The sequence below is a fragment of the Capra hircus genome, chromosome 21, assembly GCF_001704415.2.
Source record: "Capra hircus breed San Clemente chromosome 21, ASM170441v1, whole genome shotgun sequence".
NCBI lineage: Eukaryota > Metazoa > Chordata > Mammalia > Artiodactyla > Bovidae > Capra > Capra hircus.
The window spans coordinates 57028494-57276559 of NC_030828.1; the positions used below are offsets into that span (position 1 = coordinate 57028494).

At 52.5% G+C, this 248066-nt stretch overlaps 2 protein-coding genes across 4 annotated transcripts; one reads left to right on the top strand and one right to left on the bottom strand.

The window, feature by feature from the left end:
* Positions 18279-31339, top strand: CHGA (chromogranin A). 2 transcript variants are annotated; one of them, XM_018066172.1, is made up of 8 exons: positions 18279-18528; positions 19305-19351; positions 21854-21947; positions 22787-22855; positions 25293-25391; positions 27120-27536; positions 28244-28719; positions 30856-31339. In XM_018066172.1, exons 1-8 carry the CDS (start codon positions 18483-18485, stop codon positions 30937-30939), a joined length of 1332 nt encoding a protein of 443 aa, XP_017921661.1. In that variant the 5' UTR covers positions 18279-18482; the 3' UTR covers positions 30940-31339. The 2 variants fall into 2 exon arrangements, with proteins under 2 accessions (XP_017921661.1, XP_017921662.1); XM_018066173.1 differs by having other exon boundaries at positions 28244-28659.
* ITPK1 (inositol-tetrakisphosphate 1-kinase) lies at positions 35699-191290 on the bottom strand. Of its 2 annotated transcripts, XM_018066174.1 has the most exons (12): positions 191196-191290; positions 190502-190733; positions 187265-187405; positions 152735-152759; positions 100951-101076; positions 77557-77674; positions 57679-57777; positions 57354-57394; positions 53442-53607; positions 47811-47878; positions 42667-42829; positions 35699-37795 (listed from the first exon to the last, which is right to left on the bottom strand). In XM_018066174.1, exons 2-12 carry the CDS (start codon positions 190594-190596, stop codon positions 37437-37439), a joined length of 1401 nt encoding a protein of 466 aa, XP_017921663.1. In that variant the 5' UTR covers positions 190597-190733; positions 191196-191290; the 3' UTR covers positions 35699-37436. The 2 variants fall into 2 exon arrangements, with proteins under 2 accessions (XP_017921663.1, XP_017921664.1); XM_018066175.1 differs by lacking the exon at positions 187265-187405 and having other exon boundaries at positions 191196-191287.

Sequence of the window (248066 nt, forward strand, 5' to 3'; positions counted from 1 at the left end):
TCCATGTGGTCCAGGCAGTAGAGCTCCAGCCTTGGGAGCAGATTCTCCAGGTTCAAGTCTCGAGACCACCATTAACCACACACTTGCCAAGACAGATGGACAGATCAGAAGATTGTGTGTGAAGCACCCTGTTGAGAGCAACAGTGGGAGTTGCCATTGACCCTTGCCAGAGCAAGGCTCAGTTTCCACTCTACAGAGGAGGCGCTTGAGATCAGAGGCAAGTTCCAGGTCTTGCCCTTCAGAGCAGGCATCCCTAAGTCCCTCTGAATCCAAAGTTCTTCTGATCCCGTGGTTCTGGAACAAGCTCAAAGGCAGCTTTCCAGGTGGGGACATCTCAGGAAGACCCCTGCACTGGCGACATAACCCCAGGATAAGGTTAGGCAGGCGTGGTGATCACATGACCAGGCCGTGTTCCTGGAAAAGTGCAGAAGACTTGAGGGGTCTCAGAAAGAGCCAGGGAGTGAAGGTCAGGGCCATGGAGGGCAAAAGAAGTCTTATTCTTGGGCTGGTCTTGGTTTTCCCATCAAGGTGGTCTTTGGGGCCCATGGGAGTCCATGATCTTATTGCTGACGAAGTCTGAGGTCAGTAGGGCGGGAGATTCAGGGGAGGTTCCAAGGGGAGTTGACCTTTGGATTTGATGGGTAGGGGGAGGGAAGACATCTTTGTGCCCAGGGCTCCAGAGAAACTAGATGAAATGGAAAGAGCCCAGGCCCATTTCAGCAGCGCAGGCCCACCAGCTCTGTCTTCTCACTTCCACCACATCTGGATTTCGAGAAGTGGGCTTTCCTGGCATGCCATCCTGCTCACATCCTACGACCCTCTCACCTAGCTCAGCGCCTACCTTCCATACAACTGTGTAGGAGCGAAGGGCATGCTGTGTGGTGGGACAAGGCTGGCGGAGAAGGGAGCCACAGGTCCACCCTGAATGTTTCTCAGAGACCTCCACCTGTCCTGGGGCTGCTGGGCGGGGCCCCCCTAAAGCCATATACCTCAAGCCTGAGCACTTAATCCTGTGCTTTGGAGCCAGGCAGCAGGCCTCAGGTCTATGAAGCCATGCTTGTTTTTGTGGTTGCTGTTGCTTAATCACTACAGTCGTGTCCAATTCTGTGCAGTCCTATGGATTGTAGTCCACCAGGCTCCTCTGTCCATGGGGTTTTCCAGGCAAGAATACTGGAGTGGGTTTCCAATTCCTTCTCCAGGGGATCTTCCCGACCCAGGGATTGAACCCAAGTCTCCTGCATTGCAGGCTGATTCTTTACCACTGAGCCAAGGCAATGTGTTTGTGGAGCCTTATACAAAAGGCATAAAGTTGTGAAAGACTGATGCTGGAGTCGGGGACCAGGGAAAGGAGGAGGTGACCTTCCCTGGGGAAGGGTCTTAACTCTCAGATCAGGTCATATTTGGATGAGCCAGAGATCCAGTGATGACTCACAGCTGTCCAATACGACCCCTAGCACACAAAATCCTCATCCTTTCTCTGTCTCCTTTTCCTCATCCTGTACAGAGAATAATAACAGTACCTTCCTCCAAAGGCTGTTGTGGGATGAATGAACGAATACACGTGATGTGCATAAAACAGCGTTTGGCATGTAATAAATTCTCAATGGATGTTAGTTGTTTTTTGATGGTTGTTATGATGATTAATAACACATTCATTCAAGTCCAGAGCCTTATAGGTATTTGGTTTGTGTTGGATGAATGATTGAAATAAATGTAAGTGGATAAAATGTTAGCAGCAAATGACATGAAAGATTGAAATAGACACTGATTTGGTCTGATTACTTATTATGATCCGGTATCCATGGAAACTGCTGAATAGTGAGGCTCAGAATAGAGGGTTTTGCTCTGTACTGAATACACCAAGGTACACGTGTGGCTTCTGCACTTTGCAACCCACAAAAGGGGCAGATTCCTTACCCGCCTTGCTCATCTCTCTCCTTGCCAAACAGTAAACTCTTCCACAGCAAGGACCACAACTCATGGGCACTCTAAATCTAAGTGCTGGCATGGTTGCTGGAACACAGTACTGCTTATGAATTTGTGTTAAATGAATGAATGAATGTTGCCTGATTAACTCAGAAAATGACAGGACTAAACCTTGAACAAAGAATTTCAGAGCCTGGCCCTGGAAGGGGCTGGGAAAGGTAGGGGTTAATTGCTACCCCTTGAATTGTATTAGATTAGATGTTAGAATGATTCCAGTTACTGAAACTGGGGTAGGCTGTGTTTCAGTTCAATTCCAAACTGGTGAAGAGCTTGGACTTTGGAGTCCATCAAATCTAGGAGGAAATATTGTCTCAGCCATGCCCCAGCTTTGTAAAACTTAAGCAAGTTATTCAATTTCTCTGGGACTCAGTTTCACCATCTATAAACTAGGCTTGAAGATACTTGCTTCTCAGGGATGCTGTGCAAAGCCATTGGTCCCCTTGGGAAGGGAATCATACCTTTTTTTTTCCTCCCCTTTAAAATTGTTTTATTCAATACAAATTATGTCAGTAGTATAAGTGGTTAAAAGAAGCAAGCTTTGAGTGAATTGGTCAATTTGCCCAATAGGCTATTTGGCAAATGATTCTTAGCAAGTTGATTTTTGGCAAGCAGAACTAGTGTTCTTATATTCCTGTGACCATCTCCACCAGGGTGGGGGTGATGACACTTGATTATAGATCCCATGAAGGAGAAAGCAAATCTGCTTTCTCAAAGGATTTGGAACCACTTATGGTGTGTGTGATGGCAGAATTCTTTGCAGAGTGTGGTGCACACGTGAGGATCGTAAAGATGGCTGGAGTAGCAGAGAGAACCCGAGGCTGAAGCCTGGCTGAAGCAAGCTGCCCAGCCAACGGGCACAGGACTCAGCAAAGGAAAAACCCGGAACCCCAGGGGAAGCTTCATCCGCAAGGCCATGAACTCAGGAGGCGGACAGCCTGGGTTCAGGGCCTGTCTCTGCCTCTCTCTACGGTCTGTGACCCTGGCAGTGATTTCACCTCACTAGGCCCCAGTGCCCTTCCCTTGTCGATGAGGTGGTGTGACAGCGAGTACTTGATGGGGCTGGGGTTGGGACAAGCCTGTGAAGCACTCAGTCCCCCCGGTCCTGGGGCACAGCAGCACCCAGCCAGTGTGGCTGGCTCCCCCAACCCAGTTCCCCACAACTGCTCCCTCTCCCACCTGGTCTGGGGGGGCAGGGAGTCCTCCTGTCTCAGCCGGTCCAGTCTTAGTTTGCACAATGTGTGGAGAGAACACACCAGAAGGACAGCAAGGGAAGGGGGAGCAGGGTGACCCCCCTTACCGAGGAGGTCACTATTGTTATCGTGACCCCCATTTCACAGGTGGGGTCACGAAGGCCCTGCTGGCACCAGGCTTCACATCCAGGCCCATTAGTGCTCAAAGCCGGTGCTCATTCAGCTCAACCAGGATCCCTCTTTGGTTCTGCCTCCAAATGCAGTGTGGGTCCCCCTGGGCCTGGAGGAGAACACATGGACAGAAGCCAAGTTGGTGCTCAGCCCCGCCTGGTACCCCCTCCCCACCCCACCCCGACTCATCCCCTGCTCCTTCCACCCCCCAACTATGACCTCTTGCCCCAGGGTGCTCTCCTGGGGTGGTGTTCCTGTCAGCCTCTCCAGGACACTGGGACAGGGGTGGGAATCACTGGCTTGGCCTGTGTCTTCTCAGCCACAGATAACAGCAGCATTAGGTAATTGCATTTGGCCCTTATCTCCCTCTCATTCTTTATTACTTCCCCAGGGAGGTGCTGTAACCATGGCCTCTCTGCCAATTAAGCCAGTCTCCAGGCTGCGAGTACAAGCCAAGGGACCCCTGTCAGGGAGGGGAGATGACATCTTCAGGTGGCAGGAACACCCTGTCCCTCGGGTCAGGACGTGCTGACAGGCCCTGGGTGACTCCTGGGAGCATGGCCAGAGCCCTGCCAAAGAAGCGCTGGATCCAGAGGAGGAAGTGTACATCGTGCCGTGGGTTCTGCCCCGGGCTTCGCTGCGTGACTTCAAGCACAGCATTTAACCTCTCTGGGCTCTAGGTTTTTCATGGGTCAGATGGGGCAATAACTCTTTCCTACACGATAATCAAGCCATCTTGGAACTGGAAGACCTCATGTATTCCATGTATTCTCAGTGTGTTCTGGATTCTTGTGGCAGCTTCTTTCTTTAAAACAGCTTTATTGACATGCATATTTAAACTGTACGGTTTGGTAAGTTTTGACATGTGTGTACCCCCAGGAAGCCATCACTGCAGTAAGATGAACACATCCATTTCCTCCCCGCATCTCCTCTCAGCCCTTTGTGACCCCTCCTTCCCCTCCCCACCTCCACATCCCAGGCAACCCACCACTCATCTGCCTCTTATCACTAGAGATTCATTTGCATGTCCTAGAATTTTATAGCAATGGAATTATACACTATGTACTTTTTTGGGTCTGGCTTCTATTTTGAGATTCATCCATATTGTGTATTTCAACAGTTCATTTCTTTTTATTGCTAAGTCATACCCCATTAATGGATCAGCTACGACACTTTTCTTCATTTATCTGTTGATAGATACTTGAGTTGTTTCCAGTTTGGGGTGATTACAAATAGAGCTGCTATGAATATTCATGGATGAGTGTTGGATGCTTTCGTTCCTCTTGGGTAAATACCTAGGAGTGGAATGGCTAGTCATATGGTAGATGTTTGTTTAATTTTTCAAGAAATGACAAATTGTTTTCCAAAGCCGTCGTACCATTTTACATTCCCAAAAGCAGTGGATGAGTTCAAGTTCTTCCGCATCTTCACAAACACTTGGCGCAATCAGTCTTTTTAATTTTAGGTGTTCCAGAAGGCGTGTGGTGGCATGTTACTGATGTTCCCAGAGAAACACCCGGGTTCCCAGGCCCCCTGCCCAAGGCCAAGTTCTCTTTCTTAGTTGGGAGGTGAGGCATGGCGTGGAGACCCCAGGAGTTCTCTGTTTGCACCTTTCATTCTTCCCTTCTGCTAGTGGAGAGGCTGTGGGGGACGTTAGGTGACCTCCCAAGTACCTTGGGATTCCGGAAAAATGCATTTGAGACCAAACTCTCATCTTTGATAAAGTTCTCTGGCCTCTCAGTATCATTGCCCTGTGTCCAGTTGGGCATTTATTATTTATTGGCATTCAATGCCTCAGGAATAAGATCTCTTGCTGGGATTCCAGGTTGAGGTGGTGGAGTAGCTTGAACCACCTGGCCTGGAGCCAAGAGGTCTGGGTTTGTGGTGGGCTTGTGGCTTCTTCAGAGTACCCTCGTCATGGGTATGAGAGCAGCTGAAGGCCTCTGATGCTCTCCAAGCAGGGAGGCTTCCTGGTTCAAGGCCAAGTTAGTAAGCTTTTGCCCCTGAAACCTGTCCAGGTACAGATCTTCTCCAGAAGAGCTGGCAGGTGTGGAACAAAATTCATTGTTTACATTTCAGCCCCAATGCTTCTCACCAAGGGCGTTCCACTTGAAAGAAAGCTGAGATGTTGTTAACGTCACCTGGAAATAAGAGTGGAAGAACGGGAGGTTTCAAATGTCCTTCTAAGATGCAGGGGGCCATAGGAAGCAGACTTGTGCACACAGAGGGGGAAGGAAAGGCTGGGATGAATTGAGAGAGTAGCATGGAAACATGTTCATCACCCTATGTCAAACTGGTTAGCTGGGGGGAATTTGCTATAAGACTCAGGGACCTCAAACTGGGGCTCTGTGACAACCTAGAGGGGTGTGATGGAGTGGGAGGGAGCTTCAAGAAGGAGGGGACACATGTATATCTATGACTGATTCGTGCTGACATATGGCAGAAACCAACACAATATTGTAAAGCAATTATCCTCCAATTAAAAATAAATAAATTTTAAAAATATGATACAGTAGCTATCACAGACTGAACCCTCCCATTATTCTTAGCAATCGGAAGTGAGGCCACCCACAAAAAAACTGTCTTGAGTTTCATGTGGGAAATGTCCTAGATTTTCTTGGTTATTTTAAAGAGCTTGGGAGGAATGGGAGACATAGCCAGTGACTCAGGAGCCACCATTTCAGCAAAGAAAGCGATTGCTCAGAAAATCAAGTCCAAAGCCCTCTCTCCATCATTTCACCCATTTATAGAGGGAAAAATGGAGGCTCAGACAGGGGGATGGGCCTTCCTCACCCAGTCATTATGAGGAAGCGCTTGGACAATGTCTCTTAAAATGAGGCAAGATGTGGGAGTGCACTAGTCCCATGAAGTAAGGAGGGCCCTTAACCACAAAAATATCATTGCCAGGGACTTGACAGAGTGTGCACGTGAATCCCCTACCATCCAGCTTCTCGGAGCTGGAAAATGTCTGACTATTCAGAAATAAGACTCCATGAGATAAACCAACTACATCAATTAAGAAAGAAAACAGAAATTCTAATTATTCCATGGTTGTCTAAAAATTTCAAGTTTGAACAAGCTTGGGGGAAAAAACTTTAAAAAGTATGACCCCCTGGGGCGTGTCAAAGAAAAATCCTTAACCAGTGTCCTGGGTTCCCTGGAGGGAGTTGACTCTTCAGGACCATAGACAGCGGCCAGGAAGCTGCCCTTGTTACATGTATTCCTCTAAGAAAACTCCTGGGCTTCCCTGGTAGCTCAGATGGTAAAGCGTCTGCCTGCAGTGCAGGAGACCCGGGTTCGATCTCTGGGGAGAAGGAAATGGCAACCCACTCCAGTACTCTTCCCCGGAAAATTCTGTGGACTGAGGAGCCTGGTAGGCTACAGTCTATGGGGTTGCAAAGAGTCGGACATGACTGAGCAACTTCACTTCATGAAAACTCCACCTTTCATCCATAGCAGTAGCACAAATCAGAGAGTTTGTAGAGCATCATTTGAATTCAATTGCCTCTACATGAAGAGTCGGGACAAGCATATTCACAGGGTGGTGTACTTGCAAGGGCCCCAGGAGGTAGGAATGATCATCAACACACCCATTTTAGAGATGAGAAGACGGAGGCACTCCAGACATCTATGGGGTTCTTAAAGCTCCCAGGCCACCCAGACATCTCTCCCCAACCAATATTCCACCTTGTGAGAAATTCCACCATCATCCTAGTATTCGAGTTAAACTATTTTTCATCTCCATAAACACACACACACACACACACACACACACACACACACACACAGAGGTCATGTTCCTATGACTGTAATGTTGAGGGTGATTTGAAGTAATGTCTTTCTCTTCCATAGGTTTGAAATCCAGTTGAGCAGAGATATATTTGCCTATGAAGTTAATTCTCTGGCTAATGTGGCAGCTGATAATGGTCAAAATAGTGGTGCCTACAGTAAGGGCTAAAAGATCTTCCTGGAGTGGAAGGTGTTGAGAGGAGGTGATCTGAGTCTGAAAGTCTGGGAAAAACAAGCAAGAGCAGAAGGCATTCTTGGCAAGGGCACAGGGGAGCATGTGACACAGGGGAGGTGGAGAGGCGTCAGGGCAGTATTAGGGCAGTGCAGCAGATGGGGGTGGGAGCAGAATAATAAAAGAGAAGCCAAAGAAATACGAGGGGACCTTTCTGAGGGTGCGAATTCCTTCCTTTTCTGGAAGGTGAAACTTCAGCATATCATCAATATTCTTAGTTCCTCTCTTCCTTGAGTGATACATCGTCCCTCCCCTGGGGGTGTCCCATCACCCCACTTCCATGCGTCCCCCATACTGTAGAGTACGCTCGGCTGCCAGAGCAGAGTCTTTGGCACCTCCTCTCAGGGAGGAAGGTCGGGGAGCAGAGCTTTGAGTGCAGGGGGAAAAGCACAGAAGTGGAATCCAGTTGGAGAAGGACTTGGAGAAGTGTTGACAGCTTGTGGTCTCTGAGTGAACAGCCTCTGCTACTTGAATTCAGAAAAGCACTGGGCAGCAAAGAAGTGGCTCGAGTGGCCTGCAGGCCCCAGCCAGCTAGGTGCTCCTTGGGCATCTATCCAGGCTGGTGTTCCCAGGAGCCCCTCTGCTGGAGCCCCCGTCCCCAGCTGAGCTGCCTGGGGAGTGGCAGGGCCTGATGCTGGGGCATCTGCTCACCACCTGCCTGTCTCTGGAGGGCAGAATCAGCACCACTCATGTCTCCAGTGCCCCCACTTCCAACACTCCTTTTCCGGGCCCCCACTTTGTAGAGCTTTAGATGCAGCTGTGGGGAGACTGAGAAACTCAGTCACCTGATGGAAGACATCCCAAAATTACAATGACAGGCTGAGTGACTTGGCACTTATTGCGGGCAGACCCTGTGTCAAAACACCCAGCATACAGCAACTCTGTGAGCCTCGCAAGAGCCCCAGGAGGTAGGAACGATCATCAACACACCCATTTTACAGATGAGAAGACGGAGGCACTCCAGACATTGAGCTGCCCAGCTCTGCTGATGCGGAAGCTTGAAGGACGTGGCTCATTTACTCAATCAAATACAAAATGGAACCACACGAACCAAATGCCCCCCCAGAGGATAGAGCCTGAGGCCAAGAGCTATGACAGCCACCTGGGGCCCCTAGGAACTGTGCTGGGGCTTTCCCTCTTGTTTTCAGCAATCCCAAGACACTCCAGACCCAGGTAGCACTGATAGATGTTGGTGGATGAATTCTCTCAGTTTGTTTCAGAAAAATCATGCCAAAAATTATCTTGGCCATTTTGTAGAATAGGAACAATAGTTTAGCAAAGTTAAGTGACTTTTGCAACGTGACACAGGAGAAACAGGCAGAGCCAGGATTCAAACCCAGGCAGGACTCTGAAGTATAGTCCTTTCAACCATCCTAAGCAACTTCTGGAAGTTGGTCAGGAGCTCTAGGGACCAGGATCACCCCCAAATCACCTGAAGACTCTTTCCTGAGAAGCCGTAGAGGTCAACCTTTTGGGGGCCTATAGAATTGAGAAGTTGGGCATCTCCGATCTCGAGGCATCATCCTAAAAAAACATCCTGCTTGGAGTCAGGTGCCGCAGGGGCTCCCTGTGGCAGCATGGTTGCAGAAAGGATGTGGGTTACGGGGAAGCCCTCTAGGGTCTCAGTTTGGCCCAGGCAAGGTCCTTCTTTTCAACTTCCTCTGTGTGCCTTGAGCCCCCAGGGCTTGGCCCCCATGGTGCCCTGCCCTTGCCTTGCCCACCACCCTCTTGGGCTGGAGCCCACCAAACCCCTCGTTCACCTATGAGGCCTGTAAACCACTTTATTAGATCAAAACTAACATCTGCCACAGAAGAAAAGCAAAACCTTAATTAGAGGCCGCTGGAGATGTTTGCAGAGACAGATGGGAGAGGATCTAATGAAATCACCTTGTACCGGCCCCTGTGCAGACCTCACAGATAAAACACCATTGCCCAGCAACGGAGCTTTGCTACCTGGAGGCCCGATAAGGGGCTTGGAGGAGCTGCGTGCTTGGAAAATATGATTTTGTAAGCAGGGCCCAGGGTATGTTGACTCTGCCCAATGCCCTGCACCCCCCATAAGATGAGCAGCTGCCACTTTCCCTGGGGTGCAGGCAGGAAGCTGCTCCTAAGGACCCCCTGGCAGGGACTCCCAGGTGCACGTGTCCTGAGCTCCAGCCAGAGGAGCAGTTGGTCACTCCCTGGGATCTGGTGTTTAACCAAGGGGACATTTCGGAGCACCTGGGGCAGACAGTGGCAACAGCTTTCTCTTCCTTCCCTGATGCCTGGTTCAGAAGCATCTCTGTAGGCACCTTGGGATGAAGGGGAGGGTTAGGGCTGCCAGGGGCCTGCGAGGCTTGGCAGGCACATCTGCACAATGCCTGGTAGCCTCTGGGCGACTCCCACCTTCTGCTGCGCATCTTCTCCCAGGGACTCCCACTTTCCCCCAAGTAAAAGTCAAAATCCTCACCAAGGTTCCCTAGGCCCTGCTTGATCTGGCTCAACACTCTTTCTCATCCTCGACTACTCTCTGCCTCACTCACTTCCTTCCAGCCGCCTTGGCCTCTTTGATCTGCCTCAAACCTACCAGGTGTACTCCTGCCCCAGGGCCTTTGCACTGGCTATTCATTCTGCCTAGAATGTTCTCCCAGATATCCACAAGGCTCTCTCCCTTGAAGTCCTCAGTCAAGTTACCATCTCAATGGGGCCTACCCTGACCATCTCGATGGGGCCTACCCTCCCACCCAGCTTTTCCCAAGCCCCTTACTCTGGTCTGCTTCTTCATTTTCCCCGGCATCACTACTTTCTAACCTGCTGTATAATGTGCTTATTTACGTTTTATTGTTTTGTAACTATTTAAAAAAATTGAAGCATAGTTGATTTACAATGCTGGGTTAGTTCAGGTGTACAGCAAAGTGATTCAACTATTCATCAATCTATATCTGTTTATTTTTAGATTATTTTCCATTATAAGCTATTATAAGATATTGACTATAACTCCTAGTGCTATACAGTAGTTCCTTGCTATTTATCTACTTTATATAGAATGAGAAACACTAGAGATATCTTCAAGAAAATTGGAGCAATCAAGGGAACATTTCATGCAAGGATGGGCACAGTAAAGGACAGAAACAGTAAGGACCTAACAGAAGCAGAAGATATTAGGAAGAGGTGGCAAGAATACACAGAAGAACTATACAAAAAAGGTCTTAATGACCCAGATAACCAAGGTGGTCACTTACCTAGAGCCAAACATCCTGGAGTGTGAAGTCAAGTGGACTTTAGGAAGCATTACTACAAATAAAGCTGGCTGAGGTGATAGAATTCCAGCTGAGTTATTTAAAATCCTAAGAGATGATGCTGTGAAAGTGCTACAGTCAATATGCCAGCAAATTTAGAAAACTCAGCAGTGGCCACAGGACTGGAAAAGGTCAGTTTTCATTCCAATCCCGAAGAAGAGCAATGCCAAAGAATGCTCAAACTATCGTACAATCATGTTCATTTCACATGCACAAGGTAATCCTCAAAATCCTTCAAGCTAGGCTTCAGCAGTACTTGAACCGAGAATTTCCAGATGTACAAGATGGGTTTATAAAAGGCAGAGGAACCAGAAATCAAACTGCCATCATTCACGGATCACGGAGAAAGCAAGGGAGTTCCAGAAAAGCATCTGTTTCTGATTCATTAACTACACTAAAACCTTTGACTGTGTGGATCACAACAAACTGTGGAAAATTCCTAAAGAGATGGGAGTATCAGACCACTTTACCTGTCTCCTGACAAGTCTACATGCAGGTCAAGAAGCAACAGTTAGAACCAGACATGGAAGAACTGACTGGTTCCAAATTGGAAAAGGAGTACAACAAGGCTGTATACTGTCACCCTGCTTATTTAGCTTATATGCAGAGTACATCATGCAAAATTCTGGGCTAGATGAATCCTAAGCCGGAATCAAGATTGCTGGGAGAAATACCAACAGCCTCAGATAGGCAGATGATACCATTCTAACGGCAGAAAGCAAAGAGGAACTAAAGAGCTGCTTGATAAGGGTGAAGGAGGAGAGTGAAAAAGTTGGCTTAAAACTCAACATTCAAGAAACTAAGATCATGACATCCAATCCCATCACTTCACTGCAAATAGTAGGGGGAAAAATGTAAGTGGTGACAGATTTTATTTTCTTGGACTCCAAAATCACTGCAGTGACCACAGTCATGAAATTAAAAGATGCTTGATGATTGGGAGAAAAGCCATGACAAACCTAGACAGTGTATTAAAAGCAGAGACATCACTTTGCTAACAAAAGTCCATATAGTCAAAGCTATGGTCACGTATGAATGTGAGAGTCAGACCATAAAGAAGGCTGAATGCCAAAGAACTGATGCTTTCAAATTGTGTGCTAGAGAAGACTTTTGAGAGTCTCTTGGCCAGCAAAGAGATCAAACTAAGCAATCCTAAAGGAAATCAACCCTGAATATTCATTGGAAGGACTGATGCTGAAGCTGAAGCTCTAGTACTTTGGCCACCTGATGTGAAGGACTGACTCATTGGAGAAGACCCTGATGCTGGGAAAGATTGAAGGCAAAAGGAGAAGGGAATGGCAGAGGATAAGATGGTTAGATAGCATCACCGACTCAATGGATATGAGTTTGAGCAACCTCCAGGAGATAGTGCAGAGGAGCCTGGCGTGCTCCATGGGGTTGCAACCAGTCAGACGTGACTTAACAACTGAACAGGTCACATCCAGGTCCTTAGCTGCAAGGGGATCTGGGAAATGTAGTTTTTAGTTTTCCTACCTCTAGCCCCCAACCCCTAGCCGAGAGGGTTGGAATGGAAATTGAACAGTCTAATCCACAGTGCTCGCCATATGCTCACAAGGTAAAGAGTTCCTGACTTTGCTTTGCCCCCTGCCTCTTGCTATCAGTGAGCTATATTACAGCTCCTGCCACCCACTCAGCTCACTGCTTCATCTAACATACAAAACCAAGGCAGTATATATACTTAGCTATAATCATAACACATTCTGTGCGTGGATCAAATTTGGCAGCAAATCTGGGAAACTGTCATGGGAAGCCACGAGCAGTGGGTAGATTGAGAAATACTGGTTCCCTGGTGCTCCAACATGAGCCTAAGATGGGCTGCTAAGCCCACCTTCAGAGCAGATCCCCCTCCTCTCTGATTCCCTCTTACTGCATAACTGATGGAGAGTTAACCACATCTTGGCTTTCTGTCCCAGGCCTTTGCATTTCAGCAGGAGTGATTCACAGAGAGATTTGTCTAGGGGAAAAGACGAAGACTTGACCATGGGCATCCGATGAGAGATATTTGCTTTAACCAGAAGCAGTTCCAGAAAATCAAGACAAGAGGCTCTCAGGAGCAGTGATCTGATTAGAAATCAGATTGCTGGCTAGAGAACTGGTTCGAAGATTTAGATATAAAGCCATGACCTGCTTTTTATGGAGATCGCATGTATAGACTTGGAGGAATAAAAAAGAGCCTTTCTCCACGCTTCATCCACTGGAAAAACATCAATCGCCTCTCTCAAACCTGAGAAGCCTTAGAAAGCCTGGAGGAAGTAGTTTGGGGTGGGGGTTGCTGAAGACCAGTTAAATATAAGGCTGCTGAAGGGCATAAGGCATGGCAAAGGGAGGGTGGGTGGCACAAGACAGATGGCTGGTCCCCACACTCTACCATTTCCTAGCTGTGTGACCTTGGAAGAGTTCCTCTATCTCTCTGAGCTTCAGCTTTGCACATGAGAAGCAGAGATGTTGATATCTTAGCCACAGGTTTATTGTAAACATGAAATAAAACGACATGCATAAAACCCTATAGCAGATGTCAGTGTCCCACCTCTGGGCCACTTTGGAGGCTACCTGTAGACAGTTCCCATACATGCCAACAGCTTCCAGTGTTTCTCTGCCTGAAGGTATTCTTTGGCAGTGGTGGTTTGCTTGGGCCTTTCTTAGAGCAGATAGGAAGTCAGCATCTCCAGGAGAGGCCCTCGGTGAGGGAAAGGAATCAACAGGTAATATCCCAGCATCCTCGCCCCAGCGGAAAAATCCTGGGGTATGCCCTTCACAGTTTCTCAAGAAGTCCCAGCTAGACTGAGTCTCTACTGCACTCAGCGGTAACTTGCTTATCAATACTGATTTCATTGTCTTTGTTTTTTTTTCTTTTCCTTGTCTCACTTTCCTTCTCCCTTATTGATGAAATCGTTTCCAAATAATGCATTCTCAGATTGTGGTCTTAGGGTCTGCTTTTGGGGAAACCCAAAGACGAGCATCAAACCCAGTGCCTGGCTCCTTAAAAGGGACCCATCACCAGCACCATACAGGGTTCCTCCTAAGAACCACAGCCCAGAAATTATCTGAGTGGTTATTTTCTCAATCCTCCCAATGGAAATGCATAATTCATATCATTCTAGATGTATGCAAGAGACACTAATTCGTGAGGAATGCCTTAGGGTATTTGGGTTCTTCCTGCTACTGCTGCTAAGTCACTTCAGTTGTGTCCGACTCTGTGCGACCCCATAGATGGCCTCCCACCAGGCTCCCCCATCCCTGGGCTCCATTCTGTTGTTAAAACTCCATCTGTAGGGCTGCTGTGTAAAACTCTTAGAACAGTGCCTGGTTCTAAGAGCAATGGTGAGGTGTTGGCATCACCCCCATGGGTTGGTTGGTAGAGAATACAAATTGTCCTCCAGTATCCCAGCTTCCTTTAGTAATCAGAACCTGTGGCTGCCAAGTCTCCCTGAAAACTAGGTGTGTCCATGTGCCCAAGTCCTAGCCAAAGGATTGTGAGAAGTGATACAGGCAGGGTCTGCATCAGAACCTTTCAAAGAAGCTGCTTGGCCTCCATCTACCCTTTGCCTGCTTTGAGATGGCAGAGAAATAATGGCAACTGGAACAGCTGTCTTGATATCAAAATGTATGTAGACGATAACAGAGCCACCCCACAAATCCTAACTGTTCACTTCGGGGCTGTTGTGGGAGGGATAAATAAGACCCCATCTTATTTCATAGTATTTTAGGGTTTTTCCTTCCAGTCGCTTCTCGCCACTTAACCGACCAACCCAAAGACAAATATGGGGTCAACGGATGTGAATTTTTGTCTTCTTTCAATTACCCATTGTGTTGACCATGTGCCCAGCACTGTGCCGGAAACTGAAATCACAAGATGAGCAGTATGCAGACCAAACCCCAAGGAATTCAACGTGTAATGAGATAGAAGGATCGAGAGACAAAAAAAATGCCAGCCTTCTGTGATAAACGCTCACACAAGTGTTGTGGAGGCAGAGAGGAGGGAGCAATTACTTCAGGTCCTAAAAAGGATGGAAGCATTTGCCAGGCTATAGGGGAGGGAGTGGGATGGTAATGGGAGGCATTCCAGGGAGTGGTAACAGCATGTGAGGAATCATGAGAGATGGTGGTGGTGCGGGCAAACATGGACATTTGAGCAAAACAAGCTCTAGGTCCAACTTTATCATCCACTGGCTGTATAGCACCCTGGAAGCTCATGCGAATATCCTGGGTCAGTTTCCATGTCTGCAAAGAAGAATAAAAAAGTCCTGCTCTAATTTAGGCTTAGGGGTACTGTAAGGGCTCAATGATGGAACGTTTTGAAGAGCTTATAAAGAATGGTGCAAATGCTAATTACTGGCATCGTCGCTTGTAAAGCCTAGTTTGGGACATTTTTGCAGGTTGGTTATGCTCAGCTTCAGGGAGGCAAATAGGCTCTGGGAGAACTAGTGCTCCGAGGAAGGTGGCAGGGGCTCTGAAACTTCCCAAGAGAAAAATCCACTTAGCTTGGAGAGTGGTTCAACTCTTTTCATGGCTTTTGGGCAATGCACATCAAATCTCCTAAAATGTCCATTTTCTTTGACCAAGAAGCTCTATTACATAAAATGATACAAAAGAATTGCAGACGCTACAGAGGTTCCTGCACAAGGTTGCATACCACAAACCTCTGCACCACGGTCAGGATGACCCATATCTGAAGGGCCTGAGGTCCTTAGGCTTTCAGAGTGTTCAGCCGACGTTTTCCACTGGGAATTGCCCTTCACCAATGGAGCAGCCTAAACAGAGACTATAGAACATACACTTTGTTTATTTTTGGCATTATTATTTTCAATGGCTGAGTAACTTTCCATTATGTAAACATATCACATCTTCTTTATCCATTCGTCTGTCAGTGGACATTTATTTCCATGTCTCAGCTATTTTAAATAGTGCTGCTATGAACACAGGGAGGTATGTATCTTTTCAAATTATATAATTTTGCCTGGATATATGCCTAGGAGTCAGGTTGCTGGATCATATGGCAACTCTATGTTTTAGTTTTTTGAAGAACTCTCCATAGTGGCTGCACCAATTTACATTCCCACCAGCAGTCATAGATCAAAAGTTTGTTAAAATTTATTTGTATTGGAGTATAGTTGCTTTACAATGTTGCATTGGTTTCTGTTGCACAACAAATTGACTCAGTTGTACATACGCACATATCCCCTCTTTTTTTAGGTTTCCCTCCCATTTAGGTCACCACAGAGCACTGAGTAGGAGTCCCTGTGCTACACAGTAGGTTCTTATTCGTTATCTATTTTATACACAGTAGTTATCTATTTTATACACAGTAGTGTATAGAACCCTGAGAAGGGAATGGCAACCCACTCCAGTATTCTTGCCTGGAGAATTCCATAGACAGAGGAGCCTTGCAGGCTACAGTCCACGGGATCGCAAAGAGGTGGACACAACTGAGTGACTAACACTTACTTATCTAGTGTAGAGAACATATACTTTAAAATGACAATACTGCCTGGGTCGTGGGAGCACCGGTGATGTTCTGTATTTCTGTGCATTTCCAAGTTTTTGAGACAGACTCCACATTACTGTTCAGCTCTGGTTTCCAGGCCGTTTGCCCTCTGTCTCCCTCCGATTCCTCCCTCTGGGCATTTGGACTTGCGGTCCTTCTACCTGGAGCCCTCTGCCCCTGGAACACAAAACCCTTCCCCCACCAACTTCAGGGCTTTGCTGAAATGTCACTTCTTTGGTGAGGCCTCCTTAGATCCACCTTATTTAAAATATAAGCTAACTCCTCCCTCAGCTCACAGTCCCCACTTCCCTGCTTCAATTTTGTCCATAGCATTTGTTCCCACCTGACACACTTTGCATACCTACAACAGCTGCTGCTGCTGCTGCTAAGTCGATTCAGTTGTGTCCGACTCTGCGCGACCCCATGGACTGCAGCCCCCCAGGCTCCTCCGTCCATGGGATTCTCCAGGCAAGAACACTGGAATGGGTTGCCATTTCCTTCTCCAATGCATGAAAGTGAAAAGTGAAAGTGAAGTCGCTCAGTCTGCTCTAAGGTGTTCTAAGCACGTGTGTGCTATTCTATGTGTGTGTGCGCAGAGTCTTTGCAACGCCAGGGACTGTAGCTCACCAGGCTCTAAGCGTGTAGTAGGTGACTAACAAGTAGTAGTTAAATGGATGACTAAATGCATGAATAGGACCATTTCAGTTTCTTCTGGTTTCTGCCAGGTTCTCCTTTGGGGTGGGAGTGGGCACAGGCGTGGGGCAGGTGGTGGGAAGTAGCAGCAGCAGATGGAAGGGGAGGGTTACAGGAAGAAGAAGGGGCTCTTAAATGATGTCACACTTAAGGCCAGATACCAGCTTCTCTATATTGGCGGGGGGGGGGGGGGGCGGGGAACAGGTGCAAAGGGCTCTCAGTGTGGCCCTCAGGTTGAGAGCAATATTTGTGACCAGAACATAAGGGCCCCAGGGCAGAGAGAACTAAACCAGGAAACTAGCCTTACACACAAAGCATCCAGGTTTTGAGAACACTCAAGAAAAGGTAGCAGCTTCCGCAGTGGCTCAGTGGTAAAGCATCTGCCTGCAATGCAGGAGACACAGGAGACTCGGGTTCAATCCCTGGGTCGGAAAGATCTCCTGGAGGAGGGCATGGCAACCCACTCCAGTATTCTTGCCTGAAGAATCCCATGGAAGAGGAACCTGGTGGGCTACCATCCATGGGGTTACAAAAAGTCGGGCACAACTGAGCAGGCACACAGACATACACACAAGAGAAGGTAAGAGCTGTTCTCAAACACACAAATGGGTAACTAGCCACAAGAAGGTGACCCTAGGAGGTTGCACTGGGTCTCCTGAGTAGAAGTTACAAGGGCTCCTATTTTGTTTTGGTGTCAAGAACTGTTCCCTTCTCCGCCCTTGCACCCTCCATGAGTGCTATCCACCAATGGCCAGAGTCCAGGCTTCACTTGTTCCTGGGATGAAGTTTTAATCAGTGCCTTCAACAGCTACCAATTAAGTGGATTTACTCTGTGTCAAGGGTCCTGCTCAGGACTTTGAAAGCAATGAAGACTAAACATTATTCAAATAAATAAATACATATACAACTAGAAACTGTGAAAGTACAAACTGGGTTGCCAGAGAGAGAGATCTAATTCAGACAAGGGTCAGGGACCTCTAGGGGACCTCCTAGATTTTTGAGGGAGCCCAGAATGGTGAGCACGCCTCCAGCCAGTGAGATGGAGGAAGGGAGCCCCCCTCCAAAGGCCCTCAGAAGCAAGGAGTGACGTGTTAGAATTGGCGGGGACCTCAGCGCACTTTGGAGGAACAGGAGGTCCAGAGACTGGAAGTGACTTGCCCACGGACACACAGCAGGTCGGTGGAGCCGTCAAGAGTTGGACTATCAGCTGAATCTCCTGTGCGACCTCCTGAAGTCGCATGTCCGCCTGGGTGCCTCACCCAAGAACTGTGTGCAATGGGGGCCACCCGCAACGGGGACAGGGGTGAGGGGGTGGGGGTGGAGGTTGGGGGGGCGGGGCGAGCTGCTGCCAGACCCCCGGAGAGATGGGGAAAGGGGTAGGGGCGGGTCCGATGACGTCATTTCCGGGGTCAGGGTATATAAGCGGGGCGCGAGCATGCCCCAGTGCTGCAGTGCCCGAGCCCAGTGCGGAGGGCGGATCGACAGACAGACGCACACGGAGACCTTGCACCACCAAACCCCATCCCCGCGCCGGTGTCGCCGCAGCCCGCCCGGAGCGAGCAGTCCAGCCGGCCCTCGCCCGAGCGCGCGCCTTGGCCGGCCCCAGACCGCCAGCTGCTCGGCGCCCCGGCTTCGCCATGCGCTCCGCCGCGGTCCTGGCGCTTCTGCTCTGCGCGGGGCAAGGTGAGCGAGCGCGGGCCCTTGAGGGAGAGGGTCCTGGACGCCCCCGACGGCCCTGAGGTCCAGGCACCGCGCCGCGCCGCGTGCCCCTTCATGCCTTCCCTCCGGCGCGGCGAGTTTTCAGCGCCACGGACAGCGCCCCGCCTCCCACCTGACCCCGCAGAGTGGCCTCGGCGCAGAACCCGCAGACCTGACTCTGACTCCGACTCTCGACCCCGCGGGACAGGGCTCCCTATCGCCCCCACCCCACGTCTGGGCTGCTTTGGGGCCAGCGCCGGCTCTGCGCTGTGGCTGGCCAAGGTCATCTGGGGAGATGGGAGGACCGCTGTTGGCTCCCCTTTCTCTCCCTTCTTCCTCCTGCTCCCCACCGTCTGTCTGCCCTTGACTTCTACCCCTCCCAGTCCTCCTCCTCCATCTCTTCCGCTCACCTCACCCTCTTTTCCATCACCTCTGGGGTCTCTCTGCCTCACCCTTACCCTACTTCAGTCCCACCCAGCCACTGGCCTGTTTTCATAGCTCTTGGCTTCTGCCCCCACAGCCCCTCCAGAGCATAGCTTTCACAAAGGGAAGGGTTAAGGCTCTCAGTTCAGCCTGTGGGAGCCACCCCCATGAGGGTAGCAGTTGGGAAGGGAAATAAAATCAGCTCTGCATCTCATTTGAGTAGGGGTGGTCTTAGGGAGGAGCGTTCGGGTGAACAGGCCCTTGATGAACCCAGTCTGGAAGGACTGGTTTCTCCCTTGAGAGCAGAAGAGTGACCCCCGCTCTCTTTTTCTTCCTAGTCATTGCCCTGCCTGTGAACAGCCCCATGAATAAAGGGGACACTGAGGTAAGAAGGGGGATGGGGATGCCCTGGAATGGGGGGGCAGAAGACCCCAGTGGACCCCTCACAGCCAGTTCTTGGGCAGCTGCAGGAGTCTGGCATCAGTCCAGGAGCCAGCACTGCGGCTGCTGAGCCTGGGGACAGCTTGCAAAAGAAGATATCAAAGTCTGCTAGATTTTCCTGCTTGCCTGCTGCGGGGCCGTCCCTGGCCTCCTGTGAGTTGGGTATGCAACCTGGTGGGACCTGTGTCCTACCCCCTGGGCCCAGGGGCCAGGCCCACTGTCTTGAACACTCCAAATCTTGTAGGCCCACCGCAGGCTGGTGGGGGTGACTGCTCTGAGGTTGTGGTTGTCCACTGTCCTGCGAGAACAGTCTTCATCTGCCTGGCTCTGGCTTCCCCCTTTGCTCTTCCCCAAGGCTCTGCCAGCAATACACCTACCCCATCCCACAGTTGCTAAAGCCTTGGCTCTCTCAAAGGTCCACAACGAAAACATTCTTGATCATGGCTCCAGCACCCAGGCCAGCTGGGGCTTCTGGTGGAGGTCACCCAGGAAAGGACTTGAAAGACATTGATGGGGGCTTCTGTAGCTAGCAAGAGACACTGTGTTGGGCATATACCCAAAATTGATTCAAGTCTGAGTTGGGGCTGTTTTTCCAGCTTCTGATGTTCACAGATATCTTCAGTTGTGAATTAGAGAAATTCTACTCCCTGCCTTTTCAGGAACTATTTTCTTTAGAGAGGCTATAGTTGAAACCCAAAGCATCAAAGAGATTTCAACCTCAATGTGCTCATTTAAAATTTCCTATTCACTAGTTACAGACAGGCCTAAATTGAAAAATCCGCTGCCACTCATTGTAGCTGTGTCATCTTGAGACAAATCCCTTGAATTATCTGAGCTTTCCCTTTTCTTGCTATAATGACATTTCCTTTGAGGGAAGTTAGTTGTAAAGAATGAAAAGAAGAAAAGTCACTCAATTGTGTCTGACTCTTTGCGACCCCATGGACTATACAGTCCGTGGAATTCTCCAGGCCAGAATACTGGAGTGGGTAGCCTTTCCCTTCTCCAGGGGATCTTCCGAACCCAGGGATCGAACCCAGGTCTCCTGCATTGCAGGCAGGTTCTTTACCAGCTGAGCCACCAGGGAAGCCCTGGTAAGGAATAGGACTCCTGTGAATTGCTGACACATAGTTGGTCCTCAGTAAATAAGCATTTTTATTCCTAGCCTAGAGCTTCCTTTCCTGACCTCCCCATCATTCTTGGGACCCATACCCAATTCGTCTCTCCCAGAATCTGTCCTCATGGACTTGTGGTTATCTGATATTCCCAGTGCAAGGTTTAAGCCGTTCCTTGCCAGGCTCCTTATGGGAGACACTTTGGCCATCATATTGTTTGCAGCAGCCTGGGTCAGAGACACCAGAGCAGCTGGTGAAGACCCGCATGTTCTATCTAGGATGCCATGACTACCGTAGAGCCTGTCTGCCAGTTTGCTATCCTGGATCCTTGAACAGGTTGCCTTGGCATCCCATAGACATAGCCTTCCACCCCCTCACTCCTCACTGTGTTGCCTGATGCTTGTCTGACACTTCCTGCTCCTCTGCCCAGCTCTAGGCAGCTGAAGCAGGCTGGAAATTGCGAATCCATCCCTGACTGTGTGTGGCACTCCATGCGTTACAGAGTATTTTCCCATCTGTGCCCCATCACCCTGGGAGGAGAGTCAGATCTTCTCACTCACATTTTATAGAGGAGGAAATTGAGGCTCAGAGAGGTTGAGTCACTTGCCCAAGATCACACAGCTAGGATGTCACCCTACAATTGGCACCATCTTCAGATATCATCCATTTCTCAGATGTCTGATTATCCACAGCACCTTGCTGGGCCCTGGACACGATTTTCAGAGAAATGGCTGCTGTTGGCTTGGGATGGGCACCTGAATGTAGTAGATGTATGCCCACATTCAGCCAGGGAGTTCAGCCGGTGACTATGGAGCCAGGCTGTGAGGCTGTCACTCCCTGCCTGGGACAACCCCGTAGATATTTAGAGACAGTTTTCCAAGTCTTGTTTCCAGTAGGAAAGAGCCAGGAAAAGCATTTTGTTCTCCTCTGGGTGGTCCAGAAAGGCTTCCTGGCGATAGCTGACCTTTGGGGCATCTACAAGACTGAAGTACTTTTGTGGGACTACACCTCTAATGCCCAGGAGCAGCTTCCCCATCTGTAGAGAAACACTTGGGGTGAGAGGGTGCGGGGTACCCACCCCCACCTTAGAGGGGCTCCTGCTGGCCAAGTGGTTGGCGTGCCTGGCACCTGGTAAGCACTGTATGTGGATTTTTAGTATTACTGCTATTATTGTCCAGCTTAGGAAGCACAGCTGTGCCCCTGAGCTAGGCATCCATGGAGTCCTGAAAACAAAAGTTAGCATCCTCATGTCCTCCTTAGAAATTTGCCTTGGAACTTCCAGGGGCTGAGTCCCACACCCAAACCAGCCCCAACTGGCCCCATTCTGTTCCCAGGTGATGAAGTGTATCGTCGAGGTCATCTCTGACACACTCTCCAAGCCCAGCCCCATGCCGGTCAGCAAGGAGTGTTTTGAGACACTCCGAGGAGGTATGGGCCAAGCTCGGGGTGAGGGGCTGCTGCCTGCTGGGCTGGGAGGCAAGGACATGGGTGTGTGGCTTTTGATGGAAATCAACAATTCAGTAGTCACTGACCAAGTGCCCACCTCAGCCAGGTCTGTGCTGAGCTCTGAGTGGTACTGAGAGATGAAGCACGAACAGCCCTGTGTGCCTGGAGCTTACAGTCTAGCAGAGGGGAGTGATATGAACTCAGTTAACTAGAATTCTGGGCAGAATGAAACCAGGGCTGGGAACAGCAAGCCCCCAGAATGTGAGCTCCCTGTGGGTGAAGATTTTGTGTGCTAAATCCCCAGTGTTGAGGACAACCACTGGCACCTGGTAGGTGCCCCTGTGTGATGAATAAAGGAATACTGGGGGTGGATGAGCATGAGAAGGGAAAAGCTTTTGCAAGGAGGCAGTCAGTGTTGGCTGGATCCAGCATTAGCATTAGGGTTGGGATTTAAGAGAAAAGTGGGAAACCAATAGGTAGAAAAATGAAAAAGAGGGTACTCCAGGTGAAGTAGACAGCTCAAGCAAAGGCATGGAGATGGGAAAACAGGTTGTGTTTAGAGACACTCCTGTATCACTGCAGGAGATGCCATCTTTTGGCAGAAGTCTAGATGCAGGGACAGTGGCTGACCTTCCTGATACAATAGCAAACTTGGAAAGGAAGTCGTTTCAGAAGTGTTATCTCCAGACCCAATCTTGCTGCTACCACCAGGGTTTTGAGTTTCCAGAATAAGTTCCTTGTGCTCAGCTGAAAATATTGATGGCAATCTCTTTCTCGGCTGTCTTCTGGAAACCACCCGTAACGACTCCCCTTCATTGCAGATGAACGGATCCTCTCAATCCTGCGACATCAGAATTTGCTGAAAGAGCTCCAAGACCTCGCTCTCCAAGGTATTTTCCAACCACTGCACATGAATCTGGGTGAATTCCAGTAACCGAGAGTCAGAAAAATCATGATGGAAGGTTGAGCAAGGTCTTGTTTCTGATCCTCACCACCTTTTCGTTATAGGGTGGTAAGGTTGGGTCCTCTGTGCCACTTGGCCCAGTCTATCATTCATGCACTTAAAGAGATCAAGGCCCAGAGAGGTTGAGTAACCTGACCAAGATCACACAATAAGTTAAGGACATCCCAAGACCAGATGCAGCTCTTCTAAAAACCTGTAGACTCTGGAGTTCAGCCATGTTAGAGGGGGCACTTTCAAGACTAGGTTACAGAGAGGACTTCTATTATGTTTAATGGGAGAGAAACTGGTCTCCAGGAGAGAGGAGGGGCCCCTTTCCCCTTGTGAGCTTCCGCTCAAAGGGGAGATGGGAGAAGCAGGATCTTGCTTGCCCCAAAACACAGCCAAGACTTCCAGTGTGCTTTCAGAGCGAGGTGTGTCTTTCTCCAAGAGGTTAACAAAAATCCACTGATGCTCTTGGGAATGGAGTGATTTTTGTGAGGTAGTGAGCTCCTTGTCACTGAGGATATTCAAGCAGAGCCCAGATAGGATACTGGGAGTGGAGGATTAGGCTGATGTCATCCCATGGAGTTAGCTACTCTGCCCAGCCTCAGGCTCCTTCCTGGGTTCCTGTGAGGCATAGAAGGCCTCCTGGAAAATTGGAAGAAATGGGTCCTGACTCTGCACCTCCTGTTTACTTGGGGGTTTACTTGGCTGTTTACATGGGGGTGGGGGCATGGGCACCCTTGTGCCTCTCTCTGAGAATGGGCCCTCGAGCAGGAGTCTCGTATCTCCCTGCAATGGAAGTAAAGGCTCATCTTCAGGGCTTGGCTTGGGTGGGGTGGGCTGGGGCACAAAGGCTGCACAGGTGCAGGGAAGGCCCCTACTCTGAGGCCTCTGGGGCAGACTGGGCCACATGTACGAATGGAGAGCGATTTGGGGGAAGAGGTGAGTGAAAATAATCACAGCTGGAAGGCTCCCTGAGGCCCTCCCCAAGTTAGCACACCGTTTTTCCTCTCCCTCACTTGTCCTGGAGGAGACATCCACTGCACGTGGTTGCTAGGATACAATATGGTAATTTTTAAATTAATTATTGAATGACTGACATATTTAAATAATTAAATGTAATGTCAATGAAGACTATGATAGGAAGATGTGTCCCAAAACATCTGTTTACACATATACACACACGTGTGTGTATTCAGTATAAACGGTGTCCAATATACAGGTACATTATTGTTCTCTGTTAAAAGAGGATGAGATAGATCTACGTGTCTGTCCATCCATCCACCCATCTACCTATCCACCCACTCCCTCTTCTGCATTCTCATAATGCCTTCTGCACACCTCTGTCCTAGCATTTACGATGCAGCTACCCTGTTTTATAGATGAGCACCCAAGTCTTGGATTGCCCAGGTCACCCAAGGTCACAGGGCAAAGGATTAACCAGGAGGTGTGCAGCTTGCTCGGCCAGGGGCCAGATCTGGGCATAATCCCTGGTCCATAGCCACCGTTTCAGGCACCTCTGGCCACTGCAGAAATTCCCATCATAGGGAAACCAGCACTGGCTGCAGAGTTGGCCTGGCCGGGGCCACCGTCAAGAACCAGAGGTGGGTGGAGACAGTCAGAGGAGGCAGCGCAACCTGGGTTGATGCAGACAGGTGTTCTGCCTGGGCGTATGGGGGTCCATGAGGGCAGGTGTTGCCTGAATCAAGAGCCGCCACTAGGGGACAAGCAGTCACTGTTACCTCCTGCTACAGGGTCCCTTAGCCCAGAGGTCCCTCATCGCTGGGCTGCACAGCAGGAAGTGAGCAGCGGGCGAGGGAGTGAAGCTTCACCTGTGTCTACAGCTGCTCCCCATCGCTCGTGTTACCTTCCGAGCTCCGCCTCCTGTCAGATCAGTGGCGGCATTTGATTCTCTTTAAAGCTCGAACCCTACTGAGCTTGAATCATCCCCAAACCATCCTCCCGTCAACCCGATCTGTGGAAACATTGTCTTCCACGAAATCAATCCTTGGTGCCGAAAAGGTTGGGGACCACTGACCTAGCTACCAGCCAGGTCCTAAGGGTCCCCCGCTCCCTGCTCCTGCTCCTGGAGCCCTCGACTCTGAGTCTTCACTACTCTGTGAGGCAGCAGGCAGGGCGTGTTCTTACCTCGCAGGTGAGAAGTGGAGAGGTGGTGGGGTCGTGTGATGGGCCCTAGCTGGGAGAGGGCAGCCAGCCTTCCCCACCACCCCCACCGGCTCCTGCCCCCTCATTCTCTCACTGGGCAGGCCCAGAACAGGATGTGCCCAGTTTTAGGAATGAGGGAACAGAGGCCTCCATTCTCACAGCCAGCCGTGCGGGGCTCAGACCAAATGGGACGCTGTTCTCGTCTTCTTATCCAGGAGCCAGGGAGCGGACACAGCAGCAGAAGCAGCGCAGCAGTTATGAGGATGGACCCTCAGAGGGGCTCGAGAAGCCGGACGGCCAGGCCAAGCCGAAAGGTCAGTGCCGACCCGTCTGGCCAGAGACCAGGGGTGGGAGAATGAAGAGAACAGAAGTTACAATAGACCGAGGCTCCCGAGCAGTCAGAAGCCCCTCCTTTGGGTCCCGTAAGGAAGCTGTTATTTCCTTCTCTTTCCAAATGGGGAAACTGAGACCCAGGGAGGTTGAAGTACCTTTCCAAGGCATAACTGGAGATGGAACGTCTCACTCCGCAGCCCTTGATGGGTCCCATCTGCCCACCCCAGGTGCTGGCACTCTCGGGCAGGAGGCCTGGCAGGTGGGCAGCTTCAACTCTTCCCAGTGGCCACTGAGGCAGGGCCCCTGCCCCCAGTGCCTGTCCTCCGGGGAATTTAATGGTGCCCTGGCATAGCCTAGGGGCAGCAAGATCCCAGAGGAGTAGGTTTGAAATACTAGCTGAATCTGGATCTTTTTTTTTTTTTTGCCCGCGTCCGGTCTTTGTTGCTGCGTGCGGGCTTTCTCCAGGTGGGGTCAGTGGCGGCCTCTCTCAAGTTGCCATGTGCAGTAGTTTTAGCGTGTGGACTTAGTTGCATCACAGCATGTGGGATCTTCTTGGACCAGGGATTGAACCCCTGTTCCCTGCACTGGTAGGCAGTTTCTTAACCACTGGACCACCAGGAAAATCCTGGATCATCCTTCTTGAGAACAGAGAGCTTTTAGGGGTCACAGAGATCATGGCTTAGGTCAGAGGGATGCTCTGTTAAACTCACCTTTCTGTCTAGAAACAGTCACACACTTATCCTCACAGCCCTGCTCTTTGCACGTGGAAGGTGAGTGAACAGGGCCAGTTCCTAGAAGCAGGGACCTCAGCGGTCATCCGTTGGGGCTGAGAGGGGAAACCTGCCAATGTGCCCTCACATGGCCCAGGGCTCTCACCCTAGTGGCTGCTTGAGGCTCGGCAGGGACTCACATTTTGGTTCCATGGAAACGAGTGTCTGGCTGACTCTGGTTGTCTGCCATGGGCTGTAGGAGGGGGAATGGTGTAGCATTCACTGGGGAGACAGCCACATGTCAGTGCAAAGGGCACCCTGTACTTGGCATTCGGAGGTTTGGGTTCAAGGCTCAGCTCTGCCATCTGTGAGCACAGACAAGTCACCCTACCTTTCTAAGGATTTGTTTGAGTTTCTGTAAAGTGAGCATGGAAGGACTTCCACCTGGAGTCCTGGAGTCAAATGGTGGAATGTACTTGGTAGTGACTTGTTTGACAGTAATCATTTCTAGCAATGGGAGGGATTTTTACTAGATGAAAAGCTGTCTTAAAAGCAGGTACAAGTAAATACCTTTTAATGAAAACTGACAAATACTGAGGAATAGAATACTTTCACAGGACGCTCAAGATAGAATGCTTGCAGGGAGAAGGAAGTCACAGTAATGGTGCCCATTACACAGAGAGGTTAACTTGCCCAAGATCAGACTGCAATTCAGCTGCTGTCTTAATTTTAAATTCAGGGCTCTATCTTATGGGGTCATTTTCAAGGGGTCATCACATCCTCCTTCGAGAAGTAGAATTACTAAGAGAGAAACACAGTCCCGTTGTGCTGAGGTCAAACCCATACGTGGAGAGGGCAACCCTAATTCTCTCATGTGTGTCTTGGGTTGGGGTTGCTGGAAGCCTAGGGATACAGTGACTAAGATCTGAAATTGGGCCCCAGGGAGATCCGATGTGCGCCTGGTCCTCAGGGCCTGACTTTGCTCTGTTGTTTCTGTAGAGGGGATGGAAGAGGTGTCCTCCAAGGATGCTGCAGAAAAAAGAGACGATTCTAAAGAAGTGGAGAAGAGTGATGAAGACTCGGACGGAGACAGGCCTCAGGCCTCCCCAGAGCTTGGGCCGGGGTTCAAGGTTGAGGAGGAGGAGGCCCCCTCCAACGCCCACCCCCTAGCCAGCCTCCCCAGCCCGAAACACCCAGGCCCACAGGCCAAGGAGGACAGCGAGGGCCCCTCCCAAGGTCCAGCCGGCAGGGAGAAGGGCCTGAGTGCAGAGCAAGGGAGGCAGACAGAGAGAGAAGAGGAGGAGGAGAAGGGGGAGGAGGCCGAGGCTGGAGAGAAGGCCGTCCCGGAGGAAGAAAGCCCCACCACCGCAGCATTTAAACCACCCCCAAGCCTCGGCAACAAGGAGACGCAGAGGGGTGAGACTGTGTATGATGTCTGAGACTTCAGCAGATGCGTTGGGGAGAGGGGGATGGGTGGGAGGGAGGTGCCCTGATCCATAATCTCATTCTGCCTTCTCAACAACCCTGAAAGGTAGGTATTATTCCCATCTGCCAGATGGGAAACCAAGGCTCAGAGAGGTTAAGTAATCTGCCCGTGGTCACACAGCTGATTTGTAGTACACACAGAGATTCCATCCCCAGGTTTTTCTGGTTCCAAAACCCTGCACCTCCCACTAGTCCACATAGCCCCTCTCCACCCCCAGGAGGGGAGAGGGGCTTTGCAGGGTGAGTGGGTGGGATTTGGGAACCGAGGGGCAGCATGATGGGAGGGAACAGGCTGGTCTGGGGACACTGCTAGCTTCAACCAGGGCTTAGGAAAAGGTCCTGGCTCCTCTTGAGGGCCTGATCAGGGTCTTTCCTTCCTCCCCAGCTGGGCCATCCCTGGGTTGGGTCTTCTGGGATGAGAGGGCTAAAGGAAGAGATGACTTGGAGCTTTAGAGGGTCTTGTAAAGCATGGTGTCGAGGTGGCCTTTCCCTCCAAGGGGTGTCTGTTGTGAGAGGCTGAGCTGGATCTGGTGTACAGGGTCTATGGTCGCAACAGTGGCCACAGAGAGACCTAAGGGAGCGGGAGGGACCCAGAAAGGTGGCAGCCACTCCCTTATTCTCCCGCTCTTGTCTACCAGCTGCTCCAGGTTGGCCCGAGGCTCTGGCCGTGGATGGAGCCAGGAAGATGGGGGCTGAGGAGGCCAAGTCCCGTGAGGGGAAGGGGGAGTGGGCACACTCCCGGCAGGAGGAAGAGGAGATGGCAGGGGCCCAAGTCCTATTCCGTGGTGGGAAGAGCGGGGAGCCCGAGCAGGAGGAGCAGCTCTCCAAGGAGTGGGAGGACGCCAAGCGATGGAGCAAAATGGACCAGCTGGCCAAAGAGCTGACAGCCGAGAAGCGGCTGGAGGGGGAGGAGGAAGAGGAGGACCCCGACCGCTCCATGAGGCTCTCCTTCCAGGCCCGGGGCTACGGCTTCAGGGGCCCCGGGCTGCAGCTGCGGCGAGGCTGGAGGCCAAACTCCCGGGAGGACAGCGTGGAGGCCGGCCTGCCCCTCCAGGTGCGCGGCTACCCAGAGGAGAAGAAGGAGGAGGAGGGCAGTGCCAACCGCAGGCCAGAGGTTGGTATGGGGTGGGAGCCAGCCCTGGGCCCTGCTGTGGGGCAGCTGCACCCAGACATGCTGCCCTACATCACCGAGGAGACACTGTCCCCTTGGAGTCGGGACTGGAGAGGCGCCTGGACAGGGGGCGCTCAGGAGACTGGGAAGGCCAAGGAGAAAGGGCGTGTCGGGGAGGGGGCACCCAGGAAAGCTGGCAGACAGGCAGACAGGAGACAAAAACATTCAGATCAGCACACAGAAGCTGAAGAGCTGGTGAGTAAAGCAGATCCCAGAGGCCCCGGGAGGGACCTTTGTCCGAAAGGCGTAGGGAGCCTCTGCAGGTTTGGAAGCAGGACAAGAATGGATGGATGTTGCTTGGAGTTTTGAATAGAGAGAGTCTGGAAACTAAAGGACCTGGCGGGGGCTGACCTGGGAGGGCCACTTGCTGCCTGGGGGAATCCAGGCTCAGGGCACCACTGGCCTTGCGAGCTGGGAGGGCAGAACAGGAGGGGGCATTAAGGGACAGGTGGTGTCTGGGGAGGCCCTACCATTGGCCCAGCTGTGTCCTCCTGACCTCCAGGCAGTCCAACCACACCCTCTTCCCAGGTTCAGTCCCTGCCTCCCACCCCAATGGCAAAGTGGGGAGGGTCTGGTGGTGGCGGGTGGGGGAGGCATGGGCGTGTGCCAGAAGACCCAGGGTCTACCTCCTCCTAGCTGGGTGACCTTGGGCAGGTCGCTCCCCTTCTCTGAGCCTCATTGGTTCCCTCATTTGTGAAATGGGGGTAAGAAGTCCTCTCTGCCCACCTCATTACCATGATCAGAACGCACGCGAGCTTTGAAACCCTAGCCGTGCCCAGGCTACTTGGGAAACTCAGAGGGGTGTGGAGACATGTTACCATGGGAGGGTATGGGATGGGACTTTGGGGCAGGCTGGCAACACCACCTTGGAGCTGGGGGAGGCCTTGTGGGGTTGGTCCATGGTTCAGGCTTTAGCTCTCAGAGGAGCATCAGGGCCTTATGGGGGCTGGGACGTATCCAAAGCCCTGGCCCCAGTGCTCTTCTCTGCCCACCCAGAAGACAATACGGCCCTTTCCTCAGGTCCCCAACCCATTCTCTGGGCCTGGGACTGGGTCTCAGCAGTCTGAGAGGGAGAAGATGACTCCTTGGCAGCTGGCGCTGAGAGTTCATCTGCCTGTGTCCCCAGGGGCTGAGGGGACAGGGCTTCGGGAAGCAGCTGCTTGCCTCCCAGCCGTCCCCAAGGCTGGCACCTTTCATCACTGCCTTCCCCACCCACAGAAGCTGGGGAGAGCCAGGGGCCCTGAGGGACTGACTGGCTTCCCTTCTCCACGGGCAGAGGGGCCCTTGGACCACAGGCAGGAGAAATAGGGACCCGAGTCCTGAGGACTGGACAGGGCAGGGCCCTCCAACTCAGCCCAAAGGTCTTAGAAAAAATGACCCCAGAATCATAGAACTGCCTGGTGGGTTACTCCAAGATGGGAGCCACTAGGGTCCCCATTTCATTGGCAACCATTATCTGTCTCTTCTCACTGGGCCTCAGGCAGGGACTCCTGGAAAACCATCCCTCTCAGTCAAAGCTGGGGTCTGGCTGACTCCTGCTGTGACTCTGAGGGCATGCTCCTGTGGGCGTCAGTCCCAGAGAGTCCCCAGCTGCCCTGGACCACCCTGGTAGCCAGAGCTTGGGGACCCAGTGACGGGGAAAGAGGATGGAGGCCCCGTCCAGGCAGTGCTCACATCCCTACCCTGCCCCTCAGGTAGGGAGGCCTGCAGCAGATAGGACACCCTGGCATGGCCTCACCCTGGAAGCCACTGTCACAGCCTTAGCCTGGGGTTGGGGGACTTGAAGCAGCTCTGAAAGGCACCAGAGGCTTGGTTTCCCACGTGCCTGCCCAGAGCCGTTGAGGAGGAGGTGGGCCTGAATAAGAGTCCACCAGGGAAAGTATGGGGTCAGGGCACACACTCCTGCATGCCAGCTTCTCAGAGCGGTGCAGCAGGGCGGCTTCACTGTCCCCATGAAATAGATGAGGCTCAGAGAGGCAAAGCCACCCATCCAAGGTCACACAGCTAGGCCAGGAGCCACCACGCTGACTGTGCGCTCCACACTCCAGCGCCCGGGTGACTCTGGGGGTTCTCTCCTAGGACCAGGAGCTGGAGAGCTTGTCGGCCATCGAGGCAGAGCTGGAGAAGGTGTCCAACCAGCTGGAGGAGCTGCGGCGGGGCTGAGGCGACGACTGGCCCCACTAGCCAGGGCCCCAAGAAACCCCGTGGTCCCGGCTCTGTTGTCCCCCCTGCAGGTCCTGGCCAGACGGCCCTGGGCGCTGCTTCCGGGAGGGAGGCTGCCCCCAGCCTGCCCAAGCCCAGCCCACCCCATTGCCCCCACGCTCTTTTCCTCCTGCTCCTGACCCCTGCCCCAGTGCGCCCCGCTGCAGGGCAGACCCCTTGCCTTTCAACGATTATCCTGTCTCTGAACACAGGCAGCCTTCTCAAAGTTTCCTAGAACCACTGGGCCTAACTGCAGTAAGTACTGACCTTTAGGTGAAAGCTGAGGACTCCTGACTATATTGTGTATGACATTTATCTAAGGGAAATAAATCTGCTCTGGGCTCTTTCCTGTTTCTCTGAACTTGCCCCATCTTGACTCCAAGTAGGGTGGGATGGATGGATTCAGGCAGAAGGACAAGGGGAGGTTCAGTCCCCCTGGGGTGACTCTGGGCCACTTTGCAGCCCGGTGATTGGGGAGCAAGAGACACTGCTGCTTGGAACATCAGTTTCCTCATCTGTGAAGTAAGGGTGCTGACACCTGCCCCAAAGTGCGTATGGGATTAAATAACACTTCCCCCATCTCCCCAGCCACAAGTGAGCCAGGCCAGGCAGGGACGGGGCTGGTTTGGGAAACAGCCTCTGCTCTGTGCTGGGTAGATCCTGACAGTCCCAGGTTAGTACCCACCAGCAAGGCCACAGGCCCAGCCAGCTCTGGACTTCCTGACTCAGGCCTCTGAGCTGCAGGCCCCCTCTCGGCACAAATCTGTCATCTCCTCTGACCTGAACATGCACGGGGCTCTGGGGCATTTGAAGTTCTTGAACTTAACAGTTCACTATAGCACTGTAGTCTTGGTCTCAGCTTGGAGAACAAGGAAACTGAGGCTCAGAGGATGAGTTGAGTCATCAAAGTCTCAGCAAGAGTGATGCCCCAAACATGTAAACACGGGGCTGTAGAATTATGAATCAGAACAGACAGGCTATTCTGCTGGACCGGAGTGGACTAGCTGAATATCAGGGCCACTCGTTCAGTCCTTCATCAAACACTTGTGAGCCGCTGCCTTGAGCCTGGCAGGCCTGGGCACACAGAAATGACCTGGACAAGCCCTGACTTCAAGAAATCCACTGCCTGCAGAATGTGGGTTTTGACATCAGACTGCAGTTGGAATCCCCAGCCTAGCTAGAGAGCTTGGATGAGCATTTCTGGTGCTCTTGCAGCCTCAGTTTCCTCATCTACAAAATGGGGATAGTACTTTTTAGCTTCTCACCAGATCATGGCAAGGATTCGAGGGGTCTAGAGAGCCTGGACCAGAAAACCATTGCAGTGATGACACAAGTCGTTTGAGGGGGTCTTGGCAAGTCTGGGCCTCTCCTAACCTGGTGAGCGGGCCCACTGCTGTTGACACCCATCCGTGAAGCACAGAGGGACTCTCCAACGAGCTGGTACCATGAGGTGTTTATTCACATTTCAATGAGACAGGTTTATAACCCCCCCCCCACAACTCTGACAGTTATCGAAATAACAAACACAACACTAAATGTATTCCACTAGTCAATGGTCACAACATCCACCTCCAGGAACAGTTAACAAATAGAGAGAACACGGGACACCTCGTCCGTGAAATACCCCTTCCCGGAGATGGGCCACCTGTGCCATCATCACATGGGGCAAACATGCAGCCGAATCAAAAGAGCCAGTGGTTCTTGGTTTTTACAGAAGCGATGATTTTATAGACAGTATGTATAGACTCATATAAACGTTATATACATACATATGTACACAAATGAAGTACAAGCCAGCTTGGGGTTCTGACAAGCATGGCTCATGAACGGGATCGAAACAAGTAGCGTTTGTCAGAAAGCACAGGTGTTACCACTGAAATTGGAGCTGCCAGTGTCTTGGGAGAAGCTTTCCCAAAGAAAGCCTGCTGCAGAGAACTGGGATCCACACCGGAAGCCTAGGTGGGTTCGGCTGTGGGAAGGAGACAGTGCCTTCCAAGTCACTAGATTGTGGACAACTGGATGTAGAGCGAAAATGCGACCATTTCCGGAAAAGGCCCCAGGTGGCCTGGGTGGGACCTGGTGGTGGGAACCGGAAGGAAGAGGGCCTGGTGCTTCCATGCCAACAGGCAGCTCTCCAGTGAACTGTGTGTCGGGGGAGGGCCATTCCGAGGCGGGGCACCGAGCCTGTGTTGCAGAAGGTATGACTGATGGGAGAACCACCTGTCTGGAGGCCTCTGTTGCAGCATCTTAGACTCAGGCTCTGGCCTGGGTAGGACTATGCCTGCAGCACAGGGCGTGGCCAGGCTCCCCAAGGGCGTGGCCAGGCTCCCTGAGGAGGCAGAAGCCCAGAACCTTCAAGGCTGGATGCACTCCTCTGTCTCGTGGTAAGCCACGTGCAGGGGGTGTGTTCCCACAGGACACTCTGCTCAGGGTCTTTGGAGCATGGGAGCCCTTGAGCCGTGGCCCAGGAAGGGAGAGGAGCTATCAGGGGTCCCACTGGGTGAAGGGTCAGTTTCTAGCAGGAGAAGAGAGGGCAGATGCAAACCCCAGGGACACCAGAGGAGCCATTCAGTGGGTTCTCTGTGGATAATGTGATTCCCTGAGCCAAGGCCCAGGCCCCCCAACAAGGACAATACATACAGTCTCCCTTGGTCTCAGAGGGGCCACCTGGCAGACAACAGCTGCTCTTCCCAGCTGGCTTGAAAACTATAGCTTCCTGCCAGGATCCTTCAATCTGCCATAAACCGTATTTGGCAGTCCTCTGGATAGAAAAGAATCCTTTCTCAAGGTTGTTTTCTCCCTCACTGATGAGATTAACTTAAACAATGCCCCCACATAACTCCTTGGGAGACAAACCTAGACAGCATATTAAAAAGCAGAGACATTACTTTGTCAACAGAGGTCTGTATAGTCAAAGCTATGGTTTTTCCAGTAGTTACATATGGATGTGAGAGTTGGAACATAAAGAAGGCTGAGCACTGAAGGACTGATGTTTTTGAACTGTGGTGTTGGAGAAGACTCTTGAGAGTCCCTTGAACTGCAAGATAAAACCAGTCAATCCTAAAGGAGATCAGTCCTGACTATTCACTGGAAGGACTGATGCTGAAGCTAAAGCTCCAATACTTTGGCCACCTGATGCGAAGAACTAACGCCTTGGAAAAGACCCTGGTGCTGGGAAAGATTGAAAGCAGGAGAAAGGGACGACAGAGGATGAGATGGTTGGATGGCATCACTGATTTGATGGACATGAGAGTTTGAGCAAGCTCCGGGAGATGGTGAAGAACAGGGAGGCCTGGCGTGCTGCAGTCCATGGGATTGCAAAGAGTTGGACACGACTGAGCGACTGAACAACAAACTCCTTGGGAACTCCAGCTGTGTCCGCCTCCTGCAAGTGATACTGCGGGACCTCTCGCCCAACCCTATTCACCCTCCGCAAACTCAGACACCTTCATGCCAATGGCAACTCCTGCCCCCAGGCTCTCTTGGGGAAGACGGACAGACATCCAGCACCCCCACTCAGTTGGGGCTTGAGCGCGTCAAACCACATTACGCTATAACCTGCTAGTAGAACTCGGCCTGTGGCCAATGCTCCAGGCTGCTCAGGGTAGAGACCTTGCAAGCGACCCTCTGAACCTACCCGAGGCCTCAGGCAAAACGTGGTCCTGCACTTGCTCCCGAAGCCCTTTGAGTCAAGAGGGCCTTCAGCAACCCCGGCTATGGACCACACCCAAAGAGATGCCACAGGGCCAAGGCCCCAACAAGCCCATCGACTAGCAAACAGAAGCTGGGGAAGGAGTGTCCCACCACCCCTGGTTTACCAGCAGGTGTGTGCGCTCATCAGAGCAGTCCCTCCCCACGGCCCTTGAAGGTTCTGAGACTGATCAGAGGTGGCAGCACAAGCCGTGTCGAAGGAGAGGCTGCAAAGGCAGAGAGCATTCTCGAGGGGTTTGTCTTCCCCTGACAGGAAGCCCCAAGGCCAGGGACACTGAGGCTTGGGGGAGGCCAGCTTCATGGCGTGTGTCCTGGGACCCAGTCAGTGTGCATCCAGTGACACTGAGTGGGGGGGTCACTTGGTGAGGCCTCATTGCGGCCCAGAGCCCCTCTCCTAGTCTCTGCTCACTGATGCAGATCCCTTCACCCCTGCAGAGTCAGCGGCCCACAGCCCCTCTCCTAGTCTCTGCTCCCTGATGCAGATCCCTTCACCCCTACAGAGTCAGCGGCCCACAGCCCCTCTCCTATTCTCTGCTCCCTGATGCAGATTCCTTCACCCCTGCAGAGTCAGCTACTCTTTGTTGGACGGGGTTCGCCAGCTGGGGAGAGGCCCGCACACGCTCTCGAGTGGACCGGTCCCTTCTCCACTGCTGTGCGGCTCCTGGGCCTTTATGAAGCCGACCCCCATCCTTGGTTTCCACTCCTGGGAAAGGTGGTAGTCACCCTGCTGGCCACCCGCATTGAGGCTGGTGGAAAGCGCCACGTCACTGGAAAAGTTCCTCAGTATCTGGGCCCTGGACGCTAACATGTGAGACCCTGTGGGGGAGGCATCAGTTAATCTGGACATGACATGACCAGGGGCCCCACCAGGCACAGGGGGTTACCCTGCACTCCTGACCTGTCCTAAGGCGATCGGGACTGGAATTTTATTCCAAAAGGTAAAGTTGTTTTATTAAAAGACGGCAGGAGGACAGAAATGTTCAGCAACGTTTTGTAAACACGTGTGAAATGCAGTTTGATTTCAGTAGTTTATTTTGGAGACAAAGCAGTGCAAGAGGCCGGCCACGCTTTCCTGCTTCCCCCGGAGCTCGGGGGCCAGACGAGGAAAGGCGACGCACAGACATTATAATCGGGGTTCAACACTCAAGTCGTGTAAACACGGTTATCGGCGGGCCCTTGGTTTCTAGGACAAGCCGGTCAGTTCTGAGGGCAGCACCCCTCACCCCAGCCCTTCCTCTCCTAGAGGCAGGTGACCCCCACGTCCCCGCTGACCAGGCCTGAAAGTGCCTCCGAACGCCAGGCTCAGCAGCTTCTTTCGTGGCACCCTCTCTGGGCCTCGCAGGATGGCCCAGAGGCCTGTTCCCCTCCCTCTGAGTGCCTGATATCTGAAGACACACGCTCATGCTTCAGGGGGTCTGCTGTTTTCCACCAGTGGTCCCATTGACAGAGGGCTGACCAGGCCCCTCACTGGTCCCCTTGGGCCGCCTGGACTGAGGGACTGGACTGATTAGCCGGTGGTTGGTTGGTCTACTGCCATCAGGGGCTGGGGGACTCAGACGGAAGAAGCAGGTAACGTTTTCTCACCTCTGGGGCTGCAGCCTGCTCGCACCTGGCTGGCTCAGTGCTTGGGGTGGGCAGTGAACACGGGAGGGGTGTGGATCAGGCCTTCTGCGCAGGTGTGGAGCAACCGGCAGCCTCGTCTGGCCTGGGAAGAGGGCCCCCCGATCGCCTGGATGCCAAGGGGAGGCTCATCTGGGTGGGCTTCACAGAGGGACAGGCTGTGTTGCAGGGGTACGGCGCCGAGCCTGCCCTTGACTTCTCGGTCGTGAGTGCCCAGCGACTCTCGGAATGATTTGCCCAAAGTCACAGCACAAATCCTTGGCACAGGCAGGATCAGCCCAGAGGCTCTCGGCCGGGCAGCCTCCTCCCAGGTCCGGGGAGCGGCGGCCCCTGGTCAGGGAAGGGCAGACCCTTTGCATGGCGGCACAGGACATGTGTTGACAGGCCCAGTGGACTCCGGGGAGCGGGACGTGGAAAGAGGCAGCCAGCCCGGGGCTGTGGCCTTCCCGGAGAAGTATCCTCCTCCCTGCCTTTCACGAGCGGCAGCAGGTGGATCACAGACCTGCTGCATGGACTTCCCTAGGGAAAGGGAAACTGAGGCCTCTGGCTTCCTCGGGGTCACGCATTTGGGAGGGGTGGCTGCATGCCTGATGGAACTTGAGGCCGTCAGTAAGAGAAACGGGCTGGGCCGGGAGGGAAGAGACAGGGAACCGTTTACTCTCTCTGCTCAGCCACCAATGACCTGACCCGGGACGGCCTGCTCCAGGGTCCCCGAGGCCCGGCCCACAGCAGCCATTGAGAAAGACAGACGTGGGCGTACCCAGACACTCACACACACATACACACACACAACAACACACACGCACGCCCCACCTCACATTCAGACCTAGTGTTGAAAACACAGCGTGTGTAAACTCGGTGAAGACATCTGCACAGCAGGAACCAGGAGGGATCGTCCCTTTGCCGCGAGGCTGGACCACTTGGGGTTCCTTTTCATCCCCACCCCCACCCCTCATTTAGATCATGACATCAGAAAATCAGGTTAAAAATTAAGAAAAAAAGAAGTAGAAGAAGAAGAATCAGATCGTTGGGAATCCTTAGTAGTAGCGTCACCGTCGTCAGGAGCTGCTCGCCCAGCGGCCGCACTCTGTGGCCTGCGCCGTCTCTCTGGGTCCCGGGCTCTGAGGCTACTGGGAGGAGGCCTTAGTGGCCAGCGAGGCCACGCAGTGCTGCTGGAAGCTGGGCGACACGCCGGCGGTACAGCCGAGTCTCTGGTGCGGCAGCTTGGCGGTGCTGCCGGCGCCCACGCCGCCCACGTCGGCCTCGGGCGTCCAGGGCGGCTCCTGGCCCATCATGCTGCTGCAGCAGCCGGGGCTGGCGCTGCACGTCCGCTCGGCCGCCAGGCCGCCCGCCTGCTCCGCCAGGAGCCTGCTGTGCCTTAGCGGGGCCACGTCCCCCGTGCCCGCCGCGCCCGCGCTCTGGCCCTGCAGCACGCTGGCGATGTGGTTCAGGAGGTCGGTGAAGAACTCGCTCACACCCTCGTAGCCTGCGGATGGGAGAGACAGACGGCAGGCTTAGCCAGGTGGGTGGGGGTGGGAGGTGCGCTCAGGGGCTCCTGGGACCCGGGGTGGGGTTGTGGGGAGCTGGTAGAGCACACACAGCCCAGACCCCAAGTGTGTGTGGCCCCAAGGGCCAATCCTTGAATTCTGGCTGCACCCCCGGGGTATGAGCATCTATAGAGAGGAGGCTGATGAGAAAGCGCCCTGCACCCTGTCCCTCTCGGCACAGCTTCAGGGTCTCATCTGATTACCCTCCCTACGTGGTCTGATGGGCTTCCCAGATGCCGCACATGGTCAAGAATCCGAGTGCCAAAGCAGGAAAAGAAGACACGTGAGTTCGACCCCTGGGTTGGGAAGATCCCCTAGAGAAGGAAATGGCAACCCATTCCGGTACTGTTGCCTGGGAAATCCCATGGACAGAGGAGCCTGGTTGGCTACAGTCCACGGGGTCGCAAAAGAGTCAGACACGACTGAGTGACGGAGCACATGTGGTTTGATGCCCTTGAGTGGGGATGTGGGGTGGCTGCATGGGCAGGACCGAAGGCCCACTCCTCCAGGTCTGAATCATAAACGCCTCTCGTCTCCACGTGGCCTGGCCCCAGCTTCCTCGTGTGTAAACTGAGGATTCGGGTTTGGGGGCTCCTGTGGGCAGGGCCAGAAGGGGCTGGAACATGAGTGAGACCTGATCAACAGCAGCTGCTCCTGGAACTGAGTCCGTTCCACCTTCCCTCCCCCAAGCGCCTGCAAGGAGGCCCCCAGTGCCACATCCTGACCCGCAAAGCCGAGGGACAGAGACTGGGCAGCCTGGACAAGGCCATCGAACAGACGCCGCTTCCCTCACGAGCGGGCCTGGGTCTCCTGAACAGAAACTGCCAGGGGCCTGCATTTCCCATCACAGACTCGACTGTGATTGTCAGCAAACAGTCCTCGGAGCCTCCCACCAAGCACGTTTCAGATCTAGGGCGAGGATTTTGCCGACTTTTGAAAACGACTTCAAAAGAAATTCAATGAGGGGTGGGTGCCCCATACCATGCCTGCTCAAATCAATTCGCAGGGATGCGAACCGGGCACACAGCTGCAAGAACAATGATCGGGACAGGAAGTATGTCCCCAAATGGGATGGTGTGCCTGCATCGGGAGGGACCGCAGGGACCACCCTCTGGATGTGACCCCGTCACTGACACCAGGCCCGGTGCTGAGAGGCACTGACCCCTCCCTCGCACGGCCTCCGGGATGGGCTTCACGGCTGTTGGTACAAGCAGCGGGGGGTTCAGACATGCACTATCGCATAGAGAAAAGGCTGCCCAGGGGCTGGTCAGATGGGGCTGCCTCATTGCCCACGCTCTTATGTGTTCAGCAAACAATGCTGTGGTTTTGAGGGAGCCCGAGGCTGAGAGGGACAAGCGGAGGTGCCCAGAGTAAAAATAAGAGTGGGCAAGATAGCTGGCATGCACCATACTTGCCCTGCTCGATGTGTTCTCACTTAATCATCATAACCCTCTGTCCGCATTTTACAGATGAGGAAGTGGAGGCACAGAGTTAAGTGACCAGCCCTGAACACCCAAGAGCCATCAGCAGGTGGATACGTGTCCACTGGAGGACGAATGGGGTGACAGCATCCACGGCTGGGGTCCATCCAGGCTAAGTGCTGCCCCTGGCCACGTGCTTCACAATCCTTCCTCGTGGCATCCTTGGAAGGGTATGTTCCAGGGAGTGGGGCCCGAGGGTTGGCCCCATTCTACAGATGGGGATATTCATTGGAGGGACTGATGCTGAAGCTGAAGCTCCAGTACTTTGCCACCTGATGCGAAGAGCCAACTCACTGGAAAAGACCCTGATGCTGGGAAAGATTGAAGGCAGGAGGAGAAGGGGGTGACTGAGGATGAGGTGGTTGGATGGCATCACTAGCTTGATGGATGTGAGTTTGAGCAAGCTCCAGGAGTTAGTGATGGACAGGGAAGCCTGGTGTGCTACAATCCGTGGGGTCGTAAAGAGTTGGACACGACTAAGCGACTGAACAAGAGCAATAGAAACACTCAGCACTGGATCTGCAGGCCCTTTGGTGCCAGCTGTGCCTTGAACATGCGTGATGCGGGGGCCCCCACCCTAGCGCTGGGGGCATCCTCGGCCCTGGGGTGGGGGTGAACAGCAGGGCAGCCTGTAGCCCCTTGGGGGCCATCAGCAGACGTGCTGCTGGGTTTCCAGGGTCGGGATGCAATCAGAGAGGAATGCTGAGACCCGCTGATGGGCCGCCAGGGAACATCAGCTGTTCCCTCAGCAACGGCTCTGCCGTCCCCAGACGAGGCCTGGCCCATGGCCCCATGCAGCCTGGGGAGGGTGGGCTGAGGCATGAAGAGCTCTGTGGGGCTGAGTGCTGTGCACACATCATCTCCCCTGCGAGGAGGGGAGTGTTCTTCCCACTGCGCACGAGCAAACACTGAGGCTGCCCAGGCAGGAGGCTCGTCTCGTCAGGGGGCAGAGCCAGGATTTGAACCCACAACTCAAGCAGAAAAGCACGAAGCCTCAGGTCAGGCCCCCAGATCCAGCCCTGCTACTGGGACATGACCTTGGACGTGTCGCCCAACCTCCTGGCTCCATGCACGTCAGTAAATGGAGATCCTAACAGTCCTCTGCATGTTGTGTGGCTGTGAGGATGAGATGAGGCGCTGGGGACAAAGGTCCCCAGGCAGGCTGGGCACCAAAGGCGGACGCGACTGTCCAACCTGCAGGCTGGCTGGCAGGGGCACTGTAGGACACCCACAGTCTGAGGCACAGGGTGAACCAACCAGGACCAGTGGGCACCCCAGACCCAGTCTCATAAATCGAGCAGGGAGAGAGCCTGGCCCCAGGCAGCTGTCTCCTGGACACCGCCTGCCCTGGGGCCCTGGGCTGCACGCCCTCCCCGAGCCTTCCTCCACGTGGGCCAGGCGCCCTTCCATAGTCTCTGGGGGGCTCAGCCTTGTCACTCAGGCCTGGCCTGCTGTGCGGGGGGGGTGGTGTGTGTGTGTGTGTGTGTGTGTGTGCTTGCTCATGGCTTCCTGTCCATGCCAGTTCACTGTCACTGTCCCTCCTCTGAACACCCGGGAGGCCTGGCCCGAGTCGCACAGGCCCTGGCGGGGTGGGCAAACTCAGGACTCGGCACAGACCCACAGCTCAGTGGTTTGTGAGTTCTTCTCTGTCCCTCCTTCTAGAACCTCCATCCCAACAGCGCGGTGCTGCCCCGCCCTGCCCCCCGAGGCCATTAACCCGGCGACCTTTTTGCCTTCATCCCCTCCATCTCCTCCCTGGTTTAGATCCTCCGATTTGTTATAATTGTTCCCCTGACGCAGCCGCAGTTCCCTTGTGCTCTCTCATTCTCACCTGCATTCATCAAAAACCTACCTCTCCATCCAGGCTGCACCTAGGGTGACTACAGAAAAACAGGCCACTGTCCCACAGGATCCCAACTTCTATTCACAAACAGCCCTCAGATGGCCGCCCCATCTTGCTCGGAGTGAATGGCCATGTGCTGGGCTCCCCTCTGACCTCTGACCTCTCTACTGCACAGGAAACCTCGGGCCACAGGGCCCCTCTGCAGGCCCTTGCGTGGCTCCCTCTCTCCCTGCCAGCCCTGCCCCCACGCTTGCTTCCCAGAGGAGCCCCTGTCCTCTGAAGGCAGGACCCCAGCCGCCGTGCGCACGCCACCCAGTGTCTGCAGCAGCTGGGACACACAGGGGGCCTCGGATAAACCACGTGGCTGAGGGAACCAGGGGCCTGCCCTGAGCCCGGGCTTCCCTGGCTGTGAACTGCGGTGCTGGCTGGGCCTGGCCTGCATGCCCTCCATGCAGGGGACACATGTCAAGCACCCAGTCTGGTGGCCCGTGAGCACTCCCCACACATGGGGGATCCCGGCCCCTGCAAACCCCAGGGGAGCAGTCCCCTCCGGCAAGCCAGGCTCTCACACTCAGGAATGGCTTCCTGCCTTCTTAACAGTCCACTGAGCAGGGCTGCTGCCCTACCTCCAGGGCGGGCGCTTGACAGAGGTGAGAGCCGAGGCCTCGAGACAGGGACGACCGCTGAGAAGTAACTGCCCAGGCTGCTCCGGGCTAGGGCTGCCAAGTGTCACTCTGTCCCTGACCTGCTGTGAGGATAGGGAGTCGCCCAGCCTCAGCACATGTCTCTGTGAAGGAGCCCAGCCCAGGACCGCCCCCCGCCCCACAGTCACCACTGTGGCTAACGGTCCCGCTGAGGGGTCTCTGTGATGACTCCTATGGAACCATCGCTGAGTGGGGATCTGAGGGGTGCTGGGCAGAGCCTGGTCGTGCCAGCAGGCCCAGACGGCCTGGCATGTGCTTCCCGCCTCAAGGCTGTAGCAGACAGCATGCAGCAGGCCCCCCAGCCGGCCGGATCTGAGTGTGTCCCCCACACGGTGGCTCAGGGCGGGGAAGGAGCAAGGCCTTGCCACCACCCTGCAGTGTGACCTGGGACAATTTCTCCCTCCCTTCCTTCGTGGAAACTGGGCTTTGTAGTCCCTCCAGAATCCTCCCAGCTCTTTAAGTAAATCTACAAGGGCCCGAGAGGTCAGCTGAGATTTGGCCAAGAAAGGCTACTGCTGACGGCCCAGGGTCAGGAGAGTTCAGTCGCTCAGTCGTGTCCGACTCTTTGGGTTAGGAGAAGCGGGGTAAAGGACACGCGTTGAGGAGCGGGCCCACTGTGAGCGCTGTAAATCCACTGGCAGGTGGGTGAAGGCTTAGCGGGCGCTGCTCTGACCCCAGGCCCCAGACAGTGAGGGATGGGGTCGGTCAGGCCGGCTATCCTGCCCCGCCACCCACCCGCCACTCTCCAGGCGAGGGAGGGCAGCCCCGGCCCCGCCGCTCACCAGGGAAGGCGTTGATGTCGATGACGGCATGCTGCCCCGTCTGGTTGTTGATGATGATGTCGATCCCGAAGAGAGACACGCCCAGCGCCTGCCGCAGGGCCCGCGACAGCTCCCGGATGACCTCGTCGCTCGGCCGCTCGAACACACCCTCGATCTTGTCCAGCTGCCAACACATACACACCACACACTCAGCCAGGAGTCAGACCTCGGGCAGGGAGACGCGACACTAGCCCATAGAGACCCCCGCTGCGGTGCCACGAGGCTGGGTCTTATTTCCAGGCAAGAGGCAGGACAGACCCACTAGAATCAGCCCAAGGATGGCCATTTCCAAGTCCTGCCACTGGCTGGGCAGGCACTGGGGCAGGTATGGCATCTGTGACCCCTAGTCCTCATGCTCACCAGGGACACGGGCATCATTACCATCATTTTACAGAGAGGAGCTGACGCTCAGGGTCAGGGCTGATTCACAGCCACACAGCTTAGGGCTGCATTTGGACCCAGGGATTTAGCCTGTAAAAGCCATGAGCTTCCCAGGTGGCACTAGTGGTAAAGAACCCGCCTGCCAGTGTAGGAGACATGAGAGACACATGTTCGATCCCTGGGTTGGGAAGATCCCCTGGAGGAGGGCATGGCAACCAACTCCAGTATTCTTGCCTGGAGAATCCCCAGGGACAGAGGAGCCTGGTGGGCTACGGTCCATGGGGTTGCAGAGAGTCAGACACAACTGAAGTGACTTAGCACACAGGTATTGAGCCTGTAAAAGACAAGGTTCTTAGCAGGAAGGAAGGAGAGGGAGAGTCTGCTATGACCCCAGGAAGACTCTGTGGTTCAGGACACCTAAGAGCTGCACCTTGAAGAAGGGAAGACTGCAGTGGCTGGGCCAAGGGACCCAGGTGAGAGCGCAGTGGAAGCAAAGGTGCGAGGCAACCATCCGTGGAAGAGAGCCGGGAGTGGCTGGAAAAGTCAGGGAGGATGTGGGCAGTGGGGGGAGCTTTTGTTAGCATCACTGCACTGGCCCATTGTTGGCAGAACCTCAAGGTTGTGAGGCGGTGGGTTCCATGGACCAGCCTTCATTTACTAGCTGGTACTGGGTGGGGAGAGGTTTGGACACAGGGCTCCTGGGTGGGACTCGTTGTTCTCCCCTTCCAGACAAATTGCTAACCTTGGTGTTTCCACCCCAACTCCCCATGCTCAGCAAGCTTCTCCAGAGTCTACTCGGCCACTCCTGCCCAGCTCCTGGGTCTGAGCTCAGCCTTTGGCGACGCAGAGCTGGGGGGCTGGCCCCGGGACCCCACCGTGACACTGCTCATGTTCTGCTCTAATCACAGGTGGCCTGGGACAGGCAAGTCTTCATGGGCTCAAGCTTGGCCCCTGGAAGGAAGCAGCACATCACCCTGGGAAGGACTGAGGCAGATGGCTCTGGATTTGAATCCAGACTGTGACTTCCTAGCTCTGTGGTCTTAGAGAGAAGTGCTTGGCCTCTCTGCACCTCAGTCTGCCCATCTGCCAATCAGGGCCATCGAGGCCTCCACCCCAGACAGCTGGGAGGAGTCACAAGGTCGTCTAAGCGGTGGGGACAGCACAGGTCTGGCTGCAGGAGCTGCCTCACCTGCATTTAAGGCACAGAGGGCAGCATGTCAGCCCTAGGTCAGCCAGAATAGGGCTCATACGTGGTACTCAGTAGATACCAGCGTCCTAAGGCTGCTGGGATGGGGTCAAAGGGGAAGCACAGGGGCTGATCCACCAGAAATAGAAAAAAGAAGCTGGGTCAAAAAGTTAAATGGAGAATTATCACATGGCCCAGCAGTTCCACCCTAGGTGTGTAACTTGTACGCCAGTGTTCACAGCTGCATTATTCACAACAGGCAAAAGGCAGCAACAACCCGAATGTCCATCAACAGATGACTGGATAAACAGAATGGGTTACCCAGACTGTTCTGCCACCCTTTGCTACAATGTGGAGGAACCTTGAAAATATTAGGCCAGGTGAAAAAAGCCAGATGCAATAGGTCACCTTCTGTATGATTCCCTTAAAAGGAAAAGTCCAGAAGAGGTAAATCCATAGAGACGAAAAGCAGATTAGTGGCTGTCAGGGGCCGGGAGGAGGAGGGGATGAGGAGGGAGGCTCAGTGGGTACGGGATTCTCTTTCGGGTAATGAAAATGCCTGAAAGGAAAATGGTCTCTGGAACTAGACAGAGGTGGTGACTGTACAACGTTGTGAATGTGCTTACTACCGTTGAACTGTCCACGCTAAAATAACTAACCAGAGAGAACCTTCCTGGCAGTCCAGTGGTTAAGACTCCATGCTCCCAATTTCAGGGGGCCCAGGTTCGATCCCTTGTCAGGGAACTAGATCCCACATGCTGCAGTGAAGATCTGGTGCAGCCAAGTAAATAAATATTTTTTAAAAACCCACAAACAATTGTATATTATATGACTTTCACCTGGATTTAAAAAAAAGAAGTGAGGCTGGGTCAGCCAGTCTGGGACAGAGTCTGGGCAGCACCCACAGGACACGTGGCCCTCACCCCGGCACAGGAAGCCGAGTGGCCGATGGGGAGCTTCCAGACATGCACAGAGCAGGGAGCCCAGTGGGCACCATGATGCTCTACCATGAGAGCCTTCTGTCCCAGCTCTGCAGGTTCCCCTGCCCATGGCCCTGCTGCCTCGGCATCCCACCCTGGGGAGCCACGTTCTAGGGGGCATCATCAGCCTGGCTGTGACAGGCACTTGCCCGCTTGGCACCTGCTGAGGTCGCCCCGTGCCTGCCTCCCACTTGCGCTCAGTGGTGCGGGCTCAGCAGCTCAGCCATTGGTCCTGGGGATGCCTGGCACTGCCCAGTCTCCGCCGCGTGCTCTGAGCTGTAATGGGCCCTGCCGGGGCCTGCTTTCTCGCCTCGGTAAACAGAATACTAAAAACACTGCCGCCGAGGGACTGTGGTGAGGATCCACAAAGCTCCTAAGTCAGGCCTGCGGCGCAGGCCCGGCAGCAAGGGGACCTGTGGCCGCTGCTCCGTCACAAAAGCCACGTGACCGGCTGTTTATAAAAGCGCGTTCTCAGCTCAGCGAAGGGACCTCAGACATCCTTTTGCAGCCCTCTGCCTGTCTGCAACGAGGAGGCGATGGAGGTGCTGAGGTGAACCCCTGGGGACCCCCGTCAGCGACACTGACTGAGCCTGACATGGTGTGGGGTGCTTTCATCCAGGGACTCCCTGATTCCCAGGACCATTCTAGGGGCAGGTTGGGGAAACTGAGGCTCAGAAAGACGACTCGACTCGCCACAGCTGGAAGGCTGTGGAGCTTCTGACTCCAGGCCATCTCATTCAGTGTTGCTCTCAACTAGGAGCCCGTACTGCCAGGCGGGTGGGAGCGGCGTCCACCCTCGGGGGCGTCCGGCCAGGGAGGGAGGCAGGGCTCCCTGCACCTGCATGAGGCCACAAAGGGGACTGGAGGGACCCCACAGGGCGGGAGGATGCTAAAGGCTCATCTGGACACCCGTACCTGGGAACGCACGTGTCTGTGCAGGAGGGCCCACCATCCCGAATGGAAAGGGGATGGCTGACTGCGTTTCCCTTTCCTCGTTTATGTGTTACCAGCCCTGGAGGACCCCCGCACAGCAGTCACGAGCTGAGGGGAAGGGAGAGATGACAGCAGGGCTGGAAGGTGGAGAGAAGGCCTTGCGATGTCTCCAGGCTGACCTTTCCCACGTAGCAGATGGAGACACGGGCTAAGTCACAGGCGGGTGATAAACCAGGAAGACAACTTTGCTTCCAGCCCTCACGGTGACCCTGTGGCCTCTGTTAACAGCCCAGTGGTGACGAGGGCCACACTGTGCTGGGGGCGTGGGGGGTGGCAAGGACAGATTCTCCGTAAGGCTGTGGAATGCTGACCCCCTCCAAGAGTCACTGGCTAAATAAGGTCTGGGAGCCTTGCAGGGAGGCCACCCTGAGGTTTCTGAGCTTTCATGAGACCAGGACATTCTTTCGCACAGAACACCTATCTCAGTCTTAGAATGTGCACGCCAGGCGCCGAGGGGTTCTCTTTAGAATCTGGTTGTTCTCTAAGCATCCCTGACCACAGGGCTTGTTCCCGGGTTACGTCTATCAACATCCCGAGGGAGGGTGGTGCTCACTCCAGGTCCCTGCCATGCCTGTGCTCCGCTGAACCCTCGGTACACGGCCGGCTCCTCAAAGGAACCAGGAACAAACGAGAAATGGGACCGGTGGCCTGGGTCGGGGGACAGTGGGTCGTGGGCAAGCACAGGCCCTAGCATGGAACAGAGGGGAATGAGGCCCAGAGGCAGGGGTCCACTGCAGAGTAGACATGGGCGAACCCTTCCGGAACGGCTGGGAGGGCTGTGGCATACAGGAGCTGGAGACCAGGCGGAGGGCTCGGTTCAGAGGCAGTGGCGGCAGAGGCCACCGGCTCTGGGGACACGGAAGAACAGCAGGGCATGGCGCAGTGTTGATTTCTCAAGTGCCAGGGAGGTAAGAAACCCTGAATTCCTGCAAGACCCAGCTTTGAAATCAGACTAATCTGGGGTCAGCTCTCATCTCTGTCCTTGCATGAGGAGCCCTGTGGGTTTAGACAAGTTATCTAACCTGGTTGAGTGTAGCTCTCCCCTCAGGAAAGCAGGGACGTCTGTCCACCCCTGCAAGGCTGTTTCGGGCCAGAGGATGGAGCCTGATGCCCAGCACCATTGACAGAACGGCAGCCCTGAGCCCACTCCCCACCGTGAGCCACCCCGGCAGCTGCAGCAGTACACAGCAGGAGCTCAGCAAGCGCTTACTGGACTCATACGGACAAGGAAAGAAAAAAGGGAAACTGACGCGCTGCTGTCTCTTGCCTCCTTTTTTTTTTTTTTTTTAGTAAATCAGGACAAGGCAGCTTAGAAAGCAGGTCTTCAAATTCCTCACAACTGGGGGGCTTCCTCACATGGGAGAAGTTAGACAACCGTCCGCCTGAGTGAGGGGGTGAGCGGGCACGGCTGTGACGGCTGCTGCTACGGAGGCGCAAAGCAAGCAAGGAAGAGGGGGGTCTCTGGAGCCCCCCGGGGTCCCCGGCCTGGCGGGGAAGGTCCTGCCACCCTGTCCCGCTGGAGAGCCAACGTCACCCCACCCCCAGGCTCAGAGGGAGGGACATACCGCGGTCAGGACCGATGAGGACTCTGGCTTCGACACGTTGTGGCTGTTGAAGAAGATGGACTCGCGGTCTGAAACGCAAAGATGGGAAGGAGCCAGAATTAGAAGCTCCAGGCAGAGACAGCAATTCCAGCATCTGACACCAGGGGGCAGCACCACCCCAGCCACAGGCCGTGGTGCCTTAGGGCTCAGGGTCCAGCGGCAGCCACCTGGGCCCCCTCCCACCCTGAAGAGACAGGACACCATGGAGCGACACGCGCCGAGTCAGGGCTCCTGTTTCAATTTTTCTTTCCATATAACGACGAATGGCTTGATGAGCCCACCTCCCCTCCACTCTCATCTTACAGTATCATACCTGGTTTTCCCCAATACCTAGGCCCCTTCCCCAGAGTGTGTCCAGAGCATCTTACGGACGTGGCACCAGAAAGGGGGGCTGAGTGAGAAAGGGGAAATGCTGCATATGGGAACATCAAAGGCCCAGAGAAAAGAGGTCGACTGATGCCACTTAATCCAGCATCCCCAACCCCTCCTGGTTCTGCTCATGGAATGCCTTTTCAGGCACGTTTAGGCTGCCACAGGGCACGTGAATGTTTAAAACACAAAGGGTTCTGCTATTTCCCAGTTATTTAGGGGAAAAAAATAGGAAATCAGAACTTGGGCTTTGGTAGGATCCATCCAAGAGAGCATAGAGAATAATTTCTGCCTGGCTTTGGAAACAGGCACAGCCACCTGAAGTGCCCCCCACATCTTCCTGCACATCTCTCCCAGCTCCCACTGCCCCCGGGGCCCCCTCAGCCCCATGGAGAGGCAGAGTAATCATCTCAATCCCAGGACTATTAGAGTGATGAGCAGTAGGGTTGTTCATTCATGCCCTGCAGAGTAGAGGCACACCAATTGGTCAGAAACATGCTCTCCAGCACGTGGAAGTGTGCAAATGCACGGATCACAAAACCAGGAGCCTCAGGGCTGAGAGCCCTGGTAAAGACCATCATCACACTAGGACCCCACCCCACCTCACCCCGAGAAGGACACGGGCCACAAGCCCCCATGTGGCCCCGGCAGCCTCTGCTTTGGTCCTTTCGGGTGAGGCGTTGTGGCTCCCGTTCCCCCAGGACACACGGCTCAGCCCTGAGACCCAGGACAGGAATGGCCCCGCTGGGCACCGCTGTGTGCCGGGGGCTGAACTGCGGGGGCACCTGCTCTGGCTGCCAACGCCCCCACCGCCAGCTCCAGGGTTACAGCGCCGCAACAATCATGCATGAGGAAGTGATTCGGGCGGAGGCCAAGCAGGCAGGCGCTGAGATGTACCTGGCATCTTTCCCGCTAGCGGGGCACGCAGGCCCCTTGCCGCCCCGGTGTGCCCGACAGTCCTCCTACCGCTCCGACCAGAGCCAGTCCAGACGGGGGGCACGAGAGACGGTCCTGGGGAGGAGCCTGGGGAAAATAAACACCCTGCAGGACTTGCGCCAAGCAGCCACACTGACCTCTACTCTTGAGCGCCGACAAACAAGAAGATTGAGCCTTCGGGGGTAGCAAGCCCCATGGGCCAGAGGTCAGAGCAGGGCTTAAGCAGTTGGGATGGGCCTTCCAGACTCTGCAGGCACTGCCCACCTTCTCAGCCTGTAGCCCAGCCTGGCCCCGCTGAGCTCAGGGCACCTCCCACCCACCAGGTGGGACCCAAGGGCAATGGCCAGAGTGGCAGAGTAGGCCTGGGGAGAGAAGGGCCACCCAGAGCCAGTGGACACAGCCAGTTCAGGGAGGCTTGGAAGCCACAGAGAACAATGTGGATGCTTAGCTATGCAAGAAAGGGAAAGAACTGGGTGCTCAGAGGGGTGTACCCAGCGCCCACTGAACTGGACAGACCACGTCACCCAGCAGCTTCCTGGGGCAAGATCCAAAGTGGACCATTTCAAAGGGGACTTGTTTCTCCTCCTGGCTAACTCTGAACTGGGGGCTCCAGCCAGAGGACTGTTCAGCAGGGTGATGGGAGCTGCCCTTCTCTCAGAACCCTCCCCACGTGCAGCTTGGGCAGGCCCAGGTGGAGAGGGAGCAGCTTCCAGCCATTTGGTGATCCAGGAAGATTGTGGAAGCCGAGACAGGTCAGGCAGGATTGGAGCATCCCATGGCGCCAGCTTCTTGGGCAGCTTCAAGATCCCCTGCTGATAAACCTGGCTGGGCCCTTGCACCTTGATCACAGGAATACCCTGGACGTGGGGAGCTCGTCCCTTCTCTGTTCCTGGGCTAGTCCCGCGACACATAGAGCCCAGTGAAGAACCACCACGAATGTCCACAGGAGAAGGGAGACAATAAGTGGAATATGGGTGTCTTTGTGCCCAATTTACAGATGAGGAAAACAGGTTCAAAAGAGGAGGAGCAGGGCACACGCTTAGCCCCCAAATATCCCCGCGACTCTAGTGCAGCTGTGAACTGCGGCCACACCCTCTTAGCTTCATTTGCTTCATCTTCACATGTCTCCTTGGGGGAGGGGGCGGGCAGCATGTCACGGCGCCACAGACAGTGGTCCACACCTCCTCCCAGACCTCCAGCCCCGGCTGCCCTGCTCGAGTGGTCCCCTCATCCAGCGGTGTCCCAGGACCCCCTGCTTCCTCCGGGGCCCCTCATCTGTGCACAGTTCATCCTTTCACGACTTCTTCCCTGGGCAGTTTCTCCCACTAGAATCTGAGCAGGAGACACCTGGCTGACTATCCAGTCCCCTGCTGGATCCTCACTCCTGCACAGGGCTGGGCACGAGGCAGGTTCAAGGAAATACAGCCTCTGCTACACCTGCAGGGCTCTCGATGATGAAAGATCACCAGATCTGGCCCCGCCATCTGCAACTGTAAACAGAGGTTTATTGGAACGCAGCCCCGCCCATTCACTTACGTGTTGTCTACAGGGGCTCTTAGGCAACATGACTGATGACAGAGCTAGAAATACTTCTTCTGGACTTTTCCAGCAAAAAAGCCTGGTGACCCCTGCCCTATGTGGTCATCGGTATCCTTCCTTTATGTACATACCCCTAAGGGAAAAAAGGCCCAGGAAGCGGAGACAACAAAGGCGCTGTGTCTGAAGGGGAAAAGAAACGGAAATAGATCTCCCACTGTACTGGGGGGAGGGGGACGGGGGCGGGGGGAGGCGGCACAGAGAAACATGGCCAGGGGTTGGCACAGGCTAGCCTCAACTCTCTCGGTAAAAACGTCACTTCGGTTCCAGCCAAGGCAACTGCGAGACGTTGGCTGTCTGACCTGACTTCAGAGGTACTAACAGATGCAAACCAAAAGGACACCTGAAAACCAAAAGAACACCTGAAAACCAAAAGAACACAGCTGTGGAGGGAGAGGGGGTATCCTCATAACGACCGCAGGTCAAAGGAACCCCACTCGAGGAGCCCCCACCTCCCTGCGTGGACGGGGAGCCTGGAGGGCCTGCCATGCAGGACAGCAGGGACCAGAGAGATGGGAGGGGCTGGAAACAGCCAGAGGCCCAAAGCCCCCTGCTCAGCTGGTCCAGCTTAAAGGGCCACTGGTACACTGTGCTTTTCATCTGTTAAGAGAACACACGTGTGAAAAGGACAAAACCCAGACCAGCTGGATGGCCTGATGCCCTGAAGATGGTGGCCACGGAATCAGCTTTGGGGATGGAGGGATGGACACACAGAAAGCCACTCAGCTTCCCTGAGCATAGTAAACACTCCTCCGCTAGCCCTGTGTTTCTCCACTGATCTGCTCGGTTCCGGTCAACGCATTTGGGCTTTCCCAGGGGCTCGGCGGAAAAGAACCAGCCTGCAATGCAGAAGTCACAGGAGATGCAGGTTCAATCCCTGGGTCGGGAAGATCCCCTGGCAACCCACTACAGTATTCTTGCCTGGGAAATCTCGTGGACGGAGAAGCCTGGCTACAGTCCCTAGGGTCGCAAAGAGTGGCACATGACTGAGCACGCAGCCTGCGTATTACGGTAAACTGGCAGCCCAGAATGGCCACGAGAAGACACAGATGCGGAGCCCTCGTTCTGAGACAGCACTCAGAGCTCATGCCCTGCCACTGGCGGTTCCCAGACGGAAACTAGCCAGCCCTTAGCAACCAGGGGAAAGTGGGGGACAACTGTTGCGTGGAAAGGAAGGAAACCAGGTGGTATGTTTCTTTAAGAGATGGAGTGATTCAGGGTAAAATAAGAAAAAAGGGAAACAATTGCATAAGGTAAACTTATTCTTCCCTTAATACATTTGCTGTAGATTTAAACATATTCTCAAAAACCAGGAAATAATATAAAGAGGATTAAAAAATATTGGCCTTATCCTGCCCACAACTGCTAACCATGTTTCTTGCTAATATACAGTCACATACAGAAAGACCCTTCCCGACATTGGTCCCCCACCCCCAATCATTCCATCACCCCAGTGGGTGGAAGCAGGGACTGGTATGTGGACGCCCTAAAAGCCCCGCCCAGCAGGGAGAGCCGCCTGCACTCAGAAGGTCAGGGGAGAGAGATACACGTTTCCAAAGTGTCTGCTCTCTGGGTTGTGTTAATGGGAAGAATGGCTGAGAGGGGACGGGAACAGCTGGACTTGGTCCAAGAGGAGTGGCTTGCAGCCACGAGGAGCGGACGGTGACAGGCAGTCCCGGGCAGAGGGATTTTAGACGGACACGTCTGTCTGCTCAGCAGCCCGGGACCGCATCTGCTGACGGCGGGTTTTCCATGCAGAGAGAAGCACACAGTGACTGACAGCAACCCAGGGGTGACCCATGTCCTCCGTCCAGGAGATCACCAGGCTTATTCCAGAGACGCTGCCCCTGTTCCAAAGGTTCCTGGAACTGGCCTTGAGGAAGCCTCCAGAACCACTAGAGCAGTCTTTTGAGCGGCCCCAATACCACCAAATCCTTAAGTGTCAGTTTTTGCGATAGCCAAGGATCACCTGGAGCTGGTGAGCAGCTGAAGAAAAGCTGAGGGCCTGGAGCCCCTTGGCCTCCTGAGAGGACACCCTCAGATGGGGCAGCTCCCTGCAAATGCCACCACTGTGTGACAGCTGAGGGACACTTGGGGCCATCATTCACTGGTCCAGAATATGCTCACCAATATGGTCCCCACCCGTGTCCACTCCTGACCCGCCCAGGGCCCACAGCTGGCAAGTCCCGTGCCCCCAGCATAACTCCTAACAGAGCTCGCGTCCACCTCAGCGGCTGCAGAGGCAGCAGGTGACTCAGTGTTTCCCAGCTGGAAAAAGGAGACACGGTAAAGCAGCCAGTGCTCTGGCCCTCAAAACACCGGGGCCCCTCCCTTCCCGGCTGCCCTGAAGAGCCCGTCACCCAGTCCAGCGTGTTCTTGGTGAGCCTCCTTATCACGAGGGACCCCGGGAAGCGGCCTGGGTACAGAAAGCTCTCAAGTTCTTCCCCGAGCTTATGGTAGCTGAGGTGCACGGAGCCCCTTCGACGGACCTGGTTGGGACACGGGTTTCCCACTCATGCTCCAACACCTCTTCACCTACTGGACACAACTCTGCCAACCTTCAGATCACCTCTCCTCCCTCCAGAAATAACCCAGGGCGACCAGGGTCAGTGCCGAAGGACAGGAGGCCGGTGCCGTGTCCCAGCCGCGCCCCTGAGCACAGGCATCCCGGATAGTGTGAGGCCCACTTACCTGACGTGCCCGCGGAGAAGTTCTTCAGTGAGGGCCTCTGGACCACGGTGTAGGACTCACCAACCACAAATACCTTGTACAGGACAGCATTGTGGTTGATGAAATTCTGGACCACGCAGGGTGGCTGGATGGCGCTCAGGCCCTCCTGGTTGAACACGATGGCCATCTGGGGAGACAGGGGGCCAAGGGCTTGGTCAGAGCCTACCGCCTCCTCGGCCTTATCACTGTCCAAAGCATCACCTCCAAGGGCCATCCCAGCCCGGTGGCACGAGGCCTCCCCAGGAAGAGTCTCAACCCAGAGTGAGTGGGGTGGGCCTCGAGCAGAACACCTGGGCATCCATCCACTCCTGCTGTGGGGGGTTTGTAAATCCTGCACTGTCAGGCCTGCCATGTACAGTTGAGCTGGCTGTGCACTGCACAATCCCACTACTCACACTGTATCCATGGAACGGGTCCCCCTGGGCTGTGTACTACTCACCGCTTAGGACCTCTTTGTAGAGATCCCTCTACGAAGACTTTGGCAGTGGGAGGTGGGCCACCGAGGGGGTGCGGGCAAGAAGTGGAGGACAAGGGATCAGAGGTTGGGAGGCCTTGGGTTCAAAGCCTGTACAATGACAACAGCTGCCTCTTGAGAACTCATGACATGCCTGGCCCTGGTATGATCACTTTACCTGAGTCACCTGGTGTCATCCTCACATCCTGCCCCAAGGTGGGCACGGACATCATGCCCCTTTTACAGATGAGGAAACTGAGGCCCTGAGGCACTTAGAGGCTGCTGGCAAGTGACAGAGCCCAGAAAGGGATAGAGTCCAGCAGCCCCCAGCCCCAGACACGTTACACACGAGTTCTTAAGGAATGGGAACATTCCACTCCTGGGTTCTGACTCCTCTCGGAACAAAGGCCTCCAACAAGAGGATCTGGCAGGGGACAGAGGTCAAGGTGGGTGGGGGAGGGGAGGGGCGACTGGACAAAACCTCCCTGTGTTGGGCTGAGGCTGGGTCTGCCCAGGGCCCACCAGAGCCAGCAGCCAGTGCTGGGGCCATGATGAATGTTTCATCCAGGCCTCGGGGCCACAGCAAGGAGCCACCAGCTGCCCAGGGCTACTGCCCAGGGAGGGGATAACAGGCCTGAACAGCTGGCTGCCCACACTAGCTGTCGCTTCTCAACAAACTGTCACAGAGCACCACCCCAACATGCCTGGTGCCCAGCTGGGTGGGGCAGGGGTAGAGATCCAGGCCACATGGGGAAACAAATGTGTGTGTATATACCATAGTGAAACAAGTGTGTGCGTGTGTATGCGCGCGCACGTGCGCACCACAGTGAATAGCTCCCTAGCCTGCCGATGAGAGTGGGGAGCCAGATATGAGCTCAAGTCCCGTACCTGGCACTTGCTGCGCAAGCTGTTTAAGCTCCATTTTTATCCCCTGTAAAATAGCATCAGGAGCCACCACGGGGTAGCTTTGGGGGTCCTCTGAGCTTTGGGCTCAATATTTTTTTTAAGGAGGAGTGGTATTTCACTGTGGAACAAACTCAAGCGCTTACACCAAAACAAGAAATCAAATCATGAACATAAACTAAAAACAAAAAGTCCTGATTTTGGTTGACTGAGCTAGGGACTGAGCAATCAGAAGTAGGGCTCAGCAGGCTGGGGTCCAGGTGAGGACCCCAATTGGAAAGCCCCCTTTCCAGTGTAAAGCTAACCATGTGCACAGAGGTGTCCTCCGTCCTCACTGCACTCAACATCCCCAGGCACCCCTGAGGTGGGATGGAGCCTGGCCCCCCTGGGCTCATGCCACGGAGGGCGCCCCACCAGAGGGGGCAGTCCTCGGATGCTGCCAGCCTCCCAGGAGCCTGCAGCACTCCAGACCCCAATCTTGGAGCTCTGTTCTTGACGCCCACCCAGCAGAGGAACCCCCTCCCCCCAGAAAGAGCACACAGTGGGCTGGGGAGCCCCAGGGATGGGGAAAGGGGAGAAGGGGCCATGGCACACATGTGTACATCTACGAGCCAGACCCGGAGAGCTGGACTGAGGGGTGAAACACCTTAAGTCAAGCTGACCCCATGGAGTCAAGACTCTCCTGAAGGAAGCAGACCCCTGCCCCTTCTGCAAAGACCTAGCAGGCTGCAGGGCAACTGGCTACACCTCTTTAGTCACTTCAGTCACGTGTGACTCTTTTGGACTGTAGCCTGCCAGGCTCCTCTGCCCATGGGATTTTTCAGGCAAGAATACTGGAGTGGGCTGCCATTTCCTCCTCCAGATCTTCCCTAAGCAGGGATCGAGCTCCTGTCTCCTGCATGGCAGGTAGATTCTTTACTACTGAGCTACCTGGGAAGCCGCCGCCGCCGCTGCTGCTGCTGCTAACTACAATGCATCAAATATTGCCTGGCCCAGAGCCCAGGGCAGCACAGCAGTACTGGCAACTCCCTTACCCTTCACATCAGCCATCACATCCCCAGTTACAAGTGCAGGACAGAAACTCAGAGAGGCTGGGTCATCTGCCCAAAGTCACATAGCTGGCAGTGCACACAGCCAGACCCAGTCCCAGGTGGGAGTGACTCTAAAGCTGTTGTGTCAATAGCAGAAGCAGTTCCCTCCCAGCAGGCTGACCTGCTCTGCATTTGAATGGTCTACTCACACTAATGACTGCAGTTGCCCTTCTGTCCTGAACAACCCCAAGGCACTGACCAAGAGGGATTGTCCAGTGGTGTGATGGGTCAGGCGGAAGGATGGGGGTCCGGTGCTGGCGAGGGGACTGTGGGTTCCAGGGCCATGGTCTGGCTGCTCTGAAGCCTTCCTGTCCCCCCACCCCGGGGTCTGGCCCAGGAGCAAGTCCCAGGCACAGAGCCCAGGCAGGCCCAGACGGGGAGGCTCCACGAGGGCTCCAGACCTCAGGAGACAGCCGACCTCGGCCGCAGGCAGGGATTTCCTGCCCCCACCTTCCTGCCCACAAGCAAAGGGACCCCTCGGCTTCGTCACAGCATATACCACACCACTCGGACACATATTCTGTTTAGAGTCGTTTCCCTATAGATACATGCCAGGGACAAAGACACGACCTAAATCTACACGCCGCTGCTGGGTTTGTCCGCGTTTCGTCATAAGGTCATGGGGGAGCATTTCTGATGGTGGGGCTGCCCAGGACAGGCTCTCCCACAGGGCCTTCCAGGAGGGTCAAACTTCTACTGCCCACGCGCCTCACAAAGGGGTCCCCAGGCTGGGCTGTGCCCCTGGAGGCAACGTCCCAGACGTGATTCCCCAAGACGGTGACAGACTCAGCCGAGCCCCTCCTTGGCCACCAGCTCCACTTGCCCCGAGAAGGCCTCCTCTGCCCAGCCTCTCACACCATACCCGCTGGCACTCTCTGCCTCTGGGACCCTGTCTTCCCCACTGGGGCGGGACTCTCATCTCAGGCATCTTTCCCTCAGCACCCAAGGTGAATGGCCACTGGGTGAGTACAAGAATGAACGTGAGGGTGGGGGGATCACATGCACAGCAGGTCAAGAGCCCCTTCCTCCTCCCACCCCCTTCCCCGATTCAGCAGGACCTGCAGACTTAGGGGCAGTGACGGGATCTTTTTTGGGGTTGGGGGGCGGGCAGGCCTGTGCCCGGCCCAGAGCAGGAAGTGACCGACACTGACGGGCCAGAGGAAGGTCAGATGGTGGTGTGGCTCGCATGGGCTCAAAGAGGGCAGGCACGGCCATCCCAGACTTGGGGCAGGAGAGGCCCAAGGTGCAGGTGGAGACAGGGTACCAAGCCACCAGATGGTGCGGTGGGATCCAGCAGCAGGGCTGTCAGGCTCCCAGAGAGACACTGTGAGCTGAAAGGAGCCGGGTGGAGCGGGGAGGCAGGGGCAGGGGAGCCAGGGGGCTGGAGGGGGATGGGGCTATCAAGTCGTCAACTCCTCCACTCACCTCGTGAGAGTTGGTGCCATGAGCCACTCTGGTTTTGCAAACTGTGGGTTGGGGAGAGAAAAACAGGAGTTAGCAAGGTTACTCCCCTACAAAGCCCAGCCTGGCAGATACGGAGAGAAACTCTCAAAACCTCCTGCGGCCCCTGGGGTAGGGAGGGGGCTCGTGGGGAGGTGAGGAGACAGGCTGACTCCACCAGGGCCAGCATCTGCCCTCAGGGGTGCTAGATGGTCACCATCAGGCCAGGCCCTTACCACCCAGGCACCGGGGCTGTGCCCTCCCCAGGCGGCCGAGGCCTCCCTCCACCCCCAGGAGTTCAGGTGCTCACTGAACGGGAAGGCCAGGCCGTTCTCCTCCAGGAGTCGCATGGTGTCATCCCCGCACAGGCTCGTGAGCTCCATGAAGGGCGGCGAGCAGATCCTGTCGTCTGGGGACAGAGGAGAAGCCCGCGTCAGCACTGTCTGCTCCATGGGGGCCCTCAGCACCCCTGCCTGCCCCATCCAGCAGCCCACACCCGGAAGTCACCCGTGGGTGTGCAGACACACACACGCACACGTACCCCAGGAATGAGGGCACAGTCATTAACTACTGTCAACAGCATTCCCATAAGGACGGGACCGACACGTGATAACAGCAAAGCCTGAAGATCAAAGAAAAGTGAAAACCAGACTGACTCAACTCCACCTCCTCAGTCCACACTTGGGCTTGTGAGCATGCACACACACAGCGCTTGACAACGGGATGCTGTTTTGTGACTCGAATTTGTACTCCATCAACTATGAACACTTTCCGGGGGCAGTGAAGACACCCCTCCATACACGGTACTGGCTTAATGATCATCGGAGGATGACGCCAGCCCTTCAGCTCTTAGCCTAAAGCCCGCACCACTGAAGGCTTTGCATACATCACATCTGCAGTCTGCAAATAATCCTATGGGGACGGGAGGGCCAGGGGCGGAAGAGATGCTGAGGCTGGGTAGGGATTAAAGAGGGGCTCGCTGTCACACAGGGACCCCTCTCCTAGAGCCGCTCGTGCCTAACAGAGGGGCTTCTGCCACCGCCGTCACATGGATGGGCCACGGGCAAGCACACACTCCTGACCTCCTCTGGCTGCCAGACTCTAGCCCCGCCCAGCCCCCACCCAGATCCCCTGCCTCTGCTTTCCTAAGTCCTCAGTCTCAGGGGGCTGCCCGCCTTCTCTGCACACCCACCCGGTGGGTTCCTGGCGTGTTCAGTTTTCTGATAACCTCTGGAAGATGGGTGTGCTCTGTCAGGACGATCCTGGAGCCAGGGGCACCAAGTGAAGGCAGAAAAAACCATCCGTCGGGAAACAAAATGCATTCTGAATCTCTCTGCAGATTGCTAAATCGCACCACTGGCTTGTTATTACTACTCTGTCTACCTCCGTCCCCAGTCAGGGCACCGGCTCCTCAGGAGGTAAGACCACCCTGTATTTCTGGGCACAGGGGCCGGGAAAGGCTGAGCGTTAGTGAGATGGGGGGTGACCCCCCCACACACACCCACAAACTTGGAAACCAAACAACAAAGCAGCTTGTCTCCACCAGCTTCTAGCTACTTGGCTGGCTAGCAGGTCAGTACATTAAAACATTAAAACCAAGGTACGATCCAGCTTCACATATCTCATAAAAAGCAAGTGCCAAGAATTACACAGGGTATATTAAACGTGCTTTCATTTCCCTCCTCGCCCCCCACCAGCAAAGTCCAAAGTCCAAACAGGCACAGAGTGACGGCAGATTCTGGGGTGGGCAGAGTTTCTCGGGGACCCAGGGAAGGGAGGAGGCCTGGTGGACGGCAAGGCGGGCCCTCTGCTTGGAGCACTCATATTCCTCACAGAGGCTGAAACAGAGGCAGTCCTTGCCTAAGGTCACTGGACAGTCACATCCAGGGTAGGACAAGGAGTGGGCTCACATGGCAGGTCAGGAAGAGAGAAGCCAGGAAAATCAGAGCATCGAGGGAGGGAGTGGGTGGGGTGTCCTGGCTCTTAGCTCTAAGCCATTATCTAAATGGGGCCCTGTTTCTGCACCCCTGCCCAGAGTCAGAGCCAGGGTGGAAACACGGGTGAGGGGCTGGCAGGCAGGGAGGGAAGCGGTGATCTGTGCAAAGGCTCCCTGCTGTATACCCTCTAGCCAGGCCCTAACGGGGTATGAGACTCCAGGCCAAACAAACTAAAGGGTGTGGCAGCAGGCGGGCTTGCGGCAGCACCCACCTGGTCTGGCAGGGGACCCATTCTGGCCCCAGCCCTCCCACAGGAAGGCTCAGAGATCCCTGGAGGCAAACAGACGGCGTCCTGTTAAGAGCTTCCAGATTTTTTGGAGCAGGTGAATCTTTTATCATTTGTTGTTTAGTCACTAAGTTATGTATAACTCTTTGCAACCCCATGGACTACAGCACGCCAGGTTTTCCTGTCTATCACCATCTCCCAAAGCTTGCTCAAACTCATGTCCCTTGAGTCAGGGATGCCATCTAACCATCTCATCCTCTCTCGCCCCCTTCTCCTCTTGCCCTCCATCTTTCCCAGCATCAGGATCTTTTCCAATGAATTGGCTCATTGCATCAGGTGGCCAAAGAATTGAAGCTTCAGCATCAGTCCTTCCAATGAACAGTCAGGACTGACTTCCTTTAGGATGGACTGGTTGGATCTCCTTACCATCCAAGGGACTCTCAAGGGTCTTCTCCAGCACCACAGTTCAAAAGCATCAATTCTTCGGCGCTCAGCCTCCTTTATGGTCCAACTCTCACATCCATACATGACCACTGGAAAACCTATAGCTTTGACTATACGGACCTTAGTCGGCAAAGTGATGTCTCTGCTTTTTAGTACGCTGTCTAGGCTTTTATTATAGATTCGCCTTCAATGCCCTCCCCACCCCAGGTCATCAAAGCTTTCCACCTAATGTCACGGCTAACGGCCAACAGTCAAGAAACCCCACTTGTTAACATGCCAAAACTGTTCCACGTAGTCTGCAAAACAATCATTTACCTTCATGAGAGCCCCATAAGGAGGTGCTGTCACCCCCATTTTAAAGATATGGGAAATGAGGCATAGAGAGGTAAAGTTCCCTGTCCAGGGTCACACAGTGAGTAAGGGGTGTGGTTGGGGGGCTCATCCCTGGGCAGCTGGATCCCAAGTTCAGGCTACTGACCACGGCCTCCCTAGCAGAAAAGTGCCTGCTCCTATTAACAGAATAAAAGGACAAAACTCACACAATCCTATCAATAGACGCAGCAAAAGCATTTCAGCTAAAACTATAAAACACTTGGAAGAACACACAGGTGTAGGTCTTTATGACCTGGATTAGACACGGTTTCTTAGACACCAGAAGCACAAGCAACCAAAGTAAAAAATAGACATATTTGACATTGTCAAAATTTAAAACTTCGGTGCTTTGAAGGACACTATCAAGAAAACAACTCAAAGAACGGAGGAAAATATTTGCAAATCATGTATCTGCCAAGAGTCTAGTATCCAAAATACGTGAAAAACTGTTAACAACCAAACAATAAAGAAGACCAGTAACCCAAGTTAAAAATGGGCCAAGGGCCCAAAATGGACAGTTCTCAAAATAAAGACACACAAAAGGCCAGCAAATACAGGGAGGAATGCTCAACACCATGAGGCATCAGAGAAATGGAGATTAAAACCACACGTGCGAGGCTGGCTACAACCAAATAAGACAGACAGTAACAAGTGTCCTGACACTTGCTGGTGGGGACGTGAGATGGCCCAGCTGCTCTGAGAAACACTCTGGCAGTTCTTCACACAGTTAAACATAGTACCAGCAGTCCACACCTAGCTGTTTCCAAGAGGACGGAAACACATGTCCACACAAAAGCCTGTCTGGGAATATTCACAGCAGTGTTATTCATAACAGCCAGAAGAAAGTGGCAGCAACCCAAGTGTCCATCAACTGATGAGCTGGTAAACACAAGGCGATATAGCCACACAATGGAATATTATTCAGGCATAAACAGGAATGAAGTTCTCATGCATGCTACAACATAGATGAACCCTGAAAACATCATGCTGAGTTGAAGGAAGCCAGTTAGAAAAGCCACAGAATACATGACTTCATTTATCTGAAACGTCCCGAACAGGCAGCTCCGTTGAGACGGAAAGGAGACGGGCGGCTGCCAAGGCCTGGGGGGCAGGTGGAATGGGGAGTGACTGCAGGCGGGTCCATTTCTTTTTGGAGTGATGAAAATGTTCTGGGATTAGATAGTTGTGATGGTTGCACAACTTTATGAATATATTCAAAACTACTGAACTGTATCTACACTTAAAAAAGGCGGATTTTATGGTATGTAATTATACCAATTGAAAAAAAAAAAAGGAAAACACCCCAGCGGCACCAGCTGAGATCCATCAGGTGCAAACACTTGACCTGTTCAAGAAACTGGGCTAAAGAAATGCTTTAGGTATAGCGTCTCCTTCAGTTTTCCAGCAAACCTGCAGAGTCCCGTCCCCCACCACCGACCCCGCTGAGTCCCGGGTGAATCAGAGGAGGACGAGGGCAGCGTTCCCCCAGAGATGTTTGGGGTCCAGATGAGATACAGAGATGAGACATTCCTAATGAACGGGCCGCAGTGAGCATTAGACCAGACACCCGCACCTTTCCGGAATCTCAGGCTCTGGTGTCAGAGGTGGTAGCAGGGCGCAGCAGAGATGACAAAGGACTGAGTGCCTCAAGAAAGGGGGGCCCATGCACAGCGCCACATTCTTCTTCCCTTATCCTAACTTGAAGCTGGCTGACCACACCCTGAGCAGCAGGCGTGACCAGCTGCTGACCCCGCGCCCTCTCCAGGGTGGGCCCAGGACTGGAGACCATCCAGGTCACGCTGCCTGAAAGGCCCACAGTTCAAGCTTGGTCACCCTCCGATTGGTCAGGCTTGAGGGAAGGCAGTCCTGAGCCCCACAGGGCAGAGGCTGGAAGGGACCCATGTCCCTTGCTGGGCTGCCAGCTGCTCCACGCCCAGGGCTTGTCCCAACTTGACTCACGGACTGTAGACCATGATGACTGTAGCTTGACCCAATTTCTGGTGGCTTATAGCTAAAACCATCCCGCGACACCTGTGAGATCGCAGTAAATTAGGAACTACAACTGTTCCTATTTTGGTTCTCAACCACCAGTCACCAACGACAACAACAACAAAAATGTGTCTCATCCTAGGAGCCCAAGATCCAGCTCCAGGAACACAAGGCGTGCTGCTTCGTGGAGCCCACGCTCCAGGTGCAGGGACCAGGCCACAGCCAGACGGAGGAGTAGAACGGACAGCCCGACGGGGCTGGCGGGTGACCTGGGGATCGCGAGGGGCTGCCTGTGGAGGTGGGGTGTGCCCAGGAAGTGCCTTGTGGAGCCCAGACACGGCATGACGAGCAGGCAGGCTGGGCATCTGGGGCACGCGTACTCTCGGCAGACAGAATGGCCGCTGCAAAGGCCCTGCTTGAGGACACGGTGTTCCCTGGGTGCACACACTGACCCAGCCTTGGAGAGGAGGATGGTGACATCCGTGTAGCCTGTGGACTCAGAGGTCACCTGAGTGGGAGGGCTGAGGAAGGGGCCAAACCCTGCAGCAGTTGAGCCAGCGTCTTGGTGGCACGGGACACGTTGGTCCTGTCTCATGTGAGGGTCGGTGACAGCAGCAGTCCCTGCAGCTGTCCCCCGACTCCCCAGGAAAATCCCAACAGTGCCAGCAGCTCTTCTCCCCCAAATAGCATAAAGACTCTTCCTATCAGTCAGCACTGGGAGCCCAGGAGGCTATTTCTGGTTCCCCAAAAAAGGCTACTTATTTATCTGTCATCGTATTTCTGGATGGGAGTTGGAAAGGAAGCCTTTTTTAGTTAGGTGGTGGGTTGTATTCGGTTAACAGCTGAAGCAGCAGCCCCTGGGAACCTGAAACACCCCCCTCTTCCCTGTCCGCCACCCTCAGAGAGTGTGAAGTCAGAGGTCCTGGGAGATGGCAAGTCCCATCACGTCCAGAAAGGGGAAGAGAAGAGTTCAAGGTCACGCACAAGTTATGGGCAGGCCCAGGGTGAGGGCCCAGGTGTCCGAGGCACACCCCAGCCTTGCCCACTGCACCAGGTGGCCACTCTCCCAGGCCACTGGGGGCAGACGCTACAGAGCCAGCAAGAGGAGCGAAGGCAGTGGCAAACAGGCGCCACAAGGGGACCGCCGGGGGAGGCGGAGACGGCACTCTGAAGGTGCAGCTCTGCAGCCTGGCTTTGAGCCTGGGGTAAACTAGCTGCAACTTTTGGCGAATGACTGAACGATGCTGGGCCTCGCTCTTCTCATCTGTAAATTGGGAACAAGCCCCCCCCCCCCCCCCACCAGAGGGTTGTTGGGAGGCCTGGCGCATAACAGCAGTGGTGATTTCTCTTACTACACTGATCGAGGCCAGCTGGGCGGCCCACGGGAGAGCAGGCAGGTTCTAAATGGTGGCTTGCGACCCACGTCCAGTTTCTGGGGATGCAGTGCCGGGTCTCCCACTCCATGGCTTCCTGGCTGCGTCCAGCATGGTGCCGACACCAGGCTGTGAAGGAAGCCTTGGCGGGGCTCTGGCAGGGCCCGGGCACAGCTGTGACAGGACTCTGCCTCAGTCCATTTCTTCCAGATGATACTTGAGAGAAACAAAACCTAGGGGCAGGGACGGTCCCCGAGGACACACAAAGGCTGGAATCCTCTGACGTTTCCGTGATGGGTGGGACCCCAGAGAACGATGCCCACGAGTGAGGGCTGTGCTGAGGCGAGAGGAGCCTAAGACAGGCCAGGGAAAGAGCCCGTGGGGCCCGGAGCTGGCTGCGAGGTCCTGGGCAGCAGGGAGGACCTGCCTGGCACGTGCCGGGAGCAGTCACTACATTCGAGGGCTCTGTCTCCCTCTCTAGAACGCTGGTTCCATGAGGGCAGGGACCGGAGCGTTCTTTCACCTCTGTGGGCCCAGCACCTAGAACACCGCAGGCACACAGTAGGCACTCAACAGGGGCTTGCTGAGTGAACAGACTGACCCTCGACGGCGCCCTGTGCACAAGGCTGGCTCCTCGGGCATCTTGGCCACGTCTGGTCGGATGCAGAGTCCGTGGTCAGCGTGCCTGGGCGCCGCCGACCCACATTCTGGGCCAGCCTGCCGGCATCTGGCCCTCTGGCCACTGCCGGGCCCCCACAACCCGCTCCCCACAAGGCCCGCCCCGCCCCCGCCCGCCCCCAGTTTGTTCCGTCTGAAAACACAACAGCCCTCACAGCTGACCCCGCTCAGCCTGGCCACCGGCTTCTCCGGAGGACTTTCCCCTGCAGAAGCACCTTGTTTATCAGCTTTGCTGTAACCGTGACTGGACTTTCCTTTTTAATTGTTTTCCACTGAACGCTGCTGCCACTATTTTCCCATGATTCTGCATTTCCTGGTAACCCAACTGCCAACGTTTCCCCTCAGGTCAGACATTTATGTTTGTGCCAATTTTCCTCCACCGTAGACAGGGCTAAACATCTCTCACGCATGATAAGGCTTGGGGCTTATGATAAATCATTTTCAGCAGCCATGTGCCCAGGAGCTGGGGGTCCGGGGCCCCCTGGAATCAGCATTTCTGTGGCTCTTGCCACAGAGCCATGCTGCTCCCCAGAGGGACCACGGGTGAGTTTCCTGGGGAACCAGCTATGAGGGGTCTTGACCATGCTTTTCCAGCCCTGCAGAGCCCCGCTTTCAGAAACTTGGGCAGAACTTTCATGAGGGAGGGTGACCGGTGACATAGTGAGTGGTCCCACCCCACCCCACCCCCACACGTCACTCTGAGGCCTGCAGGCCCCGTGGCAGAGGGAGCGAGGCACAGAGAACCAGGCTGGTTTGGGGGAGCCCCGGGCAAGGCCCGTGCATTACCCAGGGAGCAAAAACTCAGAGACCTGCATGCAAGTTCCAGCAGCTCTCCCCTGAGCCTAGGCAAGACCCAACCTTTCGAGTTTTGGGTTCCTGATCAGTAGTAGACTGACGGTCATGATTAATCACTCCTGTCTACTTGCTGGAGTTGCAAGGAAGAGGAAAAAGCACTGTGGAGTCTGTACCCACTAAAGAAGCCAACTCCTGCACTTCCCTGGCGGTCCAGCTGTTGAGAATCCGCCTGCCAATGCAGGGGACACCGGTTCGATCCCTGGTCTTGGAAGATTCCACATGCCGAGGGGCAACTAACGAAGCCTAACACACTGATTTCACAGGCCCTGAAGCCTCTGCACACACCGGGCCCTCAGCCCTGCAAGCTAGCCCCTCTCGGCATCAGAAGCTCTGGCTTGTCCTCCAAGCCTTGGGTCAGGCCACCTCCCTCCTCTAAGCATCACCTTCCCCGCACCTGGTAGAAGCCCTTCCCCCAACCCCCCAGTGGGCTCACCAGGCCCCTGTGTGCCTGGGGTTTGAATCTTGGCTCTAACTCATATCAGCCACGTGACCCCAGCCAAGTAACTCTACTTCTGCCTCAGCTTCCTCACTGAAAAGAGGACAAGAGCAATAGTATCTACTGGTGACTCAGTGGTAAAGAATATGCTTTCAATGCAGAAGATGTGGGTTTGATCCCTGGGTTGGGAAGAAGCCCTGGAGAAGAAAATGGCAACCCATTCCAGTATTCTCACCTAGGAAATCTCATGGACAGAGGAGCCTGGTGGGCTACAGTTCATGGGGTTGCAAGAGTCGGACATGACTTAGTAACTAAACAACAACAGATATTTTAACGATGAAATAGTTCCTTAATACAGTTTCCTCTGGGAGGAGCAGTCCCACCCCAAGGGTCTGGGTAGCAGTATCGGCCTCAGCTGTATCGCCCAACACAACCCATCCCAGGATCAAGGTTGGATGATCCCCTGGGACAGACAGAAAAAAATCAGTGGCCCAGCGCCAGGGTTTCTTCCTAGCTGCTGGGGTTTGTTAACCAAGGGACCCCCTTCTTGACACTCTCACCCCTGAACCATTTCCCCACTGCAGCTGCTCTAACCACACACCGCCAGAGTCCTGGTGTTCTGCTCACCTCACCAACCGAGCCCGCCACCGAGCCTACGCTGCGCACAGCGGCTGCATCCTGGATTGTGTTCTTAAAGTTCCCACCTATATACTGAGGCAGCCCTTGGCTCAATAATCAACCAAGTCAGATGTGAGTGAAGGTTTGAAGCCTTTCCAGGTGGCGGAAACCTGTATTACAGGCTGCACTGCATGTGTGCGCGCCCAGCCACTTCAGTCTGCCTGACTCCTTGCGACCCCAGGGACTATAGCCCCCAGGCTCCTCTGTCCATGGGATTCTCCAGGCAAGAATACTGGAGTGGGTTGCCATGCCCTCCCCCAGGGGATCTTCCCGACCCAGGGATCAAACTCGCATTTCCTGTGTTGCACGCGGATTCTTTCCCACTGAGTCACCTGGGAAGCCCATGGGCAGCACTGTGTCCCCCTAAATTCACATGCTGAAGGCCTGACTCACAGGATCTCAGGACGTGCCTCTTATTTGCAGACAGGACCTTCCAAGAGGTGGATTAAGTGAAGCTGAGGTCACACAGGTGACTAGTGTCCTTGAGAAGAGGAGACAGGACGCAGACTATGAGTCAAGGAGAGAGGCCTCGGAGGAAACCAGCCCTGCCAGCACCTTGGTCTTGGACTCCAGCCTCCAGAACTGTGAGAAGATTAACTTCTCTAATTTAAGCCACCCAGTCCATGGTGCTCTGTTGAAGTGGCCCCGGCAATTACACTTCCCGCCTCCTCTCAGAAGGCAGAACCAAGTTCACTCCCAGCCAAACCCCGACGCCAAGCAGAGTGGTCTCCCTGTCATCCCCCGGCACAACCCCTGGGGCTCCTTTCTCCCTCACCAGTTGGCAACAACCTACCCAGCCAGCATTGCCCAACCCCTTGAGAACAAGCTGTCTCATCACAATGATACCTCCCAACAGACACCCCAGCATCTTCTACCCACAGTCCCGCCTGTTCCACCATCATCTCTCTCTTGCATCGCTACCTTGCTCAGTTGCTCATCTCTGGTACCCTACTAAATGCCCACATGTTTGGGTTCTGACTCTGCAACCAGATGGTATATTGCTTGGGGTTGGGACCTGGCCTGACCTCTAGCCCAGTGCTGCTCAGAGGAGGCAGCCCTCAGAAAAAACTCTCTGACAAGTGCACATGCGTGAGATGAAATGAAGATGGAATAAAAGTGAGCTGAGCCTGGAAACGAAAGGAGAAGGGGACCACGGAGGGGCACAACTGACCAGCACAGGGTAAGAAAGGTGGCAGTGGCCTGCAACTCCTCAACTGGCCGCCATGTGGCGCTGTCAGCCTGGCACAGCCCTGGTGACTGTGGCCACTGGACTTGCCGGCTGGGCCTGGCCTGCCAACCTGCGGATTCCAGTCTTCAGGACTCATCCAGTGCCAGACTGTCCAAAGTCACCTTCCCCCTGCCGTTATGCTGTTAGAGGGCAGGAGCCCCGTACTCTTGAACCCTAGATGGGGAAAGATGTTCTCTGTACATTCTGGGAGAACCAAGTTTCAGCCTGACAGCAGCTCTGAAAACAACTGATGGTTTTTTGGGCCTGTGGCGATGGCAGCCGCCCAGTAATTCAGGACAGTCAGGCGGGAGGTGCGAAAGCACCACAGGCCCGGGCCAGGAGGAGGCGGTCAGGAAGGGCAGGGATGACAGGCCCACAGACGAGAGGAGACAGAAGTGAGATCTCTGATGTGGAGCCAGGCCTGGGCATCAGGAGGGCACTGGCCTGTCCTGACCTTGATTCTCCTGCTCCTGCTGTCCACTTATAATGTCCCGGCCACTGGCCTGGCCAGGAAGGGCTCCAGTGTCCAGTCACTGCACCCTACATGCCTCCCCAGGCGGGGCTCCATCCTCACCTTGCTCTCTTCAGGAGGCGTGCTTCCTGGGATGACCCCCATGACCCCCCTCCCACCCCCGACTAAACCAATCTCTGCTGATTCCCTCCAGCGACACTCAGGAACTATTCCCTGCTCTGACCCAGCACGACCCCTAGCACCTACTCCAGTTCACTCTGCATTCCCTTTACCGAAGGTGACTCAGCTCTGCCTGTAGCCCGAGGGCCCCTGGAGGCGCAGGGGCCTGGATCTGTGTGGGGATTTGTGTCAGGCTTCAAAAGGCTGGAAATACCTGGACGATGGTGACATCATCACGCCTCTTCAAACCCATCCATAGCCCCAGGTGAGATGAAATGTAAAATAATACGTTTTAAGACAGTAAAGTTCCAGCCGCGTGCCCTGGGGATGCGGGGACTGGGGAGCCTGACTCATGAGAACCACATGGAAATCTGCCAGGGCTTTGGGCTGGATCCCAGGAGAGGCCCACCCTCATCCACAGAGCCCCTCGCAGGTCATGGATATACACAGTGGTGGGCAGGGTGCCTGGGTCCCGATCCTAGGTCTAATCTCTTCCTGGGCTAGCTGCCTGTTTGTGCCTCTGTTTCCATATCTCCAAGAATGGGGTGGTGAATAACACTGGCACCTACTCCCCAGGCTGTTGGTGAAGATGGGAGGACCAGGTGAGTCACCGTGAGTGGCCGTGCAGGGAGAAGCGCCACGTAAGGCTTAACTGCTGTGAGTCTGCGTTGGGTCTGCTCCTCCTTGGGCACTGAGGTCCAGCCTGGGCATCCCTTCTGAACCCACAATGGGGTCGAGGGTCCCTCTGGAGCGAGGGCTATCTCAGGTGCCGCTTGCAGTACCCCCTCTGGTAAAAGGGAGGAAAGAGGCCCTGTCCACTGCTCAGGCCCCGAGGGGCTCAGACAGAGCTGGAGGGTGAGCAAGGCTCACGGCCAGCCCTGCAAGGGAGCTGGGTCCCGAGGTAGCCTGGGGAGAGCCTTCCCCAGGCACGCCTGGGCACTGCTCACTGTCCAGTTCACCTGGCATGTCTGAGGGGAAGAAGGGCCTGACACTTTGGAAGGTCACATGAGGACAGTGCGTGTGAGGAAGGGCCTGGGCCCTGTCCACTCGGGTCCCTGGTCACGCAGACCAGGCAGTGACCCTGGGGCCTCAGGGCCCAGAACCAGCTCCAACGGTGCCCCTACCCAGAGCCCTCTGAGGGGAGGCAGAGAGAAGAGGCATGTCCCAGGTGTAGACAGGCTCACACTGTCTCCCTGCCACTTACACAGGACAGGGGGTAAGGGGATGAGAGGGGGCCCAGCAGGACTGCTGTGCGGGGGCCCCGCCTGGGGCTGCCTGAGGCACCAGGATGGCTGGACACACCAAGGCCGTGTGAAGGTGGAGGGGACCATGAGAAGGATCATGGGGGCCTGTATTCTCTCAGAGAGTGCCCCCTGATGACAGCCGGCAGGGACACTGCACCTCAGTCCTGCAGCCGCAAGGAACTGGGTGCTCACAGCCAAGAAGCACAAGCCCGGGCGCAGGTTCTTTCCTCAGGGTGTTTGGATGAGAACTCAGCCCTGCTGACACCTTGATTCCCATCTGTGACTTCCTGAGACCAGAGACCAACCATGCCAGGTAGAATTCTCACCTACCTAACTGTGAGATAGCAAGTGCAGGCTGGGGGCAGGCCGGGGTGAAGCTACTGAAAGTCACTCAGCTTGTAGTGACCTGTCACGCAGCAATAGGAAACGCATAGGCTTGGTCACTAAGAGTTTGCAAAGAGGGACCTTCATGGTGCTATTTGGAGACACTAGGTAGTGGGTGGGGGCATTTCAATAGTGGCTACAGTCCCTACCCTGCTCCCTGGAGGCTTCTGAAGGGCCTCCCTTAGGCCCAGCTGTGGCTGCCACCTCCCTGCTAACAGCCTGATCCTTGGCTCGCCAGCTACAGGCTTGCTGTGGGGAACCAGCTTGAAATTATTGGAGGGGGTGGCTTCTGGGCACAGATAGACGGGAACAAAGGCCGCAGGTCTGACAGAGCCTGTCTGATATGGTCCTGGTCAGCTGGACAAGCAGTCTCCCTCCCGTCTGACTCAGCTAATGACCTGTTTCATCTTGAGGGGACACAGTGATACTTGCCCCGGGTATGCTTGAGGCCAGGATCGAGGAAGCCAGACACGGGCTGGCGGAGACAGGGACATTCCTGAGTCCTGTTCCAGCTTATGGAAACGGCTGCTGGAAACGCGGATTAACTCTGTGGCAGCTGTTTGCACTGATTTATGGCCCCTTCCGGACCCAAAGGCTTGCTGCCCCACTCAGCTCTGACTCCCAAAACGCAGCAGCCTTTTTCATTTTCAAACCATTTTAAAAAATATTTGAAGTGCTCTCTCTGGCCATACACATTCTAAAAGCAGAACAGAAAATGTTAGCTTGGTCCAGTGCAAAGATGAAGCTGCCAGCAACGAAACAGTCCATATTTTAAAACAATGACACATGGGACTTCCCCAGTGGTCCACTAGTTAAGGCTTCACCTTCCAATGCAGGAGGTGCGGGTTTGATCCTTGGTTGGGGAGTTAAGATCTCACATACCTCCTGGCCAAAAAACCATAACATAACACAGAAGCAACATTGTGACAAATTCAATAAAGACTTTATATATGGTCCACATGAAAAAAAAATTTAAAAATGAGACAATATCCTTAATCCCAAAAGTGGCTCAAACCAATGAATAAGAAAAGACCACCAACCCAAGAGAAAAATGGGCAATTTAACGTGAAAAGATTCATACCTGGAAGAAACGCAAAGAGTGAACAGACCCATGAAGCAATGTGCAATCTTGTCAATAACAGAAAAAATGTAAATGAAAGTCAGACAGCTATCATTTCTCCAGCAGCCGTGTACAATGGGGCGAAAAATTTGTTCAAACGTTTTGAAGAACAATCCAGCAATATCCACAAGGTGAGAGATGTTTACAGTAGACTTTGGGAAATTCCACTTCTAGGGATTAATTTTACAGAACTCTGCAGAGACCTGTGTTGACTGCAGCTCAGTCAGTTAGAAGAAAAAATCCAAATATAATTGAATAAACTATGATTTTTTTTTCCCATTCACATGCTGAAATATGATGTTGCCATCAAAAAGGGCAGATCAGACCTACTTCTCTTCATCTTTGTGGGCTGACATGGAAAGAAGCCAAGACATATATATTCAGTGGAGAAAAAGAAAGTTATATGAGAACACATAGGATGCTGTTTCTTTTTTTTCTTTTTAAAGCACACATGTATTTGCACATGTATGAGAAGGGCCTGGAAGGATGGATTCCATATATAAGATGGGCGGCCTCTGAGAAGAAAGGAGGGGGATCAACAGGTGTGAGAGTCACCGACAATCAGGGCCCTGCCTGCTGACAAAGGGGACTCAGGGCTAGTTACTGTGCAGGCCTGGGGGAGAGCGGCCTTCCAGTCCAGCAATTCCTGGGGTGTGCTGCGTGGGGCAGACCTCTTCTCAGAAGCACAACAAAAACAAGGAAGGGGACCCATAACCCACGAGGTGGAAAGGGCTAAACACTGGAGGTGTGGCTCCCCCAGAAAGAGCCCTGGACTGAGCTGGAGGTTCCCTGGCACCAGATCCCGGTCCTGCCGGGTGGGCAGGCAGACACTTGGAGGGCAGGGCAGGTAGCTGTCTCAGGGGTCAGCTCCTCACAAGCCCACTCGCAAGGTGTTGTGTGCAGCATTTTCCTGGCGGGTTCATCCAAAACTCCAGCCTCCTGCACAAAAGCAGGGCTGATCCTGACTCTGAAGCAACGGTCCTCACTGGCTACACCGCTCTCCTCTTCATCCTCCAAGACTCCAGGCCCTCCTACTAACCACCAGCTCTGCCACGTGCCTCCCACCCAAGCCCCGGGCACCCTGTGGGACCAAGGAGAGGAGGTGAGAGCACCTGGGCGCCAGCTCTGGGCCGCACCCCCTGCAGCGGGCAGGGAGGGCCAGGCCTTCCCCATGCCCCCCGCTGCCACCACCACCCCTACTTGAAGGGAAGGCAACCCCCGCATCACAGATGAGCAGACGACTCAGAGAGGCCCAGTGACTGCCCAGGCCACACGGGGAGGGCTGAGATTTGAGCCCAGGCTTGTCAGTGCCAAACCCTGTTCTTTTCCACTACCATGTGTCACTAACCTCAAAAAGGACAGGACTTTTGTTTCCTCAATAAACTGTAGGAGGCAGACTCCATGACCGAAGCAGGGACCCTGTCTGGACAACCATCGCCTGGACACCAGGGGGCGCCCGGGAGCGGGGCCAGAGAGTCCTCAACCCAAATAAAGGTGAAGAGAGGCAGTCCACGGAGGGGCCAGGAGCCGGATTCAGGAACCACTGGCCAAGACGATACCTCAAGGCCGTGGGTTCAGATTCCAGCTCTGCACGCAGCAGCTCTGTGGCCTTAGCCAATCAGACTCAAGGGACACCAGTAACCTCACTGCTCTGGTGGGTAACCGCAGTGTCTTTCTCACGGGGGTCATCGTGAGGATTAAATTAACTAATACAGTGCCTGGCATGCACCCAGTGCTGTCAGGGTCAGCTACCTGAGCGCTGACAAAGTGGCCCCAGAGGAATAGGGACCTGCAAGCCACACAACACAGGGGTTGCGGGCAGACCCGGGGCCTGGGCCTCGACTCCAAGGTCTCTCTCGCTGTCTCCTCTCCCACCAACAGCCCTGTGCAGCTCCCCAAGGGTGGACAGCCAGCCTCCAAGCCTGAGTGAGAGCCCCCTGGCTTGACCACACACACCCACCCGAGGCAGCTGCTCTGCAGGGATCATTTTTCTAGGCTCTTCAGCAAGTTATTTTCTCTTTGCTTGGTGTCTAGATTATTCCAATTTAACCTAGCCCCTAAATGGCCTCCAAGATGAGTCCTGATTAAATTCCCACAAAACCCACAGGCAGAGACGCTCGATCTGCAGAGGGCACCCCCCTTCCCCGGGGAGGCCCAGCATCCGATGGCCATCTGTCACCCCCCAGAGTATGCGTATGCGGGAGCTGCCGGGGGAGCTGCCTTGTACCCACAGCCATCTCAGAAGGGCCTCTGCGCCCTCCACTAGGTCGTCTGAGACCTTCCACCGCCTGCTGCCCCCGGGGCCAAGGACACACACCCACCTCATCAGTCACAGCCCAGCTTTCTCAGCCATCGCTCCAGCCAGTTTAGGAGCCGGCGAGAGCCTCGCCTGGGATTGTGTGGCCTGGGGCGGTAGGGCCAGGCCTTGGGCTCTGGACTTCCGCCTCAAAACCCCAGCCCTGGGCAGCAAAGCAGGTGCCCGTGAGAGACAACGCCTGCAGATGCGAGTCTAGCAATCCTGGCGGGTGACTCAGCCTCCCCACCTCCCCTCAGGCCTGCAGCAGGCAATGTTCAACCTCCAGGAAGCTCCTGTCCTTGGCTTGAACTGGATCCAAGTTCAAGGCCATCTGTGCCTCTGGTAAAGGGTGTGGGTGCAGCCGCACCCAGAAGGCATCATCCATGTGGGAAACCTGTGGCCCAAGAACCCTGGGGTGGGTCCCTCTGTAAGCCTACCGACCTCATGCTGTATGTTAGCTGGGCACATGGTTGCCCAGAATAAAGACCACAGTTCCCAGTTCCTTTGCACCTCGGTAGGTAACTCAGTTCTGGCCACTGAGATATGAACAGAGCATCACCATAGCTTCCGGAACTTTCCCTTCAAAGATACCCAGAGCTGTTTCCCTTTGCTTCCTCTTTCTTAGTCCCTCTCTATCCTAATGTCTAGATTGTGGGTGTGGCTGGTAGAGTTTCAGCACCACCCTGGACCAGGAGGGGCCACAGCAGAAGAACAAAGGAGCTGGGGAAACTTGGGCTTTTACATGAGAGAGAAACGAAGCCCCTCTCATTTAATCCACCCTCCCCCAGGTCTCTACTGTGGCAGCAACTGTCTGTGGGTTTGGGACAGACAGGTCAGAGGCAGGAAGGAGCCGGCCTCCCCCAGCAAGCTCTGAATTAGAAATGAACTCTGGGAGCATGGAACTGAGATGGTGTGAACCATGCCGAGGTCCTCAGACAGGTGAGCCTGGGAGCTCCCCACAGCTGATGCTCTGCATGGAGAGGGATGGCCACCTCAGTCCAGGGCTCTGTCCGCTTTCCCCGGGGGACCCTGCCCACGTGTGTCAGCCCACTGGGCCACCCCCACTGCAGAGCAGGGGGCCTTGGTCCCTCCCTGCAGCGCCTCCTTCATACCGCCCTGTCTTCTGTGCCGCCATCTGGGCTCTCTGAGGACAGGGAGAGCCACCTTGGCACAGAGGGGTGGTGACAACTCCCAGGAGCCTCTGCCAAGCCCCTTCTCCCAACACAAAAGTGGTGTCACTAGGACAGCTGCAATTGAGGAACTTAGAAGGTAATTACAGCCCTTTACTGCAGTGCCTCCAGGAATAGTGGGAGCAGGGTGGGGGCGGCCAGGGATGCACTTCCCAGAGAAGGTGCTCTGCATCTCACAGACGCAGCCTCGCCTTGGAGGACGCGACGTGGGAGCCAGCAGTGAACCGCCCCGGGTGGGCAGGAAAAGGCTCCAGGAAGCCCCAGCCGCTGCCTACCCTCCTGGAAGAACACCAGCCCGGCTTGGCGCGCACAATAAGGAAAACCTCGGGTGCAGCGGTCACGGCCCACCCACACAATTCCTGCTGGCCCAGGACCAAGCCGGTCTTGAGACTTGGGTCAACAAGTTCTTGCTGGGCCCTCTAGCGGGACACCCCCGTGCTGACCTCTCTTGTGTTTGAGCTGAGTGGGGTCTGTCCTGTGTCCCCACTGGGAGCCAGTCACCCGCCCCCCACACCTGTGGGGGTCACCCTCCACAACAGGATACAGGTGATGGTCATCAAGATCCATCCCTAGGCCGTGTCTGCACTGCCTGTCTAACATGCATCCTCATCTCACTCACCAGCTCACATACCTTCAAAGGCTGCTCATGAATGGGGTCCCCCACTGCCCGAGGTGTTCCAAGTCCCCCAACCCCTGACCGGTGGTCCACAAGTTGACACAAGTACCCACTTCAGCTCCTTCCCTGCTTTGCTCACACCTCTGCCCTGTCTGGGAGGCCCAGGCTGTCACCCCCTCAATACTCGCCCTCCCGAGAGTTAGACCTGCTTCCTGTGCGCCCTGCAGTCTCACCCCCAAACTCACGTGCTCACACACTAGATCCAGGCTCACTTTGACCCCCAGCCCTGTTTCTCTGCTCATAAAAACAGAGACAGACTCTTAAGAGCCAATCCAGTCAGCTCAGCCCTTTCCAGTGTAACAGGAGCAGGAAGAGTGGACCCTACTGCTGGGTGACCCCATGGGCTAAGGCCCAAGCTAAGAGCACTTCAGACATCATCCCAGGTACTCCGACCTTGGGCCCTGTGGATAAACTACTTTTTATCCATCTTACAGAAAACAGGCAAGGTCAGGGCAAGTGACTTGGCCAAGACCACAAGGCAGCAAGATTTGTAACCAACCTTAGTCTGTCCCCTCCTCAAAGTCTGAGCATTTTGCTCTAAAAAAGCCCTCTCAGCGGTACCCTCCCTAATCCCATCAGAAAGCATCACTCTTCTAATGGATGTGTTGCCTCTGCTGACCTGCAACTCTGCCCATTAACTGGGCCTTCTCATCTTTTACGGTCATCTCCTGTCCCTTCACAAATAGTTGGCATCCAATGTACACTCTTCCTAGGAAGAGGCAGATTTCCTTTCTAGCATTGTTTGGCCAAGACATCACTATGGATCTTCCTTCTCCTCTAGTAGTACTGGTTGGACCCAGGGAAAGAACGCAAAGAGAACAGAAATTGACACGGTCACTGATCACTCCAGACCCAAGGATGGAAGGATGCTAGTGTGCTGAAGAAGCCTGACTGCTTTGGGGCCTTCTAGGAAGTCACGTCCACGCTCTGTGTTGTTCAGTTGCCCAGCCATGTCCGACTCTTCACGACCCCACGGACTGCAGCAACGCCAGGTCGCCCTGAACCTCACCATCTCCCAGCGTTTGCCCAAGCTCATGCCCATGCCCTGTGCTTCCTGGCAAAGGCCAGCCACCCAGAGCAAGGGGCCTTAAGACCTCTTCCAGGATGCCCAGGTCCAGCACCTAGCTCCTGCACAGAGCAGAGAACCAAGCGGGCATTGATTCCCCTGGCCAGGGTCCACGACTGCACCCATGCCAGGGGCTTAGTAGATCCAGGGCCCTCTGACTACAGACACGGAAGTCAAGCTTAGGTGTTAGGAGCCGGGAAGCCTGAGGGGGAGAGGCCTGGCTAGATTCTGACTGGGAGGTTTCCAGGCTGTGTGATGCTGGTACATCAGCGAACCTCTCAGGACCTCCTCTGCCACCCAGGGAGGATGACCCAGCCCACCCTGATGAGCACCAGCAGGGAGAAGGTAAGAGGAAGGCTAAGCCCAGTGCTGGGCACTCAGGACATACCCAAAAAACGCTGCTCCTATCTGCCATGCTGGTCCTGTGAGCCAAGGCACCCAGCATCACATGAACAACACACACCTGGGGGCAAGTCACCACCCTGGTCAGGGTTCAAGACAGCCCCTTGAGGCCACACACACGGAACCTAGATAGCAGGAACGGGGGCTGCCTCTCCCTCCTCAGAGATGAATCCTCACCCAGCCCCAGGGCCCAGGAAAAGCACTTAAAGAAAAGAATTTTTTTTTTTTTTTAAGAACTCTATGCAGGGACTGTGCGGACCAGGCGGAGAATTAAGAGCTTACTGAGTGTGAATCTTTCTGAAACGCCTCTCTCACATAAACAGACACCTTGGGAAAGCGGTCTGACATTTCTGGCGCTGCCCTGCCCAGGGACGCAGGGAGCGTGAGTCCTCTGGGGCAGGAGCCGGCAGCTGGCAGGAGACACTCTCGCAGCTAAGAGGGAGGTTCCGGCCTGCGAGAACAACACGTACCCCCGAGAGGTCCAGCCGCCACATGACATATCTCCAAGCGTTTGATTAAAGGCCTCTAATTTCTCTGTTTGTCTCTTTTGCCCGGTTACATAACTCCCCTTGCCTGTCTGCCGCTGAGCTGTTCACACGCTTCTGCTCTCTAACCACTGTGTTATCTGGATATTTCATCACACACATGGGTTTAAGACAACAAAACAAACCTGTCTTGAAGTGGCTGGAGCTACTCTCCCAAAAAGCACCCTGGGGCTTTCACTACCTAACTCTGCCAGTCAGAGGAAGGAGGCAAAAGGAAAGGCCCTCCCCAGAATGTACAACTGCTTCCTGTGTCAAAGTGCTTAAAACAACCAGACCCCATCTCTCACCCATGCAAGGACCACCTTATGTCCATGAGGTGGGCCGACTGCCATCAGGGCCAAGCCACTCGAGTACGTACCTTTCATGTAGGCCTCGATCTTCCGGATGAGCTCATAGGATTTGGACCGGTCAAGCAGGGTCCTGATGGCAGGAAGAGGGTCCAGGACAATGGTCTCCGGGTGGGCATCAATGTATTCCTGGAAAGAAAACACACTTTTTCTGGTTAGAGAAGGGAGACTGATGCTGAAACGGGTGATAAGCAAGATTTCATCCCACGTGCCCTCCCGCATCTATCCCTCTGTTCTCCGTCCTCCCACCAGGCCTGACTTCTGGCTGAGGCATCACCTGGTCTCAGGATACAGGCTCCATCCACTTAGCCCCACTGGGATCACATGACTTTGATTAGACCAATCAGCGCTTTCCACCTCCTGCAGCTGCTGTCTCAGGAGAGGACATGTGACCAGAGTCCGTCCAATCAGAGGTAGGCTCAGCACTCTTGTTGGGAATGCTGGGACACACTCCCTCCTGGAGGACAAGAGGAAGCTGGGAGACTGGGCAGCTGGGAGCAGTCATCTAAGATCTGAAGGAGACAGGCCCGATGGAGCCAAGCTCAAAACAGAGCCCAAACTGAGAAACCAGAGCTGAGAAAAGGAGAACCACTGGGTTCTAATCAGCTGGGAAACCAGAACTGCTCCCAGGGTGGGTTACGCTCATTGAGAGTGACCAAGACCCTGCCCTGATAAGGCTTCTGAGGCAGGGCCAGGGGAGTAGGATGCCAGGATTCTGTAGGTCTGTGAGAAGGTGATGAGACACGTGACATGGGCCAGCCACCTCACCCTCGGGCGCCCACTTCAACAAGTGCTTATTAGTACCCACTAGCTTCACAGTAGACCATGGACAGGCAAGCAGAACTGTGATAAGATCAGTCTCTACAGTCTTTATTAGTCTTTACAGTCTTCTCGGGGAAATAACATTAAGGCACATGAGGAACAAGAAACCATTATCTGTAACAGGAATTCAACAAAAGACACAGGAAGGTGTTTCCAGGAAAAAAAAAAAGAACACAAGGATCATGGCCCTGCCATGGGGCACCTCTATGACTCCAGGAGCCCCAAGTCAGTGGGGGAGAGCAGCTTGTCAGGCAGACCAAGTAGAAGAGACCACCCCTCTGGCCCTAAAACTATGATGCTAAAGACAAAAGTGGGGGACACTGGCATAACAGGAGATGGGCTCAGAGAGGAGGCTGGGTGTAAGGAAGGCCATTCACCAGCTGTTGTTACTGTGGGTTGAACTGTGCACGCCCACCCCCAGATCTGTTCAAGGCCTAACCCCTGTTCCCTGTGAACGTGACCATGTCTGGAGAGAATGTCTTCAGAGATGGAATCAAGTTAATGAAAGTGAAAGTCGCTCAGTCACGTCCGACTCTGAGACCCCATGGACTATACAGCCCATGGAATTCTCAGACCAGGATACTGGAGTGGGTAGCCTTTCCCTTCTCCAGGGGATCTTCCCAAACCAGGCATCGAACCCAGGTCTCCTGCATTGTAGGCGGCTTCTTTACCAGCTGATCCACAAGGGAATCGAGTTAACGTGAGGTCATGTTGGATTCAGAGGGACCCTCATCCATCAACTGGTATCTTCAAGTCAAGGAAAATGGGGACACAAAGACACAGAGGGAGAGGGCTGTGTGAAGATGGAGACCATGAGTGAGGTCAGCGGCAAGGCAAGGATGGCCACAGCCACCACGACCCTCGCCCTCAGGCCCATCAGAAGGAACCAACCCCACAGACACCTTGACTTCAGACTTCCAGCCTCCTTACCTGAGAGAATAACCTTCTGTTGTTTTAGGCCACTCGGTCTGTGGTACTTTGTTGTGGGATCCCCAGGGAATAAACACACCAGCTTAATTCACCCTCCCCTCCAACTCCACAAGCTCCCTCTGTGAGGTCAGCAGGGGCCAGGGGAAAAGCCATAATGCTTCTTTTCTAGCAAACCTTATCAGCAAAGAGTGCGCATTGGGATTATTCTTTATTTTTTCCCAGTGAACCTATTTTGGTTCCTAGGAATCATTTTTAAGAGCTCTCAACACAAAAGCCAGAGATTCATATCTCCCTCTCTGCAATCTGCTCCTGCCTGGTGTGCCAGAGTATCTGGTGATGGGCTCATTGGTGTCTTTGAATTTTTTTTTTTTTTAATGTCTCTGCTCCCGAGGGGTGGCCAGTACACACATCTGAGGAGGCCGTCTTTCCATCCTCACACCTGTGAGGTCCACAGGGCCTATACACTCTTGCCCTGGGAAGGTCCTCTCCAGCATGCATCTGCAGACCCAAGTGCAGAAGAGAAGCTGCCTTCATGCCTCTTCTTTCTGAGAGCCTGGCCCGCTGCCTGGTTCACACAGACGGGCCAGCACTGGAAAGGCAGAGCCCATGTCTGGACCCAGAGGGAACAGGGGGACGAGCTCAGAGGTGTCCTTCAGGAAGGTCTATCCAGGGCTGTCCTCAGGCCAAGGGGCCGTTCTCTCTCCTACGGCCGCGGCCTCACCCGTGCGCCGGTACCTCTCTGCTGCCGGATCCCCAGAGACAACTCTCCCTGTCGGAACGGTTCCTTCCCCAGAGTGTGTCCCTCAGAACTAGGCCTATACTGATACCAGAGCCTGTCACTCGGGAGACACCAAGACTGACATACATGATAGCAATCAGACCAGTGTCCTTAAGGTCATCCACTCAAGTAAAGCAACTACATAGACTCCAATACAATTTAATTATGAAAATAAATAAAAATGAAATGCTGAAATATTTTTTTTTAAAATACAGTTTGATGGGTAAATCTAAGAGAATAACGTAAGTAAACTTTGAGAGATTACTTGGAATTAGATTATGGTGAACTTTATGATCAGGGCTTCCCAGGAGGCGCTAGCAGTAGAGAACCTGCCTGCCGACGCAAGGAGACATACGAGACGCTGGTTCAATCCCTGGGCTGGGAAGATCCCTTAGAGGAGGGCATGGCAACCCACTCCAGGGTTCTTGTCTGGAGAATCCCATGGACAGAGGAGCCTGGAGGGCTACGTTCCCTAGGGTCACAAAGAGTCAGACATGACTGAAGCGACTTAACAGGCATACACACAAACTTTATGATTCAATTAAAGCAGATTAAACTCTACACTAAGGAGGTGGGCAGTGGTGGTGGGGGCATCATGAACTTTTAGTTCATAACTCAGAACATGAATACGTCAGCAGCATCCTGTCCTGCAAACAACAATGGACAAATGACAGCCTTCGAGGGTTTCCCCTACTCGATCTGGCTGACGTATTCATGTTCTGAGTTATGAACTAAAAGTTCATGATGCCCCCACCACCACTGCCCACCTCCCCATCCCCGAACCTGCACGGAGCAGCCTGGCACAGAGGGAAGAGCAAGGGACTGAGAAACCCCGGCCCCCGTTTGCCGTCATCTCCCACCGTCACCCTGGACGAGCCACTTGGCATCTCTCGTCTCGATTTCCTCATCTGTGACTTGCGAGTCTAAGCTGGAGAAGCCTAGGAGCAGTGTTTATGCGGCATGCTTCAAGGCCACATGTGAGGCTGTTCTGCAACAAGACGGGCAGTCACATGGTAGAGACACTACAGGTAACAGCAGGGACACACAGGCTCCCTGCCTTCCTTCAAAGGGGAGGCAGCATCGGAGACGTTGCTCCCGCCAGGCTGGCCCACTTCTCCCCCAACCACCAAGGTCCAGTAAACCATGACCCCTCTCCCTTCAAATGTCCCCACTGCAGTACCGAGAAGACTTGTCCGCACAGTTGCCAGATAACACAAGGCTTGTTCTGGTCCCAGTTTTGTTCATTTAGGGCAGTGGCCTCTATAGAGAGAACTCGGGCTCATTAAGACGCGAACCGAAGCCAAAGACGCTAGAAGAAACCGAAGTGGGAAAGATCTGACAAGCAGGCGCCAGCAAGCTTTGGACCCGGGATGAAAGCGTCAGGATTAGCAGAAGAATTATTCCTGAACACGATCTCTTTCAGGACAAAGAAGGAGTTTTCTCCAATCACTCCACTATCCACAAGCGGATTTTCTTCCAAGGCTTTCAGCTTATCTATTGTATCACGGGCCTCATGCATTTTTCACAAGTCTCTTAGAATTACCAAACAAACTGCTGGAAGGGTGAGCGCTCAGTATCATTTTATCACCACTTGGAGGAATAAAGGCCCAAACCATCTCCATGGCAAATGGTAAACACATTTCTGTTAGAAGGCCTGTCTCGAACACCTAGAAAGGGATTCTGGAAATTAACTAGGGGGAGCCTGGCTTTGAGAAGCCAAGGCAAAAGAAACGCAGAAATACACAGCCTGGGGTCAGCAGGGCCAGGAGGAGGTTTAGATAATACCGACAAAGGGGCGCAGACCAGCCAGAAGCCCCCCAAGGCCCAAGGGGCTGTGAAGCTGAGAGGGGCACCTGGCCCTCTGCTGGGCTGGGGAGGAGGCAGGCTGGGGTTGAGCTTTCCCCGCAGAGAATCTGAGCCGAATGAGAGGACTGAGATGGACACAGGAGCTCCTGTTTCCTCCGCATATACAGCCTGGAAAGGAGCAGAAGTGCAACACAAGGATTTGCTCTTCTCTGAAGACAAAATGCAGGTGGGAGTCCTGAGTTCAAATCCCGCCTCTGCCACTCTATGTCCGTGAAGAAGAACCTGGAATTACATCTCTGATGTTCCGTTTCCTGTGGGTAAATGTACATTCTGAATAAAACCTCTCTCAGGAAACTGCGTGGACAACAAGGAGATGACAGATATGAAAAGGATATGGGGAGTTCCCCGGGGTCTAATCGTTAGGACACGGTGCTTTCACTGCCGTGGCCAAGGTTCAGTCCCTGGTGGGGGAACTGAGACCCTGCAAGCTACATGGTGCAACCAAAATAAATAAAAATTCAAAAAAACAAAAAAAAAGAGTTGGTAGATATAAAACAAAAAGGATGCTCATGACTCTGAGGCATAGGGACTCTTAGAGCCCAACCTGACTGGAGGCCTCTGAGACTGCTGTGCCCTGCCCCGTCCTGCAGACTGAGGGGCCAGGTCAGCTCTGCACTTGGGGGTGAGCAACTGGGCTGCCCAGGCTGGCCCCATGGACACTCGGGACACAACACGATTCCCCACCCACGGCAGCCACCCTCCACGGGCAGCTCGGGTCCTGACGGAGCCCAGCTGCCTGCTCCTCACAGGGCAGCAGGCGAGGCGCCCAGTACCCGCCCCCAGGATGGGCAGGAGGTAACAGGGCTCTGGGCCACTTCTCCCAAACACCAGGGGTCTCTTTAGAGAGTGGCAGCACAGGGAACTGGGGCTTCCCTGGAGGCTCAGATGGTAAAGAATCTGCCTGCAATGCAGGAGACCCAGGTTCAATCCCTGGATCAGGAAGGTCCCCTGGAGAAGGGAATGGCAACTCACTCCAGTATTCCTGCCTGGAGAATCCCATGGACAGAGGAGCCTGGCGGGTTAGAGTCCATGGGGATGCAAAGAATCAGACACGACTGAAGCGACTTAGCAGCAGGGGCACAGGGAACTATATTCAATATCCTGTGATAAGCCATAATGGAAAAAAAAAATTTAAAAAGAATATATATATATATGTATAACATCATGTATGGATGTGAGAGTTGGACTGTGAAGAAGGCTGAGCGCCAAAGAATTGATGCTTTTGAACTGTGGTGTTGGAGAAGACTCTTGAGAGTCCCTTGGACTGCAAGGAGATCCAACCAGTCCATTCTGAAGGAGATCAACCCTGGGATTTCTTTGGAAGGAATGATGCTAAAGCTGAAACTCCAGTACTTTGGCCACCTCATGCCAAGAGTTGACTCATTGGAAAAGACTCTGATGCTGGGAGGGATTGGGGGCAGGAGGACAAGGGGACGACCGAGGATGAGATGGCTGGATGGCATCACGGACTGGATGGACGTGAGTCTGAGTGAGCTCTGGGAGTTGGTGATGGACAGGGAGGCCTGGCGTGCTGCGATTCATGGGGTTGCAAAGAGTCTGACACAACTGAGCGACTGAACTGAACTGAACTGAACATCATACACATATGCTCTACATTGTGCTATAGAGCAGAAATCAACACACTGAAAATAAACTCTAGTTCAAAAAAAAAAAAGAAAGAAAATAAACTCTAGTTCAAAAAAGAAAGAAAATAAACTCTAGTTCAATGAAAAAAGGAGAAAGTGGTGACTCATATTTTAGAGATGTGTACTAAAACAATTTACAGATTAAACACGATGTCTGGGATTTGCTTCACAATGACCAGGTGCAGGGGGTAGGGGAGGGAAGTAGGTGAGACACAGGTGAGAGCGGAGTGCCCACAAGCTGCTGGCCCACCAATGAAGCCAGTGATGGACGGGGGAGGACACTGCCACAGCCTCTCAAGCATTTTTAAATTTTCCAAAACAAAATGTTTAGGGGTGGGTAGGGAGGTGGGAGGGAGGCTCAAGGGGGAGGGGACATGTGTACACATGGCTGATTCATGTTGAGGTATGGCAGAAACCACCACAATACTGTAAAGCAATTATCCTCCAATTAAAAATAAACCAACTTGAAAAAAAGGAAAAAAAAAGTTTGGGGGGACATGGCGGGGAGTGGGGGAAGTAATGAAATCCTCCAACTCCCCATCCCCCTAACTGTGCCAGAAATGAGTTCAAACAGCAACACGAACTTTCAGGAAGGAGCGGGAGGTAGCCACCCAGATGGGAAACACAATGAGAGATGACAGGGTGAAGATGATAATCAATAAAATAATTGATCATAATTCGAAATGCTAGCAGCTCCTCTTTGCCCAGGACTGGCTACATGCAGGCCACTGGATAAAGTGGTTCACAAGTATCATTTCTTTACATAAAAAATCGTATGAGGTAAGAGCTAAAACTATAAATCTCTTTGAAGAACACATCTGTGTAAATCTTTGAGACTTTGGATCAGACAATGGTTTCCGAGATATGATACGAAAAGTACAGGCAAAAAAACCCACAAAACATGATGGACAGATGGAAATCTACGCCTCTGAGGGTTGGGGGAGCTGGGATGCAGGAAGCGCCACCGCACAGCAAGTTGGGCATCCCGGCTCTTCTCTGGGCCTCAGCTTCCTTCTCTGTCAAGCAAAGGTCACTGCTGGGAAGAGGTTACACGTGTTAAGAGAGCTGAAGCTGCCAGACTCGGTACAATCCTGCCTTCCCCACTTGCAAGGCTGGGCTTCCGTAAGCCTCGGTCCTCATCTGTGCACAGCTGAGTTGGGCAGTTCTAGAACAGCAGACAGACCAAAGCCTGGGGCCAGTGAGGGGGAGGAGCATGGAGAGGCTGGGAGTTTCCCAGACCTCCCATGAACGAGCGGTCTCCTACTGGGTCTCCAGGTGGCTGGCTGTTTGAAAGATGATTTCCTGGGCAGTCACATCCAGCAGACACTGAGGCAAGCCCCACAGCGGGAGGAGCCGGAGGCCCTGTCCTCGGGGTGCTCTCAACCTCCACGGAGGCTGGACAGAGGACAGCACGTGGATGCTAACAGGGGAACACGTGCAGGGCTGGGTGAGTTAAGCGCACGCTCCCTCACCAAGCACTCTGCACGTTAACCTGCAGCCTGGAGGGAGAGACAGAGGCGCTTTTTAGGAGAATTTCAGAAAAATTCCTGCTGGCCAGGAAAAGTGGCCGGCTCGGGGGTGGGGGTGGGAGGTGGAACCAGGTTGGAAGCCATTCCTGAAACAAGGGATTTGACAGCACCCAGTTGGCTGGAGAAAGTCCATCTCTTGGTTTGGTAATCAGCCTCCTTCCCTCCAGCGGCCCTGTCCCCCACCCTGGGAAGAGGATGTCACATGGGAGGACAGGAGCTCTGCACCGTGAGTAGGAAGGGAGCTCACTGCCCAAGGCTGAGGACAGAGAGGGCAGAGCCAGGCAGGGCTGGGCTGGACCAGGCTCAGGGGAGTGGCACTGCTCTTCTGCTTGATGGGGTGCTAGGTACACGGCCTATCTCTGGGGCAAAAAGTCATCAAAGTGCTCACAACATGTACACTTTTCTCTATGTGTGATATACTTCAGTTCCTAAGGCGGCGTGGGTGAGCTGGGAAGCAAGCGTGGGACTCAACAGCAAGGCTCTGGCTGCAGTTCCTGCTCTGCACTATGGCCTGCCTGGTGCTCACCCTGTCTAGGACTCCACTTCCCACGTGAAGTGGATCAAAAAGGGAAAATGGGACCCAATTCCACCATGCACAGCCCCACCATGGCCCTGGCAGCTATCAACCAATAGTGGCGGTGACCCCTTGGGAGGGACAATAACGTTCTGTGCTGACCCCAGGGGGATTTCAGAATCCGGGTCATCACGTGGTTCCAGAAGCAGATAAGCATCGGCATCAGAGAGACTCAACATGCCACGCACAGAACACATTCTCTAGGCAGACTCCCAGGATCCCAGGAGTCAAGGTCTGCGTTTCGGTTAACAGCCACCAAACGAACACTGAGGAAGAACTGAAATTACTTCCTTGTGGCTGTTAAAAATTACTTGTGGGGGTTTTTACAGGAACGGAGGTGACCTTGGGCTTACTCAGCATAATCTCACTCCTTCTGGCTCTTCCTGAGAGCATGACCCGAGCCCAGATGGTTGAGCTGATGCCACAAAGCCTGGCCGTTTAGCGGGCTCCTTCCACACCAAGTGGTGGGTGAAAGCCAGGAAGCTTCTGGTTCCTCTGGTCTTGATATCATGATGGGGGTCCTGGCAGGATGCTAGGATGTGTTACTATTATTGACAGTTACAACAGTAATCATGATAGCAGCTAACTTTTCCTAAACACTCAGCAAGTGCAGGGCAATGTACTACACCTTGCAGGAACTGACCTTTTATTCGTCACAACAACCCTATGCAGTAGGTCCTATGAGCAGCCCCATTGGACAGACAGAGAAACTGAGGCTCAGAGACCCTCAGTACTTTGCCCAGGCTCTCCCAGCTAGGAAGTAGCCAAGCTAGGATCTGAATGAATGCTCTTTGGCTCTAGAGCTCTCCCAGTCAGTGAAACAAGGCGCGGTAAACCTGGGTAAACAAAAAGAAGCATCTCAGTTCCAGCTGCAAGCCCGAGTCACTCAGGTTCATTAATTTTCTTAGAATTTTCCATTATTTATTTATTTACATAAAACAGAAAAGACTGGGTACTCTTAACATGGACCCACAGATAACCAGGAGGTGAGGCGGAACCTTTCCTGAAGCATCAAGTCATGATGGTTTAGTGGAAAGAAAACTATACTGGGAATCGAGGGCCCCAGGGTCTTTGACTCTTGGTGTCAGGAACTAATTCTGTGACTTGCAAAAAACAAATTACATTTTCTCAGATCTGAAAACTTTCTTTTAAAATTTTTATGTTTAAAGGAAAAAAGTAATAAGCCTTTCTCATGTTCTGCCAAGCCAAGCTGAGGCCTTTAGCCTGGTGGTTCCGCCATGAGGCCGGGCACCTGCACATGGGGTCAGCTCAGGGAAACGCTAAAAAAAAAAAGAAAGGCTGTGGGCTCACCTGCTCCTCCTACCACCCTGGGGACTGCACCCCAGCTCGCCCTGCTTCCAATGGCCCCCAGGGACCCGGGCAGTCTGCATCTGTCCCCAACCCTGGGTCCAGACAAACTGACACAACTGAAGACAGACCCTTCCTGGGAGAGCAGGCAAATGACACAGCTGGACACCAGAGTCCACTGCGGCCTCTGTGAGGAGGAGCTGCGTGGCACCGAGGGAAGGACTCACTCTGGGTGCACAGGCAGGTGGCTATGGGCGCTGCAGGGCTGAGGGAATGGGCCCCCAGAGGAAGGATAGCGGCATCAGCAGCAACGCCCCCTTCAGAGGCACACACGCGCTTCTGCAGAGAGTGAGACCTGTCCCTGGGAGGGCGGCTCCAGGTGACGATGAGATCATGAGCCGGGCTGAGCAGAGCTTTCTGGGAGAACCACCAACCAATCCTCTGGGCAAACCACTGACACCTGTCATCAACCGAGGCCAGGACCTGAGGTCCCCCTAGGCAAAGCCTTCTGACACCACTCCGAATACCTTCCTGTTCATTAGAGCTTACAGAAAACCACGTATCAAACATAGCTCCTGAAGAATCCACACTAGGCCCCAGTGCTGTGATGTCACACAACGTGCCAGGCAGCCATGGCCCTAGCTAAACCCTAGCATGAGAAGCTGCTCAACAATCATATGCTGAGGGTCTAAAGAGGCAGTGGGATCTGGAACAAGGCTGGGTCTGACTCCTGCAGCTAAGCCTTGAGAGTGGGCTCCCAGGAGCCCAAGAGAAGGTTGTGGCAGCATCCAGAATAAACCAGAATATATGTATACCAGAATATACAATGGACTACCAAGTCCAGTCACGCAGTGTCATTTTCAATCTACTGTGCGTGCAGTGCACAACCTGTGTGACTGTCCCTGACAGTCGGCCAAGGTTTGTCCCTTCCCATCACTGGCAAAGCACTCCCATCAGGCCAGCCACAGCACTGGGACAGTCCTGATCTCAGCACCAGGACTCTGAGACACTGTGAAAGTTAAGGTACAGGCAGAGTCTAGAAATTTGGGTTCAGGTCCTAGAATCACCATTAATTTTACATATGCTTCTGAAGGTCATAAGCTATTTGGACCTCAGTTTTCTCATCTAGAAACCAAAGAGTCAGAATAACATTTAAAACATCCGTTCTAACTCTTAAGTTCTAGGATTCGTTGGTTCCACGATGTGATAAACAAAGAAGACAGCTCTTCAGGTACTGAATGGAGCCAGACTGGTACACAGGGGCCCCGGGCCTGCTGCCCTTGAGGTGTGCACAGCACAGTGACTGCATACGACAACCTCGCTGGGGCAGTGGGACAGAGCAGAGGGAAGAAAGCCAGAGGGACGGCACACAAGTGACAGACAGACGACGGCTCCAGGTGGGGGACAGATGCCCACCCGCTAGCTTAGCTGAGCCCACGCGCACCCCGAGACTTTTCTCTGCCATCACCAGATGCCTCTCCACTCCCCCCTCAAGCTAGCCGGGCATCTAGACAACACCCTGCACCCACTGCTGCTTCTCTAACTCTTCCCGAATGGCTTCCGGGAAGAGCGGGGCTTCCCATCAGCAGGCGCCTCGGTCTTAGTGAAACCTCGTTTGTATTCCAGAGAGCTCTCGAGTGTCTGAGCGCCCAGCCTGAGGCCTCCCAGAGAGCACAAGACCAGGGAGAGTGACAGCCTGTGTGTGTTGGGCAGGGGGGGAGGTGTGTGTGTGTGGTATGTCGGGGGTGTGTGTGTGTGTGTGTGTGGTGTGTTGGGGGTGTGGGGGGTGTGTGTGTGTGGTGTGTCGGGGGTGTGGGGGGTGTGTGTGTGGGGGGTGTGTGTGTGTAGTGTAGTATATGTGGTGTGTGGTGTGAGGGGTGTGTGTGTGGGGTGTGGGGTGTGTGTAGGGTGTGTGTCGGGGGTTGTGTGTGTGGGGGTGTGGGCTGTGTGTGGGGGGGTGTGTGTGGGGTGTGTGGGTGTGGGTGTGGGTGTGTGGGTGTGGGTGTGTGGGGGGTGTGTGTGTGGGGGGGTGTGTGGTGTGTGGGCTGTGTGTGTGTGGGTGTGGTGTGTGTGGTGTGTGTGTGTGTGGGTGTGTGTGGGTGTGTGTGGTGTGTCAGGTGTGTGTGTGTGTCGGGGGTGTGTGTGTGGGTGTGTGTGTGGGTGTGGTGTGGTGTGTGTGGGCTGTGTGGTGTGTGGTGTGTGTGTGTGTGTGTGTGTGTGGTGTGTGTGTGGTGTGTCGGGGGTGTGTGTGTAGGGTGTGTGGGGGGGGTTGTGTGTGGGGGGTTGTGGGCTGTGTGTGGGGGTATGTGGTGTGTGTGTGTGGTGTGTGTGGTGTGTGTGTGTGGGGTGTGTGGGTGTGTGTGTGTGTGTGTGTGTGGGGGTGTGTGGTGTGTGTGTGGTGTGTGTGTGGTGTGTGGGCTGTGTGTGTGGGGTGTGTGTGTGGGGTGTGTGGGTGTGGGTGTGGGTGTGGGGGGGGTGTGTGTGGGGGGGTGTGTGGGGGGGGTGTGGGGGGGGGGTGTGTGGTGTGTGGGCTGTGTGTGGGGGGGTGTGGTGTGTGTGTGGTGTGTGTGTGTGTGGGTGTGTGTGGGTGTGTGTGGTGTGTCAGGTGTGTGTGTGTGTGTCGGGGGTGTGTGTGTGGGTGTGTGTGTGGGTGTGGTGTAGTGTGTGTGGGCTGTGTGTGTGTGTGTGTGTGGTGTGTGTGTGGTGTGTCGGGGGTGTGTGTGGGTGTGTGGGGGGGGCGTGTGTGTGTGTGTGTGTGTGTGTGTGTGTGTGTGTGTGGTGTGTGTGGTGTCTTCAGCCACAGAGCAGCCACACCCCACCCCCTCTCACTGGGGGCTCATAAGTGGACAGAGATGTGGGGTGACTGGTGATGATAAAGTAGGGCAGTGCTCCCATGTGGGGGTGTGGGTAGGGGGAGTAATCCGGCTATGGGGGAGAGGGGAAGTGGGGAGGAGAGAGGGTTTCTGGAAGCTGGTGACACCGTGGGTCACAGGCATGAGACACACGAAAAGACATTCCAAGCAGAGGAGACAGCAAAAACAGAGGCATGGGGTGAGGCCGCCCACGTGGTTGGGTGGACAAAGCTCTCAAAGGGGAGGTTACGTGAAGACAGCAGGGAGAGACAGCTGGAGACGGACCAGCCACAGGGTTTGGACTTGATCCTAAAGCAACAGGTTCTGGGCCCGGGAGTGATGAGCCAGCCCTGAGCTTGGCGGTGACCCGTCCAGCGGTGTGCAAGGCTAAGCGGCTAAGCTTGGAAGGGATGCGTCCTGGGCAGCACGTCAGGCGAAGCACTGGCCTTGGGGGCACGCGCGCCAGGCTTTGCTGGGCAGGAAGAACCGAGATGCTGCCTGACCTTTGGCACAATATCGTGTCTGATCTGGCAGAGGTACTGAAAGGAAAATGCGGTGCAATTTACTCCTCGGCCTATTTTGCTCTTCAGACCTGTTATTTAAACCTGGGAGCTCAGACCAGGTGGCCAGGCCCTTCGCACACAGGGAGTACAGAGTAGAAAGGCCGGGTGTACACGAGCACTAGACAGGACCAAGGTGAGCAGGTTCAAGGCCCAGGCAGGCTGAGTGAGCCTGGCTCACACACTGCCCTTCCCAGGACCCTGAGTGCCCGGCCGGAAAAAAACAACAGGATGAGGAGGTGAGTACTAGGTCCCGGCACGCTTGGATTCTCTCTGACTTGGTGCCAAATGAAACTGATTAGAAACACCTCCCAAAGGGGTAGAACAGGGGCCAGGACTTGCTTGGTGGGAGTGCTGCTGGCACAACTTCTATGGAGAGACACTGGGCAATGGCCAAAATTAAGAAGACATAAACTCAGCATTTCTATTTCTAGGTATTTTCCCCATATAATTCCCCACAGGGGCACGCAAAGATGTACGTTCGAGGATATTTACTCTCTGCAGCATTTCCAAAACATGATGGGAAACGTTCTAAGTGTCCAGCAGTAGAGGATGGGTTAAGAAAAGGATTTAAGGCTATTCGGTGGAATACTATGCAGCCGTTAAAAAGAATACGGCAGCCTGAAGGAAGGACTGCTATAGAATCATTTCCAAAACAGACCACACAGAACAGTGGCTTTGTGAGGGGATGGAATGACCACCTTTGCTCCTGAACACAGAACTCCCCAAAGAGGCTCTGGGTTGCTGCCCCACAGCCCCCAGACGGGGACTAGATGGCTGGGTAGCAGGGGGAAGAAACAACTCCTTAAATTTGCTGCACATGCTAGCTACATCAGATGGTGGAGAGCCAGACAGAGAGGACACATGGAAAGTCACACCTTAGGAACCCACCGGAGCCACTGTGCATGCACAGACTGGTAGCACTCACCGTCCCAGGGGGAGAAGGTGGGAGAAACACTGGAGTGTTCAGGAGGCTTCCTGGCAACAGAACGCCAGCCATAACCCCCACCTGTCCCTGCTGGGGAACGAGACCCAGAACAAGGGTTTCAGAAAGGGCAAGACACTGGAGGAGTCCGGGCTGAACTGTAAGTGACCCGTGCCACAGACAGAGCTGAGGGAAATCCCTTCTAGACGGGGAGAGGGGAGGCAGGTGGGGGGTTAGAGGAAGACTGCCTGATGGGGTGAGATGGGCCTGAACATCTTGGGTGTGCCAAGTGCCCACCAGTGGCCTCCAAATCACAGGCCCTCATCCCATCCCAAAGCTGGATGCCACCCACAACCATCCACCCCCCGGGTCATCTTCCCAGACGGTCGGCAGCGTCACGCGCCTCGCTTAGCCATCAGAGAGAAAACCGTGGTCCCTATGGTGGGGACACTGCTGTTCATAGAACTGATGGAAAGTCCATGAAGAAAAGTGATCCCACCAACGGATAACCCCTGAACGCTGAGGAAGAGAGGGCGGGAAGGAAACGGAACACTTTACCATCTGAGACAACAAACACCCTCTCCCCTCCTTCCCAGGCTCCGGACTAGAACAATACCCCTCTTTCTGCCCCTGGACCTCAGCACCAAATCTGCAGGCGTCCTCTACCTCCCGTCTGCGGGAGGCTGGCAAGGTGGGCTGTGCACCTGACCAACGCCACATGCCCTGTCACAGTGCCCTCGAGCAAGCAGAGACTGCAGTCACACACCGGCTTTGGGGCCAGTGGGGGATGTGCAGGGCTGGGTGCGGCCAGGAGAAGGCACCTCTTCAGGGGCTGACTCTCAACCAGGACAGGCTGGCATTTCCACTCAGTGGCCACTGGTGGGACTGGAGGGGGTCCCAGCGGCATCACAGCTGAGCACAGTGAGCACCACAGAGGGGCCGCCTGGTCCCAGGAGCTCAGTGTCACCCCAGCTTAGCAGCGGCCCCCTTACTCCCGAAGCACCTGTCCTAACCCTGAACGCCTTCTCCACCCACCTGTTCAGGTGAGCCGCTGGAGCAGACCCTGCCCTCGGGCTGCGTCCCAGGAACCAGGCCACAGGCCGGCTCTGCCCGCCCCACCCAAGGCTGCAGCCTCCAACCAGAGTCGGACTCTTGGCTCGCCGAGGCCTGCGGGGTCCCTGGCCTGCTCTGCTGGGTGTGCCAGGTTACAGCCAGGACTCAGGATCCCCGTGCCATTGTCAGTTGGGAGACAGGGGTTGCCTGGAATCACAGCAGAGTTTGCAGGGTGCCGTTGAATTCTGGGACCCGGGGCCACTCAGGCCAGGGAGGCCCCTCACCCCTGCACTCAGCTGCCTTCCCAGCCCCTGGATGCAGGAGAACAGAGACAGCTGTGGCTGCCAGCCGTGACCCTGGCAGTGCCCCCGGGTGCTGCAGACCACTGTCTCACTTCCGGCTGCACATCTCCGCCCTCTCCTGAGCAGTGGCCATCGCAGGCCCAGGCTGCACACTCTCGCCCGCCGCTGCGCTGGGCTGCACCAGCCTATTCCAGGCCCACAGGCCTCCGTGCCGTCCTGCGACACAGCCCCTAGGCCTGCTCCACAACCTCTTCCTGCTTACCAGGCTTCTAGGCCCCGGCTCAAGTGTCACCTCCTCAGAGAGGCGGTAAGAATCTCCAGGTTATGACAGGCCTTGATTTTTCTTCTTCCGAGAACTTGCCACGGGCTTCCCCAGGTGGCACAGTGGTAAAGAATCCACCTGCCAACGCAGGAGATGCAAGAGACACAGGTTCGATCCCTGCGTCAGGAAGGTTCGCTGGAGGAGGGCCTGGCAACCCACTCCAGTACTCTTGCCTGGAGAATCCCATGGACAGAGAAGCCCGGCAGGCTACGGTCTATAGGGTCACAAAGAGCCAGATAGGACCGAGCAACTGAACACACACACAGCACAGAACTTAATCATGACTGGAGACTATATTAATTTTCCTCCATTTACTTATGTTTTGTTAGTATGAACCCTTGCCTCACCTATAGCAATAAACACACACACACATGTGTGCGTGTGAGCTAAGTCGCTTCAGTCATAGACTATAGCCCACCAAGCTCTCTGTCCATGGGATTCTCCAAGCAAGAATACTGGAATGCCATGCCCTTCTTCAGGGAATCTTCTAGTCCAGGGATCAAGCCCACGTCTCTTATGTCTCCTGCATTGGCAGGGGGGTTCTTTACCAGTAGTGGCACCTAGGAAGCTCCCCCCAACACACACACCAAATACACATCTGTGTGGATAGGGGTTGTATCCACCTGATCTGTCTTATTTTTTGTATCTGTGATGTCTTTTAAGATTCTTGGCACACAGTAAGTGCTTAATTGAGGCTTGTGGAATAAATGACATTATGGTTATTTGACAAATGCTCTCACGGATCAATGGAGAGACAGAGACACAGGCCAGGACAGGGACTGGAAGCCAGCGGGTGTGCGAGGCCTGAGGCAGGGACCTGGACCCGAGCCAGCATGGGAAGGTCCTCCTGCCCCACTCTGTCCGTCCCCAGAGGACAGAGGTCAGCAGCCCCAGCATGTGGCCACCACAGCAGCTTTACTCTTGGCTGGTGAGAGGCTTTGTGATTTATTACACGAAGTTGAAAGAAACCACACAGGCCTTAATCGTGGGCACACAGACCACACGGGTTGCACAGAAGCAAGTCAGCAGGTCATGGCCCCAAACAGGCCAGGAGGAGCATTCCTGCCCTAGATGTTCCTGAAATGACGAACCCACCAGACTACAAACCTCTTGGTTGGAGTTCTCGATTTCCAAAACCCAAAACTCAGGAGCCCAACACATCCACAGGGCCAAGCTAAGGAACCCTGAAATGATGTGTACATCACATCACGTGTACACAAACACAAAACGTGTACACGCTTGTACACATCACAAAACTTGTACACAAGTTTTCCTTACCATTTGGGGAAAATGTACTATTAGCAAACCTTCTAAAAGCCAGCACAACGCCAACCATGTGCTGTGAAAAACTGTCTACACACACAGAGGGAAGGCGGCCAGCTCCCGGAGTGAGCTCAGGCCCTGGGGCGGCGTCCCTTCCCCTGCTGTACAAAGTCCAGCTCTGCTCTGGGCAGGTAACAGGGTCATAAAGTTGAGCGTCTTCCTAGAGGGCCGGCCTCCCTCTCCGCAGAGAAAGGCCCTGTAGACAGTTAACGGCCCCAAAGGGCACCACGCTCCCCGGGGCAGAAAGAGCGATTCACAGCCGCAGCCTGGCAGCCTGGCCTGGGTGCACAATGGCCAGATTGTGTGGCCACCTCCGCCACGGGAAGAGGGGCCTCTTGACCTGGGATAGATGTCACGGCGAGGCTGACCTCACAGCCACCCAGGAATCCTGTCCTGGGGTCAGGGCTCCCAGATCCACCCAGCTCTGCCTCCCTGGCCTCCATCCAGCCAACATTTATTTCATCATCGGGTGGCACCAGCAGGGTCAGAGTCTGGCACAGCCAGACAGTGACTGGGCATCACTGGCCCTCAGCCCCCAGGGGTCTGTCAGTGGGCAGCCAAGGCCCCTCTGAGGCATCTCTGAAAAGAACATAAGCTACCTTCTTCCTCAGTGACTGCAAGCAAGTGATTTAATAACTTTCTTGGGCCTCAGCTTTGTCACATGAAAAATGAGGAAGTAATTCCATTTTTCCATGGATTGATGTAAGTACCAAACAAGATATGAGATGTGCAATGCCCATAGCCGAGAGGGCCCCTTGGGATGTGCTCAAGAAACTGTGGCCTCTTCCGTGGCTCCATGGTGACTGCCTAAACCCTTCACTGGTGCTCAGGGTTCCTATTCTGAGCCCCCTCCTGAAGGTCCACAGGTTAGGTCCTGCCCCCAAAATGGACAGAAACTCACTTAACCTTTGATCGGTTCAGATGCTATCTTCTTCATCAGACTAGAAGGCCGCCAACAGTAAAATCTGCTGCTTCTGCTACTTCCAGTGGGTGCCCACCACACACAGTACACAGCCCCGTGCTGGCGGCGGCTCGGTGCACGTCTGAGGGTGACAGGCTTGGAGTCAACACAGCTGTGAATCATTTCAGAGCCACAGGGGCCAGAGGAGAACGGAGCTGGGGTCTTAGAGGTGATCGCCACTGTTCACAGCAACAGCCTTTTGGCTTGCACCCCTGTTCTCAGGTCACGTATTCTGCTGCCGTTCTGGCATCTTCCCGGTGCGGCCAGGGGGCAACCGAGGCCCCGGTGGGTCAGCTGCTGAAGAGTGGAGCCTAGCACAGTACCCAGAGTCCCCCTGAAGCCCACCCAGCCCTGCCTCTAAGGCTACAATCAGTCCACTCTTTCGCTCTGCTATCACAGAGCTCAGCTTCCATTTGGGGACACTTTCATAATCACGGTCTCATTGACTCCAATTACAGTTAAGAGCTCTCAAGTTGGCTGGACCGACAGTCACAGATAAGGCTGCTAGAGCAGTACTACTGCCGTGGAATAATAATAATGATAACAGGGATGTCCCTGGCAGTCCAGTGGTTAAGACTTCGCCTTCCAATGCAGGGGTTGCGGGTTTGATCCCTGGTTGGGGAGCTAAGATACCACATGCCTCTCGGCCAAAGCACCAAAACGTAAAACAGAAGCAGTATTGTAACAAATTCAATACAGACTTTAAGAAGGGGCCACATTAAAAAAAACAAAAAAACAAAAAAACTTATAAGATGCATTTAAAAAATACCTTTAAAAGAAATAAATTATAAAAAATTTTTAAAAGGAAGAGTAACAGCAATAATAATAAGCCTATGTGACTCAGGGGTCTCTAAAGGCTCCACCTGGGCAGACGGCCTTACACCTGCTCTCACACACCAGGTGCTAACAATAAGGATGGTGAATGCTTCCACACACTCACGACTGGCACCCGTCTTGAGGGCATCATGCCTGTTAACATGTTTCAGCGCCTTTCTTATTTTTTCAAAGAAAAGGCCCCCGGGTATTGTTGCTCGCCGTGTTCGGCTCCTGGGCCTACAGGCGGCTCTTACTCCTCTGATCCCAGCAGGCACTCACGGGCCTGGAGGATCCGAGTGTCCACTGAACTGTCAAGAGTCCCGGGCACCTGTCACTTTGCGGTAGAGACTAACAGCCAAGACGAGCCTCTCTGAGGTGTTCTAGGCAGTGAAAAATGCGTAGTCCTAACCACTGGGCCACCAGGAAGCTCCCAAAGATGGTGTCTTATATGATTCCATGAATATCAAAGTCCAGAACAGGGAAAGAGAGCATCGCAGGTGTGGGTGAGTGCAGGGACCTCTGGAGGGAGAAAGAGGCCCTGGGGGTCAGCTGGGAGCGGGCATGAGGAGGAAGGGGGCTGGACGGGTGAAAACTGAGACAGAGACAGAAGCTGGTGGCTGTCCAGGACTGGGAGCATGCGGGCTGCGCTGGCCTAGGCTGCTCAGAGGCTGGCCAGTCATGGCTGAGCAAGGCATGCCGAGGACGGTGGGGCCCCAGAGTGAGGAAGGGGCACTGCTAAGCCTCGGATGGCATGCCCTCTCCGTCTCAGAAAACCACCAGGTTCCAACGACTGCAGGGTCCCTACTGCCCCGAGCTCATCCCTGCGCTGGCAATTTCCCCTCCCAAGCAGGGCTTCTCTTTCCACTTAAATCTGATCTTATCACTCCCCTCCCAGTCTGCAGGATAGACTAAGCCCTGCAGCCTGGTGTGAAAGGCACTCTTCTCCACTCTTCTCTGCCACCGTGCAGGTCCCCAGGTCCGAGGGCACGCCCACATGCAGCCAACAGAGCCTGGTGAGCCGGCCCAAGCCCCCTCCCTCCTCGGGCCTGCTCCCAGCTGCCCCCCTGGAGCCACTTTCTCCCTCCAGGGACCCGCCAGGGTGCCCTGTGCGGCCCACACCCGCGATGCTCTTCAATTTCACAGACACGTGGCTGAGTGCAGCAAAGGGGAGACCAGGGGAGCTTGAAGCAGATCCCCAAATGGAGAGACTGGCCAGAACAACCCATAAAGAATTACAAACCTCCAAATAGACGGACGGAAAAGTGCAAAGTTTTGAGGGCCTCAGGGAATGTGCCTGCAGTCGGCTAATCGGAGAGACTTACTCCAGGAAAGGGCACCTGATCCTGGGGGTGGGGATGAATTCCACCCTAGGGAACAGCCTGTGCAGAGGCACTGAGGTGGAAAAGAGCTCAGAGCTTGAGCAAGGAAGAGACGGGTGGGACAAGATGAAGCTGGGGAGGGGGGAGGGAGGCCGTGGCCAGACTGCAGCCCCCACGGGCCACGACAGAGCCTACAGTCTTTATTATCATCATTGCAGTGAGATAGCTTCTAGCTAGGGCCTTCAGGGACCAGGTCGGGGTGTCTCATAGCTCATTACTCGGGGGGCTACAAAGGCAGTTCCTGGCTTGCCCACACCTCTCCTCCGGGCGGGAGGACAGGGTTGGAGGGTGGATGGGCTCAGCAAGTAGTACCGTACTGCTGCGGAGAAAGCGGTCCTTGAGTCCACGCTGGGGGTCTGGGGGCCATTAGAAGGACTTAACGTCCTCCCAGCTAGTGGAGATGAGTAGAAAAGGTGACAGTTCAAACTCAAACCTCTTCCCCGCAAGCTCATTCAGGGAAAACCCCAGGTAGCTCTACCTGGCCGGAGTCTCCTGCCCTGAGGAAGATGATCGCTCGCCATAATGCTTCATCCATTCCAGGAGGGCAGCAGAACCATGCCCCAGGCGACAGCTGACAACTGGCCCTGGATGCCGCGGTGAGTCGGTTCTCGCTGCTCCCCTGAGGCAGCCGCTCTGGATGCCAGGAGACCCCTGAGCGCTGGGACCAGGACCTTCACACCATCCTAACCCCACTCGTCCATGTGGACGCAGCCCCCGAGGGCCCTCTGCCCAGGTCGGTTCACTGATAACTGAATCTCGGGGCAGGACCTCGGCTGCTGGCTCCAGGAGAACCTTGGCACAGAAAAACAACTGAATCATCCCCATGATTCTCCAAGCCAAGCCCTCTTGAGGCCAGTATTTTTTTTAAAGGAGGGGGATGGTGAGGGGGCAGGCGGCAGCTTGGGAGCTGGTTTCTATGGCAACCAGCTTCTGTGATCTGTATAAACCCCAGACCCCCAGTACCCAACCTGTCCTCAAGGGCAGCCAAAAAAAAAAGCATAACCTCTCAGCTCTAAGAATTCCTTTCAATCCCTGGGCCCTGGAGGCTTAGTAGGAGCATCCCACAAGCAGAATGCTCTAGAGTTGTCCAAAAACATCTCAGAAACGTATCTATCTTGACCTATGCAGCCCCAGGCCACTTCCCCAGGGACCTGAGCTGTGCCTTTGGAGGAGGCCCTTTGAGCTGCGCCCCTTCTGAGCCATATCACCTTTCTCTGTTTTCTTATGACAAAATGCAGAAAGGCCAGGGTTGCAAACCCCAGCCCCAGGGCCCTGCTTCCCGGCTGCTGAAGTCTGAACATTCCTCTGCCTCTACTGGCCCTGGGCCCCTCCCCCCATGCCTCCTCATCATGTCTCGAGAATAAGCATTAAAATAGCTGTCTGAAAACAACGGCATGGTCAAGGTCAAGTTTGTCAGTCTACGGCCTGGCTCTGAACTTGAACCTCATATCTCGTGCAGGGTGGGATGACCAGGGCAGTGCCGACAGCACTGGGCCCCATGATGCTGAGTGGCCTCACCTGGCACCCCTCAGCCCTCCTCTCCACCAGCCGCTGCCCATCTCCTCTCCTCTCCGGGCCTGGACGAAGCATGGCCTGTCATGCTTCTCCCCAAAGGATTGTTCTCTTCACAAAAGAGGAAACGTCCCAGCCTTATCAGATATCTGCTTCATGCTCAAGCACAGATGGCAGTGAAAACTTATCCCAGAGATACCCAGGCTGGAAGGTTATCCTGAGGTCACCCCAGGCATCTGAGGGCAGCTGTTCTGTGTGCCCTGGGTGAGACAGACTCCCGAGACCAGCTGAGACCCCCCTGGGACACACAGCTGTTGGCTGAAACCCTTGAAGCGGCATGTCCCCACGTCCCCCATGATGTGCTCGCTCACCTTCTTCGCACCAGAACGGGAACTCAGGGCACCCAGTTCCCCTTTACTGTTCACCACCACCTGCCCTGGGCTGTGGGCTGTGTGTCTGCTTGTGGGGAGCAGGGGATGGGAGGTCCCCCAGGGTTGGTCGTTCTATAACCCCCCAGGGCAATGGGCTGGGCTGGGGGCTGCGGTCCTTTATCTAAGAAAGTAATGACAGTGGTGGAGCTGCCGGAAGAACTCAGCAAACATCAGACCCGTCTATGTACTCAGACACTTTCTGCTCACAGCAACCTTCTCATAGCATCCTAAGAAGTAGGAACTAGCAGCAACCCCATTTCACAGAAGAGGAGACAAAGGCTCAAGGTCATATGCTCACACTGGCCTTGACCTTCCAACCAAGCACTCACTGGGCCCCGAGCACTGTGCGAAGCACTTTCATGGGCATGGTGTTGTTCACTCCTCCCAACACAGTACCGACACCACCGTGCAAATACAAAAACTGAGGCTTCAGAGGAGCCCAAACACCTTTCTCCACGGCCCCCAGCCCTTTGGGAGAGGCGGGGGGAGTGGATCATGTCAGGCTGCTGGCCGAAGTCACTGCAGGGCGCCACTTTACAGCACACCTCTGCAGGTGTGTGCAGGAGGGGAGGGGACACCAGCGGGGCCACACACGGGCCTCTGGGGCTCCTGGGAGCCTGACACAGTCGGTCCAGGCGGGAGCGAGAGTGGCTGAGGTCACCAACCCAGGACACAAGGGCAAAGAAAATGCTGTCAGCAGGAGGGCTGCTGTGTGGCGGTGAGATTCCCCTTTGTCCTGATAAGGAGGGACAGGATGTCACCCCTCCAGTCATCACGCTCTGAAAAGTGCTGGTTTGAGCATCCTTCCCACTGGGAAGGCCCTGGATCTCAAGTGCATTTTTCACTGATAACATGACCTTGTTTTTCATGACCCCAAGCCGCTTTCCTGAGGAATGAATCATGCTCTTGTCCACAACAGAGAAAACACAGGGCAAGTCAGTGGGGGCGAAGGCAGCGGCGCTCAAGGCGGCGAGCAGGTCACTGTGGGGTCAGGGCCCAGGACAATGGGGAACAGGGGGAAGGGAGGAGCGAAGAGCCAGGGAGACTTGGTCGGAGCTCAGAGACGCGCCTACAGGTTCAAAGCCATGAGCACGCAGAGGGGGTTCTCCACCGCGGCAGGACTCATGGGCCCAAGGGTGGCCGTTGCAGCTCAAACACCATCGGAGAGACCTTTTCTTCAAGGGTGGCAAGAGGGTTCCCACCTCTATGCCAACACAGGACCTGCAGCTGTGGCCAGGTGTGCATGGAGGAGGCAAGGGCCTGATTGGACTAGGCAGCACCCTGATCAGTAAATCATATCTCTAAGGGTAGACGGCAGATGGGGGTGGCTACAAGCGGGCTCATCTCACCTCCAAAAACAGAGACCCCGGGAGGGAAGGGCCCGACCACAGGCCCACATCTTGGCAGCGGCAGAGCCGTGTCTACGGGTAACCCAGCAGGACAGCTCCACGGCTTCAGACAGGCACAGAGCTGTTTTCAGCCCCCCACCACCACCCTGACCCCCTCCCCCACGCACCTGGAACCTGTGCACCAGCTCCAGGGCCTGGCTGTCGTTCTGATCGGCTTCAAGGATGACATCAGTCAGCTTGTGGATGATGACGTCCAGGGGGCCCTGCTCCTCGATCGGCCGGCTCAGGTTCAGCTGCGAGAGGGAGACAGAGAGAGAAAGAACAACTTGAGCCCGTGAGCCCGCTGCCTTGTCCATCCCATCCCCTCTGCACGTCCCCAGGGCACGGAGTGCGAGGAGGGCCAGCACTCGCGGGACAGGATGGGACAGGACCCGCTGAGGCCCTGGAACTCCTCCAGGGTAGGCCCCGTGTTTGTGCTTCTGGCCCCGAGTGCCAGGCTGCCCAGGACACAAAAGACACACAGGTGGAGTCGGGGTGACTAAGGACCCACGGGTCAAGCGAGAGTCACCGTGAGAGCGCTTACTGGCCACCCTGCAGCTGCCCCACCACCCAGGGCCTCTCAGGTGGGGACACCAGGGTCCGGCAAGGTCAAGTTCAATGACTGAAGTCACAAGGCCAGACCAGAACTGAGATCCAAGCAGACACTCTCCCCATGAAACTATCCACGGTCTCGGCAAAGCTGTGATCTGTGTGAATCTAAGAGCCACCACTCTGCGGGACTGGCCGCTGGCACTTCACACCGAGATCAGGGCTGGCCTTTGACGACAAAGCGAGGGATGCAGGGCCACCTGGAGTCCCCGAGTCCCCGGCTCGCCCTGCTCCACTGGGGGAACGTGTTTATTTTTTCAAGAGCATGGGGTTTGGAAGATCGGGTCCCGGGGGAGCCAGAGCTGCTGGCTGACAGCCGGCATCCCAGACCCCCAAGACGGGAGCACCTACCAACAGCCAGGGCCTTCTGACACCACACTTCCTGGCCGCCAGATGCCTACCGCCTGGCATGCGGCCGCCACCACCTGCAGGGCCTGTGCTCTTGGAGGCGGCAGCGCCAGCCGATCACCTGGCTGACCCCTCGAGTGGCCTCAGCGGAGGCCAGGGAAGGCCACCAGCCCCACCCCTGCCCTCCGTCCCACTCCCCCAGTGGGGCTCCCTCCAGGATTCCAGGCTGTTTGTTTCAAAGTCATTAGGGAGGAGATCGTGATGACAGCTCTAGGGAGGCTCGGTGCTAAAAACATATGTCCATTTGTTTCTTTTTATTTTCCAGCCACACAGTGAGAGGCAATTCCACACATGACAGTGGAAAACACAGACTTCTGGAACCTGCCAAGGATTTCACAGGGAGAAAGCAGAGCCAGAACTGAAGCTGGGCCGGCCACCTAGCCCCCAGCCCGAGGCCCGTGCCCGCGCTGTGCCCCAGAGCCACGACCGCCTGGGTGCCTTGCCCTCTGGCAGCTGGCCACGTCTGGCCCTTTAGAGGCACCAGCAGTAGATGGGAGAGAGGATGGGACAGGAGTCAGGGTGCTTGTCCCCACCATCCTCATGGCCCCAACATCTCCCTTGAGCAAGGCTGCCCCTCTCCCAAGACCACCACTGTCTCTAGGCTCTTCCCTCCCCTCATCCCCGTGGGCCTGGGGTGGTGACACCCCACCATTTGGGGGGCACCTCACCACCTCCTGCCAGCTCCTTTGACCCCTCCCATGCCATGTCATGCTCCTGATTCAAACTCTTTTTCCATTAAATCTTCAGAATGCACCAGGCCTTTCCTGCTGATAGCCTTAACTCCTCTTTTTTATTGTCTGCCAGGAAAGATGTTAAGGGATTTTCCCTATTAAAAAAAAAAAAAAATTTCATGGACTTCACAAAAGGAAAATACTGAAGAACACTGATCCCTCGATGTTCTAGCCTGTGTACAAAACAGAATAGCAAAAATCAGACCAGCTGAGCACTCCTAGAAGGGGAAGGGATGTGGTACTTGTCCTCACAGGAGGGCCAGGAGCTAGAGGTGACAGCTACGCCTTCACAGACCAGGACCCCAAGAGCCGAGGAGAAAAAATGGCTGGGTAAGGCCTCATGGTTGGGAAATGATCCACTGGGACCTGGACAAAAAGCAACACAGATGAGCTTAGCCTGCAGCCAAGCTGCCCATGTCCTGGGGCCTGTGCCAAAGCCTAGCAGCATCCCAGGGCCTCAGTTTCCCCTTCGATAAAAACAGGAAACGCCAAGGATCTTTCCGGTTCTGTCCATACATACATTATTAATTTCCATCCAATGCCACTTCCCAAGAAGACAAAAGAAAAAGACAAAACACAGGATTGGAAGGAAGGCAGAGCAGCCAGTGGCAAGTGGGAACACGGGCAAGGAATAGCTCATTCTCAGAGGTGCCCATGTGCCCTGTAACCAGCGGCTCCACTGTGACAGGCACCGAAACAAGAGGCCAACATTTTCAGACCGAGACAGCTACGGGCGGAAGAGCCTGGGTCACGTGGCAGGCTGGGCCGGGCGCCCCAGGCCTCAGAAACCCCATCCCAGAGAGAATGTTTCCTGTGCAGCAAGAAGGGACAGAAGCCAGCCCCTGAAGGACTCTGGGGTCCACACGCCTCTGGGGAAGGAGGTGGGCAGGAGAGGCCCCGGGCTCGTGCCTGCCCTGCATCACCCAAGGTCTGTAGACCTGACAACTGTGGGCTGTTTGCAAAATAAGCTCCCTGCGCTCCCGGCCACTCTGCTGAAGGTAAACAGTTGAGTTTTGGAAGCTGGCCACTGTCCTTTGTGTATTTTCCAAGCGTTTTTGTGCCAGTGAAACCCTTTCACGAGAGCCGCGGCTCTGGACACACATCAGGCCTGGCTAGTCCCCGCTCCCCATCCTCACTGGGGCCTGAGCAGAGCTGTCCGTGGCTCCAAAAGACCCTCCTGTACCAGCCTTCCTCAGAGGACCAGAGGAGCCGCGGAAGCCCTGAGGGGGTCTACCCCAAGGAGCCAGCGGTCCCTCCCCACTGGCTGGGAAGGGGGAGAAGGTCTTCTGGGGCTGCACCCTCAGATCCCAGGGGAGCCAAAACTGCTGTCGGTCAGCAGGCCCCGGGCACACGTGGGGGAGAATCTAGGACCCTGCAGAGGAGGGGACCCTCAGAGGGGGCTGGGGGTGCCACAAAGGAGGGGACCCCTCACAGAGGGAGGGGGTCCCAGAAGAGGGGCCTTTGGGTGGGGCGGTGGGTGCTGCAGAGAATGGGATCCTGAGACCAGCGGGGTCGGGGGGTGGGGGGAGGCACCTCAGAAGCTTCCTTTCCCAGATGGGGCGGGACTGGGGGCCAGGGCGGAAGTGAACTCACTTCAAGTGTGTCATTCGGTTTTTCTGACCACAGTCTGCTCACAGAAAAGGAAACTCTCCCAGGGGACCTGTCCTCCTCCTCAGAGAGGGTCCAACTGGGCCCCCTCAGCCAGTCACAGGGTGTCCGGATGAAGGGCCCCCCTGTGGTGGCTGCAGGCGCCACGTTTCCAAGTCACGCCGCCCTGAGTGCTCGGGATTCGGAGAAAACAAGGGCCCACTGTTTCCTCGGTGATGAAGGCAATGAGGCAGACGAGGGTGGAGCGAGGCCCAGGAGGAGATGCGACAGAGGCCCACAGACCCCAGAGGCCCAACAGCCACCTCCGACCTTGGGAACAAGCAACCCCGTCGTGATCCAAGGGGAGCTGGGCGCTTGCCTCCCACCCACCAGCTGGCTAAGGAGGACAGGACGCGACAGTGGGCACCTGGAGGCCCCTCCTGGCTCAGCTGCCTTGTGCCTCGGTTTCCCCTTTCATAAAATGAGGATGTCAGGACTACGCCTTCCAGGACTGGTCTGTGAGTTAGAACATTCCGTTTATAGATGTGGCACCTAAGCCCTCTAGACAAATTCCCGCTTCAGCTTGATCCCTCGCTAACTTGACAAGTATCTTCCGGGCCCCTCCTGTGCACCAGGCACACACACCCCCTGCCCTCTCATTGCAGGGCCTCAGGGGGACTGTTCACCCTGGACACAGCCCCAGCTGCCCCAGACCTGCACGGGGCCATGCTCCCCTGCCACACTGAGTCCTCTGCCTGGAGTGCCCACCCACACAGCCTGTAGCCTCTTGTCCACACATGAGCTCTTACTAGTCTCCCAAGTCCCAGGATAGAAGTTTGATCCTTTTCCAGACTTCTGAACTCCTCGTTTCCCAAACAGGAAGCGTTAGTGGCTGCTTCATCTCACCGGTGCCCCTGAAATGCTATGCACATCCCTCCAAGATAGCACCGTAACTTCCAGGCATGAAGTCGTTTCTTTAACCTTCTGTCTCTTCCACAAGATCCTGAGATTCCCCAACGACCAGGGCTGCAGCCTGGCCTCCCCAGGACCTGGAACCAGGCCCCAGGCAAGAACTAGGCTGTTGCTATCGTTCAGTCACTAAAGTTACGTCCAAGTCTTTGAGACGGCATGGACTGTAGCCTGCCAGGCTCCTCTGTCCATGGGATTTCCCAGGCAAGAATAATGGAGTGGGTTGCCATTTCCTCCTCCAGAGGATCTTCCTGACCCAGGGATTGAACCCGGGTCTCCTGTGCTGGCAGGTGGATTCTTTACCAGTGTGCCACCGAGGAAGCCTAAGAGCTCAGCAGATGTCTGCTAAGCACACTGGCAGCTTCGAAGAACAGAGTGAGCAACGCAGACCCAGAAGGGACCTGCCACGGAGAAGGATGACTCTTTCCTGCAAAGGGGGTTGAAACGGCCTCCCGGAGGAGGAGGTGTCCAGACCAAGCCACAGAAGGGAGAGGGAAGAATGGGACCTCCAGAGATGGGCAGGGGAAGGAAGGTTTAATCCAAGTAGAGCGGCAGCTGCAAAGATGCAGGATGCGCCATCTGCATTAAACCCTCTCCTTTATCTATCAGTTCCAAATGCCTCAGGTGCCCTAAGCTACCGCCTCTGCAGAAAGAGCTTCTCCCACAGCACTGACCGCTGACTAGCCCCTTGCAGGGGGTGGCCCATCACCGCCTCCCCTTCTCATGCTTCATCTGTGGGCTGGAAGCGGAGGAGCCTGTAGGAGATTCCAATGCCTAGGGGACCGGGATTCGGCTCTGGTATAAACAATGAGCAAATCTTGAGTGCATTAAGCCACTAAGAGTTTGGGGTTGTCTGTGAGCCTATGCGAAGGCAGTCCCCACAGGAGAGATCATGGATGGGGGGAGGGCGGGGGTGGGGGGATGCCAAGATGAGATGAGAGGCAGAGGGTTCCAGCTTTCTGGGGGGTTCTCTGGGCTGTACTTTCAGCTATCCCTTTGCTCCCAAACTCCCACACGCGCTTCCCTGAAGTGATCAACAACCAGCTAGATGTGAAAGAAGCATGTGCATTGGGAAGGCTGGGGACTCAGAAAAACTGGCTCCCATCCCCCACCCCACGATGGGGGCCACTCATCCTCTCTGGCTGCAACACGCAAGGTATGCTAGCAGAGACCTGGGCTGCTGAGAAAAACCTACGCTTTTCTGAACAGCCAGACAGGCTGCAATGGCCCTCTCTACGGCAAAGGCTGCAGGTGAAGCCAGTGAGGACATCAGGCAGGTGTGGTTACTATTCCACAATGGAGTGGCTGTGAAGCTGTGAGGCCTGGCATGTTATTTAGCCTCTGTGTCTCTCTCACCGGTCCCCACCTCAGGCTGCTGTAGAACTGAGTTAATGTGTATAATTACTCAGGACAGAGCCTGACACAGGGCGGGGGGTGCTGGAGCCATGCACTCATGCCAGACCATGGCTGCTAGCCTGAAAATGCGGGGTCCGAAGTAGGGTGACCACACGGGCTTGTCCTCAAATGGGATCTTCCTGGGTGACGGGGATGTCTTTTATTTGAACGAGACAATGCTTGGTGAGCTGGATTGGGGTGGGTCACCAGCAAGATCAAGGCATGATTAGAAGCCTGGAACTTGCAGCCCCACCCCCTATCCTTGAGTGGGGAGGGTGCTGGAAAATGAGTGAGTGACAGACCATGCCTTTGTGGTGAAGCCTTCATAGGAAACCCATGAGGACAGGTTCAGGGAGCGTCCTGGCTGGTGAGCACGAGGAGGAGCTGGGAGAGTGGGTCGCCCGGAGGGTGCAGAAGCCCTTCCCAACATCTCTTGCCCGATACACCTGTTCTACCTGGATGTTCAACTGTACCCTTTCCCATAGTCCTTTATAATAAGCTGGTAAATACTAAGTAAACTGTTTTCCCAAGTTCCAGAAGCCAATGCATCAAATTAATCAAACTAGAGGAGGGGATTGTGGGAACCTGTGATTTACCGCTGATGGCTCATGTGCACAGATATGAATCTAAACTTGCAACTGGCATCTGATGGGGCAGGGATGGGGAGTCCTTAACCTGTAGAGCTGATGTTCATCTCCAGGTGGTCAGTGTCAGAACTGTGTTAAACTGTAGGACTCCCAGCCTGGTGTTGCGGGTTTATGTGGTATGGGAAAAGCCCCCAGCCAACTGCCATCAGACATGGCGAGTGTGCAGAAGTGTGAGAGTAAAGGTGAATTCCAGGAGGTGTGTTTTTCCTACAACTGTGCACTCAAAAAGCTCAGCTATTGTTTCTCTATTCTTACTCTTTATATTATTACTGCCCAGTGAAATCTCCCCTGAGTTCTGTTAACAAGGCGCTTGCTTCCCTAGTGGCTCAAGTGGTAAAAACTCTGCCTGCAATGTGGAAGACCTGGGTTCGATCCCTGGGTCGAGAAGATCTCCTGGAGGAGGGCATGGCAACCCACTCCAGTATTCTTGCCTGGAGAATCCCATGGACAGAGGAGCCTGGCAGGCTGCAGTCCATGGGGTCGAAGAGAGTCAGACATGACGGAAGCAACTTAGCATGCAGCACACAGGCACTGTTAACCAGACACAGCAGAACCTGCATTTCGCAGAGCTAGGTCATTTGTCCTGGCTCCTATTAGGCCTCTCAGCACATCTGCTGCCACATTAAAATGGACCATCCCTGTTAATGACAGTAAGTAACACAGAGTTCTGACTTTGGTTCACGTACCAGCTAACAAGCAGTGACCACAGCAGGTGCACATGAGGACACCAGGTAACAAGACAGGTTAAGTAGCCTGTCCAGGGTCATCCCGTCATAGCTGCATGGGAACCTGCACTCTCTCCTGCCAAAGTCAACTGCCCGCTAAGCCAAAGGGTGTCCCGGGCACCTGGGGCTTTCCTTCTGTTCCTTTTCTCCCTCAGTTCACACCATGTCGATGGCATGTTTTCAGCTGGAAGTCACTAGATGAAAAGTGTTTTGTCTCAACTAAGGTCCTGACTCAATGGCCCAATGAAAAGCAAGTGGGCAGAAGATCCAATTTATTCTCTGGACTCTCCAAGGTCTGAAGATGGAACAGAACTGCCATCTCCAACACTGAAAGGCCCCAGCAGGCAGGAGCAGCGCTCTCTTGAAAGTCAAGTCTGAGCTGGTGCCTTGGGGACAGGCTGCAAAAAGGCTCCTTGCCTTGGAGGATGCTGCCCCGGTCTTGCGCTTCTTGGTGGGACTGGATCCAAAACTCGACGGGCAAGCAGTCCTTCCTGGCAAGAGTGACTCTCCCTCCCGAAGGAGTGCCAAGTGGCCCTCAGAGGGGTCAGGAGCTAAACATCACATGGGGCTGATCCCCAAAAACCGCAGGCTGGACCAAGCACGGTACAAGTCGCCCCCGCAGCCTCTGCCCCAGAACTCCCTGACCCAATGCCCCAAATTCTCAGTAGTTGGTTTCCAATAATGAACATAATAAACCATAATCTGGTTAAGGCAGAGCATGGATAACCTTTCTCCCCCAGAAGATGAGGGGTGCACTCGAGTCAACAGCCCGAAGATGAAAGTCCCTTGTGTGCAGCCCCAAAGTTCTGGGAATTTGCACGTCAACTTTGGTTCAGAGAGCCAGAAAAGTCACTGCCTCCAGGACTTGACGAGGGTATTAGTACAGCCTTGGCACCATGCCAGGCCCACCAGTGGCCCTCGGGCAGTCATGGTCCCAAAGAGCAGTGTCAGCCCTCCCTTCCTAGAGTCTTCTCCAATCTCGGAGCCTACAGACCCCCATCGGTCTCAGGTCTGGCTGGACCCTCTTCCTCTGACACCAACAGGTAACTGCCCTTCAGGCTCAGGTTGCTCTTTCCTGGGTCCCAGGCAGGACACTTACCCACCTGGTTAGTTGCAGAAAGAGAGTTCTCGGCCAGTGCACCCTCACTGAGGTCAGGGACTGCGTTCTGTTCCAGAGCCCAGCTAGCCTGTGCAGAAATTCTTCCCAGAGGCTAAAGACTCAGACCATCCACCCGTCCACCTACCCACCCATTCACACGAGGCTTTTTGAGCACTTACACATCCACCCCTCCAAGTCAATGTCATCCCCAATCTGCAGGGAGAAAATGGAGACAGTGGGGGGCAAGGTGAGCTGCCCAAGGGCACTGCAAGTGGGGGGCAGGCCCAAGGGATTTCTGACCCCAAACTTACGTGCTCCTTTCCCCACAGCCACCACCTTCGTTCTGTTTTTAGCATCTGTCCCCCACGGCAGGGGCTGGGACCCCCAAGGGCCCCAAGCGTATTATGCCTACATTGGATTCAGGGAGGCAGTGTTCCACATGGCCCACTGGAAGCCCCAATCAAAGTCCCTGCTGAAAAGTCCCAAGTGGCCTCAGGAACACGCTGCAGAAACACCCTGCCGGGGAGGGTGAAAAAGTCAAGGGTGCCTTGGGGCCACAGAGCAGACAAGGTCACAAGCCCAGGGGACAAGCAGGGTGACGCAGTTCATAGTGCTAGGACATGCACCCTCCAGAGGGGAGGCCCGGCCTCCACAGGGAGCCCAGGAAGCCTGAGGTCTTACCGCAGCTGTGTTCTTAGCCAGGCTAGCAGGGGGGCTCTCGAGAGGCCAGTCTCCACCCACAACACAGGAGCGCAGAGGAGGAACCACCCCTCAGCCATCCGCAATGGCTTCCCAGGCTTGAGTGCTGCACGCCCCTCCCCCACCAGCAGCCCATGAGCATCCAGAGGGCCCCTGCCTCAGGGGGTCTGTCTACAGCCAAGGAGAATATAGTATTAGAGTCATCAGACATGTGCCTGCTAGGACACTTCAGTCGTGTCCGACTCTTTGCAACCCCCTGGACTCTAGCCCACCAGGCTCCTCTGTCCATGGGATTCTCCAGGCAAGAATACTGGAGTGGGTAGCCATGCCCTTCTCCCGGGGATCTTCCCAGGAGTCGAAGCTGTGTCTCTTGTGTCTCCTGTACTGGCAGGTGGGTTAACGCTAGCACCACGGGGAAGCTAGTCACCAGACACTGACCCTCAACAATCCAAGAGGGTAAATGAGGAAAAGAGGCACAGGGACAACAGTCCCCCCACAGAGGCTCCCGTTTACTTCCCCTGACCTTCCCAAAGCTAAAGCCTGGGCTGAGACGAAGTGAGCCGCTCCACCTGAGCTTCCAGCCAGCTGAATTCAAATGCCACCACCCCTCTTCCAGACCCTTCCCCACCCACCCTATACACACGTTGGCTCTCAGCTTCCTCCCTGCACTTCCTACTGAGAATTTTAGATCAAGCGTGAACTGACCTGGACCCCAGCTTCCCTTCTAGATGGTAAACTTGAAGTCGATACCCAAAGCGTGGCCAGTGAGGTGAAGGAGGTGTGAGAGCACGGCACCCCACAGGCCACAAGGGTGAGCGTCTGCAGGGAGCATGACAGGACTGCAGGAAGTGCAAAAGCAAATGGGCTGAAGTGTGTCTCATCTGACAAACCCTCAACACATCTAGAAGGTGCTAACACCGATCTGTTCTTCTGCTCTTTTAAGATTTAAATAGAAGAGAAACCGCCACTGCTTCACGAACCGGACCCAAAAGACTGTTCTTTATTCTGGGCTTGTTTTCTCGATATCTCAGCATGCGGGGGTGGGGAGTGGGGATGACGAGAGTACCTGCTTTGTAGGCTGTTTTCAGCCACTTACTCCACTCCTCCTCTCACCCACCCACCCCTGCATTCAGCTGGGCACTCATCCACTCACTCAGCAGTTCCTGTGAGTGGATGCTCTGTGCCTGGCTTTGCTCAAGCGCTGAAGAGACAACAGTGGACAAGATGGCCAAGGTCCCTGTCTCAAGACCTAATATTCTCATGGGGGAAGACAGACAATAAACAAATAAAGCATCGCAACATGAATAAAATCAGTGTAGAGAGCATGATGCGGAGGCAGGGGGCACTCGGCAGAGAAAGCCCATTATGAGTTGAATTTTGTCCCTCCAAATAGGTTACAGGGCTCCTCTTGTGGCTCAGCTGGTGAAGAATCTGCCTGCAATGCAGGAGACCTGGGTTCGGTCCTTGGGTTTGGAAGATCCCCTGGAGAAGGGAAAGGCTTCCCACTCCAGTATTCTGGCCTGGAGAATTTCATGGACTGTATAGTCCATGGGGTCGCAAAGATCGGACATGACTGAGCGACTTTCACTTTCGCAAATAGGTCACATGGAAGTCCTAACCCTCAGTACCATAGAATGTGACCTTATTTGGGAATGGGGTCATTGCAGATGTAATTCGTTAAGTGGACATCATACAGGAGTAAGGTGAGCCCCTAACCCCACATGACTAGCATCATTTTAAAAAGGAGAAATCTGGGTGCTGACACACGAGGGAGACTGTCACGTGAAGATGAAGGCGGAGATCAGGGTGCTGCACCTACCAGCGTAGGACGCCGAAGATCACCAGCCACACGGAAGGGAGGAGAGGGGCCTGGGGCAGACCCTTGCTCACAGCCTCAGAAGGAACCAACCCCGCTGACACTCTGGTCTCTACTTCCAGCCTCCAGAGCTGGGCGACAATACGTTTGTTGTGTAAGCCGCACCGTCCTGAATTCATTTCGGCAGCCAAGGGAACTCATGAGAGGCCTGAGGATGCACCATCTGAGCTGGGACCCGACCAAGGAGAAGGAACGGGGAAAGCCAGGTGGGGCCCCCAGCACAGGCTGCGTTCAGCAGGTCCCGGGGAAGGGTGACAAGGACGTGGGGCAGGTTGTGCAGAGCCTCCAAAGGCGGGAAGGAATTGGGAAGATGTCCCCTGGGGGAGGGGAAGCCCCTGGAGGGTGCTGGGCAGGGAGTCAGGTCTCAGATCTCTCTGAAGATACCACTCTGGACGTTAACACGTATGAGGCGTCAGTGCCCCACCTCATACATGTTGTAAGCACTTAATATGCCCAGTTGTCATTTCTGTGGCCTCACCGAGTAGCTGGCTTAAGAAAGAACTTCCAAAACCAGGATGCTCTGAAGAGGGCAGCTCAGGAGCCTGGCGCTGACTGGCCAGGTGACACAGGCCGTCACTCTCCTTGTGTGTAACCTGGGGGCCCTCTCTCTATTTTTTTAAGTTTTTTTTTTTTTTTAACTTTTTACTTTGTATTGAGGTATGGCCCGTTGACAAACAGTGTTGTGAGAGTTTCAGGTGATCAGCAAAGGGACTCAGCTGTATATATGCATGTATCCATTGTCCCCCAAACTCCCCTCCCATCCAGGCTGCTGCATAACAGTAAGCAAAGTTCACGTGCTATACAATAGGACCTTGTTGGTTATCCATTTTAAACGTAGCAGTGTGTACATCCACCCCAAACTCCCTGACTATCCCTTCCTCCCATCCTTCCCCGCCCCCGCCAGCAACCATCAGTTCATTCTGTGAGTTTCTTTGTTTTGTAAATAAGTTCACTTGTATCATTTTAAAGATTTTTGTGGTTTTTTTTAATGTGGACTATTTTTTAAGTCTTTACTGAATTTGTTACAATGCTGCTTCTGTTTTCAGTTCTGGTTTTTTGGCCAGGAGGTATGTAACCCACACCTCCTGCATTGGAAGGCGAAGTCTTAACCACTGGCCACCAGGGAAGCTCCAGGGCCCCGTCTTTAATATGAGACCCCCACGTGGGCATCTAGAGCTGGTGGGATGAGACTGGCTGCCCATCCCAGCTGGGATCCCCAAGCCAGGCTCCCTTCCTCCCTGCACAGCCCTGGCTCCTGGCCCTGGAGGGTTTTTTCCCTGCTGACAATGGAAAACACATCTCAGTGTTGCTTTTATCTCCACTTTCCTCCCGGAATGACAACTGGAAGCCCTGTCACAAGTGGCTAAGAATTCTCCAGGCCAAAAATACATCTTCTTTGTGCATCCTTCTTAACAATAAGGAAGGAAAACTTTGAGTCAAACTTCTGCAACGCCTGCAAAGATTATTTTTCAAGCCCTGAAGCAGTTCCCTTTCTACAGTCATTTATTTCCAGCCCAGAGAGCATTCCTATCCCTTGAGGCAGTTTCTAAACCGGTATTTGATATAATGTTAATGAAGGAGTTTTTTAAAAAAATTAAACACATCCCATTTAAAGGAAAAGTTCAGTATTCCAAATTGCTTGAAAAGGAGCTGGGTTGTGTCAAGTCAAACTGGAGTCTTTGGTGCAGGGCTCAGGTATTTTTAAATGCTTATGTGGTGACTTCCCTGCTAGTCTGGTGGCTAAGACACTGCGCTCCCAAGAGCCCAGGGTTCGATCCCTGGTCAGGGAACTAGACCCCACATGTGGCAACGAAGACCAGGCGCAACTACATACATACATACACAAAATACTCATGTGCACTGGTGAGGGACAAAGGGAGACGCTGGCGCTGGAGCCCTTCCTGAACTGGCTTGGAGAGCTCTGAGAATAACGGCAGGCCACAGAAATGTAGAAACTTGATCAAACCACCATGGGACATCCTAACCAACACCTCCACCCAGCCCCTCTGTGCAATGGAAAGAAGTCCCCAAGGGTCACGTGAGGGGCAGCTTGATGCACCTGTGATGAGCAGTGTCCCGAGGGGCACGTGGTGACCTTGATGGGGAGACTGCAGTGCAGTTACTCCATGGCTCTGAGCACTGTCTTTAAGCTCGGGTCAACGAGTGACAGCGGTGGGTGACAGGGCAGCTCACGCAGCCTGCGAAGCCAGCCCTCCCGTGCAGGGGAGGGTCTGGACCCGGGCCTTCCACAAAGGGCCTGGTGGTTCCATCTCACTGTGGTACCAGCCACTCAGAGGCGCTCGATACAGAGACACCCAGGGACTCAGAGCGAAGGCGGGGAGATGGGAACGCCCGCCAGCATGGAAAGGTGCTGCTCTCTGAGGTGGGGTGGAGGAATGAAATCCCCAGTGGGTTTTTCCCCCGGGGTTTACAGATTAAATCAGCAAATGCAAACGTACTATCACAACTTCTGCTCAGAGGTTGATGACTAAGTGGACTCCAGGATTCCTGCGGTTCTAGAGGCGAGGGGGGAACCCGAGCGTCCCCCACACGAAACTTGGGGGTATAGCAACCAGGTTCAGGAAGGCCCCAGAGGAGGTGACATCGAGCTCAGACTGTGTTAGCACAGCTGCACCTCAGGGGAACTGGAAGGAACAGCCTCGTATCTACTCATGGGGTTGCCAAACCTAAAGCACAGTTCCTTTTTCTCATCTTAGCAGGAGCCTTTATAAATGTTCCACAGAGAAGCCTGGGCTTCCCAGGTGTCACAGAGGTAAAGAGCCCACCTGCCAACGCAGGAGACACGGGTTTGATCCCTAAGTTGGGAAGATCCCCTGGAGGAGGAAATGGTAACCCACTCTTCTTCCACTATTCTTCCCTGGGAAACCCATGGAGAGAGGAGTCTGCAGGCTACAGTCCACGGGGTCACAAAGAGTCTGATATGAGTGAGCATGCACACAAGCACACAGGGGCCACTGTGCCCATCAAACATCCCCCAGCATCTCCTCTGGGCCTGGTCCCTTCTGGGTCCCGGCACAAGGACCAAAGCCGAGAGCAGAGAGAAAATGGACCAGGAATTAGGACCCAGTGACCACAGGGGTAGACGGCAGGAGTGCAGGGCTGTGCAAGGGATCAGATCAGGAGAGGTGGGGGTGGGGAGGTGTAACCCGAAAGAGAGTGAGCTTTGTCAGGGCAGAGGCCACATCAGAAGCGGGACACTGGGCCAGTGTGTGTGAGGGGCCAAGGTCAGACAGCCTGGGGACAGAGGAGAAGCTGGAAAGAGGTCACACAGATCCCCAGGGGCCTTAGGAGCCAGTTGTTCAGTTGCTAAGTCATATCTGACTCGGCGACCCCATGGACTGCAGCACACCAGGCTTCCCTGTCCTTCACTATCTCCGAGTTTGCTCAAACTCATGTCCATTGAGTCAGTGATGTCATCCAAACATCTCATCCTCTGTCATCCCCTTCTCCTCCTGCCTTCAATCTTTCCCAATATCAGGGTCTTTTCCAATGAGTCGGCTTTTCTCATCAGGTGGCCAAAGAACTGAAGCTTCAGCTTTAGCATCAGCCCTTCCAATGAGCAGTAAGGGTTGATTTTCTTTAGGATTGACTGGTTTGATCTCCTTGCAGTTCAAAGGACTCATGAGCCAAGGAGGGTTTTTAATGTGAGGGAGAGAGAGAGGAGTGTGTGTGTGTGTGTCTGTGTAGAACAGGGTAAGACCAGGGCACTGGGTGTGTGTGCGTGTGTGTGTGCGTGTGTGTAGCAGGCTAAGACCAGGGCACAGGAGGGCTCCTGGGCAGCATGGGGGGAAAGACAATGGTGTGGAGCTAGGACAGTGATGGAGCAGGGAGGGAGGAAGCAGGACTATGCCATGACCTAGTGGCCAGGGATTGAGGATGCGGTGGGAATGTGCACAAAGGACAGATCCCGGCAAGCAGCGGGGTAGGGGGTGCCGGCCCCAGACTTTCTCCAAAGCCACAAGTGGGGAGAAAAGAGTGGGCTCTGATGTCAGGGTCTCAGCCCCCCAAACAAGGTGTGAGCCCCCCAAAATGATCTAATATTCTGCCCATGGATCCCCCCAAGCCTCTGATCCAACACCTGGTCACAGTGCCTTCCCTCAGCATCCTGCCCCAGAGGCTGGCTCATGCAGGAGGGAGATCCAGCGGTTCCTATGGCAACCACCCCTCCCTCACTGCAGGAGGGGGAGACTCTGGAATACCCACAGGCGAAGCAGCGGGATGTCCTAGAAGGCAAGGAGACTCCTGAGTTCCTCGATCCTGACCCAGAAAACTCGTTCCCTGGGGAGCCGACAAGCGTCCTCAGAAGGTGACTCTGGTCCATCTGCCTGGCTGTGCCTCCGCTCATTTATTTGTGTGCATTTCCAGAACCTTCCACCAGGAATGGACTCTGGAAAGGTGGGCTCTGCCACAGCTCTGACTGTCCTGGGTGGGGAGGATCTGTCTACTCCGCTTCCCCCTCAGAAAGCGGGTGTGTCCCGGTCACCTGAGTGAGGTGGGGGGACTTGGCGAATGTCCGTGCTGCTTGAATGGATGCACGCTGACCCGCTCAGCAAGGTCAAGTCAGAAAGTGAGGCGACAGCCGTTAGGAGTAGGCTTACCCAGGATAGAGGACAAGTCACACCTGCAGCAGAGGCGGCTGAACGGCTCCGACACAGGCAAGGTGGGCCCTCACCGCGGGGCCCTCACCCTTCTGCCTGGACATCCCCGCCCTCCTGCAAACCCCTCACCCCTCAGGCCCGGCAGCTCCTCCGCCAGCCTTTCCCTCCCCACCCCAGCCCAGGCAGTGCCGAGGGGCTGGTTCTCTGAGGGCCCGCGGCCTACAGGGCAGTCTGGGGAGAGCACACGCCCGTCTCCCCTGGGCTTTAGGTCTCCCAGGACAATGCCCTGCTCGCCTCTGAGCACCACCCCCGTCTCATCCGCTCACTGATTCCTGGGACCTGCTCAGGCCACTTCACCATCATTCAATCAACACACAGGAACTGGGCACTTGGCGTGTGTGCCTTGGAGCCCACGCCAGGGCAGCAGGGAGGGCGCTTGGGGGCAGACGTGGTCGCCAGGGGGCCGTGAGGAGGACGAGAACAGCAGCTCTTCTAGACTGACCAAGAGTGTGGCAGGGACGCCAAGGAAGATGCGGTTGTTCAAGGGGGTGCTCAGGAAGTCCACTCGGAGGAGGTGGCTGGTGAGCTGAGCCGTGAAGGCAGACCTGGGGGTGCACACCTGCACACGTGTACCAAGGAGTCCCAAACCAGCAGCGCAGAGCACAGGGCTACGGAGAGCCTGCATCTTGAGTCCAGGAGGAATGGGAGGTCAGCAGCTGGCTGAGGCGGTGCTGCCTTGGACTCAGGGTTTGCAGAGCAGGGCCGTCAACAAAGGGGATGAAGCAGAAACCGGCACAGCTGACCTTGCCACCAGAAGTGGGAAGCAGTAGTCTAGTAGGCACCACCGAGGCCACCCAGGACAGCGATAATCGCTGGTTGAGTGGTAACTGGCGCCCCCAGCACCCCACCACACCCGTCTCGCCCTCCTTGGTACTAGAAGACAACAGAGCCATAATTCACCCAGGTCAGTCTGGGACCTGAACGCCAGGATCCAGAGCGTGGCCCAGCCAGGGGTCCCTACGAGTCCGGGGCCCATGGTGTTGAACGTGGGCCTGGGTGTCCCAGACAAAATCTGGGGGGAACAGGCCTTTGGTGCCAGGTGTCTGTCCCTTCCCAGCCTTGACCTGAGTATCTGATGACCAGTTCATGGTTCTCTGGGTCCCGAGAAGCCTCCTGAGAGAGAATGGAGACGGGTGGCAGGGGGTGTTCACCGAGGCCACCCCTTCCCCAAGCCTCAATCACGAAATCAGTGAGATCTGCCCCCTCCCCAAAGAGCTCACCATCAGCAACCTGGTGGGCCGCAGGGAGCCGATGGGTCACAAGACAGACACTGTCTCCATCCTGCTGGGAGCCCCGCCCCAGGACGCAGGTGGGGTGCGGAGGACTGCTGGGTCAAAGGGCACGTGGTCAAGGCCACAGTGAGAAAACCTGCAAAGGGCTCACTGAGGTTTAAAATAAACTCAAAGGCACAGAGAGAACAGAAACGGAGCTCAGGTTCTTCTTTAAGCAGCTGATTACATGCTCTTCTGACATTGCCAACAATTAATAAACACAATTTCCTTGGAGATGATGCTCAGCGGGGCGGGGGTGGGGTGGGGGGGCATCGCAAGGCCCATCTGACCCTCCAAACTTGTTCCATTCACCACTGGCCCCCTCCTCCCCCACAGGTTGCTGAGCCCCCACCACCTGGAGAGGGAGCAGTGTGACCCCTTGGGTTCAGCCCCAACTGTGTGGTAGAGGACTCCCTGTCCAGCTCTGTACTACCCCCTCCCCCACCAACACCCCCATGTTCAGACCCAACGCCTGAGAACACTGACCCTATTCTCTCTGGTCCGGGATCACGACCAAAAACACGAGCTGCCTTCTCTCCCACTCATCTCAGCACCAAGGGGCAGGGGGAGGACAGCTCTCAGAACAGGGACATGCTAAGAAAAATCTCCCCGGAGTAGAGCCAGGGGAACTGGGAGAGATGGGCAGCTACTGGAGCAAGGCGACCACAAAGGGAAAACAAGGCTGTACCTGCCAGGGGTGAGGCCCAGATCACAGTGGGGATGGCTGGGGAGTGGGAAAACCCTTGCCTAGTGATGACTCGACACTCTCCCCACCCTCCTCCACCCAACCACGCTCCTTTTCTCAGGCAGTGACCCCACTTATCAGGGCTGTTCTTGGACAAGGCTGGCCCTGAGGTCTGGTCCTGGCTCCCGGGTAGCTCCCTACTCTGGGACAGAGTCCCGCTGAGTCAGTCCCAATCCCTGGGGGCCGTAAAGCCTTCCCCAACCTCAGCACACCTCCATGCCAAGCCCCTGGTCCCAAGACAATGCCACCTCTGTGTCCCCTGCACGGTCAGCGGGGCAAGAATGACAGGGAAACTAATGCAGAGCGCTTCTTTACCCCAGAGGTCAGACCCCCCCTGCCTGCGTGGGTGGGGAGGGGGCGCCTGCCTTTATTTCAAACACGGCTGGGGGTCAAACTCATACTGACTCTTAAAAATTCAAAATTTAGTAAGGATTCTTTAAGATATTTCAAGAAACATAAAGGCTGGGTCTCAATGTTGGAACGAAATGGCAGCTGCAGGTGAAAGCCCACCTCAGGCTTCTGTCTAGCCCCAGAATGGAGACACACACACACACACACACACACACACACACACACACACACGCCCCTGAACTTTGCAGCCACCTGTGGGCTCGGTCCCTTCACGCAAGGGAGCCAGGTCTGGGACTCAAGAACAGCAACTACAGGTGCCGAGGCCACACACACACACATACACGGACATCTTTCAGAAGGGTGTGGTCTGAAAGTTCAAGACAGTAATGCCACTTGGCACCCCATGAAGCTCAAATGGGATGCGGAGCCTCTGCCTGCCAAAAGCTCGGATTCTAGAGTGTTCCACCATGAAGACGGAAAAAAAGCAGACAGGCTAGAAAGTTACCAGGTGTGGCTGTGAAGTAACGCAACTTCCTGATCAAATTAATATCTGCTCGTTGTAAGAGATGTTTAAGTTCCAAGTTACTTATTCACATCAGAAAATTTGTCCTTGATTTCAGAGGTAACTGATTCTATTTTAGTATACATCCCTCCAATTCTTAGATCTATTTTCCCAAAACTGGGATCATACTACATAAGCAGGTTTGGATCCTACTTTTTAATAAAGCGTGCTGTAATGAACGCTTTCCGATGGCATTACCTGTTCTTCTAAGTCACTGTCATTTAAAGACCAATAAAGCATCATTTACTTCACCAACTCCCTATCACTGAACATCTGGTTGTTTCTAATTGTACAGTAATGATCCCTGGATCGGGAAGATCCCCTGGAGAAGGAAACAGCCACCCACTCCATGGAAAATTCCATGAACAGAGGAGCCCGGCAGTCTACAGTCCATAGGGTAGCAAAGAGTCAGACAGAACTTAGTGACTAAACAACAACACAAGAACAAACATAAGAAAAAGGATTAAACGGCATCCCATATACTCTCTTTCTAAAAGGAAAAGAGGGGTGGAATAGATGGTTAAACCTGCAAAACCACTTTTTGGAAGACAAAGGGAAGACAAAGCTCCAAGCAACTACCTAAGAAATGGAATTAGTGGAAAGCCTCATTTCTTGGTCCTGCCAGAAAATAAGAAGTTTGGCAACTATGATGCCTGGTACCTGTGACCTATTTCTTGCTCAACTCTTCTCTGAACTGAGCCCCAGAAGATGTTCCCCAAGCTCTATAGTAAGTTCCCTGGGCTACCACTGATCTGTGTCCAACCCCATCAGCGGGCTACGGCATCTTCTCACGTGCAGCTCCTGCGGGGGTGGGGCGGGGGGCACCACCAAACAAAAGGTCGGCAGTGCCCAGGCTGGTGTGTGGCCTCAACATCACTGGACGGGCTGCCCCACTGCCATCCACAAAGCTGGGGGTAAAAGGAAAGGGGGCATTTTCACTTCTCTTCCAGAACCTCCTCCTCTGCCCTCAGCAACTTCTCTGGAGAGGGCCCTGCTCTGCAGACCCACCACCTCTCCACCCAGCTCCCCAGACCCCGAGCTAAACACTCTCTGGATGGGGTGAGAGCAGATACTGGTGTCCCCTGCTCCAACCATGCTGGGAAGCACCTCCCCTCCAAGGCAGGCTGCCCAAGAAATGCCCAGCCCATTTCCCATAGGTCCAGGAAATGATTTGAACTTTGGGGGTTAAACTGACTTAATTTTATTTATCTTAACATTCATTTATTTGACTGCACCTTGTATGGATGTGAGAGTTGGACTATAAAGAAAGCTGAGCACCCAAGAATTGACGCTTTTGAACTGTGGTGTTGGAGAAGGAGATCTCCAGTCCATCCTAAATGATGGAGATCCAACCAGTCCATCCTAAAGGAAATCAGTCCTGAATATTCATTGGAAGGACTGATGCTGAAGCTGAAACTCCAATACTTTGGCCACCGGGTGCAAAGAACTACCTCCTTGGAAAAGACTTTGTTGCTGGGAAAGATTGAAGGCAGGACAACAGAGGATGAGATGGTTGGATGCCATCACCGACTCAATGGACATGAGTTTGAATAAACTCCGGGAGTTGGTGATGGACAGGGAGGCCTGGTGTGCTGCAGTCCATGGGGTCGCAAAAAGTTGGACATACTCAGCTACTGAACTGACAGCCTGAGGTCTTAGCTACAGCATGTGGAATCTTAGTTGAGGCATGTGGGATCTAGTTTCCTGACCAGGGATTGAACCTAGGTCCCCCCAGCACAGTCTCAGCCACTGGACCACCAGGTAAGTCCCCAGGCCAGGTGGACTTCGGAAGGAAGGAGGGTCAGCAGGAAAGCACAACACAAGTCGGGGTAGAGGTCACAAAAGCCCATGTGCTCCCTGGGGTCACTGCAGGAAACACTGAACACATGCATGGCTCAACCCACTGACCAGTCTTCCTTTTGCGGCTGCTACCACCAGGCAATTGCCCACAGCCCTGTCAAGCAGGGGAAAAGCCATCCTGGGTCCTAGCCAGCAGCCCCACCCACCTAGCCCTACCCACTTGGAAGAGCAAAGTACAAGACACACCAGTGGGGAACATGCACCCCAGGCTGGGAGAGGCCACTTCTTATCTGTACCCTGATTAAAACCAAACTGGATGTCCAAGATCTTTAAGCCCTAAGGCCAGGGGTGCTATAATCAGGTGCCTCTTTCTGGAGCGTATCAAGACTCAGGGGGCCAGGTGCAAACCACAATCTCTTCTTGACCTGGCAGGGCAGGCCTGGCACTGGCCTAGGATCCTGCAGGGAGTGGCCCAGGGCATCCCCTGCACAGCCCCCACCCCCGAGAGCCCACGCACACCTGCCTACAGCCCTGTGGTCTCAACTCTGCCCCTGAGACAGCCAGTGACTAAGAGCCCAGCGCGCAGACACCATCCCCACCCTGAGTGCTGAGCCCACAGAGAACCTTCTCCCCTCCCCCAGGGCCCTCTGCTTCCATCATTCTGGAATCCGTCTTGTGGACGACCAGCCTGCTGCCTCTCCCCTCTTTGGCCCCATCGCCCAAGAAGGTCAGAGCCAGAGGCCACAGGGCAGTTTCCGTGGAGACAGGCCTGGGGCCAAATGGAGGAGCACAGACGAAATGCCCCACAGAGGACACGTAAACAGCCAACCAGGTGGCCACGTGGGGCAATAGGGAGCGGTGGGGTCTGTTGGGCAAGTGGTTTAGATCCTGGCAACAAATTCCAAGAGAAGAACATAAAAATTCCTGTGTGGGCAAAGTGTATTGCTTGCAGGCCAAGTCCACCAGCCCACCCCCCTCTGCAGAGACACGGAGGCAGAGAGGCCACAGAGAGGACAAAGGCCCGGCAGTTAATTACTCCCGATGACACTGAGCCTGAAGCCTGGGCCAGGGCTAATTAACCACCTTCCCCCTTCCACCTGCCGAGCTGCGGCAGAAAGCTGGCAGCAGGTGGAAACTCCAGGGTGTGGGCGATCCACGGGGCCTCCAGGTAAAGGACTGAAAGCTGCCACCCAGGGCCTGGGGTTCAACACATGTGACAGGGAATCGATGCCGCCCATCCCCCCACTCCATGGTGGGTGTGTCACAGATTCTGGAAGAAGAAAAGCAGGGGTTGGGGGAGGCAGCACTGTGGAGTGAGAAGAGGGGTGTGGTCTCACACCATTTGGAAGGACTGCCTCGGGCACACAGGCTGGTTGAGAAGGAAGCAGGGGCGGGGCAGGGGGCGGGGGCGGGGGGGAGTGGCGGGTTGGGCTTCCCTGGTGGCTCAGTGGCTAAGAATCCACCTTGCAATGCTGGGGACACAGGTTTAATCCCTGGTTCGGGAAGATCCCACGAGCCATGGGACACTAAGCCCAATGCACCACAATTATGGAGTCTGTGCTCCAAAGTGTGCACGCTGCAACCACTGATACCTGGGCACCCTAGAGCCCGTGCTCGGCAACGAGATGCCCGCACACGGCAACCAGAGAGGAGCCCCCGACTGCAACAACTCGAGAAAGCCTGCAGAGCAGCAAAGACCCAGCACGGCCAAGAATTAAATAAGTATTTTTTTAAAAAAGAGGAAGAAAGAAGATTCACACTGTGCCAGCTGGGTCCAGCCCTGAGGACCATGGCCAGGGCAGGCTCTAGAGCTCTGGGGCTGGAACTGGTCCAGCTATGGAGGCCAGCAGGTGGGGGAAGGCACAGTTAAGGCTCCCATCTCTGCAAGTTGTCCTATAAAGAACCCTGAGTTCACAGCTCTGGCCACCTGGCCTTTCAGCCCCAGATGACAGTGCAGCTGAAGTCCCAGGTCTGATGACGATGATTCACCAGGCACTGGGTCCTCGCCTCGGCACGCACGGTGTTTCAAGATCAGATCAAATCTCTAAGCCTCGCCTTTCAGAAGTAAGAGGAGAGGCCTGGCACATCTCTGGGCAAACCCTCAGGCTCCTCTGTCCTTGCAGCCAGCATCCACCTCCCACAGCTCCTTACGGGCCTGGGCCAGCCAAGAAACAGGGTATGTGTATTGGGGGTCGGGGGGTGGGGCCAGATTTCAGTGCAGCCTCTGAATTCAACTCCTCTAATGACCCCAAAGAGCACTGCTAGAGACCACAAGGCTTGAAGAAGCTGTGCTGCCTGTTGGCCAAGGCTCTTCAACCAGTCACCATGAGCGGGGGAAAGGTCAGAGGAAGGGAGACAGGGCCTCTTCTCGAAACATATGACAGCACTTAAGGGCCAATTAGGGACCCTGGTTACAGGCGAATCCGGGAACTGATTAACAAGAGCCCGTAATTAAAATTAAATTATATTTTCACTACAGTTCATTAAACTCTCTAATTCAGACTGTTTACTGTTGTGGAACTAAACTCTGAGTCCAGTCTCTAGGCTGGGGGTAACCCGGTCCACCTTGGGCCTGAACTGCCAGGGTCCCCTCGCCCATTCAAAAACCTTCCACAGCTCCCTAGGGTCCCTAAACAAAGAGCCACACTGCCTTCAGCTTCCTGTCCACACTTCCCCCTCACTGCCTCCCACAGCAGCTCCCGACTCTGGCTGGACGGGACCCCCTCCTGGTCCTTGAACCCAGCCCCAAGCCCCAGCCTGCACACACAGCCTCTCTGACCCTCACTCCCCACCAGGCTCTTTTCTGCCTGTGTGTGGTCTGAACACAACTCACGGTCCTAACTCTCAGGTCGTCTTGATCTCATCTCCCAGGCTGACCATAAGCTCAACCTAACGCCTCTCTGTGAGCTCTGCTCAGGGTCCCAGACACGCACAGGCTTGCTCACAGGAAGTCGCTCACAGGAAAGCCACAATCTTCGAGCAAAACCACGGCTCATTCCTTTCCTATTTGGTGGAGGAGGAATCATGCTAACCCAGGGCCCCAGGGCAGGGGCACCGGGACCCACGCTGGGTCCTCCTGGCTAAAATTTCCTCCCCCACGCGTCCTCCACTGGGTGCCCTCGATAAAAGGAAACCATGAACCATGTCCCTGTCATAAAAGAGATAAGCCCAGCGTACAGGAAGTGGTGAAACGGCTGGACGCGATTTAGTGCCCAGAGGCTCCTGGGTGCTCTGCAGCTCTGGGACCTTTGGGGAAGGGCCAGGTTGGGAGGGACAAGCCTGACAGGCTGGGGGGGAGCGGGGGAAAGAGCACAAAACAAAGGAGCTCTAAGTGAGTGGTCACCCGGAAAGCAAGGGGCAGAGTCAGAGGTTCGGTACTTTTCCATTTCTCTGTGGATGGAACATCCCAACCACCTTCTGTCCCATGACTCGGCCTCTCAAGGGAGCTGACAAACCCTCAAGCAAATGAAAGCAGCAATCGGATGGTTCATTGCCATCAAAGTCCAACTGCTGGCAGGTCCCCACGTCAGTAACTCCTGTCAAGGAAAAAGCTCAAAGCATGGACAGGCAAGCAGTGTAGAGCGCCCAGTATCCAGCCACCCGATGCCATGAGATGTCCACTGTGAGCCTCGGTCCAGGGTGAACGGTGAGTAGAGAGATCACTGTGGCCTCTGCACGGCGCCTCTGCCTCCTCTCTCCAACCTCCCCGCAACTGAACTAACCACCCCCTCCCTGAGGCCAGAAAACGGAAGGGCAGAGACACGTACTGAAATGGGCAAGAAAACACGCAGGAAAAAGTCTGGGTCCTCAGAAGAAGCAGGCGGCTGGTGAGCCACCCTCCACATAGTCCCAGGAGAACCTCTCTCTCCCACTTTGACGCCACATAATTCCGGGGGATTGACCCCAACTCACTGTCAGGATGGGCATGGGACTCAGGCCTGGCCAATTTACAGCATCACTTCATCCAGACCCAAGTGTCTGATTCAAGAACAGGTGTGACAGGTTGAACTGTGCCCCCTAAAAAAACAGGTTGACTCCTAATCCCCATATTGTGACTGCGGCCTCATTTGTTACAGGGTCTTTACAGACATCATCAGGTTGAGATGAGCTCATTAGGGTGGGCCCCAATCCAACATGATGGCATTCTTCTACGAGGAGGAAATATGCCATATGAAGGCGCAGGCCCACGGGGGCAGGAGGGGCACATGGAGATGGAGGCAGAGATTGGAGGGATACTGCCATCAGCCAGGGATCTCCTAGGGCCACTAGAAGAGGCAAGGAGGGGCCAGAGGGATGGCCCTGCCGACAGTTGGGATTCCCAACTCCTCGTCTCCAGAACTGAGAATACATTTCTGTTTTAATCTGTTATGGTAGCCCCAGGTAAGGAACATAATAGGTACGTAACTCAAGTCCAACTAATCAGAATCAGCAAACAGCAGCCAGGCCTGGGAGCTCTGCCAGAACTCAGGGCAAAAGGAAAGTCATACTTGCTTCCTATGAGGTTGTTGAGCTTATGGGATGGAGTTGCTGGCAATCTTTCTCACACGTCTTGGCAAAGTCTGTCTTGAAAGAACCTACACAAAGAGCCTGAAAAGTGAAGAAATACTTCTGATGACGTAAATTTGAGTCCTTGATGGCCTAACCCCCCTCACACCTGGATCTTTTGAGACATCCAATGCTAATAAACTCTGGGTTGGTCAAAAAGTTTGTTCAGGTTTTTTTGTAAGATGTAATGAGAAAACTCAAAATTTTTGGCCAACCCAATATTCATTCACATTTTCTTAAGTCTCTTTTCAAGTTGAAAATCTGTTGCTTAACAACCTAAAGAGCCTTTAAGTTTTATCATACACAGAGGACAATTTGTTTTTTTAACATATGTCCAAATGTACACAAGTCCCAACAGTCAACCCCCAAGGCATCCAAATTTTCAACACTAACAGCACTGGTATCCTTCTCCTTGGCACATGCCTTCAGCCCTCAAAGTTTTGTTTCAACAATGGCCATTCCTTATCCCAAAGGTGCACTTGATCTTAGGTAACAAAATACAGTTCAGCCAAGTTCAGAATAAACAGTGAAGGTACGTTTGATTTTAAGAAATGTTGACTAAAATGGCTTGAATCCTAAAGACAGAAAATTTAGAGGAAGGTGGGTCTCTAGAGGGTTTCAACAGTTTGACGTCAGCAAGAACCCAAGCTCTTTTCAGGTTTTTATTCCGCCATGCTTCTTATGACAGACATATCTGTCCTCATGCCTTTTACCTCATGGTCACAAATCTGCTGCCACAGCTCTAGGTATCCTGTTCCCAGAGAAAATCTGGGAGGCAGGAGAAGGGAAACAAAGGTCAAACAGCTACCATTTTGTAAGACAGAAAATACTTCCCCCGCCTTACATCTTACTGGTCAAAACTGCAAGACGTGGGTGCCTCTAGCTGCAAGAGAAGCTTGGGATGCAAGTCTTGGGCAAAGGGAACTATGTTGTCATGACAGACCTAGGTTAATCACCAACGCCACCTGCATGGAAGCCAGAGAGTGAAGATGTGCCAAGAAGGCAACTTGCCAGATGCTAAAGAAAAATGGAGTCCACAGGCCCCTCACAAGTCCTAAGAAACCACTTCTGTGGCTTCCAAGTGACCTTAGGGTAAAATCAGCAAATAGAATCATTCATCAAGCCTCTCCCCATGCCCACACATGCCATTCTTCACTAAGTACTAAGATGAGTCCCCTTGAGGACCTCAGGGGTATGGTGGTGGCAGGACGGGGGGTGGTGTTGGTCAACCTTAGATGGCTAAGGGTCCAGAGAGAGACCAGGGATTCTGGGCCAGGCCAGCAGCCATCCCCAGAAGTAAACGGGGGGGAGCGGTGCACAGAAGTCACACCTGACTTACATCTGAAGGATGTAAACAGGTGTGCCGAGGTAGGCCACAACAGGCGTGTGCAGGCACAGAGATGGGGCTGTTAAGGGTTTGCTGCATGTGACTTGGGGAGTGGCAGAGGCAACACTGGGAAGAGCGTGGTAAGCGGTTCTTGAGGGCTAGACTTTCACCAGAAGACGAGGAGACCGGGGGTGTGACACAGGCAGGGCTTGATGAGTGATGACTCCACAGGTAAGGGCTTGGCCAAGCGGCAGGGACGCCCGTCAGAGGGGCGGCAGTGCTGGCTGAGGGGCGACAGGGGACCCGCGAGTGAAGGATGGAGGTGGGGATGGGCAAGAAAACACACAAAGGGAGAAATCAACAGGGCCTGAAACTGCCGAGCTGTAGGACATGGAGGGACAGAGGGACCTGGGCTGGCTGCCTGGGTGGGAGACGGGAGGCAGCGCCTTCATGACAATCCGAGAAAACAGGAGAGGAAGCAAGTTTGGAAGGGACGGTGGGGAGTCGAGATACAACAAATGTGCCTCCAAAGAGAGATACTCCCCAGACATTCTAGGCCTGCTCGGGGTGGGGGCAGACAAGTGCATCCCCACTCAGCTTCCCCCGGGTGTAAAGGAGCATGTGAGGACCAGCCTTCCTGGGGCAAAGCAGAAGCCAGGGAGACAGCCGAACTGGAAGAGAGCCTCTCACTGCCTTAAATAGAAGCAAACTGCTCTGGCTGATCTGCAAGTTTATGCAAGTTTATACAAGGAGGGCTGGGCTGCACTGGGGGCCCCCACAAAGCACATTTTAAAGAAAGCCCAGTGGTTATGCTAGGTTTCCCATCTTTGCTGCCAGCGAGTAAAATCAAAACTGAACTGCCGTTTATAAACGCCTTGTCTTCCAAAAGCCTCGAGCACGCAGGATATGGCCCCCTCTATCTGGGCCATGTCTGTGCAGTGGGGTGGCACGTCCTTCCATGGCAGCTTGCCCTGTTATCCACCAGGTCCCTGTCCTGCAAACGGAGCCCTGCGCTCATGAGCACCACTCGTTCCAGACGGTTCTCCAAGATTCCCAAGTGGCCCCTGCAGCCAGGTCCACCACAGGAGAACCAAAGGCTGACACCAGGAGTCGGGGTCTCCGGGGGGCATCTCCTGCAGCTGGTCTCTGAAAGCTTTCACTCCATTCATACTGCGAGGTCCTACTTGGCTCCTGTGCCCCTCCTCGTATGGATAACACTTCCACCTTTTATTCCCTCTTCCATTCAGAAAGATGGCAAATCAAAGTCCTGGAGAGGTTTGGCAAGTGTAATTCTTGGAAGATGGGGTTAGGTGGGGACAGACTCCACAGCAGACCCTGCTGCAGAGCCACCATGACCAGCAGCGTCCAGTAGGTGGTGTCACCATGGTCTTGGATGAAGTTAAGTGATGGTGACCTGTCAGCAGATATGAGACCTGCGAAAGTACCTGCACAGATTAAAACGCTCGGCTCTTGGACAATGGTGCTAAGAGGTGCTGAAAGAGATTCAGGGTCTCCCAAAGCCGGGTTCTGTCTTCCCACTGACAGGAAGCTCCCCAAGGACTGTCAACTATATCCCAGTGCCCGGCACAGTGCCCACTGGCCCAGGACACAGATGAATGAACGCTGGACGGATGGATCAAGCCAACGACGGCCAGACTCCGTGCCCCGGGCCTCACTGTCCTGGCCGCGCCGCTCCACCTCACCGCTCAACAGCACTCTGCACACACAGTACCTGAAAGCCTGAGGCCTGGGGGAGAGGGCTATCGGTTCCCACGCCCTGGCTCTGCTGCACCCTAACCTCCAAACTCCCCCACCCTGCTCCCTGTACCCGTGGTTTTCAAACCTTCCCTGACCTGCGATGTCTTGCTTGAAAGAAAAGCCCCCTCAAATAAAAAACAGATAAAAGAGTTGCATCTAGGACTAAAGGGAGCCTGTTGAGTATGGGGGTCAGAAACGCCGCCCTCAAAAAAGTAGGTGCTCCTTCGAGGTTCTCGAGGGTTCTACTCAAACTGCTGGGCTGTATCCCTGCTTGCCAGCCCTAATCCAACAAGTTTAGAAACCACCCCGGGCCTCAGAAATCCTCAGCGTGGGAAATGGAAAATTTCCATCTGAGAGCTGAGTAACCTGCCAGTCTCTGCCATTGTCGCACATGTGGGATGGTGGTTTCTATACCTTTTGAGTGAGGACTATCAGGAATAAGCCTGCTACGAGAAATTCTAGTGCACTCCTCTCCTGAGACCACTAGTATCTTCAGTTTACCCTTTCGGTCACTGGAGCTTGCTAGGCAGGAGCCTTCCTCTATGCCTGGGGGTTCTATATGGAGGCGGGGGAGGGCTGAGAGAGCAGAAAGCACCACGGGTTCAGGCCCCAGCTCTGCCAGTTAGCGGCTCTGTGAGTCTCCACATCTGACAGCATAATTAATCACCTCCACGGCTTGTAAGACTGACTTGGGGTTTACATGAGGGATTTTTTTCAAGTGCTTTATAAACCACTCCCAAATGTTAGTTATATTTACATTGATTTTATTGCTGGGCTTCTAGAAGGCCAAGCAGAGCAGACTGAGTTTCTCCTGAAGGTCTTTTATTACAGATGCCAAGCAGATTTATGGCAGCTTGCTTCTCCCACCAGGATCCTGGGATCCTGGACTCTGTACAAAGTCTATGCCTTGGTGTCAGATGCTGGCTGACACCCCCACCCAGGGAGGCTTGATCTGGGGTATCCTTACTCTGGGTGGGGGTCCCATCTATCCTGGTGGAAGTACAAAAAGAAACCCCCAGGGCTTGCCTGAGAGTAGTCCAGAGAGCTGGAAGTAACCGAGCAACCCACCCCTTCCCCTGGCTCACCCCGCACTCAACATAATGCCTGCCTGCATCACCACGTTCCTCCCAAACCCAGGATCTCCACGGGGCTGATGGCGGGAGCAAGTGAGCTCAGGCACAGAGCAAATGCCCAGAGTCTCCCACTCTGGCAGCAGACACACAGTCTAGGAAAGGGCCTTGGGCACAGACGCCCCCAAAGGACTCGGAGCTTCTGAGGCCTCATCACATCCTTTGCCACCACTGCTTAAAACCAGCAGTTCCCAGATGGGGATCCTCAGACCAGCAGCATCAGCATCACCAGGAAGCTTATCAGAGACGCAAATTCTCAGCCCCTCAGACCTGCTGGTTCAGAGACTCTGGAATGTGGCCGGCTGTATGTGGAAGACACTCTCTTGGGGATTCTGGCAACATTCAAGTTTGAGAATCACAGCCAGCCTCAAGCCTCAACCTGGCTGCCTTTCAGAATCACCTCCAGGAGACACTGAAGGACAGGGAAGCCTGGCGTGCTGCAGTTCACGGGGCTGCAAAGAGTCGGACACAACTGAGCAACTGAACCACAAACATACAGGACCCAGCCCGAGATCTTGATTTAATTAACGCTGCCTCATCAGTATCCGTGTGAATTTTTTTTTCCTTAAATACTTTAAAATAAATACCTGTGGTGAGAGGAGCCCCTTCTCCCAAGGGAATCCCGGCGGGATGCCCACGTCCCTGCTCCTTCACCAATGTTCTAGAGAGGACGTTCTTAGGGCAGTGAAGCGACGTGACAGCATATAGCATCTGATACTCTGACAACACCGTAAGGGTGGATACGCGCCACTGTGTTGATACTGTTGTTCAGTCGCTTCACTCGTGTCCAGCTCTTGCTGTGACCCCATGGCCCGTAGCCCGCCAGGCTCCTCTGTCCATGGTATCTCCCAGGCAAAAATACTGGAGTGGGGTTGCCATTTCCTACTCCAGGGGATCTTCCCAACCCAGGGATCAAACCCAAGTCTCCTGTATATCCTGCACTGGCCGGAGGATTCTTTCCCACTGAGCCACCTGGGAACCTCGTATGTCACTATACCTTTGTCAAAACCCACTGAATGTGCCACATCAAGAGAGGACCCCAGTGTGAACTGTGGACTTTGGGAGACAATGACTGTGGTGAGAGGAGCCCCTTCTCCCAAGGGAACCCCCACAGGGACACCCATGTCCCTGCTCCTTCACCAACGTTCTAGAGAGAACACAAGGGTGCATGTTACAGAAAGTAGCACAGCCTCTGTCTCCCATCATTTGTTTTTTGCCTTTTATGTTTTATAAGCTTTTATAAGCCTTTTACTGAAGTATAATATATGATAAGGAAAAAAGCGTTATCACAGTGAGCAGCCTGGTGAATATTCACAGAAGGATGACCAAGGTCAAGGCTGAGAAGAGAACATTTGGAAGATCCCAGCAGCCCCGTTAGGTCCCCAACCGGTCCCTGTCCCCAGAGGTCACTAGTCTGCCTACCACACCTCCCCTCCCACCCCCAGGAGTGTTGCCGGTTCAGGAATTTACCAGCAGTGCTCTACCGGGTCCGAGCTGCACATCCATGGGACACCTGTGTTCTGCACATGGTGGCCTTTGGTTCCTCGTCATCACTGCACAGGATTCCACCACGTGACCGTGATGCCCACTCTCCACTGCATGGACACTGAGGCTGCTTCCACTTTGAGGCCGTTATGACTGCTGCTGCTTTGAACAGCCTATGCCTGTCCTTTGATGGGCACAGTGGTCCTTCCTCTTGGGGAGATATCTGGGCTGGAACTGGGGGAGTCAAAGGGCAGGCACATGCTTAGCTTTAAGCAAGCCATGCTCCAAAATCCTACACCAATCCCCAGCACCTTACCCTGCTTTCTCTCTCTCCCTGTCGCTCTGCGCCATCTCATGCACTTCATACGTTTTATCTGTTTCCAGTCTCTCAGCCTTCTGGACGTGGACGCTCCAAGAGGGCAGGGACTGTTCACTGCTGAGTGATACTCAATGAAAGCAGATCCTCAAATGACTGCACACAGGCCATCCCCTGAGTTCCCATCTGCACGTGGGCGTCGGGACATCTGTCAGCTGTCCCTCTGTCTTTCCTCCTGCAGGTACCCTTCTGTTCTCACCCAGTCCTCAGCCCCAGATGTCAATCAGGCCTCAACTAAAGGCCAAGAGCCCTCAGAAACTCAAGCTATGCCATGGCCCTTCCTCAGGACAGAGCATCCAGGCTCCTGGGAGAAGTCCAGCCTCACATCTCGGCTGTGTGAAGGCGGCTGACTGCAGGGCATTCCTGAGTGCTGGCTGCAGGCCCAGCCCCCGGGAGAAGGCGCAGTCAGAGCACCCAGAATGAGGGGAGAGAGCCAGGCAAGCAGGTCAAGCAGCCCTTGGAGCTGGGGCAGCTCTGCCCTTTGTATCACAACGGGTCCGGAGAAGCTGGACATGACCCAGTCTGGGGAAAGCAGAGAGGGCTTCAAGGAGGCGATGTCTCAGGAGCTGTCAGTTCCAAGATGCCTGTAATTCCCCAGAGAGAGAAGGCTGGGTAGGCATGGCAAGTGGAGGTGGGCGTGTGCAGAGCCAGGGACAGGGGTGTTGGGGTGGGTACGGGGGGAGAGATGCAGCAGGGCACAGGGGAGTGGGGGAGATAGAGTTGGAAAGATCTCAGGCTAGGGTGGTGGTAGAGGCAAAGAACTGCCAAGCTAAGGCCTCTGGGCTCTGTCCTAAGGACTGGAACCCGGGGGTGCCCCAAGGAGGTCATGCACTGACACTGTGGTGGGCACAGGTGAGGGGGCCCCTGCTGTCTTGCTGCCCTGTAGACGGCAACCCGGAAGGTCTGGGGAGCGTGTGCATTTGTTCCCCTCAGGTGCCCCGCCAGGGCAGGCGCTGCCCGTCCCCAGACCCACTCGGAGCAGCAAGGACCAGGGGGCACAGCTAAGAGGCTGGAGAAGCGCACCCCCAGGGGAAGGGGCGGCCAGCGGTGGGCAGGTAAAGTTGGCATGGAACCCGCAATCTTGACCACCTCGCCTGACCCAAGTGCAGCAGCCATGGCTCCACCTCACACCGCCCACCCTTCCAGAACCTTCCACGCCACTTTGGGGGCAGGACCTCCCCTCCGGAGCTTCAGACCCTGGTGTCGTCAGGGCAACGGCCCACAAACACGGGAGCCCAGGCCTCAGAGCCATAAACAACTCTGACAGATTCAATAAATATAGACATACTACAGCAATTTGTGGGGAGTTTATGAGAAATTAAAAATTCAAGTTGGACAATAAACAACCCATTTCAGAATGTGCCCCCTCTTAAAGTTGAATAAACCATGTGCGAGCATTTTTTGAGCATGATGCCACGAGGCTGAAAATCGGGCTTTGCCAGGAGTGCTTCCTGAGCCTCCGAAGCTGGATGCTGTTGGAAAAAGTGCATCCGCACATCCGCTCATCTCACAGGGTGCTTTACAGTTTATATAGCACCTGATCCTCCCAAAGGGGTGAGTCTGACCAACACCATCACGATGATGAGCCTTGCTGTCGGCACAGAGCCTGAAGCACAGTGACTTGCCCAAAGGTCACCCAGCTGGTCACAGTCAGAGAGGCTGGGAACCTGGGGCAGCTGACTCCAGAGCACTGCGCACACAGAAGCAGCCGCAAGTGCATTTGCTACACACAACAGCAGCTGCACCCAAGTGAGGCCTGATGTGGGGAGCTGGCTGAATTCTTGAGAAAGCTGCCCTATTTAAAGAGCATCAAAGGGGCCTGCTTCAAACAGATCAACACATTCTCATTCACACACTCGTGCACCACCCAGGAGGGCTCAGCTCTCCGCCTCTGCAAGGCAGGCGCGGCAACCTCGGCAGGCTGACTTCGAGATGAAAGGCTGAGAAGTGAGGAGACAGAAATGGAGAGGATGACTGCGAGGTTTTCCACCCCCTGCTTTCTGAAGAGTCAGAGATTCACAGAAGGGAGAGTGAGATCCCATCAGGGCCAGCAGCCCATTCCATAGAGGAGGAACTTAAGCCAGCCCAGCCTCCTGGGGGGAATGGGCCCAGGGTCCCCACTGCCCAGGCCTGGGGCCTCTGGTGCCAGCCACCCTGACTTCAGGCATCACCCGAGGCGAGGATGCCCGTGGGTGCTACCTGGTCAGACTCTCCAAGTCACCGAACATTATAGGATTAGAACAACAGGAACAAACATGGGTGGGAGAGATGAGCTCAGAACCACCACGCAGGGTGGGCAGGCGCGGGCCTTCTCAGCAGGAAGGGGTGACAGGCTAGAATCGGCGAGCAGCAGCACGGGGCACGGTGGACCAAGCTCAGGAGCAGGGGGACTGCTTTGCTGCAAAAACCCTTGCAAGACACTGGGGCTGTGTTCGTAGCACCCTCGGAAAATTCATGAAAGGCACAATAGGTTTTTAAAGGGAAACCAGGGAGGTCCAGTGGGCACTGGGGAGCGTGGGGAGTGTGGTTAGAGCAACCCAGGCCCATGAAGTTCAGGTCGATCTGGGTTCAGAGACCCCAGTGGGTGATACTTGCAAGCTCTGTGACCTTAGATATGTCCTTAAGCAAGTGACATAACTGAGCCTCCAGTTTCCTCATCTGCAAAATGGGGAGAAGGGTAAATCGATCCCACGTCACAGAACTACCAAGATAAAAGTGTAAATGCCCAAGAAGGACAGAGACCCAGGCTCAGCGATGAGAAGGAACTGGTTCAAAGTCACATAGCCAGGATTCCCTAGGACACTGACCCATATCCACACCGGAAAAGTCCAGGCTGGACCCCTTCCACCAGGGAAGCACTGCAGGGTTTGCCTCAGGGCTGTACTCAACTCGCCCACCCTGAAGTGAACCTGACATGCATGTGGGTGTTTGATATTCTTGTTCAGGAACTAACTTTCCAGTCCTCAGTTCCCCAAAAACACGCTGGCCGCCAAAGGACAGGGGTGAATTCTGACACACGGCCACCAGCCACAGATTTCTAAACACAGACTCAGTGCCGGGCTGTGCAGCAGATGCTCTGATTCCAGCTCAATGAATCTTCTCAACCTCCGAGGTAGGCGCCATGAAAACCCCATTCCACATGAGGAGGCTGGAGTCAGAGGCCAAATATCTCACACACAGCCTTGCGGCTAACGGGGCCACCAGCACATGCGAGGATAAGGCTGTGCCCTTGACCAGGATCCTCGCCGCCTCTGAACGGGGTGAGGTTAGGGAGACAGGAGCTCTGCTCTCAGAAGTGGTCTGAACCTCCCCTTGGATAGAGAACTGCGAGCACACGCAGAGGAACAGAGCGCCTGAGAGCAAGAGGGGCGGCGGAGGCGGCGGGAGGACCCTGGTGTAGACGGACAGGCCCAGGGAAGCTGCCTGCAGCCGGCGGTGCTGGAGGGCACCCACCCAGAGGCCAACGCCTCTGCACTGGGCCCCGCTCTCTGTGTGTTTCCCCAGATCAGGAACACACACAGGGCAACTGCCTGTGAGCAGGGCTGCAGCCCCACCCCAACCTCCAGCTGCGGAGGGCAGGGTGGGGGGTTGCTCCAGGCATGGATGGGTGAGAAATGAAAGGAGGGGAGAGAGGAGATGCATGAGAGAGAAGCAGAACCTAAGTGCAACCAAAAATCCAGAAGGACACACTCCAAACACAGTCCCTTTCTACAATTCCCGAGGATGTTTGGCTTTTTTTCCTCCCCTAGGCATACACACTACTTTTCATAAGCTGTAAAAAAACAACAAATAAGATTTATTTTTCATATAGCCCAAAGAAATAATCACTGACTTGCCCCAACACTATCAGAGCCAGATGTTCACCACAGCACTATTTACAATAGTGACAAACCAGAACCATGGCCAGCATCCACCAGGAGAATTCAGAAACTTCGCTGACAGACAGAATATTATGCAGCCATCAAGAAAGCAAGCCTAAGCAGAACGTTTAACAAAAGGGGAAATGTCAACAGAAAACAATTTTGTTTAAAGTGTATAAACACATTCCATTTCTACACGGGGAGAAAAAAACCTCAAAGGATGTTCAGGAAGGTGACTGCCGGTTATCTCTGGGCCACGGGTAAATACATTTTGCTTCTATCAGCCACAAAGGAGGCTCTTCTGGACCATTCTTCTTTTTTTTGCCCCGGACCGTTTTGAAAGACATTTTCAAGCCACTTCTGGAGGATCAGAGAGTCACGTGGGATGGAGGTGCTCCCCTGGCAGGTGGCCCAGGTCCCACGGCAGACTTGTGTTCTTTGAGGCAGCAAACAGGTCCAGAACGGCTTAGTTATAGAAGGTTCCTAGACAGGGCTGTGGACAGACCGGCATGGCCTCATCACACCTCGGCGTGTTTCATCTTCTCCCTATCAGGGGTCCTCGTCCTCATCAGACAAATGATAGCACCGAGACCTCAGACAGCAAAGGAAGAAAGCAGAGCCCCAGAGGTGGCCTGGGGACACCCCTGTCCTTACTGCAGTGGGGGCCGGGAACGGGCAGCCTGGGATATTCACTCAAACATAATCTTATTAAGCCCTGGGCTTAGAGGAGGGCTGGACCTCACATTTATCAAGTTCAAGGAATGGGTGCCCTCACCCCCATCATGCATCTCCCCTCCTCTTGTGCCAGGCTCCCTTCCCCTCAGGCCACACTCCCAGGCCATTAGCTCAGTCCCAGAGGCATCCTTTCTCATCCAGCCTTCTGGAGCTCCTGTCAAAACACTGTAAATAACGTATTTCCACTTGGCAGGGCCTGCAGCAAAAATACTGCCCGGGGCAGGGAGCGTGCAGTGAGCCAAGGGCCACTTCCATGCCAGGAAATCTACACCCTACCCACTCAGGGACCCAGCGGACCCACCCCCCGGGGATGGGAGAGACTCCGAGTCCAGGCCAATTTCTGCCCCATCGGACAAAGGGATGGGCTTCAAAAGACCCCTCAAGTAATCTCAGGAGCAAGAAAACCGGTGAGCTGTGGGAAGGTCCTTACCAGCGCCCGACCTGGCCTCAGGGTGCTCACGGCTCTCCTGCAGCAAGGCCTTCCTACCTACTCTGGTCTCATCACATTCATCATCTGGCAGCTGAGCCTCAGAGAGGTTTTGCCACTTGCCTAGGGCTGCACAGCTACAGAGGGGAGGAGCTGGTCCGAGTAGGGGGTGGGGCCCGTCACTGAGTTCTCAGTCCAGGGGGAGGCAAGGGGGAACAGAGCAGGTGCTGGCTTTGCCACTGCGCTCCCTAGAATCCAGTCCCAGCTCTGCGGCCCACCCTCTGGGCGGCATAGGGTAAAGACCCGCCGCTCGCTTAAACCTCGGTGCTCTTGCCAGGCAAGTGGGAATGCCGGCAAGGCCCAGACTATCACTGCGGCAGCTCGGGCTAGTTCACAGAGGCCCAGCGCAGAGACATCGGGGCACTGTGGGAATCATTCTATGAGCATCTCAGAGCTCCGGAGCAATCTCCCTGGTTGATCGCTGCCCAAGTGCCCAGGCTGGTGGCCCTAAATGATCCCCCCGGGACACCTGATGAAGGCCACGCCACCACCCTCCCACTCCCACTGGACCGCTGAGCGCCTCCCAAGGGGCTTCCATGGAAGTGGTGAGTGAGCCCCGCTCCACGCCAAGTTCCCGGGCCACAGCGTGAGCTGGAATCTCCTTATAGGGTATGCTCTGAGGGCACTTGAGAACGTTCAAAGAGAGCAAGACTCAGGCAGCTCGTCGGTCTGGAAAACCGGCCTGCGGGGAAGGGGACAGGAAAGCCAGACCCACTGGGTCCCTGGAAGGGTGGCTCCTGCCTGTCCCTCATACAGGACCATCAGAGACCTTGGGAGGGAGGCGCAGGGACCACGGGGTTCCCAGGGGCCTTCTCGAGGTTGGGGTGGCTGAAAGGGAGCCAAGCTGTAGCTCTGAGTTGACAAACTTTGGGACAGCCATGGAATCTCAGCAGTGTGCGTGCCTCCTGGGGCTTCCCTCAGCCAGTGGGAAGCTAGCACGCAGGGTTGGGGAAGCTGGTGGGGTTGGGGGGTGGGTCAGGAGTCAGAGGTGATGCCTTCACCCGACGATGGCTGAATGCAAGGAGATCTAGAGAGAGGAAGTAAGTCAGCCTGCTCCCAGCCAGGGCAAACTCAGCTCCAAGCTCAGAGGACACCCCATCCCAGCACCAAGAAGACACCTTGGGCTGCCATGTCCAGGACAGCACCCCAAGCAGAGACCCCACAGGACCCCAGCAGGAAAAACATCCCCGTCAGCCCTGTTCTAAGCAAACCAGACAAATGGAAATTACACTGTAGATATTTCTGGCTTCTGTCTCTTTCTTTACTTGTGATAACAAATCAAACAAGAGAGATCCTTCTATTCTGGCTCATCTACCAATCCAATCGCTCACCTTCACAACATTCAGACTCGTATTAATTTCCATGGGCCCCAAGGACAACGAGGATGACAGTTCTAGTAAATAATAACGAACAGCTGCTTCCGAGGACGGCTGCGTACCAGGCTCTGCGCTGTTCTCTGGCGGCACTAGCTCAGTCTTACAACAACTCCCTGAGGCTGGTTCCAGTACTACAGTAAGCCCCCTACGTATGAACCTTCAAGTTGCGAACTTTCAGAGATACGAGCGTGCGTTCCATCAATGTCAGACGTGAGTGAAACCGCAGCTGGCCCTCAGCTCCTATTGTTGACGACCCTTCACCTCCACCGTCTCCCACCTCCTCTCCCTCCTCCTGCCAGTACCTCCTCTTGCCTGCTCACTCGATGCCAGCCCCTGTATGCCAGCTGTTGTACTGTACTAGTGCACTGTAAGATTAACAGTGTTTTCTTTGCTTTTGTTTTTTTATGTATTATTTGTGCAAAAAGAATTATCAGCCTGTTCCAGCACGGTACTATATAGCCGATTCTGTTAGCTGGGTACCTAGGTTAACTGTATTGGACTCTCTCGGAATGGAACTCATTCGTATGTAGGGGACTTACTATATTGCCTTTTGGTCAATGTCTCTTTGAGGGTAACTTGTCCAGTTTGAGGGTAACTAATTCCAGAGCCTGAGCAAGCTGGCAGAACTAGCTGCAGCCCAACATCCAGGCCCACTCTCTTCTCCGAGTTCATGCGAGGTGACAGCGTGCCCAGCAAAAAGGCCGCCAGGATCGAGTGCCTGTTAGAACACTCCTGACCCAGGCGATATAGGCAGCAGTGTAACGCAGGACTTCTGGGGAGGTCACCGAGGGGAAACGGACTGAGGTACGAGGCGGCGTGCCCTACTCCCTGACCACTTTCCTACAGCCTGGAATGTACGAAAAGGCAGAAGCCCCAGCAGCCGTTTTCAGCAAGGAGGTGATCTGGAGCCTAAAAGTCAGAGCGAAGGACGGTGTGGCACAAAGGGAACAGGGATCCGGGCAACGTTATGGAGCCCCCACACCAGCCCCAGGTCCCTACATCCAGCTTCTTTGACACAGAGAGAAATAAACATGGTACTGAGTTGGCCAAAAGAGTTTGTTAGGATTTTTCCATAGGATTGTATCCAATATTCCATTTTAGCCCGGGGTCCCCAACCTCTGGGCCATGGACCAGTACTTCCTGACAGATCAGTGGCAGCATCAGATTAGTAAAAGAGTGCACAATAAATAGAATGTGCTTGAATCACCCCCGAACCATCCGCTCCTCCCCTCCCCCCCAGTCTGTGGAAAAATTGTCTTCCACGAAACCGGTCCCTGGTGCCAAAAAGATTGAAATAAATATATTTTAAGCCACTGTTATTTTCAACCTGCTACTGGCAGCTGAATGCCAATCCTGATGGGTCCAGAATGAAGCTGCAGGTGGACAGGGTGCTGGAGAATGGGCACTGGCCAGGCAGAGGGAGTGGGGAAGTGGGGTCCAGGAGAGCCCCCCAAAAAAGGACAATGACCCTGCACCAGGGACTCATGGAGGATGTACTTAGGACACCAAACTTCTGCTTCTCTTTAATTCCCCTTTCTGTCCAGGGCAAGAGAAAAATTTCCTATTTGAGACACTGACAAGGTTCTTCAACATTTTAGGAAGGAAGGGTCAGTCCTCTGCACGGCTTTCTACTCCCCTCCCAGGGACTCAGAGTCCCCCTCCTCCTTGGCAGCCAATCTCATTTCCTTGCCTGCTCTCACTACCAAGAACCTCAGAACCGCCCCGGTGTACCCTCACAGCAGTGGGCTTGACCGTCAACACGGATCCTCCTCCATTCCTCAGCCTTGACTTAATCCGGTCTTACTAAGCTGTGTGATGCGGATAGAACACTAAACGGCAGGAACACCCCCAGGCTACGAAAGCAATGAGAGAAGCCCAGCTTTCTCTTTCTGGGGATAGTTAAAATGGCAAACCAGTAAAAACTAGCGCTTCATGAGTGTAAGGGCGAATTCTCTGGCTTACGTATACTTTCTGACCTTTCAAAGTGGTGCCACGTGATACAGCAGCCTTACTGGAAAAAGAGAAAAAAAAAAAAAGAAACAACCAAGCCCTCTCACCTGGCCTCAGCCTTCACACACTATCAAGCCCAGGTGAAGAGCCCTCCACAGTGTACAAATATGTTATTACACTACTTCCTCCACTCAAAGGCACATTAAATGTTCACATCCCAATTTCAAATGCATTAGAAGATTTTTAATTAGGCGTTAGAGAACAAAAAGAGAAAAAAAGGAGGTGGGGGGCAAACTCCAGGAGATAACAGGGGACGGGGAGGCGTGGTACGCTGCTGTCCACGGGGTCGCAGAGAGTCAGACACGACTTGAAGACTGAACAAGTTAGTATAGGCATATGGAGGGAGGGAAAAAAAATGGAATAGTTAGCAGTGCTTGTTTCTGGAGAATAAGACGATAGGGAATTTTTCTATTTCACATATTTCTATGTTACTGAATTATTTTCCACTGGCTTCCAAAGATTCCTTGATAAGTAGTGTCTGCAAGCCAGACTGCGTGCCAGGCTGGCACAGCCCCCAGAAGACATGGTCCACGGCATTAAGGAGCCTCTGGAGAAAAGGAAAAGCTGCCAGATATGTAATTACGCCATGAAATGGGAGCTTCTGTGCCTACGAGGTTGGGACCACAGGGCAGAGGTGGGCAGAGATGAGGGAGAGACTCTCTAGGCCTGGTAGGGTGGTCCATGAAGGCTTTGAGGACCTAGTAGCTGTGAGCTTGGTCGCACAGAGGAAAGACTGTCTACAAGAGATTGAACAGGAGGAGGGGTAAGGCAGGCTGCCGGGACAGGGTACACAGAGGAGCAGGCTAAGGGTGTGCACAGGGTGCGCTGGGGTGGACCTGAGGGTTGTGGCCCAGTTTGGAATCCTGGAGTAGGAACCAACTGCCAAGGGCTTCATGGACCCCTCCAAGGAAGGGTCTTCCCCTGTAGCCTGGACACTGCAGCCACGCTGTGACGAGATGTGACTTGTCTGAGAAAGAGCATGTGGGCATCAGACTCATCAGAGCAGAAGACAGCAAGACACCAGGGCAAAGGAGCTGCAAGGAAGCACTGGCTTCAGAAAAGATCCACAACCTGCAGCAGGGTGTGGAGGTTAAGAGAGGGACCAGGGCGCCAGTAAGCTGGGATCAGCTCTGCCTCATGCCAGCTGCGAGGCCAGGGCGAGCTCTCCTGGACTCGGTTTCCTCAGCTGTAAAGTATGGAGAATAAAAGTTGATCCGTTGGGAATTTCCTGGTGGTCTGGTGGTTAGGATTCTGCGCTTTCACTGCCATGGCCTAGGTTCAATCCCTGGTCGTGCAACTAAGATCCTGCAAGCTACACGTCACAGCCAAAATCAGAACACCAAAAAAAATAAAGTCTATCCATCAAATAAAGCTAATAATAGTGCTAATAACAGTCCTTCTCTGGATTGTTGTAGGGATTAAATTAGTTAACGTAAGCGCTGAGAGAACTTCCCAGAATACAGTGACGCTGTGTCCACATTGCTTTGAACAACTCCCCCACCCTGGTGGCTCAGACAGTAAAGAATCCACCTGCAATGCAGGAGATGTGGGTTCAATCCCTGGTTTGGGAAAATGCTCTGGAGAAGGAAATGGCAATCCACTCCAGTATACTTGCCTGGGAAATTGCACAGACAGAGGAGTCTGGCGGGCTATAGTCCCCATAAGGTTGCAAAGAGTTGGACACGACTGAGCGACTTTCACTTTCTTTTCACTTTCTCACTCCCTTATAATGAACACTCCTAGGGAGGCACCAATTTGAACAATTCCTGGGACCCAATCAATTCATACACATCCCAGACTTTAAGATTTTTTTTTTAATGTGGACCATTTTTAAAGTCTTTATTGAACGTGTTAAAATACTGCTTCTGTTTTGTTTTGTTTTCTGGGGGGCCACGAGGCATGTGGAATCTAAGCTCCCCAACCAGGGACTGAACCTGCACTCCCTGCATTAGAAGGCAAAATCTTAACTACTGGACCACCAGGGAAAACCCACGTCTCAGATTTCTAACAGTCAACCTCGGCCTAGAGGTCAGAGGAAGATAGCGCTGCCCCCACTTGCCTCCCAGAGGCCAAGGAACTGCCACAGTACAGGGACCAGACCCATCACCTGGCAGCACCCCAACCCACCCCTGAATGGCCCGCCCAGAGGTTAAGAATAAGGGCTGGTCCTTACTTTGCAGAGACACATTCACAGATGAGTTGACAGAATGATGAGCCTGGCTTCAGACCATCCAGTGGGAACAAGGTCTCCAGGAAGTGATACTGGCCAGGAGGTCATGGACACCAAGCTGCGCGACAGGTCCACAGAGATGCCCTATACTCCCCTCCCTACTCTGCTAGGTCACGTGAGCTTCCCTAATAGCAAGTTCTCAGCTCAGTGCAGCAAACCCAGAGCACACATAGGGCCTGGTGCTGCCCTTCTCAGAGACACAGGGTCTGGCCCAGGAAGACAGGTCCACAGGCAGCTCCAGCTTGGGGGAAGGAGGTCTGCTGGGGAGCAGGGGACGGGTCTAACCCCATAAACAGAAGCATGAGACTGGGGAGGCGGCTGGAGAGGGAGATGCCAGCTTCTTAGACGCAAGGATGCTCTGTGGTCTGTGAAACTGAGCAGAAGACAACGCCCGTCTCCACTCCTCCCAGAGCCAGTTGTGCGCCCGGGACCTTCACGTCAACTCACCGTCTCACAGAGTCTCAGCCCCAGCAGGCGCCTCCTCCCCAACTCAAACGGGCGCCACTTGTTTGCACTGGAGCTTCTGCAACTATAATGTGCATTCCGCTCAATGAGGGGTGCTGCTTCGGGTTCAGCAGCTCCAGGCTGGCATTCTAACCCAATCCCGGGCGATGGCCGATGGCTGGTGGATCACACTTTTGAGTAACACTCTATAGACAACTTCACTCCAGAACAACCTAGATACAGGTGGCTACTTTCAAAGCGGAATCTTAGCTTCTGGCTCTCTCTAACCCTTTTAACCCCTTCCTATTTCCCCATGTTGCTCCTTGTGTCTCTTTGCTTTTATGTGCTTGTTACATCCCCAAAGTGGCCAGAGAAATCAGAAAGCCAGCCAACGGGACCCCGACTTGTGGAGCAGTGTGGAGGGGCTGGCTCCCCCAGAGCCCAGCTTCCCTGACTGGAGTGCTTTCTATTTAAAGGACTTACGCAAGTTGACTCAGCGAGTCAAAGGCCAGGAAAGAACACCCCAGAACTGAGGTTCACAGCCCTCTGAAGCCACACAGGACTGCTCTGATGCTGGAGATGGTTTCTATTTGTAACAGCAAGCCTGAAAGCTCAAGAATAAAAATAAAACTGGCAGAACTGAAACCATTCAGCAGACGTTGACAGCACTTACATCGACTTGTGAACATTTTCCCACGCGGCCCTCCAAAATGTGGTCTCTGTTTCATGGCTACTAAAAACATCTGACACGCTCAGACCCCAACACATGCTTCCCCAGGCCCGTGTATTATGATTATATATTTTAAAAAAACACTTTTGATAATCATGCTTACAGATAAATGTGTCTAACTTCGTTCATTAAATGTATGTTAAGTAAAATGAGAATAAAAATAATTTTCAGTGTTTTGAAAATGATACAAATATCTGTGTCTCAAATTTTTAACAACAAAATCTATCTTTTAAAAAGGAATTAAGTTAAAAATCCACAAAACTTAAAAACCCAAAAGTGTTAACTTAGGTGAGGGGACAAAAATCCCATCCTTTTGCACAAGACAACATATTTTTCTAGGCAGCACAGCTTCACCTGTAGCCGTATCCCTACCACACACACACATAGACCACACCATTCCCTCAGGATGAGGGAAAATAAGCCCATAATCCTTGAGCTTCTATTAGGCATCTTAGGTCCTGTGTGCTAAGGGTCATCCCATTCCAAAGATGAGGAAATTGAGATCACACACAGTCAGAAAACAGACTAATGGCAACTCAGACCCAGACCTCTTGGCTCCACGGAAGGTTGTACTCAGCCAAGAACAACTGCAGTCTGTTCAGTTGCTAGGTCATGTACAACTCTTTGCAACCCCGTGGACTGTAGCAAGCCAGGCCTCCCTGTCCCTCACCAACTCCCGAAGTTTACTCAAACTCATGTCCATTGAGTCAGTGATGCCATCCAACCGTCTCATCCTCTGTCATCCCCTTCTCCCACCTTCAATCTTTCCCAGCATCAGGGTCTTTTCCAATGAGTTGGCTCTTCGCATCAGGTGGTCAGAGTACTGGAGCTTCAGCTTCAGCATCAGTCCTTCCAATGAATATTCAGGGTTGATTTCCTTTAGGACTGACTGGTTTGATCTCCTTGCTGTCCAAGGGACTCTCAAGAGTCCTCTCCAGCACCACATATATCCCAACAATGGACCCCAACAGCCATGTGAAAACATGGCTATGCAGAACCAACTTCCCAGCCCTATGGCCACTCTCCCCAGAGGTGCGGGGGTCTGCTATCAGAGGTCGAGGTCACACTCAGGTGGCCTTCAGGAAGTCCCTGCCCATGAGGAGCTGGCCAGCTGGGTGCCCTGGGCTCTCCCGGGATGTCAGGACTCCAAGAAACACCAAAGCAACCGATATTCCCCACGCCACTTACAGGGGCTCCAGAGGGTCCAGGAGAGGGAGCAGCTAGAAGGAAGGATGTTCACAGGTGTCCAACCCTACCTGGGCCCCAATTACCAGGAAATAAAACCAGGAGGTGCCAAGGTCAGCCAGCTGGGCCACCCTGGAGAGAGTGTGGGTGGCGAAGGGAACCCAGCTAGGGATTAATCACTGGACACCTTTAACTCCATGCTTTTTAAAACAATTTTTGCATCATGTGAATCATAAATCATGTGAAACTATTAACTAAATAACATACTTTTTTTTTTTTAAGCTGAATGGAGAATTCCACAACTCTAATCCTTGGAGGCAAGCTTACCACTCTCCCAGCCATGTGACCCCTCCCAGCTCTCCGTGGGAGAGGCGCTGCTGACCTGAGCCGCCTTCATTGAGCACAACTGTCTGAACCAACAACCCTTCCCCACGGCTCCGCCTCCTGCACCGCCCACACCCCCGCCCCCCAGTCTAAGGACTGACCCCTCACTCTCCGGCACCCCCGCACACACCCACCCAGGCCCCACACCCTGCCATCTGTCTCCCCTGCCATCCACTACTGTGTCAGTTCTGGCCAGACCCCAGCACCCCCGATAAGGCCTGACCCCAGCCTCTGACCAGAAGACCCAGCTCTTCTGCTCCAGTCTGGCCATGTCTAATTGCCCCCCTCCACCATATGTCCTCCCAGCGGGACCCTCCCCCATCACCTCTCCCATGGAGAAGCCCTCTGATGCTCCCTGACCCAGCAGCCCACGAACAGCTCACCTGGCCTTCCTCTGGCCCTACCACCCCTCTCTGACTTAACTGCTTGCCATCTCCTTTGTGGCCAAGGCCTCAGTGCTTTCAAACCACTCCACCGCCAGACAAACAAGCCCCTCTCTCAGCCCCAGGCTCCTTGTACAGGTTGTGCTCCCTGCCCAGAATGACATTCAAATACCTCACCTCCCCACCCACACCTGCGCCTGGTTTATCCTGTATCCAGAAGCCTCAACTTCCCTATAAGGCCTCCCCCAGCCCCTGCCCACTCCCCTCTTTCCATGCCCACAGCCCCCTGCCCCGTGTCCTCGCAGGCCCCCACGAAGGCACAGACAAGTCCTCCCACCCTCCAGGCTTGCCTGTGAGCTTGGGAACACTGTCACGGTACCCCTTCAACTTCAGATGCCCAGCGCCCAGTCCTCCATGTGCCCTGGGCACATGGCCTGATCTTGGCATCGATCTCTCTTAGCCTTTCCTTTCTGCTGCTTCTTCTGCCGCCCAACCTCCTGCCCTGAATGGTTTGTGCAGAAAAAGGGAAAGGAACACACAAAGAGCTCCAATATCTCAGGCAGCAACAACTCTGGAGAAACCTCCAGGAAGAACCTGCCGCCCGCCCTTCACTCCTGCAAGCTGGGAAAACATATTTACTTCCTCAACCTGCTTGAGAAAGAACGGCTGCTCCAGAGACGGGGGGTTTCGTAATGTCTGAATTCTCAAGGAATTTGGAAGGAGGACCACAAATCTACAATCAGCAACTGTACTTCTCACGCTTACAGCTTGCTCATTTGCATTTTAAAATAAGACTCCAACCCCTCTCCTGCTAACACCCATCTCCTGCTCCCCCCTGCACTTTGAAAATAACTGGTGAAAGACAGCGCTCGGAACCTGGCGGGGCAGGCGGTGGGATGCAAAATACATTTTCCTGAGGATGCTGAGGCTGAAGGCGGGTGGGAGCACATAGGCACGACATTCCCACCGGAACTTCTTCCACTAAATTCAAGGTTGCCCTTGAAAAGGGAGATGGGGTCCAGGGACGGAAAACTCACCAGCTTCCCTCCCAAGCCTTCCCCGTGGATCAGGTCAGAGTGAAAAATGTTCCCTGGAAGGGCGTCTTGCAAGGCTGACGTTTTAGCCCCAGGCCACAGATGACTCAAGTGTCGTGGCATGTTTTCTCCCGACAAAGGCTCACTGAGTGGAAAGGCCGTGATAACGTGCTGTGCTCAGCCCTAGGTCACTCAACACCTAGAAGTTTTGGGAGCAGAAGGGGCTGTGAGCTTAACCCTACCTCTCAGCCAGGCTCTGTCAGGTGGACGAGGCTCATCGCCACTAGCCAGGCTCACCCTGCCTTCCTCCAGGAAGCCTTCCTGATTTACGAAAGTGGGGTAAGGACCCTCCTCCATGCCTGTGCCTACAATCCATGCCCACGATTCCCTACCCTCTTTGGGTCTGAATGCCAACGGTAGGCTTCAGAGAGCTGAAGGGATGTGGCCTGGGCCCATGCGAGTCTCCAGCACCTACAGCCTGGGACCCAGCAGGTAAAGGTTTGCTGAATCCTATTGCAAGGGGTGGCGGAGAGGGGCAGTCTTCCCATCCAGCATTTGCCGGCTATGAGGGACCCTCACGCTCACTGGGGCTTCCCCTATGTCTCAGCTGGTAAAGAATTCGCCGGCAATGCAGGAGACCTGGGTTCAATCCCTGGGCTGGGAAGATCCCCTGGAGAAGGGAAAGGCTACCCACTCCAGTATTCTGGCCTGGAGAATTCCATGGACTGTATAGTCCAAGGGGTCACAAAGAGTCAGACACAACTGAGCGACTTTCACTTCACTTCACGCTCATTGGCTCAGTGAGGCCACCTGTCAACACCTGAAATGGAGAAGTCAACGGGGTCTGTGTATCCAGCACCCTCATTACAACAGTACAGAGGGGAAGCTGAGACAAATAGGGACCTGCAACCATCACCATCACGACAGGCACCCCCTGAGGACACGGGGTGGCCGGCCTCTTGACCCATTCTCCCCACTGTGCTCTAGCCGAGTCCCAGCACTGATCACAGGGCGGGACTCCCAGTCCTCCCAGCCCTGCTGGACTTGGGCTCACCTGGGGCTTCTCAGGCTTCCTGAGCAGGTAACGGCAGGCGATCATTATTATCAAGCATCTCTTGGCCTAACAGACCCAGTCAGGGGAGGCCAGTTACCCTGCAGACGAGCCCACTGCCAAGGCCTTTCTGAGTCTCAGCGGAGGCCCGGACCCCAGGGTCCAAGTCGGGCAGGGCTGCTGATGGCCTGAGAGCCGGGCTGCTGACCCCGCTCTCTGGGGCTGTGTCCGCCTCAGGGCCTGGTTCTGGGAAGCAAACGGGGTAACACTCTAAAGCATGGGCCTTCAATCCAAACCCCCAAAATAAATGTTTAAAACTCTGTATCTATTTGTACATTTTCAAGCTGACATCTAAATTTCTCATCATAAGTTTAAATACTTGTAGAGGATGTAATTTCCAACATATTGTAAATATTAACATTTCAAAATAAAACTGTTACTGTGTCTCTTTCAAATGGACCCAGTGGAATTCTAAATACCATAGCAATTCAAGATCCACCGTCATCCATCTTAAAATTACAGAATTGGACGCTTCTTAAACACTTGGAAAGATAGCAAGGCTCCTTCTGCCTCCTCAAACTCCAATTTCCAATCCACAACCCTGAGACATTTCTACTTTCAGTGTATTTCGTGTTTGAAGGCCTTTTTCACTGATTAGTCTAACATACTATGAGACAAAAAAGAAAAATGTATATAAATGTCAATTTTTTAATTTCATGTAACCATAAAGCTCTAAGTATCAAAAATTTTCTTCTGGATTGAATTATTATTACAACTACTATTAGCACATAATTGATCAATACAGCAGAAATATAAATCTATATAGGTAATAATCATAAAAATTAAACTTTATTAGAAATAAATCTTAGAAGAGATGAATGGTAATGCTTTTAAATTATTTCACAAACCCACAGATGACTATTACCTACTGCCAGAATAAAGCAGAGTTTATTATCAATTCTATCTCCATTTTTCAAATTTTATAGTGCTGAAACCACCTAGTCAAATAAATAGATGGAAAGAGATTTACCATAGCAAATTCTCTAAATTCCTTCAGAATTATATGACAAGAATTACAGTAATTTATTATCAAAACTCAATTTTTTTTTCCCAATCTGGATGCCATTTGTTTCTCTTCTTGTCCTTGCTGCACTAGTTAGGACCTGCAATATAATATTGGATATAAGGAGTGAAAGCATCAGCCGCTCAGTCATGTCCGACTCTGTGATCCCATGGACTATACCCTGCCAGGCTCCTCTGTCCATGGCATTCTCCAGGCAAGAATGCCATTTCCTTCTCCAGGGGCTCTTCCCAACCCGGGGGGGGGGGGGGGCGGGGGGAGATGTTTTTTCACCATTCCCGACCCAGGGAAAAAAGTTTATTTTTTCAGCATTACATACGATATGAGCTGTAGAATTTTTGCACAATGCCCTTTATCAGACTAGGGAAGTTTCCTTCCACTAGACTGCTTAGGATTTTATGCTGAATAGATGCCGGACTTTGTCAAACGTTTTTTCTGCATCTAAGGACTTGTACCTAGAATATAGAAAGAGTTCCTAAAATTTAATTTTTAAAAAAACCCCAACTTTTAAGTGGGCAAAAGATTTGAATAGACACTTCACAGAAGATATACACGGATGGGCAAGAAGGACAGGAAGAAGTATTGAGCATCATTAATTTTGAGGGAGACGAAAATGGAAATCACAAGGTCATACCGAAGTACAAGTACTAAAATGTCTAAAATTGAAAAGACAGAGGATACAAAGTGTTGGCTGGAATGTGGAAGAACCAAAAGCCATGAGATCAGCTGTGGGAACGAACAGATGAGAAGCCGAGGGTCTGCAAAGCTAACTTTCATCAGTGTGTTCCCACCCCCGTCTTGGAGAGGTCACACACAAATGCTTCCTTCTAGCAAATGGCATCACTGCCTGGTAGACAGTGGTGCCCAATAAATGTTAGCACTCATAGTGCTACTCATAGTGTTACTACTGCTGTTCAACAGCAGGAAGAACAACTCTTGTGACCAGGACACACTGCAGGTCTCATTTTACAGTCTTGGTTCCTGAACCTAGGTCCCAACATCCTTTTTTTAAAAAAATATTAACAGGAGCCAAAGCCCAGGTAACAACAGGTATGAAAGCATGTAGTAAGCAGAGCAATCTATAAACATGCAGGAGAGACCTGCAGAAAATCCAGAAAAACCATGGGCTTTTCAAATTCAAACCGCACTCAAATTCAACTCCACAAACTTAACCAATCCAGTTCCTTGAGGGGAAAATTCTGAGCCTCAGTTTCCTAATCTCTAAAATGGACATGAAAACACCATTCACATCACTGAGTGGCTGCACAAAGTGGGACCATGCCCTTCAGAGCACTTGACGCAGGAAATACTGAGTGGCAGCTGTGGCATGCTCACTCTGCTCCTTCCTCTTCAATCACTGCCACCCAGTGACTGGCAAACGCCCATCGCCAGCATCCAGGGGCCCACCAGCCTGGGGTCTGCTGCACAGAGGCTTGGCTGATTTTGAAAAAAAAAAAAAAAAACCAAGTGGCTTGGTTTCCAATTTCTTCAAAGAGTTTTTACTCTGTATCCTGAAATTTCAAGTTCTCCAAACATGCAGGGATGCCAGGAGGAGGTGAACAGAGAGGCGTCGTGGTGGGTTTTATTTTTAGATGCTGGCGTGGAAAGCGTCCAGCCTGCCTTCATGCTGGTCCCCAGCCGCCACTTCCTCCCCCCAAGTCATCGCCCAAATGAACAGCAGACCCATCAAGAAAGATTTCACAACTCTTCTTCTGCCTGGTACATTCTAAAACAATGGCTCCAGTTCCCGTTCCACCCAGAGACTAAGTGGTTTAAAGGTCTTGGTCTTCCCGGGAAGCCATGAAACGCAAACACACTGACCCCTGGGTTGGCCCTCACATCCTGAAGCTCCAGGGGCTCCCTCCGCCTGCCCCCCTCCTGTCCCTTCCCATGGGAGAGGTGGCATCACACTGGGTTATAGTCTGGGATCTGGTATGAACAGGGATCAGGGACTGGGGACAGAGCCTACTTCTTCACCTTTTAAGCAGCGACTGTTCATGAGCGCATGAATTCATTGCCTCTAAAAACGGCTCCCGAGAGAAATTTCCGTGTGGACCCTGATGGAGGCTGTAGCTAACCTCCAGGAAGTACCTGGCCCTTCACAGTGACCTCCAGCTATAGCTTCAACTACGGGTCTAGGCTTTGGTGGTGAGTACGCAGCATCTACAAAGGATCGGGGGCTCCCAAGGAAACCATCAAAGATGACTAAGAGAAGAAATTAAGCCAAAGTGTCCTGGAGCAGGAGACACCAGGCTCCAGAGGGACATGAATACAGCTGCACCTGCTCTGCCCGCTGCTGGACCCCAGGCAGGCATTACCAATCCACCCCGCAGCCATTCACAGGCTTTAAAATCCTCCAGCAGACACTACTAATCAATCAAAAATGGCACTGAAAGCATTACTTTTGAGTATCCTTTGGACCTCTCCCTTTCGATAGATGGAGAAACTGAGGTCCACAGAAGCGTTCGGCGCAGATCATGGAACAGCAGAGCCAAGATGAGGCAGGATGAAAAACACACAGCTGCTGAGAAGCTTTTAGAAACTACCTCCTCTTCCAAAACAAACCTCAGCCTTGGGGTGACAAGTTCAACCCACAAGCTATGAAGAGGGAGACCAGGAGGAAGAATTCAGCAGCCGGCCACCACAGCGGCCAGACAGAGGTGCCCAGCCCCACCCCACCCACCACCCACACCCTGTGGGTCCCAGGGGCAGAGCGGCTTGAGGGCACCACCCCCTGAACCTGCCAGGTGTGGGGAGGGGGGTGGGGGCTGAAGTTAACAAGGTGGATTCTGAGAACTTCTCAGCAGCCTGTATAAAAGCCTTCCTCAGATATTCTAGTGGGTGTGCAGGCTCCCATCCGCCCTGATGAAGCCCTAGTCTGGGCTCCCCTCTCTGCAGCCCCAGGTGGAAGAAGGGCCCCCCAGCCAAGCTGCACACACAGGCAGACTCACCCTGGGCAGGGACAGGAAGCCCAACTAGGATACCCTCAGGACTCACCAAGTACCTGTTAGGTGCCAGGCAGAACCTCTGGTGCAAACATCACAGCCTGCCCCTCATGAAGGGTCTGAGGGCATCTTCATGTCCTCTCAGAGAGAAATGGCCCCCTTCTCATCCCTCCACGAGTCATAACTGTCAGGACAAACGGAGCTGGCCAGCAGGCACCCCTGGCATGTCCCTACCCCTCCCCACTCTCAGACAGACCCAGCCTCCTGGCATCACTGCTGCTGCCGAGCTTGTCATCCATTTGGGGCCCACCGGGCAAGCTCCACACCCCAGGAGAGCTTCTCTCTCCAACCATCGTTCCTTCTCCAGCTAATGAGCTCATCTCACGTGTGTGTACGTGTGTGTGCTCAGTCATGTCCAACTCTCTGCAATGCCAGGGATTGTAGCCCACCAGGCTCCTCTGTCCATGGGGTTCTCCAGGCAAGAATACTGCAGTGGGTTGCCATTTCCTCCTCCAGAAGATCTTCCTGACCCAAGAATCGAACCAGCATGTCCTGCGAATCCTGCATTGCAGGCAGGTTCTTCACTGCAGAACCATCAGGGACGCCCCAGTGAGCTCGTGACCCAAGTCCAACCCAGAGTGAGGCGACACGGGGCATCAGGAGCCCCTGCTGACTCAGTCCATGCCCCCAGGGGCCAGGGGAACATCTTGAAGATCAGATGCAGCCACTGAGAGCAGAGGAGGACTGACAAGGGGGAGGGGACGCACCCTGGGGCGGGGAGAAGAAAGGTCTATGGAGATGACACCTCTTGGGTCATGATACAAGGATGGTCCAGGTAGGAGAAGGCTCATCCCCAGAGGGCTAACAGCTGAGGCAGACACCCAGGGGCTGGGGTTCCCCTGAGGATGGCACAGACGGGCCACAACAGCACCCAGGACCGGGACGTGGGGCTATGCCCCCTCACGCTGCCCACCCCAACCCAGGGTCCCACTGCTCCCCCACCGACAATTCCTCAACCCCTCCAAACAGCCAGCCCCAACTCCTGTCCACCCTGGGCAGCAATCATGTTGATTCCACAGAAAGAGAAGTTAAAACAAGAGCAGGTGGAGAGAGGCCAAGCGCCCAGACTCCTCCAAGAGCGGGAAAGGCAAGTGCTGCAGGCCCTTCCACCTGCACAGCGGCGAGGGCACTGTCTGTACTCACCTGCACGACTTCTATGCCTCGCTTCCTGTGGAGAAAATCAAAGAAAACACAGGTTACTCCAGCAGGGAGTAAGTACCCTTCCAGCACCTCCACCACAGCCAGCTGGAGGCAGGGCGGCGGCCACACCTCCCGGGATAACCTCGCTCTCAAGGGGGACACTTATGAACCCCCAGCCAGTCCTCGGAGCCACCTTCTGGCTGAGAGAGAGGGCTGGGTGCCCAGAGGAGGCTGGCTGGCGTCTGCCCATCTGGCCCACAGCCAGCCGTCCCCCACTCCAATCCCGGAGCCTGGGCCTTGTGGGCACAGCTCCAGCCTGAACCACCAGAAGAAGACCCTCCGCCCACCGATGGCCTTAAGCCAACCACCCAACCCCACTCCCACCTGGGCACCCCCAGGTCTGCCTCAGCCCATCCCACTCCAGCCCACCCACCCTCCCACAAGGACCAGGCTCCCAGGCCCTCCAGTCCTGCCCGGCTGCTAATCCACCACTGGCCATCTCAGCCCCCTGACACCCCACCCACCCTCTGACCCTGGTTCAACCACCACGGCCCTCACCAGTATCCTCCCAGGCCTGGACCTTGTCCCCCTGCCCCTGACGTCTCCCTCACAATCCAGGACTGCGTGCCCTAACTCACCCCACCCCACAGAGCCAGGGTTGGGGTCCAGATCCCCACAGAAGCACACAAAGGCTCCCTGCTCACTCGCCCACCCACATTCCTTACTGCAAGCAGTTCGGGGCACACAGGATGGGCTGGCTACTCTAAGCCTCAGGCCTCACTCTCCATCCCAGCCCTTCGGGCTCGGTTCCGACAGATACCGTCCCGGGAAGCCTTCCCTGACTCGCGATGCCCTCTCCCCGCCCGTGCATGCAGGGTGAACTTGGGGCACCCCTCCCTCCCAGTCTGTGGTTATGGAGCAGCAATGGGTTGTCACCTGTGGGGGAGGAGCCCACATGGACCTCAGACACCACAACAGCCAAGCCTGTGTGCACTTTCCTGAGAAGAAAGGCTGGGCCCCCCTCCCCACCACCGCACACCCCCCTGATGCTCAGAGGAGGCTGTGACCAGGTAAGGTCAGGATCTGCGGTTCCCTTGCCCACATTGCCTCCTTGGAGCAGCGTTGGGGTCAAGTTCACTAACTGCACCTGCCCAGCATCCAGACGCCCCCTGAACTTTAGCACATGAGGTCGGTTCCTGTGCCCAGCCTCGCCCGCAGGGGACAACGCAAATGAAACAGCCATGGCTCGGGTCACCAAGGGGCTCACTGCCTGAGGGAGGCACAAAGCCCTGGGGAAACCTCTGGGCCACGGTGAGCAGACCCATCACCTCACACAGCACAGCGGAGGGGACACCTCCCAATCCTGGCATCTGTCATTTAACGGCTCCCACAAGCATTGCCCAGCATCTTCCAAGCACCAGGCACCAAGCCGCAGTGCACGAGGAGGCCCCCATGTGAGATGGTAAGATGCAGCAGAGGCATGACCGAGTCACACGGCGGGACACGCCTGCCGCCCACCCCTCCACCCACAGCACCTCCCAGGGCCTGGGGCCCCGAGCAACCCCAGCTGAAAACCACAGTGGCCGATGCTTTCAGGGTCCCCACTGCCAGCTGCTCTGCAGTCCTAGAAGGAACTGCAGCCAAAGCTCATCTGTCTCCCTGATTTCACGAAGGGTCGGGCTGGACACGGCAGCAGGGACCACGGGAGGGGGACGGATGGTGTCACGGGGAACCTGCGCCGCCTCCAGGCATCGGCTCGCAACCTGCACCGTTCCTTTCTGAGTCCCAGCATCCCCGCCTCCATCCCCGACAGTCCTGGCCCCCCGGAAGCACCGGGAACAGTAACTTGCCACCGTCACTTGCCACATGACTGTGACTGGCCAGGTTAGGCTCTGAGTCTCCTCGCCTGGCTCAGCCCCTGCCCCCAGCCTGGACGGAAACCTCCAACAGCTGAGGGAGAAAGAAGCCTCAGGAGATGAGACTCCAGACAGAAAGACGGACAGCCTGGAGGAGACGGGCTCCTGTGCACATAACCTGCGCCAGGTGGACGGGGTTTCTCCAGGCACTGGCCCGGCCTGGCTTCTCCCTCTGAGGGGATTCTCTCCACATCCAGATTACCCCGGCACGCGGCTCTCACGTCCTTAGGAAGCCAGGTGCTACGGTCACTTCCAATCTGTCCACATCACACAGCCCAGAAGGTGCCCACCCTCCTCCCCCGCCCTAAGAAACAAACAGGACTCCAATTTTGAAAACGGATGGAACACATAAAATAAAAGAAACAAACCACAACAAAAAAAGTGGTCTTGAGGACAGACTGAAAGCCTCAAGTGGGGCCGAGCTCCCAGGAGCCGGAGCAGTTTCTCTGCAGCTTAAAGTGTTAGAAACAGGATAAACAGCGCTTCTGGCAGAAAGAGGGGGCTCGGCTCCCCTTTCCACATGCACCCAGCCACACGTACACCAGACACGCTCACGGTGTGAGGAGGGAAGGCCCACTGAGCACTCTCAGCGCCTTCCACAGCGATCGCCCATTACTCTGACCGGCAAGCTAAGACCCAGCAGCCTCCGGAGAACAGCTGGTCTCCCCACACCGTGTGGTCATGGCACAGCTGGTTCAGAGGCACCAAGGGGGGCAAGTCTCGTCTCCATGCCCCAGGGCCTCAGCGTAACAGGGGGGCCTAAGGAGGTGAGCGGAAAACCACGTCCCTACGGTGGTGGCACGCCTCACACTCGGGAGAACAAGGTCTAAGCCTGCCGGGTCAGGCTTCTGCACCTGGAATTTCTGCAGCACAAAGGTATCAATAGCCCCGTTTCCCAAGCAGCAGGCTCCTGAAATCTGGTCCTAACCAGAAAGTTCAGAAATTAAATTGTGACACCAAAGGAGAAGCGGGAGGAGGCGGGGCAGGAGGGAGGGAGACGGGAGTGAGAGAAGGGAAGACAAAGCAAGCCTGCCGCCAACTGAGGAAACTGCTTCTCCTGAAAACCCCATGGCCTCACCCCACAGACACTCTTGGACAAGCAAAGCATTTGGGGCTGCAAATGTTAACTGCCACACTGCCCGAGAGAGCAAAAGCTCGCAGCAGCTAAACCCCCCAAGAGGGGCCGCTATCAAATAGCAAGCGGTCAAAGGAGTACCACGCAGCAGTTTAAAAGAACGAGGAAGTGCTCCGGGCCCTGGAAGGCCTGCATTCTCTCCAAGATACTGCTATCAGAAAGCAAGATGCAAACCCTGTGGGCCGCACATGGTTATTTGGGTTCAGAACAACATCCTGGCATGCTTGTGTCCATGCAGAATGAATCTGAAAGATCAACCAGAAAACAGCTGTGGCCTGGCCTCTGGTCAAGAGCAAGGACAAAGGTGTCTGAGAGGTGAGGGGAAGGAGACCTCCTTCTCACTGTGCAGCCTCATGCTGCTTGAGTTTTGTGCCATGTGCCTCTAAGGCTTGCCCCCAAACTAGAGAACTGCACGTTTTCAATGAAAAAACAAAACAGTTGCCAGCATTCCAAGGTCTGGCATAAAGATGCCTGATGTAGACACGGGTCAATCAACCAGTTGATGAAGCGGAATAGAGGAGCTCAGGATTTATCTAGAAAAGCCTCCCAGTGCTGCTCAAAGGGGAGCTGCCATGTCACCCTCTCCAGGGCCTGCCAGGCATCAGAGCATCCAGTTAACTGGACATCTAAGCCCACTTAACTACTTGGGTATCTGAGAAACAGATATGGAGGGAACTGCAATGTTAAGGTGGTGCTAGCTATAAAGAACCAGCCTGCCAAAGCAGGAAATGTAAGAAACACGGGTGCGATCCCTGGGTGGGAAAGATCCCCTGGAGGAGGGGATGGCAACCCACTCCAGTATTCTTGTTTGGAGAATCCCACAGACAGAGAAGTCTGGTGGACTACTGTCCATAGGGTCGCAAAAAGTCAGACACGACTGAAGTGACTTAGCGTGCACACACACAGCGGTAAAGTGACGTGTGCTTCTTTTTGTTTTCTGGTAGTTTCTAAGTTTTCGACAAGGAGCATAGATACTATGAATACTTCTAAAATTAAAGGAAAAAGTAACAATAAAAAATAATTAAAGAATTTTACCTAAAACCTGTACCTCAAGAAAATCCCAGCTCTAAAACTGTCATTTCCTTGGTAAACACTGGATTCATAAGCTTTGGACAGAGGCCTACCTCACCACTCATAAACTTGCTTTCCCAAAAGCTGGCTATCCAATGAAGGGAGAATTTGCTTTGCAAAAGGGACCTACGTTCCCAGACATCCAAGGAGAGCATACTCTTGGGGAATTTCAAATCCTTCCAGACGTTTCCAGGGCAGGTATAAGACCCAGGGCTGCAGGCAAGAGAAGCACTAGCAAGGGAGAAAAATCAGCAAGGGAGAGGGGATGACACCCCATCAGAGGTGTCCTCTGCCCAACAAGGAAAGAAAAGTCCTGTGATAGCTAGGAGAATTTCAGAAGCTCTGAGAGAACAGAGCAGCGGCAGAAGAAGAGGGAAGTTTGCCAAACAGGGGGGCTCTCAGGTTCATCAAGAAACACTTTCTCACAACGGGCACGGCCACAGCCACCGGCCTCCCCCCAAGGCATGGCGGAGGCTGGAGAACCCCACTGCGGAGGGAGGCTGGCCAGGCCGCCCGGCAGCGATCTCACAGCAGAGGGGATCAACCCGGAAACAGGGGCTTCCCCCACCACCCCCAGTGGGCATGGAGAAAGAGCTAAAAACCACTTGGAGATGGCAAGTGTGTAATTATGTAAGTGCAAAGCCAGGCATCACTCGCACCCCAGCCAGCTCGGTAATTACCAGATTTCAGGATCCCCGAATAACACGCCCTTTAGCACTACGAGGCCGGCAGGCAAACCCCCCACACCCCCATCTCTCCCTGGCCAGCAGAAGGCAGGGTCCTCGAAATGTCTCCTGAGGACTCGGGGCTCCCCCAATGGGCGGCCGGGCCTCCTCTCTCACCTGTGCATGGAGGCACACTCTGGTCCCACGGCCCCAAATGCCACGCCAGCATCACCACCTAACCCACGGCCCAGGTCAGCTCCTGAGGGTCCCTCCTGGGCTCCCACCCTCCTCGGAGCCCCCACGCCCCAGCACGGTGCACTGACATGGAGGCTGCCTGGCTCTGGGCCGCTGACCCCTACTAAGCTAACAGCTAGTAAGGTGGATATTAATGGTGTCCACCAGTATGACAGTTCTCCTCCTGGGCACTCACTCCCTTGGACACACACACACACTCACCAGGCTAGGCACAGCTACATGGCTTGCTTTGGCCAAGGAAATGTGCACCGAAGTGACCCATGTCACTCCCAAATAGAACCATTTGATGGCTGGTGGTTGGCTCTCCAGCCTATCCTTCTATTGCTCAGAAACTGTGGGAGCATGGAGGCACAGATGGTCCCCAAAGCCATCCCAGATGCACTCTTAGAAACCTGGCTGGGTGGCTGTGAAGACAGTCTGGGAACCAGGGAGGGTAAAAAAAACTTTTTTAAAGACTTTTTATTAAGAAGACTTTCAGCTTAGGAGTAGTTCTCAACCAGGGCAATTTTGCCCTCCAGGGGACATTTAGCAACACCTGAAGGCATTTTTGATTGTCACACCTGGGGCAAGTGTGCCTGGCATGTAGAAGGCAGAAGCCCTACAATGTACAGAACAGCCCCTGAAACAAAGAACCATCTGGCCATGGTGCTGAGAATATGAGAGATGCCGAGATGCAGAGGACCAGCGCTGAGCACCCCCAGGGAGGCCACACCCCAGGGAGGCCCCCAGCCCTGGAGAGTCACCGGGGCCCAGAGTGGACTCTGAATGAGTTATAAATAAACCTGCTGTCACCAACCTCTCCGGAGGCTTGTTACTGCAGCCTAACCAGGCCTATCCCAACAGACAAACACTCCTTGAGGAAATAGGGCTTGTGTCCTCTATCTGCACCCCAGATCCCTAGCACAGGCATTTGGAGGTGCCATACACAAGGACTGGGAGAGTAGCGCAAGCCCCTCCTTTCCTCAAACTCTCCTAAGAGAGACCCTGTGCTGTAAAAACACCCAAGCCTGACCTAACTCTGAGTCTGCACAAGCTGGTCCTGCTGTGAAACTCCCATCCTTAGGCAAACTCCTGCTCGTCCATCAGGGGCAGCTCAAACATCATACGTGCTGAGAGGCTGTTCCTGGCCCCTTCCCCGGGCAGAAACGATGGCCTTTTGGCCACAAGGCCATGGACACTTAAGGCCACTCTGTGCTCAGTCTGGGGCCATGAGCCCCTGAAATCTGAGTCTGTGCTTTATTCCAGCCGCTCCTGCCCACCACTGACCCCTCCCCGACACGCCCGGCAGGCGCTGGCAAGTACTTCCCGAATGAGGGTACCAGGCTCCACTCCATCCCTGAGCACCCCTGCCTGTCTGCTTCCATGGCTGCAGCCTGGTTCACTCACCTGGTTCACTCACTGATGGTTTCATAATTTGGATTTCCCTTCTCTTAGCAGTGCCAGAAACTGAAATGGCCCAATACAAAGGCAACATACGAAGAGAATTTTACAGCCAGGACAAACACTGGAATTGTTTGGACAGCTCCAAGAAAGAATCAGATGAACTGAAAGCTAGCATACGTCTTTTTACTTGGAGGGCAGTGGGGGTGGGGGGGGCGGGGAGTGGTAAGGGGGAGTGTAAAACCGTTCTCAAGACTGGACAGTCACCTACTCTGGTAACTGAAGCCGTTCCCCAATACGAGGTGCCCCACCTGGAGGCAGGCAGGCCAGAGGGTCCTCGCAGAGGCATGAATGAGTCAGCATGCTCCTTCAGACCTAGAACAAGCCCACAGGATCCCCAGAAGCGGCTTTTCCTCGTGAACCCAGGAGATGGGCGAGAGGCAGGGTTAGTGACTCACTTTCCCTCACCTCCAGGAAGAAAGCAGAACCGCCCGGGCCCAAAGGGCTTAGCTACAGAGACACATGACAGTATGGAGCCAAGACGCTCTAAACGCCCACTCCTCAATTTGCAGGGTCGGGAAGTTGAGGCAGGGGCGGAGACAACCCAAGAATGTGCCCCGCTGCCTCCAAACCGTCTTTGCTTCAGATTGGAAACAGCCCTGACTTTTCATCTGAAAACAAATGTTGAAATTCCCTTAATGGCGCTTGACACACCTTCACTTTTCAGTGTAAAAATCCTCTACTTGAAATTCTTTTCAGATCTTTGACTACCCCCTTGCACGCAGGTGCTATAATTTTTCCTTCTCATAGTCAGGGAGGGGCCCTAAATTGCAGGCAGGAGGGTGTTACCAGGAACAGGAGACCCACAGGGGCATCAGGAAGGGTTGGTTCCAGCGCCTTCCGCCACCCCCAGCTCTGGGCCGGCAGTCACTTGCCGTGGGGCTAATAATGACTCAGTCGGTTCTCTGCTGAGCAGTTTCTTATTTCCAAGAATGCAAAGTCATTTTAACATTAGCCCAGTGATCAAGGTAAGCTCCAGCAGGAAGGGAGGCAAGAATCCCTGCGTCATATTTCTGTCCTTTGGACTCACTTTGGGAGGGAGAAGCCTGCCCAAGGTCTGGACTGTTTTCAGCAACTCTCCTCAAGGTACCACACACGCTCAAAATAACTGCACAAGCTTGAGCCAGACCTGCTTCTGGGATGCCAACACTCTTTTAAAAGCTGCATTCCACAGCAGATTAAGTATCTCCATCTACCCAGATCCTGCTGCTAGTATTCCCTTACCACTGAAAGCTCCCTCCAGGCCTGAGGGCTGGAATCCAAGACCAAGAGAAGGGTTCTTTGAGCCACCTTCTGTGGCTGGAGGTGGGGGGAGGGTCGGGGGGAGGAGGGAGGACTGGGAGGTATCTGTGCCCTGTGCTGTCCTGAGCCTCCAAGCACAGGGGCGCAGAGTTCCCTGTCATTAAACATTTGCTGACCTTCTCCACCCAGCTCTGGGCTGGCCTGGGAACAGAGGGGGCCCCCCTCCCCGCAAGCCACAAGCTCTGCCTAGAGATGCTGGGAGCCACAGGGCCCTTGAACAGAGCAAGCCTCTGGAAGATGGCAGTGACAGGGGAAGGTTTCTGAAGACTGCCGCTTGAGCTGAGCTCCAGGCGCAGCCAGGAGGGCAGCTGCAAAGCACCAACACCAGCTAGGGCAACCCCAGGGCCTCTGGACACTGGGGTTCCCTGGGCCCCTCTGCCTCAAGCACAAGGCTGCTATCACATCAAAGCAACGGTGAGGTTGGCCCGACCCCCAATCACTGAAAACTTAAACCACAGCACCTGAATCAAATATTTTCCCAACCCCTATCTACTTGCAGGATGGGGAGTGGGAAAGCAGGCCCTGGGAGTCAAATACCAACCTTATCCATGGGTCTGCGACTAAGGGTAGGGAGCCAAAGCCTGACTCTGACCTTGACCCAGTCCCTCCCAGCAGGAGGTTCCGGAAAAGGCAGTGCATTGGAACACTGCACTCATTTCCCATTACTGTTGTAACAAATTACAACAAAGTAGAGCTGAGAACAACCCAAGTGTGTTCTCTTGCAGCTCTGGAGATCAGGCGTCTAAAATGGGTCAGCAGCTGAGCCATGTTCCTTCCTGAAGCTTGGGGAGAAATCACGCCTTTGCGGTTTCCAGTTCTAGAGGCTGTCTGCATTCCTTGGCTTGTGGCCACATCATTCCAATCTCTGCTTCCACTGTCACATCTCCCTCTGACCCTCCTCTTATAAGGACCCATGAGATTACACCGGGCCCTCCCAGGTAATCCAGGATTCTCTCCCACCTCAAAGTCCCTCTGCAACATAAGGGACCATATTCACAGGTTCTGAGGACACCTGAGGGTAGCCAGACATTATTCTGTCCAGACGTTATCGCAACATCAAGGCTCTTGCAGCTCTGCCATCCCCTGCATCCCAGACACCCCCTCAAAGTGTCCATGTGTGGGCTGTGGCAAACTGACATTTGTCCAGAGGTTCACTGGGGGCCTCGACAGTCACCAAGGGGGAAACGAGCTAAGCCCCTACACTGCCCATGGGACTCTAAAGGGGGCACTGGGTATAACCAAATATCGATACAGGGGTTCTTGATGGGAAGAAGGCCCAGGCCCTGGGTGTCAGAGACCTCAAGCCCCAGGCCTGGAAGTCTTAGCTGTATAAACTGGGGGAAGGGATGACATTCCTGACCCTGGGGTCCACCTCTAGGCCTAAGAGAGGTGCTCAAATCACCGAGGCTTTCCTACCCCCAACGCCGAGGCCACCTGGCTCCACTGAAGGCCACAGCTTCAAGCTGCCGAGAAAAGACTCGGCAGACAGAAGCTGGAACTGGAGCCTAGCACCTAGGCACACTGGGGCCAGCAGGGGCCTCCCCAGCACCTATTTACAGGCCCTGGTGGTACCAGGCCCTGCCCCTTGGTCCCTTCAGATGCCCTGAGCACCCAACTCTAGAATCAGGTAGGGGCTTCATCTGGGGCCTCTGAGACCCTCAAATTTCAGGGAAGGCTCCAAGGGGTTGGATAAACCCAAACAAAGGACTGGCAACACGAGTAATTCCTAAGCCCCTCACTCCCCACTCAGGGGAAAAGGGGGAGAGTGGGGGGAGAGGCAGGGGAAGAGGTGGGGGCCAGGAGGGGCCTAAGAGACACCCAATGACAGCCACTGAGCAGAACTTTCAAAGCTGCGCGAGGGGCTGTGACCATCCTGTTTCTGCAAGTGCGGACACTGAAAGAGGTCAAGAAACTCACCCAAAACATCATGCTAAGTGAAAAAAGTCAGACAGAGAGACAAATAGTGCAGAGTATCACTTCTAAGTGGAATCTTGCCGGGGGGAGGGGGGTGGGGGGCGGGGGGGTGGGGAGGCGGGAATCAAACTCAAAGAAACAGAGAATAGAATAATGGTTGCCAGGGGCTGGCAGGATGAGGCAAATGGGCAAGGTTGGTAAAGAGACAAAGTGTCAGTTCAAAGAAAATGGTCTGAGGATCTAATGAATAATGCGGTGACGGCAGTTGACAACCACTATATGACTGAAACCTCCCGGAGCAGAACTTAGCTGCTCTCACCCAGCAAAGGAAGAAGAGGAGCGAATAAACATGTGAGGGGCAGACCCGGTCCATCCTTACAGTGTGCACACACGCCGAGTCACCACACCAGAGACTTCAGACACATCACAATTTCTACTCTGGGTTTTGTTTTTTATTTTTTTTCAGGTCATATCGCCTTTTAAAAAATATATTACAATTTTATTTGTCAACTATAGAGATAAAAAAAAATACATTATGTGTTAAAAAAGAAAAAAGAAAAGGAACTCATCCAAAGACCCATAGGAAATCAGCCACAGCGGAACCACAGTCTCAAGCCTGGTCTGTCAGCAAAGACCATACCCGTCCAGTGACCTGTGAGGGTGGAGTCCAGCCAGGTCTGTCGGGGGTGAAGCTTCTGGGATTTCCAGGGGGAGGAATTGTTCTGGACGGACCTGCCTCTCACCTGTGCCCCCCACCACCACCCAGCCACTGCCCCAAGTCTGGGGTATACTCCCTCCTCAGACCCCTGACCCCCAAGAGGCTAGAGGAGGGGGTGCCATCTCCCCTGAGAGGCCCGCGGGTCAACAGCCCAGAAGGGGCTTCCTGGGTAGCTGCAGGCATCCCGAGACCTCTGTGCAGTGGGGACTGGACATGCTTGGGTCTCCCGAGGCCCCAGGAGCAAGGGGAGGCCTGCATTCCCCTCTCCAAGGGGCTGACGCCTCCTTCTGACCACAAGGTCAGCTCAAAGCCACGCTTCCCGAGCAGGAGGGAGCCGGTTTAGGCTCAGCTGCTGAAGGGGCGGCCAGCCTCCCAAGGAAAGCTGTCCAGGCAGGTAGGTAGGTGGTGACTGCCCAGGGGTGAGAGGGATTCAAGCCGAGGCTGGATGCCAGAGCCACGGAAGGGAGACGGGCACATGCGGGAGGGGACGGGCTAACATGTCAGGAGGTCTTCCCCATCTTTAAGCATTTCTAACCCCCAGTGAAAAGAAGCAATTGGTCCTCTGGGCCTCCCAGGGAGGAGAAGACGAGCCTGGGGCCTTAGCGGACCCCAGCACCAAAAGCTGAAGCCCCAGAGCCTCCTCCCAGACGGCAGGCATGCATCACACCTCCTTCCTGCCCGGTCTCCCACCCAGCCAGGCCCTGCAGCTGGCAGCCATAGCAACAGGCCCCAAACAGCCCAAGAAATCCCTCAGTCAGCCCCATGCAGAATGTCACGGCAGTGGCCAATCTGAGGCTAAGGGGAGCTGGGCCCCGGGCAGAAGTGAGAAACTCTGAAAAGAGGAAGCCCATCCGGCCATAGGGGAAGAAGGCTTCTGGGTCAGCAAAGGGCAGCCTCCCCACCCCAGACACAGGCCTCGGTCCTGAGGGCCGCCGCGGACCCACCGACCCTGCCCACCCCCAGGGGTCTGGCCTGTGACCCTCTACATCTAGGCTGTGACTCATCCCTGCCCCCCAGCATTCAAGACCTCTGCAGCAGGTGCCCACTCCTCACCCACCCCATCTGCTCCTAGCACAGCTGGCTCCGTGCCCTCCCCCCAACCTGCCCTCGCTGTCAGCCTCCTCGTGTGAACACCCCACCCCTTGCCCACCATCCACAGCAGCAGAAGCCTCTTGCCTCGCACGGCCCCTCTCCGAGGGCAGCCCACGAGGAAGGCAGCAGAGGTGCTGAGGAGTCAAACCCCGACTGCAAGGGCCAGGAAACAGTGTCTTCTCCTGACCTGGGTGCCCCTGGAACTAAAGTCCATGCTAACAACCCACCCTGTGCCAACGCTGGCAGGGTGGCTTGAGCTGGGGGGGGCGGCCCACTTCCCTGACGCAGGATGTTAACCTGCTGGACAGTTCTCCAGGGATGACCTTAATTTGCAGGGTAAGAACTCAGGATGGAGAAGAATGGGTCTAAGCTGCAGGAGGTAGGGAGACGAAGCCTTTTCTTAGCCAAGATTTTTCTTAAACTAAATTCCTCCCAATGGCTTGCTTTCTCAAGAACCCCCTTTCCATCCAAGGCAGCCTTTTCCTCATTCGTTTATTTCATGCCTGTTTCTTGAGCCCCTAGCATGGTGGACACATCACAGTGAGGACAACAGAAATGGCTCCTGTCTTCAAGGCGCTCCAGCACAGAGGAGCGGCTGAACAAGCAAACCACAGAATTAAGTACAACAAGGTGTGACGCGTTCTGAAAGGAAGGCTCGAGGGACTGACAGAGAAGGGGGGACTATGCGGAGGTCAAAAGGCCGAGGAGCAGCCAGACGTGGTGGGTAGGAAGCCTGTGAGGCAGCAGGAATAGCATATGCAAAGGCCCTGAGGTAGGAAGGAATTTAGAGCAGCTGAAGAACTCAGCAGACGTGGAGGCTGATCGTAGGAAGGAATTTAGAGCAGCTAAAGAACTCAGCAGACATCATGCAGGCTGATCATCGGTGAGGAGCGAGAAGGGCAGGAGGCACGTCTGGGGCCCGGAGGGCCTGTTTCTGTGCCATTTGTTCCCCTGGTCCAAGAAATTTTCACTTTGCTTAAGCTCGTCGCAACTGGGTTTTGTTGTCATTTGCACCCACAAGAATTCTGGCTCCTACAACACCCAAACCAAAGCATCATATTCTCTTACGTTCTCCGACAACCTGGGCCTCACTCTTGGAAGCAAACACTCCCACCCATCCAGCTACCCAACCCAGAGCCCACAGCACCCTCCACTTCTCTTCCATGTCACCAAAGAAAGGTTTCACTTGGGTCTCCAGGCAGCCAAGGGCTGGGGGTCCCCCTCCCAGGGAGGCAGGCGGTTGCATGATAGAAGGAGGGGCAGGAAGAGAAACGCAGATGGTCTCTTGGCTGAGGGAAAAAGAGAACCCCCATCAACACTGGCTGGCTGATTGCATATAATTATGAAGGAAAAACGCTCTTTAAAATTAGCTTCCCAAATGCGAACGCAATTTCAAGTGTCCCTTGCAGTGTGATTACAGCATCAACCGAGGAATGTTTTATCGCCGGCACAGATCATGCAGGCCCCTGCAGGCAAAGAATAACGAAGCCAACCAGGGCACCAGGGCCAGGCAGCTCCCCGAGAAGGGCCTGCAGCTGCCCAGGGGAAGCACCAGCCCAGGAAACCCAGCCCAGAACCAGCCTGGCTCCCCTCCGCAGCTGGCTCAGGGCCTTTCCCAAGAAAGCCAGAGGCACATCTTTCCTTTCATCTTTCTCTGTCTTTCGTCTTTGATGTTCAGACTCAAATCCCAGGAAGAGCCAGTTCATAATAACCTGGACGGCTTCAGTCTTTGCACGCCTCCTACAGCCAGGAGCTGTACTCTGTGCCTCAGTTTCCTCACCTGTAAATCGGGCATGATGATGGAGTGTAACCCATAGCGTGCTGGGGACTGAATGATGACCAGGCAGCCAGTCAACAGGTATCCACCTCCCATGAAGCCTCAGAACAGCACTGCTGGCTCTATAGACGTGGACCCTGACCTCAGAAAGGCCCCACGAGCCATTCGGCTAGTGGGAGAGGAGCAGGGATGCAAACCCAGCTGGCCTGGGTCCGAACTCCACACTCTTGCCCAATGGGGCTTAGCTGGGCTTGGGAGGCTGTGGTGGAGAAGGGGCCACTCCGAGCTTCTCGGTGTGGCCCTCCTGGCATAGTTGCCAGGCCTGTGTGCACTGTGGCCTCAGCCTGCAGCCCAGCCCTCCCCATCCTCAGCCCATGACCCTCTCGGGGACTCAGGGTTTTAAAACACTGCAGGCTCCAACCGAAGCTGACCCCCACTATTCCCCTCTCCCCTCAGGTGGTGCCTTCTAGCCCTGGGCCCTCTGCCTCTGATGGTCCTCCCATTTTATACATGAGAACCTAGGCCCGGAACTGAGAGGGACTTGAGGTCACATGGAGGTCTCACCCAGGATGAGCCTGGCGCAGGGGGGCAGGGGCATCACACTCTGGCCTCCCCAGTCTGCACCGGCACCCAAGGAAGGAAAAGGCTGTGTCAGCCCCATTTCAAAGATGAGAAAATCGAGGTCTTCAGAAGCATAAAAGGACAGGTTCAGGGTCTCCATCAAGGGAACAGGAGAGTCATGGCCCCCAGGCCAGAGAACCAGCCACGTGAAGTGCCCACAAGCACACTGCCACGTGGGCCTCGACTGTGTGTGTGTGAGGACAGGGAGCCCCCAGAGGGGCCACCAGGGCAGGCCAGACCCACACCTGGTGGCTGGGGGGCCACAAAGCCAGCCGAGCAGTGCTTCTCACTGGAAGTGATTTTGCCCCTGGGGACATGTGCCCACACCTGGAAACATCCTTGGTTGTCACAAGGGGGGAGGGGGTGGCACCCAGTGGGTGGAGGCCAAGAACACCACTACCTCCCATGATGCACTGGACAGCCCCTAACAGAAAGGGATCAGAAGGGAAGCCCCTAGCAGAAGGATCCAGCCCGAAATGTCAACCATGCCAAGGCCAAGGAACCCTGAGCTACAGAAATCTGAGAACAAGGATTTGGATCTGCCTAGACATGGGTTGGGTCAAAACAACAAGATTTTCAAATAAATAAATATGTATAGCAAATTTCAGTTGCTAAGTCGTGTCCAACTCTTTGCAACCCCAGGGACTACAGCACACCAGGCTTTCCTGTCCTTCACTATCTCCCAGAGTTTGCTCAAGCTCATGTCCATTGAGTCGGTGATGCCATCCAACCATCTCATCCTCTGCCACCCTCTTCTCCTTTGGCCCTCAATCTCTCCCCGGGTCTTTTCATAGTCGGCTCTTCACATCAGGTGGCCAACATATTGGAGCTTCAGCTTCAGCATCAGTCCTTCCGATGAATACTCAGGGTTGATTTCCTTTAGGATTGACTGGTTTGATCTCCTTGCAGTTCAAGTACACAAATGTAAATATGGATATAGGTATGCTTACGTGTTTGCTTGCATTTGCTGAAATATCCTGGAAACAAAAACTAGTAACAATTCCAAGAGAGAAGACAGGGCTGAAAGGGCACGGCTAGGACCAGACCTTTCCCCTTGCCTCTTGATTTGAATTGTGACTATACTGGCTGTTTCAGTACATTTATATTCTCTGAAGATAAAAAAAAAAAAAGATACTTCCCTGCATGTCCTCCAGGCGAGCTGGCCTCCACCTGCCCAGCTCACACGCCTACTAGTGCTCTCACAGTCCTCAGGACAAGCCCAAACTGCCACAGCGGGGCTCACCGGGTCCTGAGCCACTTGGTCTGAACTCAAGCCCACCCCAAATTCCAAGGTCCAGACGGATTGGACTGCACTGGCTTCCTAGGACGCCCCCTCCAGCATCCACGACCTTCCTCCATCCCTCCAGGGGTGGCTCTGGGGGTCACCCAGCTCTCACATTAGAGCAGAGGCCACTTAACCTCGGCGAGGGCCTCCTTGTTTCAGGTCTGAGGGCCTGGGGGGGGGTCCCTTCTCTCTCCACTGGCTGGTGGAGTGGGGGTAGGGGGTGGGGGGCTGCTAGGCAAGGGACTGAGGCAGACAGAGGAAGGGAGCTGCCCTGTAGCCGCTTGAGAACAAGGAAGAAAGGAAACAAGTAGCAGAGCTGTATCAGCTCCGTGCCCACAGCTCAGGAGGCTGAGAGGGATGTCCCTCCACCCCGCGCACCACCCCTCCCCTAAACCAACAAGAGGCTGTCAGACAGGCTCGGCTTCAAGGACTCCGTTTAAAAGCCACGTTTCATCATCAAGAGCCTGCCGTGTGCTAAGTACCATCCACGAACCTCTCATCCCTCCGCTGGCCCTGCAAGAGGGGGCCTCTCACCAACCCCGAGTGAAGCTCAGAGATGTGCAATGACCTCCCAGAGGGGCAGCCAGGCTCCGCGTGTAAGGGGGCACCGCCAGGTTCCAACCTGTACACCTATACTGCCATACATACCTGCCACTCAGAGAGAGGAGAATCAGGGTGCTCCCTACCCTGTACCCGATCTCAGCGCTCTCCAGATGCTCAGCCCGGCTTCCAGGGGCTCCCTGCAGCCCTCTCTGTCCCCAGCCCAACACGTCCAGAGCCCCTGTGTGAGAACCCTTGATCTTACAGCATCACACCTTCCCACGTGCCAGCTCACTCATCTGTCCACTGAGCTTGCCCCGACCCTCAAAGGTCATCTGCAGGGTCAAGCCTTCCGGGTCTTCCAAGATGGAGAAAGCTGCCCCCCCCACCACCACCACCGTTCCAAACTTGAATGTGACTAGTCTAACCCTTCAACGCTCCATCTCCCCCACCCAACTGAGCTCCGGTGCTCCCAGCTCTGAGTATGGGCTCTGACCCAGACCCACAGCACCACCTGTTAACCCCACCCCCACTATAATAACACCATCTACCTTCCATTTGTTAAGGACCTGTGATGGGGTATTGCTGATATTTATAAATAAATAAATGTGCCCGGCAATGAACGACGGGGCTTTATACCCATTACTTCAACTGATACACCAGTCTTGAAGGTTAAAAAGTGCTCTGTTTATCCAACAGATGTAGAAACTGAGGCTCGGAGAAGCTCAACAACTTGCCCCAAATCACAGAGCTGGACAGGGCGAGAAGCAGCTTGAAATCGAGGTCCCTCCTTCCCAAAGCCGACTCTGGATATTTTGTTATTCAGTTGGAGGGAGAGGAGCCCAGGCTGCCCCCAACCACACAGACGGGTCCCTGTGACCAACCAGCCAGAAGGACAGCCTGCTCCAGGACACAGTTACACACGCAGGCCATCACCCACTTGAGGACGGAGCACAGCCCCAAGGCCCCTGCAAGCGATGCTTTGCAGCTGACATTAAACATCCTAAAGTTGACATGCACAGACAACCTCAACACCTTGGCCTGGAGCTCGGAACACTTGTCGAAGCTTTTAAAGGGGTTCAAGGACTATTTTGTGGGGTGATTTGATGGGTGCCTTCCCTCTCACATAAACAAAAGTCAAACTGCACCCCATGCATGGCCTAGGCAGCCCTGAAGAATGTGGCCCCCGCCTCCCTCCCTATCGTTCCCTCCCTCACCCGTCACAAACTTAGCTCTGGCCAGCCCTCCTCCCCATTGCCCTGAGGCATCCCAGGGCCTTTGTACTTGATTCTCCCCCGGCCTGAGATGCTCCGGCCTCTCTGCAGCTATTATAACTCGTCTCTGATCAGTCACGTCATAGGAGGAGTCTCTCTTTTAGAAAGGCCCTCTCTGACCTCTCTGGGGACAGTCCCCGCACCCCTTCACATCACTGCTCTCACTTCGTTTCCTGTTCACCCCCGGACTGACCCCTTTAACTCACTGGTTGATATGTCTGTTACCCACACAGACCTCCCCTCATAGACCAGAGCTCAAAGGACGGGGTCCTGTCCACCCTGGCCACAGACAGATTCGCACACTCGTGGTCTCCCAAGAGGCCCGGCATGTTTTCGAACACACTCTTGACTTGAGGGTGGGGCGGGGGGACCACAGGAGCTGTCCTGGTGAAGATACACAGAAGCAGGCCAACAATAGGCAAGTGGCCTGGAAGCACTCCGGAAGTGACCGACCCCAGCAGTGCAGGGGCGGGGTGGGGTGGCAAGAGCCTCAGCCTGATTCACTCCAGTTTCCCCTTGGGACATCCCGAGGGTGCTCCCAGGTGGAACGTTCAAGAACCTTGTTTTGAACAAGGTTCAAACCTTGTTTTCTTCCAGCTGAGACAAGAAGCTCATCAGGTGGGAGGCCAGGTCTCCGAAAGGGGCCCAGACGCCCCCCACCCACACCCTGCAGTCCTGCCTGCAGGGCTCCCCAGGTCAGCAAGTCACACCAGCCTCCCCTCCTTATACGAACATTGTGTTCCCAGAGGACCAGGCCTCAGAATGCCTGGCTTGAGCTGGGCATAAAGTGGGCACTCATAAAGGATGAATGAAGGATAGACTTTCATTCCTCAGAGAGTCTACTCCAGACTGAGCACCCTGAGGGCCCCCAAGCTAGCTGCCACCCCTCACCCCGCCTAGCACAGCACAGCTTGGACCTCCTGGGTCCTAAACAAGGGTCCACGGCCTGCCTGGTTGACACTAAGGCCAGATCATACTCTCATCTGCACAAAGGTTCCCAGTCCATGACCCCTCCCGGTATCTACATCCTTTGCAAGGATTCTGCTGCGCTGACCAGGCCAATGGAGTGGCATTCATATCACTGTCCCCATTTCACAGATTGGAAAACCAAGGGTCACACACACCATGAAGCTCTCTGTCAAAGGTCACACAGCTAATAAGTCACAGAGTGGATACTGGACCACGTTGTGTCTCCTAAAATGTATTCTCTGATGTCGAGTGCAATTAAGTCAAACGAAGACAAAAGGTTTCTTTCTGGCAAGACATCTTAGGATTTTTCATACACTCTTGTGTATTTTAAATCTCCAGGCATTCACTGCTCCCCAAATTCATGTGACCTCGGAATTGCTCCCTGGAGGATTAGCTTGTAGAAACCATGTTCTAAAGGATGCTCACATGCCATCTCTCCTGAACACCCAGGCCACAGGTGTGGAACAAGGAGCTCTCACCTGGGATCCATAGGACCTCTGCTTCGGAGAACCTGTGGCCTTCTCTGAATTTTGGTGGATGTATATTAGCGCATAGTGCAGAGTGGTTTCTTCAGAATAGGCTCTACACCTTTCATCAGGACCTCAAAGGTCTGCACAACCTCCAACAAAAGTTAAGAAGCAACCATTTCACAGAAACAGGTTTACGTGACAGCCTCAAATAAAAAAATTAAAAAAAGAGAGAACTTCACCTCTTTTTTTTTTATTTTTTTATTTGAGGCTGTCACGTAAACCTGTTTCTGTGAAATGAAGTTCACTTTCTCACCCCTTGAACCTGGGTGGGCCTTGAGCCTTGTTTTGGTCAACAGACCATGGTAGAGAGACCATGCCTCCGGGGCCTCAGACGCGCCCACTGTCCTGGACCCCTGCCCACCAGAGCGTACCCAGGCAGCCTGCTAGGGGATCAGACACACGTGGCCAGGTCACCCCCACCGCCCTGGCTGACCAGCGGTCAAGCTCCAGGAGCAGAGACCCTGACTGACTGGCTGCTGACCGCAGACACACAAGGGAAGCCTGGCCCAAACCACCACCCCACCGCACAGTGAGCTCACAGTGCTTACTCTGGGGACGGTCTGTTATTCAATGATAACTGATAAGACTCTTACACGTAATGGAATTGATAAAAATCTTAACTACACATACGAAGTAGGAAGGCAATTATATTCACAATGATATCCATCGCAGCATTATCTACATCAGCAAGAAAACTGGAAATAATCTAAATAGTCAATCATAAGATTACAGCTCAATATATCACAGCATAGACGCCCAACAGAGCTATCACGAAGCAATGAAAAAGGATCATCCTCTATCGTACTTTACTTTCAGGTGTGATAGCATCACCGGGATTATGTTTTAAGTCCCTATCTTTTTTTCCAGCACGGGTAGGGTAGAGTGGATGGTGGTGAGCTGACACTTTTATCATCTTTTAAGATATTTGATGTACGAAAAGGAAAACGAAACTATAAATATATAATCATATGGATTATGTAAGTCCTTAGCTTTTAAAGATCATACTGAATTATTTACATAAGAAATATGTCTGAGATTTTTCTCCTAAATAATAATAAATAAAACAAGAGAAGTCATAACTTATGGTTAATACCTGGTATGGGGGGTCATTTTATTATTCTTTTACACATGTTGGAAATGGTCATAATAAAAGTTCACGAAATTTTGTTAAAGATCCCTCTAAAGACTGTAGCAACATGGAATTTGTTTAGCTATAAGGCTGCCTGCGGAAAGCAAAAAGCAAAATGCTACCCATACAGTGTTTTAAACTCTGCAACTTTAGATACAAAAAGGAACTAGAGGTGGTTAGGTTAGGAGTAGAGGAATGATCTGTCTCTTCAAATTTTGCTTTCATGATGTTACATGGTCTTTACAGAGGACCAAAAATTCCAAGAAAAAAGATGACATGCTTTCATTTCCTTCAGCTGGGGCTCAGCATGAGTGAGGGGCTGGCTGGTGGGGGGCCCTTCCCAGAAGCACGTGGGAGGGCTCTGCAGAAAGACACAGGAGGAAACCCAGACTCGGCCAGGCCGTCGACAGGACCCTCACCTGCTCTCAACGTGCCCCCAGCAAGAGTGCTGGGCCGGGAGTTTATCATCCAAGAGAGGTCCTTCCCAGTTTAAGGAACCACACCAGACATCCCTTTCTTGGACCAGTTTTGAAGTCAGAGATGATTTCCAGCTATTTATCTACCAGCAGAAAAAAAAAATTATTTGGAGAAGAGATTATTTATAATCAGACCCCCCCATTATGTGTCAAAGACCACCTCCATCAATTCAGTTGTCACTGCCTCTGATCCCCTAAACTGCCCAATTAGATGCTCACCCATTTTACAGGTGAGGAAAGGGAGGTCCGCCACCTGCCCAGGTCAGTCATGCCCGGGGCACTGGGACTGGGCTCAGAAGCCAGCTGGCGGGCTTGGCCCAGCACACCTGTCAGCATCCTTCCCCAGTAGCATCTGCACTAAGGGCCACATATATGTACAGGTGGATGTGCCCCTGTACAACCCCTGCCAGGAGGGGTGCTACTGGCTCAGTGTTTGTGTTCCCAACAAAATTCATGTCAAAGCCCTAACCCCCAACATGAGGGTACAGTAAGTCCCCTACATATGAACTCTGAAGTTGCAAATCTTCTAAGATGCAAGCGTGTTCCATCAGCGTCAGGTGTGAGTGAAGCTGCGGCTTGCCCTCCGTCTCCTACTGCTGACGATCCTTCAGCTCTACCATCGCTCTCCTCCCCTCCCCCCTCCAGTCACATTAAGCGTAGGAAAGCATGGATAATGGATCACATCTCTGTTTCAGAAACAAAAAAGAGGGCTGTGAGTGTGTGTGTGTGCACGCATAAACATAGGCTTGTATAGACACAACACACGTCTCAGAGGACAGGCGAGAACAAGGCAACATGGCTGCCTCGAGGGCCTGGGGTGAGACCTAAGGGAGACTGGCTTTCCACGGCAGGGTCCCTGCTGTGGTTTAAATTTTGATCAGGTTCGTTATTCCTTCATAATAAGAGCGTTTTCGTGGTATTCACAAATCAGATGCGAACCTGCCCAAGAGAGACTGCGGAATTTCATGCAGACGACTGACCTTCTCGAGCTTAGCTTGTTTTCAAGTGCTGTTTTTATCAGCTGATAAACTGAAATGACCCCTCCTCGCTGCCTCATGTAACAAACCTGCCGAGCTGTCAGCTCGGGCTGGTAGTCCCGCCAGCTAAACCGGACGCTTTGGGTCACAAATTCGCTTGCCAGGGCCTCTGAGCTGGGGGCCCGCAGAAGGGGACTCTGGTGAAGGCCAAACAGCTCACAGTGAAAATGAATGAGATCTGAGCTTCCTGACCCCGCTCCCTCCTTGCACAGTCTCAGAAAGCCCTGCTGACAAAAGTCAGGCCAGGCCTGCAGCCCACAGTGGCCAGGGCAAAGGGGAGGGCCCGGGAGAGCCCTCTTTCCCCTGCGTTCCCACCCGCATCGCCACTATCTACCCGCCACCAAAGGCTACGCCCCGAGAAAGAACCACCGGCCCACGAGAATTCGCAACAGCCAAGAAGAGGGCCTGGGGGCAGGACAAGGGCTCTGAGCAGAGTGGCTGCTGGTTTTTCAAGGGTCCTTCCAGAAAGGAACCATGTGGAACCAAAACCAGACCCTCACCAGACCCCCTCCCCCAGAACCTGAGCCTTCTCCCAGTCTCTGGCCCAGCCCCTTCACTGGGGGCCCTCGGGACTGAAGGGCCTGGGTGTGGGACCACCAACCAGTCACCAGTCAACCCCTCTCCTTCCCGGTGGAACTCCTCCCGCCAGGCCTGCTGGGACGTGATGGGCCCGGCAGGGGGCCCTGTCCTGCACTGACGCACCCCTCAGCAGGAGGACTGACCCCCCACCCACCCACTATTTAACAGGGGCAAAGTCCTGCAGGCTCCCCGGGTGAAAGACAGCTCAATGCTCCCCGGTGAGTGTGGGACAGGGCCAAACGGCAAGAGGGTGACAACATGTTTACATAACCCAAGACTGTTTCACCCCAAATACTCCGTGTCAAAACCCCACAGTTCCTCCCGATGGGGACGGTTGGAACAGGGAAGACACCAGCCCTCGCCCTGGACTCCAGGCACCTCTGCCCCACACCGTGAACTCCATCCCTCAAGGAAGGGTTACATAAGCCCTTCCTCCAGGACGACCCAGTGTGACCCTGGGCCCAGGGCCCTCAGAATCTGCCTGGGTCCAACCGACCGTGGAGATAAATCAGGCTCAGGTTTATTTGAAGGGAAAGCGGAAGCCAGGGGCCCACTTGCAGGGATACTCGTCACCCACTCTTGGGAACAGTGCCCTGACCCTGGAGTCTGAGTGCAAACTCTCGGGCAGGCAGAAAGCCCCTACCCTCCCACCAGCCGCCCTGGAGCCCAGAACCAGGGAGCACCTCCACCTCCGCTGGTTGCCCAGTGGCCAGCCCGCTGTCTTCAAGGAAGTACCCAGCTTCCTATGTGGGGTCCACCCTGCCCACACGCCGACCATGGGGTCAGGAACCAGGCATTCCCCGGCCCCCACAGCTGGTTGAGGGATGAGGGTGTGGCCCAGGCTGACCCTTCTGAGGTGGAGGGGAGGCCCCCAACACCCCCGCCCAGGTTCGCACCCCAGCCCCACCACCCACTAGCTGTGACCCTGAGCTAGTTCCTTAACCCCTCGGGGCCTCCACTCCTTTTATTAGGCGACAGGGGCACTCCAAGCCCACACCCCCAAGGGGTGTAATGTAGATCAAAGGTGACACCACAGAGGACCTCGGCACTCAGCATAAAGGTCAGCTGTCAGGACTCATCTTGCATCACTTGGGCCTCAGAACGAAGCCACACGAGGGAGACTGGGGAGGAGAGAGACCAGGTCCTGCGGACGCCATGAGAGCCCCCGGATCCACCTGGACCTGAGGCCGCCTCTGCACGGTGCTAACACTTACAGGAGCCGCTTTATGACTGAACCTGGTCGGCCCTGAGGTTTTTACTGAAACCCAGACACTGCTGCGACCCGTAGGAATCAGTCAGAGAGCTGCTTTTCTGCTCAGATCATTAATTCACCCCAATAACTCTCCACGTCCGTCGGCTGATGGAGAAAGAAGAGTGCCCTGTGGTGTCCTCCACCGATGCAGACAGACGTGCAGGCACCTGGCCAGTCCTCCGGGCTCACCCCCAGGGGAGTCCCCATCCTTCCCCCTCCCCTCAGAACCATCTGTGTCCCACCTGGCCACCCCTCTACCCTTCCCAGTGGAGCATCTCAAAGAGCTCGCCCCTTTGGCATTCCTGGCAAGGTTGGAGGAAAGACCATCGGGATGGCGGCAGGGGGACACCAACTATCTGGACCTGTGGACAAAAGAATTCATCCTGGTCAAGGAGAGATCCGCCAACCAAGACCCAGAACAGAACAGAACACACTCTGGCCTCGCATTCGATCTGCACTTCCCTGGGGGCCAAAGGAAGCCAGTTCGTGAAGGGCCCAGCACGCTGGGCTGACCCCCTGTGTGCTTGAACCTGCATGGCCTGGCGCTCTGAGCTGCAAATCCTCACCTGCAAGGGCCCCTTCTGGCTCCGAGGGGCAGGGAGACTGCTGCTCTACGATGGTGAACCACTGCATCTCAGCAGCAAGGGAGGCGTTTCTCTCCATCACCGGGCAACACAGACGGCCTGACTACAGCTCAGGGAGCGAAAAGCAGCCCTCCCTGCTTCTGTCAGGGATGGTCTCTGGCCCAAACAAGAAAGGAGAAGCTTGTGTGCTGAGCCCCTCCTATGCACAAGCATCAGGCTGACTCCTATCAAGGAGGAAATCAAAGCCCAACTGTTGTTTGTTAAATCACTAAGCCATGTCCAACTCTTTTCGACCCCATGGACTGCAGCACACCAGGCTAACCTGTCCTCCACTATCTTCCAGAGTTTGCTCAAACTCATGTCCCTTGAGTCAATGATGCTATCCAACCAGCTCATCCTCTGTCACCCCCTTCTCCTCCTGCCCTCAATCTTTCCCAACATCAGGGTCTTTTCCAACGAGTCAGCTCTTCGCATCAGGTGGCCAAAGTGTTGGTGCTTCAGCTTCAGCATCAGTTCTTCCAATGAATAGTCAGGGTTGATTTCCTTTATGAAACCAGGGAGGGGCCACCCAGGCAGTAAAAGTTTGTGTCAGCATTCACATCCCATCACTGACCAAGACACACACTGTCCCTGGGACATCATAAGCAATCTAGCACAGCCCCACCTAAGAGGCTTCTGGAACTCGGCTTGCCCATCTTCTTCCCAGATATGAGGGCCGCTCACACATAAGCTCAAACATAAGGTCCATCAACTTTCAATGGCTGACTCTAACACGAATAACAGTATTTACCATTTGCCCACCAGGGGCCAGGCTCTGCTAAAAAGGACTCAAGCTGCCTCAGCTCACCCAATCTGTTATTCTGCTGCAAGCTGGTACTAAAATTCCCATTTCGGGTATAGAAATGAAAGGCTCCGAGAGGTTAAGTGGCTTGGCCCAAAGTCACAGAGACAGGACCTCTGCCTCCAAGTTCTTGAAGCTCCTTCACAAGCATTTCCCACTTCTGAAGCCAAGGATTGGCTCCAACAAGAATGTTCCCAAGAGCCTTCCAGGGCTTTGGGGATCTTTCCAAGGTGCTTCTGAAACCCTTGAGCTTCAGTGAAAAAAGAGCACCAAGGCTCCCCAAGGCGACCCCAGAAAGGGACACACATGGCAACTTAAACAGAAGTATAAGTCAATTTGCTGACAAAGGTCCGTCTAGTCAAAGCTATGGGTTTTCCAGTAGTCATGTACGGATGTGAGAAGTGAAGTCGCTCTGTCGTGTCCGACCCTTTGCGGCCCCATGGACTGTAGCCTACCAGGCTCCTCCATCCATGGGATTTTCCAGGCAAGAATACTGGAGTGGGTTACCATTTCCTTCTCCAGGGGATCTTCCCGACCCAGGGGTTGAACCCAGGTCTCCTGCATTGCAGGTAGATGCTTTACCCTCTAAGCCAGAGTCAACATCATAAGCAATGGATGTGAGAGGTGGACCATAAAGAAGGCTGAGCACCTAAGAACTGATGCTTTCAAACTGTGCTGTTGGAGAAGACTCTGCAGAGTCCCTTTGGACAGCAAGGGCATCAAACCAGTCAATCCTAAAGAAAATCAATCCTGAATACTCATTGGAAGGATTGATGCTGAAGCTGAAGCTCCAATACTTTGGCCCCCTGATGCAAAGAGCCAACTCACTGGAAAAGACTCTGATGCTGGGAAAGATTGAGGGCAGGAGGAGAAGGGGGTGACAGAGGATGAGCTGGTTGGATGGCATCATTGACTCAATGGACATGAGTTTGAGCAAATCTGAGAGATGAGAATAACAAGGCCATGGGGCCTCATCCACATGAGCTCAGAGCATTTCAAGGAAGGAGTTTGAGAGGCAGGAATGGGGGGATCCTGGGAATCTGAGTGACACTGTCTGGACAGAGCACATCACATACTGGGAGACCCAAACTCAACATCCACAGACAGATGACAGTGCTGCTGAAAGGTGTTTCAGTTGAGGCCCAGTCTGAGTGAACATCACCCGAGCCGACACCTAAATTTCCTGATTCCCAGCAAGCCATGCATCCAAATGAAACTGAAAATGAAAAGGAGAAAAGTTAAAAACTGAGGGGTGCTAAGGACAGGTCATTAGAAAAGAACTCAGATAAAAGGAAAGCCGTCGTCTCATCCTCTGCCTGTACTTACAAAGAAAATAAACTCTAATGGTCAAGAGTCTGGGCTCTGGATTCACAGGAAGTACTGTTCAACTCACACCCCTAGGAGGGACCAGCTATAAAATGCTGGGAAGGTCAGTTACTCTCTGAGATTGTTTCCACACGTGGAATGACAGCCTTAAAGCACAGGATTAGGCTGGTGACTGGAGCTCCAGGATGGGGAGCTACTGTTATTCCGAGGGTTTAGCTATTCTCATAACACTGGAAACAATGCCATGATGTCCACAGCCTCACGCAAAGGAGCCCACTGTCCCCTCCCCACCAGGGCAGCCACAGCAGCACCTCCAAAGAAATAAGAAAAATAAGTACATTTCTCACCAGCAGAGGCTCTGATGCCCAGAGGGTCAGGCAGCAAAGGTCTGAGCACCCACAATCTCGTGAGCACAGGCCGCAACATGCCTGCGTGCAGGTCAAGGTGAGGGTGGGGGGCTTGCGGGCTGATTTCGAAAGAAGCAGAACTCTTTCCTGATAGGATCCTGGTGTCCCTGCCCAGACCTGCCTACGCGGAGGCAGGAAAAGATCTCTGATGAAATGGCCAGCATTCTTTTTCTGTTCAAGGAGCCCTCAAAACGGGCTTGAGTGCTAGGACTTTTAGGATAAAATCTTAAAGAAAATATGCTTTAGTGTCAGCAAGGCAAGGTTCAAATCCAAGCTGCCCCATCTACTGGGTCTAAAACTCAGGGCTCACTCTGCATCTTTCTGGGCCTTCATAACCCGGGCTGGGGTGCAAAGAGGAAACTCCATCCAGAGAGAACCCAAGAGGCCCACAGCACTGAATTGTCCTCAGAAAGATGCCCAGGGCCCCGGGAGGATGAGAGCCAACGCAACAGCCTCTGGGGATTCACAAATACCCCGACACGTGCCAACATGCCCCCGTTCTCTCCAAGGGTCCCCGATCCCCTCTGGGAGAACAGAAGAGAGCCCCACACAACCTGCACACCCCTCCCTCCCACACTTCCCTCCCTCAGACCCAGCCCGGCGCACAGCAAGGAAGAGCCTTCCGCAGCCCCAGGCTGCCCTGGGAAGCTCACTGCTGCATGGATCCTAGCGCCCAAGAGTGTCCAGCATTCAGCAGGCACTCAATAAATACATACCCTGTGACTGCACAAAGGAATGAATGGGGTGCTCTGCAAAGAGAAGACACCCGGGGCAACCCAGACTCACCCTCTGGGAAGGGGACACCCAGCAACCTACACTGGGACGGGTGCCCCAGGGAGGGGCCCGAGGGTTTTCCACACCCCGGCCCTCGACTGTTGGATAGATAAGGGTTTGAGGTAGAAATGAAAGCAAAACTCCCATAGTGGCCTCCACTCAGCACCCACCTACCACTCCCAGCCCCTCCCAGGAAGCAGACAGCTGAGAGGCTGTGTTCTGGTCACGGGTACTGGAGGACCCCCACATCAGAAAAGGAGGGAGGAGGGGGCAGGGGGCTACCTTGTCTGCCCTGGGCTGGGGGCTCTGGCCAGACACGTGTCAGAGGCCCCAGACCCTAGCCTGGTTGGGTAGGGGGGCCAGTGGGGAGGGCGCGTCCCAGCACGTATGAAGCACGCCATGCTCAGTAGCCCTGGAGGTCGGTGTACTAATGCCCCCCTTTACAGAGGGAAGCACAAAGGCTCAGGGAGGTGGAATGACTCGCCAGTCATCCACAGCCAACTGGGCAAGTCTTGTTGCTCTGACTGTACGGTCATCTCACCACCCACCACGCCTCGGGGCCCAACCACTACACTCAGAGGATGCTCAGAAAAGAACGCCTCGATTTTCTTCTGAAAACTGGGTTTCAAGCCAGTGGTACCCGGATGAGATGAATGCCAACTGGCAGGGTGGAAACAGCATGGTTTCAGGAGTCAGTGGGCCCCGAGGCTGAGTCCCAGCCCTGCCACTCACAGCCAGGTGATCAGGCAAGTCATCCCGCCTTTCCCTATGCCCCCGTGTTCTCATCCAGCGTATGGAGACACACTACCCGTCTTGGACAGGAGATTCCCCATCTTCAACAGTGCCCGGCCTGTGGCAGGCTTCACCTCTGCTCAGAAATTGGGTGTGAGTCACTGGAGGGAGCAGGAGGCATTGAACACAGCCCTTCTGCAGCATCGGGGCATCCTGGATGAGCCCCCAGTTCTGGTTTCATGTCTCAGGCTCCAAGACCCGAGCAGGCAGAAGGCTGATGAGGAGCCAGTGGGTTTGCAGACAACACTGTAAAGCAAGGGGCTCTGCAGACCAGGGGCTGCGCCACCCCCCAACCCGCCACTGCTCCCAGCCCCCTGCCTGATAATCTGCACACACCTGGCGGAGCCAGTCCCCAGGAATGTCTCCTGAGCAAAGACCATAGCAGCTCCTCCCCAGCCCCGAGATCCGCCTCTAAGGAATTTCAGTGCAAAACAGGCGCCGGAGGCAAGACATTTTTAAAAGGGGAGAGCTGTTGTTGTTCAGTTGCTCAGTCGTGTCCAACTCTTTGTGATCCTATGCACTGCAGCTCGCCAGGCTTCCCTGTCCATCACCAACTCCCGGAGCTTGCTCAACTCATGTCCATTGAGTCGATGATGCCATCCAACCATCTCATCCCCTGTGGTCCCCTTCTCCTCCTGCCCTCAATCTTTCCCAGCATCGGGGGGAGAGAACACTGCCCACAAGGTAGCAATCAGCAGGTAGGGTCGCTGGCAGGCAGCCTGGTGCCACCACCCTGTTCCTCCTCCCACGTGATGAGGATCAGACAAGGCAGTGAATGGCAGGTGCCACACCAGAGCTACCCAGGTGGGCTCCAGGGAACATGAGTCCCACACAGCGGTTCTAAGGACAAACCAGCCCAAGAACCTTTACATCCCAGACGCCCTCTTGGAGGCCCCTTTCCCAGAGAAGCCCCACAGTAAAGAGGCTGCTTTGGCCTGTTTAACTCAGCGCCAAACATGCTTGATGGCTCTGGGGTGAGGCCTAGTAACACCCTTCGGGACGTGACAGTGTCTGTTTCCCAGAAGAATCGTCAGGGCACTTGTTAAGAGGAGGCTCCCAGGCCCTTTCCCTGGAGGCTTTTAAGCAGGGGACGGATGGACTCAAGGATATGCTCTTCACTGGTGCCCCAAGTGCTTCTTCTGTTGGGCAAGGTCAGCAAACACTGGCCTGGAGGAAGATGCTGTGATCAGTCCCTCAGTTCTGCGTCCGACTCCATGTGACCCTATGGACTGTAGCCCCCTGGGCTTCTCTGTCCATGGAATTCTCCAGGCAGGAATACTGGAGTGAGTTGCCATGCCCTCCTCCAGGGGATCTTCCTGACTCTGGGATCGAACCCATGTCTCTTACGTCTCCTGCACTGCAGGGAGATTCTTTACCCCCTGAGCCATCAGGGAAACCCCTAGAGGAAGGTAAACGAGTATAAAAGAGAACAAGCATCCTTTCCCCTGCTCCCTGGGGACCCAAGGCCTAAGCTGATCCTCAGGAAAGCTCGGCTGGCCTAGGGCCTACCCCCAAGGGTTCCTTCCCCATGATCCCTCACCCTAGCCCACCCTCAAGGCCCAGGAGAGCTCATTCCCAAACACAAAGGCTGGACTGAACCAGGCCAGAGGGGAGCATCTGTCCTCCTGTCCAGCCCCCAGAGCACAGCCTCAGGTGGAGGAAGGTCCTAGGGCCACCCACCTGGTCCCTTCTGACACTGTCAGGGAACAAGGCCACTGGAGGAAACACTGCTGCCTCCTCTGACCACCACCGACCTGCCCTTACCCAGATGGCTGCCCTTGGTCCTCAGAGCACCCAGGGCCACAGCAGAGGCAGGCCAGGCTAGTGACCTCCAGGCAGCAGACCCCACCCGCCCTGTAGCTCTTTACCTCCCAGAGGAGTGGGCACTCGCTCTTACTAAACGTCACCTCCTCAGAGAGGCCTTCTCTGGCCACACAGGGCTGAAGTGGCTGCAGCTGCTCCTGCCGCGGCTTCCTGGCTCTAGCTCCACCCTGCAGCACTTCAAATGTGTCTGCACTGGTTTCCCTTCATCTCCTTACCAAGCCTCTAGGCACAGGAGGGCAGGGACCAGCGCTAGCACAGGGCGGGCCAGGGTGGAGGCTCAGGACTTGCTGAGTGAATGAAAGAATGAGGGAATAAGGTGTGCCTGGTGGCTCAGTGGTAAAGAATCCACCTGCCAATGCAAGAGACGGATTTGGTCCCTGATCCAGGAAGATCTCACATGCCGCAAAACAGCTAAGCCCGTGCACCACAATTATTGAGCCTGTGCTCTAAAGCCTGAACTCCTGAGCCCGCGGGCAGCAAGTATTGAAGCCCTCGCAGCCTAGAGCCCACGCTCCACAACAGGAGACGCCACGCAATAAGAGGCCTCCTGCACCCCGTAAATAGAGGGGAGCCCCCACTCGCTACAACTAGAGGAAAGCCCATGCCGCAAAGAAGACCCAGCACAGCCAAGTAAATAAATAAAACTATTTTTTTTTAAATGAAGGAGTACCATATGTAAAATAGATAGCCAACGGGAATTTGCTGTATGGCTCAGGAAACTCAAACAGGAGTTCTGTATCAACCTAGAGGGGTGGGATGGGGGGGGAGATGGGAGGGAGGTTCAAAAGGGAGGAGATATATGTATACCTATGACTGATTCATTTGAGGTTTGACAGAAAACAAAATTCTGTAAAGCAATTACTCTCCAATTAAAAGATAAATTAAAGGGGAAAAAAATGAAGGAATAAAGCCGATGACCTGACCTGGGACCCACCACCTTCACCCTGGGGTTTCCTTCCTGGCCCAGGGCACTCCAGAGTCACAAGCAACTCTGGCTGAGTCACAGGGGCCTGGAAAAGGGTTCAAAACCCGCCGGTTGGTTCCCTCATCCACTAACAGACGCCCTCTCTGAGCCCCTACTGTGCGCGCTGATACAAGCAAGCACTGGGGGGCTTCACCAGGGAACAGAACTGCCCAAGTCTCTACCTTTATGGAATCCACCTGCCAAAGGAGGAGAAGGACAAGGAACGGAGAGAAATAATGAGGCCAGTCAGGAGGCACTAAGGGTTGGAGATCCTAAGTGAAGGGAAAAGAAAACCAAGCATCTCTCAGAAGCTGTCCTTGGGAGGACTTTGGCCTGTGTGTCCCGCTGCTCCCCCGGGACAGCTGGTGGCTGTGCAGAGTGGACCCAGCGGGTTCTGCCAGCGGGGACCTCCAAGGCCGGTTAACAGGGTGGGCACCCCACACTCATGGGCCTGGGAGGGAAGGGGCAGGAGTTGTGGGGTGGGAGGGTCCTTCACGGGAGTGGTTCTCAAATCCCCACAGCCAGCGTCAGATCCACCCCAGAGCCCTCAGGATGGGCAGTGGAGGCGCAAGGCACCCCCAGGGGCTGTCACGATCCTCTGCCCCGCCACCACGATGGGTGGGCCCGGCTGGAGGGAGAGGCCCTGGGCCTCAGGGGCAGCTGCCTTCTCAGGGCCTCTGGGAGCCGGCAAGCCAAAGCAGCAGGGGAAATTCAAACAGCCCGGTGGGAATGGCCTCATTCACAGCTCTGGAGGAAGCGTTGTTTGAAAGCAGGCGGTGGGGAGAGGGCTCTGGTCTAGGAGTGAGACGACCCCCGCCCCCCCCCCCACATCCCACAGTGGGACCTGGGACCAGCCGCCCCACCCTGCCTGGGCTCCCCTCCACGCAAGGCCGCACACACCCAGGCCGGTCAGCAGAGCAGGAACGGCCGCGTGGACTGGATTCCCGCACCCAGAGGGATGGTGTTTGAGACCCACACGGTGGCTCTGCCAGGCAAGGAGTAGGTGCTCAGCTCCTGGATGACCACGTGCTTTCTAAATGAATCTGGCTTTCTAAAAAGGGTACCAGAATATTCCCACAAAAAGCCGGCTTACCAACTGAACTCAAAACACAACGAGGAACAAACCCTCTTTAACAGCCAACTCTCATGCGCCACTTCGCTACATGGGCCTTTGCTGAATGCCCCAAGCCTGCGAAACCTCCAGGAGAAATAACCCGTGGAGTGGAGGCAGGAGGGCCCAGGGGTTGGGAGGGAGGCCCCAGCCTGATGCACAAGTGAGCAGAGCTCTGCCCGAGCAAGCACGGCCACCCCTGCTGACGGGAACTCAGTCCTCCCGTCATAAGAGAAACGCAAACCAACAGTATCATTTCTCACCCATGTGTGTGGCTGAGATCAAAAATGTCCACGCACTGTGCCGGGGAGGGAGTGGGTGACAGGCCCTTCCGCTCGCTCTCACTGGTGAGCAGCACCCTGTCCTGGTGAGTGGTTTCAAAACTGCCCCGAAAGAGTCAAACGCCTGTACCCCCTCACTTATCTGACAATGAGCACCCAGGCCAGGGGGTGGAGCACGCCCTGCCTACCATCTACACCAGCAGACGCCAAGCACAGGGCAAGAAATAGGGTCCATTGTTTTAACACCTGGAACCCACAGCCCTAAAGAAAGGAGGTAAGTGATACAGAAGTGTCCCCAGAGAAGCAGTGATGGGCAGTTTCTCTAAGACACAGCGATTCATGAAAGGAGCCAAGAGCAGAACAGTACGTGTGGGCGAGATCCATACATGCAGGCCCTGTGTTTTGCACAAAACCCTTGGGGTTGAGGGGGGGAGGGCAACATAGGAATAGGGGATTTTTTAAAAAGGTTATTATATTATTATACAAAATCATGTGGGGCTTCCCTGATGGCTCAGACGGTAAAGAATCTGCCTGCAATGCGGAAGACCCAGGTTCTAGCCCTGGGTCGAAAGATCCCCTGGAGGAGGGCATGGCAACCCACTCCAGTATTCTTGCCTGGAGAACCCCATGGACAGAGGAGCCTGGCTGGCTACAGTCCATGGGGTCGCAAGAGTCAGACGTGACCTAGTGACTGTCACACACATACAAAATCAGATGTGTGAAACTCTGGAAAACTGTAAAGCACCACAGAATTTCAAGAATCATTCAATTTTTTTTTTTAAGTTAAAAAAAAAAAAAAAACACCTCAAGAGAGAGAGACTGCCGACAGCGTGCGTCCCTGAGTGACCGGAACTCAAGAACAAGAAGGAAATGGACTGACTTTTCATTGTGTATTTTGAGTCCTTTTCACTATGTATTTTGAGTCCTCTAGGTTGTAACATAGGCATGTATTAAATATTCAAAAAGATAAAACAATAAATGTGAGCTAATAATAACAGTAGCATGATTGGCATGGAGACTCTTGGCATTTTCAGGAAACCCAGTACAAACTCCTCTTGAATCTCCAAACTTGAAAAAACAAAAGTATCATCTTGCGTTAACATAATTTCTTCAGGCTCCACATCCATAAAACAGGTGAACACAGAAGCCCCGTCTTCCAAGGGGCTGTAAGATCCCCAAGGGCTGGGTGTGTAGGGAGATGCTGGCAGGGCAGCAGGCAGGGTAGGCTCCCCCACCCCGCACCCCCAGCCTTGCCCCAGACCCACACCCAGGCAGGATGAGCAGTCAGCCTCCCTCCCAGACTTCAGGGTTGCTCTAAAACTGCCCCAACCAGGAACACTCAATCTGCAAATGTCCAAGATCCAGGAATAGACAGACATTTGCGGGCAGACGCCCACTCACTCACCCACTCCCCAAGGACCAACTAAAAAGTAACAGCAGCAACCACCACCCACAGAGTTCCAGGCACAGTCCGGGTCCCCCAGAAACCCTGAGCGAGTACTGTCATCAGCCTCACTTTACAAATGAGGACACCGAGGCACGAGCCCAGGTCACATGGGTGGCCCGCTGTCGAGGCAGGCCTGGCACCCGGGCAGGCTCATCAACAGACAGCAGCGGTCCTGGCGGTCCATCTTCTCCCACAGGAAGTCCAGTTCGCCCCCGCAGCAGGCTGGTGGAACGTGTTTATTTGAAAGGCTAAGTATGGACAGTCCCAGTGTGCAGCTGCAAAGGATACTTAAGTCAGTACCTCCTCCCACCCCCATGCCCTCAAAGTGGTGCCAGATCCAATCATTAAGAGAAACGGGAGAAAAAAAAACCCACTCACAGACCAGCATCACTTAACCCTGGAAACGATTCTCCTTCCTCCCCACTATGAATCTCCCCAAAGAATCCCAGTACAGAACCACACTAAATCCTCCCAGCAAAAAGAACGAACCTAGAGTCCTTCATTTAAAGAAAGGAATGGGGACTTCCCTGGCAGTCTAATGGATAAGACACAGCGCTTCCACCACAGGGGGCGTAGGTTTGATCCCTGGTTAGGGAACTAACATCCCACATGCCTCGTGGCATGGCCAGAAATCAAAAAATTTTAAACATTAAAAAAATTAAAAATAAAGGTATATAGGCCCTGAGGGTATGGGCCACCCGAGAGGCCAGGTTCTTGTCAACAGCAAACTCCCAGCTCCCTCCTCCTGCAGCCTCCCAGAACCCCCGGCCTAACCTGGGCAAAGAACTTATTAATAAACAAGGCAGCCACATCCTCAGGTGTAAAGGCCTGGGGTCTGGGCTCAGGGAAGCCCTTCACTTTGAATCCAAGTCCTTCATATGGCCTGAGCCTCAGTTTCCCCATTCTGCCACCCTGGGCTGCTGGGAGGATGATGTGAGATGAGGTTCCAGGAAGGAAAGCGTTCAGGTCAGCTGACGTGATGGTAAAGATGGACAGAGGACACATTTTACACCAAAATGCTTTGTGACGTCGTGTGTCTTTCCACCACAGCCTGTACCACAAGTTCAGCTGCAGGAAAGAGGAACGGTGAGACGAGACGCTGGAGGGCTGACACAGAAAACGTGGACACAGCGAACCAGGTCAGCCAGCACGTCCGCACGGGCCACCGTGGAGAACTGAGAGCATTAAAAAAAAAAAAAAATTACCCGACATTTTCAACTAACAGCTTTACTTCTCGGCTTCCCCTCTGAAGTCGCTTCTGCGTGCGAGGAAGACTTGAGGCTGCTCCAGGGTGAGGGGAAGGGGCCGGCAGGCGGGAGGCCGAGGGGACACAAGCAGAGCCATCCCTGTGGAGAGGGGGAGACTCACAGGCAAATGTCGGGAACGAACAATCCCTCAAGAAACAAGCCAAGTCAAGGCCCATCTGTCAAGGAGCCAGAGGGATTTTCCTTAAGACACAGCGCTTCCACTGCAGGGGGCACAGGTTCGATCCCCAGTCTGGCAACTGACATCCCACATGTCTTGCTGCGCAGTCAAAAATTATAGAATTTTTAAAATTAAAAGAAATTAAAATAAAGGAATGTGGGCCCTGAAGGTATGGGCTACCCTAGAGGCCAAGTTGCTGTTAACAGGAAACTCTCAGCTCCCTCCTCCTGGAGCCTCCCAGAGCCCTGGCCTAATGTGGGCAAAGAACTTATTAACCAACAAGGCAGGACCAGGCTGTGAAGGGGCGGCCCTCCCCCCTGCTAAGGTGTCCTGGTGGAACCTGCTCCAACGGTCCACGGTCCACAAACACCTGCAGGGGGCGATGCTCCTTGGAGAGCAGACAGGACGCTTGCTGAGGCCACAGCTCAGGACCGCAAGGAAGAATCTCCGAGACAAAACGGCAGCACCCCCGTGACGATGATGGGGGTCCACCCATTCTAGCAGCTGAACAAAAGGAACAGAAGGATGGAGCCTGCCCATCTAGTGCCTGTGAAACAAAGGGGCTGGGCAGACAAGATCTCCCTTCCGGTCCTAAGATTTTTTTTTTTTTCTTACAAGGCCTGACATTTGGCTAAACAGCTCATCCCGCTGAGTTCAAGTCATCCTCTCCAGCGCTGATACTGCCCCAAACATTCGCAGCAGGGCCTCAAGCCATTTTCAAACATCTCTGGACTTTTTCACTATGGAACTCGAGGTTGATTCATCACCCATCCAAATGGGAACCCCACGTGACAATGTTCATCCACAGCCCCGCTCGGCCACTGAAACAGCACCAGCATTCACATCACACCCACCAGCGGGCAAAGGACTCTGGCCACTCTAGGTGGGAGTACTTTGCACCCAGTACAGAAACGCAGCCACCAGGGGGCGCCACCCTGAAAGTATCCATAATAAAGGAGAGAAGAAACAGAAAAATTCTTTTCGGTGTTTTCCATTCCTTCCTAAGCTTAAGGGACAAAATAGCTAAAGCTCCCCTGATGAAAACACAAAGTGGGTTTCCTGAGGTTCTCGAATGACCCAGATATTTCCCTTCCTCTCTTTGAAGTCAATATTTTGGCCAGAAGAAGGCAACTAGACTTTGAACGCAATCACTCTTTCAGAGAAATGAACACTCCATGCTGGAGCTTCCCCAGAACGGCTGACATCACAGCTTGCCCTGAACCCCTCAGTGTTTAAGGGCAGGAGGGTCTCTGGGGAGGGAAAGGCAGTCTGCAAGCCTGAGGACCCAGCCACGAGTCTCAGTCTCGGTTGGAACTGTGTTGCGAGAGTCTCCTAATTACCAAGCAAAACATACCAACCAGATGACAAGCCTCGTGCTTCAGCTGCAGGCACAGGACGACACAAATAGAGAAAGACCTCAGGAAAAAGGGTGCAAGGTATCAGTGGGGATTTCCCAAGTCTCAGATGACTGCAGGGGGAGCTCGGGCACCTACCAGGTTTCAAGAACACGTCAAAGGGGTTTCTGCACATTTCTTCAGTGTCTAGGGCACATCGTCCACATGTGTGTGTTCAAGCGCCCCTTTCTAATGCTGCAAAAGTCCTCACACTTCCAAGGCTCTGGCTGCAAGTTCCTCCCCGTTTCCTTGTGAATTCCCCGGTCATTTGGCATGCCCTCCTGAAAATGAAAAGCGTGCTTTCTCCCAGGGAAGCCAGCAGGAGAGAAGGCAGCCAACTCCATACCCAGACCGAGGGATGCGCAACCAGGAGCCGTTTTAGACAAGGTGTGCCCCTCTGGCTGCGGGGAGCAGAGCGCCTGCAGGGCTGGAACAGGCCAAAGAGCAGCAGGCCCTGGGGACAGGCATGAGAGGGGCACAGAGGTGCTGTGCCAGCCTGCACAGGCCAGCTCAGACCAGCCATTCGCTCCGTATGCCAGGAGATAAGGAAACTCAATTGTTCAATTCATCATTATGTTTGGTGACCCAAAAGGGACAAAAATGCAAGGGGGGCCCATTTTTGAGAATCAAATCTGCCAAGTGGAGACACGGTATAACAAAAGGTTTTCCACCTGGAGTTTGCAAAAGGCTTGGCAAGCCAGATTCTCTTAGGCTTTCACTGAGAACCGGATTTAACTACGGGCTACTCAGAGGCAAAGCCACCATAGGAGAACAAGGTGAGGCAAAGCCGACCCAAGACTGGATGCATCTGAAATGGACTAAGAATGTGATCCCATCTTATTAAAACACCTGGAGTCTCCACCACTAAGGAACTGCATGGGGTGGGGGGTGGGGACCTCGAGGGAAGAAGGCCATTCTACACAAGCGTTTACATTCTGCACCAGCCACTCCCTGGCTGTGGGACCCCGGGTCAGGTACCCGACGTCTCTGCGGATGGATTCCCCCCTCTCAGACACGTGGCCCAGAATCACCAACCCAACCAATTCTCAAGGCTGGTGCGAGGCTCTAATGAGACAGCAAATCACCTACACGCCAAGTATTGCTACTCGCTTCAAAGAGGCTTAATCCAGCGACATGCAATGACAGACTCTTGCAAAGAGAGCTGCGCCGGCGGGGCACCTAGTAGGTGGTCCGCAAACACACAAACATGGGTGCCCTCCTCCACGAAGAGAAGGGGGACGAAGGAAGAGGGCCACTCCAGTCCAAAAGTAACCTCCAGCCACAGGCAGACAGCGCGGATTCCCCCCATTTCCCTGGTCCCTCTGCCACCTTCAGCAGCGCTCCCATCACGCCCGGGGGAGCCACGGGTCTCCCCACCCGGGGTCCCTGTGCACCTGAGAGCCCTGGTCCTTGCCACACCGCTCGTACTGCCCACCGCTTCCCTCGAACACAGCCAGCGGCCACCACAGCCACCTGGCTACTCGGACTCAGGGTCCCCACGCACCGTTTCTTCCCGTTTCGCTCTAACCTTCGGAAACAGCCCCCCGCCCCCCGAGGCTGAACCTGGGGCTCAGGCCGGGGGTCCCCGGGAGGTGGGGGGGCCGGAGCCCCGTCCCTCCTTACCTGCACAGCTCGGCGAAGGCCTGGAAATTCAGCTTCTTTATTTTCTTCTCGCTCAGCCAGTAGCCAACTCTCTTCCCTTTCAGAAAGGTCTGCATCTTCCTCTTCGGGCGGGGAGCTCGGGTCCGGAGGAAATCGCCCACAGGCCGAGTCTGGCGGCCCGGCGCGCGCCGCGAGCGTGCGGGCACCTCCTCCCGGCGGCGGGGACGCGGAACGGGGCTCCGGGCGCGCAGTCCTGCCGGGAGGGGCGGGCCGGGGCGGGGCGGGCGCCCGGGCGGAGGGAGCGGCGCTCAGCGCGGCATTCCACTGGCTGCCACCGTGCCGGGGGCCGCCCGCGCCGCCGCCGCCCACGCCCCCGCCGCCTGCGGGGCTCCGGGCGCGCAAGTTCGCGAGCGCCGGGCCGGGCCGGGGAGGAGAGGAGGCAGGCCCTCCCTCGCCGGCGCCGCCCTCCCGGCGCTCGGAGCCGAGCCGCACGCCCTCCAGCGGCGGCCACCGACGATCGGCCCCCGCGCTCGGGCTGCGCGCCGCCCCCAAGTCCCTCCTCCCGGCCCTCCCTCTGGCTCACGATCGTGGGGGGCCCTCCCGTCCGAGCCCCCGGCGGCGCGTTCGGCCGATCCGAGCCGAGCGCGTGCCCTTCCCGACGCGCTCGGACCCCGGCAGGGCGCACGCGGCCGCCCGCGCCCCCCGCCGTCCTCACCCGCCGCCGCCGCCGCCACTTCCTCCTTGTCCCGGTCCTCGCCCCGGCGCGCGGCACGCCGCCGTCGCCACCGCTGCGCTGACCCGGCCAGCCGGCCCGCTGGACCCCGCCGGGGCGGAGGAAGCGCGAGAGCGTCGGCCGCCAGGGGGCAGCACTGCCCGCCGCCTCTTAAAGGCGCCGCGTCTTTCCCCCCGGGTCTGGTTCTTTGGTGCGTGTTTGTGTGAAAGGTTCAGCGGTGAAGACTGGGGGACGGAGGGAGCAGGGCTGGATTTAGGGCGATCCTTGCCAAGTGCTTTTACTTTTTAAAGGGACGAGAGGAGCCGCGGTGTGGGCACTCTCTGCCTGTCCTTTCGGAGTGATCGAGCCACTTGAATTTCATTCATCAAAAGCATCTCAGTACCCTGAGCAGTATTCAGCCCCAACTGCAGCAGAGGGCGCGAGAAAAGCGGGGGGCGGGCGGGGGTTGGCGCGGCAGATGCAGATACTCGATGAGATCATCTGTCTTCCCCGGAGGAGACAGACCCAGGCCCAGGATGGGGGCCCCTGGGGTTGGGGACATAAACACCCAGGGGCCTTCTCAGGCTTAAGGAGGTTAACCACTAGACACACTCTGGGTTCCCTCCAATGGAGAGGCAAGGAGGGGAAAAACTAGCAGCTCAAGCATCAGGGTGGCTAGCACCCTTGGTTCCCCTGTAGGGCCCTAGGGGAGCATCCTACCTTCAAAGAGCTTGGGCAAAGTGGAGGCCACCGCAGGAGAAATGAATGCGGTGGGGTGGGGTGGAAAGGGTCTCCAATTTTCAGGGAAGACATTTAAGCTGACCTTGGAAAATAAGGATGAGGTTGACAGGCCTGAGAATTGGGGGTGGCTTGAATAGAGGCAGGGAGAACTGGAAGAACCAAGTTGTTAGGGGTGACCAGACTGGAGCCTATTCTCTTAAGGCCCAGCCCTAAGGGCCTGCCTTCTTCCCCTAATTACAGCTTCCCCATCCCTCTTCCTGCAGGCCTTCCCAGCTGCAACTAGGTGAAGCTTGTCCACACCAGATTCCAGGAGGAAGCACAGAGGTCTTCTGTCTCCACTCTCAGCTAGCTCCACCCTTCACCCATCTCCCCTCCCCTTTACACCCTGGCTGGGTGACCTTGCAGGCCACTTAGCCTCTCTGGGCCTCAGGTCCTCCCTGTTACCTTAGGAGGTAAGCCCTACCTCCTGAAAGCACCTCAGAAGAGTAGCTGCTCTGAGGCCTAGAGTGTGTGGTGTTATGAGAGGGTCTGCGCAGAGTGGGGACAGAAGGGACAATGCTGCCCACTATATTGGGAAGAACAGTCTCTGGCTTCAGAAAGACCTGGCTTGGGTGGGGGGGGGGCCGGTCCTAGTTCAGTTCCTCCCAGCTTGGACAAGTCACTTAAGTTTTGCCTCTGATCTCCGGGTTGAAAATGTAATGCTTGCCTTAAAAGATTGTGGGGAGGATCAGGACAGGGTATTAGACTGGTCCTCCCAGCAGGTCATCAGAAATGGAGCTTGTTACTGTCTCATCAAGAACTCTTGTTTTTTTTTAATTGAAGTATAATTGACTTGCGGTATTATATTAGCTTCAGGTGTACAACATAATGACTCAATGCATTATGAAATGATCACCACAATAACTCCAGTTACCATCTGTCACCACACAAAGTGATTACAATATTATCAGCTGTATTATTGACTATATTCCCTGGGCTGTTCATTACAGCCCTGTTACTTATTTATTTTATAGCTAGAAGTTTGTCCCTCTTAATCTCCCTCACCTATTTTGCCCATTCCTGCCCCTCACCCCCGCCCCACAACCACAGTTTGTTCTATCTCTGAGTCTGTTTCTAGTTTTGTTCATTTGTTTTTTAGATTCAGCATATAAGTAAAATCATATGGTATTTGTCTTTCTCTGACTTATTTCACTTACATAATAACCCTTAAAGTTAAAGTGAAGTCGCTCAGTCATGTCCAACCCTTTGCAGCCCCATGGACTGTAGCCTACCTCCGTCCATGGGATTTTCCAGGCAAGAATACTGGAGTGGGTTGCCATTTCCTTCACCAGGGGATCTTCCCGACCCAGGGGTCTAACCCGGGTCTCCTGCATTGCAGGAAGATGCTTTACCCTCTAAGCCAGAGTCAACTCTTCACCTGTGTTGTCATAAATGGTAGGATTCTTCCTTGTGACTGAGCAATGTTTGTGTATGTGGGTCTGTACCACACCTTGACCCTTTGATCTGTGACTCTTCGGCTGCTTCATGCAAGGATTCTTTTTTTAATTTAATTTTTATTTTATATTAGAGTATAATTGATTTACAGTTTTGTGTTAGTTTCAGGTGTACAGGAAAGTGATTCGGTTATACTATTAATATATCTTTTTTTTTTTTCAGATTCTTTCCCCAGATAGGTTATTACAGAATATTGAGGAGAATTCTCTGTGTTATACAGTAGGTCCTTTTTGATTGTTTTATATATAGTAGTGTGTATATGTAAGGATTCTTAACTTGAGGTCCAATTAAGTCCCCTCCTTGCCCCACTCCAGGACTTCAGGAACCCCTGAAGCTGCCAGAAATCACATGCATCATGACCATAGCTTTCAACAAACCCTCAAAGTCTGAGTCACTGATTACTCCAACTTCCTGTCTTATCAATGAAGCAATGGACCCAGAGAAGGAAAGGGATTTGGCCAAGGTCACAAAGCAGATAAGTGGAAAAGCCTGAACCAGCATTCCAAGGTCAAGAGTTCCCTCACGCCCATGACCCACCACCATTCTTGAGATGAGAGGGATGTGAGAGGAGAGGAATGGGTTTGGAGGGCCAGGACCCCTGCCCAGGGAAAATCAAGATCCTCCCATGCGTTGGTAAGAGCAGGGACCCACCAACACACACGTCTCTGGAACCCTGGGCAGATCCTGGCCTCAAACCTCCTCTCCACGAGAATGGGAAATTATGCATTTATACATCTGTTTTAAGATCTTGGTCATCCCCCAGGGAGCTCTAGGGTTGGAACCATCCTTCAGAGCTGTCCCACCTTGACCAAGGCAGTGGGCCTTTCTGCTGTCCCCACCCCTGCTCAATCAACCAGACTTTGAGTATGGCTGACCCAAGGGAGGGGCAAGACCTCAGACCAAATGTTCCTCAGATTCACTCCTTGCTCCTTTCTTTCAGTGCCATGGAGCCCGTCAACCCTTCCCCCAAACCCTTGCCCACGTGTCTGTCCCTTCAGTTCGGCCAGACTATTCTCTGCACTTCAGCCAGGAGAGACTTCAGACTGCAAGTCAGATTTGATCAGTCCAATCAGGCTCCTAACTGCCCTCCCCCTACCCCATCCAGCTGACTTCCCACTGTGCTTGGGATAAAATCAAAACTCCTTGAGATGGTCAAGACCTCCCACCCCCATCTCCCACCACCTTCCTCTCACCCTTCCCCTCCCACCCTGGCCTCTTGTGGTCCCTGCAGTCCCTGGAGCCTTTAAACATGCAGTCGTTTTTTCTGCAGTGTTCTTCCCTCTCTTTGCTTATTAACTCACCCAGCAGCTTTCAGCCCAGGTGTCCCTTCCTAGCATCTCAGCCATCCAGCTGCCCCTTTGAGTGGCTGCTGCTGCTGCTGCTAAGTCGCTTCAGTCATGTCCGACTCTGTGAGACCCCATAGACGGCTGCCCACCAGGCTCCCCCGTCCCTGGGATTCTCCAGGCAAAACAGTGGAGTGGGTTGCCATTTCCTTCTCCAATGCATGAAAGTGAAAAGTGAAAGTGAAGTTGCTCAGTTGTGTCCGACTCCGAGTGACCCCATGGATTGCAGCCTACCAGGCTCCCCCATCCATGGGATTTTCCAGGCAAGAGTACTGGAGTGGGGTGCCATCGCCTTCTCAGCCCTTTGAGTGGAGTGCTTGACTAATGTGAGCCCCTTGAGGGCAGGGACTGTGTTTTTCTCTGCTCACCATTGTTCCCGTAACACAGCAGTAGATAATACTGGCTGGTGCTTTCTGGATTCTAAAGGAAGCCAAACTGCCTCCAGCAGTGCCCTACGCAGATGTGCTCAATAAAAGTGACTAAATGAACATCAGGTAAGGCCCTCCAGATGGTCCCTGACCTCTCTGAGGTGTCCCACTCCAGAATGGAGGCCTAGAATCATCTACGTTCCCTTTGGGAGGCAGATGAGCCAATAAGAGAGATTAAATGTGTGTTCATGGCCTAGGGCCATCAGGGAGAGGATTTCAGAGCTGGGAGAGGAACTGCAGGAGACTGCCTTGGGGAGAAGACTGCCAAGAGGCAGAAGCTGGCCACCGCCCTTGTTGCTGTTCAGTCGTTCCATTACGTCTGACTCTTTGAGACCGCATGGATGGCAGCACGCCAGGCTCCCCTGTCCTTCACTATCTCCCTGAGTTTTCTCCAACTCATGTCCATTGAGTCAGTGATGCCATCCAACCATCTCATCCTCTGTTGCCCCCTTCTCCTCTCGCCCTCAATCTTTCCCAGCATCAGGGTCTCTTCCAATGAGTCAGCTCTTCACATCAGGTGGCCAAAGTATTGGAGTTTCAGCTTCAGTCCTTCCAATGAATATTCAGGGTCGATTTCCTTTAGAATTAACTGGTTGGATCTCCTTGCTGTCCAAGGGACTCTCAAGAGTCTTCTCCAGCACCGCAGTTCGAAAGCATCAACTCTTCAGGGCCCAGCCTTCTTAATGGTCCATCTCTCACAACCGTACATGACTCCTAGAAAAAACATAACTTTGACTATACAGACTTTTGTCGACAAAGTGATATCTTTGCTATTGAATATGCTGTAGGACTGCCCTCCTAACCCCAATCCTTTTCCTCAGGGAGAAGGCGACTTTGGGAGGTGAGACAGTATAGTGATTGAGAGTTCCAACCCAGGATTCAACTGATGGACTTAAATTCTAGCTGTATGACCTTGTGCAAGCTTCTTAACCTCTCTGAGCTTTGCTTGCCTCTCTGAGAACCAAAAGATGGTGTCCATTTGTAGGAAACTGGTTAAGTAAACCCATTCTGCAACAGTCTGGAACAGAAATTAAATGTGCTATTCAAGACAGCCAGAAGGGCATCATCACGTATTATCCCATCATGTGGGACTGGGGGAATAGACGATAAAACTGTCTAAACCTCAGTTTCATCATCTATTAAGTGGAAGTGATTATCAAACCTAGCTCACAAGGTTGGTGAGAAGTATAAATGAGTCTGAATTCATAAAGGACCTTATCAGACATGCCTTGTGAGTATTAGCCACCACTGTGCTGTCATTACATCATCCATATAGTGGACTCCTGTGGCCATTTAAGCAATCAAATAGAATGATATCTGTTCCATCATTCAATCAGTAAATATTCATCAAGCATCTACTATGTGTGGGGAACTATGCTAGGCATTAGGGATACTGCAATGATGAAAACAGGGCAAAAGTGGGAGGCAGATGGATGCCTCCCCCCGACTCCCGCCTGTCCTTGTGGAGCTTATATTCTTATAAATGACCTACTATGTTAGTAAGTGATGCATGCTACAAAAAATTAATAATAAAGCATGCAAGAAAGATGGGAAATGGCAGATCACCATCTTAATCCACTAGTCAGTAAATCCCACTGGAAGGTCACATTTAGCAAAAAGGTGACAAAGGTGAGCAAGTAAATCCATGCAAATATCTGAGGTAAGAGCTCGCAAGCAGAGGAACGGCAAATAGTCTAAGACAAGGTGTTGACAAGGGGCAGTCAGGAGGCGAGGCAGGCTGGAGCAGAAGCAGCAGCGAGGAGGAACAGGTGGCAAGTCCACCAAGAGATCACATGGGGCTCCCGGACCACTGCAAAGACGTCGCCTTTCACTGTAAGAGAGACAGGATTCCTCGGAGGAATACAGGACCTCATTTGCTTAACCAGGACTATTCTGCTGCTGTATGGAGGAGAGACTGGGCAGGGGAGCAAGGCTAGAGGACAGAAGGACCAGTTAGGGTTCTATTGCAATAATCTAGGTAATGACTGATGGTGGCTCAGACCCAGGTAGCAGCGAAGATGGTGAGAATTGGTCAGATATTGCTTGAAGGAAGAGTCAATGGGATTTTCTATTGGGTGGGATATGAGATTTGAGAGCAAGAAAGAGCTCATGGATGTCTGAGCTTTGGGGTCTGAACAACTGGAAAAAAAGTGGAGTTGAAATGGGGAAGATGGCAGGAGGTGACAAGGTACGGGCTTAAGTCAGGAGTTCCATTTTGGACAGTTTCCATTTGAGTCATTGGTCAAACATCTGATGGTGATTCAAGCAGGCAATCTGATAAGAAACCTGGGGTTCAGGGCATGACTCGGGCTAGAGATATAAAATCGGGAGTTGTCAGTATAGGGGTGATACCAAGCCCGGATGAGATCATCCAGGGTGTGAGTGTAGGCAGAGAAAAGTTCAAGGATGCAGCCAGTAGTATGACGTTCGGAGGTCAGGGAGGCTTGAAGGAGCCAGCAAAAGAGCTGAGGGGATAGGAGGAAACCCAGGAGAGTACCAGCCCTGGAAGTCGTGGGGTAAGGGAGGGCTGACAGGTGGCCTTGGATCTGACCACAGGGAGACCATTGGTGGCCTTCATAAAAGAAAATATGTAAGAGTCTCAGATGTATTGAGTCAAAGCACCCAGGTATAATACACCACTGATATAGGAACCACAATTCATAGAGATACTTGTGTGAACAAAGAAAGCTTCGTTTCTGAAAAGATACACAAGAAGCCAATAATAGTTGCTGCCTTTTGGAAGAGGAACTGGGAAGAAGAGTTTCCTGCAGGGAGGAGAATCATGTTTCATTGCCTATTTGTTAAGTGATTAAAATATTTTTCATCAAATTTATGTTGCTTTTTTAAAAATTTATATTACTTTTCCACTAAACCTAATTATAAAAAGGAAAAACACATGGCTATTATGAAATGAGAAAATGCATAAAGTGCTGGCATAAACAGAAGTCCAGTAAACGTCCATTTCCTTGTTGAAATGTTTATTTACAGAAAGGGAAATTTCCAAGGCAGTCCTATGGGTTGACTTGCCTTCACCAACCTGAAAATGAATCCTAATTTTTTGCCAGTAAACATCTTTCGAACTATGGTGCTGGAGAAGATTCTTAAGAGTCCCTTGGACAGCAAGGAAATCAAACCAGTCAATCCTAAAGGAATTCAACCCTGAATATTCATTGGAAGGACTGCAGCTGAAGCTCCAATACTTTGGCCACCTGATGTGAACATCCTGCTCATTGGAAAAGATCTGATCCTGGGAAAGATTGAGGGCAGGAGGAGAAAGGGATTACATAGGATAAGATGCTTGGATGGCATCAATGACTCAATGAACATGAGTTGGAGCAAACTCCAGGAGATAGTGAAGGACAGGGAAGCCTGGTGTGCTACAGTCCCATGGGGTGGTAAAGAGTCACATGACTAAGTGACTGAACAAAACAAAAATCTTTTGAAAATAACATTTTCCAGTAGAACCAAATTAGCATTATCATACTTTAAAACATGAAAAACAAAACCAGGAAAAAAAATTCCTTAAGGACATTAAAACCTTGATCCATATCTAGACAGCATATTAAGAAGCAGAGACATTACTTTGCCAACAAAGGTCCATCTAGTCACTACTAAGTCGCTTCAGTCGTGTCCGACTCTGTGCGACCCCACAGACGGCAGCCCACCAGGTTCCCCCATCCCTGGGATTCTCCAGGCAAGAACACCGGAGTGGGTTGCCATTTCCTTCTCCAGTGCATGAAAGTGAAAAGTGAAAGTGAAGTCGCTCAGTCATGTTTGACTCTTAGCGACCCCATGGACTACAGCCTACCAGACTTCTCTGCTCATGGAATTTTCCAGGCAAGAGTACTGGAGTGGGGTGCCGTAAGGCTATGGTTTTTCCAGTAGTCATGTATGGATGTGAGAGTTGGACTATAAAGAAAGCTGAGCACCAAAGAATTGATGTTTTTGAACTGTGGTGTTGGAGAACACTCTTGAGTGTCCCTTGGACTGCAAGGAGATCCAAACAGTCCATTCTAAAGGAGATCAGTCCTGGGTGTTCATTGGAAGGACTGATGCTGAAGCTGAAACTCTAATCCTTTGGCCACCTCATGCGAAGAGCTGAGTCATTGGAAAAGACCCTGATGCTGGGAAAGGTTGAGGGCAGGAGGAGAAGGGAATGACAGAGGATGAGATGGTTGGATGGCATCACCAACTCAATGGACATGGGTTTGGGTGGACTTCTGAGTTAGTGATGGACAGGGAGGCCTGGCATGTTCATGAGGTCACAAAGAGTTGGACATGACTGAGCCTCTGATGTGCCTCTATGGGTATGAGCTGAATTGTTACAATTTCCATAGAAGGTAAACTGTAATCTCTATCAAAAAATTAACAGATTTTTCTTTTAGAAAAAATTTCAACAGATATTGATATTTTAATTAATTGTATACTGTAAAGCAGGCTTCCCAGGTGGCTCAGACGGTAAAAAATCCACTTGCAATGCAGGAGACCTGGGTTCGATCCCTGGGTTGGGAAGACCCCCTGGAGGAGGTCATGGCAACCCACTCCAGTATTCTTGCCTGGAGAATCCCCATGGACAGAGGAAACTGAGGGGCTACAATCCATGCGATCGCAAAGAGTCTGACACGACTGAACAACTAAACCCAGCACACAGCATGCGCCTCTGAAAGTTTCCTTTACAACTGGTTTGTCCAAACCAGGATCCAGACCAAGGCCATTGGTCGTGATGTTTCTTGAGCTCTTCTGACCTCAACTAACTACCCTCGAGAAAGATACTGCATTGATTGTCCTGCAGAAGGGCCAGCCTTCTGGAATTGTCCAGTTGCTTCCTCAAGGTACCATTTAGCTCGTCCATCTGTCCCTACATTTCTCAGAAACCAGAAGTTAGATCTAAAGTCTTGATAAGACTCATTAAAAGCTTTCAACTAAATTACATAATAGAGAGTGTTATGTTTATCAGAAAATGCATGAAGTTCCTGCTGTGCTAAGACATTGATGTATGTTTCCACTCACATAATCACAACTCAAATGAAGACTGAGGACATTCCTAGTTCCCCAGCAGGCCCCCATTCACGCCCCTCTCAGATAATAGCCCCCAAGCAAAGGAAAACCCTTCTGACTTTCTTCACACAGGTAAGTTTTGCCCCTTCTATACTTCGTATCAGTTCAGTCACTCGGTCGTGTCCGACTCTTTGCGACCCCATGAACCACAGCACGCCAGGCCTCCATGTCCCTCACCAACTCCCGGAGTCCACCCAAACCCATGTCCATTGAGTCGGTGATGCCATCCAACCATCTCATCCTCTGTCGTTCCCTTCTCCTCCTGCCCTCAATCTTTCCCAGCATCAGGGTCTTTTCCAATGACTCAGCTCTTCGCATCAGGTGGCCAAAGGATTGGAGTTTCAGCTTCAACATCAGTCCTTCCAATGAACACCCAGGACTGATCTCCTTTAGCATGGACTGTTTGGATCTCCTTGCTGTCCAAGGGACTCTCAAGAGTCTTCTCCAATACCACAGTTCAAAAACATCAATTCTTCTGCACTCAGCTTTCTTTATCCAACTCTCACATCCATATATGACCACTGGAAAAACCATAGCATTGACTAGATGGACCTTTGTTGCAAAGTAATATCTCTGCTTTTTAATATACCGTCTAGGTTGATCATAACTTTCCTTCCAAGGAGTAAGTGTCTTTTAATTTCATGGCTGCAATCACCATCTGCAGTGATTTTGGAGCCCAGAAAAATAAAGTCAGCCACTGTTTCCACTGTTTCCCCATCTATTTGCCATGAAAGCGATGGGACCAGATGCCATGATCTTAGTTTTCTGAATGTTGAGCTTTAAGCCAACTTTTTCACTCTCCTCTTTCACTTTCATCAAGAGGCTCTTCAGTTCTTCACTTTCTGCCATAAGGGTGGTGTCATCTGCATATCTCATGTCCGAGGTTATTGATATTTCTCCCGGCAATGTTGATGTACTTCGTATAATCAGCACCTTATAGTATGAGCTCTTTCACTCAGCACTGTCTGTGAGATGCACGCATATTGTTATGGGTATCAAGGTTTTTCCCCATGATTGTCTTATTTCAGCAGATGAATATGCCACAGTTGTGCTGTCCATTCCTTTGCTGATAGACTTCCTAATAGTTTTAGCACCAATAAGTAATCTTGCCTGAGCTGATTTCCTTGAAGATTGCAGAACTGATCAGACTCTAAAGTCAGCTGTCATTCCCAGAAAAAGAAAAGTGGCATGGAAGAGATTTAAGCTGACATCGCAGGTCTAGTAGGAGAGAGATGATTCAGTCCAAGAGATGATCATTTGGACTACGCACAGCTACTGAAATCGTGAACCTGGTTTTCAAAGAACTTTCAAAAAAAATTATATATTTATTTGGCTGCAACAAGTCTTAGTTCCTTGCGGCATGTGGGATCTTTCATTGCAGAGCCCGGCAAGCTGTGGCTTGCCAGCTCAGTAGTTGCTCCGCGGCATGTAGGATCTTAGTTCCCTAACCAGGGGTCAAACCCTCATCCCCTGCATTGCAAGGCAGATTCTTAGCCACCAGGGAAGTCCCCAAAGAAACTCTTCAATACATTGCTTTACAGACTTCTATAGCCACCTACAAAAAGGGATGTGTTCTTCCCATTTTCATATTGAATGAGGACTCGGGTGGGCAAAATGCTTAGCCGAAGGTCACAGCATAAGGGCAGAGTGCGACCAGCCGCCTCCTGTTGTGCTCTACCCCCATTCCCTGCTTCCCTGGGACGAGGCAGGGAGGTCTAGGACAGGAAGCCTCTTCTCAAGACCTCAGGTGGAAAGAAGGAAGGAAATGCCCAGAAAAACAAGGCTATACTATCGAGTTTTGCAACACGGCTGGCTGCAGCAACGTGCCCTTTGTACAGGCCAATAAACCGAGGAAAGAGAAGAAAGCCAGCAGCGTTCAGCTCTTCCTTTGACAGGAGAAAGGCCAAGTTCCAAGGACTGCAAGGTCAAAGTCTCCTTGGGTGATGCCAGCTCTCTGCTCACACCATTATACTCATGCCCAGAGCCACAGTGGTGAAAAAGCAGTGACCAGGCCTGAGCACAGGGATCTGTCTCCATGACGGCCCCTTCTGTGACATCTGTTCTCCTTCTAAGGCCTGGGAAATGTCCCTCTCAAAGTCATCAGTAACCTCCACGCCAGACATTTAAGTGACATTCTTTTAGTCCTCTGTGGCACTTAGAAAACACAGCTATTGACTAACTATATTAAGAAATGCCACCCACAGCCCACCCCTGACAGCCCCATGAGCCCCGGTGACGTCCACCCTCTGGGGTCATGGGGAAAGAGGCCCCTGGTGGCCTCTTGGGTCCTAAATTGCTTTTCCTGGCACAGTCCCGCCCCCTGCACTCTGCCAGACAGAGGACGACAAAGGGACCTCGCTTTACGAGAAACCAAGATTTAAAAAGGAAAAAAATAAACAAGCACAAAACCCATGTGCCTCAGCAGTTGACGTTTTCCCAGCCCCACCTCGGATCTAGAACACAAATCCGTCTACAGCATCGAGCCTTAGACACCACTTCCAAGTATACATCCGTTACTTAAAGGGAGGCATACACGCACGACGCAAGAGCTGTGTGCTTCTTAACTTATTAGTAACTGAGCCGACGATCCCCTGGAATCTTGTTCAAGTGCGTGTTCTGGTTCAGGGGGCCCAGGGTGGTGCCTGAGACCCTGCAGGTCTAGCCCCTGATGCTGGCCCCCAGGCCACTGAGAGGAGCAAGACATTAGAAATGTAATAAAATGCAGACCAGTGGGTCCCTGACTGCACTTAGAATCACTGAGGAGCTTTTAAAAACAAATACCTCTGTCTGTTCCCCACCCCAGACCAATGGATCAGAATTCTTGATGAGGGAGAGAGGAACATGGAGAGAGAGTGAGACCAAAAGATAAATGAGTGGCACCTAACGTGGGTGATACTATGCAATGACACGGAGAGTATACTTTTATTTTTTAAGTATTAATTGATGTATGTGCTTGGCTGCATCAATCTTAGTTGCTGCGCGTAGGATCTTCGTTTCATCATGCAGGATCTTTTGTGGTGCACAGGTTCTCGAGTTGTGGTTCTGGGGCTCAAGGGCTTAGCACACGGGATCTTAGTTCCCTGACAAGGGATCGAACCTACATCCTCTGCATTGCAAGGCGATTCTTAACCACTGGACCACCAGGGAAGTCCTAAAATGAAGAATATACTTTTAAAATCATCTGCCTCTAAGACCAACATAAAGAAACGCCAGAAATAAGAGTCTTCCTGAGAGGCAGGGAGAGAAAGAGAGAGAGACAGAGAAAGGGTCTTCTTCCAAATATTTGGATGCATGTGGGGACTTAGCACTATATCAAAATACGGGAAAGACATGAATCACAATATTACCATCATTCTTTATAATCAGGTACAGTTAACAGTTTAAATCAGGTATTCTTCACAGTTTAAAAGAACAATAGCTACCAAGCACATGCTTATAGGCTCCTACAGTGCGCAGGCGGAATCACAGTCCATCCTCATCACAGCCCTAGGCTAGATTCACATTTATTTTCTCCCATTTTACACCCAAGGAAGGTGAGCAGTGGAAAGTTTAAGAAATTGCCCTGAGGTCAGTGTAGGGACTTCCCTGGTGGTCCACTGGTTAAGACTCTGAGCTCCCAGTACAGGGGGCCCAGGTTCAATCCCTGATCAGGGAACTACATCCCACATGCCTCAACTAAGAGTTTGCATGCCACAGTGAAGACCAGATGCAACCAAATAAAATATATATTTTTTAAAGGTCAGGGTGGGAGGTGAGAGGGAGGAAACATATGTATACCTATGACTGATCCATGTTGATGTATAGCAGAAACCAATACAATATTGTAATTATCCTTCAATTAAAAATAAATAAGGAGAAAAAAAAAAAAAGATAAGCGTAAGTGACTGATGAGGCAAGAGCTGAACTCAAGGCCCATGCAGTAAACCCACCACTGGTCTTTGTACAGCCCATGAGCTGAGAATGGTTCTTTCATTTTTAAATGTTTGGTAGGGGGCAGGGGAGGGAGAAATCCAAAGAAGAACTCATGACATGTGAAAATGACACAGAATTCAGATCTCAGCGCGCACACACCAAGGTTTCTCGGCACACCCACTCTTCTCTGTCTTGTCCGTGCCTGCCTTCTTGCAACAATGGAGTTGAGTGATTGTGACAGAGACCGCATGGCCAGCAAAGCCAAAAATGTTTACATCTGGCCTTTTCCAGAAAAGGTTTGCTGACCCCTGCTCTAAACAGTTACACAGTTTATAAATTCTCCACTTTTCTTTTTTATACTTAAACAAGCACTGTTTTTATCCCCCAAATCGCTAAATTTGAGCATGTATAAAGTTGTTTTTATAGAGTCATATAACAATAAACTAATTGTCTGAGATTTCTGGTGGATCCATTCAAGCAAATGAATGAAAAGGCACTGAGTGTTCAGATGTGTGAGGCCATAAAAACATTTACAACAAAAGGAAGTCTTAACCTTTCTCATATTTGGATAGGTAGCAACTGGAGGCTAGACCAGGCCTGGAAGAGGCAAGCAGCTAAGAAAATCAAAATGACAAACCAAAGAGGGTGAAGTACGCTCCAAGTCATCTCCATGCATTTGTAGGATACAGGAAACATTCATTTAGCACACATATGCTGCTGCTAAGTTGCTTCAGTTGTGTCCAGCTCTTTGCGACTCTGTGGACCGTAACCAACCAGACTCCTCTGTCCAAGGGATTCTCCAGGTAAAAATACTGGAGTGGATTGCCATGCCCTCCTCCAGGGGATCTTCCTGGCCCAGGGATTGAACTCACATCTCAGGCAGGTTCTTTACCACTAGCGCCACCTGGGAAGCCCTCCTCACACCTATCTTGAGGCCAGTTACAGGGGAGCCTGGTGGGCTGCCGTCTATGGGGTCACACAGAGTGGGACACGACTGAAGCGACTTAGCAGCAGCAGCAGCAGCAGCAGGGAGTCAGCAGAAAGAGACACAGCCTTTGACCTTAAGAAGCTCATGATCTTCACCTAGGCAATCAGGTGAGGACGTAGAGCCCTGAGAGAGTATAGGAAGAGGGTATCCTGGCAGGTATTCTGGAGGAGGCAAATCTAGGGGTTAATTAGCAGGTGCTGCATAACAGTGCGGCTGTTAAGCCCCTCCAGGGCAGGCTTTAGGTGTTCTCAGCTCAATATTCCGACTACTCTGTTTGGAAGGCTGTGCCCGAGAGGCATTTCTTAAGTACTCCTAAGTCACTGGAAGGTAGGGAGGAAAGACAAGAGAATCACAGCACAGACCTTTGTGAGATAACCTTGGGTAGATTCTGGATTCTTCCTGTCTATCTGGGAAGACACGGAGGATCCTGGAAGACTTTTCAGTTTTGTTTTGTTTTAATGATAAAATGAACTGTTGTTGCTGTTCAGCCGCTCAGTCTTGTCCGACTCTTTGTGACCCCGTGGACTGCAGCACGCCAGGCTTCCCTGTCCTTCACCATCTCCCGGAGTTTGCTCAAATTCAGGTCCACTGAGTCGGTGATGCCATTCAACCATCTCATCCTCTGTCATCCCCTTCTTCTCCTGCCTTCCCCAGCATCAGGGTCTTTTTTAATGAGATAAAATGAATACACTCTTTAAAGGGCATTTAGGAAAAAGAAACTATGGAAGAAAAAAATTACCTGACAATCACTAACAAATTAGCAATCCTATAAATCCTATAAAACAATCCTAATAAATTAGCATTATTTCCTTCCAGTGTCTTTTCTCTCGACAAGTAACAAGCTTTTATTTTAATTTTATGTTCTGTTTTGGCCCCTCTCACCATCAAATTTTAAGCACCCTCTGTGTTGTAACAGCTTTAATAAGCATTGGTTTTGAGGACTGCCTAATTGTCTAGAATTAGGCACAAAGAAACTCACATAACTGGTCCCTGGGTATTGGACCTGAGTTATTCTCTGGTTTTCAATCTTTCTGGGAGGATTTGACAATTCTCTTATGTGCAGCACTGCTATGAACATGTTACAATTATTATAGATAGTGCTGGGTCCCTACAGCTTACTTATGATTTCGTCCTTGGAAATGACTCCTCAGAGGGCAATGACGGGTTCCAACTCCTTCTGTAATAAAAGTCAAACATATTTCCCAAAGGCTGAAACTGACTTCAAACTTCCAGGGTAGGTTTTAAAATGGTGAAAGCTATTTTTAGTGCAAAGAGGCTGAGTTTTCATATGTAAATGACATCAGGTACTAACTCTCAGAGTTACCTGTACATGACATCAGGTACTAACTCTCAGAGTTACCTGTACGAAGTCCTTCTTTGACGGGGGCTTCTTCCATTACAAATGAACTGACTTACAGAACAGAAAGAGACTCAGACTTACAAACTCATGGTTGCTGGCAGGAAGAGATAGTTAAGGACTTTGGGAAGATCATGGACACACTGTTACATTTTAAATGGATAACCAACAAAAACCTATTGTATGAACTCTGCTCAATGTTATGTGCCAGCCTGGATGGGAGAGAGTTTGGGGGAGAATGGATACATGTATGGGCTTCCCTTGTGGCTCAGCTGGTAAAGAATCTGCCTGCAATGTGCGAGACCTGGATTTGATCCCTGGGTTGGGAAGATCCCCTGAAGAAGGGAAAGGCTCCAGTGTTCTGGCCTGGAGAATTCCATGGACTGTATAGCCCATGGGGTAGGAAAGAGTCAGACACGACTGAGCGTGTGTTATGTGTGGCTGAGTCCCTTTGCTGTTTACCTGAAACGATCCCAACATTGTTAATTGGCTATATCCCAATACAAAATGTTTTTGGTGTTTTGTTTGTTTTTTAAGACACCAGTCAGACCCCAGTTTTCTTCTTCACTGTGTTTACATGCAGCCCCAAAATGTTGCCGGATCCAGCAAATAAAAATACTGGAAGCCAATTAAATTTGAATCTCTGATAAACAATGGATAAATGTTTGGTATAAGTATGTCCCAAACGGCCTGTGAGATGTACTTATACTTTATTTATTATTATTATTTTACTCTCGGTGGCGCTGGGTCTTCATTGCTGCGTGTGGGCTTTCTCTAGGTGGGGCGGACAGGGGCTACTCTTCATGGTGGCGTGACGGCTTCTCATTGTGATGGCTTCTCTTGTTGCGGAACACAGGCTCTAGGCTTGCAGGCTTTAGTAGCTGCCGAGCTGGGCTCAGTAGTCGTGGTACACAGGCTAAACAGCTCTGCAGCATGTCGGATCAAACCTGTGTCCCCTGCGCTGGCAGGTGAATCCTCATCATCTGTACCACCAGGGCAGTCCATACTTCTAAAAAAGTGTCTGTAGTTGAGATTCAAATTTAACTCAGCCTCCTGTATCTCATCCAGGTATGCTGAACCCTACCGGTGAAGAGCCCATCCAACCTTGGAAGCCAACCCAGTGTGAATGTGGCTTTTATCTGGCACCTGGGGATAGTTCCTTTTTTTTTTTCCTCCTGGGAGTGGGACTATCCATGTTGATCAGATGCCAAGGGTCCTATCCCGGATGCCATATTAGGAAGGCTGGGCATGGCCTAGAGGAACTGGGTTTGTTTGTTTTGTTGGGTAAAGATTTTTGCCTGCTTATATTATTGGGCAAGAGCTTGTTTTCTTTTGGGAGAGCCAGAAATATCCAGGCAGGCCTGGCCCCAGAAGGGCTGATGGGCTAGATCAGAGCAGCTTCTTCCACGTTGTCCTTGAGGAAAGCCTCTCGTGGATTTTCAAGGCCGGGTGGCAAGAGAAAAGAGGAGACAGGATTAGTTTTGCCTTAAGAGCAGACAGTCAGGGGCCACAGGAGGGGGGTGTCCAAGCTTAAAGGCAAGTTAGGGGCCGTCTCTTCAACATGTTGGTATGAAAGTACTCTAAAAATCTGCCAGAAGCTCTCTGGACCCCTTTCCTGCTGCCTTCTTCTCATTCACAGTGCCCAAGTTCCATCTGGGCTTCCCTGAGAGTTCAGTTGGTAAAGAATCTGGCTGCAATGCAGGAGACCCTGGTTCGATTCCTGGGTTGGGAAGATCCCCTGGAGGAGGGAAAGGCTACCCACTCCAGTATTCTGGCCTGGAGAATTCTGTATAGTCCATGAATCCTATATAGTCCATGGGGTCACAAAGAGTCTTTCATGTTACATCCACACCCCAACTTCCAGAAAGCCGTTCTGTCTTTAGCACCCAGCCTCAGTCCCTCTGACTCCCTCTGTAGAAGTTTTCATCTTTAACCTAAGACAGAGGTCACCATAAGGAGTCCCTCTCTCCTGACTCCTGCAGTGTGGACATCAGCCTCGCCTCCAGTTCCCGACCCTTGGTGAGGAGTACCAGGCACCCCTGGGACACCCAACAGGACTCTGGGCTCTGACTGCCCTTCGGAGAGGAGCGGATGGTCATCACACCTTGGATGGATGTTCTTAGAATTTGCTCCAGGCTCTCCCAGGCCCACCTGGGTCCTCCTGGCTGCCTCAAGGCAGAGTCGAAATCTCTTGCCTTGAGACAGACAATAATATGTCTGTTTACCTGGCCTGGCATCAAATTAGCTTTTTTGACTGGTTCCACCACTTCCTTTGATAGATAAAGGGGCTGAGGCCAAGTGGCCTGCTCAAGGTCACACAGCAAGTGGGTGGCCAAACAACACCTTGAACCTGGATCTCTGGCTCCTAAGCGAGACTCCTTTCTGCTGTCACACACGCAGCCCCGCCCAGAGTGTATCAGGATGGGTACACAGCCGGAGGAGGGCAAGAAGAGAAGTGGGCAGCAGAAGATGAGATGGTTAGATAACATCACTGATTCAATGGAAGTGAAGCTGAGCAAGCTCCGGGAGATGGTGAAGGACAGGGGAGCCTGGCGCTGCAGTCCATGAGGTCGCAAAGAGTCGGACACAGCTCAGCGAGTGACCAGCACAGCCTGGCAGTTCTGCGTGTGGACAGACCGCGCCTGCTTTTCAAAACCCAGGCCTTGCGCTTGGTGGATGTGTGACAGCTTGCCCAGCCTGTCTCCGGAGCCGATTCTGCACCCACTTTAATGTCGAATTCCAGGGATGGAAATTAGAGTGGTCTGGGGCAGCGCTCATGTACCCACTCCCTCCCTGAGTGCCCTCCACGTGCCAGCCGCTGCTCTGGGCATTGGGGATGCAGCGTCGAAAAACACAAGCCCTGCCCTCCCGCAGCTCCTACCCTAGTCTCAGACACAGACCAAAAACAGAGACCACAGTTCAAGATAACGGGGTGGTGCTTGAGGAGAGGAAAAACCAAAATGGTGGGGCGGTGGGCGGGGGCCCACCTATGGGTCTCACCCTGGATTATAGCGCCACCTAGTGGACATTTTGACAATTTCCCGGGCTTTTTCTGCCAGTCACAGTAACGCGGGAGCCGGCAGCTTGCACACCAGGTGTTTAGCTGGCCAGTGCAGGCGCACTAACATTCACTGGATCATGCAGAGAGCAAGGGAGTTCCAGAAAAACATGCACTTCTGCCTCATTGACTACACGAAAACATTTGACTGTGTGGATCATTACAAACTGTAGAAAATCCTTAAAGAGATGGGACTACCAGACCACCTTACCTGTCTCCTGAGAAACCTGCATGCAGGTCAAGAAGCAACAGTTAGAACCGGACATGGAACAATGGACTGGTTCAGATTGGGAAAGGAGTATGTCAAGGCTGTATATTGTCACCCTGCTTACTTAATTTACATGCAGAGTACATCATGTGAAATGCCAGCTGGATGAAGCACAAACTGGAATCGAGACTGTGGGGAGAAATATCAACAACCTCAGATATGCAGATGATACCACTCTAATGGCAGAAAGTGAGGAGGAACTGAAGAGCCTCTTGATGAGGGTGAACGAGGAGAGTGGAAAAAGTTGGCTTGAAACTCAACATAAAAAAAAACAAAACAGATTGGGCTTCCCTGGTGGCTCAGCAGTAAAGAATTCACCAGCCAATGCAGGAGACACAGGTTCGATCCCTGACCCAAGAAGATCCCACAGGTCTCAGAGCAACAAAGCCCGTGAACAACAACTACTGAGCCTGTGCTCTATAGCTGATTTCCGCAGCTACTGCAGCCGCACACTCTACAGAGCCCATGCTCTGAGACAGGAGAAGCCGCCACAGTAAGAAGCCCGTGCACCGCAGCTAGAAAGTAGCCGCCCCACTCACCACAACGAGAGAGAAGCCCTCCTGGCAACAAAGACCCAGAACATCCAAAAATAGAAATAAATACATATAATTAATATGAAAAAAACTAAGGTCATAACATCCAGTCCCATCACTTCATGGCAAATGGAGGAAAAGTGGAAGCAACGACATATTTTCTTTGCTTAGACTCCAAAATCATGGTGACGGTGACTGCAGCCATAAAATTAAGACACTTGATCCTTGGAAGGAAAGGCATGACAAACCTAGACAGTGTATTAGAAAGCAGAGACATCAGTTTGCCCACAAAGTTCTATATAGTAAAAGCTATGGTTTTTCCAGCGGTCATGTACGGATGTGAGAGTTGGACCATAAAGAAGGCTGAATGCCAAAGAACTGATACTTTCAAGCTGTGATGTTGGAGAAGACGCTTGGGAATCCCTTCAACAGCAAGGAGATCAAACCATTGAGTTCTAAAGGAAATCAACCCTGAATATTCATTGGAAGGACTGATGCTGAAGCTGAAGCTCCAATACTTTGGCCACCTGATGTGAAGAACGGACTCCTTGGAAAAGACCATGATGCAGGGAATGATTGAGGACAGGAGCCGGGGGTGGACAGAGGATGAGATGGTTGGATGGCATCGCTGACTCAATGGATATGAATCTGAGCAAACTCTGGGAGTTAGTGACAGACAGGGAAGCCTGGAGTGCTGCAGTCAGTGGGTTCACAGGGTCAGACACGACTTAGCAACTGAAGAACAAGCAGGCCTGCCAGACATCCTGCAGTGCACAAGACAAATGTAAGAATGAGAGATTGAAAACCAGCTTCCTTTGTGCAACCCTGGAATGTCCCAGCAGACATCTATGTAGCTGAAAACTCTGCTTATAATTATATGAGCCTAGAACCTAAAATGGTTTTATAAATAAGCAGAAAGTATTTTGTACACAGATTTATCACTCACTGCATCTTCAGGAATTCAAGAACTATGTATCTAATACACAGAGAGAAGGCTACATTTTGGCCTTGCTTGGGACTCCACCAAGAATTGTTCAATGTTTTAAGAAATCACATCTCTGTGGAATTTGAGTCAACACATTGCATCTTTGTGGTTGTTATATTTATGAGAACTCTAGGTATAAGTGCAGAGAGCTGCCAGAAGACCTACTTGTTAAAATACATATTAAATGATTAAACAATCATTTTCTTTTATTTCCCCTTTATGTTATAGTACATCCTATTAATTTTTTTTAAGTATGTGCTTAGGTAGGTTTTATTTTCTGTGAATTTATCTTATGCTTATAAAATGTGATAAAAGGCGGGGCTTCCTGGCGGTCCAGTGGTTAAGACTCTGCCCTTCCAGCGCAGGGGGTGCAGGTTCAATCCCTGGTCGGGGAACTAAGATCCCACCTGCCGTTCGGCCAAAAATAATAAGTGATCAAAGGAAGCAAAGATGCCAGTGAGCAGCGGTCCTATAGGAGGAAGGAAGGAGCCGTGATCATACCTGGGGAAAAGCGTTCCAGGCAGAAGGGACAGGGGGTCATGTGTGCAGATATCAGAGTTGGGGGTGGGGGGTGAAGGGGAACCCATGGAAGTAAGCCTTGTGAGCCTTGGCAAAGACCGTGGCTCTGACCCTATCTCTAGGTCAGTGCAAGGACTCAGGATTGAGTCGGCAGGCAAACATGTCCCAGGGGCAGGGACCAAGCAGGAAAGAGACATAATCTGATTCCTTTTTTTTTTTTTTTTAAAGCTCACTGTGGTTACCTGATGGACAGTAGCTAAGAGGCTACTGCCAGGATCCAGCCTTGCCCGTGGCTTGGATTAGGGAAGGAGGCTAGAGGTGGCCAGATTTGCGATGTATCTGAAAGTAAAGTTGGACAAGACCCGTAGGACTTGTTGTCTGAAATGTGATTGAAACACACACAGCAGCCAAGGACTCACCCCTCAGAGAAAAGATGACAGAGGGAGGGAGCCGGCTAATCCACAGGGGATATGCAGCTTTGCAGTGAGGAGATTAAATTGAAAAAGCCTTTGCATTTTGAAAACACAAAGGCTCTCTAAAAATATAAAAGATTAAGCCTAATTAAAAAGCATTTGTTAGTGTATGTTTAAGTTGGCAGTAGGTTTGGGGCATGGGGATTCTTTTATTACTGTTTTATGACCTACACAGGCAGGTTACATCGGGCTTCCCAGGTGGTGCTAGTGGTAAAGAACCACCTACTGACGCAAGAAGATCCTTGGAGGTGGGCATGGCAACCCACTCCTGTATTCTTGCCTGGAGAACCCCATGGACAGAGGGGCCTGGCAGGCTACAGTCCATGGGGTCACAAAGAGTCAGACACAATGAAAGCAAGGACTTAGCACACACGCACATGTACGTTACATATTTGGGGAAGCACGTGTTAAATATCACACAGTGGTATTTTTTTAAAAGCTTGGCACTGACAGCTTTTGTGCACCCAGGACTCAATTTCCTGGACAAAGCTAGAACTAGCCAGAGCATGGGCAGCGTCAGAACGACAGGTGGAGGTCAAGAGAAGACTGAAGTGCGAGGTCAAGGGCTCAGAGCAGGACAGTGGTGCTGGCGGAGCTGGACTTCAAGGGCTCAAGTAAGGACCCTGATGCTTGTCACGTGACCTTGGGCAGGTTCCCTCGCTTTTCCAAGACTTATCCTCGTCTGTAAAATTCGGACCATTGTGGTGCCTCCCCCTAATATTACTGTGAGGACTGAGAAGAAATAACACACACAAAGCTGCCAGCGTGATACTGGCAGGGATGCTGTTTGCATGGTGGTGATGGTACTTGAGGATAGCTGGATGCTCTTGAAGAGCAGCTACCTGAGCGCTCGTCTGCCCAGTAGGGCTCAGGCTAGAGAAGCTTCCAGGCTTTGTGCTTCCAGTGTCCTCCTTCAAAGGCATCCTGCAGTCCAATCCTTTTGATGAGCACCTTCTTTCTTCATGCAGAAGGCAAATCCAATCTCAGCTTCCCTGTGGCCTAGAGATTACTTTCTTCTGTACCTATGTGTGTGCGTGTGTGTGTGTGTGTGTGTGTGTGTGTGTGTGTGAGCTAAACTGTTTCAGCTGTGTCAGACTCTTTGTGACCCCATGGACTATAGCTTGCCAGACTCCCCTGTCCATGGGATTCCCCAGGCAAGAATGCTGGAGTGGGTTGCCATTTCCTCCTCCAGGGGATCTTCCTCCAGGGATCGAATCCGAGTATCTTATGTCTCCTGCGTTGGCAGGTAGGTTCTTTACCACTAGTGCCACCTGGGAAATAAGTACCTATAAGCAAGCTAAACGGAGCCCAAATTGTTACAAGGAGGCTATTTGATGGGGAGGGGGTGGGGGGAGGAAAGCAAAGGGATTGATAATATTTTAAGATGTGCATCTGGTCTATCCCCATTTCCCTCAGCCAAGCTGAGAACATAGCAGGGCCGGGGAGTTCTAGTGGTCAAGGAATTGGTACGAACAGGGGAGCAAGCAAACACGGAAACAGAGTGAAGATAACAGGATCCAGCTGCTCACCACCAGAGACGAGAGTAATGTCCTATTGGAAAAGAGGGCGTGCTCACTTCAGCAGCACACACACTAAAATTGCGACAATAGAGAGAAAATTAGCATGGCCCCTATGCGAGGATGATACGGCAGTTCAGGAAGCATTCCATATTTAAAAAGAAAATAAAAGAAGGAAAGACTAAATGCTGAGTGTTGAACTGGATTTAGAAATGCTGGTATAAATTCATGGTTGTTAAAAGGATGTATAGATGGAAGAGTTGGCATTAGACGTGTGTATTAACCTATACATGCCCACACACACACATATACATGTATATTGCCTAGTTTGATCTACCAGAAAGCCAAGAAGCAGTGTCAGCTTGGTATCAATAAGCATACAGAACACCCAGGTCATGGTTTCTAATCACCATTCTGCACTAAACCACTGAAACTCATTGTTCAAATGAAGAAGTCCAAGGCTAAGGCATGGAAATTACAAGAAAAGCCTGGACTATCTTGTGCCAAATGTTAGGATATACTAAAAACAAACAAAACGATGTGTGTGTATCAAAGTAACACAAGAGTCAACTGAGTAGTTGCAAAGACAACTGTCACAAAGACAACCATCAAACTGACAATAGTTAAAGTCAAAACCAGGTAAACATTTGTCTGGCTCTTTTTTGGATACCATGAGTTCCTTATGGTTTACTGAGTATCTCAGTCTATTTGGCTGCTAAGACAAAATTACCATAGAGTGAGTGTCCTGCAAACAACAGACGTTTCTGTCTCACAGTTTTGGAGGTTGGGAAGTCCAAGATCAAGTTTCTGGCCAATTCTGTCTCTAGCAAGAACCTACTTTCTGTCTTCTCACTGTGTTCTCACATGATGGAAGGGGGCAGGGAGCTCTCTGAGGTCTGTTTTATAAGGACGCTAAGCCCATTCATGAAAGCTTAGTCCTCATGACCCAATCACCTCCCAAAGCCCCCCCTCTCCAAATGCTATCATATTGGAGTTAGCATTTAACATACAAATTTTAGGGGTATACAGTCTAAAGCACTGAGTATTAGATAGAGTATAGGTTTGGCTGCTATAACAAAATCCAAAGATTGACGATGGCTGAACAAATAACAGTTAAATTCTCTTGCCCTTAAAAGTCTGAGCTGGTGCATTGCCTCCCTCCAATAACTCATTAGCAACCCAGGCTCTTTCCGTCTTTTTTCTCTGCATCCTCAACACTCAGCTGCTACCTCGTAGGTCAGTATGGCTGCTCCGCCTCCTGCCAGCACATCCCTGAAGGACAGAAGAAATGAGGAAAGAGGTGAGCATGTGTCTTCCCTTTAAGGACATGACCTAGAAATTGTACAAATCACTTCTGGTCACATCGCATTCTCTAGAGAGTACTGTCACCGGGTCACGCCAATCTGCAAGGGAGGTTGGGGGAGAAAATGCAGTATTCAGCCAAGCAACTATGTTCCTAGCTAAAAATTACTTTACCATGTGAGAAGGGGATAATAGAAATTGGGGGACAGTAAGCAGTCTCCTGGACTGCAAGGAGATTCAACCAGTCCATTCTGAAGGAGATCAGCCCTGGGATTTCTTTGGAAGGAATGATGCTAAAGCTGAAACTCCAGTACTTTGGCCACCTCATGCCAAGAGTTGACTCATTGGAAAAGACTCTGATGCTGGGAGGGATTGGGGGCAGGAGGAGAAGGGGATGACAGAGGATGAGATGGCTGGATGGCATCACGGACTCAATGAACAAGAGTCTGAGTGAACTCCAGGAGTTGGTGATGGACAGGGAGGCCTGGCATGCTGCGATTCATGGGGTCGCCAAGAGTCGGACACGACTGAGCGACTGAACTGACCTGAACTGAAGCAGTCTCTGCCACAATTACAAATAAATTCCTCGTTTGGCTTTAGTTAGGAGTTGATTTCTATTACATATGACAGAAATGTGACAGAAATACAGGAAAGGAGGACACTAACTGTTATTGACCAACTCCTGTGTCCCAGGCACAACCTACAGACCATCTCTTTTCATCTCAGCAGTGACTCAGTCAAATAGGGTTTGACAGGTGGGAAAACAGGCTCAGAGAGAAAAAGTGACCTGCTCATGGCCAAAACCCATGAGCGACAGAGCTAGAATCTGAACGCGGATCTCTGAGACCCAGAGTTCAGGCTCTCCCCGTGGCACCACACTTGAGGCGCCCTTCCTTTGCCCAAGGCATGCCCCCAGAGCCCTGGTTGCTGGGAATACACCAGCCACAGAGACACCTGGTTTCCACCCTCCACGGGTGCCTTGGCCTGACTCTGGTTGGCATCTTCTCCCTTTAGCAGTGTTGATGCCAGCCTCAAAGGACACACGATTGTGCTTAGGCAGGGGGCTGTGTCCATAGCGACACCCTGATCTCATGATTAGAACTCGGTGTCAGGGCACACCTCAGGCATCCCCCGGTCACTCATGTACTCTAAATAAGATGGGGACAGATGCTTCCCCGAGGAGCAGCCAGTGAAACACAAGACTCCACGTTAAATATAAGTGGGACTTCCCTGGTGTTTGGCCCAGTGGTTAAGACTCGGTACTTCCGATGAGGGGGGCTGGGGTTCGATCCCTGCCCAGGGAACTAGATCCCACAAGCCACAAGTAAGAGTTCTCATACTGCAATAAAGATAAAGATCCTGTGTGCCACAGATAAGACACAGCACAGGCAAAGAAGTAAATATTTTTTTTAAACATAAATGTTAGTTTAAGAGCGCTGAAGGTGCTGGCATAGAGCTATGTTTGGGATAAAGTGGAGCACATGGGGTGTAGGAGTCAGGAAAGGCTTCAGAGGAAAGGGGCTTTCCTAGGGGCTCTGTGGTAAAGAGTCTGCCTGCCAGTGTAGGAGACATGGGTTTGACCCTTGGATCTGGGATGACCCCACATTCCACGGAGCACATAAGCCCGTGCGCCGCAACTACTGAGCCTGCGCTCTGGAGTTTAAGGGCTGCAACTACTGAAGCTTTGCACCTTAGAGTCTGTGTTCTGCAACAAGAGAAGCCTGAACACCACTGTCCAAAAGCAGAAAAAAATCTGTGCAGCAACAAAGACCCAGCACAGCCAAAATTAAATAAACAACCACATAAAATTTTTTAAAAGGGAAAGAAGCTGTTTGGTCCATGAAGCCCTGAAATTATAGGCAAATCTTTGTGTCTGTATGCGTGCTTCTTTCAAAGCGAAGGTCTGTGATCTGTATCATATTCTCCAACTGGCTGACGGCTCATGGGGTAGAGACTCTACGCTGCTGCTGCTGCTGCTGCTGCTGCTGAGTCGCTTCAGTCGTGTCCGACTCTGTGCGACCCCAGAGAAGACAGCCCACCAGGCTCCCCTGTCCCTAGGATTCTCCAGGAAGAACACTGGAGTGGATTGCCATTTCCTTCTCCAAGAGACTCTATGCTGGAGGTTGAGAAAGCTGAGGAGGCCAGGGCGCGGTGAAGGGGTGGGGATGGAGTGGGCAGGAATGAAATGCGAGGAGGGCAAGGGCCACGGCTTTGAGGAACAGTCGGCCTTGCTGGGGAGCCTGGACTTCACTCCAAGGGCAATAGGCGATTATTGCCTAGGTGGGGTGTCTGTCTCATGCCTGGCCTATGTCACGTAGCCCTCAGAGTTCTGGATAGTCTCACAGTGTCTCCTAGGCTCTGGGAATACACGGAGAACCAGCTTGCCACAAACACCAGAAGAGGCTTCGCACGGGAGATGCATTGGGCCACAGAGCCTGAGTCGGAGCTTGTCCAGCAGAGGCTTTAGTCAGAAACACTGTTTGGGCTATACCTTACAGAAGCCCCCTGGAATTATCTTAAACCCAGTGATGTGCTTGTTAATATTTAATAACCAGTTTTTATTACTACGGGATTCTATTTGTAGCATCTTCTGATTGCTATGGTGTGACTATTGTGGCTATGGTCTATGCCAAGCTCCCCAGGTGCTCCCATGGAGAAAGATGTACAATTAGCTTTCAGGAGCCAGTGTGAACCAGCTCTAGCACACCATTGCTTGAGCCCCATTTATTATAAGAATACAAGTGGAGGAGAGCAATCTAGGGATGGGAGAGTACTGGGTATAAGATAGGCTTAAGGATGTATTTGTAACACAGGGACTACAGTCAATATCTTATAATACCTGCAAATAGAAAGTAACCTTTAAAAGTGTATACACATTTTTAAAATATATACGTGTGTCTCATGGGGATCAAGCTGGAGCTGCAGCCAGGTTCAGATTGGACAGGAAGCAGGAACTGTGGGCTTTTGCAAACTCGGCTACTCTTCCCCTCTCTCTTGCTCCTCGCTCTCCTATTGGGGCAGACTGGCTTTCTCTGCTCCCCAGTCCATGGATCAAAGAACTGCTACTGCCAACAGTTTCCAGATTTCCAGGACCCTTTTGGCAAGGAAGCAGCCAGACTGAAGCTTGGCCTCTCTTAGTCCCATTTCAAGTTCCTTGGAGCCCATTGGCCCACCTTGGGTCAGGTGCTTGGCCCTGATCCAATCAGCTGTTATGAGAGGAGAACCATTGTTACAGCAAGATGTTGAGCAAGCCCTCTGATGCTGTAACCATAAGGTGTCGGGGAAGGAGAAGTAACCAGAGGAAAAGAAAGCAAGCTCTAAGCAACCAACATCTTAGGTATCTTGTGGCAGAAAATGGGGGAAATTAATCACACGTTCATGCCGTCCCCTCTAGTCTTTTGAATTAACCATCCAGAGAGTTACTAAGTCATTCATTTATTCATTTATGCATGCCTTCAGGACTAAGTTGACATTTTTTGAATGTGTACTCTATGTTAGAGAATATGTGGGCCTAAAAAGGAAGGGGAAGATAAATACGGTTTAGTAACTGTCCCCCAAGAGTTTGCCATCTGGGAGTGAGACTGGTGTGTGTGTGTTAAGTCACCTCAGTCGTGTCCAACTCTTTGTGACCCCATGGACTGTAGCCTGCCAGGCTTCTCTGTCCACAGGATTCTCCAGGCAAGAATAGTGGAGTGGGTTGCCATGGCCTCCTCCAGGGGATCTTCTAGAGCCAGGGATCAAACCCGCGTCCCTCACACATTCTGGATTAGCAGGCGGGTTCTTTACCACTAGCGCCACCATCCACAACACAAGCTTCACAAGCTATTCAAAGTGCCAATCGCCCGAGGACCACATGGGAGAGCTGAGGCCGGCGGCCTCCGAGAAGGCCCCAGTGAGCCTCGCTTCCTGACATCCACACCCCCCTGTAGCTCCCTCCCACACGGCATTGGGGTTGGTCTGTGAGACCGATAGAATAAAGTGGAGGTGATGATAGGAAACTTCTGAGCACAGGTTATGGAAGATCATGGCTTCCATGCTGGGTCCCCTCTGTCTTGCTCTCTTGGATCACTCGCTCGAGAGGAAGCCGGCTGGCAGGCCGTGAGCAGCCCTGAGGAAAGGACCCAGGACCCATGGCTGTCTGCTGACAGCCAGGCAAGTGTGGCAGGCAGTCAGGCCCTCAGCGGAGACCGGAGCCCTATCAACAGCTTGACTACCACCTCATGGGAGACCCTGAGCCAGAATCACCCAGCTAAGCCACTCTCAGATCTGACCCTCACAAATGGAGGGGAGATAATAAATACTTATTGTTTTAAGCTACAAAGTTTTAGGGTGATTCGTTACAATGTGATAGATGACCGGACTTCCCCGGTGGCTCAGTTGGTAAAGACTCCACCTGCCAATGCAGGAGGCATAAGAGAGGCGTGTTCCATCCCTGGGTCAGGAAGGTGCCCTGGAGGAGGGCATGGCAACCCACTCCACTACTCTTGCCTGGAGAATCTCATGAACAGAGGAGCCTGGAGGGCTACAGTCCATGGGGTTGCACAGAGTCGAGCATGGACTGAGGTGACAGACGACTGATGCAGGAGGTGATATTTGAGCTGGATCTTAAAGGATGATCTCACCAAGCAGAGACAAAGTCATTCCGGCAACGCCATGTGCAAAGCAGTAGGGAAGAAAGCGCAGGGCATGAATGGGGGACAGTCCCTCGGTGCGGCGGAACGTGAGTTGCTGGGAAGGGGGCCCACTGGCTGTAAAGGAGGACCAGGCAGGGGAAGGGCTGCTGTGTCAGTTTAGCCAGTGACTTCCAACCTTATTTTAGCGCTAGGAACCCCTTCTTCAAATAAAATCTTATAGAACAGGCCAAGCTATAAAGAAGATAAAACAGAGCTCCCCTGGTTAGAGGAAGGTAGGGTAGGGGATGGAGCAGAAGAAGGTCTTGCCTTTCCTCCACTGTTCCTATTTGCTTTTATTGTACACTTAGACCGGCTCTGAGAGGATACTAGGTAGAGTGCTGGCCTCCATGCAGGAACCCAGTGGCTGAATGGCAGGGAGAATCACCTTTTTTTTTGGCCGTGCCGTGTGGCTTGTGGGATATTAATTCCCCCACCAGGGACTGAACCTGGATTCCCTGTAGTAAAAGCGCCGAGTCCTAACCACTGGACTATGAAGGAATTCCCAGGAAGAATCATTTTTTACTGTATTTTCTGTAAATTTTTTTCTTGTCATTATTTGAATTTTAAATTGTGTGCATTATTCTATATCCAGAGAAGTACGTATATCCATGGAAGTATGGATACATAGATATTGTATATCCAGAGAAGTATGGATATATAGGTGCTCATTGTACTCTTATCTCTACTTTTCCGTACATTTGAACATTTTATAATAAAAAACAAAAAATTGGGGGACTTCCCTGGTGGCTCAGACAGTAATCTACCTGCACTACCGGAGACCTAGGTTCAATCCCTAGGTCAGGAAGATCCCCTGGAGAAGGGAATAGCTACCCACTCCAGTATTCTCGCCTGGAAAATTCCGTGGACAAAGGAGCCTAGCAGGCTACAGTCCAGAAAAGTCCCTCTGGCTGCCCTGTGGAAAACAGTTAGGAGACTAGGAGTTCGGTAGGAGCTTAGTCAATCCAGAGGCCACTTGGAAAGCTCTGGATGTGTGACCTGGGACCCAACGTAGAACATGCATTCCAGGAACACATCTGAGGTGGAACAGCCCAAACCCTAAAGACCACTGTTGTAACAAATATTTATCAAACATGAGCATGCATCATTGTGTTGAGAAACAGGGTGTGTGAGGTGGGGCTTAATTCCAGCTCAGCCACTCTCTACTGACCTCTCCATGCCTCAGCTTTCTCATCTGTAAAATGAAATTACTAATTACCTCCTATTTAAAAAAATGTTTTAATACTTATTTATTTGTCTACGTCAGGTTTTAGTTGCAGCAAACAGGATCTTTCACTGTGGTTTGCTGATTCACGTGCCCCACCTTCAGCACATGGGATCTTAGTTCCCTGACCAGGGATCCAACCCACATCCCTTGCATTGGAAGGCAGATTCTTAACCACTGGGCCATTAGGGAAGTACCCCCAAGTTTTTTTATTATAAAATGTTCAAATGTACAGAAAAGTAGAGATAAGTATAATAAACACCCACATACCACTATAGGCTGTGGTTTTTCCTGTGGTCATGTATGGATGTGAGAGTTGGACTGTGAAGAAGGCTGAGCGCCGAAGAATTGATGCTTTTGAACTGTGGTGTTGGAGAAGACTCTTGAGAGTCCCTTGGATTGCAAGGAGATCCAACCAGTCCATTCTGAAGGAGATCAGCCCTGGGATTTCTTTGGAAGGAATGATGCTAAAGCTGAAACTCCAGTACTTTGGCCACCTCATGCCAAGAGTTGACTCATTGGAAAAGACTCTGATGCTGGGAGGGATTGGGGGCAGGAGGAGAAGGGGACGACCCAGGATGAGGTGGCTGGATGGCATCACTGACTCGATGGACGCAAGTCTGAGTGAACTCTGGGAGATGGTGATGGACAGGGAGCCCTGACGTGCTGCGATTCATGGGGTTGCAAAGAGTTGGACACGACTGAGCGACTGAACTGAACTGAATCACTATCCCAGATTTAACAGTCTTTAATATTTTGCCATATTTGTTTCACTTAATTGTCATCTAATTGAATTTTTGAAGTAAAGCATAGACATCATCAAATTTTACCTCTAAGTGATTTGTTATGCCAAAAAATGACTTTTTTCTCCTACAGGAATCACAACATTATTATCATATCTCACAAAAGTAACAATAATTCTTTACATCATCTAACCCTCTGTTCGTATTGGCCTAAAGGTCACCAAAATGTCTTTTGCTGATCTCTTTCTTCAAATTGGTTTCCAGTCACGGTCAACATACATTGTTCTCAGGGTCTTCCCATAAGGGTGAAATGAATCCATAATCATGAAGTTATTAGACGGTTCCTGGGGTGGTAAGCGCTCTGAGTGTTGACACTTCTCAGCAGGCACCAGGGGCTGAGAACCAACTCCACGGGGCCCCAGTGTCTACTGTATTCGCAGTGGGAATGAGAGTGTCTAGAGATGCAGCACTGAGGCCCAGGAGGCTCTCATGATGGAGGGTGATGACCCCATGACTGAGCAGACAGCCCAGAAGGAGCCTCTGGCCTGGTGTCTGGAAAGTCCTGGCTGACCTCTAGAAGGAGACTTCTCTAGGATGGTGTCTCCCCAAGGGGAAGGGGAGGGTTTACCTGGCTGAAAGCTTGTAGTAAATGAGGAGCCTCCAGACTGCTTCTACCTGGGGTCCACAACCCTGCGTGAACTCAGCCCTTGTTGGAGGCATGTCTGGGTCCCTGGGAAGCCTCCAATCTGAGAGTTTTAGGGCAGACAGGCCCTGATGCCGCTTTGGAGAATACAGACCACCAGTGCCAGCTTGGACCTTACGGTTGGGGGCAGGGGCCTGAGCTATATTCAAGGGCCCCGACAGCAGAGGCTGCCCTGGGGAGAGCCCGCTGTAGAAGTGAGCCTGTCCACCCCAGCTCTGGCCTCCCATCCTGACTGCTTGGGGACCTGATCACTCAGATCTCTTCTCCTCCTCCCCTGGGTGTGTACTGGATGAGGGAGAGGGAGTGGGTCATAGACTCCTTGCCATCCGCATCTGTGGTGCTCCCTTCTCCACTGCTGCAGCCCATACGGTATTTTACGGAACTTATCTTGCCCCTTCTGCCACGTTATCCCTGCTCCGGAAACTTAAAAGGAGAGGATACCCAGAGAAGGATCTTGGTCCTTACCCACCATAGTGATTGGGTCAGAGGAAAACTCGTGACCCTACCTGGGCCCATCCCAGACCATGAGGGTCAACTCTGGTCTCAGCCTGAAGCCAGGAGGTAAGAGAAGCACTCTTATGCATGAGAATGAGCAGGAGCTGCAGGCAGCAACCTTGCCTCCATTCAGAGAAATCTTGAATAAGCAGAAAACTAAGGAGTTCCCTGGCAGCCCAGTGGTTAGGACACTGAGCTCCCACTGCAGGGGGCACAGGGTCCATCCCTTTGTAGGGGAACTAAGATCCGTGCTGCGTGGCCAAAAGGAAAAAAACGACAACTAAAATGGAGAAAAGCAGGGCCTAGGGATGGAGCCGGTGGGATTTCTGAAACTTTGTTTAAGCACTGTGCTAACCAAAGGCCACTACACTTAATTTTTGCATGTATGCCAGCTAGAGCTAGCCACGTAGCCTGAGTTCCCCAGAAAGCAGAGCCTGAGGGGAAGGTTTTGGCTACTAGTTCAAAAGGGAGTGACATTCCAGAGAGTGGAAATCCTTGTCCCTTCACAGGAGAGGTGGGTAAGGAGGAAACACTGTCAACGTGAGGGTACTTAATCTTCCAGGGCCATCCTCTCAAAAGCTACACAAATTTCATCTCAGGACGGTCCATGGAGGGTAAAAGGGCAAGAATGTATTCACTTCTCCCACCTCCCATGGGTCAGAGGTTTGCTTAACAACAGGGCATGAACGCCCCTGCTGCCCCCACTTCCAAGTTGCGGGGCTGTCCATTGGGCCAGGAGCTATTGGGACCTCTGGGAACACTGGGACTTACAATCTTGGGGGTTGGGGGGAGGGCAGGAATTAAACAAGTCAGTGCAAGGTGTTGAGTGTTCTAAAGAAATAGAGCAGGATACTCTGGGCGGGGTCAGGAAAGACCATCTAATGAAGAAGCGGCGAACCCGAATCTAGATAAAGAGCAGGAGCTGGAATTAGCGAGGCCACGGGGATGGCGGTGAGAAAGAGCCATCCGGAAGCCCGGCATCCAAAAAGAGCTCCGCAGGCTTGAGGAGCTAGAAGCCCAGCGTTCCGCCACGTTTAGAGCCAGGCGGATCGGTAAGCATTTATAGAGCATCGAGTGTATACCGAGATGAGGCCCCCGACTGTTACTTTTTTTTTTTTTTTCAGGAAACTGTGCCTTGTTCTTTCCTGCCGCTACCAGGCGCCTTACCATGCCAACCATCTCCTTCCTAGATTGGACCACACCCCTCTGGCTGCGGTTGATTGGGCTAGAAATGAATATGTCGCCAAGGCTGGACCAATGAGAGTCTTGACTTCTGGAGACGGGTGAGGTTGGGATAGGGTGATAAGGCCCTTGGTTCAGGACTGGACAAGTTACACCACCACTCTGGAGATGCTGGCAGCCAGGTTCTCAGCCAAGGAACCAGGAAGGAGTGAAAGGTACTTCTTCAAAGAGGAGGTGTTACTGAGGCAAGAGATGAGGAATAGCCAGAGAGCCTGATTCCTGTTAGGCCAAGCAGTGTTTGTCCACCTACCCTGGGGCGCCTTGAAACAAAGCCCCCCTTTTACTTAAATTGCATCCAGTGTGTTTCTATCTTTTGCAATGAAACAAGCCCTAACTAGGGCTTCCCAGATGGCTCAGTGGTAAAGAATGCGCCTGCCAATGCGGGAGATGCAGGTTCTCGATCTCTGGGTTGGGAAGATTCACTGGAGTAGGAAACGGCAACTCACTCCAGTATTCTTGCCTGGAAAATTCCATGGACAGAGGAGCCTGGCGTGCTACAGTATATGGGGTCACAAAGAGTCGGATGCGACTGAGCACGCGCAAGCCCTAACTAATGCTTTGCCAAGTGCTCAAGCTATTTGGATGCATAAATCCGGCAGGGTCTCTGCCCTGAAGAAGGTCATAAACCAGCAAGATAGATGGACATAAACACTAAACATTAACTACAGGGTGATAAGTGCTATAATAAGTGTGTTCAAGGCAAGGATGTTGTGCAGAGATAAATTAAGATAACAGATGTAAAAGCATTTTGAGAAGAAAAACGTGTTACGTACATCCCCCTATGATCATACTTACGAGAATCAATTGCATTTCTACTTTCAGTTCAATCAGGAACACAGCCACCCCAGTTTCAGAATGATGCTGTTTTTATAAGGCACGTGCTGGCTTGTGATCAGGCAATGAGTAAATTATCCAGGGTCGCATGCTTTCTCTTTCCTCATCTGTGTTTGGTGAATGGATGGAAAAAAATAACATTACAATTTCCCAAAGAGTGGGGAAGCATTTGCAGTTTCAGCCCTTGCTGCTATGTCACAATCTTCTACCCCTTCTGCCCCGCCTACATCAACCTCTCCTTGACTCCAGGAAACTAAAAGGCTGCTGACTTCACTAAAATAAAATCTCACAAGTGACCGAGAGGTTTGCTGACAGACATACCATTGCTATGATAACTACAGATGGTGGCGTTACGTCTGGAGAAGAGGAGTGACCGCTTCCGCCTAAACTGTCGTCAAAATCATTCCGTCCAAGGACGCGTGGCACATTGAAATAGATTACGAAAGAGCAATGATATCTCACTGAGAAATACTTTCCCTCCACCTCCGTCACAGACAACCTGTTTATTCCTGCTGAATTTTTGCTGGTGGAGGTAACGGCACAAACACAGCGTAGAGGCACCATGTGGTACAGGAACAAAGGCTTTGGCATCACCTGTTCAGTTCAGTTCAGTCGCTCAGTCTTGTCCGACTCTTTGCGACCCCATGAATCGCAGCACGCCAGGCCTCCCTGTCCATCACCATCTCCCGAAGTTCATTCAGACTCATGTCCGCGGAGTCAGTGATGCCATCCAGCCATCTCATCCTCTGTCGTCCCCTTCTCCTCCTGCCCCCAATCCCTCCCAGCATCATAGTCTTTTCCAATGAGTCAACTCTTCACATGAGGTGGCCAAAGTACTGGAGTTTCAGCTTTAGCATCACTCCTTCCAAAGAACACCCAGGACTGATCTTTAGAATGGACTGGTTGGATCTCCTTGCAGTCCAAGGGACTCTCAAGAGTCTTCTCCAACACCACAGTTCAAAAGCATCAATTCTTGGCACTCAGCTTACTTAGGATCAATTCCAGCTCTACTGATTGCCAGCTGTGAGATCTTCAGGAAATTACTTAACCTCTCTGAGCCTCAGTTTCCTCATTATTGAGGTAAGGAAAAGACACTGACAGAAGATCGGTCGTGGAGGTGAATGGGTGGGTGGGAATCAGAACTAGCAGAGGGAAGGGGGATAAGCGCAAAATGGAGCGAAAACCTGTTTCTTCTCATGTGGTCTTTAGGCTTTTTGTTTTTCTTCTGGTTTTGCGGCTTTCAAGATCTTAGTTCCCTGACCAGGAATCAAACCCATGGCCCCTGCAGCAGAAGCATAGAGTCCCAACCACTGGAATTCCTTGCTTCTTCTCTTGTATCTTGAAGGGAACTAGGTTTTCTGGGACAGACTCCTAGGTCAGAACTTCCCTTCTAGCTGAGCTGATCCACACTTAGGTATTAGAATCTGATCTATCACATTTCCTAAGAATGATGGGTTGCTAAAGACTCACATCACTTAACACTCAGCACTCGAAGAATTATTTCCCCACATAAGTCATTCTAAAGTTGGGGGCATGGTTCTCAGAAAACAAATTTTATGACCATTGTAGCCTTGTGCTCTCATTGGACCTTTGCTCTCCGCACCGTTTCTATTATTGTGCAGAACGCTGGCCCATAAACTGGGGCTTCCCAGGGGGCGCTAGCGGTACCTGCCTGCCAATTCAGGAGACAGAGACGCGGGTTCAGTTTCTGGGTCGGGAAGATCCCTCGGAGAAGGGAACGGCTACCCAGTCCAGTATCCTTACCTGGAGAATCCCGTGGACAGAGGAGCCTGGCCGGCTAGAGTCCGTGGGGACGCAGAGTCGGACACGACTGAAGCGATTTAGCACGCACGCACACACACAGTGACTGGCCTTCTTCATAGCAATCTATCTCAGCTAACCTTTCCACAAAAGTGATTACAACATCAATGTATTGTTCAGCTTCAGCCCTTTTAAGACCACTTGAACCCAAAGTCCCAATACACTACACCCGCACACACCGCGGTGGTCTCTACGCTGGTAACCCAGACCATGCGTTTGCTTACCCGTTGAAGTGGCGCCACCCTGTGGCCAAGTCATGAATGGTGTACAATCTCCAGTCCCATCCGTTTTGAAATGAAAGGATTCTTGGCTAATACTAATATTTTAATTGGGTGGGATTCTGTATTTCTACTATGGGACATAGAATCAGGCTTTATTCATATTCTTCCATTATTTCAGATTTCCACAATCCGAATTCACATCAAATGTAACCGTACTATAATCAATTTACTTAAACCTCTTAACTCCAGACTCAGGAGTTTCTATTAAAATTTTTCCATCCAGAACATTTTTAGGAGGGCTACGATGTTTAGGGATTAAAATAACTGTGTGTGTGTGAGTGTGTTTGTGTGTGTGTGAGATACACTTGTCCTTCTGTGGGCATCGTATCTATCTTACAACAGCTCACGACCAGAACCCTGAAGCCAATATCTTACAGTTAGTGGCAGAACCAAGCCTGGATCTCCTTGTTATTAAGACCAATTCTGAGATGCTGTTTAAGTTTTCAGTGCCTCAGCTGCTAAAAATTATCTGTCTCATGATGCTCCCTCTACTCCTCAGAATAAGTGAGAAATATGCAGACTTCCAATCGGACAGACCTAGGTTTATAGGCCAGCTTCAGGAGCAGGGCAGCTCAGGAAGATACTAAACCAGTCTGAGTCTTGGTTTTCTCTGTCAAATAAAATTGAGGTAATAACACGCACATGAAAAAAACTGGTTAAATCTGAATAAGTTCTGTAGATTTGTACCAATGTCAATATATTTCCTGATATCGTCTGGTAGTTACATAAGATATCAACTTTAGAGGAAGTTAGTGAAGAGTACATGGGACGCTCTGTGCTGTTTTTCAACTTCTTGTGCGATTATGATTATTTCTCAATGAAAACATTTTTTGGCATTTATGTAATGAACTGACAAAGATAGAATCTCCAAAATCTATTTTCAAATGTGAGTGCTTTCCTAGTGAATCATGGGAGAAACGCTTATGTCATAATAGTGCTTGGTGGGGGTAGGAGGACGTTCTATCGAATGGTACTCATGGTATGATTTATAACTATATTCTAGGAAAGGAAATTCATACCACAAAGGAGTGGAGGAACATACTTTGGAAAGTTAGTGGTATCCGCACACGTATGGTCAATTAATCGTCAACAAAGGAGGCGAGGATATACAATGTACGAGAGACAGTGACTTTAGCAAGCGGTATTGGGAAAGCTGGACATCCCACACATAAATCAGTAAAGTTAGAACACTCCCTCACACCATACACACACAAAAAAATTCAAAATGGCTTAAAGACTTAAAGATAATACCATAAAACTCCTAGAAGAAAACATGGGCAAAACACTTTCTGAGACAAGTCATAGCAATGTTCTCTTAGGTCAGTGTCCCAAGTCAATAAGAAATAAACAAACAAGTGGAATCTAATTCAACATACAAGCTTTTGCACAACGAAGGAAACAATAAATAAAATGAAAAGACAACTTATAGACGGGGAAAAAATATTTGCAAATGATGCGACTGACAAGGGCCTACTTTCCAAAATATACAAACAGCTCAGTAACAACAAAGCAAACAACCCAATGGGAAAATGGGCAGAAGACTTAAGTAGACATTTCTCTGAAGAAGGCATCCAACAGGCACATGAAAAGATGCTCAACATTCACTAATGATTAGAGAAATGCAAATCAAAACTACAATGTGGTATCACCTCCAAACAGTCAGAATGACCATCATCAAAAAGTCTATAAGTGATAAAGGCTGGAGAGGGTGTGGAGAAAAGGGAACCCTCATAACGTTGGTGGGAAGGTAATTGGGTACAGCCACTGTGGAAAACGCCCCACCCTGGTGGCTCAGAGGTTAAAGCATCTACCTTCAATGCGGGAGACCCGGGTTCGATCCCTGAGTCGGGAAGATCCCCTGGAGAAGGAAGTGGCAATCCACTCCAGTATTCTTGCCTGGAGAATCCCATGGACGAAGGAGCCTAGTTGGTTACAGTCCACGGGGTCGCAAAGAGTCGGACACGACTGAGCAACTTCACCTTCACTGTGGAAAACAGTATTGAGATTCCTCAGAAAACTAAAATTCGAGTTACCAAATTACCCAGCAATCCCACTCCTGGGCCCATATCTGGAGAAAACTTTAATTTTAAAAGATACACGCACCCTGGTGTTCATTGCAGTACTATTTACAATAGCCAAGACATGGAAATGGTAGCAGCCTACATGTCCACTGACAACTGAACAGATAAAAAGAAAATGTGAGATATATATTTTATATATATACATGCCTGCAAGCATGCTCAGTTGTGTCCGACTCTTTGCGACCCCATGAACTATAGCCGCCAGGCTCTTCTGTCCATGAGATTCTCCAGACAGGAATACTGGAGTGGGTAGCCATTCCCTTCTCCAGGGGATCTTCCCAATCAGGGATCGGATCTGTGTCTCCTGCTTTGGCAGGTGGATTCTTTACCACTGAGCCACCTGGGAAGCCCTATAATGGACTATTGCTCAGCCATTAAAAAAAAAAGAAATAATACCATTTACTGCACCATGAATGGACCTGAGGCAAGTCACACAGAGAAAGACAAATATCATATGACATCACTCTTGTATGTGAATTCTAAAAATTATACAACTGAACTTATTTGATAAACAGAAACAGACTCACAGACACAGAAAACAAACTTATAGTTACCAAAGGGGAAAAGGGCAGGGGAGGGATGAATTAGGAGTTTGGGATTAGCAGATACAAACTACTATATGTAAAACAGATAAACAGGATCTACTGTATAGTACAGGGAAATATATCCAATATCTTGTAATAAACTGTAATGGAAAAGAATCCAAAAAAAGAAGATATACATGTGCATAACTGAATCACTTGACTGTACACCTGAAACGAATATTGTAAATCAACTGTACTTCAAGTAAAAAGAAGTTTTTTAAGTTGGTGATGATTATCTCTGAGCTGTGGAAATGTTTGATTCCTATCCACTTTATTGTGTTTTCCAGATTTTTTATGATGAATCTGACTTTTCTAATCAAGGAGAAGTATTTTTCAATTTTTTTTTTGGCTGCACGACTTATGGGATCTTAGCTCCTCAACCAGAGGAACTTGGCAGTGAATGCAGAGAGTCATAACCGCTGGACCGTCGGGGAATTCCTGGGAGGACACTTCATAGAAGGAAGAACGAACCGGAGCTGAACCAGAAAATCTGACATATGTGTTTGCCTGTCATTCTGGAAAGTATCGGTCATGGAGAGTCAAAGCAGTCTTTATTATTTACTGTTTATTTTCCTTCTTTTTTTTTCAGACCATACTCATTTCAGCCTTCTTGGGGAAATTTACAGCTGGAGTTTTGAGGAAGGACAGTGGAAAGGCAATCGTGTATCTTATGTTGCTTACTTCCACGAGGAATGTTACTCTGGCCAGGATTGCAGCGGGCTTTCTGGAGGAGGCTGCCTCCTCCTCAGATGTATACAGGCGTCTGCACGTGTGGCTGGAAACTCACCCCCACATCCTTCCACCTACTGGGCGCTTCCCAACCTGTTTCTGCTGGTCAGCAGAGAGAATCTCCCAGGCCAGGCTCATGCACACAGCCACTGAGCAATCCCTCTTTTCTTTCCCCTATGGAATTCTGGGTGGTGCTTCTCAACTTGGGGTCCACAGGCATATTCCTGGGGGTTTATAAGTTCTACCAAAAGTTTCGAATGTTCTGTTTTCACTTTTGGATCGCCTAGATGGCCACACCAGAACCAACTGCTGCTTCACCATATTAAACCTGCTTTTCCATTTGGATTAAGGTCATGTTCATGGCAGATGAATCAGTGTGCTATATCATTGAAGACAAATGCTTCACCAGAGTTCAAAGAGAGAAAGATGGCAAGAGAATTGTGCGGTCTTACAAGATGATGGACTTTGCAGCTTCTCATCTTCTTCCCACCCAACTTGCAACAATATGCATTAGCAGTTAAATGTAGTAAAAACAATAAAAGAATTTTGTTAAATACTTTTAAAAATATTTTCTGATTATATTTGGCAGAGTGCACAATTAAATTGATTGACTCATTAAAATAATAGATAGGTGGTTAAAAAGGAGTTTATTATTCAAAGCAAAAAAAAAAAAAAAAAAACCGACAGTGAAAATGTCAGTGACTCAAATAATGGCCCATTATCCAAAAAAAAAAGTCAAGTTGAAAAAACAGCTCTCTCCCAGTAAACCACACACCAGTGACTCACAGTAATCTAGTGTTGGTAAAGCATCATCCATCACGTTGATTTAATGTTAATTTGAAGTTCATGATTTTTTGTTTGTATTTTTAAGTTTATTTTCGTTTAAAAGCTGGGGCAGCATATGAACTTTCTAAATAGGAAAATTTAACAGTTTTGTTTTTCTTCCCTGCTTTGGAAGGATTCAACACAGTCTAGGAAGGGAGTCTCCCCCCACCCCTACCCCAAGCACATTCCCTCGGGGCAAATATTTCTGAATATTTCTCTTCCCCTTCCAGTAGTAGATGAAGAATGAGTCCTTCCAGCCCCCAGGGCAAGGGAAACTAGTTTTTCAGTGGATAATGATTTACTGTCCAGTTTTATTGGCCCATCAAGGCTCTAGCAGGAAAGGGAGAGAGACTAGGGCTTTTGTGCAAAGGGATTAAGTGGGAAGGGATGCGTGTGAAGCCCTGTTGAATCCCCGGGGGCCTTGCTGGAACCTCACCAGCTTCTCCTGGGAGATTCTGGATACAGACGCCTCTGTGGTCTGCATGCAGGACTGATCAGGGTCCCGGCAGGGACAACGCCCAAGCAATGCCACAGGACTGCGTTCTGTCCCTGATGACTACGCACTGCTAATGCCTCCTTGAAATGCTCCAGGACTCTGGAGGCCCCAAGAGCATGCCTGGCCACCCAGAGGCAGGGCTTGGAAGAAGGTCCAGGGCTGTACTTAGTTGGGACATGACAAACTTGAGTGGAGGCTTGCAACGTGGAGCAATGATTAGAGATGATCCAAGCACCAATAAACTGCATCAGAAAACACCCCCCAGGAGGGGGCACTGCCCCACCACTTCTGAAACACAGCACAGGACACAAGGGAGCAGGCTCGGAGATGTTGGAGAAATCTGGAGGCTGGGACAAACCGCAGTTCCAAGACAACTCGGACAAGGGCTTCAAGCAGTAGGAAAGATACCCCTCCTCTCTTCCTCCCTGCCAACCTTTCTCTAGATGGGCTGGACCCAGCAGAAAATCAGCTGGCAAGGTCTGCAATTTGGTTTTCAGAGTTCCATCCCCAGAGTGGGCAGATGAGTGGGCTTGGGACTGAGAAACACTAGGCTGGTGACCACCAAGCCCCAGCAGAAAATCAGCTGGCAAGGTCTGCAATTTGGTTTTCAGAGTTCCATCCCCAGAGTGGGCAGATGAGTGGGCTTGGGACTGAGAAACACTAGGCTGGTGACCACCAAGCCCCAGCAGAAAATCAGCTGGCAAGGTCTGCAATTTGGTTTTCAGAGTTCCATCCCCAGAGTGGGCAGATGAGTGGGCTTGGGACTGAGAAACACTAGGCTGGTGACCACCAAGCCATGTTTAAGGCCAGGGAGGAGTTAACTGGATGTTCATCCAGTACCCTGAGCCACAAGCCACAGACGCCACTGATTGAAAGTGAAGAGGAATCTACCAGAGGCTCACAGAACTGGCTTGAGAACCAAAATTAGAAGTTGGTCCAGAAATACTGGCAGGATCACAGCCCAGAACCAGACCAGAAAGGACACTGCTGCCATCTAGCATCTTATGTTGCTGCCCTGGTGTGGTAGATTCTGTTATTTTCTTTTCTTGGTTGTGCTGGGTCTTCATTGCTTCATGCAGACTTTCTCTAGTTGCAGAGAGCTGGGGGCTACTCTTTGGTTGCAGTGCACAGGCTTCTCATTGTTATGGAGCACAGGCTTCAGGCACATGAATTTTAGAAGCTCAGCATGCAGGCTACGTAGCTGCAGCACACAGCCTCAGTAGTTGTGGTGAAAGCAAAGTGTGAGTCGCTCAGTCGTGTCTGACTCTTTGCGACCCCACGGACTGTAGCCCGCCAGGCTCCTCTGTCCATGGGATTCTCCAAGCAAATATACTGGGGTGGGTTGCCATTCCCTTCTCCAGGGGGTCCTCCCTACTCAGGGATGAAACCCGGTCTCCTGCATTGCAGGCAGACTCTTTACTGTTTGAGCCAGCAGAGAAGCTCTCAGCAGTTGTGGTACACAGGCTTAGTTGCTCTGCAGCATGTGGAATCTTCCCAGACCAGGAATTGAACCCGTGTCCCCTGCATTAGCAGGTGGATTCTCATCCACTGTACCGCCAGGGAAGTCCAATTCTGTTCTTTTCCAGGAAGAATTCCTTCACCCCTCTTCCACCCTATGCCTGCCTGCCCTGCTGACTTGGGGCTTGGTTGTACGACCTGCACTGATGCATGGAATTTGGGAAAGTTGACTGTGTGCCCTTCTGAGCAGTGTGTCTGCCCTGCTCTTGAGCTCCTGCCTTCTTGTAGAGAAGAGCTTACTCCAGGGAGCTGCTGTTCCTCCAGCCCAAGCTCTGGAAAAACATGGAGTACTCCTGATCCCAGCAAGCATCTTGGAGCCCAGCCTGTGGGCTCCTGGGAGAAACCAGCCAAGGCACAGTCTACCAACAGTCCAGCCACAGAACCATGAATGAGAAACCCATGTTTGGGGCTGTTGGAAATCACTGAGATTAATTGGGTGGGGGTGGTACTTGTTGAGGCTTTCCTGGTGGCTCAGACAGTAAAGAATCTGCCTGCAATGCAGGAGACCTGGGTTTGACCCCTGGGTTGGGAAGATCCCCTACCCATGGAGGAGGGCATGGCAACCCACTCCAGTATTCTTGCCTGGAGACTCCCCATGGACAGAGGAAGTGGTGGGCTACAGTCCACAGGGTCACAAAAGGTCAGACACGACTGAGGGACTAAGCACCAGTACTTGTTACCCGTGCCTTTGTGCTTGCTCACTCGCTCAGTCGTGTTCAACTCTTTTTGATCCCATGGACTGTAGCCCACCAGGCTCCTCTGTCCATGGAATTTCTCAGGCAAGAATACTGGAGTGGGCTGCCATTTCCTCCTCCAGGAGATCTTCCCGACCCAGGGATCAAATCTGCATCTCCTGCATTGGCAGGTGGATTCTTTACCACTGAGCCACCTGGGAAGCCCAATATTTGTTACCTATAGAAGCTGACAGATACACATGACCAGCTAGAAGAATTTCTCTTCCTGTGATTCTTTACAAAAGAACTCCAGCTCCAGATGCAAAATCCTCTGTGGGGATGTCCACTGGCAAAGCCCTGCCCAGGCACATGTGTGCCTGACAGGAAGACTGGACAAGTGCATATCAGGTGTTCTGAGACTCTGTAAAAGTGGGTGGGTTCCATTTCTTTTGCATTCTAATCAGACTCAGGGTCAGGGCTCTGAACTAATAGGGTCTTCCAAGGATTCTTGTTCACCTGGAACCACAGAATGTGATCTTACTTGAAATAGTGATTTTGCAGATATAAAGGAAAAGGGAGCGACAGAGGATGAGATGGTTGGAAGGCATCATCAGCTCAATGGACATGAGTTTGAGCAAATTCAGGGAGATACTGAAGGACAGGGAAGCCTGGCGTGCTGCAGTCCATGGGGTTGCAAAGAGTTGGGCATGACTTAGTGACAACAACAAGAAGAAGATGTAATTGGTTAGAATAAGGTCATACTGGATTAGGGTGGGCCCTAATCCAATGACTGGCATTCTTATAAGAAAAGAAAACTGAGAAATATATGGAGAGAAGGCCGTGTGATGACAGAGGCAGAGACTGGGTGATGTGTCTACAAGCAAGGACCGCCGAAGATTGCTGGACACCACCAGAAGCTAGAGAGGCATGGGGCTTCCCTGGTGGCTCAGTGGTAAAGAATCCACAGGAGACACGGGTTTGATTCCTGGTCTGGGAAGATCCCACAAACTGTGGAGCAACTAAGCCCAACTAAGCCACACCTACTGAGCCAGTGCTCTAGGCCTGAGAACGGCAACTACTGAAGCCCACGCACCCTGGAGCCCGTGCTCCACAGCAAGAGAAGTGCACGCACCACGGCTAGAGAGCAGCCTTCACTTTGTGAAACCAGAGAAAGCCCGCACAGCACCGAAGACCCAGCACAACCAAAAATAAAAATAAATGCAATTATTTTTTTAAAAAAAGAGAGCACATGGCGTGCAACTGATCCTTCTCTGGAGCCTTCAGAGAGCTGGCAGTACAGACACCTTGCTTTTGACTTTTCGCCTCCAGACTGTGAGAGAATCTGTTCCTGTTGTTTTAGGACATTGTTCCAGCTGTCCTAGGAAACTAAGTGAAGTGAAAGTTGCTCAGTCGTGTCCGACTCTTTGAGACCCCATGGACTATACAGTCCATGGAATTCTCCAGGCCAGAATACTGGAGTGGGTAGCCTTTCCCTTCTCCAGGGGATCTTCCCAACCCAGGGACCCCAACCTAGGGATCTTCCCAACCCAGAGATCGAAATCAGGTCTCCTGCATTGCAGGCGGATTCTTTACCAACTGAGCCACAAGGGAAGCCCAAGAATACTGGAGTGGGTAGCCTATTCTTTCTCCAGTGGATCTTCCTGACCCAGGAATCAAACCAGGGTCTCCTGCATTGCAGGAGGATTCTTTACTAACTGAGCTTTCCGGGAATGCAGTGGGCAAATCCTCATATAGGAAGGAGGTACAAGGCTCCCCACCAAAGGTGAATCCCCTTTTATCATACTTACCTCAGTAATATTCTGAAACAATAATTCAAGCAGAGAATTCTGCAGCCTTTTTGCTTTAGAAGCACTTTACATGTCAGCTTAAGGGAGTGTCGCAGGGCGTCCCCTGGGCACCATGGCTCCTGCAAAGAATTCAGTATTTTGGGTTCCTGCCTTCTCCTGGATCTCATTTGATCCAAAGATAACTTTGCATGGATAGGGTTACTCAAAATTCTGGGAGGAAAACATGTCTCTATCAAAAGTCTGTATTTCAGAGTACAGGGGTTGCTGTGGGGATGAAACGTCAAAGGCTGCAGTCTGACATCTGAGGATGACCTAAGGCGACTCCACTAGACTTCAGGTCACATCTACAGCCTTTCTAGCAAAGACTAGTGCCACCTGTTAGCCTCTCTACAAGCCATGCTGAAATAGTCTAGGGAATATAAAAGCGTTTCTTATGCGTCTTTCTAACATTCGAGATTCAACAAGGCCATGGCATGGAGAAAACGGAGGGTGTACTTTAATTAAGAAAATTCAGAGGCTTCATGTTGATATATGGCAAAAACCAGCACAATATTGTAATCACCTTCCAATTAAAATAAATATATTTTTAAATAGTTTTAAAAAATATAGAGAGAGTCTTTGCGCCCCCATGGACTGTAGTCCACCAGGTTCCTCTGTCCATGGCGATTTTCCAGGCATGCCATGCCTTCCTCCAGGGGACTGCCCAACCCAGGAATCAAACTGGGGTCTCCTGCATTGGAGGCGAATTCTTTACCAACTGAGCTACCAGGGAAGACCCGCCACCAACTATATGTCAATTTAAAATTTTAATTTTTAAAATAAAGAAAAATTCAACAGAAAGGCGGCAGAGGGCGCCGAGGAGCTGGAGTTCATCTTTCCGCTGCTTCTCTCGGGTCACGTGCTCACCTTGCAAGAATGTGACTCGCTGGTTAGTTCAAGTCTGGGTCACGCATCCACCCCTAGGCTATGGCTAAGCTATGGCGGAGGGAATCCCCAAGCAAAACCCGGGCTATGGCTGGAAGAAGAGAGAGCAAACGCGGTACAGAAGTCCTGGGGGACATGCACACTTCTGTCTCTCTGCTTTCCCAAACCGGGAGCAGTCACTTAGAGAAGAAGCCTGTCCTTGGAGCATCCGAGGCTCGGCCATCACTGCACGGGAACACTCCGCTCCTGCCGACTGGGCCTGGCACATCCGCTCCTTGCGGAAAAGAGGTTTAGCTTCTGCTGTGCTTAATGCATTACCCATTACTATGAAAAATAAGAATGTAGGGTTGGCCTCTTGGAGTTTAGCATCTTATGCTTTTTTGAGGTTCTAGTTTACTCATTTACAAATCTGTAAACATTACACCAGTAGGAAGTATTGATTGGAAAAAAGCAGAAACTTCATTTTTGGAACAAGGATAATTAATTCTGCCACCCAAAGACAACTACTGTTAACATTTTGATGTGTGCTTTACCGGATTTTTTCTTTCCAAATATATTTGTGTGTGTTTGTCAACACAAAAATGAGATCGTTCCATAAATACTGTGGTACTCAACTTAATTTCACTCAGTAGGCTGTAAATCTATTTGTATATCAAAAAATATTCTTCTATTTGGCTAAACCGTATGAATTACCAAAATTTAACCAGTTTTGAACTACAAAAACAACTGCATATGGCTTCACCCAGTATAATTGTTTTTTAATCACTGCAGATTCTATAGCCCTTGGCACATGGCTTAATGTACTCAACTTGGTGCAAATAGTAAAGAACCCACCTGGCAATGCAGGAGACATAAGAGACATGGGTTTGATCCCTGGGTCTGGAAGATCCCCTGGAGGAGGGCATGGCAACCCACTCCAGTAGTCTTGCCTGGAGAATCCCCGTGGACAGAGGAGCCTGGCAGGCTACAGTCCATCGGGTTGCAAGGAATCAGACACGACTGAAGCGTCTGAGCTCGCACACATGCACATCACTTTTTATTGATGCATTTGGTTTCCAATTTTTTTCACAATGATTAAAAATTATTGCAATGGGGGCTTCCCTGGTGGTCCAGGGGCTGAGGACTCCGAGCTCCCAATGCAGGGGGCCCTGGTTTGATCCCTGGTCAGGGAACTAGATCCCACATGCTGCAACTAAGACCTACTGCAGTAAAAATAAATTACTGCAATGGAAAACCATTCTTTGTGGCCATTCTTAGTATCTTAGGATACATTTCTATAGACAGAATACATTAGATTAAAGGAATGCACATTTTACAGTTTTTTAAATTAGCTTTTATTGGAGCAAAGTTGATTTACAATGTTGTGTTAGTTTCAGGTGTCCAAAAAAGTGAATTAGTGATACATATGCACAGATCCACTCTTTCTTATTTTATTTTTTATAAAATAGTATTACTTCTCTCTCTCTCTCTCTCTCTCTCTTTTTTTTTTTTTTTTTGGCCACAACCCTGGGCATGTTACTTGATCTTAGTTCCCTGACCAGGGATCAACCTGTGCCTCCTCCAACGGAAGCATGGAGTCTTAACCACTGGGCAGCCAGAAAAGTCCTCCACTCCTTTTCAGATTCTTATCCCATAATCATCATCACACAGTACTGAGTAGAGTTCCCTGTGCTATACAGTAGGTTGTTATTAGTTATCTATTTTATATATGGTAGTGTGTATATATCAATCCCAATCTACCAATTTATCCCTAACCACAAAAGAATGCACGTTTTAAAAGCTGTTTTTGGACTTTCCTGGTGGTCCAGTGGTTAAGACTCTGAGCTTCCGTTGCAAAGGGGTGTGAGTTACATCCCTGGTTGGGGAACCAAGATCCTGCCTGTTGCTTGTGACAAAAAAGTAAAGTGCATACTGAAAGAATAGTTTCTGGGAAGCCAGAGCTGGCGGGACAAAGTCTCCTCTCTACTCCCAGGAGGATGGGAGTGTTAGGGGCCCTGGAGGATATTGCTTCTCCCTAAAGGGAAGAAGGTGAGATCAGAAGGAAATCAGAGACAGGGAAGCAGCTGGGTATTTACTGCTTGGAGTAGAAAGAGACTGAGGAGGCAATTATGCTTGTAGCTCTAAAATGCTGAACATATGCTGGTTGTAAAACCTAAGAGGACCCATGGCAGGCTTTAGAAGGGACAAAGAACAAATCTGTTTATTACTCTGATACATGAAAGAGTTAAATTGGAGACAAGCACTGTCATGGAGGATCTTTTTTTTTTTTTTGAAACCTGGATCTAATAGAGGAATTGTATCATTTAAAGGGAAAGTACAAAGGAGAAGTAACAAAAGTGTAGACTCTGTAAAACAAGCACAAAAACCAACCAGAAGCTGTCATCGCCTCCACAATGGCCACCAGTAGTCCCACCTCTTAGAAGTCACACCTTTGTGCCATCTTGTCTCCTTGAAAATAGGCTAGAGTTACTACCTTGCTTCTAATGAGTAGAATTTGACAGAAGTGATAGGGTGCCACTTTGGAGATAAAAAAAGACTGTGGCTTCTGTCTTGGGTGCTGTCTCTTTTGAATCGCCTGCTTCTGTGGAAATGGTGGACGTCAGCTGCTGTGTCACAGGCAGCTATGTGATGAGGCCCGCAGGGGTGAGGCTGGAAGATTTCCCAGGCTACAACCACAGCCCTGACCAACACCTCTGTCAGGCAGCCAGAGCCTCCCAGTCGCTCCCAGATTCTTCATCCACCGATCAACTGTTTTCAGCCTCTAAATCTGGGGGCAATTAGTTGTGCAACAAAGGAGAACAAATACAATAGCTGCTTGCTGAGCCCTTACTATGCATCAGGTACAGTTCCCTGCACGGAACATTATGAGTCTTGACGCTGACTCAGTGAGTGCCATAATTATTCCCATTTTCAGCCGAAGAACCTGAAGTCCAGGAAAGCGTTAGTAAACTTGCCCAAACCCATCGAGTTAGAAAATGGTGGAGCTGGAATCTGAATTGAAGTACTCAGGGGCCAGAGTCACACTTACATAAATGAAGATTTAAAAACTTCAGCTCAAATTTCACTGGATAGAATTGCATTACTTGCCCATGCCTAAAAAGAGCAGTTTGGTAAAGAGGACTGAATCATCTTAAACTAAATCAAGGGTTATCACCTCCGCTGCCTGCAGGGGCTAGGGAAAAGCTAGGTTTCCCCTGAAGCTCACAGTTCTGTAAAGTGGGAGAACAAATTTGGATTTAGGTACAGAGGAGGAAGGGCTAATAGTTGCTGGCTGGTAGCTAGCTATTATCTCTGCTGCAGCCTAAGCTGGGTTGCGTTATTACCACTTATTTTAGAGGGAGGGAGCAGGGAGTGGTGATGGATAGGGCCTCAGGGTATATGGTCAGAACCTGCTTTACCAGTAATTATATTCATGTTCTCATATCCACTCTTGAAGTAGTGCTAGTTCCATTCAGAGCCAAGATGCTCTGAGGCCCTCTGGCACAGGGGTTAAGATCCTGGCTCTAGAACAGACAGATCTTGGTAGCTTCCAGTTGTCTGACTCCAGGCGAGTCATTTTTCCTAGCCAAAGGTCTGCTTCCTTCTTTGAAATTAAGCATAGAAATATACCAATAAGGGTTGTGGTCAGAATTAAATGAGGTAACAAATGTCAAGCATTTAGCACAAAGCCTGACACATTGATGCTACTCTTGCTGTTAGTTGCTAAGTCACGTCTGACTCTGCGACCCCATGCAATGTAGCCCGCCAGGCTCCTCTGTCCATGGGATTTCCCAGGCAAGAATTCTGGAGTGGGTTGCCATTTTCTTTTCCAGGAGATCTCCCTGACCCAGGGATTGAACCGGCGTCTCCTGCATCGGCCATTGGATTCTTTACTACTGAGCCCCCAAGGAAGCCCTGTGACTGGTACATAGGAAGAGTTTAACAAATGATATTATATATGCCATCATATTAATTATTATACAGCATTATATATATCATTATATATATTACAATTTATCATTATGTATTATTACATCAGAGCACTACGATTAATTAAGAAATTAATTATAACCTTCAAAGTACGAAACACCATGTTGGGCCTATATGAGACTACAATGCACCTTGATATCAGGGAAAACAGAATCTAGTTAGCGAGTTAGCACACTCATCAAGATACCCTGATAATATTTGAGAACATATGTTAAGTGACAAATATTAGGCATTTCAAGTCTAAATTAAGTCTAAGTTAAGACTTTAGAGTCACTTTTTACATTAAGGATATTCAAAGAAAGATAATTGGAATGTCTTTTGAGTCACACAGTTTTAGAGTTATAAGGGATCATATAACTGGAGAAGGAAACGGCAACCCACTCCAGTATTCTTGCCAGGGAAAGCCCATGGATAGAGGACCCTGGTGGCCTTTGGTCCCTGGGGTTGCAAGAGTCAGATACCATTTAGCACCTAAACCAAGGGATCACAGCTTCTGTAGGAAAGTAAACTGAAGTTCAGGAGGAATTAAGTGCTTTTACTGCAGGCCATAGAACAAACGAGAAGTAGGCGCAGATTTGGGCTCAAGTTTGGGCTCTGACACCAACTAGTGTGTGTTCTTGAGCAAACCAGTCACCGTCTCTGAGCTGCCCTTGCCTCACTGGCAATATTCTATTTTAGACCCCAGCCTTCCAACTTCCAAACCACCTCTCTGGGTGGTGACTAAGAGCCTGACTACCCTATTTTACACTGAATTATTTAACATACTAGGCTTCCCCAGTGGCTCAGAGGTAAAGAATCTGCGTGTAACGCAGGAGACATGGGTCAGGAAGGTATCCTGGAGGAGGGCAAGCGACCCAATCCAGTCTTCTTGCCTGGAGAATTCCCATGGACAGAGGAGGCTGGCAGGCCACAGTCCATGGGGTTGCAAAGAGTCAGACACAACTGAGCAACTAACACATACCATGAACATAAGACAACCAAGACCTCTGAGAGCAGGGTGCGGCTTGCAGGTAGCAGAGGCAGGGAGGTGTGTGGGGAACCTATGACAGCTGAACATTAGTACTGCTGGCCTAAGTGTCATTCTCTAAGAGACTTTCAGAAATTGATCTCTGAAACCAGCTACTTTCCAATCTGTGAAATGCTCTGACTGGGAATGAAGAGGAATCGTTAAGAATGTTTTTCTTTTTTAAATATTTATTTATTTGTCTTGTGCCAGCTCTTAGTTGCAGCATGCAGGATTTTTTATTTTCCTTGTAGCATGCTGTATCTTTAGTTGTAGCTTGTGGGATCTAGCTCCCTGACCTGGGCTCCCTGCATTGGGAGTTCAGAGTCATAGCCACTGCCCCACCAGGAAGTCCCACTGAAGATGTTTTTCACTTGTGCAGATGGATCGTTGCATTTGTCATGGCCGGGCCTCTTTGCCTACGTAGGAGATTCTATAAACAACAAGGTCTTACTGTATGGCACAGGGAACTGTATTCAGTGAGCTGTGACAGAGAATTCCCTGGTGGTCCAGTGGTCAGGAGACTTGGCCCTTTCACCAAGGTGGCCCTGGCCAGGTTCAGTTCCTGGTCAGTTCAGCCACTCAATCGTGTCTGACTCTTTGTGACCCCATGGACTGTAGCACACCAGGCTTCCCTGTGTGCTTCACTACCTCCTGAAGCTTGCTCAAACTCATGTCCATCAAGTCAGTATTGCCATCCAACCATCTAATCCTCTGTTATCCCCTTCTCCTCCTGCCCAGCATCAGGGTCTTTTCCAAGGAGTCCGTTCTTTGCATCAGGTGGCCAAAGGATTGGAGTTTCAGCTTCAACATCAGTCCTTCCAATGAATATTCAGGACTGATTTCCTTTAGGACTAAGTGGTTGGATCTCCTTGCAGTCCAAGGGACTCTCAAGAGTCTTCTCCAACACCACAGTTCAAAAGCAGCAATTCTTCGATGCTCAGCTTTCCTCATAGCACAACTCTCACATCCATACATGACTACTGGAAGAAACCTAGATTTGATTGGACGGACCTTTGTCAGCAAAGTAATGTCTCTGCTTTTTAATATGCTAAGTTGATCATAGCTTTTCTTCCAAAGAGTGATTCCACAAGCCGAATGATGTGGCCAAAAGGAAAAGAATTCTGTGATAACCATATGGAAAAGGATATACAAAAAGAATGTATATATGTATAGATCACTGGATCATTGTACTGTACAGCAGAAATTAACATTGTAAGTCAACTATGCTGTTGTTGCTTGGTTGCTAAGGCCTGTCCATCCCTTTCTGTAACTGCATGGACTGGAGCCCATTAGGCTCCTCTGACCATGGAATTCTCCAGGCAAGAACACTGGAGTGGGTTGCCATTTCCTTCTCCAGGGGATCTTCCCAATCCAGGAATAGAACTCGCCTATCCTGCATTGCAGGCAGATTCTTTGCTGCTGAGCCACCAGGGAAGCCCCAGTATTATACTTCAATTTTTTAAAAAAATATTTCTAGAAGGGTCATGGAACTAGAGAGGAAGTCACAGTTCCAGATTGAGCATTTACATATTTTTCCACATAAAGCCTTGAGAAATCTTCCAGCCTTTGAAGGAGGCAGGCATGAAGCCACTTACGTAAGAAATAATCCCATTCCCTCCTTTGGTCTGGCTAAGGCCTAACCTAAGTCCTTACCGCCACCTGGTGGTTTGTAGATGAATAACCATTTTGGGGAAGGACCCGCACTCTACTCACTCCCTAGTGACTTAATTCCCAGGTCATCTGTTATCTATTTGAGTATATATGTAAGTACCTATGTATATATTTCAACAAATAACTTATTTCAAAATAATTTGATACTTTCAGAAAAGTTACAAAGATAGTAAAGAGAATTTTTGTTTCTAATTTAGACATTCATCATTTTTATTTACGTTTCTTTGATTTCTAGAGCAGCTGAACAGCTGCTGATGTCTTTTAGATATAGATATTTTTTTCCTCTTGTGTTATTCAGTAGGTCCTTGTTGGCTATTCATTTTATATATAGCAGTGTGTTTATGTCAAAGCCAAACTCCCGAACTATCCCTCCCCACTACCCTTCCCCTCTGGTAGCCATAATATTCGTTCTCTAAGTCTGGAGTCTGTTTCTGTTTTGTAAATAAGTTCACTTGTATCTTTTTAAGATTCTGCATATAAGCAATATCAGAATATTTGTCCTTCTCAGTTCAGAGACTCTGTGTATACGCACGTAGTTTCTCCTTTTAACGGCTTTCATTACCCTGGTAATCTGTCACCTCCAAGAAACCAACCTTGATATGTTACTAGTCACTACACTCTAGAGCATATTCAGATTTCACTCTTCCACTGAGATCCTCTGTCTGTTCCAAACGCCTGTCGAGAATACCACACTACTTTTAGTTGCCAGGCCTCCTTACTCTCCTCTGGTCTTTGACAGTTTTCCAGTCTTTTCTTGTTTTTCCTGATGTTGATAGTTCTGAGGAGTGTTGGTCAGGTCTTTTGTAGAACATCCCTCAGTGTGAATTAACCTAGTGTTTTGCTCAGACTAGACTGGATTATGGGTTCTGAGGACGTGAAGCGCCCTTGTTGTTACATCGTATCAGAGACACACGCCATCAACGTGACTGATCCCTGATACTAACATTGACAGAGCAAGATAGTCCTGGTGGGCTGCAGTCCATGGGGTCGCTAAGAGTCGGACACAACTGAGCGACTTCGCTTTCACTTTTCATTTTCATGCCTTGGAGAAGGAAATGGCAACCCACTCCAGTGTTCTTGCCTGGAGAATCCCAGGGACGGGCGAGCCTGGTGGGCTGCCGTCTATGGGGTCGCACAGAGTCGGACACGACTGAAGCGACTTAGCAGCAGCAGCAGCAGCAGCAGCAGCAGCAATGTTTATGTCAGAACACTTTAAGGAAAGCTCTCTGGAGTCAGACTTTGTACCTCCCCCATCCCCTGGTCACTGAATCTTTGAGTCTCAATCCTCTCATCCAGAAAAGAGAGGAAGTGACGAAATGTTTTTCACAAAACTTAACAAAGCAGCACACAGTTGATTAAGATCAAGGACTTGCAATAGTATAAATCCTGACACTGCCACTTATTAGTTAGGAAACCCTGGGCAAGTTACTTGACTTCTCTTTGCCTCTCCTTCATCTGTAAATTGGGAAAACAAAAAGCTTTGCTTTCAGTATTGCTGGAGGACCAAATGCATTCAGTGGTGTTCAGTGCTTAGTCCACACAAGTGTTCAAAGTCAGTTATTATTATTGACTGGGTAGATCTCCACGGCTGGGCTTATAACCTCAATTTAATTATACAATCACTCCCCTCCATCTCAATGCCTCACATACAGGAGGGGTGCAACATTTATTAACACCTATGTGTGCACACATTCACAATGTCTGTCAGCAAAACACAGCTGATACCACTTCCTAAGGTGGTGAACAAACGACTATACGCATATAAACCAGATCGGAGTTACATCTCTGATTTTATCCAGAGTCTATGTGTCATCTCCTGTTTAGCTTCTTTTTCTTCCCTTTTGGGCTTCCTTGGTGGCTCGGATAGTAAAGAATCGGGTTGGATCCCTGGACTGGGAAGATATTTTGAAGAAGGGAATGGCTACCCTCTTCAGTGTTTTTGACTGGAGAATTCCATGGACAAAGGAGTCTGGTTGGCTACAGTCCCTGGGGTCACAATAGTTGGACATAACTAAGTGACAAACACACTTGTATTTGACAAGTTAAAATTACATACATTTAAGGAAGTACAACAAGATGGTTTGATATGTATTTAACCTTCTGTAGGGGGAACACATGTGAATTTATGAAGAATGAACACATGATATTTATTCATAACAGAAACATGATTTTGTATCTAAACCCAAAAGTATATATCCCAAAACTGGTTCTTTGGGGGTATTTTTATTAAAGACTTTCAGTATGATCTTTCAGCAATTTTCAACTTTCATTCTTCCTTATTTTGAGACCAAATCACTAGCCCATGTCCACCCTCCCCGCTGCCCACTGGTTTTCCAGGTTCTTACTCCTCATTACAGCATCCAGTTGGCAGTAGTGTTTAAGAAAGATGTTGTCTAGGGACTTTCCTGGTGGTCAACGGTTTGGACTCTGTGCTCTCGCTGCTGAGGGCCTGGGTTCAACGCCTAGTCAGGGAACTAGATCCCATATGCCACAACTAAAAACAAGATCCTGAGTGCCACAACCAGAGATTTTGCATGCTGCCTGCATGCTGAACTAAGACCAGTCACGGCCAAATAAATATGTTTGTTCAGTTTGTTTGTTTTAAAAAAAGAAAGATGTAGTCCATCAGTTCAGTTCAGTTCAGTCACTCAGTCGTGTCCGACTCTTTGCGACCCCATGAATCACAGCACGCCAGGCCTCCCTGTCCATCACCAACTCCCCGAGTTCACTCAGACTCACGTCCATGAGTCAGTGATGCCATTCAGCCATCTCATCCTCGGTCGTCCCCTTCTCCTCCTGCCCCCAATCCCTCCCAGCATCAGAGTCTTTTCCAATGAGTCAGCTCTTCACATGAGGTGGCCAAAGTACTGGAGTTTCAGCTTTAGCATCATTCCTTCCAAAGAAATCCCAGGGCTGATCTTCAGAATGGACTGGTTGGATCTCCTTGCAGTCCAAGGGACTCTCAAGAGTCTTCTCCAACACCACAGTTCAAAAGCATCAATTCTTCGGCGCTCAGCCTTCTTCACAGTCCAACTCTCACATCCATACATGACCACAGGAAAAACCATAGCATTGACTAGATGGACCTTAGTCGGCAAAGTAATGTCTCTGCTTTTGAATATGCTATCTAGGTTGGTCACAACTTTTCTTCCAAGGAATAAGCCTCTTTTAATTTCATGGCTGCAATCACCATCTGCAGTGATTTTGGAGCCCCCCAAAATAAAGTCTGACACTGTTTCCACTGTTTCCCCATCTATTTCCCATGAAGTGATGGGACCGGATGCCATGATCTTCGTTTTCTGAATGTTGAGCTTTAAGCCAACTTTTTCGCTCTCCTCTTTCACTTTCATCAAGAGGCTTTTTAGTTCCTCTTCACTTTCTGCCATAAAGGTGGTGTCATCTGCACATACTAATTATTAAATGTTGTTAACAATCTGCCCAACTTCCCTTGTGAGGCTGGGTCCAGACACCCTTAGGACTGCTTCCCTTTCTTGGCAGTGGGAACAACGCAGGTCTTGCAGTAAGGCAGATGACAGAATTCTGAAACTAGTTGTTTCCCCATTTTGCAGGATTTTTACAAGGATTAAGTGAAGAAGTACATGGACCATTTAGTCTAGTCTGCCATCCAGAGGTATGCAATGATCCTGTTTTCCCTTCACCCTCCAGATTCAACACATTGATACCTTGGGACCTGCTACTTGCACTCATTTGTGCAGTCTCATTTCATTCCATTGTGCCTCAGGAGAAGGTCCCACCAGCATTCTCAGTTCGAAAACTACTCCCTACCCCTGGGCACCAGGAGGAAAGTGTCCAAGGGACTAGGTGTCCAAAGGACTGTACAAATTGAGTGGCTTTCAGATTCATGCTTTTGAAACACTTTGTTCAAGTGAAATTGCTCTTGGAAACTTGGTATAAACAAAATAGGTTAAAAGGTCATTCTATTCACATTTCTTTATTTTCTAAATTCATATCTATAATTGAATTCAACTATAATTGAATGCAACCTATTAATATGACATTCACAACTGGATGCTTTGATGACACACATGAGAAATCTGGGGTTAGAGATGGCAGCTGTGAACTTACCAACCGCAGCGTTGAATTCTCCCTCTTGTTTTGATGGCATAGAATCAATAAAATTCCTATTCACACAGAAAATAAAAACCACCGCTCATGATCTTCATGATTAATATAGGGCCAGACATACCTAACTGGACCTCGTTGGTGGCTCAGATCGTAAAGAATCTGCCTGCAACTCTGGAAACCCGGGTTCGATCCCTAGATCGGAAAGAAGGGAATGTTCTTGCCTGGAGAATTCCATGGACAGAGAAGCCTGGTGGGCTACAGTCCATGGGGTTGCAAGCAGTCGGATGTGACTGAGCGACTGACAGACACACGCACACCTAGAAACTACCTATGACGCGTCGTCACGTGGGACAGCTACACTGGCCCCTGTTATCACACAAGCCGGCATCTGAACGAGGTCTGATCAGCGTGTGCACCTGAGCCATGACCGGATGTCCTCTCAGAGTATCACATGTGCATAGTGATGAAACTTCTGTACACTGTGAGTGATTAAAAAACAAATTCATGGGTGAA

Excerpts from the sequence above, each read along its gene's own strand:
- CHGA (XM_018066172.1), top strand. The coding sequence starts at position 18,483 with ATGCGCTCCGCCGCGGTCCTGGCGCTTCTGCTCTGCGCGGGGCAAG. Across the intron at positions 25,392-27,119 it reads CGGCCAGGCCAAGCCGAAAG|AGGGGATGGAAGAGGTGTCC; the intron begins GTCAGTGCCGAC and ends TTGTTTCTGTAG. Across the intron at positions 27,537-28,243 it reads CAACAAGGAGACGCAGAGGG|CTGCTCCAGGTTGGCCCGAG; the intron begins GTGAGACTGTGT and ends CTTGTCTACCAG.
- ITPK1 (XM_018066174.1), bottom strand. The coding sequence starts at position 190,596 with ATGCAGACCTTTCTGAAAGGGAAGAGAGTTGGCTACTGGCTGAGCGAG. Across the intron at positions 77,675-100,950 it reads AGCTGGTGCACAGGTTCCAG|GAATACATTGATGCCCACCC; the intron begins GTGCGTGGGGGA and ends TTTTCTTTCCAG. Across the intron at positions 37,796-42,666 it reads CGACATCAACGCCTTCCCTG|GCTACGAGGGTGTGAGCGAG; the intron begins GTGAGCGGCGGG and ends TCCCATCCGCAG.